At 44.1% G+C, this 264,331-nt stretch overlaps 2 protein-coding genes across 2 annotated transcripts; both read left to right on the top strand.

Moving 5' to 3' along the window:
• Positions 1 to 26,463: 26,463 nt before the first annotated feature.
• Positions 26,464 to 214,096, top strand: niban2 (niban apoptosis regulator 2). The gene is made up of 14 exons (XM_033048769.1): positions 26,464 to 26,924; positions 101,210 to 101,340; positions 117,393 to 117,521; positions 137,143 to 137,248; positions 141,343 to 141,510; positions 148,300 to 148,415; positions 164,665 to 164,769; positions 171,506 to 171,668; positions 173,085 to 173,272; positions 181,946 to 182,107; positions 198,093 to 198,209; positions 202,920 to 203,027; positions 208,465 to 208,576; positions 211,695 to 214,096. Exons 1-14 carry the CDS (start codon positions 26,870 to 26,872, stop codon positions 212,372 to 212,374), a joined length of 2,340 nt encoding a protein of 779 aa, XP_032904660.1. The 5' UTR covers positions 26,464 to 26,869; the 3' UTR covers positions 212,375 to 214,096.
• Positions 214,097 to 219,240: 5,144 nt separating this feature from the next.
• Positions 219,241 to 251,709, top strand: nelfb (negative elongation factor complex member B). Its single transcript, XM_033048770.1, has 13 exons — positions 219,241 to 219,395; positions 220,427 to 220,590; positions 224,240 to 224,339; positions 226,109 to 226,339; positions 228,769 to 228,954; positions 230,285 to 230,397; positions 231,778 to 231,880; positions 237,216 to 237,311; positions 238,763 to 238,905; positions 244,990 to 245,096; positions 246,046 to 246,187; positions 250,207 to 250,315; positions 250,755 to 251,709. The coding sequence occupies exons 1-13, from the start codon at positions 219,249 to 219,251 to the stop codon at positions 250,893 to 250,895; spliced, it is 1,782 nt and encodes a 593-aa protein (XP_032904661.1). The 5' UTR covers positions 219,241 to 219,248; the 3' UTR covers positions 250,896 to 251,709.
• The last annotated feature ends 12,622 nt before the right edge of the window (positions 251,710 to 264,331 follow it).

The following is a 264,331-nucleotide window of genomic DNA, read 5'->3' as shown; positions in this document are numbered from 1 at the left end:
CCCCTCTCTCCCTCTCTCTTCCCCCTCTTTCTCCCATTCTCTCCCTCTTCTCTCTCTCCATTCACGCCCCCTCTGTCTCTCCCTTCAATCTCCTCTCACTCCCCCCACTGTCTCCCTGTCTCCTTCCCCTCTCTCGTCTCTCCACCTCCCTTTGAGAGTCTGTCCCTTCGGCACAGAGACTCTCGCGGCAGCGGCGCGAACGCTTCCGACGGCTCCGCGGCCCGGGACACTCGCACTGTCCGGAGTGCTCCATGGCCAGAGCTGCAGCGTCAGCCCCGCAAACACTCGACAGCGCCTCAAACACTCGCAGCCCAGCTCCCCGCATCTGTTCCCGTTGCTGGTTCTGCTCCCATCCCTCCCGCAGCCCCGGCTCTCCAACACCCGTGGACCATGCAGTTTATCCGAGTTTTGAAATTTTCGTTGATCACAGAATTTCTCACCACTGAACGTGAGAAATGTCTGATCAGCGTGAGGGCGTGAGAGTTTGCTTGAGGGCGTGAGTCTCACGCTCAAAGCGTGAGAGTTGGCAGCCCTGGTGTATGGAACGAGCTGCCAGAGGAGGAAGTTGAGGCAGGTACTATAACAACATTTAAAAGACATTTGAAGAGGTACAAGGGTAGATTTAGAGGGATATGGGCCAAACACGTGCATACATGTGACTAGTTTAGATGGGGCATCTTGGTCAGCATTGACAAGTGGGCCAAAGTGAGTCTGTTTCTGTGCTGTGTGACTATGCTTTAGATTCTCAGTTTGCAAGCACTGCTTCACAGTGATGTGAGAATATCACACAAATGGTGATGTGTACAGGGAACCAGCTGCAGAGAGAGTGATTGAGGCAGGTACAATAATAACATTTAAAAGGCATTTGGACAGGCACATGTATAGGAAAGAGGGATATGGGACAAATGGGATATCTTGGTTGGCATGGACGAGTTTGGCCGAAATGCCGGTTCCAAGCTGTATTATTTTATAACCCTAATTCAGTGGACGAATACTGCTTTATTTTGTTAAAATTAATGGCTTCAACAATGGAAGAGCAGCATATTGATTGAGCATGTAAAGTAACTGCTAAATAATGAAGGAAGGGTGGCAGATGAGGTGAGAAGGAATGCAAAGAAATATGAAGTGAAATACTTTGCCAGAATGAACAAAGAAAGACAATGTGCCAAAAGTTAAGAACATTAGAAACAGCAGCAGGAGTTGGCAATGGCCCCTCAAGCTTATTCCAGCATTGACTAAATTCATGGGTTTATTTAGTTTAGTTTAGTTTAGAGATACAGCATGGAAACAGGCCCTTTTGGCCCACTGGTACACGCCGACCAGCGATCCCCACACATTAACCCTATCCAAAACCATTAGGAACAATTATTACAATTACCAAGCCAATTATGTTTCTATGTTTCTAATTAACCTACATACCTGTACGTCTTTGGAGTGTGGGAGGAAACCGAAGATCTCGGAGAAAACCCACGCAGGTCACTGGGGGAACGGACAAACTCCGTACAGACAGCACCCGCAGTCAGAATCGAACCCAGGTCTCCGATGCAGAATTCGCTGTAAGGCAGCAACTCTACCACTGCGCCATCGTACCGCCACCGTGCCTTCCAGTCTTGGCCTGAGTGCTACTCCTCCATGCTCTCCCTATGCCCCTTAAATCCCCTTGAAAACATACAGGTAGGTTAATTGGTTTGGTAAATTTCAAATATAAATATAAATATTTTAAAAGTAGTTTTATAAACAGGAACTAACATTTATATAAATTCAATGTGGTTAATGAATGAATACCATGTCCAGTACATTATAAAGGTGCACAACATAGGTCCAAGTGGTGAGTGTTGCCAGACATTCCAAGGGAGGAAGCTGCCTGGTTACCATGGCAAATATGTTGATATCTAGAGTGGATTGGAAAACTTGGCAAGCCTTTCTTCACAATCTACCCTCAACTCTATAACCTCATATGCATCCCATCTGAACCTGTTAAATTATAAAAAACAGTACAGCAGAGATTGATAAGAGTTGTGCAGCACAGAAAAAGCCACTTTAGCTCACCAAGCCTGCAATGTCTATCTGCGCCACATATGTTACCATTATAAACAAATCCTATCAGCTTGCCAGAGGTCTATATCTTCTCTATCGTGACTGACTAAATGCTTCTTACATGTTACTATCACCACTTCCCCATGCTACACATTCCAGACACCTACCCCCGTATAAACAAAACATTCCTTGCAAATCTTCTTTAAACCTTCTCCCTCTCATGTTAAGCCTTTGCTCTCACATATTTGACATTTCCATCCTGGAAAAAAAGTCTCGGACCACCTACCCTATCTTTCCTTCTCCTAATTGTATATACTTCTACCATGTCATCTCTCAACCTCCGATGCTCCAGTGAAAATAATGCAAGTTTGCCCAACCTCACCTTGTAGCTAATGCTTACCAATCCAGACAACATCCTGGAGATCTTCTTTTACACCCTCTCCAAAGCTCCACACCATCATATAATGTAGCCAGACACAAAATGCTGGAGTAACTCAGCAGGACAGGCAGCATATCTGGAGAGATGGAATGGATGACGTTTTGGGTCGAGACCCTTCTTCAGACTCGAAACGTAACCCATTAGTTCTCTCCAGAGATACTGCTTGCCCCGCTGAGTTACTCCAGCATTTTGTTTCTATCTTCCATGTAAACCAGCATCTGCAGTTCCTTCCTACATATAATGTGGCTAACTTTGTTGTAAAGTCCCTCAATCACATTCTAAATCCAGAATGCAGTCATCTAATACTGGAATGGATGTTTGTCATATGAAGACAGAAAACTATTATGGGGTAGCAAAAAAGATGATATTTCATCTGATAGAAGACTAGTTGATAGTTGATAATCATGTAACACAGAAATAGGCACCCAAAGTATGTGATAACCATGAGATCCCATCTACACCAATCTCTTTGAGATGTGGAAGAAATCCAGAAGAACGCAAGTGGTGACTAGAAAACGTGCAAACTCTGCCCTGAATACAATGAAGGTGGGATTGAACTAGGATTATCAAGTCCACTAGGCAATTGTGGATTTAGTTATGTACTGAATCAGATTTGATTCGGGAGCTTAAGGTGAAGGAACCCCCAGGAGGTGCGATCATAATATGATACAATTTAACCTGGAGTTTGAGAGGGAGAAGCTGAAATCAGATGTCAAGGTATTACTGTTGAGTAAAGGTAATTACAGAGGCAGGAGGGAAGAGTTGGCCAAAGTTTATTTGAAGCGGACCTGGAAACTGGGAGTAATTCGGAAAGCGCAGAATCTTTTCATCCCAAGGAGGAAGAAACATACAAAGAGGGGAAGGAGGCAACTGTGGCTGACAACTGGCATCAAAGACAGCATAAAAGCAAAAGAGAAGGCATATAACATGGCAAAGATAAGCAGGAAGCTAGATGGTTGGGAACTTTTAAAATCCAACAGAAGGCAACTAAAAAAGCAATAGGGGAAGAAATGATGAAATATGAAATTTGCTATGTTTCTATGACAGTAAGCTAGCCGATAATACAAAACAGGATACCAAAGGTTTTTTCTGATATATTAGGAATATAAGAGGCAAGAGTGGACATTAGACCACAGGAAAATGATTCTGGAGAAGTAGTATTGGGAAACCAATAAATGGTGGACGAACTGAATATGTTTTTTGTGTCACTCTTCACAGTGGAAGATGCCAGCAACATGCCAAACATTCAAGTCAGGGGGCCCCTAAGGAGAAGATGTTTGAGAAGCTGAAAGGTCTGAGGTGGATAAGGCACTTGGACCAGATGGACTACACCCCAGTGTTCTGCGAAAAGGCAGCTGTGGAGCTTGTGGAGGCATCTTTCTTGAATCACCAGTCACAAATGGTTCCAGAGGAATGGAAAATCACAAATGTAACTCCATTGTTTAAAAAGGGAACAAGGCAAAATAAAGGAAATTATAGGCCAGTTAGCCTGACTCCAATGGTTGGTAAGATGTTAGAGTCCACTAGACCAGGTGTGGACCCGTCCCCCAAAGCAATATATCACCACTGACCCACAGCCCCCAACTGCGCAGGCGCGGCTGAGGGGTTCCCATTGTGACGCCAGAGATATCCGTTGTGATGCGAGTCACGACAACCCTTCCCCAACTGCGCCTCGCCATACCTCTTCCTATTCCCTATCCTCCTCCATTCCCCCTCATCCCCAGCACTCCCTCCCCCTCCCCTCATACCCTACCCCACTCCCTCCCTCACCTCTCCCCTCAGTCACTCCCTCCCTCCCTCCTTAAATCATCTCCCCTCCCTACCCCCCTCCTCTCTCTCTATCTTCCTGTTCCCCCACTCCTCACCTCCCTCCTATCCCACCCTCCCACTCACCCCCCCTCTGCCCTCCTCTCCCTCTATCCCCCACTCCCTACCTCTCCCTCTCCCTCTATCCCCCCCCCCCTCCTCCCCACTCTCCCTCTTCACCTCCCCCACTTTCCCTCCCTCTCCCCTCCCTCCCCCACCTCTCCCTCTATCACCCTGCTCCCCCATTCCTCACCTTCCCCCTATCCAACCCCCCCACAATGAAAAGGAGGGGGGGGGGGTGTCACCAATTCTGGGATTTTTCACGAGGGAAAAAATCCTGCACATACTGGAGTCTTAGTTAAACAATATGTCCTTCTGCCCAACTTGACCATTCGGACTAAGATGTCTATCTGAGCTAGTCCAATCTGTCTACATTTGGTCCATTCCCTTCAAATCTTTCTTAACCAAGTGCCTGTTTAAATTGTTCTTAAATATTGCAATTATACATGCCTCTACCACCTACTCTGGCAACTCATTCCATATATCCACTGTAATGAGTCGAGTCAAGCACATATCAAAATACAACACATGTTTATTAAATCTACTTACAGCAGCAATCTGCAGGACATTACAGTTCCTAGTAGCTACTCATACTGAATGGCGTGGGCAAGCTCTTGTTAATATAAAACACATATTACGCGGAGTCACTACTAACAAGCACTACAATTGGCTAGTAGGAAATAACCAATCTACATCTTTCCTTGTAGAAACAAAAGAAAGCATCGGTACATAGTAACATGGTGGCTAAGCAATATAGGTGGCGGAATGTTAATAACGCATATGGGGAAGTTTGTATAATCACCGTATCTAATGGTTGGCCTGCTAACCCGTCCGGCACGTGTGCGGTACGAATCCGCCTCACCTCCTTTCACCGGGGAAGATACCGGGGAGGGAATGGGGGAAATGACCGGTGACCCGACGGGGCAGGGTGGTGGTGAGATAGGCGAGCTAGTCGCCGAACGCCGCGGGGAGGCCGCGGTGGAAACGTTTGCAGATAGTGGAGCAGCCGGCCTGGCAGTGGGTGGGTACACAAAACACGAGACATCTGGATATGGAGTTGCAGGACGCGGTTCCTTCACTGGAAGGACATGTTGACGGTTGCGTCTGTAAATGGCTCCATCCGCTTCAACCAGGTAGGAGCAGCGGTTCTTTGGCAGGGCCGTAGATGTTACCCAGACGGCCATAGCCCTTGTTGGTCTGGAGGCGAATCACCTGTCCACTGGCGAGAGGTTTAAGTGGCTTACTGGGTTTGTCAAAAAAACATTTCTGTGTGTCGCGTTTGAATTGTAGTTGTTTCTGGACAGCAGATGGAGAACGAACTTGTGGCTGCAAAAGCTGCTGTGACACAGGCAAGGGAGCACGGGTTTGGCGAGACATCAGTCATTGGGCTGGGGAACCCAGTATGGGATCCCTTGCAATGTTCCTTAAGTTGAGCAGATCTAGGTATACGTCCGATTTTGCAAGGTAGGACCGCTCCATTAGTTGTTTTGCACTTCGGATAGCGCATTCGGAGAGTCCGTTGGACTATGGGAACTCAGGGCAGCTGGTAATATGTCGGAAGTCCCATAGTTTTGCAAAGTTTTTGAAAGACTGGCTGGTGAACTGTCTGCCATTGTCGGACAGAAGACGTGCAGGGGAGCCGTGCACGGAGAAATGGCGCTGCAACTTCTTGATAACCGCTTCAGATGTAATGGTTTGGAGTAGATCGACATCGAACCAGCCCGAATAAGAATCAACAAGAACCAGATAGTGTTTCCCATGCCATTCGAATATATCAGTGGCTAACGTGGATCACGGGAGAGAAGGAACCGGCTGCGGCAGCAAAGGCTGCTTCTGTGGATCTGGCGTCAGGCTTTTGCAGACGGCGCAAAGTTCGTTTTTTGTCGCGTATGTACATGGTCATACCAGGCCAGTAAAACATGCTTTGTGCCCGTTGTAAGGTTGCCTCCACACCGGGGTGGCCACTGTGGACGGCGTTGAAGTACTTGTCCTGGAGAACAGCTGGGACAACTGCCTTGTGGCCCTTGACTATAATCCCGTCATGTAACACCAGTTCGTCATGAACCAGGAAGTATGGGCAGATTGCGAGCAGGGTGTTGTGTTTATCCGGCCAGCCACGCCAGATAACTGCGGACAGCAATTGTAAAGTCTCGTTAGCGTGTGCTCTGCCAGGCTGCTCAAACAATCAGTAGGAACATACAATACCTTCATTACTGAGAACTGGTCCTGTTCAAAGAGTTGTTGTTCGTTGATTTTGCGTGGGGCTCTTGATAGCATGTCAACTATGTGCATGTCCTTCCTTTTTTATAGACAATGTTGAAATCAAACCACTGCAGTTGTATCATCATTCGTTATAGGCGGGCCGGAGCAGCATGGATGGGTTTATTCAAAATAGTGACCAATGGCTGGTGGTCAGTTTCTATAGTCACAGACTTCCCAAAAATAAAGTCCTTGAATTTCGTGCAGGTGAAAACCACTGCGAGCAATTCTTTTTCGATCTGGGCGTAGCGTTGTTCAGTGTCAGTTAGTGTACGAGAGGCGTAAGAAACAGGCTTGCAGTCACCATCGGTAGTGGTCTGCAGGCACGCAGCGACAAGTCCCTAATGGGACGCATCGCAGGTGAGCATTACTGGTAACTCCAAAGCAAAGTAGGCGAGAGTAGGTGTGCTAACCAGCTGCAATTTGAGTGTCAAAAGCTCTTTGGTGCTGCGGATACAAGGACCATGCAACGTCCTTGTGTGTCAGTTCTCGCAGGGGGGGCAGATATGTCGCTGAGGTTGGGAATAAATTTCCCCAGGTAGTTGACCATTCCAAGGAACCTTTGTAGACTTGCAACGTCAGTAGGAACCGGCATTTCGTTGATAGGTGCAGTTTTTCTGGTCTGAGACCATCACTTGCGAAAACATGTCCGACATAGGTAACTTCTGGGACTCGAAACTGGCACTTTAGGGAATTGAGTTTGAGCTGAATGTCTTTGGCACGGTCTAGTACTTTCTTCAGATTGGCGTCATGTTCAGTCAGGTAGTGTCCGTAGACGAGAATGTCATCAACAATGATGGCGCATGGATACTCAGCAAACAATTGTTCTATCATACGCTGGAAAACTTCGCTGGCGGAGTTGATGCCAAAGGGCATTCTCAGAAATTTGTATCGGCCGAAGGGGGTGCCGAACGTCGTAAGATTGGACGAGTCTGGGTCCAGTGGAATCTGCCAAAACGAGCTTTTGGCATCCAGAACAGAGAACACTGATGCGTTGCCTATTTGAGCAGCAACTTCCTCTACTGTTCGCATAGGGTAGTGCGGGCATTTGATAGCAGTGTTAAAATCTCTGGGGTTTATGCACATACCTTGTTTTTTTGTTGTTGCGACCACCATGGTGGAAATCCAGTCAGATAGGTCTGTAACTTCAGCAATAACACCCATGGAGACCATCCGCTTGAGTTTATTGTGTACTCTGACACGCATGGCATGCAGAACACTATGTGGTACTCGGACCATAGGAGTGACGTTGGGATCAACAACAATGTGGTATTTGAGGGGCAACTTGACAAGTTCGTCGTTAGACAGTTCTTTGTATTGAGAGAGTACTTGCTGAGCGAGAAAGAGGTGATGGACAGCGCGGTCAAAGTATACCAGGCCTATATCGTGGCATGCATTGATAACGAGCACAGTCTCTGAATCCCTCTTGACGATATAAAACTTTATGGTATGGGGCTGCTTGTCTATGGTGCACTTTAAATTAGTTTGTCCAGGTGGGTGTAGAACATCTCCTCCGTAGGCCAGAAGCGTGGCCGAGGCCTTTTCAATACGTTCAGCATTACAATTTTTTTAAAACTCTGATAACGAGATGACATTGCATTTCACGCCCGTATCAACCTTAGCGATCAAAGGTCTCTTATTTACAAACACGGTTACCTCAGGGTCATGTTGCTTGTTAGACGAAGGGAGGAGAGAGTGGATGACAGAGCTGGTATCTGTACTCTCAGAGAGCTGAGCGGGTGATGGCAAGTCAGGCTCTTGGAATTCGTTTTCGGCAAGCTCATGTTGTAACAGGTGCAGGCTTGTCCTTGGAGCTGGTTGAGTCGCATGGGAATGGCAGCAAAACTGGGTTCAATAATGACCAACCCCACTCACCCACTCCATGCCCTGAAGGTGATCAAGAGCAGCATCTTCAGTCAGAGGCTGATTGCACCAATGTGCAAAACTGAGAGACATAGGAAGTCCTGTTTACCAGCTGCTATAAGGTTATATAATGCGCATAAATAACTGCACTTTTTTTTTGTTGATTAATTGTATTTTAACTTGTATTTTAACTTGTATTTTAACTTGTTAAGTATGGAAGCCATTTGAGGAAATGTGTGGTGTTATGTCTGTCTTGAAGCTGTCGTGGCACTGTAATTTCCTGTAAAGGATTATTAAAGGTATAATCAATCTAGCAAAGTGGTTTAATTTGTTGCAGAAGTTACAGGGTTTACCATAAGCAATACAGAACTGTCGACCCGTAGCATGAAAATAGTTGCAATTTTGACATCGAACAGCAGATCCTCTCTCCTGCCTGGCAGGAGAGGGCTGGGAATGGCTGTTACAAGAGGAGGTGTCTGTAAGATTGACACTACACTGCAAACGCTGACTGGAGGGCACAGACTTAGTGTGAGAAGATGTTATCTCAGATTCAGATTCAACTTTAATTGTCATTGTCAGTGTACAATACAGAGACAACGAAATGCAGTTAGCATCTCCCTGGAGAGCGACATAGAATATGATTTCAATAAATAAATCTATTTACATGTATACAGTCATAGTGTTTTTCCTGTGGGAGGAGTGTCCGGGGGGGGGGGGGGGGGGGGGGGGGGGGGGGGGTGATTGGCAGTCACCGAGGTACATTGTTGAGTAGTGTGACAGCCGCAGGGAAGAAGCTGTTCCTGGACCTGCTGGTCCGGCAACGGAGAGACCTGTAGCGCCTCCCGGATGGTAGGAGGGTAAACAGCCCATGGTTGGGGTGAGAGCAGTCCTTGGCGATGCTGAGCGCCTCTCGCAGACAACGCTTGCTTTGGACACACTCAATGGAGGGGAGCGAGGAACCGGTGATGCGTTGGGCAATTTTCACCACCCTCTGCAGTGCTTTCCGGTCGGAGACAGAGCAGTTGCCATACCATACTGTGATACAGTTGATAAGGATGCTCTCGATGGTGCAGCTGTAGAAGTTCACCAGAATCTGAGGAGACAGATGGACCTTCTTCAGTCTCCTCAGGTAGAAGAGACACTGGTGAGCCTTCTTGACCAGAGTTGAGGTATTGTGGGTCCAAGAGAGGTCATCGGAGATGTTGACCCCCAGGAACCTGAAGCTGGAAACATGTTCCACCTCCGTCCCGTTGATGTGGATGGGGGTGTGCGTGCCGCCCCTAGACTTCCTGAAGTCTACAATGAGCTCCTTGGTCTTCTTGGAGTTAAGGGCCAGGTTGTTGTCAGCGCACCATGCTGCTAGGAGCTGGACCTCCTCCCTATGGGCCGACTCATCGTTGTTGCTGATGAGGCCAATCACCGTTGTATCATCTGCATACTTGATGATGGTGTTAGTACCATGTACAGGTGTGCAGTCGTAGGTGAAGAGGGAGTAGAGGATGGGGCTCAGCACACAGCCCTGTGGAACGCCGGTGTTCAGGGTGAGGGTTGAAGAGGTGTGCTTGTCTAGAAAGTCCAGTATCCAGTTGCAGAGGGAGGGGTGGATGCCCAGGTTACCGAGTTTGGTGATCAGTTTAGAGGGTATAATGGTGTTGAATGCTGAGCTGTAATCGATGAACAGCATTCTTACGTAAGTGTCTCTGTTGTCGAGGTGGGAGAGGGCAGAGTGAAGTGCCATTGAGATGGCATCCTCCGTACTCCTGTTCTTGCGGTAGGCAAACTGATAGGGATCCAATGTGGGGGGTAGGCAGCCTTTGAGGTGTGCCAGGACCAGCCTCTCGAAGCACTTGGTGATGATGGGAGTAAGTGCAATCCGACAGGTGTACTCTGCTTGATTAAGGGTTAGGTCAGTGTTACGAAGCAGTTCATCCCTTAACTTGCTATCAAGCATAATCCAATAATCTTGTCACGGATGAGTTCATCGCACAGATCACGAAACTGGCAGCGTGCAGCCATGATTTTCAAGCCGCAGATAAAATGTTCAATCAGTTCATCAATCTGTTGCATACAAGCATAAAACTTGGTTCGTTCTATAATGTAGTTCGAGGGCAGGTACACAGCTGTCTGAACTTTGCAAGCAAGAAGGCAGGGTCATCAATCGTCTCTGCAGGCACTACGACCTGTCCATTAGCATCCAAAATGGCAGGCTCAAATGTGAAATTGTCGGCATGATTCATTGCCTCTGGGCCCGCTAAGTTGAGTAATACAGAAGCATGCACATCAGGGGGGTCGTTGCGATGAATGATGCAAACATATTGAGTGTAGTCACGCTCGAAAAGACTTCAGCATTCATCAATGTCAGAGTCAAAGATCAGAGGACTAGGACGGCGAGACGAGTTTGCCATGATAGAGATAACTGGCACATGAACTAATTTAAAAAAAAACCCCCAAAAAAACCCGATAAACGTGAACGGTGTAGGTAAGACCAAAGATACTAGAGGAGTATCTTTAGAACTCCTCTAGTATCTTTGGGTAAGACTCACTCTCTGACACCATGTAATGATCGAGTCAAACACATATCAAAATACAACACGTTTATGAAATCTACTTACAGCATCAATCTGCAGGACATTACAGTTCCTAGCAGCTACTCATACTGAATGGCGTAGGCAAGCTCTTGTTAATATAAAACGCATATTATGCGGAGCCACTACTAACAAGCACTACAATTGGTTAGTAGGAAATAACCAATCTACACCCACAACCCTGTAAATCAGTACGGCACAGAAGCCTTTCTGTCCACATTGTCCATATGAACAAGATGCCAACTAATCTTCTCTGACTGCATGTGATCCATATCCCTCCATTCCATGCATATTTATATCCAAAAGACTTAAATGATACTATTGCATCTTTTTACACCACCACCCTTGGCGATGTGTTCCATGCACCCACCATGCATTAAAAAGCGTGCCACGCATCTTCTTTAAGTTTGCACCTGGCTCTACTCTCTGCAGAGCCTTCTTGTCCTGGGCAGAGCACTTCCCAAACCAGATTGTAATATTTCCGGACAAGATGCTTTCCACAGCCGCTGAGTAGAAGCACTGGAGGATCTTGGAAGACACTCTGAATTTCCTCAATTGCCTGAGGTGGTAAAGGTGCTGCCTTGCCTTACTCATGAGTGCTGCAGCGTGTGATGTCCATGTCATATCCTCAGAGATGTGGACTCCCAGGTATTTAAAATAGCTCACCCTATTCACGGTATCCCCATTTATCCTCAATGGAGTGTACGTCCGCGGATGATGTGCCCTCCTAAAGTCCACGATCAGCTCCTTAGTTTTTTGATGTTCAAGAGGAGGCTGTTGTCCTGACACCAGAGTGCCAGATCAGCCACCTTCTCCCGGTAGGCCTTCTCATCGTTGTCTGAGATCAGGCCCACCACCACAGTGTCATCAGCAAACTTGATTATCGAGTTGGAGCTGAACCTAGCCACACAGTCATGTGTGTACAGGGAGTACAATAGGGGGCCGAGGAAGCAACCCTGGGGGGATCCTGTGCTCAGGGTGAGGGACTTTGATGTATTCCCTCCCATCTTGAATACCTGGGGCCTGGTGGAGAGAAAGTCCAGGACCCAGGCACACAGGGGGGTGTTGAGCCCTAATTCCAGTAGCTTCTCGGCCAGTCTGATGGGGACTATCGTGTTGAAGGCTGAACAGAAGTCTATTAACAGCATCCTCAGTGGGCCATCTTGGCTGTTGCATCAATGTGATTGTGTATATATTGTGTGGCAAATGTGTAGCATGAGTGTCAGTGGGTTCACTTGTTTGAGATGGCAGTGCTCATTTAACAGCTCATCTAACAGGGAACGAATTAAGTATTCTACCACTTATGTTAAAGCAAAAATATAGACAGAAGAGATAGTGAGTAGACTGGGCCAGTATTAGAGTTTAGAGGGATGAGAAAAGATTTCATCAAAACATGCAAAATTAAAGGGCAAGATGATAAATGCAGGTAGAATTTATCGCTGTCTGAAGGGCTAACTCAGAATAAGAATTGGGCTGTTTAGAACTGAGATGAGGATACATTTCATCACTCAGTGTATGGAAATCTTTAGAATTTTTTACCTTTGAGTCAAAGCAGACTGATAAGATTTTGTTACAAAACTAAGGAGTGCAGCTTCAAATTCCTGGGCATTAACATCTCCGTTGACCTGTCCTGGGTTAAGTATAAAGATGTAATCAAGAAGACGTGACAGTAGCTCTACTCCCTTAGACATTTATGTGGATTCGATAAGTTTCTGAATACTCTAACACAGTGCTTCTTAAACTGGTAAATGGTTCACCCAGGAGCAAATGAAATTAATTTGGGGTGAATGAAACTAGAGGGGTGAATGAAGGGTGAATGACTTAATTTATTCAGATATTCATATATGTTTTCATTACTTAAAAAAGGCATTGCCATTAAAGTGGTTAGTAAGCTCTTATTGGGTTTTAATGGCAGTGGAGCTGTAAATTTGATGTTTTTTTCTCTACCTATGGTTTGCTAAATTCAAAATAGCAGGATATTTCCCAAATGTACTGTAATATAACCTTTTAGGGAAGACCAGACGAGCTAGTGGGATCATAAATTTATAAATGGCAATACTGGAGGATCGCTGGAGGCAATTGTTGAACTGTAATTTTTGAACTGTAGCATGTTGCTACTTTTCTGCTAGAACTAGAATTCTACGTTGGGCCCTGTTGGGTCCCAGCATCACACGGGAGGGCTGGTCCCCCAACGCAATATTCTACCTCTCCAACAATTCCAATATTGATGGCCAGTGGGGGGGCTTTCTGGAGTGCTAGTATGGGTGTTGTGGGCTTAAGGGACTGGTTTCCAAAGGGCTAGTATGGACATTGTGGGCTGAATGGATTATTGGGCAGCGGCTCAGTCATTCAAGCCTGTTGTGCTGGCAGCTCAGTCACTCACGGTTGGTGGGCTGGCAGTTGACACACGGCTATTCCTTGAAATTCCACTTCAAGCAGGGTGCAAGGCCACCAAATTCAAGTGCAGTTTCTTACTTCAAGCAGGGTGCAAGCCCACCAAATTCAAGTGCAGTTTCATACCATTTCAAGCAGGGTGCAAGGCCACTAAAGACAGCGAGTCGTGACCTCTCCCTCCTCCATCTTGCAGAGAATGAGGCACGCCCACACTTCTGGGCTTTATAGTCTCCCCCTCCTCCCACCAGAAGGGGCGAGGCCTTGATGGCATGATTGACAGGAGAGAGAATCTCAACATTTCTTAAACACTAATAACTCTTTTATTTTTCATCGATGGGAAAAATCCTCGACATCTGATGAGCGGAGGGGGACTGAGTAAGATGGCCAAAAATAGTAAGATTAAACGAAAACTTACCGGTTTGAAGTTTGATCTGTATTTTATGAGGAGTTACGATGAGGGATTACATGAAGAGTCCGCTCAGCACGCATGCGCGGCATACTTCAAAGCAGCGGTGTGGAATCACAGATAGACACAGTTATTGAAGTAAACATAGTAAAGAAAAGGAGACATCAGTTTATCAGTTTGCCCCATATTATTGAGGGTGGGAGCGGAGGGCACGTAATCCCTCATCGTAATTCCTCATAAAATACAGATCAAACTTTAAACCGGTAAGTTCTCATTTAATCTTACTATTTTACTTCGGAGTCACGTGAGTGACTACGTGAAGACTTCAAAGCTCTGTGATTTCAAACCGTGTAACAGGTATTACTTCACGCACTGCCGAAGTCTTTGAGGGAGGAAGTGTGTTATCGTAATCAACCAATGAATCTGTTTGTAGAAAAACACAATGGTATTTTTTAACAATAACAACAAAGAAATTAAATTGCTCCCCTGGGCTTAAATTAAATATTTGCAGTCTGTAAAATCTTTTCTGCAAATAAAACAGGTTTTGCCAACGGCTTATTATAAAATTTCTGAACGGTCTTTCCCCCGACCATCCTGCTGTAGCCAGGATGTGGTCTATAGGCACGTCCATTCTTTTAGCTGTCGACGTGGATGCTGCCCTGGTGGAATGAGATTTGTACATGTTAGTGTTTATCCCAGCAGCTTTTAGCACCTGCTTGAGCCATCTCGCAATGGTTTGGCTCGTCACCCTACCATAAGGTTTTTTGATGACTGACCCACAAGCCTTTTCATCTCCCTCAAATATTTTTGGTTGTGTCTATGTAGGATAGTAGGTGGGTCATGGCACATAACCGTGGTTCTGGCGGGTAAGCCCGGAATTCCACGACTGGATTAGGTGTTCCTGGTCTGCTCTGTTTGATCAGTCCCTGGATAACGACAGAGATCTGATCTGGAGCTGTGAGCATGCTGTCCAGTCGCAATAGGTGTAGTGACTGGACCCTCTGTGCAGATACAAGTGCCATCAACATGAGTGTTTTGAGCATAGATTGTTCCAGGTTGAGGGATCTGGCAGGTGGCCATCCCCTGAGGTATGTCAGGACCACATTGACATCCCATATATGGGTGTACCTTGGTCTAGGGGTTAGAGTTATAAATACCTTTCATTAGTTTGACCACCAGCGGGTGGGACCCCATGGCCTGTTGTCCTGGAGCTGGTTTTAAATAGACAGGCAGGGCACTTCTAGCTGTGTTGATGGCTCTGTAGCTGAGTCCTTCATTGTGGTGAAGGTTCGCTAGGAATTCCAGTACGTTGGTAACTGTAGCGGTTGAGTAGGTGGTCCCTGTATCCAAGCAGTACTTCTCCCATTTTTTGATGCTGGACAAGTGCTGTTTTTTAGTGGATGTTCGGAGGGATGCTGACATGGTGTCGACGGTTTCATTATGTTCTGATGATCCGTCCCAGAAGTGGTTTGTGCAGAATCTGCAACCCAGGAGTTTGATTTTTTCATGGCACGGGTGGCTTGTGCCCAACACTGGGTGTTAATAACTCTGGGTCACTGGGGAATACCATCGGAGTTTCAACAACCATGTCATGGAGTATTGGGAACCATGGCTGCGTAGGCCAGTCGGGTACTATCAAAATACCTGAAGCAGAGTCCATTTGTATTGTGCGTAGTCCCCAACTGATGAGGCAGAAGGGAGGAAATGCATAGAAAAAGAATTTCCCCAATCCAGCGCGAACGCATCTACCACTGCTGCCTCAGGGTCTGGTTCCCAAGCGACATACATAGGTACCTGGTGATTTAGCCTTGATGCAAATAAATCGATATCTGGCATGCCATATTGCTTGATAACTTTTGCAAATTTTTTTGGGTTTAACATCCATTCGATGTACATTTACGTGACCCGGTGTCTGCCACTGTATTTAGCTTACCTGGCAGGTAAGTTGCTGATAGCCAAATATGTCTTTCGACACACCATTGCCAAATTGTGTTGACCAACTTGTCGCATGAAACCGATTTTATGCCGCCCATGTGGTTAATGTAGGCCACCACCGTAGTATTATCTATTTGTAACCGTACATGCAAGTGATGCATATTTGTGCATATGCTTTTAAACCATAAAAGTCACCCAACATCTCTAGATAATTAATGCCCAGTGTAAGTTGGTAACGATGACTCTGGGTTAGTCCATCTACTACTTGTGCTGGATATAGAGTTAGTTGCTCCCCAGCCTTGAGCACTGGCATCTGTTTGGATAACTAACGTAGGGTTAGTGATGATAATAGGGCTGAAACTATGCCAAACGTTTTTTGCCCACCACTGTAGTTCTGATATTGCTTCAGTGGGTAACTTTATGACACAATCATAATGACCTGTATGTCATTTTGGTGCCTGTACCTTTGCTCTTGTAAGTTTTGACAGTGCAAAGGTCCGAATCATTAAATTGTTGCATGATTGTGCCAATTCAACTGTTTTGTCTCTTGGCAATGTTACAGTCATGTAGACTGAATTAATTGTGAAGCCCAAGTAGTCCATGATTGTGGATGGCTTCAACTTAGATTTATCTGGATGTAAGACAATCCCAGGGTTTCGAATAACTGTTTGGCAGCTGATACAGCTAACATAGTCAATTCCATGGTCTTGCCTATTATTCAAGATATGCCATGACAATATGTTTTTGTCTTCTGAATATTGCCAGAGCTGGTTTTAGTATCTTGGTGAATAATCTTGGGCTGATGTGAACCCATTGGGTAACGCTTTTAAACTGCCATAGCTGCCCCATCCAGGTAAATTTCAGGTATCTGCGATGATCCTTGTGAATGGTACTAAATAGTAAACATCTTTAAGATCAATGCTTGCCATGAAGTATCCTTTGGAAATTAGTTGTTTGGCAGTAACAACCGTTTCCATTTTGAAATGTATATACTTAACAAACATATTTAGTGAAGTTAAGTCAATGATGATGCGACATCCACCATCTTTTTTGGGTTTAGTGATGAATATTGATACGAATTCCAAGGGTTCATGTTTTCCCATGATACCCTTTGTAATTAGTCTCACCAGTTCAGCTTGTCCCTCTCGTTTCTTTAACGGAGAGGGAAAATACCCTCTGGGGTGAATGTTGAACTGGTGGCAATTTTCTAGTATGAATTGTATTTTGTATCCACTAATGCCATTGAGTATATACTGATCACTCGTGATAGACTCCCGTGCTTCTTAAAACAGGTGTAATCTCCCCCCTGTTAGTATTAAGCCCCTATTTTCTATATGCTGGTAGGAACCAGACCCACCTACCTCCATGGTTATGGGTATTGTTCTGTTTCCTGCCGGTCCAACGAGTCTTGCACGTTGTCTGACGTGGCGGTGATGTTGGGGGGTGGCGCATTTTCCATGGGGTCCGCTCTGGGCCCTGGTCTAAAGAAGACTTCCGGGGATAGAATGCGGACCCCGAGCTTTACACCAGTCCCATATGGTAGACGTCGACTGATGGACGCGATGGGGTGCTGCTGCTTAGGAATTATTGTTTTTGGTTTGCTCGTCCCGGGGCCTGCCCTCATGAGACCGAAAGTTTTTGAAGCCTCTTCCATATCCTTCATATGCTTTGTGAGGTTTTTGCCAAAGAGCAGTGGGTCTGGCTCAGTGGCTGGGGTATGCACAACCCCGCAAATTTAGGATTTTATGGCAGGTTTTATGATTTGTTTACGAAGATTGTGGTCATCTCCGTATTTGTCCAGGGAACGAGCAAACGATGTGATGGCTGACGTCAGGAGCCTGAGGATCCGCTGCAGTTTTCTAAGGCCTTATTGACCACCTCTCCTGTAGGGGCCTGTTGGAGAGGTGGTTAATGCTGGCCGCTGGTTTGGCCTTTAACGGCCTCCTGCACGTGGGGTTGCCACGTAGCGGTCCACCACACCTAGCAGCTCTTCCTGTTCCTGCACCCCTTGCATACTCCCGAGATCTTCAGCCATCGTCCCCTCTTCTTGACCAGCCCAGTCCTGGTCACCAAAGCTACCCTCGGGTAAGGAGGAAGCAATGGGCAGTGCACAAGGCACTATGGAGGGAGTGCCTGAACTCCCCCTGCGAGAGCGCCCCTCACGAAGCGCGTCTCGCTGGAGCTCCTGCTCCAGGAGCCGCTTCAAGCGGCTGTCTCTCTCCCGGGCGGGTGGAGAGACGACCCCGTCGGACAAGTCGGAAGCCACCGGCCAGACGCCTCTTCCGTGGCTTTACTTCCAGCCTGCTGCTCAGGCACTAGCGGGCTGGGCTCGGACGCGGTGTCGGGGAATAGCGGAGCGCCCGGTAAACGGTCCTACAGCCTTGTTGCTGCCCCCCCCCAGATGGAACGCTCCTCCGTGGAGTCGAGCGGGGAACAGGTCTTTTCAGGCGGCTGGCTTTCCCCCCGTGCGGGTGGAGAGACGTCCCCGTCCGACAAGTCGGAAGCCACTGGCCGGACGCCTCTTCCGTGGCTTTACTTCCAGCCCGCTGCTCAGGCGCTAGCGGGCTGGGCTCGGCACGGTGTCGGGGAATAGAACAACCGCCTTGTTGCTGCCCCCCCCCAGATGGAACGCTCCTCCGTGGAGTCGAGCGGGGGGACAGGTTTGTCTCCGAAGTAAAATCACAGCCGTACGTGGCAGTGTTTTTTCTTAAATCAATATAAAGTGCAAACAGGAAGTGGTCAAGATTAGACTTTTAATTATATAGAAGGCAACTTTAATTAGGTAAGGCAGCTTCAAGACGGAGTCGAGGGAGGTGGTATAGGGACAGGTGTTGCAGATCCTGCGGTTGCAGATCCTGCGGTTGCGGAAAGTACCTGCGGAGGGGGTGGGAAGGGACGAGTTAACAGGAATTTGTGGGAGGAACGGTCTGGAAAGGAGTGAAGATGGGAAGATATGGCTAGTGGTGGGATTACGTTGGAGGTGGCGAAAATGTTGGAGGATTTTGGGTACGCAACAGCTAATGGGCTGAAAGGTGAGTAGGGAGACTGTCCCTGTTGCAACTGGGGGGAGGGGGAGCTGCGGGAATGGAAGGCTCCAAACCATCTCTTACACTGCCATGAACTTTTTTTCTTTCTAATTATATTTTTTGTACTAATGTCTTTATTTGCAATTTTTTGTTTAGAAATGTTGTGTGTAATTGATGTATAATTTGTAATGTTCTTCTGATACTATATGCCTGGGACTTTGCTGCAAGCAAATGTTTTCATTATATTTCTACTTCATGGTACTAGTGTAAATGTCCATAAACTTTATTTGACTTGGAATAGAATGAATGCATAAAAATGGCATTTATGTAAAATATTACACATTATCTTAGTGAATGAGAACGTGGCCGAGGGGTCGAATAGTTTACGCCTTTTGTTTAGAAATACAAGGCTCACCGAGTCCGCGCCGACCAGCGATCCCCGTACATTTAAACTATCCTGCACACCCTAGGGACAATTTACTTATACCAAACCAATTAACTTACAAACCTGTGCGTCTTTGGAGTGTGGGAGGAAACCGAAGATCTCGGAGAAAACCAGATGTGAAATGTATCCTTAGTAAGGATGGCCATACTCATAGAGTGATACAGTGTGAAAACAGGCACTTCTGCCCAACTTGCCCACATCGGCCAACATGTCCTAGCTACACTCTTCCCACCTACCTGCGCCTGGTCCATATCGCTCCAAACCTGTCCTATCTATGTACCTGTGAAACTGTTTCTTAAACGTTGGGATAGTCCCAGTCTCAACTACCCCATCCAGCAGCTAGTTCCATACACCTTTTGTGTGAAAATGTTGCCCCTCAGATTCCTATTAAATATTTTCCTTCACCTTAAACCTATGTTCTCTGGTCCTCAATTCCCCTACTCTGGGCAAGAAACTCTGTGCATCTACCCAATCTATTCCTCTCATGATTTTGTACCCCTCTATAAGATCACCCCTCATCCTCCTGCGCTCCAAGGAATAGAGACCTAGCCTACTCAACCTCTCCCAAAAGCTCACACCCTCTAGTCCTGGCAACATCCTTGTAAATCTTCTCTGAACCCTTTCAAGCTTGACAATATCTTTCCTATAACATGGTGCCCAGAACTAAACACAATATCCTAACTGTGGTCTCACCGTCTTATGCTCTCAAGACACTTCCATTGACTGCCCCAAGTTCCTTCCTACTGTCTTTTTCCTCAGTAAATTAGGCAAGGCAGCTTTAATTAGGCAAGGCAACTTTAATTAGGCAAGGCAAAGCATTTCCAAACCAAATGTAACACAGCTTTAGCATTTCCAAACCAAAGGCAACACAGCTTTAGCAATTCCAAACCAAAGGCAACACAGCTTTAGCATTTCCAAACCAAAGGCAACACAGCTTTAGCATTTCCAAACCAAAGGCAACACAGCTTTAGCATTTCCAAACCAAAGGCAACACAGCTTTAGCATTTCCAAACCAAAGGCAACACAGCTTTAGCATTTCCAAACCAAAGGCAACACAGCTTCAGCATTTCCAAACTATATTTTCAAACCACATTAAGGGCACTGACAGGTCAGTAAAACCACTCACAGTTTAGTAGACATGTGTTCTGTGTTATTCACAGCTCAGACTGAGAGACGTACCCTCTTGCTCCCCCATCTTGCAGAGACTGACTGAGGCACTCAACGCTTCCGGGTTTTATAGTCCCTCCGGAAGGGGCCTGGCCTTCAGGAGAGAGAATCTTAACATTTTTAAAACACTAATAATTGTTTTATTTTTCATCGAAGGGAAAAATCCTCTTGTCCTGCGCAGCGGAGGAGACTCAAGATGGCCAATAATCACAGCCGTAAGTGGCAGCGTTTTTCCTAAAATCAATATACAGAAAAATAGGAAGTGGTCAAGATCAGACTTTTAGTAATATAGAAATATATTTAAGAAAGAACTGCAGATGCTGGTAAATCGAAGGCAGACACAAAATGCTGGAGTAACTCAGCGGGTGAGGCAGCATCTATGGAGAGATGGAATTGGCGACGTTTCAGGTCGAGACCCTTCTTCAGACTCGAGAGAAGGAATTGGTGACGTTTCGGATTGAGACCCTTCTTCAGACTCAGAATCGTAGACTCAGACTACATATATTTATTGTACTTCAATCTACCAGCACTTATTTGCATCAAGCAACATGAATTCCATCTATATTACGGAGATTTGAACCCCGTTTTTTTCTTGTAGTGATATTCTGCATTTTCTTTTCCAGCGACTTCAGTATTTTGTGAGTTTAATTTGGTAACTCCTGGTTACACTACCACTGCTGCAGGCACGACCAGGGTAGCGTGGGAACAGCACGTGGGTCATTGTGTTCAAACATTAAGGTTAGCATATCGGGTATATCACCTATGACTACAAATATGGCAAGTTGATATTTGGTGGTATTGTGAGCTTTCGTCGGGTAGAGTTATAGAAAGTTACATTAGTTGGATACTAATATATTAAATCACATACAACATGGTTTTTTGAGCTAGTTTTCCAAGAAAAAACCTGCAGTAATCAAAGCCCGAAAGGGTAGGATGGGACTGAAGCACAGTGTTTAGATGTTGGAATGTTTTTTATCATTCCTATAGAATGATTTCCAACTCCAGTGGTAATTAAACTTTTTTTTTTCACTCCTAGTTTTCTTTACATATTTTTAGGGGATGTTCAAAAAGTTTAATAAAATAAACACTTAAGAAATGAGTTAATTTATGTTTTTTGCTCGTGACAAAAATTATATATAAAATTATACAGAAGGGAGAATAAGACGAAAATTACCAAAAAAGATAAGAAAATTTAGTCGAGGGTGAATGAAATTTTGTGATAAAGACTCAAGGGTGCATGACACTGAAATAGTTTAAGAAGCACTGCTCTAACAAACTAATATAGATGTACTATAAAGTATCCTGACTGGTTGCATCATGGACTGGTTTGGCAATTCCAACATGTAGGAATCCAAAAGGGTGCAGATGGACTCAGCAAGTCCACCAGGGGCACAGCCTTCCCCACCATTAAAAGCACCGACTCGAGCTGCAGCCTCAAGAAGCTAGCATCTGTCACGAAGGGTCCCTACCATCCTGGCCATGCCCTTTTCCCACTGCTATCTGGCAGGAGATACAGAAGTCTGAAGTGTCATACCATCAGGTTCAGGAACAATTACTGTTCTATAACCATCAGAATTTGAGCCGACATGTGCAACCCTAAAATAGATACAAAATGCTGGAGTAACTCAGCGGGACAGACAGCATCTCTGGATAGAAGGAATGGGCGACGTTTCAGGTTGAGATCCTTCTTCAAACTGAGAGTCAAGGGAGAGCGAGACACAGAGATTCAGATAAGGTGTAAAATCAAGACATCAAAAGAGATGCTGAGGCAAACGTAGAACAGCTCATTGTTAGCTAGGAGAAGGTGACAATAAAGCAGAGATAAAATATAATCGGGGACAGTCTGACTGGTCAGAGAATTGGGAAGGGGGAGAGATGGAGAGAGGGAAAGCAAGGGTTACTTGAAGTTAGAGAAGTCAATATTTATACTGCTGGGGTGTAATCTGCCCAAGCGAAATACGAGGGATATGCCTCCAATTTGCGCTGGGCCTCACTCTGACAATGGAGGAGGCCCAGGATAGGAAGGTCAGCATGGGAATGGGATGGGGAGTTGGAAGTGTTTAGCAACTAGCAGATCAGGTAGGTTTATGCAGACTGAGTGGAGGTGTTCAGCAAAACGATCACCGAGCCTGCGCCTGGTCTCGCCGATATATAGAAATCCACCCCAGGACAGCAGATACAGTAGATGATTTTGGAGGAGGTGCAAGTGAATCTCTGCCTCACCTGAAAAGACTGTTGGGGCCCTTGGACGGAGTCGAGGGAGGTGGTATAGGGACAGGCGTTGCAGATCCTGCGGTTGCTGGGGAAAGTACCTGCGGAGGGGGTGGTTTGGGTGGGAAGGGACGAGTTAACAGGAATTTGTGGGAGGAACGGTCTGGAAAGGGGTGAAGATGGGAAGATATGGCTAGTGGTGGGATCACGTTGGAGGTGGCGAAAATGTCGGAGGATTTTGGGTACACAACAGCTAATGGGCTGAAAGGTGAGTAGGGAGACTGTCCCTGTTTTAACTGGGGGGAGGGGGAGCAGCGGGAATGGAAGGCTCCAAACCATCTCTTACACTACCATGAACTTTTTTTCTTTCTAATTATATTTTTTGTACTAATGTCTTTATTTGCAGTTTTTTGTTTAGAAATGTTGTGTGTAATTGATGTATAATTTGTAATGTTCTTCTGATACTATATGCCTGGGACTTTGCTGCAAGCAAATGTTTTCATTATATTTCTACTTCATGGTACTAGTGTAAATGTCCATAAACTTTATTTGACTTGGAATAGAATGAATGCATAAAAATGGCATTTATGTAAAATATTACACATTATCTTAGTGAATGAGAACGTGGCCGAGGGGTCGAATAGTTTACACCTTTTGTTTAGAAATACAAGGCTCACCGAGTCCGCGCCGACCAGCGATCCCCGTACATTTACACTATCCTGCACACCCTAGGGACAATTTACTTATACCAAACCAATTAACTTACAAACCTGTACGTCTTTGGAGTGTGGGAGGACACCGAAGATCTCGGAGAAAACCAGAGGTGAAATGTATCCTTAATAAGGATGGCCATACTCATAGAGTGATACAGTGTGAAAACAGGCACTTCTGCCCAACTTGCCCACATCGGCCAACATGTCCCAACTACACTCTTCCCACCTGCCTGCGCCTGGTCCATATCGCTCCAAACCTGTCCTATCTATGTACCTGTGAAACTGTTTCTTAAACGTTGGGATAGTCCCACTCAACTACCCCATCCGGCAGCTAGTTCCATGCACCTTTTGTGTGAAAATGTTACCCCTCAGATTCCTATTAAATCTTTTCCTTCGCCTTAAACCTATGTTATCTGGACCTCAATTCACCTACTCTGGGCAAGAAACTCTGTGCATCTACCCGATCTATTCCTCTCATAATTTTGTACCCCTCTATAAGATCACCCCTCATCCTCCTGCGCTCCAAGGAATAGAGACCTAGCCTACTCAACCTCTCCCAATAGCTCACACCCTCTAGTCCTGGCAACATCCTCGTAAATCTTCTCTGAACCCTTTCAAGCTTGACAATATCTTTCCTATAACATGGTGCCCAGAACTAAACACAATATCCTAACTGTGGTCTCACCGTCTTATGCTCTCAAGACACTTCCATTGACTGCCCCAAGTTCCTTCCTACTGTCTTTTTCCTCAGTAAATACAGAGGAGAAATACTCATTGAGGACCTTGCCGATCTCCTGTGGCTCCACACAGAGGTGACCGCTTTGATTCCTGTGGGTTCCACTTTCTCTATAGTTACCCGTTTATAACATTTATATTTATAAAATCTTTTGGGATTGTCCTTACTGCTACCTGACAGAGCTATCTCCTGGTCCCTTTTTGCCCATCTGATCTCCTTTTTCAGTTTAGTTCTCAAACCTCCCCCGTTTGCCTGCTTTACCCTTCACTCTAACGGGGATGTGCGTATCCTGAGCTTTTGTCAGCACACTTTAAAAACTTTGCACTTGGTCAATGTTCCTTTCCCGTCAAACAACCTGCTCCAGTCAACTTGAGCGAGACCTTCTCTCATATCCTCAAAGTTGACCTTACCTCAGTTAAACATTTTAACACGTAGGCCTATGTCCCTCGTGTAACTTGTCCCTATACATAATTATCTTAAATTGTCTGATAATAATCTTAGTGTCTGAAAAAAAGTAAAATATCTTGGGACATATTTATTACAGAACAAATGACAGATGACGAGGAAATGTCCTCCACAGTGCGGCGCTCCCCCACTACCGCCCCTCCACAGTGCGGCGCTCCCTCACTACCGCCCCTGCACTGTGCGGCGCTCCCTCACTACCGCCCCTGCACTGTGCGGCGCTCCCTCACTACCGTCCCTGCACTGTGCGGCGCTCCCTCACTACCGCCCCTGCACAGTGCGGCGCTCCCTCACTACCGCCCCTGCACTGTGCGGCGCTCCCTCACTACCGCCCCTGCACTGTGCGGCGCTCCCTCACTACCGCCCCTGCACTGTGCGGCGCTCCCTCACTACCGCCCCTGCACTGTGCGGCGCTCCCTCACTCCCGCCCCTGCACTGTGCGGCGCTCCCTCACTACCGCCCCTGCACTGTGCGGCGCTCCCTCACTACCGCCCCTGCACTGTGCGGCGCTCCCTCAGTACCACCTTCCCCGCATCTCGGCGCTCCCTCACTACCGCCCCTGCACTGTGCGGTGCTCCCTCACTACCGCCCCTCCACAGTGTGGCGCTCCCTCACTACCCCCCTCCACTGTGCGGCGCTCCCTCACTACCCCCCCTGCACAGTGCGGCGCTCCCTCACTACCGCCCCTCCACAGTGCGGCGCTCCCTCACTACCCCCCCTGCACAGTGCGGCGCTCCCTCACTACCGCCCCTCCACAGTGCGGCGCTCCCTCACTACCGCCCCTCCACAGCGTGGCGCTCCCTCACTACCGCCCCTCCACTGTGCGGCGCTCCCTCACTACCGCCCCTCCACAGCGTGGCGCTCCCTCACTACCGCCCCTCCACTGTGCGGCGCTCCCTCACTACCCCCCCTCCACAGTGCGGCGCTCCCTCACTACCCCCCCTCCACTGTGCGGCGCTCCCTCACTACCCCCCCCTCCACTGTGCGGCGCTCCCTCACTACCGCCCCTCCACAGTGCGGCGCTCCCTCACTACCGCCCCTCCACTGTGCGGCGCTCCCTCACTACCGCCCCTCCACAGTGCGGCGCTCCCTCACTACCGCCCCTCCACAGCGTGGCGCTCCCTCACTACCCCCCCTCCACTGTGCGGCGCTCCCTCACTACCGCCCCTCCACAGCGTGGCGCTCCCTCACTACCGCCCCTGCACTGTGCGGCGCTCCCTCACTACCGCCCCTCCACTGTGCGGCGCTCCCTCACTACCCCCCCTCCACTGTGCGGCGCTCCCTCACTACCGCCCCTGCACAGTGCGGCGCTCCCTCACTACCGCCCCTCCACAGTGCGGCGCTCCCTCACTACCGCCCCTGCACTGTGCGGCGCTCCCTCACTACCGCCCCTGCACTGTGCGGCGCTCTCTCACTACCGCCCCTGCACAGTGCGGCGCTCCCTCACTGCCTCCTCTCCATCAGTGCGGTGCCCTCTTGGCAATTTCACACACAGGTGCCCACCTCCGCGGTCCTAAGAGTGGGGTGTGCCCAGCACTGATGCCCTGGTTACCGGGGAGTCCGGGAGCGGCGCCGCCATGGAGCGGGACGGCGGGGAGTCCGGGAGCGGCGCCGCCATGGAGCGGGACGGCGGGGAGTCCGGGAGCGGCGCCGCCATGGAGCGGGACGGCGGGGAGTCCGGGAGCGGCGCCGCCGTGGAGCGGGACGGCGGGGAGTCCGGGAGCGGCGCCGCCATGGAGCGGGACGGCGGGGAGTCCGGGAGCGGCGCCGCCATGGAGCGGCGGAACCGGCGACCGCCAGCCGGCTGGTCAGGAATGCGGGCGGCGCATGCGCGGCTGGGACCTGCTCCGCCCCGCGCGGGGAATGCGGGCGCGCGGGAATGTGAGGGGAGTGCGCGCGCCCCGCCCCGGGACCAACGGACACGGCGAGGGAGGGAGGGAGAGAGCGAGTGCCAAGGTCAGGGAGGGAGCTGCTAGCCCAGTGAGGGAGTCCAAGGAGGGAGCAACCAGTTCAGTGCGGGAGCGCCGAACGGATAGAGAGCAGAGCACGGGGAGGGAGCTACTATTCCAGTGAGGGAGCGCACCTGAAGTCCAAGGAGGGAGTCCCGAGACCGTGGAAGGAGCAACCAGTTCAGCGCGGGAGCGCCGTGCGGAGAGAGCGCTGAGCGTCAAGCACAGGGAGGGAGCGTCAAGCACAGGGAGGGAGCGTCAAGCACGGGGAGGGAGCGACGAGACCCGAAGGGAGCGCACCTGGACCCCAGTGAGGTAGCGCCCGGGGCCAGCCGACAGTTCCTGCCCAGCCTCTGCTGCAACCCGATCCTCGGCCATGGGCGATGTGATCTCCACTCACCTGGACGAAAACAAACGGCTCTTCATCTCAGGTAAAGTGGCCGTCACCGAGCAGCTCCCCCCTCCCCTCCCTTCCCGTCTGTCCCCTTCCCTCTTCCCACCCTCCTCCCTCTGTCCACCCACCCCTGTCATTCGGCCCACCCTGGGGATGATGACTTACAAAAAGAGACAACGTGCTGGAGTAAATTAGTGTCATACAGTATCGGACTGAAGAAGTGTCCAGATCTCAAATGTCACCTTTGCATGATCTCCAGACCCGTGCTCTCTGATCCGCTGAGTTATTCAGCACTTTGTACTTTTTTTCTGATTGAAATTGTGCAGTTGAGGCACTCAACCAATCACTGCTTTTTCTGCCAACTCAGCTGAGTCACCGATGTACATTTGAGAATGACTAACTGGCCACAAGAAAGGAGCTTAAATTAGAACAGTCCTGATCTACCCTAAGACAAGGGTGGTGCCATTGCGGTCTGTTGGACTGGGAGAATCTCTAACTTGCAGAGGCTAGATGACAGTTCTTGAATACCCCCTCTTACCTACTGCTGGACCATGTCTCCCCAAATGTACATCAGGCCATCGTCCCCATACTATCCCAAGATCTAAACCTTTAAGGAGATTTCTTGATCAAGTGGGCTGAGGAATGGTTAATGTACTTTATTGCAGATAAGTGTGAGGTTGCATTTTAGGAAGTCAAGTGTGCAGGATCTTCACAGTGAATGGTGGGACTCTGGGGAGAAGCGGGATCTTGGAGTGCAGGTATGTAGTTTTTCGGTTAGATAGGGTGGTCAAGAAGGCTTTCGGTACATTGGCCATCATCAGTCAGTGTATAGAAGTTGGGAAGTTATGTTACAGTTGTACAACATGTTGGTGAGGCCACATTTGGAGTATTATTTTCAATTTTGCTCACACTGCTATTAGAAAAATGTTGTTGAGTTGCAAAGAACATTTCTGAGGATGTTGCCAGGACTCGTGGATCTGAGCTATAGGGAGAAGTTGGGCAGGCTAATACTTTATTTCTTAGAGCACAGGATGAGAGGTGATCTTATAGGGGTGTATAAGATAATGGGGAATAGAGTAGATGCACAGAGTTTTATACCCAGAGCTGTGGAATCAAGGACCAGAAGACATAGCTTTAATGTGAGAGGGGAAAGATTTAATAGGAACCTGTGGGACAACGTTTTCACAGAGAGGACCGTGGGAATATGGAACGAGCTGCCAGAGGAGTTTGTTGTGGCAGGTACTCAAGGAATCAAGGGATATGGGGAAAATGCAGGAACGGGGTACTGATTTTAGATGAACAGCCATATTGAATGGCAGTGCTGGCTCGAAGGACCAAATGGCCTACTCCTACACCTATTTTTCTATGTTTCTACTATAACACCATTTAAAAGACATTCGGACAGGAAATGGATAGAAAAGGGGGATATAGGCCAAACATGGACAGGTGGGACTAGTATAGATGGGGCATCTTGCATAGGCAAGTTGGGCCGAAAGGCCTGTTTCCATGTTATATGATTCTATAACACTATTCTTCTCCCCTGCCCCCCACTGCTTTCAATCCGATAGCATGCCAACTCCATACTACCTCTTTCTGTTTCCTACCCAAGATCTATGAATGGCAAAAGACACAAAGTGCTGGAGTACCTCAGTGAATCAGGCAGGAAGACATGGATTGGTGGTATTTTGGATTGGGGTACTTGTTCAAACTGATTGTAGTGTGGGGGAGGGAGCAAGCTGAAAAGAGGTGGTGGTAGGTCAAGGCCTCACAGGTGATAGGCAGATGGATGCCCAAAGGTTAGAGATGAAAAGAAAAAACAATAGGCTGTAAAAGGATAGTAGAGGAGTAAATTGTAAAGCCAGAGAAAGGGATATGGGTTTAGTTTTAGTTTTTAGTTTAGAGAGATACAACATAGAAATGAGCCCTGTGGCCCAAGTCCATGCTAACCATTGATCACACGTTCACACAAGTTCCCTCTACATTAGGCACAATTTTACAGAAGCGGATTAATCTACAAACCCGTATATGTTTGGGAGGTGGAGCACCCGGAAGTGCCATGGTCATAGGGAATACATGCAAACACCAAACAGACAGCCCCCTAAGGTCAGGATCGAACCTGAGTGTCTGTCTTTGCCAGCGGGCTCCTGTGCCTTTTCATAGAGACGACTCCGTCCGCAACTCCTTGGTTCACTCGTCCCTTCCCACCCAAACCAGACGTCACCAGATACTTTCCCCTGCACCATCACCTCTGCCTACACCTCCTCTCTCACATTCATCCAGGAACCCCAGCAGCCCTTCCATGTGAGGCAGAATTTTACATGTGAAGGCATAGGAAGGGATATAGGTGGAAGGAGATGGGGTTCTCTAACTTCTCTTACTGTAATCAGTGCTCCCGATGTGGCCTCTTTTACATTGGCAAGACCAAGTGTAGCCAAGGCAACTGTTTCACTGAACAGTTGCGTTTGGTTCGCCTATGCCTGCTGAATTTCCTGGTTGCTAACCATTTTAACGCCATGTCCCATTCCCATACCGAGATTTCTGGCCTGGGCCTCCTCCATTACCAGAGTGAGGCCACACATAAACTGGAGGAATAGTACCTCATATTTTGGTTGGGTATCTTACACCCCAATGGTATGACAATTGTATTCTTTAACTTCAGTTTATACCCCTCACCTCCATATTTTCCACTCCTTTTCCCCTTCGCTTTCCTGTGCCTGACCTGGGTAGGCACCCATTTGCCCCATTATCCTCCACCCACTTATTTTCCAGTTCTTTACCTCTCCCCCCCCCCCCCCCACTACATTTAGACTTCAGAAGAGCCCTGATCTGAAACGTCACTAATCCATGTTCTCCAGAGATGCTGCCTGACCTGCTGCGCTACTCCAGCACTTTGTAGGTTTTTTCATATTCCGTCAATCCAATCCAAGAACATGAACATAGAAGTCTCTAATGTCAGATAACTTGCAACCCCTCTGATCATTTCTTTATCCTTTTGATCGACCTAAGTGCTCTCACATATCATCTTCTTTCGTACTGTCCCTCTGTTACCCTCCTTTCCCTCCCCTACCACTTTGATCTGTGTATAACAGTTTATTTTTTGCTCCACATTCCAGCATATGCAATCCCATATCTCTATAGTCCTAAGGTAGACACAAAATGCTGGAGTAACTCAGCGGATCAGGCAGAGTCTCTGGAGAGAAGGAATGGGCAATGTTTCGGGTCGAGACCCTTCTTCAGACTGCAGACTGAAGGGTCTTGACCCGAAACGTCGCCCGTTCATTCTCTCCAGAGATGCTGCCTGACCCGCTGAGTTACTCCAGCATTTTGTATCTACCTTCGATTTATACCAGCATCTGCAGTTCTTTCTTACACATTTTCTCCATTGTCCTTAATGTTAATGTTTCCTGATAGTTTCTGTCATAAGATATAGTCTTACAACACGAAAACAGGCGCTTTATTCATTGATGCCGATCAAGATGTCCCATCTGAGCTAGTCCCAGTTGCCTGCATTGGCCCATGTTCTTCTCAACCTTCCCTGCCTTTGTACGTCTAAATGCTGTTTGTATCTGCCTCAACGCCCTCCTCTGGTAGCTTGCTCCATATACCTTGAGTGAAAAAGTTGCCCCTCAGATACCGAATAAATCTTGCCCCTCCTTAAACCTTTGTCCTCTGATTCTTGATTCCTCTACCCTGGGTAAAATACTCTACATTCACCCCATATATGCCCGTCATGATTTTATACACCTCTATAAGATCACCCATCAGCCTACTGCGCTCCAAGGAGTAAAGTCTACGACAGCTCAATCTTTCCCTATAGCTCAGGCTCAATCCGGGCCATATCCTTGTAAATCTTCTCTGCATTCTTTCCAGCTTAATGACATCCTTTCTATAGCAAGGTGACCAAAACTGAACACAGTACTCCAAATGTGGCCTCAGAAACATCTTGTAGATCAGTATCATTATGTCCTAACATTTTGTACTCGATACCCTGATTGATGAACCCCAATGTACTGAAAGCCTTATTGAAAACCCTATTTACCAGTGATGCCACTTTCAGGGAACTATATTAATGTGCTCCGAGATCCCACTGTTCAACATCATTCTCCAGGGCCCTATGTTTCACAGTAAACGTCTTACCCTTGCTTGAGTTCCCAAAATGTCACTTTGTGCACTTATCTGTATTAAGCCCCATGTCATTCCTCCCAACTGATCAAGAGCCTGCTGTAACTTTTGATAAACATCATCTTTATCTATGATACTACCTACCTTAGTGTAATCTGCAAACTTACTAATCATGGCTTGTACATTGTTCCGTGAAGCCTTGCTGAAGTGCATAAAGATAACGTCTACGGGTTTGATTACTACTTCAAAAAACTCAAATTCGTAAGACCTGATCTCACACATACATAACCATGCTGACTATCCCTAATCAGTCCCTGTCTATCCAAATGCATATATATCTTATCCCTCAGAATCCTCTCAAAAAATACTTACCTACCACAATTGTTAGGCTCACTGGTCTATCATTCCCAGAATTTTCTTTGCAGCCTTTTTTAAATAGAGGCACAACATTAGCCATCTTCCGGTCAACTGGCACCTAACCCGTGTCTAACAATGGTTCATATATATCAGCTAGGCCTCTCACTATGCTTTGGGTTCCTACTGCGTCCTGGGATATACATGATCAGGCCAGGGAGATTTATCTACCTTCATATGCCTTAGGACATCCAGCTCCTCCTCAACCATAATATGGACTGCCCTCAAAACATTTACATTAATGTCACATGTTTCCTAGCCATGTTTTTCTCCATGGTAAAAACCGAGGTGAAATATTCATTAAATACCTTGGCCATTTCCTCAGGCTCCACAAATAGATGACCTTTTGGTTTCTGAATGCCCTTATTCTCTCTCTAGTTACTTTCTTTCCCTTAATGTACTTGTGAAATCTCTTTGTGTTCTCCTTAATTTTAAATGCTAAGTGTTAAAAAAAGTGTTCTCCTGACACTTTTTTTGATCTCCCAATTTCCTACATATGTTCCCTAGTCCCCTAAACTTCTCGAGGGAGTGATCCATTACCATTCTGTATTCCTGATTTGTCCTTCTTTCCCTTCCTCCCTCTCCAAAATATTAGTGTTCTTATTTACATGTCAAGGAGCTGTCTGTGTTAGGAGTTTACCTTCAGGCCCCATAATGTTGAAGGCAGATAAATCAGCAAAATAAAAATAAATATAAACATAAACCAACTTGCATGGAGTTCCACACCCATAAAAACGTTTTAAGGACAGCACACAGAGCACTCATTGGGCAGCCTTAGCTCAAGTACAGACAGCAAAATCTGGTATACAAAGTTTAGGGAATAAAACACTGAACACAAATGATTCTCTACTTAGAATTATGGAATATTTTATTTATTGTAAATTTTCTCAGAAACTGGCTGTCATAAGGCAAATGTTGCCCATTCCTAATAGCCCTTGAATAAGTGGCTTCTTGGACTATTCCAGGGATCACGATATTGGCATGTCTGGATACACATATGTCAAGCAAGCAAAGGATGACAAATTTCCGCCTTTGAAGGGACCATTGTATCGGGTGGATTTTGTATGTTCCAGTAGTTTCACCACAGTGACACTGGAGGAGCTCATTCAGCCTGTTCATTCATCACACTGTAATCTTACCAGTACTGACTGTTCTTGTTGTAGAGAACGTTGTTTTGGGGCAATCAGCACTCCTAAATACCCCATCTTACAGGGAGAAGAAGTATACTTTTGAAAATATACTATTTGAATAGATTAGTATCAAGAAAATAGTTTTACGTAATTAACTAGAGAAGGCTTCTACTGTTATGTTATCTAGCATCTGTCCTGAGTTTTATTCAATGCTAAATTTACAGAAAACAATATTATACATATGGTACCATGTTAATTTTTCTCCTAAGCTCTTGGTTCATAATTACAATTTTATGTATTTAAACATACAAATGGAAATAGGATGTCTTGGATTATTTTTCAGCGTTTGGTGGTGGTGGGTCCACTCCAGTTTAATTTCCATTTCGAATATTTTTGGAGGACCAAGAAGCAAGAGTTACTCCAGGGAGTTACTCCAGCTCCAGGGAGTGATTCTGCGTTGGTTTTTAGCAGTCGAGGCGTGGCGGCGACCGGACAGCAATGGCGGCCAGATCTCCCACAATGCAAAGGGAGGGAGAAAGTGGCCGACGCCGACCAGTTGCCGTGGCAGTGCGCATGTGCAGGGCGGCACATGCGCACAACCACGGCCAATGATGGGCTGGCCGTGGTTGTGCGCATGTGCAGGGAGAGGATGTGCAGGCCGTGGCAGTGCGCATGTGCAGGGGAGGATGTGCAGGCCGTGGCAGTGCGCATGTATAAGGTGGCAGGCCATGCCGGCGGATGAGGAGCGAACGGAGAGCCGGATACGGATGGCGGGCGGAGACGGAGAGTGACAGAGGGAGAGATAGAGAGGGGGCCCGCTCAGAATTAAATGATAGGTGTCCCGGGTGCTTGCCAAGCCGAGCAAATGGCATGGCTTTTAGGTTGCCCGGCGGGGCTGTAGGTTGCCAATGACACCCGGGCAACCTACAGCCCTGGATGTAACCCAGTCCATCAAACAGACCAGACTGCCCACCAATAACTCCATCCATGCCAACGTAGTCATGAAGCTTTTTCACTCCAATCATTCTCACTTTTCCTTGCTCCCATCAGGCAAGTTTGGAAGCACATATCACCAGACTCAGGAACTGCTTCAGACTTCCATAAGCTAGGCTACTATCCCAATTACAGACATTGGACTTTTTCTCTGGAACTGTAACGCTACAATGCTGTCAAAATATTTTGCTTCGCACTACTTGTTATACTTGTGCATGGCTTGTTTGTATGCATGTACAATATTATCCGATTGACAGCACGCACGCAAAAGCTTTACACTGTATCTTGGTACATGTGACAAATAATAAACAAATTTAGGCAGTTCAGTGGAGCAATTTGTAGAACTGCTTTCTCTGCATGAGAGACTTGGGCTTGATCCTGACCTCGGGTGTTGTCTGTGTGGATTTTGGACCTTCTCACTGTGACTACATGGCTTTCCTTTGGATGCCCAAGTTTCCTCCTGCATCCCAAAGATGTGCAGTTTTCGAGTTGGCCTCTGTAAATTATATTGTCCTTAAAGTGTAAGGACTGGATGAGTAAGTAACATGGAACTGGTATACGGCTGACCGATGGACGGCACGGATTCTGTTAGCCTTAACGCGTTCTGTTTTGTGCCCACCAACTCATTTGATTCTTTTGCAACTTTGTGGATTCTTTCAAATCAAATGGCCAATTAAATGCAATGCAAAAATAGGCAAGTCTGTGTGGAATGACATGAAGTGGTGTACTGAAACTGGCTCTCCTTTTTGCATCTAAAAATTTAACATCAAGGGAGCAAATGGGGCACAGAACTCCTTGAGGCACACCAATTCAAGCCTTTCCTCAATTTAACAAAATTTATCCCAAATCTATTGCTTTTCCTGTTGCTGCATATGGGTCACAATTATGATTTTGAAAAAATATAGTAATATGTAGATGTCACCAAGCACCTGAAAATTTATTTGGACCACAAAATTATCAATAGATCCATGTAGCCCCATGATGTTAATTAGTCAGTCGTTTAAGCATAAATCTCCCAATACTTTTGTAAACATAGAAACATAGAAAATAGGTGCAGGAGGGGGCCATTGGGCCCTTCGAGCCAGCACCGCCATTCATTGTGATCATGGCTGATCGTCCCCTATCAATAACCCGTGCCTGCCTTCTCCCCATATCCCTTGACGACACTTGCCCCTAGAGCTCTATTAGTAAAATTAGTAATTGTTGATCACCCATTTATTTTTATCCTTAATTTCAAGATCTAGTCTGCTTTTGGAGTATTCAATATCATTTCTGTTAATGGTTCTGATGTTTTAAATTATAATTTAAAAATCTGATGATTCCAGTGGATTTAATGAAATAATTAATCATGAGATGTCATGGCTACAGTAGTTTAATTGATATACTGAATGTGTATATCTGGATTATGTTAAAAACAACTGTGATCTCAGGCTAACCAGACAAATTAAAAAAAAGTAATTAACTTTTTAAAGTAGTACTAATTCTGTACATTTTGGAGTAGAAGTACCTCTGCATAGTTAAGTTCATCAGGATTTGCATTATTTTTAAACTGGCATATTATTTTGATTTCATTTGAAAAGTGTAGTTTTAAAGAGAGCAGAATTATATTTTATCTGTTCAGTCAACAGTGCTTGGCTGTCTTTTGAACAGAGCAGAGTCTGGTTTCCAGCTGGAATCTGTAGATTAGATTAAGCAGGTGTAACTTGGTGTAATGCACTCATCCTGTGGTTTATTTTAAAACTTTCATTTTGATACACCTATTCAATGTTGGGATTTAATTGTACTGTGCTCAGTCTACTTCTTCTTCTTGCGTATGGCGTGCACAGCCTAAAGTTGTAGGACAACTTGTTCTATTTGATCTTATTTGACTGTGCACACCGGGTTGATTGCATTTGTCGAAACAGGGCGGACCACGTGAAGGTTGCAATCTCCCACCCCCTGTGCTCAGTGAAGAGCTATGCCATTGTTCAAGAGCTCTTTGTTTCTCAATGTTTCACCTGCTAATACTGTCATTTAATTTTATTATCCAAAAACAGAATGACATTTTTGCAGGTCTGAACTGCAGTATAAGGAATAAAAACAAAATATGCTGGAAACGCTCATGTCAGACTAGGATGTGGAAAGAGGAATGTGGCTAATGTTTAAAACATTTCAGCTTTTATTCCCGAGTCCAGTACCTGCATTCCCTTTAAATGTTTATTTGCAGTTTCAGGTCTGGTTCCATTGATATCTCTCTTGCCTCGGTGGAAAAAGTTGTTATGCTTTATAAGTAAATTTTAAAATGTAATATTCAAAAAAACAGCTCGATAAGTGTATGACATAAAAATAAATTGTAGGGTTTTGCAGAGAATTTGATTAGTTGGTTTTGTTTTTACATTGAGCCAGTATAATTCAGTGGGTTATATCCATTCTGTAAATTAATGGGATTTCCTGGAGCCTGATGGAGGCAGGTTCTTTGATTCCAGCCTATTAATGACTTAGGACCTTTGAGCCTACTTCACTGCTCACTCTTCGTCTCCTCCATCACTTCCGTTTTCCAGGCCCCCACTCCCTCATCTTCACCATGTGTGTCCAGTCACTCTACACCTCCATCCCCCAACAGGAGGGTCTTAAAGCCCTCCGTTTCTTCCTCGACCACAGAATCAGCCAATCCCCGTACAAATACTCTTCTTAACCTCAACAACTTTTCCTTTGACTCCTCCCATTTCCTCCAAATCCAATGCCTGCCTCTTTGTAGGGTACGTCGAACAATCCTTGTTCGAGGCATACAGTGGCCCTATCCCCGAACTCTACCTCTGCTACATTGACGACTGCATTGGTGCTACCTCCTGCACCCATGCAGAACTCACTGACTTCATCTATTTCACCACAAACTTCCATCCGGCACTCAAATTCACCTGGACCATTTCTGACAGCTCCCTACCATTATCACTATCTCCATTGCAGGTAACAGACTACTGACCGACATCTACTACAAACCCACTGACTCCCATGGCTATCTGGATTATACTTCTTCCCACCCTGCTTCCTGTAAGGACTCTATCCCCTACTCCTAATTCCTCAGTCTACGCCGCATCTGCACCCAGGATGAGGTGTTCCAAACCAGGGCATCGGAGATGTCCTCATTCTTTAGGGAATGGGGGTTCCCCTCTTCTACTATAGATGAGGCTCTCACCAGGGTCTCTTCTATACCCCGTAACTCTGCTCTCACTCCCCACTCGTAACAAGGGCAGAGTCTCCCTTGTCCTCAACTTTCAGTGCTTTCAGCAAAGAGATTGACAGAGCATGCGTGAATATTTGATGTAGAGAATTCCAAAGGAAAGTAGTTGTTCGAGTAACGAAAGTTGCAGCTTTCTAAAACTTTGGCTGCATTTGGGGTTTAGAGAAACAAATGGAAATAGGCCCTATGGCCCACTGACATCACGCCGACCATTGTTCACCCTTCTCACTAATTCCATGTTATCCCACTTTTTCATCCACTCCCTGCGAGCTAAGGGCAATATACAGAGGGCAGTTAACATTCAAATCTGCACGCCTTTGCGATATGTGAGGAAATCCACATAATAATAATAATAATAAATACTTTATTGATCCCCTCAGGGAAATTCAGATGTCCAGAAGCTCCCAATCAACAAACCCACAGATTCAAAACGAACGCAGACAGAAAATACATAAAATACAATGTGGACACTACCTGAGAGCAATAAATACTTAAAAAGACCAATAATTAACAGTTAAAAATTAATAATTGCAAAATGCATCCCCCTACAGCCTAGCGGTCCGAATTATAAAATCTAATGGCTGCAGGGGTGAAGGATCTCCTGAACCGCTCCGTTCTACAGGGCAGGGAGAGGAGCCGGTTGTTGTTCCGAGTGCTCTTTTGACTCTCCAGAATTATATGGAGGGGATGCCCGGGGTTTTTCAGGATGACCTGCACCTTGTGCCTCATACGCCTCTCAAGCACCTCCATCCCAGAGTCTACTCTCCCCTCCAGCACTGAGCTAGCTCGATTAACCAGTTTGACCAGCTTCCTATTGTTTTTTGCACTAATGCTGTTGCCCCAGCAGACAACAGCGTAGAAAATAACGCTTGCAACCACTGTGTTGTAAAACATGTGCAGCATATCCTTACACACATTGAAGGATTTGAGCCTTCTGAGGAAAAAGAGTCTGCTCTGGCCTTTTTTGTAGAGGGAGTCAGAGTTGACAGACCAGTCCAGTTTGTTGTCAAGGTGCACTCCAAGGTATTTATATGTCTGCACCACCTCAATGACAGCCCCTGCAGCGTTGACCGGCTGAAGGGGGAGCTTGGACCTGCCAAAGTTAACCACCATCTCTTTAGTCTTTGTAGTGTTCAGGGTGAGACAGTTCTCTTCACTCCAGGCACAAAAGGCACTGGTCAAGTTCCTGTATTCCTCCTCCTGCCCGTTCCTTACACATGCCACAATCGCTGTATCATCTGAGTATTTCTGTACGTGGCATGTATCAGACTTATAGTTAAAGTCTGCTGTGTACAGGGTGAAGAGGAACGGGGCCAGAACCGTTCCCTGTGGTGCTCCAACATTGCACACCACTGTGCCAGACACACTGTGACCCAGCTTGACAAACTGTGGTCGAGCCGTCAGGTAGTCGTGTATCCAGGAGATAAATGTGGAATCCACCCCCATCTTCTTAAGCTTGTCATTCAGAATCAAGGGGTTGGATGGTGTTGAACGCACTTGAAAAGTCGAAGAACATAATCCTCACATAGCCACCGGGTTTGTCCAAAAAGGAGTAGATCCGGTGCAGCATGTAGAGGATTGCGTCATCCACCCCAATGTTCTCCTGGTATGCAAACTGTAGTGGGTCGAGTGCGTGCTGGACTTGTGGTCTCAGGAGACGAATGAGTAGCCACTCCATTGTTTTCATAATATGAGATGTAAGGGCCACCGGTCTGTAGTCGTTGATCTCGGTCGGCCGCCCTGCTTTGGGAACCGGCACGAGACATGATGTTTTCCAGTGTGGAAAAGTGCACAGTGAGAAGTGCAAACTCCACACAGACAGCATCCGAGGTCAGGATCGAACCCGGGTCTCCAGCGCTGAGGCACCAGCTCAACCAATTGCACCACTGTGTTGCCCCTGTATTGAACATAGAACATTAAAAGTACAGCACAGAAACAGGCCCTTGGGCTCACAATGTCTGTTCCAAGCATAATGCTAAATAAGGTAATCTCATCTGCTTGCACCTGATCCATAACCCTTCATTTTCATTTGCCTATCTAAAAGCACTTTAAATGCCCCTAATGTATATAAACCATCTTTGGCATTGCATTCTTTGTGGAAAATATCTTGTTCACACTGCTGCTTTAAACTCTGCCTCTATCATAATACATTTCCCTCTAGTCTTTGATATTTCCACCCTGGGGGAAAAAGGTTCCGACCAAAGATTGCTCTATAATTTGTCTATAATAACTGTCTACTCTATAAATGCCTCTCATAATAGACAAATTATAGACAAATACACAAACTAGTGAAGAGGAAATGCAGAAAAGATTTTAAAAAGCTTGGATAGAAAGCAAATGCGCAGAAGCACAAGAAGCCAAGGACAGAAATGACACCCATACACTCATAGCCAGAGGTCTGGGAGATCTGGTAGTAGCTCTGATGCCCCATAAAAGAGCGGGAGAGTATTTCTGACAGAAGAAGAGCAAAGCACGCAATAGGTTGAACACTTCAAAGAGATATTGAATCAACCTGTTTGTCTTCCCTGAAGAGGAAGATACTCCAGAACTAGAGGTGGAGGTTGGACCAATCACAGAAATGGAAGTTGCAAATGTAATCAAGAATCTGAAAAATAACAAAGCAGCAGGCCTCGACCAGATTCCAGCAGAACTACTAAAGAGCGGAGGGGAAATGTTGAGAGAAAAACTCACAAAGCTATGTAATGCATGCTGGGAAGAAAAACGTGTACCAGAAGATTGGAGGAAAGGTGTGATAGTGAAATTGCCAAAGAAAGGATCTTAGTGACTGTGGAAACTGGAGAGGCTCTCAGTCCCAGGAAAAGTGCTTTGTTCTGTACTGCTACATCGTCTTAGAGCAGCTCTGGATATGGAACTCCGTGATGAACAAGCAGGATTCCGCATTGGAAGATCCTGCAGTGAACAGATCTTTGTGTTACGAAATGTGGTAGAACAATGCCTAGAATTTCAGAAGCCAATACTAATAAACTTTGTTTAAGAAGGAACTGCAGATGCTGGAAAATCGAAGGTACACAAAAAAGCTGGAGAAACTCAGCGGGTGCAGCAGCATCTATGGAGCGAAGGAAATAGGCAAAGTTTAGGGCCGAAACCCTTCTTCAGACTGATCGGGGGTTGGGGGGGCGGGGACAAGAAAGGAAAAAGGAGGAGGAGCCCGAAGGCTGGGGGATGGGAGGAGACAGCAGGGGGACTGAGGAAGGGGAGGAGACAGCAAGGACTAACAAAATTGGGAGAATTCGATATTCATGCCCCCAGGATGCAGACTCCCCAAGCGGAATATGAGCTTGCTGTTCCTCCAATTTCCGGTGTTGCTCGCTGTGGCCATGGAGGAGACCCAGGGCAGAGAGGTCGGATAATAAAAAACTAATAAACTTTGTTGATTTCAAAAAGCCATTCGATAGTGTACATAGAGACACCCTGTGGCAAATTCTTAATGTGTATGGCTTCCCAGAGGCTTTCATAAACATCTTCAAGAACCTTTACGAGGGATCCAGATGCTGCATCAAGGTTGACTCGGGGGAAAACAGAACTCTTTGATATTGTCACAGGGGTAAGACAAGGTTGTCTTCTATCCCCCTTACTGTTTATTGTCACGATCGACTATGTCATGCGGAAGACAATAAACAAACTTGACTTTGGAATACCGTGAAGAACAGGGAGACGCCTCACAGACCTAGATTTTGCTGATGACATTGCACTTCTAGCAGAGTTGAGACACACCCTTCAAGAGATGACAACCGCTCTGGAGGAGAATGCATTAAAGGTTGGAATAAAGATCAGCTGCCAGAAGACTAAGACCATGCAGATTGGGGACCAGCAGCCATTAGACCAACTGATAATCAATGGGGAATCTGTGGAAAACGCCACAAGATTTACCTATCTTGGTAGCATGTTCACAGTAGATGGAGATGTAGAGTTCGACATCAACTCCCGAATTGGTAAAGCTGCATCAGTCTTCAGACGAATGCAGCCAATATGGTCTAGTAGCGGGATATCCAAGATGCTAAAAGTCAAGCTCTTCCAGTCCGTAGTATTCCCTACAGCCCTCTATGCTAGTGAGACATGGAAAATCAATGTGAAGATGAAAAAGAAATTGGATGCATTCCAACAACGCTGCTTGAGGAGGATCCTGAACACTAGCTACAGAGACCACATCACAAACGAGGAGATCTACCGGCAAAACTGCAACAAAACCTCAGCCAGGACATAAATGTACGCAGGATGAAATTTACAGGACATGTACTCAGAATGTCACCAGAACGTGCACCTAAGATAGCAATGGCATGGCAACCTGACGGAAGAAGGAAAAGAGGCCGACCAAAACTCACATGGAGGCGAACATTCCAGAAGGATTTGGAAGCCTGGGACGCAAACCTATCGAGGGTGGAAGACATCGCACATAACCGAACAGAATGGCGAAAGCTTGCTGCCCAATGCACTCAACAGTGTTGGAGGAACTAAGTCTAAGTAAGTCTATCTGGTCTCTCAACCTCAGACATTCTAATTAAGAAAATATGTTTATCAAACCTCTCCTTGTAGCTAATACCTTCTTGGCAGCTTCTGGTAAACCTCTTCTGCATCCTTTTCACATCCTTCCTTAACTGGGGCACCAGAACTGCATGTAATACTCCAAATGCGGCCTAACCAAAGTCTAGTAGAGCTGTATCATGACTTCCTGACTCAATGACCTGACCAGTGAAGGTAAACATGCCATTTTCCACCTTTACCATCCTTCAGGGAGCTCAAAATCTCTCTGCACATCAATGTTCTTAAGAGTCTTGCCATTCTTTCCCTTATATTCGACCTCCAAAAATAACACACCTCACATTTGCTTGGATTAAACTCCATCTGCCATGTGCCCACCTATTTCTCTAGCTGATCTAAATCCTGCTGCATACTTTGACAGCCGTTCTCACTGTCGCCAACTTCAACAATCTTGGTGTCATCTGCAAACTTACCAATTGACTCATCTACATTTACATTCAAGTTATTTGAATATATTACAAACCACAGCACATATCCCTGCAGAACTCCATTAGTCTCAGACTGTCAGCCAGAATAACGCCTTTCCACCACAGTGCTCTGTCTTTTATGAGTAAGCCAGTTCTGGATCCATACGACCAAGTCACCACGGATCCCGTGCATCTTAATCATCAGGATGACTACCAAGGGGAGCAATGTAGACAACATCCACTGCCCTATCCTCATCAATCACCATGTCCTCCTCAAAACGTTAGTAATGCATGGCTGCATACAAAGCCATGCTAACTGTCCCTAATTAACCCATTCCATTCCAAATTGGAATAATTAGATTTGGCTCTTTGGGCTAAAGGAATTAAGGGATATGGGGAAAAAGCAGGAATGGGGTACTGATTTTAGATGATCAGCCGTGATCATATTGAATGGCGGTACTGGCTCGAAGGACCGAATGGCCTACTCCTGCACCTATTTTTCTATGTTTCTAATTCTTATCCTGAAGACTTCTCTCCAATAGCTTCCCAACTCTGATGTGAGTGTCACATCTAATTTCCGGGATTATTACGTAGATTTTAGATTTTCAGATAAACTGTCACACGTGAGGCTGCTAAAGGTGAGAACCCATGGTATAAAAGGGAAGATATCAGCATGGATAGCAGGTTGACTGGATGGCAGAAGGCAAAGTGTAGCAATAATCATAATCAAAATCCTACTTTATTAGCCAAGTATGTTTTGCAACATATGAGGAATTTGATTTGCCATACAGTCATCATACCAATAACAGAACACACAAAATACATTTTAACGTAAACATCCACCACAGTGCGTTCTACGCATTCCTCACAGTGATGGAAGGCGAAAAAAGTTCAGACCTCCTCCATGGCCAGAGTGAGGCCCACCGTAATTGGAGGAGCAGCACCTCATATTTCGCTTGGGCAGTTTACACCCCAGTGGTCTGAACATTGGCTTCTCCAATTTCAGATAGTCCCTGCTTTCTCCTCCCCTTCCCAGCTCTCCCTTGGCCCACTGTCTCCGCCTCTTCATTTCTTCTTCCCACCCTCACAGCAGTCTGAAGAAGGGTCTCGACCCGAAACGTCGCCTATTTCCTTCGCTCCATACATGCTGCCTCACCCGCTGAGTTTCTCCAGCATTTTTGTCTACCCATTCACACAAGTTCTGTTATCCCATTTTCCTCACCCACTCCCTACACATTGGGGGCAATTTTACAGAGACAAGTTAAGCTACAAAGCCAATGCGCCTTTGGGATATGGGAGGAAACTCACACGCTTGCAGGGAGAATGTACAAATTCAACACAGACAGTGCCCGAGGACGGGATCGAACACAGATCTCTGGCGTGTGAGACAGCAAGCCTACCAGCTGTGCCACTATATTTTGTTTTCCAACACACAAAAAATTATACGTTGATAACTTTGGTTACTAAAAAAAAGAAACTATCCATTTTCAGTCTTAAATCTCTAAGTGACGCTATGTGTCCCTTTACAGCTACTGTATGTTTTAATTCAGTTCAAGGGCAGTACATTGGCCATAAAGTTGCTGCCTAAAAGTGCCAGAGACCCGGATTTGATCCTGAATATTGGTGCTGTCTGTATGGAGTTTGCTCCTTTTCCCTGTGATCGCATGGGTTTTCTCCGGGTGCTCTTGTTTCCTTCCACATTCCAAAGGGGTGCAGGAACCTTTTTCAGACCCAACCCAAAATGTAATATTTTCCTTTTGTTCAGAGATTCTGTCTGACCTGTTGAGTTACTCTATCTTTTTGTGTCTGTTTCCACGATGTATCTTTAAATTACACTAAAATCACTAAAACCAGAGGGAGTCTAAAGAAGGGTCTCTTCCCAAAACGTCACCCAATTTCTTCTATCTAGAGATGCTGGCTGCTCCATGGAGTTCCCCCGCACAATTAAAGCATGGTATAGTCTTCACCGTACCATAGTTACCTAACCAGACGCAACTAAATTTAAGGTAGCTATTTTTTCCCAAGAACACTTTTTTGCTTTAGTCCAAGTCAAGAGTCAAGAGAGTTTTATTGTCATGTGTCCCAGATGGGACAATACAATTCTTGCTTGCTGCAACACAACAGAATATGTAAACATAATGCAGAACAGGAGACAAACATTCAGTGTGTTTATATACCATAGACCATATATATACACAATAAATAAACAGATAAAGTGCAATAGGCTGTTATTGTTCAGAGTTTGGTGTTTGGTGGTGGACCCTCCATCACCTCCAGTTTAAATTCCATTTGGAATATTTTTGGAGGACCAGGAAGCCAAGAAGCAAGAGTTACTCCAGGGGGTTGCTCCAGGGAGTGATTCTGCGTTGGTTTTCAGCAGTCGCGGCGAGGCGGCGACCGGACGGCAATGGCGCCCAGATCTCCCACAATGCAAAGTGAGGGAGATTAGTATGCAAACTTAAAGCACACGGTATTAGGGGTTCAGTATTGATGTGGATAGAGAACTGGCTGGCAGACAGGAAGCAAAGAGTAGGAGTAAAGGGGTCCTTTTCACAATGGCAGGCAGTGACTAGTGGGGTACCGCTAGGCTCAGTGCTGGGACCCCAGCTATTTACAATATATATTAATGATCTGGATGAGGGAATTGAATGCAACATCTCCAAGTTTGCGGATGACACAAAGCTGGGGGGCAGTGTTAGCTGTGAGGAGGATGCTAAGAGGCTGCAAGGTGACTTGGATAGGTTGGGCGAGTCGGCAAATGCATGGCAGATGCAGTATAATGTGGATAAATGTGAGGTTATCCACTTTGGTGGCAAAAATAGGAAAGTAGACTATTATCTGAATGGTGGCTGATTAGGAAAAGGGGAGATGCAACGAAACCTGGGTGTCATGGTATACCAGTCATTGAAAGTGGGCATGCAGATGCATTAGGCAGTGAAGAAAGCGAATGGTTTGTTAGCATTCATAGCAAAAGGATTTGAGTATAAGAGCAGGGAGGTTCTACTGCAGTTGTACAGGGTCTTGGTGAGACCACACCTGGAGTATTGCGTACAGTTTTGGTCTCCTAATCTGAGGAAAGACATTCAAGTTCAAGTTCAAGTTCAAGTTAGTTTATTGTCATGTGTCCCTGTATAGGACAATGAAATTCTTGCTTTGCTTAAGCACACAGAAAATAGTAGGCATTTACTACAAAACAGATAAATGTGTCCATATACCATGATATAAATATATACACACATGAATAAATAAACTGATAGTGCAAATAACAGAAAGTGGTTGGTAATAATCAGAGTTTTGTCCGAGCCAGGTTTAATAGCCTGATGGCTGAGGGGAAGTAACTATTCCTGAACCTGGTTGTTGCAGTCTTCAGGCTCCTGTACCTTCTACCTGAAGGTAGCAGGGAGATGAGTGTGTGGCCAGGATGGTGTGGGTCTTTCATGATACTGCCAGCCTTTTTGAGGCAGCGACTGCGATAGATCCCCTCGATGGAAGGAAGGTCAGAGCCGATGATGGACTGGGCAGTGTTTACTACTTTTTGTAGTCTTTTCCTTTCCAGGGCGCTCAAATTGCCGAACCAAGCCACGATGCAACCGGTCAGCATGCTCTCGACTGTGCACCTGTAGAAGTTAGAGAGAGTCTTCCTTGACAATCCGACTCTCCGTAATCTTCTCAGGAAGTAGAGGCGCTGATGTGCTTTTTTGATGATTGCATTAGTGTTCTCGGACCAGGAAAGATCTTCAGAGATGTGCACGCCCAGGAATTTGAAGCTCTTGACCCTTTCAACCATCGACCCGTTGATATAAATGGGGCTGTGGGTCCCCCTCCTACTCCTTCCAAAGTCCACAATCAGTTCCTTGGTTTTGCTGGTGTTGAGGGCCAGGTTATTGCGCTGGCACCATATGGACAGTTGCTCGATCTCTCTTCTGTACTCTGACTCATCCCCATCAGTGATACGGGGATGTCGTCAGTGAACTTGATGATGGAGTTCGCACTGTGGTTCGCTACGCAGTCATGGGTATAGAGTGAGTACAGCAGGGGGCTGAGCACGCAGCCTTGAGGTGCTCCCGTGCTGATTGTTATTGAGGCTGACACATTTCCACCAATACGAACAGACTGGTCTGTGGACGAGGAAGTCGAGGATCCAGTTGCAGAGGGATGCGCAGAGACCCAGTTCTGCGAGTTTGGTAACCAGTTTGGAGGGGATGATTGTGTTAAATGCCGAGCTGTAATCAATGAATAACAGCCTGACATATGAGTTTTTGTTGTCCAAGTGGTCCAGTGCGGAGTGGAGGGCCAGCGAGATCGCATCCACCGTTGATCTGTTGTGGCGGTACGCGAACTGCAGTGGGTCCAGGTTTTTGTCGATGTAGGAGTTGATTTGCTCCATGATCAACCTCTCAAAGCACTTCATCACCACCGGCGTTAGTGCCACTGGTCGATAGTCATTGAGGCATGTCACCTTACTCTTCTTGGGCACCGGTATAATTGATGCCCTTTTAAAGCAGGTGGGGACCTCAGACCTCAGAAGTGAGAGATTGAAAATGTCCGTAAAAACTCCTGCCAGTTGGTCCGCACAGGTTTTTAGAACACGGCCGGGTATACCATCAGGACCATTCTTGCCATAGAGGGAGTACAGAGAAGATTCACCAGACTGATTCCTGGGATGTCAGGACTTTCATATGAAGAAAGACTGGATAGACTCGGCTTGTACTCGCTAGAATTTAGAAGATTGAGTGGGGGATCTTATAGAAACTTACAAAATTCTTAAGGGGTTGGACAGGCTAGATGCAGGAAGATTATTCCCGATGTTGGGGAAGTCCAGAACAAGGGGTCACAGTTTAAGGATAAGAGGGAAGTCTTTTAGGACAGAGATGAGAAAATCATTTTTTACACTGAGTTGGGAATCTGTGGAATTCTCTGCCACAGAAGGTAGTTGAGGCCAGTTAATTGGCTATATTTAAGAGGGAGTTAGATGTGGCCCTTGTGGCTAAAGGGATCATGGGGTATGGAGAGAAGGCAGGTATGGGATACTGAGTTGGATGATCAGCCATGATCATATTGAATGGCGGTGCACCTATTTTCTATGTTTCTAAGTGCCTGGCGCCGACCAGTTGCTGTGGCAGTGCGCATGTTTTCTAAATGGGGAGATAATTCAGAAATCGGAGGTGCAAAGGAACTTGGGAGTGCTGGTGCAAGATTTCCAAAAAGTTAATTAGCAAATCGAATCGGTAATAAGGAAGGCAAACCTATTTATGTTGAGAGAATTAGAATACAAAAGCAGGGATGTAATGCTGAAGCTTTATAAGGCACTGTTCGGACCGCATTTGGAGTATTGTGAGCAGTTTTGGGCTCCATATCTAAGGAAGGATGTGCTGACGCTGGAGAGGGTGCAGAGGTGTTTACGAGAATGATCCCAGGAATAAGTGAGTTAACATATGATGACCATTGACTGCGCTGGACCTCTACGCTCTGGAATTTAGATGGATGAGAGGCGACCTCATTGAAACTTACTGAATAGTGAAAGGCTTGGATAGAGTGTATGTAGAGAGGATGTTTCCATTAGTGGGGGAGTCCAGGGCCAGAGGTCATAGCCTCTGAATAAAAGGATGTTTCTTCAGGAAGTAGATTTTCTTTAGTCATAGGGTGGTGGAATTTCTTTAGTCATAGGGTGGTGAATCTGTGGAATTCATAGCCACAAAAGGCTGTGGAGGCTGTCAATTGATATTTTTAAGGCAGAGGTAGATAGATTCTTGATTAGTATGGGTATCAGGGGTTTTGGCGAGATTGCAGGAGAATGGGGTTGAGAGGGAGTGATAGATGATCCATGATTGAATGGTGGAGTAGGCTTATTGCGCCAAATGGCCTAATTCTGCTCCTATCAATTTTGAACTTATCTCAACTTAAACAAATGTTCAACATTGGCTACTCTCAAGTCCTCTGGGACCTCTCCTGTGGCTAAAGAAGTTGTAAGATCTTCATATTGTGACAGAGAATGGTTGAAGTTCTGATTGTCCAATTATAGGAAGCTTTACGAGAATGCTGCCTCAGATATAAGGAGAGAATGGACAAATATATGATTGTTTCCACTGGTGCTTCGGAGGTTGAAGGGAGCCCTGAATTGTGCGAGGCATAGATAGGATAGATAGTCAGAATCCTTTTCCCAGAGTGGAAATGTTAAAACTGGAGCACATACATAGAAACATATAAAATAGGTGCAGGAGGAGGCCATTCAGCCCTTCGAGCCAGCACCGCCATTCATTGCGATAATGGCTGATCGACCCCAAGCAATAACCCGTGCCTGCCTTCTCCCCATATCCCTTGATTCCACTAGCCCCTAGAGCTCTATCTAACTCTCTCTTAAATCCATCCAGTGATTTGGCCTCCACTGCCCTCTGTGGCAGGGAATTCCACAAATTCACAACTCTGGGTGAAAAAGTTTTTTCTCACCTCAGTCTTAAATGGCCTCCCCTTTATTCTAAGACTGTGGCCCCTGGTTCTGGACTCGCCCAACATTGGGAACATTTTTCTTGCATCTAGCTTGTCTAGTCCTTTTATAATTTTATATGTTTCTATAAGATATCCCCTCATCCTTCTAAACTCCAGTGAATGCAAGCCCAGTCTTTTCAATCTTTCCTCATATGACAGTCCCGCCATCCTAGGGATCAATCTCGTGAACCTACGCTGCACTGCCTCAATCTCAAGGATGTCCTTCCTCAAATTAGGAGACCAAAACTGTACACAATACTCCAGATGTGGTCTCACCAGAGCCCTATACAGCTGCAGAAGAACCTCTCTACTCCTATACTTAAATCCACTTGTTATGAAGGCCAACATTCCATTAGCTTTCTTCACTGCCTGCTGTACCTGCACGCTAACTTTCAGTGACCAGTGTACAAGGACACACAGGTCTCGCTGTACCTCTCCCTTACCTAACCTAACCCCATTGAGATAATAATATGCCCCCTTGTTTTTGCCACCAAAGTGGATAACCTCACATTTCTCTATATTATACTGCATCTGCCATGCCTCTGCCCACTCACTCAACCTGTCCAGGTCACCCTGCAACCTCCTAACATCCTCTTCACAGCTCACACTGCCACCCAGCTTTGTGTCATCTGCAAACTTGCTAGTGTTGCCCCTAATTCCCTCTTCCAAATCATTAATATATATGGTAAACAGTTGCGGCCCCAACACCGAGCCTTGCGGCACTCCAGTCACCACTGCCTGCCATTCTGAAAAGGACCCGTTCACTCCTACTCTTTGCTTCCTGTCTGCCAACCAATTTTCTACCCATGTCAACACCCTACCCCCAATACCATGTGCTCTAATTTTAGTCACCAGTCTCCCGTGCGGGACCTTATCAAAGGCTTTCAGAAAGTCTAGATACACTACATCCACTGGCTCCCCTTCATCCATTTTACTTGTCACGTCCTTAAAAAATTCCAGAAGATAAGTCGAGCATGATTTTCCATACATAAATCCATGCTAACTTGGACTAATCCTTTTACTGCTATCCAAATGCCCCATTATTACCTCTTTAATAATTGACTCCAGCATCTTTCCCACCACTGAAGTCAGGCTAACTGGTCTGTAATTCCCCGTTTTCTCTCTCACTCATTTCTTGAAAAGTGGGATAACATTAGCTATCCTCCAATCCACAGGAACTGATCCTGAATCTATTGAACATTGGAAAATGATCTCCAATGCGTCCACTATTTTTAGAGCCACCTGCCTGAGGACCCTGGGATGCAGTCCATCAGGCCCCGGGAATTTATCATCCTTCAGTCCCATTAGTCTACCCAATACTATTTCTCACCTAATGAAAATTTATTTTAGTTCCACGACCGCCTTAGATCCTCTGTCCTGCAGTACTTCTGGGAGATTGTTTGTGTCTTCCTTAGTGAAGACAGATCCGATGTACCTGTTCAACTCTTCTGCCATGTCCTTGTTCCCCATAATAATTTCACCCGTGTCTGCCTTCAAGGGACCCACATTTAACTTTGCTACTCTTTTCCCTTAACATATCTAAAGAAGCTTTTACTGTCCTTAGTTATATTCCTTGCCAGCTTCCCCTCGTACTGCATCTTTTCAGCCTGTATTGCCCGTTTTGTTTCCTTCTGTTGTCCTATGAAAGTTTCCCAATCCTCTGGCTTCCGGCTACTCTTTGCTGTGTTATAAATCTTTTCTTTTAGTTTTATTCTATCCCTAACTTCTCTTGTCAGCCACGGTTGCCTCCTATTCCCCTTAGAATCTTTCTTCCTTTTTGGAATGAAATGATCCTGTGTCTTCCGGATTATGCCCAGAAATTCCTGCCATTGCTGTTTCACCGTCATTCCTGCTAGTACCCCTTTCCAGTCTACCTTGGCCAGCTCGTCTCTCATGCCTTCATAATCCCCTTTGTTCAGCTGCATCACTGCCACTTCCGATTTAACCTTCTCCTTCTCAAATTGCAGATTAATACTAATCATTTTATGATCATTACCTCCAAGCGGTTCCTTTACCTCGAGTTATCTTATCAAATTTGGTTCATTGGACAACACTAAATCCAGAATTGCCTTTTCTCTGGTCGGCTCCATTACAAGCTGCTCTAAGAATCCATCTTGGAGGCATTCTACAAACTCTCTTTCTTGGGGTCCTGAACCAATGTGATTTTCCCAGTCTACCTGCATATTGAAATTCCCCCATCACCACAGTGGCATTACCTTTGTTACATGCCAGTTTTAACTCCTGCTGCAACTTACACCCTACATCCGGGCTACTATTTGAGGGTCAGTAGATAATACCAATTAGTGTCTTCTTGCCTTTGCAATTCCTCAACTCAATCCACAGTAACTCTACCTCGTCAGTCCTTATGTCTTCCCTCGCAAGGGACTGAATTCCATCCCTCATCAGAAGAGCTACCCCCCCCCCCCCCCCCCCCCCCCCCCTCTGCCCACCTGCCTGTCCTTTCTATAGGTACACAAAATTGCTGGAGGAACTCAGCGGGTGCAGCAGCATCTATGGAGCGAAGGAAATAGGCGACGTTTCGGGCCGAAACCCTTCTTCAGACTTCTATAGGATGTATTAGCCTGAATATTCAATTCCCAGACCCGATCCACCTGCAGCTACGTCTCGGTAATCCCCACAAAGTCATATCTACCAACCTCTATCTGAGCCTCAAGCTCGTCTACTTTACTTCTTATACTTCGCGCATTCAAATACAGTATTTTAATTCCTTACGCATCTCACCATTCACATCGATCCCTACTACACTTAGCCATACTCTCCTATAGCTTTGTGAGCTTTCTTTCCCGTTAATTCTGGGGTCATTAACTATCCCTTTACTCCCTTTCACCTTTAACTCCGTCCTTGCCTATCCCATTTGACACCGCCCCAACACCCATACAGTAGCTATAAGTAGCTGGTTAAAGGAAATCTGCAAGGTAATTTCTTTTTACAAATTGTGTGCCTGGAATGCGTTGGCAGGGGTGGTGCTGGAAGCAGATATGATTGCGGTGTTTCAGGGGCATTTAGGTTATGCACCTGGATATGGAGGGATATGGAACATGCGCACGCAAAGGAGTTGCGTTTTACTTGTCCTCATGTCCACCACAGACATTGTGGCCAAAGGGTCTGTTCCCGGGACTATTGAAATCAAAGATAAAGCAATAATAAGACCAATTAACCTACTAACCCGCACGTCTTTGGGATTATGCAGCCACAAGGAGAAGATACAAACTCCATGCAAAGAGCACCGGCGGTCAGGATTGAACCTGGGTCTCTGGTGTTATGAGGCAGCAGTTCTATCAGCTTCCGCACTTTGTTGCCCTTCTGTACTGCTTGATGTTCTAGATAGATATGTGGTCGTGAGTGTGACTCGAGGATAGTGTGTTGCCTTTTGGTCTCCCGGGTCAAGGAAGCCACTAAGTGACTTCAAACAGTTTTGAAAGGGGAAGGTGAGTGGACAGAATTCGTAATCCATGTTGGCAGTAACATCATAGGTGAAAAAGAGGGAGATGCGGTTTTGCAATTCAAATTTAAGTAGTTAGGTGGTAAACTGAAAAACAGGATCTCGGGTAGTTATCTCAGGATTACTCTCTGTGTCAAGTGGCTATGAGTTTAACAATAGGAAGATAGAACAGCTTAATGTGTGACAAGAGATCTGATGCAAGTGGCAGAGCTTTAGATATTTGGATAATTTCAATCCCTTCTGGGACAGGGATGATTTGGGATGACAGGAACTACTTGGGATGGTTTAAACAAGTGACATGGGTGCGGGACTCAAATTGACAGTGTTACAGGAAGGGAGAGATAAGCATATATAGTAAATGGAGCAGGCATGTTCACTCACATTGTTTAATAGGAAGGAATTACAGATGCTGGTTTAAACCGAAGATAGATACAAAAAACTATAGTAACTCAGCGGGACAGGCAGCATCTCTGGAGAGAAGGAATGGGTGATGTTTCGGGTCCAGACCCTGCTTCAGACTAGTTAGGGATAAGGGAAACGAGAGATATAGACACTGATGATGTAGAGAAATAAAGAACAATGAATGAAAGATATCCAAAAAAGTAACGATGATGAAGGAAACAGGCCATTGTTAACTGTTTGTTGGGTGAAAACGAGAAGCTAGTGTGACTTGGGTGGGGGGAGGGATAGAGGGAGAGGGAATGCCGATGCTACCTGAAGTGAGAGAAATCAAAATTCATATCTTTAGCTGCCAGAACTAAATATGAGATGCTGTTCCTCTAATTTGCATTTAGCCTCGCTCTGACAATGGAGCAGACTTAGGACAGAAAGGTCTGTGTGGGAATGGGAAGGAGAATGAAAATGTTTAGCAACCGGGATATCAGGTAGGTTCAGGCGGACTGAGCGAAGGTATTCAGCAAAACGATCGCCTTGTCTATGTTTGGTCTCACATCTTGAGCAAGGGGGGGGGGGTTTGTGTGGGAAGAGATGAGTTAACCAGGGAGTTGCGGAGGGAACGGTCTCTGCGGAAGACAGAAAGGGGTGGAGATGGGAAGATGTGACTCTTGTTGAGATCCAGTTGGGGGTGGCGAAAATTTATTGTATGCGACGACTGATGGGGTGAAAGGTAAGGATTAGGGGGACTCTGTCCCTGTTGCGACTAGGGAAAGGGGGAGCAAGGGCGGGGCTCAGAGTAGTACTGAGGAGACGGTGACTGTGTATATATAGAGTAGTGATTGGCATAAAGGTAGACACAAAATGCTGGAGTAACAGCGGTACAGGCAACATCTCTGGAGAGAAGGAATGGGTGACGTTTCGGGTCGAGACCCTTCTTCAGACGTAGCTTGTCAGTTTCGTAAGCATATCTCATGTGGCTTCTCTGGCAGCTATGTTCTTAAGAGGCAATGGTGACAAACCTAAGAGTGGAAATGTCAAAGACTACAAGGGAAATGCTATAAGGTGGGAGGGGCTGTCTAAAGGAGATGTGTGGGCAAGTTTTTTATACACAGATTGGTAGGTGCATGGAAGGCGATGCCGTTTAGGCAGATGCAATAGGGCCATTGCTGAGTGGCTTTTAGATAGGCATATGTATATGTAAAAAATGGAGAGATTATGGATCACATGCAGGCAAAGGAGATTAGTTTAACTCGGCATCATGATTGATACGGACATGGTGGCCTGAAGAGCCTGTTCCTGTGCTGTAATCTTCTATGTTCTATATTGAAATGATCTTTTTAATGTAAATCTTATCACTTTTCCAGTCGAATTACATACAGTGAACTACCAAGCATGTGAACTAAATGACAGAATCAGGAGAATTTAGAAACAAAATTCTGGAGATGTACTGTTTATATGTCCATAGCTTCTTGGCCTGTGAGCATTTCCAGAGGTATTTATAGTCCGATGGAGCGGGAAAAAACTAGGCATTTGCATTGGGTGGCAATTAAAAACTGTCATAATTTTAATCTCTTGATTTAAAAGCTTTTGCTTCAGCTGAAAATGTTTGTTTTCCGATAATTTGCTTCATACTGATATAAATTACAATGGTTCCATGTTCTGGAACCTAAAATCGTTTAAAATCTTTTTTTTCTTCGCACTACTGGGAATTATTAACTGATTCCTGTAAGAACAAATTAACAATTTGTTTAATTAGAGGAATTCTTTCTTTTTTTTAAAATATTTTATTTTATTAGAAGTAAGTACAGTCATATGGCACCAAAGTGCCTAATATATATTTTCATAATACATTTTATGTACAACTTCTTTTTTTTTTTTTTGTTACACTGAAAAAAGATTAGAATAAGAAAAAAATAAGTTAGATAGTAAAGGATAGAAAGATGTGAAATATATAGTGTGTGAAAAAAGAAAACGAGTAAATGAAGAAAGTTGAGAGAGAGAATAGAGAAAATAAAATAAAATAAAAAAGAAAAGGAGATCATTATTTATAATCTTGACCAACCCTCGTCCAGTCCTGAAACAGTTATTTTTTACAATTGTGTTGCACCATATGATTAAAAAAAAACGACGAATGGAGACCAACTCGTTATGATTTGGTCTGATTTATCCATTAGGAGGAATCGCATTTCCTCAAGATGAGCGGTGTCCAGCATACTTGCAATCCACATTTTTTTTTTTTAATATATTTTTTTATTAAAGGTAATCAATTACAATGCTTCAAACAACTTTATATCAAATTAATTCAATTTGCATTAAGTAAAACACTAGTAATACTTATCTATTATTTTTTTAGAAATAATGATAGAGAAAGAATAGAACAGTTATAAATCATTAAGAGAGTGATTAAATAATAATTTGATTATATATAAGAAAGAAAAGAAAAACGAAAAAAAAAAAAAAAAAAAAAAAAAAAAAAAAAATTTGAGTAACCACAATATGTATTATTAATAACACTACTACAAGTGATAGTATCAATAAAGACATATATGTTAATTCCAATATAAAAATAAATTATTCTCACCAAATCCCGCAGGGTGCACGCCGAGCTGTGTTGCCAAGAACAGCTACTTCTCTAAATACTGTATATATGGAGACCATATCTGTTCAAAAGAATTATACTTGTCCAATAGGACAAATCTAATTCTTTCCAGATGTAACGTCTCCATCATCTCTGTTGCCCACATTTTGGTTGTGGGGGATAATGTTCCCTTCCAAAATTTCAATATGATTTTTTTCCCAATTATCAAACAGTAATCAAAGAAATTTCTTTGATTTACTGTAAGTGATAGATGTAAATCCGGAATTCCAAATATTATTAGCTTTGGGTTAGGGTCCAATTTAACTTTGATGACTTCAGAAATAACTTTAAAAATTTCTGTCCAGTAATAATTCAATTTAGGACATGTAACGAAACTATGTATTAAATTTGCCTCCGCTTTCTTGCACTTATCACAAATAGCGGAGAGATTCGGAAAAATACTATTTAATTTAGTTTTCGAATAATGTAACCTATATAATACTTTAAATTGTATCAGTATATGTCTGGCGTTTAATGAACACCGGTGTATTCGTTGTAGACTTTCTTCCCAGTTTTCTTTTGTTATAGCCAATCCCATTTCATTTTCCCATGCTTGACGATATATTTCCGTTATTGGATTCTCCTTATCCAAAATGATGTCATATATATAGGCTATTAATTTTTCTGTATTTGGATATAAATTAAACAGTTCGTCTAACAATCCTGCTTCTTTATTTTTATAATCTTGTGTATTGGATTTAATATAATCTCTAATTTGTAAATACCTAAACAAATGTTGTGGAGACAATCCATAAATATCTTGTAACTCCTGGAATAAAAGAAATTTTCCTTTTCTATAAAGGTGTTCTATCCTTGTAATTCCTAAATCATCCCATTGTTTAAACCCCCCATCTAATATAGCAGGTTTAAACGATGGATTATTCATAATTGGTAATCTAAATGAGAGATTATCCAAATGTAGAGTCTTAACTATTTGTTTCCAAATACGTCTATTATTATATATTATTAGGTTGTCTTTATAATATTTTTTTTGGCAATCCACATTTTAAGCGTTGGTATTGATGTACCCTTCCAAAATTTAAGAATTAATTTTTTTGCTATTATTAAACCATAGTTAAGGAATAGATTTTGAGATGTGTTCAATTTATTCCCATCTTCCATTACGCCAAATATAATCATTTCAGTATTAGGTTCCATTCTTGTCTTGAATAATTTTGTAAATATTTCAAAAATATCATTCCAAAATCTATAAAGTTTTATGCAGGAAACTAAGGAGTGTGTTATAGTTGCCTTTTGGGCTAGACATTTATCACAAGTGGCGGATATATTTGGATAAAATTTGTTCAATCTTGTTTTTGAATAATATAATCTATGTACAATTTTAAATTGAATTAGATTATGTCTTACATTAATTGAACATTTGTGAATATATATCAGGTATTTTTCCCATTTAACCGTCGTAATTTTTATCATTAGTTCCCGTTCCCACTCTGCTCTAAGTACCTCTGTCGATGGTAGGTCTATATTTAGAATACTATTATATAAATATGATATTAATTTTTGTGAGTCAGCTTCAATATTCATTGCTTCTTCCAATAAGTCAGGAGTCACTTTTTGATATCCTTGTATATATTTTTTCACGAAATCGCAAATCTGAAGATATTTAAAATATTGGTTGTTTTTCAATTTAAATTTTGATTGTAGTTGTTGGAATGATAGTAAGTTTCCCATTTCGTACATATCCCCGATCCTTCTAATTCCGAGACTTTCCCATTGGTTATATGTCTTATCAATAAGAGATGGTTTAAATAAAGGGTTATTCGCTATTGGCATTAACAGTGATAGATTTCTTAATTTTAAAGATAATTTTATTTGTTTCCAAATTCTTATTGTACCATATATAATTGGGTTCTTCTTATATATTGTGTTATTCAGTTTTTTGGGGGAGAAGAGGATCGTTCCTATATTACAAGGATGGCAATCCTCCTTCTCCATTTTTATCCATTCTGTCTGTTGGGTAGAACTATCCAACCAATAAATCATATTCTTAATATGCACTGCCCAGTAATAATACATAAAATTCGGAAGTGAAAGTCCCCCGACCTCTTTTGGTTTACATAAGTGTTTTTTTGTGATTCTATGTGATCTATAGTCCCAAATATAATTAGTAATATTAGAGTCTAATTTAAAAAATATATATTTTGGTATATATAGTTCAAGTTCAAGTTCAAGTTCAAGTTCAAGTTAGTTTATTGTCATGTGTCCCTGTATAGGACAATGAAATTCTTGCTTTGCTTAAGCACACAGAAAATAGTAGGCATTTACTACAAAACAGATAAATGTGTCCATATACCATGATATAAATATATACACACATGAATAAATAAACTGATAGTGCAAATAACAGAAAGTGGTTGGTAATAATCAGAGTTTTGTCCGAGCCAGGTTTAATAGCCTGATGGCTGAGGGGAAGTAACTATTCCTGAACCTGGTTGTTGCAGTCTTCAGGCTCCTGTACCTTCTACCTGAAGGTAGCAGGGAGATGAGTGTGTGGCCCGGATGGTGTGGGTCTTTCATGATACTGCCAGCCTTTTTGAGGCAGCGACTGCGATAGATCCCCTCGATGGAAGGAAGGTCAGAGCCGATGATGGACTGGGCAGTGTTTACTACTTTTTGTAGTCTTTTCCTTTCCAGGGCGCTCAAATTGCCGAACCAAGCCACGATGCAACCGGTCAGCATGCTCTCGACTGTGCACCTGTAGAAATTAGAGAGAGTCTTCCTTGACAATCCGACTCTCCGTAATCTTCTCAGGAAGTAGAGGCGCTGATGTGCTTTTTTGATGATTGCATTAGTGTTCTCGGACCAGGAAAGATCTTCAGAGATGTGCACGCCCAGGAATTTGAAGCTCTTGACCCTTTCAACCATCGACCCGTTGATATAAATGGGGCTGTGGGTCCCCCTCCTACTCCTTCCAAAGTCCACAATCAGTTCCTTGGTTTTGCTGGTGTTGAGGGCCAGGTTATTGCGCTGGCACCATATGGACAGTTGCTCGATCTCTCTTCTGTACTCTGACTCATCCCCATCAGTGATACGCCCCACAATAGTGGTGTCGTCAGCGAACTTGATGATGGAGTTCGCACTGTGGTTCGCTACGCAGTCATGGGTATAGAGTGAGTACAGCAGGGGGCTGAGCACGCAGCCTTGAGGTGCTCCCGTGCTGATTGTTATTGAGGCTGACACATTTCCACCAATACGAACAGACTGTGGTCTGTGGACGAGGAAGTCGAGGATCCAGTTGCAGAGGGATGCGCAGAGACCCAGTTCTGCGAGTTTGGTAACCAGTTTGGAGGGGATGATTGTGTTAAATGCCGAGCTGTAATCAATGAATAACAGCCTGACATATGAGTTTTTGTTGTCCAAGTGGTCCAGTGCGGAGTGGAGGGCCAGCGAGATCGCATCCACCGTTGATCTGTTGTGGCGGTACGCGAACTGCAGTGGGTCCAGGTTTTTGTCGATGTAGGAGTTGATTTGCTCCATGATCAACCTCTCAAAGCACTTCATCACCACCGCCGTTAGTGCCACTGGTCGATAGTCATTGAGGCATGTCACCTTACTCTTCTATCTACAATCTATACCGGTATAGATTGAAATAGGTATAGTAATTTTGGTAGGAAGATCATTTTTATTGCATTTATTCTACCTAATAATGATAAGGGAAGTGTTTTCCAAAATTTAATCAACGTATTAAGTTTATTTAATAAAGGTATGAAATTAGCATTGAATAATGCTTTATATTTTCTAGTTATCTGAATACCCAAATATTTAAATTTTTCTGTTGCGATTTTAAAGGGGAACTTTCAGTAAGTGTGTAGGTTCTTGAGGTTTTAATGTCATGATTTCACTTTTATTCCAGTTTATTCTATATCCAGAAAAAGACCCAAATTCCTCTATTAAGTTTAATAAATTTGGTATGCTCGTTTGTGACTTTGTAATATATAAAAGTATATCGTCTGCATATAATGAGATTTTATTCTTTGAGTCCCTGGTATTATAGCCCTGAATATTCGGATGAATTCTTATACTTTCAGCCAGGGGTTCTATCATAAGGGCAAATAGCAGGGGTGATAGTGCACATCCCTGCCTATTACCCCTTGATAGTTGAAATTTTTGAGATAACATGTTATTAGTTAAAATTCTTGCCATCGGTTTATCATATAATAATTTTACCCATGTATAAAATTCTCTCCCATATTAAATTTTTGTAGTACTTTATATAAGTATTGCCACTCTACCTGATCAAATGCTTTCTCTGCATCCAAAGAAATAATTGATATATCTTCTTCCTCTACTTTATGCGAGTACATTATATTAAACAGGCGTCTCAGATTATTAAATGAGTATCTTTTAGGTATAAACCCCGTTTGATCAGGGTTTATCAATTTACTAATATATTTGCTTAATCTTCTTGCTAAAATCTTTGCTAAAATTTTCTGATCTGTATTTAAAAGTGATATAGTACGAGCCCGGATCTTCTAAATCTTTATCTTTTTTTGGAATAAGCGTAATAGTTGATTCTGTTAGTGTTTCAGGTAGTTTGTTTTCTTTAAAAGCATGGGAGTATAAATTAAATAAATAAGGGGTTGTTATCTCCTGAATTTTTTAATAAAATTTATTATTAAAACCATCTGGTCCCGGTGTCTCACCATTTTTCAGCGATTTTATTGTTTCACCTATTTCTTTGATTGTAATTTGAGCTCCTAATTCCTCTTGTTCCAAAAGGTCCAGTATTGGAAGATTACAATTATCTAGAAATTTTTTTATTTTACTATCTTCTATTTTAATTTTAGATGTATATAAGTTTTGGTAAAATTGGGCAAATCTATTATTAATATCTTTAGGTAGTATTAGTAATTCACCTTTCTCTGATTTAATTTTGGTTATAGTATTTTCCTTTTCTTGTTTTTTCAATTGGCGAGCTAAAAGCTTATGTGGTTTGTCACCAAACTCAAAATGTTCCTGTTTTGTAATTTGGAATAGTCTTATTACTCTTGCCGATAAAATTCGATTAAGTTTAAATTTCAGTAATATTATCTTATTGTGTTTATCTGTCGTGGAATCTTTGGCATTATCCAACTCTAACTGTCTGATTTCTTGTTCTAACAACAATTGTTCTGTCTTATTCTTTTTATTTTGAAAACTTTGATATGAAATTATAATTCCTCTCATAAATGCCTTAAAAGTTTCCCATAATAAAGAAGGCAAAGTACCTGGTATATCATTTGTATCGAAAAAAAGTTCCATTTGTTGTTTTAAATATTGATAGCCTTGCACGTCATTTAAAATATGTGTATTAAACCTCCAAAAAATTTTTTTACCCGGCATTCCCTCAAATTTTACTGAAAATGTCAACGGAGAGTGATCTGAAATACTACTAATGTGGTATGTTGGGTTGTTTGTATATGGCATTAATTTCATATCCACTAAAAAATAATCAATTCTTGAATAAGTTTTATGCACCGAAGAGTAAAACGAGTATTCCCTTCCAACTGGATTAGCAGATCTCCATACATCTATTATATTAGTATTTTTTATATATGTATTTAGAAGTTCGCTAGTTTTAGATTTTAAATTACTCTTCTTTTGTTTTGCTGATTTATCTAGATATGAATCTAAAACACAGTTAAAGTCCCCCCCTATTATCACATTTTGGTAATTAAACTCTGATATTATGTCAATAATGTTATCAAAAATTTGGGGGTTATCAAAATTCGGAGCATAAATATTTATCAAAGTTAGTGGGGTTGCATAAATTTCACCCGAAACTATAATATATCTTCCCTCTTTATCTGATATGGTATTCTTTAATTTAAAAGGAACACCTTATTAGAGGAATTCAAACATCATTACTGCAAGTAGTGCTATCCAGAGATACATTTGAAAAAGACAAATGTTATATCATAAAACTGATATTTTTTCCAAATTCTAATAGTTCAGCATCTGGCATACAGGATCCCAGTTCTCGTGCTCCCTTTAACCCCACCAGGGTCCTATTTCTTGCAACAATTTTAGTATACACTATTACTATAAAATATAGCATCTTTAAAAAGTGAACTAGACATCTATTGGTGTATTAGACACAACTTCAAACAAACTCTGATCTATAGCCTATTGCCCTTTATCTGTTTATTTATGTATATATATATGGTTTATGGTATATAGACACACTGATCTGTTCTGTATTTATGCCTACAATATTCTGTTGTGCTGCAGCAAGCCAGAATTTCATTGTCCTATCTGGGACATGACAATAAACTCTCTTGACTTGACTTGACTTTATCATACAGAATGATGAATATTTGAAACGAGCAGTCAGAGGAGCAGAAGATGCAGATGCAATTAATGTTTAAAAGGTGATTAAATAGGTACTTGAGTTGGAAAAGTAGCGAGATACTAGGCCTAATATGGGCAAATAGGATTAGCATTACAGTTGTCATGAATGAGGTGGGCAAGAGGGACTGTTTATTGGTTGTACTCTTCTACGATTCACTTTCAGCTAACACCAGCACCATGTACAATCCCATCACTGAACCATTTGTTCTCTGTCTGCTCCCTTTGCAATTATTAACTTGTTTCATGTAACCTTTGCAGTTCAATTGCAAGATCATTGTCCAGAAACAAAAACTGTGTAAATCTTTACAACTACCACTTAATCTGCTGAAAATGTCCAGAATTAGGGTGGCATAGTGTTGCAGCAGTTGCTGCCTTTCAGCACCAGAGACCTGGGTTTGATCCTGACTATGGTTGCTGTCTGTGTGGATTTTGCACGGTTTCTGACACCACATGGGTTTCCTCTGGGTGCTCCGGTTTTCTCCCACATTCCAAAGACATGCAGGTTTGTAGGTTAATTGGCTTCTGTAAAATGTCCCTAGTGTGTAGGATAGAACTAGTGTACGAGTAACTATTGGCTGGAGCAGACTTGGTGGGCCGAAGGGCCTAGAAACATAGAAACATAGAAAGTAGGTGCGAGAGTAGACCACCAGGTCCGTCGAGCCCGCACCGCCACTCGCTCATGGCTGAACACTAAACAGACACACTTACCCACAAACAGTAGACACAAGACACAGAACACAAGACACTACCCTTCCCTTTATACCGCTATCACCCCTCTCCACCCCAAAAACCTCGTGATCTCCTGGGGGAGGCAAAAAACCGGATAAAAACCCAGGTCCAATTCGGGAAAAAAATCCGGGAAATTCCTCTCCGACCCCAATCTAGGCGATCGACACTTGTCCAGGAGATCACTCAGGTCTTACTATACTAACCATACCTATGTCCATATCCCTGCCCTCTCCCCGTAGCCCCTTATCCCCTTGGCAGCTAAAAAAACATCTATTTTAGTCTTAAATATATTTAAAGTTTCTGCTTCCACTGCTCCCTGGGGCAGTGAATTCCATAAATTAACCACCCTCTGGGTGAAGAAGTTCTTCCTCATCTCAGTTTTAAAAGAGCCCCCCCTTATTCGGCCTGTTTCCACACTGTATCTCTAAACTAAACGAAAAAAGATTCCAGAATTTTGTTTTTAACTTTTAATTCAGTGGGCATCTGTTCTGCGGATAAATAACCAAGTTTTTGAAAACAATCATTGTTTCCAAGCCAAAGATAAATTAAACTTAGGCAGGAAATTTTGAGAAGCAATCTCTTGGAACAGCTCGAGATGCTCACAAGACCTTTATTATCTTATTCAAGCTTCTGCAGCATTACACAAACACTTAAATGTCTTTGACATAGGTTAAAAAGGTTAAATAGATAAGGTATTTCCATTTGTAGGAGACCAGAACCAGACACCACATATTTAAGACTATCATTAAGTCAAGCAAGGATTTGGGTAGGTACATTTATCCTGAATATATGTAGAATGTGGAGGTATTTAACAATAGTATTTAATGCAGTTAAAGATATGAATCTCTTGCCCCTCCCATATTGTGTTCAAATCTCAGAAACTCAGAATGTGTTTGCCAGGTGTAAATCTTTGAGATTATCTTATTAAACCATTAATATAATTAAAGAAGAAACAGTAAGGGTTTGTGGTCGAGGCAATACTCATAAATAAAGAACAGAAAATACCTGAAATATCTGGCCGGTCAGACAGTATCAAAACACCCAACATTTATTCTAGTTTGTCAGCTGTTTTTACCCAACAGAAAAAGCTAGCTAATATGGTATAGCTATAATTAAAATTACCCTTTTTCCAGTATGCCTTGTCTTTTGCTTTTGTATTAAAGTTTTTTCCACCATTGGCAATATTTAAGATATTTTCCTTGGAGGGAAGCTAGATAAACAGTGGAATATAAGAATATGTTAATGCTGTGATACGGTCTGGTGGGAGAAAGCGATGTAAGAGATAAGCTCCCCCACAAATTGTGTTGAAAGACCTTTTCCTATTCTGTACCTTCAATGAAACCACCAGTCCCCTATGAATAACGTCTTTGTGAAAATGTGTACATATTTTGCCGCCAGCAGTCTTACTAATATTATACACTGTATAATGAATGTTGTGTTGCTTAGAATTGTTTATGTAACTGGAATCCAACCAGTGTAGATATTTGTGATTGTATGTGTGTGCATGCAAATTGAAAAGGCAGTTTTCAATGGTGCAGGGTGGAGTTGATTGCTGCCTTGGTGAAAGACAAGTGATTGTGTTCCTGCAATAATAATGATAATGAGTATTTGTTGTTTTCTACTCTTATACTTTGTTTTTCAGTGCATTTGTAAATTTCATGCGAGCCAATTTTCTATTTATCACAGCTGAGATACTGGAAAACACGCAAATAAACTGCTTGTGGAGTCCTAAAGTCCCAGTATTTGGTGCAAATGTTCACCTTGCACATGATGTTGACAGTGAGACTCGCTTACGCTCTTGGCAGAATTTTGTGAGTGAAGCAAAACCTATATCTTCAAGAAAAACGTGTTTCTTAATATAGAAATTGCAGCAAACACGAGGAAAGGTATCCAGATTTCAGTTATTCAAATAGTAATTATGAATTGCCAGTACAAGAGGTTTCAGTGAATTCGTTCTTCATTTGATTGTAAGATCAAATCTGAAAATCCGTTAAATCCAAGTCGCATTTGATCTTCAATTGCTCATGATCGGTTGACTCTTTTGGCACAGTTGAAAACAGTTGGATGCATAGACAGCTGCATTCTTAACTTCTGATGCTTCTCACATGCTTCAAATTCATTTAGATTCATTGATTAATTGAAAGTTAGATATTTTTCTTGGTTAACCAGTGAGACTTGCTATCCAATTACGATTTCTATGCTGTCTACTTCCCTCCACAGATGCAGCCTGACCCTTTGAGTTCCTCCAGCAACTCCCTTTTTTTTTTGATGCAGGTTCCTGCATCTGGAGTTTTTTGTGCCTCCAGGATTTCATTTATATTCCACTTTTGTGCTTTCTAAAAATTAAATGTTAGGATGTTAACGTTGATCAAAGTACATTGATAACATCGTTCAGAACTGTCAGCCTGTGCACTTTGTTCTACCACAATCTGTGGATGAGTATTGCCTTCCAGTCTTTACAGTCAATGAAAACTTTTGTATTAGCGATTGAAGTTCATGTGCTTGCATTTGGATAGTATGGAAGAATATGTTCATAAAGTTTTTTAATACTATAGGGTAATTTGGTTCATACCCAACCCTCAACTTACTGATCCGGAAAGTGGTTGATTAACTACGTTTTTGGTGGAGCTCTGTAACAGTAAGGGATTACTGCATTTGGAGATAGATTTTTGGATGAGAAACTAAGCCAAGAAGTGATTAGTATTGAGATGTATGGATCAAGGAGATTCAGTTTCTGCTCTGTAAGGACCTACTGCTTCCATTTATATTGAACATTGTAAAATAGTAAATTATTGAAAGGCCCTTCACAGGAGTGTTATCACCCACCAGAACAGTAAATCAAAATTGTTGAAAGAGTGTAGTTTTAAGGGACATTTAACAGTGGGAAATGGAGGTGGAGATATTTGGGGAGGAATTTTGAGTTTGGGGCTTCAACTGAAGGCACCACTGGTAATAATGAAGCTTCTTTCCAAATGCAGATTATTAGGTTGATTGGTTACTGTAAATTAACTGTTTGTATAAGTGGATGGTCGGAGAATTGGCAGTTAGAATTTAACCTGAGCAATTGAGAGTAGGGAATAACTTCTTTGCAAGAGGCAGGATAAGAGGCGGTGTAGTCGAGATAATTGCGGAGTCGATGGGTTTGCAATAGATGTCAGTCGATAGTCTGTCCCGTGTGTCGTTGGGGACGCCGCCGGGTTCGACAGCGACCACACGGACACTCGCAGTAGGGTGAACTCACATGATATATTTCATTTACATTGGTAAGGAAGTCCACGATCACTTCGGAAGCTGTCCTTCACCATCAGGTCGCAACTGCGGTGGCACTGGCGATCTCGGACCTGTTCTGGCAGCTGAGTCCTGGTCTTGAAGGAGGAGGCGTGGTGATCTCAGGCTTCTCCCTGCAGTTCACTCTTGCCTTGAGAGGGGGTTCTAGAGGTCTCGGATTTATTCTGGTGACTGCTTTGGGGCTTGAAGAAGCAGCACTGGCGGTCTCTGGATTATCTTGGTTGCTCCGTCTAAGCCTGTGTGTGAGGGTGCAGTCCCTTGTTGTTCATGGGCAAGAAGCAACACTGGCTTCTCAGGTTTGCCCCCCGCCACTCAGTCTTGGCCTCAGTAGAGGCGCTGGCTGTCTAGGACTTATTTCCAGCTGACCAGTCTTGATGACACAGTGGTTCTGGTTGTCTTGGATTTGTCACAGTGGCTCATCTTTCCTGAAGCTGCAACAGCTGAAGCTGCAACTCTCTCTCTCTCTCTCTCTCTCTCTCTCTCTCCCTCTATCTCCCTCCCTCTCCCTCACTCTCTCTCTCTCTCTCCCTCTCTCCCCCCCCCTCTCCCCCTATTTTTTAAGAAGATGTTAAAAATTCAGGTCGTTCTGTGAGTTGGGTGACGAAACTAAACAAAGAAGCTCCTCGGCCCACAGCCTATGAGGAAATTTGTGGCTAGCCTTTGATTCTGGTCTTGCCTCCAGTTCTTCACCGCCCCCGCCCTACCCCCTACTTTCAGTCTGATCAAGAGACCTGACCCAAAACCTCACCCATCCTTTTTTTATAGAGATGCTGCCGCCTGACCTGCTAAGTTACTCCAGCTGGCTATGTCTATCTTTGGTATAAACCAACATTTGCAGTTCTTTGTTTCTACATAGATGGGGGTAGACGGTCAGAACCTTTTTCCAAGCTGGAACTGCTTAAGGTGAGAGGGACAAAGTTTAAAGGAGATGTGCAGGACAAGTTTATTTTGAATGGCGAGTGCCCAGCATGTGCGGCTAAGGGTGGTGGTAGAGGTAGTTACAATAATGGCATTTAAGAGGCTTTGAGGTGTATATGCAGGAAATGGAGGGATGCGGGCATAGGAGAACAGTTTAATTTAGCAATATGTTCGGAAGGACATTGTTGGCGGAAGGGTCTGTTCCTGTAATGGATTGTTCTATGTTCTATTGTGATGCGTGGGAGTTGTTGAGGGGCGTGTGAGAGAGAAATGGATATGAGGAAATAATGGGAGAATGGGGTGGCTGAAAATGCATGGTCTGAAGGATCTCAACTCAAAACGACACCTATCCGTGTTCTTCAAAGATGCTATCCGATCTGCTGAGGTACTCTAGCACTGTGTCCTTTTATGGTAATGCTCACAGCTTGTGCAGGCTCAATGGGCTGAATGGCTGCCTTTGTTGGAAGGAAATATGAAATTGAGATTTTTATTTTCATTGCTGTGGATCGAGTAATATTTTACCCGGTGAGGGTATAATTGTAGTAGTTATACCTCATTCTGCTTAACAATCTATATATCCAGCGGGGCCCATCAATAATTATTTGAGGTATGAACCATGCGTCAATGTTTTAGATACGTTGAAATGATCCTTGGATGCAGAACATAATCAACAGGAACTGAATGTTTGTTCATTTAAGGCAGGATTAGGCATGTCGACAATTACTGCTTCACCAAGGCCAAATATTGTACCAATATTGGCTCACAGCTAGTCAAATAATACTCATTTGAATGATGAGCTTCTAGACGTTGCCTTCTACTTTTTATTATGACTTACATCCCGCAATTAGGGAGACTTGAAATCCAGGCAGATGAACTGGAAATAATTTTTGGTTCAATAGTATTGTATTGATTGTTACATGCACCGAGGTACAGTGAAAACATTTTAATTGCATAAAAAATCTTATATAATGTGCAAAAAAATTAAAACCTCACAATTGTTATGGTGCAGGAGGCTGTCTGACCCCATTGTCCATTTTTGTTTTCTGCCACTCTTTTCCTGCAGCTCTGCTAATTATTTTTTCAATAGCGCCCATTCAATTGCTTTTTAAAGCCCTGATTGACTTGTTACATCTACTCTGCAGATAGAGAATATCTCTCACAGCACAGGCGCAAAACATGATGTCAGGTTAAGCTAATCTCTTCTGCACCCTGCAGGTGATCATATCCCTCCATCGTCAGCATTTCCATGTGGTTATCTCAAAGTCTCTTAAACGTATCTGCGTCCACTACCAATCCTGGCAGTGCATTTCAGGAACCTGCCAATCTCTGTGTAACTGCACATCTCCTTTAAACATTGGTTCTCTCACTTTGAAGCTATGCCCTCTAGTCTTTAACATTTCTACCCTGGGCAAAAAAGATCTAACTGTCTGCCTTATTTCTGACAATTTATGTACGTGTATTAGTAATTCCTCAACCTTTGATCCTCGAGAGAAACTAATCTAAGTTTGTCCAATATATCTTTTAACCTGGAACGTCGCCCATTCTTTCTCTCCAGAGATGTTGCCTGTCCCGCTGAATTACTCCACCATTTTGTGTCTATCGTCAACATTCTGATAAACCTCTTCTGCACCCTCTCCAAAGGTGAGAGCCCACATCCTTCTTTTAAATAGGGTAACCAGAATTGCACACAATACTCCAAATGCGATCTAACCACAGTCCTGTAAGGTGCAGTACAGAGTACAGAGGAGATTTACTAGAATGTTGCCTGGGTTTCAGCAACTAAGTTACAGAGAAAGGTTGAACAAGTTAGGGCTTTATTCTTTGGAGCGCAGAAGGTTAAGGGGGGACTTGATAGAGGTTTTTAAAATGATGAGAGGGATAGACAGAGTTGACGTGGAAAAGCTTTTCCCACTGAGAGTAGGGAAGATTCAAACAAGGGGACATGACTTGAGAATTAAGGGACTGAAGTTTAGGGGTAACATGAGGGGGAACTTCTTTACTCAGAGAGTGGTAGCTGTGTGGAATGAGCTTCCAGTGAAGGTGGTGGAGGCAGGTTCGTTTTTATCATTTAAAAATAAATTGGATAGTTATATGGATGGGAAAGGAATGGAGGGTTATGGTCTGAGCGCAGGTATATGGGACTAGGGGAGATTATGTGTTCGGCACGGACTAGAGGGGTCGAGATGGCCTGTTTCCGTGCTGTAATTGTTATATGGTTATATGGTTATATGGTGCACCATGACTTCCTGACTTTTGTATTCTATGCCCCAACCAGTGAAGGCAAGCATACCATACGCCGTCTTTACCCCACAATCTATTTGTGTTGCAACGTACAAAGAGCTATGAATTTGGCCCTCTGCTTCCCTTTGCTGGTGAATATTGTACCAACATTGTCCTCTGTCTGTCTCTGTGTCTCCCTGTCTGTGTCTCCCTGTCTGTGTCTCCCTGTCTGTGTCTCCCTGTCTGTGTCTCCCTGTCTGTGTCTCCCTGTCTGTGTCTCCCTGTCTGTGTCTCCCTGTCTGTGTCTCCCTGTCTGTGTTTCCCTTTGCTAGTGAATATTGTACCAACATTGTCCTCTGTCTGTCTCTGTGTCTCCCTGTCTGTGTCTCCCTGTCTGTGTCTCCCTGTCTGTGTCTCCCTGTCTGTGTCTCCCTGTCTCTGCCTCCCTGTCTCTGCCTCCCTGTCTCTGCCTCCCTGTCTCTGCCTCCCTGTCTCTGCCTCCCTGACTCTGCCTCCCTGACTCTGCCTCCCTGACTCTGCCTCCCTGACTCTGCCTCCCTGACTCTGCCTCCCTGACTCTGCCTCCCTGTCTCCCCTCTCTATCTGTCTCCCCTCTCTCTCTCGTTTTGGGGGGCCATGTTCCTTTGTGTGCATATAAATGTTCTGAGTCACATCATTAAACTGATCTGAATATAAATGGAGAAGGAGCAGCTCAGCTTAAACCCTTCTATGATTTTGTTCACCCTTTTGTGTGCAGCTGTTTATAGAATGTACTGTACATAGTGTAAAATACTTATTTTCTCCGCCTCAATTCTAATTTCGCAGAAAGGTGAACATTTCATCATCTGTAAATACTAATCATTCTGAGTTATAAACTATTTAAAGTGCATTATGTGGATGAAATGTGTCATAAATAAGGGCTTTAATTTGTAAGGAAAATATTTTTGAATTATTAATACTTTCCTATGTATTTGGACCTGATTTAATTTTCCAGTAACAACAGATCGCTGAATGAAATAAAAGAAAACTTGTCTCTGGGCCAGATTCTGAAACATTCTGGGTTATTACATTCAACTTCAGTTTTGAGATGATTGTCCAATTGTTTTAAAGCTTGTAGGAGTAATGCTTACTTTTCATTTAGTGTGCAACAGGGCATTTTAGACTGAGAAAAAGCGATAATTGGTGCCATTTATGAAAACTTAAAAGTGCCATGGTGATCAGTTCTTTGTTTAATGCTGTCTCCCCCCCGTCTGATACAACCAAATCATTTTCAAAAAGACATTGAAGGTTCTGAGCTGCCTCCTGAAAGAACTGTTTCAGCCAAAGCTTTGTTGTTTTTAATGGTTGAACAAACATTCAGCATAGACTGGAATTTAAGAATGTTTCTTCAAACATTCCAGTACTCTGGAATATATTTCCTGTCAGTAGAGCTCTGAACAAATAGACTATTTATGTGTTGCTCAACATTCAAATGACAATACACCAAGATTTGTTTCATGGCTTTTTTTCCCACAGTAAGTGGATTTTCATTATATTTTCCAGGAAAAATTAATTATACCCTTTTGAACTGCATTTGCATGTTTTGATACTTTCTAAAGACTAACGCTTTCTGCGCTTTGTTCTCTACCCTGTCGTAAATTGTAAAGTTTCAGGGCAATGAGTAATATATTGTTTCATATCAATCACAAATTGCGATGGATGGCATTCAACCCAACATTCCATGCCAGCTCCAAGCACAGTAATCCCATCAGTCCCATTCCCCCTTACTTCATTTCCTTATATGCCTGCAATACTTGTATGGCTATCAACTTTCCTGATTCTTTAGCCATTTATCTACTCAAAGCTAATCTAGAATAGGTAATAAACCAACTAGCATATCTTTGTGATGGGGGAATAAACAGGAGGAAATCCACACTGTCAGGCAGAACACGCACACTCACAATCATACCCACTCTCTCACACACTAAAAAGAACGATTTCATCTGAACTCCCAAAGTCATAGAGCATGGAAACTGGCCCTTTGGGCTAACTCGTCCATGCCAATCAAGATGCCTCATCCAAGTTAGTCCCATTTGCCCAGGTGACCCATATTCTTAAACATTTCCTATTCATGTACGTGTCTAAATTTCTGATATGGTACATGCCTCGGCTACTGTATTCCCCAACCCTGGGAAAAACACTGTGCATTTGCCCTATCTATTGCCATTATGGATTTATACACCTTTATAGATGGCCCTACAGCTTCCTGCGCTCTAAGGAATAAAGTACTGGCAGGCTCTCAAGTTTCAGCAGAATCCTTGTAAATTTTCTCTGCACTCTTTCCTGCGTAGTGACGGTTTTTCTATAGCAGAGTGAGCAAAAATTACATGCATTACTCTTAAGTGTAGTTTCACCATCGTCTTGTATAACTGTAATGTATAATGTCCTAATTCCTATACACAATGCCCTAACCGATGTGCCAAATGCTGCTTACATCACTGTCTACCTGTGACACCACTTTCAATGAATTATGTAATTGTACTCCTATATCCCTCTGCTCTAAATCATTCCCCAGGGCCCTACCGTTCATTGTGAAGGAGCTTAGCTCCCCTGCCCACAGACACAGCTGCAAGATTATGCTTGAGATTTGACCTAAATTCATGTCAAATTGAATTGGCATAACAAATAATGGTTGCACTAGCGATTCACATTACGTTTACCTATGATCTTCAGTTAATGACCATGTTGTCACTTGGGACAAGGTCTTCGTGCATAGGCGGCAGGATATTATTGTAATAGATTAAAGGAAAACTTTCCACATTGCATAATTTGATCTTGATAGCTAATGTTTTGCCTAAATCAAGGCATGTGTTGTGTAGAAATCTGTAAAATATTGTGAAAGGGAAGGAAAGCAAAATGTCAATATTTGTGAATCCCTGGGATTTGTAGTTTAAGTTGGTCTCCAGTTTAAGCAATTTCATTACTCCTTTGATATTCTTCATTAATTTCACGTATTGATTATGCCATTAAGACCGACGCCCCCCCGGAGCCAATCACCCCCATCACCCGTTCCCCCAACGTTACCCGTTCACCCAATGCAGTATTCCACCACTCACCCATAGCGCCCAACTGCGCAGGCACGGCTCATTTCCCCTTATCCCCATCACTTCCCCCCCCCCCCCCCCTCCTCTCCACCGTCCCGCTTCTCTCCCCTCACCTCCTCCACTCCCTCCTTCACCTCTCCCTCCCTCTCCTTTCCCCTACCCTCAGTCAGTCGCTACCGTCAGACACTCCCTCCCACCCTCCATAATCCCACTCCCCTCCCTGCCCCCCCGACCCCAACGCAATATTCCACCACTCACCCGTTTCCCCAATGCAACCCTTCCCACGTGGGGGGTGGGGGCAGTCAGCGCTTCCCGGAGATGATGAATGGAGTTGACATTTGGCTCAGTGTCGGCGCTCCCTTGAGCCAATCAATCCTTCCTACGTGTGGGGGAGCAAAAATCTCACTCTCTCCTTACTCCCCTTGAAGCTGCTGATCCCATTGTCTCTCTGTCACCTCTCCCTCTCTCGTTTTCCATACCCTCAGTCACACCCTCTGTCACCTCTCCCCTTTCGCACTCCCCCATTAATGACAATGTTTAAATAACATTTCTTCCCCTCCCTTCCCCCACTCCGTCAACTCTCATAGCGTCTGTATTGGCAGCAGAGATCACTATGATGTCATTTTCAGAATATTCACGGCAGCTTGTGTAAATGAGATCCCATTGTGATTGGACGACTGTGAGATGCCATTGTGACATCATCACTGGAAGCTGCTGGAAAAGTCTCACTCTCACAGGCAGTTATTATTTTCAAAGTTGGCGTTTTTAAAACTTTAAATATCAATAACGTGAAGTATAACATCAAATGTGAAGAGTCTTGATACTAACGACCACGGGGAAAAGTTGAGTAAGATTCTGCAAATAATTTTGCGCTATTGTGTACCGTTTTGGCGTAGTTCCTTGATCTCACAGACAGACAGACAAACAAGACGAGACTTTTAATAGTATACTGGGCCAAATGGGACTCGTTGAGAGGGGGTGATAGAGAGAGTGGGGGTAGAGAGGGAGGGGGGCAGAGAGAGGGGGATGGGGTGGAGGGGTTAGAGGGGGAGGGGGGTAGAGAGTGAGGGGGAGGTAGGCAGAGAGGGAGGGGGTAGAGAGGGAGGGGATAGAGAGGGAGGGGGTAGAGAGGGAGGGGGAGGGGGGCAGAGAGAGAACGTAGGGGGGTAGAGAGGGGCAGAGAGGGTGGGGGATGGAGACCCCACCCCATCTCCCTCCTCATTTCCCTCATTCCTCTCACTCCCATTCCCTGGTGCAGCACCTACCCAGGTCGTAGAGCAGTGCCAGGGCCTGGAACTCGGCCTGGTTCTCGTACTCAGCCTGGCCTTGGCTGTAGACTGCAGCCGTCAGCTCGGCCGCCTCATGGGCTCCAGTCCAGGCCCCTTCATCTCCGGGCTCGTCCCTGACCCTGGCTCATTTTTGGTTCCACCGGTGGCTTCTTTCTCGGCCACGGTCACAGTCGCATCCCAAGCACTGGCGCGGCTCTCACTCCAGCTCCAGGCTTGGCTCCAGCACAGTCCCAGTCTCCGGGCTCGGCCCGCGGCAGCAACCTCCCCACCAGGCACCGGGCCGCGGGCGCGTGTGGACCCGATGTCCCGAGCGAGGCTGCGGGCGGACGGGACCCGAGGACCCTGAGACAGGCCGCGGATAGACATGGACCTGAGGAGCCTGAGCGAGGCTGCGGGCGGACATGGACCCGAGGACCCCGAGCGAGGCCGCGGGCGGGCGTGGTCTCGAGGACCCCGAGCGAGACTACTGGTGGGCGTGGACTCGAGGTCCCCAAGTGAGACCACAGGCGGGCGAGGACCCAAGCGAGGCCGCATGCGGGTGTGTGTGAAACGGGCGCAGACCTGAGCCATGGAGCCCGCCCACCTCATTGTGACATCATATCTTTAAAGATGGCAAAGTCAGAATGAAGCATCAAGGAGTGAGAATGAAGCAGGTTGACCATTGGGAAGATGGTGAAGCATTTGAGGAATGTTCTGGAAATGCGGCCCTCCCCCTGACGTCACTCAAAGCTCATGGAATATTCTGTGTGTGAAACGGGCTCCAAGCCGAGCCATCATGCCCGCCCACTTCATTGTGACGTCATCAGTGGAAGTTGGTCGTTTTAAAGGGGAGTTTTAAATTTTTTTTAACTTTAATCAGTTGTGAAATAAAGCATAAAATCTTAAGTGAAGCTGATAACTGCTTAGAGGGGGAAAATGTGAGTCAGAATATGTAAAAATCTTATTGTTACCGTGTAGTGTTTTTGCGAAAATATAAAGACGCACACATGCACACAAACACACATGCAAAATGAGAATTTTAAAGTTATAGAGATATAGATATAGATATATATATAAAAAATAAGAGGAAGACCAGGGAGAAGATAGGACCGCTCAAAGATAAAGGAGAGAATCTATGCGTCGGAGGATGTAGGTGAGGTACTTCATGAGTACTTTGCATCTGTATTCACTGAGAAGGACCTGGACTGTGAGATCAAAGTGGAGACCACAAATGTAGTCTGAAGAAGGGTCTCGACCTGAAATGTCACCCATTGCTTCTTTCCAGAGCTGCTGCCTGTCCCGCTGAGTTACTCCAGCATTTTGTGTCTATCTACAAATATGCTGGGACAGTTTGATATCAGTCTGAAGAAGGGTTTCGGCCCAAAACTTTGCCTATTTCCTTCGCTCCATAGATGCTGCTGCACCCGCTAAGTTACTCCAGCACTTTTGTCTACCTATGATATTGAGAAGGTGGTGCTGAGGCTCTTGAAGAATATTAAACTGAAACACAGGGCCTGATGGGATCTAACCCAGGTTACTGAGGGAGACAAAAGTGGAGATTACAGGGGACTTGACGAGGATCATTTTTTCTACTCTAGCCAGAGACGAGATCCCAGAGGACTGGAGAGCACCAGTGTTGTTCCTTTCTTCGAGAAGGGAAGTGGAGAGAATCCAGGGAACTATAGGCTGGTAAGGCTCACATCAGTGGTAGAGGAACTATTGGAGGGAATTCCTCAAGATACGATTTACTCTCATTTAAAAGCGAATGGGCTAATTAGGGATACAGCTTTGTATGCAGCTGGTTGTGTCTCACTAACTTGATTGAGTTTCTTGAGGTTGAGATTGATGAAGGTAGGGTGGTGGATGTTATATACAAGGATTTTAGTAAAGCTTTTGATAAGGTCCCTCATGATAGGCTATTCCAGAAGATTAAGATGGACGAGATTCACGATGACTTGGTTATATGGATTCAGAACTGGCTTATTCATAGAAGACAGGGCTGTGGTGGAAGATAGATATTCTGGCTGGAGGCCTGTGGCGTGAAGTTCCACAGAGATCTGTACTGTCTGACCCTGGGGAATGTTGTAGAACAGAGAAACCAAGACTTACACAGTTTCCTGAAAGTGGTTTCACAGGTAGTCAATGTGGTTGGCAAGCTTTTGGCAGGCTGACCATCATCAGGGCATTGACTAGCGAAGTTGGGATGTTATCCTGAAGTTGTACAAAACTTTGGTGAATCCACATTTGGAGTATTGTGTTTGGTTTTGCTTATCTGCTGTAGGATGATGCCATTATGCTCAAAAGAGTGCAGAAAAGATTTATGAGGATGCGGCCAGGACTCAAAGGATTGCGTTATAGGAAGAGGTTGGGCAGGAGAGGACTTTATTCCTCGGATGGCAGAGGTTTAAGGTGAAAGGGGAAAGATGTATAAGGAATCTGAGGGTGGTACTTATGAAGTGAAATAGTAAGATTAAACGAGAACTTACCAGTTTGAAGTTTGATTTTTATTTTATGAGGAGTAACGTTGAGGGAATACGTGAAGAACCCCGCTAGGACGCATGCGTGTCATTCTTCAAAGCAGCGGTGTGAAATCACAGATAACTGTAATGACTAAACATAGTAAGATTAGAGAAGAGATACCAGTTGAGTATATGATCAAGGGTGGGAGCGGAGGGCACGTATTCCCTCAACGTTACTCCTCATAAAATAAAGATCAAACTTCAAACTGGTAAGTTCTCGTTTAATCTTACTATTTTACTTCGGAGTCACATGAGTGACTACGTGAAGATTTTAAAGCTCTGTGATTTCATGCAGTGGAAACGAGTCCATGCATCACATCTGCCTTGATTATGGGGAGAATAGTGTTAACATCATTAGATATCAATATGATATTAAAATAACAAAATTTTATTAACACCAAATCATAGCCCCTATTTATGGAGTAAAACCATATTACAGAACTTAAAAGTGTTTCTGCAAATGTTCCAGGTTCAATAACTGGTTTATTATAAAATCGTTGGAACGTTCTTTCCGTTGACCATCCTGCAGTCTTGAGGATTTGGTCCATAGGAACATCCAACTGTACTGCTGCTGATGTAGCTGCAGCCCTGGTGGAGTGAGATTTAAAAATGTTAGTATCTACTCCCGCCTTTTTTAGGACCTGTTTTAGCCATCTTGAGATGGTCTGGACTGTCACTTTTTTGTGTGGCTGTTTGTGGCTGATTAACAGTGCCATTTCTTTGCCTCTGATGATTCTTGTATGTTCCATATATAATAGTAAGTGAGTTACTATGCAGAGACGATCATCCGTCGGGTAGGCCCGGAACTCTATTTTTTGCCCTGCTGATCCCTGTCTGTTCTGTTTAATTAATTCATGGATATGAAAAGTCAAATTCCCAGATGAAATAGTCAAGTTGTCCAGCCTTAGTTTTTGTAGTGACTGGACCCTTTGTGCCGTGACCAAAGCCATCAGCATGACCGTTTTCATCGTTAGTGTCTGTAGGGACAGAGCTGTAGGTGGAGACCAGTTCCTCAACATCGTCAATGTAATGCTCACATCCCAAATTTGGGTGTACCTGGTTCTTGGGGGATTAGTATTGAAAATGCCCCTCATGAGTTTGGTTACCAGGGGGTGTGTCCCTACAGAATGCCGCTCTGTTCCTTGCCACAGGTAATTTGACAGCACTTCTGGTGCAGTTGATGGCACTATAGCTGAGGCCCTCATCATAGTGGAGGCTTGCCAGAAATTCCAGAACAGACGGAATGTTGTTTGATCTGTGGTTGAGGTTGTTGTCGTGACAGTACTTCCCCCATTTCTTGATGTGCACCAAGTACTGTTTTTTGGTGGACTGTCTGTGGGCCGATGCAATCATATCCATTGTTCGGTCCGTCAGTCCCAGGTGTTGTAGTGGCGCTTTCAAATTCTACAAATTAATAGGTTTGTATGTTTATGACAGGGGTGACTTTCCTGTGTTACCGGATGGACTTGGTCTATGATGGATGGTGATGCATGGTTTTAATACCATGTCTAGTATCACCGGGAACCATGGTTGAGTAGGCCAATCGGGTACTATCAAAATACCAGACGCAGAGTCTTGTTGTATTTTCCTTAATACCCGACTGATGAGGCAGAAAGGAGGGAATGCATAAATAAACAATTTCCCCCAATGCAGCGAAAATGCATCTGTTGCTGCTGCCCCAGGGTCTGGTTCCCATGAAACATAATTTGATAACTGGTGATTGAGCCTGGATGCGAAAAGATCGATATCTGGTGTTCCATACCGTGCTGTAATTTCAGCAAATACATTTTTATCCAACATCCATTCAGTGTTTTCATTGAATTTGCGTGACCTGGTGTCTGCCACTAAATTTAGTTTATCTGGTAAGTAGGTAGCTGATATCCAAATATTTCTCTGGATACACCATTGCCAAATTGTGTTGGCCAGATTGTTACATGATGTCAATTTATTTCCACCCATATGGTTGATATATGCTACCACGGTGGTGTTGTCTAACATGCTGGTGATTTAACCCAGAACAATATGACTTAAGGCCATGGAATGCACTTAACATTTCCAGGTAGTTTATGCCCAGTGTTTTTAATAATGATGCCTCCTGTGCATTCCATCTCCCTCCACAGCTGGAGGTGGAATTGGTAGCTCCCCAACAAAGTGCACTGGCATCAGTTTGTAGTACCATAGACGGGTTGCTGATAATTAGTTGATTGGAACAATACTTGATGTTGTGTTCCCACCATTTTAGTTCCATTATGTCTCTGTTGGTAGCTTCATTGGTCTGTCAAAATGGCCACCATTAAGTTTAGTGCTCTTATTTTTGCTCTCTGTAAATTTCGATAGTGTAAAGGCCCAAATTGTGTGGCTGGAAATGCAGCCACTATTATCCCAATTATTCTAGCTACCAGTCTAATGGATGGTTTGGTGATGTCAATGATTTCGCTGCAAGCCTCTTTTAAGGCTGTTACCTTTTCTTTCGGCAAAGTCACTGACATGAGAACTGAGTTAATGGTGAACCCCAGATAATCCATTTTTGTTGAAGGCGTTAATTTAGACTTAACTGGGTGGATGATAAAGCCCAGTTCTTCAAACAATTGTTTTGTGGCTGTTACTGCTTGTTCAGTCAATTCCAAAGTTTTGCCAACAATAAATATGTCATCTAGATATGCCATTACCAAGTGTTTTTGTTTTCGCAGTAACGCTAGGACTGGTTTCAAAATTTTTGTGAATAACCTGGGGGCTGATGTCAGTCCATTAGGTAGTGCCCATCCCATCCAGTTGAATTTTAAATAACATCTGTGGTTACCTCTTATGGGTACTGTATAGTAAGCATCTTTTAAATCGATGCTTGCCATGTAGTTGCCTTCGGAAATCAATTGCTTAGCAGTAACAAAGGTTTCCATCTTGAAATGAATATATTGTACAAAGGTATTTAAAGTAGTCAAATCGATGATGATGCGGCAACCACCATATTTCTTGTTTTTTATAAAGATATTGGACGCGAATTCCTGTGATGCGTGTTGGGTGTGTTCAATTACTCCTTTTTTATATAGCTGCTGTAGTTCAGCATGTGCTTTAGATTTTTCTATACCTGTGAGCACGAACATTCGGTTCGGTACATGCTGTACTGGAGGGTTATGTTTTTGTATAAATTTTATGGTATAACCCTGGATACTGCTTAGAATGTAAGTGTCGGTAGTTATCTTATTCCATGCATCCAAATAATATCGTAATCTCCCACCAACTTTCATGCTCCCTTTAATTCTTAAGGAACCAGACCCACCTACCTCCATGGTTACCAGTGGTAGGTGTGTTATTTCTTCGGCATCCGGACGTCCTCAACATTGGACGTTGAGGCGCCGTTGTCTGGGTCTGTTTGTTGGGTTTGTATTGAAGGTTTGCGCATTTTCCAGGACGGTCGGCCTGGGCCATGGCCTAAAAAATGCCGATGTTGGGTGTTCCTGGTTTTTGCGCTAGCTCCGGTTTGTATTGGCCGACTGGGGGGTCCGTAGGGGTGATATTTTTGGCCGTAGTAGCTTTTGGTTGCTGGTTTTATGAGTCCCAGTGTTTTTGCCTTTTCATCAAGTTCTTTGACTTGTTTTGGTAAATCCCCTCCAAATAGTAGTATTGGCGGTTTGGAGGTTCCAGGTTTACAGAGGCCGGCAAATTTGGGGTCTAAAGCTGGTTGGATAGCACTTTTCCTGATGTTGTTCAACTCATATTGTGAGTTGCAGAGTAAAGCCAGTGCATCTTGGTGGTCTTGGGTCATGTTTTGCTCCTTCAATGTGCGGGCAAAAGCTGTAATTCCTGCCGTTAGGACTTTTAGGACTTTCTGAATTTTCAAGTCCCTGGTTCTAATTGATGTCCCCACATGTTTCCAGATGCACTGGTTTACACTGGGAACATTTAGCGACTTGCAGTTCCCTGGAGGTAAATGTCGTGCCATGGTATCTGATAGTGCCTGTGCCTGCAGTTGGTTAAATGACATATAGTCAATGCTTGCCGCTATTTTCAGCTCCAGGTCTTAGCCAGTTTGGTCTGGTTGGATAAACTGGGACACCATGTCCAGCATGTTTTCTGTCACCCCAGGCATACTGGGGGTATGTGCACTGCCCTCTTCAGGGTCAGTCCAGAATGGATCCTCCGTGCTCTTCTCTGATAAGGGAGAGACACTGTGCAGCCCCACAAGGGGTACTGCTGTGGGGCTTACTAATTGCCCACTGTGGCTAGCCTCCATCTCACGGAGCCTGCCACTTTGGAGTATTTCCTCCAGCAGCCGCTCCAACTGGCTCTTATGCTCTCGGGCATAGGCTGCTCCTGATCCTGCAGCCGCTCCAATGCTCACGGGCACTGGCCGCTCGCGGCTGCTCCCCATCCTGCAGCCGCTCCAACCGGCCCCGGTGCTCACGGGCACTGGCCGCTCGCGGCTGCTCGTCATCCTGCAGCCGCTCCAACTGGCCCCGGTGCTCACGGGCACTGGCCGCTCGCGGCTGCTCGTCATCCTGCAGCCGCTCCAACCGGCTCCAATGCTCACGGGCACTGGCCGCTCGCGGCTGCTCATCATCCTGCAGCCGCTCCAACCAGCCCCGGTGCTCACGGGCACTGGCCGCTCGTGGCTGCTCAAAGCCAGAGTCATCGGAGTCTGGCATTCGGTCCGTTTTTTGCTTCGCTTTCCCGCCCGGCTTCGCCGGTGCGGGAGCGAAGTCTGGCACAGCTGTTCCCATTTCGGGAGATTGGCGTGCCGTCGGCTGCTGCTGTTGCTGCTGGCTGTCCGCAACTCCGCGGTTCTCCCCCGCCAGCTTTTTCGCAGCCTTCTTTCTCGTGGATCTGTTCATCTTTCCACCTGCAAGGTAAGTGGGAAAACGCAGAATCTCCTTACCTGCTGTTCCCGGCTTTTAAATTCTGCCGCTAAAGGGGAACGTCCTTCCCCCTGCTGTGACTCGTTGCAATGCGTGTAGCGATATGTCACGCATGCGTCCTAGCGGGGTTCTTCACGTAGTGACTCCGAAGTAAAATGCCAGATTAAGTAGTTGAGGTCGGTACCAAAACAATATGTAAAAGATGTTTGGACAATTAAATGGATAGCAAAGATTGAGAGATATGGGTCAAATGCAAGCAAATGGATGAGTTTAGACAGGCATATTGGTCGGCATGGCCGGATTAGGATGTAGGACCTATTTCTGTGGCGTATGACTCTGACTGAAAACAATAAACACACCCATCCTGCATCAACAAAAGTCACACAATAGAAGTATTACAAACAGGCTTCCAAAACAGGCAGCTATCCAAAAATGGCAAAGGCCATTGCTCTCTGCAAGAAGTAACCATTCCTTGGATTGGGAAAAAGCACAACTGAATTTTCTCACCAAGTTTGTTCCTGTGTAGTTTACAAATAGCTGACATTTTAAGAAAAATTCTGTCAATACATTGTAATTCTTAATCTCTAATGTGTAGCAACACAGATAATCCTTATATAACTATAAAACTCTGATCTTGGGTGGGTGTGTGTGTGTGATCACATCTACTCGAAGAAACGACGCGCTAACGGGAAAATGTTTACATATTCCGGTAGAGATTTACCCCCTGGAGTCAAAAATCGGTTTACCTGAAAATTTCATGCTTTATTTCTTAAGTTATTTATAAAAATCTGCACAAATCCAATCAAAAGTTGAATTCAAAACACCTTTTTTTAAGCTGACAATGGATCTGCCTGCCTGCCGTGCCGTCCGCTCGCTCTGCGACTGTCGTCACCTCCCACCCCTCCCTCCTCCCCCTATTGTTCAAAAATCGCTCCGTCGACTGAACACCGAAGATCATCGCTGAAGACTGCGGAACGCGCTGCGAGTGAAGAATGAGCAAGTCGGGCCCTGTATTAGAGTTGTCGGGTCCGTCTCGGCTCCTGTCCGTCGCTGCCGAAAAACATTTGAAAAAACCCCCACTGTCCAAAGATCATAGAGCGCTGTCTTCTTACGATTATTACGTTCGGGAACCAGCCCTACCCTGTGACGACGCACCCCCCACCCCTCAAACACTACCTCCCTCCCTCTCTGCCCCCGCTCTCTCTCTGCCCCCTCACGCTCCCTTTCGCCCCCCCTCCCTCTCTGTGCCTCTGTGTCCCTTTCTATGTCTCTGTCCCCCCCCCCGCTGTGTGCCCCCCCCTGTGTGTGTGTGTGTGCCCCCCCCCCCCCCCCCGTGCCCCTCTCTGTGCCCTTGTGTCCCTCTCTGTGCCTCTGTGTACCTCTCTCTCTCTACTCCCCTCCCTCTCTAGCCACGCCAGCGAGTTGGGGGCTATACGAGAGTGGATAGGGCAGGTGATGGCGTAGAAGGAGTGAATGAATAATATTAATATAATATCAGTGGGGGTGGTTAGTGTGTGTGAGGGGTTGGTTAGTGTGCGTGTGACGCCGCAGGCCGCCCTCTCCCCCCGCAACCGCGCATTGAGGGGACGGGACCCAACGGGTCCCACTTGGTCTAATAACCCTTAAAACACTCTTATGCAGTTCAAAGTATTTGTGTTGTGCGCATTAGTTATGAAATTCTGTAAGCACTGTAAAGGTTTGCCTGCAGCTGGTAATGTGGACCATTCAAGATGTCAACTACATTCTGGTATACTGAGAAAATTACTTATTCTGTAATCAAGTGTCTTTCCTGGAGCTCTGAAAATAATGGAAGGTTCTCTGTGTTGCCCAGTACATTTCACATTTAATGAGAGATTAGCAGCAGAGCTAAGAATTTAAAGATTTCAAAAGAAATGTTCATTAGATTAGATCAGTGGGAACACAGTGAATATGCCCACCCAGGCTGATTACAGTAGTTTTAAAGTTTGTAAAATTTCATGTACCCACTGAGAAGGATACTGACTGGGACACCTTAGTTGGAGTATGAGGATATTGGGGATGTGAGTGATAGAGCAAAGCTGTAAGTGTTTTTGGTCATATACATTGCTATAGGGAAATATTAGACCTGAGCAGTGATATTGTAGATAAGACATGAGGCATGTGTTGGTAGTTTGGTTGTTATGTGAATCTGACAGGTTGCAGCATGAATCTGGGATTTAACAATGTCTAAGGTTTGGAAGAAAATGGGTTAATTAGGGTCAGTGTTTTTTCCGGGCAGGTTATATCTTGCAAACTTGATTGAGTTTTGTTGAAAAAGGTGATTGATGAGGGTGGGAGGGTATTATCTGCATGGATTTTGTTAAAGCAATAGATAAAGTCCCTCATTTTAGGCTGATCCAGAAGATTAACATGGGCTCCACGATAACTTGGTAGTTTGGATTTAGAACTGGCTTACCATAGAAGACAGTGAAAAGCGGTAGAAGGGTGACATTCTGGCTGGAGGTCTGCGACCAGTGGTGCTCTGTAGGGATCTATATTGTGACCTGTGTTGTATATGATATGGGTTGTTTAATACGTTTGCTGATAACGCAAAAAATGGTGGAGATACAGATATTTGAGATATGAATAAAGCTGTCTAAGGATATCCAGAATACTGCAGTTGTTATTGGATAAGTTCACAGAGGACATGTGAGTCGTTTAAAGGCCAGCTATCAAAGTGTTGGATCAGCATCAGTACTTTATTTAACCTAAAATTGATTTTGGTTGTTTTATGCTTATAATTATGTGTTTGTATCTTGACATATAAATAAGATGGAGCCTGTCGTTAAAGAATAGCCTGATGGTGTTTTGTGAGTGTTCTTGGTAGTACCCCATTGTGACTTATTAATGTGATTCACGTTCCAGCTGATCTTAAGATGCCATCACTAAGACCAGTATTTCCATCTTTGTGATATTGTCCAACCATGTGCTGCCTCAGCTTATCTGTTGCTGAAACATTCACCTGTGCCTTTATTACATCCCTTGATTTGAGGAATCTGCATGTCCTAAGTCATAGATAGCTCTGTTCACTCTTGTACTCTCTGGCCTTTGTTAGTTCTGATTAAATAACACCTAGATTCAAAAATCTTGCCCTTGTTTAAAATTCCACAATGTTCTTGGCCTTCGTTGTAATCTCGTGCAGCCCTCTAATTTTCTGAGATCTCTGGCTTTTGAATCATCCCTAATTCAGTGGGGAAAAAATGGCAACCAAATGTTCAGCTGCCAAACACCCAAGTTCTGGAATTCCTTATTTCCCTCTCAGAGATGCTTTTTCAGTCTTACCTCTTTGGTCAAGCTTTTGGTTATTTGCTTCAGTATCTTATAGAATAATACGATTTTTTTGTTGCTCCTGTGAAGCATCTGACAACTTGATGTGTCTGTACATATTATTGCTGTTTCATCACTGACGAGATGGTATGTCACACTTTCATGAAATGTAACAATTGAAGGTCGGTTGTAATCTATGATGATGACACCAAGTGCGTTAAGTTGGTATTTAGTTGGTAATATCTGCCTTCTGTTTATGAAATTCCAGAATTTTTCGCATCTACTGTGACCAGTATTGTGGTTCTCCCTTTTTGGTTTCTGTCGGTTTTTAAATATAGTCCTTGGACAATAGATTACTATTCCTGTCGATATTGGAGATTGCTGAATTGAATTTTTTATTGATCTAACCCACTTCCACTATGTGGAGTTATTCAGTTAGCTTTCCAAAACACCTCTCATGGAGCTCTTGTAATGATTGTTTACCAGGTGGAGTGCTAATAATTTCTAATTGCTTAAACAATTCAAGTTGATTCAGAGAAATCTGTATCCTCTCCTTGGTACTGTATGCTGAGATGGAAATATTTTCTGGTGGAGATGCTACTTGACGAATGATTTGCGAGAGGGAAGTGTTAAAGAACGTTAAAAGTTTGAAATGGAATTGCAAGATAGTTTGATGGAGATGCAAATGAGAGCATAAGTTAGTTTTAAGTTGCAGAAAGGGTATGGAACAGATAGCTGAGACAAAGGAAATATGGTGAGGTCAGAGTTGACATGGAGAGAAACTCTGATGAAACCATTTGATGGATAGGTTAATGAGAGTAGTTAAAGAGAGAAAGAAAATGTCAACAATGTAAAGGATGTGAAATTACGAACAGCACTGCGATGGTCTGAGGGTCTTCTGTTTCTTTCGTGAGAGATTCAGCCAGTTCTCTACAAACAGACTAATTTGCCTGCCCAAACATGTTCTCACTGTAATTCCTCTTGATGAAATGAGCACAATTAAACTAGCATGGGCCTGCCTTTTTGTGGGATACATACTGCAGTCCTTGTTTCAATCTTACGCAGACTCCCTCTTTCAACTCTTTAGTGTGTCATTGATGCATTAGACTGAGTTTTATTTGACTTTCAAACATGAGGTCCATCCAGCTTTACATGTGTTGTGTAAGAACTGCAGATACAGGTTTAAACCAAAGATAGACACAAAATACTGGAGTAACTCAGCGGGACAGGCAACATTTATGGAGATAAGTAATGGGTGATGTTTCGGGTCGAGATCCTTCTTCAGACCAGGGTCTCGACCCGCAACATCACCCATTCCTTTTCACCAGAGATGCTGCCTGTGCCGCTGAGTTACTCCAACAGTTTGTATTTACTTAAATTTTTGTGTTGCACATCTGCAGAGAGTATGTTGGGTAATCTGGTTGTTTCCTACTTGACTCCTGGTGATTAAGACTGCTGCTTGATTAAACATCTGACCGCAAATGTAAAAATTCTGAAATTGCTATTAGATTTTGCAGTGGCTATTTTATAATGATAGCCCGTTATTATGCTCTTCCTTACAATCAGAAACATTGTATTTGCGCTATCATAACTTTTCATAATTTTCAACACCTTTGTACAGTTTAGACACCTGTTCAAATTTTTCTTTAAAAAAAGTCTATTCATTCTTACCTGAAACGTGTAACCTTGCTTTGCTGATATCATCCTTGTATTCTGTATATCCTTTCCACTGTGCTTTATTCTTTAAATAAAACATTACTCTTTAATGCATTTTAACACACGTTTGAACGCATTATTTCTCAATTTTTTCTATTTCTCTATTTCTTTGAATATCAACCCTCGTGTTTGATTTATTTTATGACATTTCTAACCTGTAGTACAACTTTTGATGGGTGTATTTGTACAATGACGAAGCTTTGTTCCTCTGCCCCACCTAGACTTTTTTTAAAGTGATGTGACCTACCTTTATTTCCTACCAAAATACATGTGCGGTGACAGGCAGTAGAAAGGACTGTTCGGTACTTTTGTAACTTTGTCGGCACAAAAACCGACTTGTGTACTGCCTAGGTGAGGTCTGCTACATGATTTTACAAGATTGTGTGCAAAACAAAGCATTTCACTGTATCTTGGTACATGCAACAATAAAGTGTCATTGAATCATTCAATCAGTCCGTTCTGCTTCGTTATCCATTTCACTAGGTTTATTTGTGCATTATAAATGTCAACAAAAGCTTTTACAATGTTTAGAAAGGTTTACTGCATACGGTTATCTGTTCTGTTATCTTTTCATTTTTTTATTTCCAGTGCTCTTCCATTCTCCCCTTCGTGGGAGTTCCATTACATTTGCAAAAATTAATCTCAGGCTGATTGGTCTAAATTCTTCAGATACATCTTTTCTTGCTTCATAAATGTTGTTTTTCACATCTGTTACCTGCCAGTAAACTAACACTGCACATTTTATTCATCCCTGTATTCTTTTAAAATACTTGGATGTCTTACATCTTGACCACTGGTTTTGCTTTTTAAAAATGTATAATTAAATGTTCTTTTTCTGTACGAAATTTATCTTATTGATTATCTCATCATTTAATGTCATAATCACGTTCTATCTTGCTTGTAAATTAAAATGAGAAAAATAAATTAATATTTCAGACTTCTGATTATTGTTACCTGTGGTATCGTCTCTTAGTGCCCTCTTCCCATCCCAACCTTTATATGTGTCCATAAAATATTTCTAGAATTTTACTTTTTTTGTTATCAACTTAGTTTTAAAGTTCTCTTTTCCTCCCTAATTATTTTGAGTTTAATACTCTTTCATATTATACACTTCTATCTGTATGTTTAATATTGATATCTTTCTCTACCTTCATTTGTGCCACCATGTCTTTATTCATCCATGGAATCCCATATATATTCCTCTTAGTAGAATGTATTTTGTCCTGCACTACCTTAAACGTTTCACATTGTTGTTTTATATCAAATCTTGTCAATATTGTTGCCCATTTCAGTGTTAAAATCAGCTGGATGATTTCATCATCAATTTATCTGCAGCAGGCCTAGTTCACCCTAACAGAGAAATTCACCCTTTTCCCCTCCCTTTTCGGTGACAGGACTAATGGCAGGACTCGTAACAGAATTGGTGCACAGAAGATCTGGGGTTCCAAATCTATAGCTCCCTGAAAATAGCAACACAAGTGTATTGATAAAGAAAGCATATGGTATGCTTGTCTTCATCAGTCATGTACAGTGCCCTCCATAATGTTTGGGACAAAGACACATCATTTATTTATTTGCCTCTGTACACCACAATTTGAGATTTGTAATAGAAAAAAAATCACATGTGATTAAAGTGCACATTGTCAGGTTTTATTAAAGGCCATTTTTATACATTTTGGTTTCACCATGTAGAAATTATAGCTGTGATTATACATAGTCCCCCCCCATTTCAGGGCACCTTAAAGTTTGGGACACGTGGCTTCACAGGCGTTTGTAATTGCTCAGGTGTGTTTAATAGCCTCCTTAATGCAGGTATAAGAGAGCTCTCAGCACCTAGTATTTCCTCCTGCCTTTCCATCAACTTTGGAAACTTTTATTGCTGTTTATCAACATGAGGACCAAAGTTGTGACAATGAAAGTCAAAGAAACCATTATGAGACTGAGAAACTAGAATAAAACTGTTAAAGACATCAGCCAAACCATAGGTTTACCAAAATCAACTGTTTGGAACATCATTAAGAAGAAAGAGAGCACTAGTGAGCTTACTAATCGCAAAGGGACTGGCAGGCCAAGGAAGATCTCCACAGCTGATGACAGAAGAATCCTCTTCATAATAAAGAAAAATCCACATACACCTGTCCGACAGATCAGAAACACTCTCCACGAGTCAGGTGTGGATTTGTCAATGACCACTGTCCGCAGAAGACTTCATGAACAGAAATACAGAGGCTGCACTGCAAGATGCAAACCAGCGGTTAGCCGCAAAAATAGGATGGCCATGTTACAGTTTGCCAAGAAGTACTTAAAAGAGTAACCACAGTTCTGGAAAAAGTATTGTGGACAGATGAGACGAGCATACCACCTCATCTGTGAAACACGGTGGTGGGGGTGTTATGGCCTGCGCATGTATGGCTTCTGAAGATACTGGCTCACTTTTCTTCATTGATGATACAACTGCTGATGGTAGTAGCATAATGAATTCTCAAGTGTATAGACACATCTTATCTACTCAAGTCAAACAAATGCCTCAAAACATATTGGCTGGCGGTTCATTCGACAGCAAGACAATGATCCCAAACATACTGCTAAAGCAGCAAAGGGGGTTTTCAAAGCTCATAAATGGTCAATTCTTGAGTGGCCAAGTCAATTACCTGTTCTGAAGGCAATTGAGGATGCCTGTTATATGCTGAAGAGAAAACTGAAAAGGGACCAGCCCCCAAAACAAGCATAAGCTAAAGATGGCTGCTATACAGGCCTGACAGAGCATCACCAGAGAAGACACCCAGCAACTGGTGATGTCCATGAATCGCAGACTTCAAGCAGTCATTGCATGCAAAGGATTGTAACAAAATACAAAACATGACTAATTTCATTTACATGACATTGATTTGTCCCAAACATTATGGTGCCCTGAAATGGGGGGCACTATCAAAGTCAAAGTCAAAGTAGCCTTTATTGTCATTCAGACCTTGCGGTCTGACCAAAATTTCGTTGCCTTGCAGTCCTACATATAGTAAAAATGACAAAAACACACAATAAACACAAATGAACATCCACCACAGTGAGTTCACCAGGCACCTACTCACTGTGATAAGTCTTAAGTCTTTGTCTCTTCCCTTCTTATTCTCCCTCTGCGCCGAGGCGATCCAGGCTTAGGATGTTGTGACCCTGCCGGGTGATGGTAAGTAATGTTAGTCCCGCGGCTGAATCCGAGCTCCACGAACGGGCCGGTTCAACTCCGCGGCCCGGGGTGGTCGAAGCTGCGGCCCTCCAGTCCAGCGGACGCAGCTGTTGATGCGGGAGTTCTGGAGAACAGATCACCAACCTGTGACCTGCGAGCTCCCGATTATGTTGTCCACTGGGCCCGCGGCCGATCCTCTGACGTCGGGTCGCCGCTGCCGCCGGAACACTGCCCCAGCTCCGAGGTCGGGTGGCCACTGCCGCTCCCGCAGCCACTGCCCCAGCTCCGAAGTCTGGTCGCCGCTATCGCTGCTGCTGCACCAGCTAAACACTGCTGTAATTTCTACATGGTGAAACTAAAATGTATAAAAATGGCCTCCAGTGAAATCGGACAATGTGCACGTTAATCACATGTATTTTTTCTATTACAAATCTCAAATTGTGTAATACAGAAGCAAATAAATAAATAATGGGTCTTTGTCCTAAACATTATGGATGGCGCCTGATTGGTATAGATTGGTATAATCTGTACTATTACTAAAACTTTCATCTTGACCACGACCGTTTTTTTTAATATGCGCAAAATTTGTGTTATCGATAGGATTTTTTCGCCACCTTACCGTTCTCCTCCAACCCACCAAGTTTTGTTCCGATTGGTGGAATTATACAAAAGTTATGAAGGTTTAAAAAATCGTGAGGTCAGCAGATTGGCCTTCATGCCTGTCAGTCACTATGAAGGTAATGCCCCTTCCGGTACCCGCTGGAGAATAAAGTCCCGGAGGCGGGGCTGGGTCCGCAAGTAGTCCTGATTGGGACCGCAAGAGTGGAGTCAGAAAAGCCGTCTGTGGAGTCCGAAAAGCTGTCTGTGTGGAGTCAGGAGGAGTTGTGTGTTGCAGCGGCCGGTGGCCGCTGAGTGGAGTCCCTCCACACCCCCTCCCCCCCCCACCCCTTCCTCCCCTCCCCCCAACATCCCCCCTTACCCCCCTCCCCCACACCCCACCTTACCCCCTCCCCCTCCTCCCCACACACACCCCCTTCCCCCCTCCTCCCCACACACACACCCCCTTCCCACTCCTCCCCACACACCATCCCTTCCTCCCTCCCCTTCCCCCTCCACACATACCCTCCTCACCCCCTTTACCCCTCCTCTGTTTCTTCCCCCTTCTCCCCACCACTCCATCCCCCTCACCACCCCATCCCCCTCACCATCCCTCCCCACACCACCCCACCCCCTCTGTTAGTTAAACCATGGAAGCTCCAAACCTCTAATACTTTTCAAAATCCCAACGAGGTATCCTAGGGTAGTAGTGATTTCTGAGAGAGTTAAATATTTTTTCTTATTTTCCAATTTAATATATCAAAAACATCGTGGTGTCAAAAATGCAACGAAAGTTTACGATATATTTTCTAACTTTTTAAAATCAATTAAAAAAATTTTTGGTCATAAATTGGTCATCAAAACTAAGAAACTGAGCCAATCTTCAATTTGGCAACACACTGTCTCTTGTTTACCTTTCGTACGGACCAAGTCACAAACTTAATTCCTTCGTGTCAACTTTGGGAAGCTCCGCAACGAGTGTTACAGTCAACATCTATTAGACGCTGGGTTGGCGGCGCGACCGACGTCGCAGCGGCCTCTGCAGTCCGTCTGTCTTTTTTTATTTTATTGTCCTGTTGAGGGTATAGTTTGTGGTGGGTTTTTGACTGTGTATGTGTGGGGGGCGGAGGGGTGGGTGGGGGAAACTTTTAGATCTCTTCCCTGTATGGGGACCTGACCTTTTCCCTGTCGGGTCTTCGTTGCCATTGGGGCCTAGCACCGTGGAGCGGCCTCCAACCGGAACCGCTCACAAGTCACGGAGCCGGCGGAGCTGCGGACCTACCATCGTGGAGCTGGCCGGCTTCGGAGCGTGGAGAGCTGCAGTGGCGCGCGGCTGCGACCCGACTCCGGTGGATGGTGACACCGGGAACTTGCGGGTCCCCGGTGGGAGACCGCTTTGCGGGGCACCGGCAACGGCGACTTCTCCCGCTCTAATTGTGTGGTTGAGAGTGACCTGGAGCGGGGCCTTACATCGCCCGGCGCGGCTTTAAATGGCCGTGAACTTGCTAGCGCCCTGCCGGGGGCTCCAACATCGGGACCCGGAGCAGGGCCTTACATCGCCCGGCGCGGCTTTAAGTGGCCGTGGGACTTGCTAGCACCCACCGGGGGCTTTGACTTCAAGAGAGGAATGGAGGGCAGGGGAGAGACAAGACTTTGCCTTCCATCACAGTGAGGAGGAGATTCACTGTGATGGATGTTTATGTAAATTGTGTTGGTGTGTGTCTTGGTTCTTTTCTTGTATGACTGCAGAAACCAAATTCCGTTTGAACTTCATGTGAGGTTCAAATGACAAATAAACGGTATTGTATTGTATTGTATGGCTTTGTACTTTGCAAGTCATATATTGCTAACTTGATCGAGTTTTTTGAGGAGGTGATGAGGGCAGGGTGGTGAGTGTTGTCTGCGTGGATTTTAGTAAGCCTCAATGGAAGGCCAAGCCAGAAGATAATGTCTTTTGGTGCAAAGGGATAATTCTGGCTGGTGGGTTTTCGGCTGCATTTGGAATATTGAGTTCAGTTGATTAGAGGATGTTGTCTTGATTAGACAATATTAGTTATAAAATGAGGTTGAACAAACTTGGATTGTTTTCTCTGGAACGTTGGAATAGAGCAGAGACCTGATAGAAGTATATAAATTTATGAGAGGCATAGATGGGGTAATGTCAGAACCCAGGGTGGAAATGTAAAAGATTAGAGGGCATAGCTTTAAGGTGAGAGGGCAAAGTTTAAAGGAAACCTGTGGTGTAAGAGTATTGGGTACTTGGAATGATCTGCCAGGGGTGGCAGTGGGGCCAGATACAATAGAAACATAGAAACATAGAAACATAGAAAGTAGGTGCGAGAGTAGACCACCAGGTCCGTCGAGCCCGCACCGCCATTCGCTCATGGCTGAACACTAAACAGACACACTTACCCACAAACAGTAGACACAAGACACAGAACACAAGACACTACCCTCCCCTTTATACCGCTATCACCCCTCTCCACCCCAAAAACCTCGTGATCTCCTGGGAGAGGCAAAAAACCGGATAAAAACCCAGGTCCAATTCGGGAAAAAAATCCGGGAAATTCCTCTCCGACCCCAATCCAGGCGATCGACACTTGTCCAGGAGATTACTCAGGTCTTACTATACTAACCATACCTAGGTCCATATCCCTGCCCTCTCCCCGTAGCCCCTTATCCCCTTGGCAGCTAAAAAACCATCTATTTTAGTCTTAAATATATTTAAAGTTTCTGCTTCCACTGCTCCCTGGGGCAGTGAATTCCATAAATTAACCACCCTCTGGGTGAAGAAGTTCTTCCTCATCTCCGTTTTAAAAGAGCCCCCCCTTATTCTGCAACTATGTCCCCTAGTTCTAGTTTCCCCGATCATTGGGAACATCCTCGGTGCATCCACCCGATCAAGGCCCCTCACGATCTTATATGTTTCAATGAGATCGCCTCTCATTCTTCTAAACTCCAAAGAGTAGAGTTCCAGCCTACTTAACCTTTCCTCATATGTCAATCCCCTCATTGCAGGAATTAATCTTGTAAACCTTCGCTGCACTGCCTCCAGGGCTAGTACATCCTTTCTTAAGTATGGACCCCAGAACTGTACACAGTATTCCAAATGTGGTCTCACTAATACTGTGTACATAGTGGCAGTTAAGAGGCTTTTAGATAGGCGCAGGGGATGGATATGGATCGTTTGCAGGCAGTTGAGATTAGTTTATCGTAGTTGGCATACATATTGTGCGCTGAAGGATTTTTTCTGCATTGTACTGTTCTCTGCCCCATGACACCAAAATTGTTGGTAGAACATACAGCTATTTCAGAATACTAACAGGATCTAGATGTGCTGGGAAGTAGGCTAAGAAACGGCAGATAAAATGTAACTTGGACAAGTGCAAAGTGTTGCACTTTGGTAAATTATACCAAGGAGGAGTTATCCAGAAAATGATAGGGCTGTCGAAGAGAGTTCTAAGGATACAGATACAGTCTCCAGAACATGAAAATGCAGATATATAGGGTGATGAAGAAGACATGCCGCCTTCAGTCAGGGCATTGAGTACACGATTTAGGATGTCATGTTGCCACTGTACAAGACATTGGTGAGATCACACTTTGACTTTTTTGTGCAGTTCTGGTTACCCATATAGAGGATGGATGTGATAAAGCTGAAAAGGGTGCAGATAAGATTCACCAGGGTGTTTACCAGGACTCGAGGGCTTAAGTTATAAGTAGCTGGATAGATTGGAACATTTTGACCTGGAGCGTAGGAGGGTGAGAAATGTGCAAAATCATGAGAGTATTATTTCTGTACTGTATGATTGTACCCAGCGAAAACCCATATGGGCAAACTGAGCACAGGCAGCACTGGTTCGGTTTAAAGCAGGTAACAGGAGCAGTGAGGTAGCAGTTCTACTAGCTACGACGCAAAATCAACCCTGTTTCTAGCTGCCGGCGTGACATCAACTGTCTCGGACTGCTGTCAGTCTCATCCCCTTTCTGGGCTATTTTATTTCCAACTACCAGTGCAATATTAACCATCTGTGATGCCTACCAGCTGCTCTGCCGCGCTGCCCAATGTCAGTGCAGATTTTTCTGCACATTTCTGACCCGAGACTTGATAACTGGACCAAAAATGTGATAATTGGTTCGAGTTTTGCCACGGACTGTTCTCCTTTAAAATTTTGGATCAAGTCGTTCTTTTAAATAAACAAAGCAACTGAGGGATGTTATGCCTCAACTGAAGTCTAACTGGAAAAACCTGTTGTATTGCTTTATCATATTAATGTACTTAAAAGTACAGCAATAATTGAAATATTCATTATGCTAGAAATAGAAACAATTGTTGCGGGATATATTTTTCAGCAGGTTGGGTAGCATCTACAAAAAGAAAATCAGAGATAATTATTCAGGTTGATAGTCATTTACACACAAGGAAATTGGAGAAATGTTATCAATTTGCAATGTTAACTCTAACCATCTGACTATTTCCAGCATTTGTTTTTCTTAATTGCATAAATGATGTGAATATGGAGATGTGATTATTGTAGCATTATGTTTGGCACAGACATTGTAGGATGAAGGGCTTGTTGCTGTTAAAATGTATGTTCTTTGAAGGTTGAAGGAATCTGTGCCTCCAGCTTTAGTCAGTCCAGTAGTGCATCGTGATAGATTGAGTATTGTGGGAGGTGAAAGATCATTTTGACTCTACGTAATCACCCAGTTAAGTTTTCTTTGACAGTTTTTGGGTTCCTCGGTAAGGATCAAATAGTAATACAATCTGGATGTCAGGTGTATTTTGAGTATTTTGGACTTCAAAGGTGTTTTGGCTTGATTGCTCTCAGTTCTGCAAGCCATTTATTAAGCAATCTTTTGTTGACAGCAAATCATGAATCGATTTGCGTTACTGGGTGTTTCCCTATATCTCTTGATTTGATGTATTTCATTGGCATCTTGTTTTGGTTTCATCAGGTTGTTCCTATATCTCTATCTACTTAAGCTTTGAATTGTAAGGAATTCTACAGTGTCTTAAGACAAATTCCAGCTGGCACAGTTAAATCTAGAAGTTTCTAAACCTCCCTGCGTAATGATACCTAACTTTGGGTTTTTTTCATTGCGCTTTGGCAAGGAGCCGAGATTAACACATTCCAAGCCCACAACTTCTATCAGCGAGAAGGTGAAGGGCAGCAAAAGCATTGGAACACCATTGCTTGGGAGTTGCACTCCAAGTCACAGACCCTCCTGACTTGGAAATATGTTGCTGTTACTTCACCATCACTGGGTCAAAATCCTGGAACCTTAACAACAGGAGATGGCTCTGGCAGATCCGATTAAGGAGAATCCAAAGATAATTTATGTACATTAAGGGAAAGAGGGTAGCTAGAGAGTGAATAGGGTGCCTCAGAAACCAATATGAAGGTTATTAAATATCTCATATATATCCTAGCACAGTGGGAAGCTCGAAAATAGATTGCAGGAACCCTGGTTTAAATATACGAATCATCACAGGTGAGGTGCTGAATGACTGGAGGATGGCTCATGTGTCTCTATTTAAGATGGGATGCAAGGAAACATGGGGGGGGGGGAGAGGGAGGGAGGCAGGGGAGAGAAAGTAGGGGGGATGGGGGAGAGAGAGAGGAGAGGGGAGTGGGGCAGAATGAGGGGAGGAGGTGGGGTGGGGGGACTGGGGGAGAGTAGGTGGAGAGTGGGGAAGGGAGGGGGAGGTATGTGGAGGGGAGAGGGATGAGGTGGAGGGAGGGCAGAGGGGGGAAGGGGGTGGGTGGGGGTGGAGAGAGGGGGTAAGGGGGAGAGAAGAGGATGAGGATGGGAGGGGAGGAGAGCGGGAGACGGGTAGGGGAAGGGGGTGGTAGAGGGGGGGAAGGGTGGGTGAGGGGGGGTAAAGAGGGGTGGGGGTAGGGGACAGGAGAGGGGAAGAGGAGGAGAGGGTGGGGGAGGGGAGGAGGGGGAGAGAGAGAGAGAAGGGGGGAGAGTGAAAGGCACGGGGTGGGAGGGAGGGGGAGAGATCTCCCACCCCTGTCCCATTGTGATATCATATGTAAATAAGATCCATTGTGATTGTACATCTGTGAGATGGCACTGACTCTTGCAGCAGTTTGATTTTAGTGGGGCCACGTGAAGGTTCCAATCTCCCACACCTGTCCCATTGTGATGTCATTTATGTAAATGATATCCATTGTGCAGCAGTTTGATTTTATAATTTTTTGATGTTTTGTGAACAATTTTATTCAAAATCTAGGGAAATAATTGATGAAATCTAGAGAGGAGTGGATTTCTGAAATCATTTTAAATCCCTCCCGAAATAAGTAAAAATCTCCGCGTTTTTGCGTCTGGTTTTCGAGGAAATACGTTTCACATACACAATCACACACACACACACACACACACACACACACACACACACACACACACACACACACACACACACACACACACACACACACACACACACACACACACACACACACACACACACACACACACACACACACACACACACACACACACACACACACACACACACACACACACACACACACACACACACTGAATAGATAATAGACCAAGTGCAGACCCGTTTGGTCTGTTCCCCCAACATGCGGTTGCGGGGGGGAAGCATTTGGCATCACACACACTACCTAGCACCCCGCACACATGCTAACTACCCCCCTTGATATTATATTAATATTATTAATTTGCTCCTTTTACCCCATAACCGCCCTATCCACTGACGCATAGCCCCCAACTCGCAGGCGCGTCTAGAGAGGGGGGGGTAGAGAGTGAGGGCAGAGAGAGAGGGGCAGAGACAGAAGGGCAAGAGACAGGGAGAGGGGGGTGGAGGGGAGGGGGAGATGATATGTGGGTGAGGGGGGGAGGGTTGGGGAGAGGGAGATGGGGAGAGAGTGGGGATGGGGAGAGAATGGGGAGGGGGAGGAGAGGGGAGGGGGGAAAGGAGAGAGGGGGATGAGGATGGGTGAGGGGGAGGGGAGGAGAGCGGGGAGGGTGAAGGGGTTGACAGGGTAGGGGGGGAAGGGGGGTAGAGAGGGGTGGGGGAAGGGGAGAGGAGAGGGGAAGAAGGGGAGGTGAGAGGAGAGGGATGGGGAGAGGGGGAGAAGAGGGGGAGAGGAAAGGAGGAGGGGGAGAGATGATGGGGAGAGAGAGAGAAGGGGAGGGCGAGAGAAAGGGGAGGGCGAGAGAGAAGGGGGAAAAAGGCACTGGGATGGAAGGGAGGCAGGGAGGGGGAGAGATCTCCCTCCGCTGACCCATTGTGACATCATATGTAAATGAGATCCATTGTGATTGTACATCTGTGAGATGGCACTGTGACTCATGCAGCAGTTTGATATTTTTTTTTTTTGATGTTTTGTGAACAATTTTATTCAAAACCTGGGGAAATAATTGACCAAATCTAGAGAGGAGTGGATTTCTGAACTCATCCCTACCCAAATTATAAAAATCTCTTGTTATCCCTCGTTATCCTTTTGCTATTAATATAGCTGTAGAAACCCTTTGGATTTACTTTCACCTTACTTGACAAAGCAACCTTATATCTTCTTTTAGCTTTTCTAATTTCTTTCTTAAGATTCTTTTTACATTCTTTATACTCCTCAAGCACCTTGATATGATATGATAGATATGATATGATAGATAGATATGATGATATGATATGATGATATGATGTGCAGCGCAAGTTTTATATACAGGGAGTGAAGGAGCCTGGAACGCACTGTCAGCGGTGGTGGTGGAGGCTGATACAATAGTGGCATTTAAGAGGCTTTTAATAGGCACATGAAAATACAGGGAACAGAGGGATATGAATCATGTATAGGCAGATAAGATCAGTTAACTAGGCATAATGTTCGGCAACAACATGCTGTACAGTTTTATGTTAAGTTCTGATGATGAAAATAGAATTGAAAAGTAAGATTAAGGTGCACAATTTCTTTGATCATCAATAATTGAGTAATTAATATTTTTAGTGAGCTTTTCTGATCGTAAAATGGAGCAGACATTTTGCAATCCATTCCTCAAAATGCTGGAAAACTTAACATCATATGTGTGTCATTGTGGTTTGAAAGACTATCATAGTAGCGCACATGGTAACATTTTTACAGATGAGTCATCCTCTAAGAAACCACTGTACTATTTAAATAAAAAAAGGAATAATTTGTACTTTGTAGAAGAAAACAGTGGTGCCCTGTGTTCATCTGAGGAGTGAAGGATAAGATTAATATTGCTATATTTGTTTTGTCAGAAACTGCAATCAGACACATTACGGAAATAACTTGCCTGCTCGATTTCTGAGTTAAAGTAATTAAATTCAGCTTGCAATGTATTCTACTTTAATTTGTTTAACTCATAGTCAGTATTAGTGTTGAACCCCTATTAAATGTTAATGTATTGGATATCTCTTTTAGCCTGTGAAACAGAAGAATAATTGCAGCAGTCGCTCTAAGGACAATAAGTAATACCTAAGAATGAGGACATCTCTCATTTTTTCCATAACTGGACATCGGAGATGTCCTAATTCTTTAGGGAATGGGGGTTCCCCTCTTCCATCATAGACGAGGCCCTCATTAAGGTTTTCTCGATATCCCACAGCTTTGCTTTTGCGCCCCCTCTCCCGGTTGTAACAGGGACAGTCCCCCTAGTCCTCACCTTGCACCCCATCAGCCGTCGCATACAGCACATAATCCCCAGACATTTTCGTCACCTCAAACGGGATCCCACCACTAGCCACATCTTCCCATCTCCACCGCTTTCCGCAGAGATCGGTCCCTCCACAACTCCCTGGTCAACTCAGCCTTTCGAACCCAAACCACCCACACCCCAAGTACTTTCCCCTGCAACCGCAGGAGATGCAACACCTCCAACCTCATCTACTGTATCCGCTGTTCCAGGTGTGGACTCCTGTATATCGGCGAGACCAAGAGCAGGCTCGGCGATCATTTCGCTGAACACCCGCTTAGTCCGCCTGAATCTACCTGATCGCCCGGTTGCTGGACACTCTAACTTCCCCTCCCATTCCCACACTGACCTTTCTGTCTTGGGCCTCCTCCATTGTCAGTGAGACCCAGCGCAAATTGGAGGAACAGCACCTCTAATATAATTTGTGCAGCTTACACCCCAGCGGTATGAACATTGACTTCTCTAACTTCAAGTTACCCTTGCTTTCACCCACTCTCTATCCCTCCCTCTTCTCAGTTCTCTGACCAGTCTTACTGTCTCAGACTATATTTTATCTCTGTTGGCTTTGTTGTTACCTTATCCCAGCTAGGATCTATTCTACATTTTCCTTAATCTCCATTCCCTTTGCCCTGTTTTCACACCTTCACACTTCCTTATGTATCTATCTCTTTCCTCCCTGACGTCAGTCTGAAAAACGGTCTCGACACGAAGCGTCACCCACTTCTCTCCAGAGATGCTGCCTGTCCAGCTGAGTTACTCCAGCATTTTGTGTCTATCTTTGGGTTAAATCAGCATCTGCAGTTCCTTCATACACAATATCTAATGCCTCCCTGATTATATTTAATAACCTGGCTTTGACTGCTTCTGTGGCAGAGAAAATGCTTAATCTTATACTTTTCAAGATAATATCTGACGGAAGATGTCACAATGTCTCTGATGCACAGCAGAGAAGGATGGAGTCATTAAGGAGTCTAGAACTGATAGGGACTAACATGTGGGGGAGACAGACAGAACATTTGTGTGAATGAGATCCCAGAATGGTATGTGGCCTCCTGAGTGCAGGGTTAATGATGTCTCTGTGGTTGCTGGACATTCCCATGGGAATAGTCATTAAGACGGTTTAGTCAGTAAATTTGCAGAGGCACCAGGACGTTATGATGCAGCTTTATTGGACTCTAACCTCATCTGCTGCTTCCGTTCTTCCCAATTTAAGTTTATTTTATTTAGTTTAGAGATACAATGTGGAAACAGGAAATCTGAAATAAAAATAGGAAATTTAAGTACTCAATAGGTCAGTCAGACCCATGAACATATGTGCCAATCCTTTGCCATACAATATTTAAGGTCATGCTTGAGCGGTAATAGGTGTTTAATCAAGAACTCTTCGAGTTAATTAATGCTTGACTTTCCTTGGTGGCTAGGAGAAGAAAGCCAAGAGTGCTAGCTCATAATCTCACCACTCTTCAACTAACCATTTCAATGCAAGAGAATCATCATATCTGTTATGAGTTGTATGTTTTGGGTACAAATGTCAACTCACTGAGCAAGTGCTGACCTTTTGGAATATATATCTAATTGATTCCACTCGCTTTTTTTCTCTGATCCTTGCAATTTTATTTCTCTCAAGTAGTAATCCAATTTCCTGTTTTGCTTTAGTCTGATATCCGATCATCTGTGGGACAGTGACAGGACAGTCTGTTAAGGCCCCATCTGGCAAATATCAAGTTTGTTTTAGCCTTGTAACTTTGAAAATAAGCAGTAACAAGGAGATAGTTATTGAGCTTCTATATAATGTTACATCAACAGTAATTTTAAAAGTGGATACACCAGATATAAATATTTCGTGGCAACAAATTAAGAAAAATAAATAATAATCCTGCAGTTCCTGTGGAACGAGATGACTGGCTGCATCACAACCTGGTTCAGCCATGAACTCGTACGCCCAGGAACAAATAAGATTACAAAAAGTGGTGAACGCTGTCCAGTCCAATACGGGTACTGCTCTGCCCACCATCAAACGGATCTATAAAAGGCACTGCCTCAAAAAGGCAGTCAGCATCATCTGAAAGGCGCACAGCACCCTGACCATGCTCTAATTTCACTCATGATATCAGGAAGAAGGAAAAGGAGTCTGAAAACTGTAACATCCAGGTTCAGGAGCAGCTTCTTACCAACAACCAATGGGCTATTGAACACTGTGAACTCCAACTAAGCTCCGAATTACAATCTGTCTTTGTTGCACTCGGGACTCTATGCTTTGTTTTGTTTTTGTACTATATTGCATTTTTTATTTACTGAATGTTTTATTTATTTATGTTATTATCTATCGAGTACTTTGTTTACTAGATAGATAAACACCCTGTTCTGCTGCTGCACGTAAGAATTTCATTGTTCGTTTTCAGTAATAATGACAATAAAGCATTCTTGACACATTGATTGGTTACCATCAGGCAAATAGACTTGTTCCACCCCAGACAAAAAAAGTCATCTAATCCCAGTAAAACAATAGAGAAAAGCAGAATGCCTACTCCACCTTGTAATATGATCATAGATAGACTCAAAAAGTTGGAGTAAAGGCGGGTCAGACAGGATCTCTGGAGAAAAGGAATAGGTGTTGTTTCGGGTCGAGACCCTTCTTCAGACATGATCATGACTGATCATTTTAGTTTAGTACCATTTTCCAGCTATTCCCTCGTAGCTTGGTCCGAAAAGCACCAAAAACAATTTCTAATTTAATGATCAGATGTTAAATGTTTTGGTCGTAGATCATAAGTTCATAAGAGTCAAGTCAATTCAAGAGTCAAGAGTGTTTTATTGTCATATGTCCCAAATAGGACAATTAAATTCTTGCTTGCTGTAGCACAACAGAATATGTAAACATAGTACATAACGGGAGAAAAAAAAATGTCAGTGTGTGTATACACATGCACACATACTCAATTAATAACAAATATAGTGCAATAATAATAATAGTCTGTTGCAGTTCAGAGCTTATTTATTGTCGTATCCCTACAGCCTGATGGCTGTAGGGAAGAAGCTGTTCCTGAACTGGACGTTACTGTTTTCAGGCTCCTGTGCCTTCTTCCCGATAACAATGGTGAAATGAGTTTTGGCCAGGACGGTGTGGGTCTTTGATGATGTTGACTGCCTTTTTAAGGCAGCGACTTCAATAGATCCCTTCGATGGTGGGGAGGTCAAAGTTGGTGATGGACTGGGAAGTGGATGTGACAGGAGCAGAATTAGGCAATTTGGCCCATCAAGTCTATTCCACCACTCAATCATGGCTGATCTATCTCTCCCTCCTATCCCCAATCTCCTGCCTTCTCCTCATAAATGTTGAGAATGTTGCACCTGGCAACATTCAATCGGATTGCTTTGCTCTGGATTGTTAACCAAGCCTCTGCAATATATTTAAAAATCAAGTATTATTACCAATTGTACATTCTTGAAGTAATTCTTCCTTTCACAGTCGTTTTATAACCTTTTCTCATCTCAATGACCAATTATTTTCAATAAACGGTAAAAATATTGAGACTTTTCGACACAAAATTGACAGTGTGACATTGAGAATTGGTGGTTACTTGAAAGGACTGGATTTCTGGTCAACTGAGAATGTACTCATATTTTAGCAAAACTTTAAATTATAACATTTCTAAAAATTTCAGTCATTCAGCCCTATAGAAAAATGAAACTACAGGGTGATTCACTTGTACCATTCTCCAGGATATTCAAATAACTAATTGTAATTAATACTTGACCATATTAACTATGTGTCTGGTTCTATTTTACAGAAAGGACTGGGAAGATTTTGGATGAGTTTTTTCAGTTCTATGAAGAGCAGTACCCATTGGCTCTCTTCAATAAGATTCGATATGAGGTTGAAGATAATGGTGGACCGCAGCCTCAGCTTCTTCAAAGAAAGGTAAGTGACCCGACAGTTATACATTTCCCTGAAGTATCAAATTATAAAAAGAACGAGGAAATGTAGTCATTGGTGCAGAAAAAGAGAGACAACAGGGTACAAATTACCTGTGCAATAAGGACTAAAAAACAACATGTTTTGTCTGGGAGAGGCATACTTACTAATTTTAGGTAACTGCAACTTTGAAATCAGCTGTTTTTTTGTTTGATAACTGCCTTCCATATAACTAATTTCAGATTTCAAAGCTGCATTGGATCAACACTCTTTTTGGAAATAGCCATCTCCAAGGCAAACTTCAGTATAATTGTCCAAGCTAACACTTCAATCTTCACTCACTGCATATAATCTGTTGGATTCCCTGCTGATATAACCTACAGTGCCCTCCATAATGTTTGGGACAAAGACCCATCATTTATTTATTTGCCTCTGTACTCCACAATTTGAGATTTGTAATAGAAAAAAACACGTGGTTCAAGTGCACATTGTCAGATTTTATTAAAGGGTATTTTTATACATTTTGGTTTCACCATGTAGAAATTACAGCTGTGTTCATACATAGTCCCCCCATTTCAGGACACCATAATGTGTGGGACACATGGCTTCACAGGTGTTTGTAATTGCTAAAGTATGTTTTAAATTCCTCTTTAATGCATGTATAATAGAGCTCTCAGCACCTAGTCTTTCCTCCAGTCTTTCCATCAACTTTGGAAACTTTTATTGCAGTTTATCAACAGTTAGATACGTCTGCCAAACCTTAGCCAACTGTTTGAGACATCAGCCAAACCTTAGGCTTTCCAAAATCAACTGTTTGGAACATAGAAAATAGGTGCAGGAGTAGGCCATTCGGCCCTTCGAGCCTGCACAGTCATTCAATATGATCATGGCTGATCATCCAACTCAGTATCCTGTACCTGCCTTCTCTCCATAAGGACCACAAGGGCCACATCTAACTCCCTCTTAAATATAGCCAATGAACTGGTCTCAACTACCTTCTGTGGCAGAGAATTCCACGGATTTACCACTCTCTGTGTGAAAAATGTTTTTCTCATCTCGGTCCTAAAAGATTTCCCCCTCATCCTTAAACTGTGACCCCTTGTTCTGGACTTCCCCAACATCGGGAACAATCTTCCCACATCTAGCCTGTCCAACCCCTTAAGAATTTTGTACGTTTCTATAAGATCCCCCCTCAATCTTCTAAATTCTAGCGAGTACAAGCCAAGTCTATCCAGTCTTTCTTCATATGAAAGTCCTGACATCCTAGGAATCAGTCTGGTGAACCTTCTCTGTACTCCCTCTATGGCAAGAATGTCTTTCCTCAGATTAGGAGGCCAAAACTGTACGCAATATTCCAGGTGTGGTCTCACCAAGACCCTGTACAACTGCAGTAGAACCTCCCTGCTCCTATACTCAAATCACACAAAGGCAGCAACTCTACCGCTGCACCGCCGTGACCGCCCTCATCTTTGCCTTATTGTTGCCATGGGTGTCCAGTCCCTTTACAGCTCCATCTCCCACCAGGAAGCTCTCAAGGCCCGCCGGTTCTATCTTGAAAAGAAACCCTTGAAAGGCTTGTGCTGGTCAAGCTGAAAAATATCACAATCCCCCTGCTGGACCCTCTAGTTTGCATATCGGGCCAATAGATCTGTGGATGATGCAGTCAACCCTGGCCTGCACTTCATCCTCCAGCACTTAGACCACCAGGGGACCTGTGCGAGGCTTTCATTTGTTGATTTTAGCTCTGCATTCAACACCATTGTGCCAGAGCTACTACACTCCAAACTTTCTGAGTTGACTGTGCCTGAACCCCTCTAGTTTGCATATTAACATCATTAAGAAGAAAGAGAGCACTGGTGAGCTTACTAATCGCAAAGGGACTGGCAGGCCAAGGAAGATCTCCACAGCTGATGACAAGAATTCTCTCTATAATAAAGAAAATTCCCCAAACACCTGTCCGACAGATCAGAAACACTCTTCAGGAGTCAGGTGTGGATTTGTCAATGACCACTGTCCGCAGAAGACTTCATGAACAGATATACAGAGGCTACACTGCAGGAAGCAAACCACTGGTTAGCAGCAAAAATAGGATGGCCAGGTTACAGTTTGCCAAGAAGTACTTATAAGAGCAACCACAGTTCAGGAAAAAGTCTTGTGGACAGATGAGACAAAGATTAGCTTATATCATAGTGATGGCAAGAGCAACGTATGGAGGAGAGAAGGAACTGCCCAAGATCCAAAGCATACCACCTCATCTATGAAACACGGTGGTGGGGGTGTTATGGCCTGAGCATGTATAGCTGCTGAAGGTACTGGCTCACTTTTCTTCATTGATGGTAGTAGCATAATGAATTCTGAAGTGTATAGACACATCCTAACTGCTCAAGTTCAAACAGATGCCTCAAAACTAATTCTGCAGCAAGACAATGATTCCTAACATACTGCTAAAGCAACAAAGGAGTATTTAAAAGCTAAAAAATTGTCAATTCTTGAGTGGCCAAGTCAATTACCTGATCTGAAGCCAATTGAGCATGCCTGTTATATGCTGAAGAGACATCTGAAGGGGACTAGCCCCCAAAACAAGCTAAAGATGGTTGCAATACAGGCCTGGCAGAGCACCAACAGAGAAGACACCCAGCACCTGGTGATGACCATGAATCGCAGACTTCAGGCAGTCATTCCATGCAAAGGATATGCAACAAAATACTAAGCATGACTACTTTAATTTACATGACATTGCTGTGCTCCAAACATTATGGTGCCCTGACATGGGGGGGACTATGTATAAACACTGCTGTAATTTCTACATGGTGAAACTAAAATGTATAAAAATGGCCTTTATTAAAATCTGACAATGTGCACTTTAACCACATGTGATTTTTTTCTATTACAAATCTCAAATTGTTGAGTACAGAGGCAAATAAATAAATGATGGGTCTTTGTCCCAAACATTATGGGGGGCACTGTAAATGTTGGTGTCTGGTTTGAGTTTTGTACATTCGCTCTGCAAATCTACATTTTGTTTGCTGTGTGTACCAAAGAACTTTTGATGTTTGAAGTATTGGAATATTAAAAATGCTATATAAATATAAGATTCTGCTGAGGCGAAAGGACCTTTATTTGGAAAGCATCTTTCACGAGGAAGTGAAAATTTTGATATCCATGTCCACTGGAAATGCTGTTACTCTCTCATTTTATGTTCTGTGAAATTTTTTAGGCCAGGGAATTGTTTGATACGGTAATTATGAAGATCAACAAGGGAAGGAGCATCACATAGAAACATAGAAAACAGGTGCAGGAGGAGACCATTTGGCCCTTTGAGCCAGCACCGCCATTCATTGTGATCATGGCTGATCATCCACAATCAGTAACCTGCCTTCTCCCCATATCCCTTGATTCCGCTAGCCTCTAGAGCTCTATCTAACTCTCTTTTAAATTCATACAGTGAATTGGCCTGCCTTCTGTGGCAGAGAATTCCACAAATTTACAACTCTCTGGGTGAAAAAGGGTTTTCTCATCTCATTTTTAAATGGCCTCCCCGTTTCTTAGACTGTGGCCCCTTGTCTGGACTACACCAACATTGGGAACAATTTTCCTGCATCTAGCTTGTCCAGTCCTTTTATAATTTTATATGTTTCCCTAAGATCCCCTCTCCCCTTTTCAATTCCAGTGAGTACAAGCCCAGTCTTTCCAATCTTTCCAATCTTTCATCATATGACAGTCCCGGGGTTAACCTCGTTATCCTACCCTGCACTGCCTCAATAGCAAGGATGTCCTTCCTCATATTAGGAGACCAAAACTGCACACAATACTCCAGATGTGGTCTCACCAGGGCCCTGTACAACTGCAGAAGGACCTCTTTACTTCTATACTCAAATCCTCATTATGAAGTCTAACCTCGTTATGACATGGATAGGACGGGTTTGGAGGATTATGGACCAAGCTGGGACATTGTTGGCCGGTGTGGGTGAGTTGGGCCGACGGGCCTGTTTCCACACTATATCACTCTATGACTCTATGCCATTAGCTTTCTTCACTACCTGCTGTACCTGCATGTTTACTTTCAGTGACTGGTGTAAAAGCACACCAAGGTCTTGTTGCACTTCTCTTTTTCCTAATCTGACATAATTGAGATATTAATCTTCCGGAAGTGGCGGCGCTGGTGAAAGGCTGCGGCTCGCCTGCAGTCCGCTTGTTTTTACTTTTTTGTGTTGTTTTTTTCGTCTTGTTTATTTAAGTTTTTGGTTTTTAGGTTTGTGTTATGTGTGTGGGGGGGGGGGGGGTTGAAACAGGGCTTTCTGTCTCTCCCTTCGGGGGAATGCGACTTTCTTGTCGTATCCCCCTTCTCTGCCTCCGTCTGCGCTGAGGCCTAATGGCGGAGCTGGCCTCGAGCTCGACCTTGAGGCTCCGGAGGCAGAGCCTGTCAGGACTCGCCCTGGGCTCGCTCCCGTGAGGGCGGCCCGGCTCGGGGCTGGAACGGCTCTCCCGTGAGGGGCTGAGACGCTCCCGTGAGGGCGGCCCGGCTCGAGGGTAACGACGCTCCCATGAGGGCGGCCCAGCTCGAGGGTAACGGTGCTCCCGTGAGGGCGGCCTGGCTCGAGGGTAACGGCGCTCCCGTGAGGGCGGCCTGGCTCGAGGGTAACGGCGCTCCCGTGAGGGCAGCCCAGCTCGAGGGTAACGGCGCTCCCGTGAGGGTGGCCTGGCGCGGGGCTGAGACGCTCCCGTGAGGGCGGCCTGGCACGAGGGTGGTATTGCGCTCACATGAGGGTGACCCGGCTCGGGGCTGGAACGGTGCTCCGGTGGCTGAGACGGCGTTCTGGCGGCGGCGGCCTGAGTCCAGGGTTCGGCCGCAGGCCAGTGGACGACATCGTCAACAGCTGCGTCCGCTGGACTGGAGGGCGGCAGCTTCGACCACCCCCGGGCCGCGGAGTTTGAACCGGCCCGTTCGCGGAGCTCGGTGAGCCGTGGGACTGACTTACCATCGCACGGTGGGGTATCGCCTCAGCGCAGAGGGAGAAGAGGAGGGAAGAGACAGCAGCCCTAAGATTTTTGCCTCCATCACAGTGAGGAGGTGCTTGGTGGACTCACTGTGGTGAATGTTAATTTGTGTTTACTGTCTGTTCTGTTGTTTATTATTGTATGTATGGCTGCAGGTAACGACATTTCGTTCAGACCGTACGGTCTGAATGACAAATAAAGGATCTAATTCTAATTCTAATCTGCCTCCTTGTTCTTGCCTCCAAAGTGGATAACCTCAAATGTATCTACATTATACTGCATCTGCCATGCATCTGCCCACAACCGGTCCAAGTCACCCTGCAACCTCCTAGCATCCTCTTCGCAGTTCACACTGCCACCCAGCTTTGTGTCATCTGCAAATTTGCTGGCGTTACTTAAAATCCCATCATCTAAATCATTAATATATATTGTAAATAGTTGTGGCCCCAGCACCGAGCCTTGCGGCACTACACTCGCCACTGCCTGCCATTCTGACAGGGACTCGCTTATTTCTATTCTTTGTTTCCTGTCTGCCAACCAATTCTCTATCCATGTTAATACCCTACCCCCAATACCATGTGATCTAATTTTGCCCTTTAATCTCATGTGTGGGACCTTATCAAAGGCTTTCTGAAAGTCCAGATACACTACATCCACTGGCTCTCCTTCATCCATTTTACTCGTCACATCCTCAAAAAATTCCAGAAGATTAGTTAAGCAGGATTTCCCCTTCATAAATCCATGCTGATTTGGACCAATCTTTTTACTGCTATCCAAATGTGCAGTTATTATTTATTTAATAATTGTCTCAAGCATCTTCCCCACCACTGATGTCAGGTCTATAATTCCCCGTTTTCTCTCACTCCTTTCTTGAAAAGTAGGGTAACATTAGCTAATCCACAGGAACTGATCCTGAATCTATAGAACATTGGAAAATCATCACCAATGCGTCCACGATTTCTAGAGCCACCTCTTTGAGTACCCTGGGATGTAGACCATCAGGCCCTGGGGGGTTATCATCCTTCAGTCCCATGTCTGCCCAATACTATTTCTCGCCCAATGCAAATTTCTTTCTGTTCCTCTGTCTCCCTAGGTCCTCTGTCCTCTAGTACATCTGGTAGATTGTTTGTGTCTTCCTAGTGAAGACAGAACCAAAATACCTGTTTTACTCTTATGCCAGTTCCTTCTTCCCCATAATAATTTCACCTGTTTCTGCCTTCAAGGGACCCACATTTGTCTTCACTAATCTTTTTCTCTTAACATACCTAAAGAAGCTTTTACTGTCCTTCTTTATATTTTTTGGCCAGCTTACCCTTGTACTTCATCTTTTCACACCGTATTGCCCTTTTTGTTACCTGCTGTTGGCCTTTGAAGGTTTCCCAATCCTCTGGCTTCCCGCTACTCTTTGCTATGTTATACACCTTTTCTTTTAGTTTTATTCCATCCCTAACTTCCCTTGTCCCTTACTCCCTTTAGAATCTTTCTTCCTCTTTTAAATGAAATGATTCTGCATCTTCTGTATTAGGTCCAGAAATTCCTGCCATTGTTTTCCCACTGTCATTCATGCTAGGATCCAGTCGACCTTGGACAGCTCCTGTCTCATGCCTTCATAGTCCCCTTTGTGCAGCTGCAACACTGACACTTCTGATTTAACCTTCTCCCTCTCAAATTGCAGATTAAAACTTATCATATTATGGTCGCTACCTCCTTTATCTTGAGTTCCCTGGTTCCCTGGTTAAATCTGGTTCATTAGACAACACTAAATCCAGAATTGCCTTCTCTCCAGTAGGCTCCAGTAGAAGCTGCTCTAAGAATCCATCTCGGAGGCAATCTACAAACTCCCTTTCTTGGGGTGCAGAATCAACCTGATTTTCCCAGAGTTGGAGGGGCTTAGCAGGCCAGGCAGCATCTGTGGAGGAAATGGATAGCCTTTCAGAAGGTCCCACATAGGAGGCTGGCCAAAAGGCTTTGGGCCCATGGGATCCAGAGCAAGTTGGAAAATTGGATCAAAACTAGTTTGGTAATAGGTAACAGAGGATTGTTTTTGTGATTTGATGCCTGTGGTGTTCCAATGGATCAGCGTTGGGACCTTCCTGTTTGCAATATTTGTGAATAATGTGGATGTAGGAAGTGTGATCAGTAAGTTTGCAGTTTACATAATGATTGGTGGAGTTAATGATGGTGTGGTGGATAGATTTGAGCTGCAAGATGACATGGATGTGTTCATGACTTGGGCAGAGAAATGGCTATGTGAGTATATTTTTTGGAGTACTAATGAGGCTAGAATATATACCATTTATGGTAATGCCTTAGGGAGTATTGAGGGCCTTGGCATATAAGTCTACTGATTCTTGAAGGTGGTAGTGTCAAAGTTTGTTTCTTAAAAAGCAGATAGCAACAAAAACTGTTAAAAGTAAACCATGGCAATCTTTAATTGATTCGTCAGATGGGAGTGGCAAAGATCTACAGTGAGCACAAACGTTGCTCAGTGCTTCTCGGCTTCTCACAGAACAAAGGACAGCTAGCATAATTATACATTTTCTTATCAGTAAAACACTCCTACCACGTCTGAATATGGCATGACTGAAAGATTCTGTAGCCTTTCAGAATATAAGAAAAGCTGGGTCCAAATCAAGCTCATCCAATAACAAGTTATTACTTGTCTTTGGAGCGTCAGCTATTTTTTCAATCTTAGCTTCTTTATGGCCTTGAAAAGAAGCACATGTTATTATGCAGGCTGCCATCTTAATGTCTTTATTGAAAAGACAACCTGTCCTCCATATTGTGTTCCATATAATTTACAAAGTCATTCAGACTTGGCACCGAGCCATTCTTTTGTTCTACTAGTCCATGCTTTTGTAGTAGAACGACTCCATTTTAGATTTGACTATTAGCTCTTTCATTCTCTCCTTTTTATCAAACATGATGACATTCATAGTCCTCGGTAGGTACACACAATGGTCCCAAGCATTAGAGAAATGATTAACAGAATGATAGAGCCATAATGTATCACAGTACCCAAAAGTCCACCAAACCAAAGGTATGGCTACCAGTTCAATAGTACCACAAAGTCCATCAAACCAATGGTATAGCAACCAGTTCTCACTCTCTTCATTGACAACTATCCTGATGAAACTTGTTTTGGGTCGATGGATCAGGTGCTACCTGTAGGCGGTGTAATCCGTTCAGCCGATATTGGGGTTGTGCCATAGAGTTCGCACTTGTCCGAGGGTGTTGCCAGTTTCTTCGTAGATCGTTGCACAGGTGCTCCCCCCCCCCCCCCATACCCCTCATCCTGTGGTGGAGTTCATCACCTTGAGTTAGATGCTTGCATATCCCTGGGTTTGGACAGCTTTTCCCAGTAGGGTTGGGTGGCCTGCTTTCACATCACCATGTAGAAGCGGCTGCTGGACTGGAAGCCAAAGACAAAGCCACCGTAGATTGTGGTCTGTGTTTACGTAGAAGGTGCCACTGAAGTTGATGGCGTTGACCTCCTCAAATCCGACAGCAAGGCCAGGGTCAGAGTTGGCGGTCTGCAGTAACTCCCTGGCCTTGTTGCGCACTACCCAGTTGGGAACGATTGCATCATCCCCTTTGGAACTTCCTCAGGTCAGTCTCGCTGATGGCGCTACAATACAATACAATACAATACAAATTTATTGTCATTTGAGCCTCAGTGAGACTCAAACAAAATTTTGTTTACACAGCCATACAAACAAAGACAATGTCCTACAGACATACACACAATTAAATTCACACAAACATCCATCACAGTGAACCCACTGTGATGGAAGGCAAAGTCTTTTCTCTCCCCTGCTCTCAATTTCTCTCCCGATGTCCAAGCCCCAGGCGGATGATGATAAGTCCCACGGCCATTTTAGGCCGCGCGGGGCGATTTACGGCCCCGCTCCCAGTCTGAAAGTACAAGGTTGGAACCCCCACGGGCGATGGTGAGTCCCACGGCCATGAAGCCGCGCCAGGTGATGTACGGTCCCGGTCCTGGTCGTTCCAACCCCGCGACACGGGCTGGAGAAGTCGCGTTGCGGGAGCTCCGGGAAGCGGTCTCTCTCTCCCCCCGGACCCGCGAGCTCCCGATCTCCCAGTCCACCGGACCTGCGGCTGCGTTGCTGGAGCCTCCGAGCCCCAGGAGTCGAGTCGCAGCAGCAGCGAGTCACCACCGCTCCCCACGCTCTGAGGCCGGCCAGCCCCACGATGGTGAGTAGTCCGCAGCTCAGCAGCTCCGCAGTCTCCCGAGCCCCCGGGTCTTTCAGGCTGGAGGCCGCTCCACGGTGCTAGGCCCCAACGACAACGGAGACCCGACAGGGAAAAGGTCGGGTCTCCCAGACAGGGAAGAGATTTTAATTAGTTTCCCTCCCCGCCCCCCACATATACACATTTAAAACTAGTGTTAAAAAACACCAAACACTACATTTAACTAGACCAAAAAAAAAAAAAAAAGACAGACAGACAGGCTGTAGGGGCCGCTGCAACGGGTGAGTCGCGCCGCCCACGATGGTGTTCTCGGGGTACATGTCATAGATATCTGGGATGTTGTTGTCAGAGTCATCCTTGCAGATGTCTCTGCTGTCACCATCGGCATCAATCTGGTCAGGGTTGGGAACAAAACGGCCATTGTCCTTCTCATTTGAAACGCCATCATTGCCATCCTCATCAATGTCATCACACTGATTACCCACCAGGTTTGAGTCATTGTCTTCCTGGATAGGGTCAAGTCAAGTCAAGTTTATTTGTCACATACACATACGAGATGTGCAGTGAAATGAAAGTGGCAATGCTCACGGACTTTTGTGCAAAAGACAAACAACCAAACAGCCAAATAAACTATAAACACAATCATAACACACATATTCTTTTACATAATAAATAATGGAAGGAAAAACGTTCAGTAGAGTTAGCCCCTGGTGAGATAGGCGTTTACAGTCCGAATGGCCTCTGGGAAGAAACTCCTTCTCAACCTCTCCGTTCTCACCGCATGGCAACGGAGGCGTTTGCCTGACCGTAGCAGCTGGAACAGTCTGTTGCAGGGGTGGAAGGGGTCTCTCATGATATTGTTGGCTCTGGAGTTGCACCTCCTGATGTATAGTTCCTGCAGGGGGGCAAGTGAAGTTCCCATAGTGCGTTCGGCCGAACGCACTACTCTCTGCAGAGCCTTCTTGTCCTTGGCAGAGCAATTCCCAAACCAGATGGTAATGTTCCCGGACAAGATGCTTTCCACCGCCGCTGCGTAGAAGCACTGGAGGATCCTCGGAGACACTCTGAATTTCCTCAATTGCCTGAGGTGGTAAAGGCGCTGCCTTGCCTTACTCACGAGTGCTGAGGCGTGTGATGCCCATGTCATATCCTCGGAGATGTGGACTCCCAGATATTTAAAACAGTTCACCCTATCCACAGGATCCCCATTTATCCTCAATGGAGTGTACGTCCTCGGATGATGTGCCCTCCTAAAGTCCATGATCAGCTCCTTCGTTTTTTTGATGTTCAAGAGGAGGCTGTTATCCTGGCACCAGAGTGCTAGATCAGCCACCTCCTCCCGGTAGGCCTTCTCGTCGTTGTCTGAGATCAGGCCCACCACCACAGTGTCATCAGCAAACTTAATTAATGAGTTGGAGCTGAACCTAGCCACACAGTCGTGTGTGTACAGGGAGTACAATAGGGGGCTGAGGACGCAACCCTGGGGCGATCCTGTGCTCAGGGTGAGGGACTTCGATGTATTCCCTCCCATCTTCACTACCTGGGGCCTGGCGGTGAGAAAGTCCAGGACCCAGGCACACAAGGAGGTGTTGAGCCCCAATTCCATTAGCTTCCCGACCAGTCTGGTGGGGACTATCGTGTTGAAGGCTGAACTGTAGTCTATGAACAGCATCCTCACGTAGCCCCCCTTCTGGCTGTCCAGATGGGAGAGAGCGGTGTGCAAGACCTGGGAGACCGCATCGTCCGTGGATCTGTTCGGACGGTAAGCGAACTGCAACGGGTCCATGTTCCGAGGGAGGAAGGCGCAGATGTGTTTCTTCACCAGCCTCTCAAAGCATTTCATGACTACCGAGGTAAGGGCCACCGGACGGTAGTCATTCAGACAGGCTGGGGAGGCATTTTTTGGTACCGGTACAATGATGGATTTTTTGAAGCAGGCAGGGACCACGGACTTGTCCAGGGAGAGGTTGAATAATGTAGTGAGCACTGGAGCTAGCTGCGTAGCACAGGACTTGAGTACTCGCCCCGAGATGCCATCGGGGCCTGCAGCTTTTCTCGTGTTCACCCATGTCAGAGCCCTCCTCACGTCATGCTCGGACAGCGAGAATGTGTGCACATTCCTCCCTTCAGCTTCGGTAGCCAGCCCGCTGGTGGTATTGTCGATAGTCGGAACACCTGGAGTGGTGTTGCCCCTCTCGAAACGAGCGTAAAAGGAGTTCAGGTCATCAGCTAGGGTGGTGCCGGCACTTGCGGATGAGGGAGGGGTGCTCCGGTAGTTGGTTACAATCCGTAGCCCCTGCCACAGGCTTCTGGTGTCCTGCTGCTCCATCTGTAACTCCATCTTGTCTGTACCTTCTCTTTGCGTCCTTCACCGCCCTTCGCAGTCGGTAGGAATCTGCCTTGTAGACGTCCATGTTTCCTGATGCCAGGGCCGAGTTGTAGGCAGCGGTGCGAGCATTCAGGGCCACACGAACAGACCTGTCTACCCAGGGTTATGCATAATCTCTTTCCAGAGGTCCATCTGTTTCATAATGTTCAGCTTCTCTCTCTCTCTCTCTAGACCCTTGGTCATATGATAGAGCTCAAAATGCTTCAAGATTGTTTATCAAATGTGGTTTGTCTTTCCGAAGTTGTGACCAGAGGCTTTGCACTTCCTCCTGATCTGTAAAGATGTGCTTTTTTCTGTATGGATCAGCTTTACATGGCGCTGCTGGTAGCGATCAATCAGAAACACCTTGTTACATCCTGGGTAGGGCAAGGTCTTTCACGCACCTCTTCATGTTGCTCTTTTATGTGTTTCATAAGTTCGTCAACTCTGTAAACAGCACAGCAACCCTTATACTGACACCCTTATACACGGTGGGGAAATCTTCCCTTTCCAAATTTGACTTTGGTTTCTGGCCACGTTTTTATCCAGATTATTTCTTCACATCCTTAATATTGTACTTCTTAACTGGCAACTTACCCTTCTTCTTCCAATATGGTTGAAAAGACTCATCTGAAGAACCATTCTTAACTTTTGTTTCTCTGTCATCTTCACTTGATAAACACCTTCAGCAAGATCACTGGACTCCAATCCATCCACAACATAATTTCTTATAGAACAAGGTGCTTCATTGCAGTTAACAAGTTTTTTAACATTTAATGATGGAATTGCATCTTGCACTTGAACTTTTTCCCAAGAGCACTCTGTATATTCAGGATCTGAGCACAAGAACATATCCTTCTTCAATGGGAATTCCCAGTTGTCCACATCCACCAACCGCAAAGCGGCTCCACTGTATGTACAAGGCTGAAAGTCTGCTAACACTGGGACAGGTTGATGCTTCGCAACATTATCACCCCCACCATTTTCAGTCACTGTTCCATTCCGAGGTGAAAGGATTATTGAACCATCCAGAACTTCCTCCATTGAATCCTTATTTCTACTGGATGGGTACTGTCCCTCATTCAAAACAACGATGCGACTTGAATGCATGTCCAGGATGTAACTGGCAAAGTTGAATCCTACCTCACCACAACACCAACTAGCTTCTTCCCCTCTGTTATCAGAGTTCAGAACCGTCCTTCCAATTGCTAGGATTCTGTCTGATTCACCTCTACCCCATTGCAGACATTGGACTTTGTCTCGGGAACTGGTGTGCTATAATGCTCAGAACTATGTTCTCCACACTAACCTTTCCTTTGCTCTACCTATTTTAGGTGAGCCTGAATTGATTGCATTTACCTATTTTAGGTGAGCCTGAATTGATTGCATTTATTCATGTTAATCCTTTGTGTCTTGCAGACATTGAAAAAGGGTGCAAGATTCTTTAGACTCATCATTTAGCTGTTGAATAACTATTAACTGGGTTCCTGCGTAATTAATGTTTCCAAACTTAGCTGACTTGATTCAATTTCAATAGGTTTGTTTTTATCTGTGTTCTGGGTCAAGGGATGTACCATGGACATATGAACATTCAAATTGTGAGCCTTCTCGAACTGCTACTCACATTGGTCACAAGCAAATTCAAGTTCAGCTTCTACATTGTGCTTGGTCATATGGTATTTTAAGGATACTCTTTGCCTGCACTGGAAACCACAAACTTCACACTGCAAAGGTTTTGCTCCAGTATGGCGCATTTGGTGAACTGACAGTTGTTTCCGCTGTTTGAAAATCTGTCCATATTAATCACAAATGTAGTTTCTTTTCACAAATCGAGTCGTTCTTTCTCCCAAGTTGTCCATCAGCGTGTGGAGCGAAGGAAATAGGCAACGTCTCGGGCCGAAACCTTTCTTCAGACCCAGCCCGAAACGTTGGTTATTTCCTTCGTTCCATAGATGCTGCCTCACCCGCTGAGTTTCTCCAGCATTTTTGTCTACCTTAGATTTTCCAGCATCTGCAGTTCCTTCTTAGACGTTTTGCGGTGACGGCTTCATCTGCGGTTCCTTTCTGTTGGTGGGGGGGGGGGGGGGGGAGAGAGAGAGTCCTGGCCCGTGGAGGCTCCTGGTTCATTCCCTCCGCGGGTGCCGCCTTGCCCGCTGAGTTCCTCCAGCACTCTGTGTTTTTTGTCTGGCTCTGAAGTTGAAGGTGGCTCAGCGGGACGGGCATGGGTTCTGGGGAGAGGGTTACATTTCTGGTCAAGACCCTTCTTCAGACAATCACAAGTACTCTCACCGACGAGAGTTCAGTCTGAAGAAGGGTCTTCGCTCCAGAGTCGCTGCACTGCCTGTCCTGCTGAGTTACTCCAGCTTTATGACTAACTTCAATTTCAGAGAAATTAACTTTTTCACGGGGGACTTATAGCGTATACCCCCCCCCCCCCCCCCTTCCTTCCCAACCTCAGCCTCACGGACCTTAGCGTACCCCTAGTTCCTAAAACCCATTTCCATCACTGTTCATGTTGCACTTATAATGCAGGCTTGAAGTGATTCTGTGAAACAAAAAGATAAAGAGCTGGTTTCAGTCCAACAGCAGCCTGAAGCACTTCAGCCTCTTAGCCCTGTGACCAGCAGCCTGAAGCACTTCAGCCTCTTAGCCCTGTGACCAGCTCTTTCAAGCTTTGTACTGCTGTTTGAGTGAAACCAGCTCTTTATCTTTTTGTTTCACCCCCTGTCTGTCCACATTCATCTCCCGCTCCCCCACCTTCCTCCCACGGTGCCTGCTGCTTTGGTGGCAGGCACACCATCATGTTTACATTGCCAGTTAACCACTGATTTATTTTCAAGTGGTCAGTGTAAAATCTGCCTTCTTATTAACTGGTATCGTTGCCAAAAGTGACTTGCTTCGTGAAAATGGGCATTTGTAAAATTAAACCCCAGTGTCCTCTGAGCTACGTGTTACTGTATTGTTCAATATTCTTGCTAATTGACGTATTAGCATTTCAATGCTGCGTGTGCTTCAGCATGGGCCATCCATTAGTTAGATCGCAGCAGAACATAGTATTAAATCGCAAGCGACTGCAGATGCTGCAGATCTTGAACAAAAAAAAACAAACTGCTGGAGAAATATTGAGTCACACCGTTTAGTGAAGCCACCTAACAAAGGGTTGCTCTTTGGAGGCGAATAGTCACTACCTGACTAACTGCTGACTCTTTTTAACTTGGCGCAGAGTGCAATGGTTACCCGTTTTCTATTGCACAAATGCATGAGTGAAGAGTCGAGTCAAGAATGTATAATTGTCATGTGTACCCACAACAGAACAATGAAATTCTTATTTGCAGCAGCATAACAGGCGTATAAACACAATACTCATAGATTGTATGAGAACGTATGAGATACGACTAAATTCAATAATTTAACCCTAATACTAGTGCAAAAAAGCTCAGGGTGCCCCATCAAATCTCATCAATCGCTTGCTAATCGCATGACTGCGTCCAACTGCTGTCTGGTTTGTTGATCGTATTGCTAGATATGAACTGTTTTGGGAGAGAAAAATGCTCACGGCAGACCAAACGTGTTAAACAGAAATTGGTCAGATAATGAGCACAGTGAGATATAGTGAGAATCATGTGAAATAATCACTGAATTTTATTTTAAATGAATGTACCTGCATGTTATACTGTTTAGTTTGGAGATACAGCCAGATGGTCCACTGAGTTTGCACCGACCAGCGATTTTTGTTTTCCTATTTGTCAATTTTTTTGTGACTGATTATTTGGCGGCCAATCAATCACTGTCTCTAAGGAGGTTGCGTCCAATCACCAACCTGCTTGCCTTAAAATTCCCGAGGTCTCCTCCCGTCCAATCAGCCGCTGTCTCCAAGGGTATTGTGCCCAATCACATAATGCAGTTTAATGGTAATTAGCTGCTACGGTAAAGGTTGGAAGCCAGTGGAGGTACTGACAGGCAAACGGGAGCAGGAGAGATTCACACAGCGTATAATCCATAGCACCTTAGTGTACAATTTTATAATATATACTAAATAACTGGACTGACAGACGTTGGCTGGGAACCTGGGGCTCACCAAAATTGTTCCCAATTGGGCCCCGCACCCCCTAAGGCTGGCCCTGGACACAAAATACTGGAGTAACTCAACGGGACAGGCAGAATCTCCGGAGAAATGTTCCCACACATTCCTTAGCTAACAATGGGCCGACCGGGCACTACCCTGCCTGATGTCATTTGTGGCTGATCCTGATTGGTCCTGGTCTTTTCTAAAAAGGATTAGGTGATGTTTCAGGTTGAAAAGACATTGGACAGGTACATGGATAGCAAAGGTTTAGAGGGATATGGGCCAAACTCGGGTAATTGTGAGAAGCATAGATGGGGCATCTTGGGCTTGGACAAGTTGAGACATGTTGTATTACTATGGCTCTTTGACTCTGAAAGACTAATACATCTTTGTATTTATTCTTTTCTCCTGTAGACACCATTGAAGGATAAAATTATATTTTCTGGCAACCTCTACCAGTATTTGGAAGTAAACAGGAGGTGGAAGAATAGATATTTTGTTATACGTGATGACTACAGCGTGGCGTACTATGACGGAAAAGTGGTATGAACTTCATTACTTTGTGGTATTATAGAGGAATGCATTTAACACAAATAATTTCATTGTTTTTTATTTTTAGGAAAATTGATGTAAACTGGGAACACAATGTACATCCATATTAATATATTTCGAAATGTCGGATTCGGAATGGGAGGGGAAGTTGAAATGCTGAGCCACCGGGAGATCAAGTTGGTTATTGAGAACTGAGCGTAGCTGTTGGGCGAAGCAATCGCAAAGCCTGCGCTTGGTCTCACAATGCCCTGCAGATGCTGGAAAAATCGAAGGTAGACAAAAGCGCTGGAGAAACTCAGCGGTTAAGAAAGAACTGCAGATGCTGGAAAAATCGAAGGTTGACAAACATAGGTGAGATCAAGCACAGACTTGGCGATCGCTTCGCCCAACATCTCCGCTCAGTTCGCAATAACCAACCTGATCTCCCGGTGGCTCAGCACTTCAACACCCCCTCCCATTCTGAATCCGACCTTTCTGTCCTGGGCCTCCTCCATGGCCAGAGTGAGTCCCACCGCAAATTGGAGGAGCAGCACCTCATATTTCGTTTGGGTAATTTACACCCCAGCGGTATAAACATTGACTGCTCCAATTTCAGGTAGTCCCTGCTTTCCACCTCCTTCCCCTCCCCTTCCCAGTTCTCCCACAGCCTACTGTCTCTGCCTCTTCCTTTCTTTCCCTCCCCCCTCCCCACATCAGTCTGAAGAAGGGTCTCAACCCAAAATGTTGCCTATTCCTTCACTCCATAGATGCTGCCTCACCCGCTGAGTTTCTCCAGTATTTTTGTTTACCACCCGTATCAGTATATGTCTTATCTCAATGACTACTGCTGTTTGGCTACACGCTGGAGTGCATTTAGTGTAGTGACATTTGATTCAACTTCATTTCTATTTTTATTTTATTCTCAAGTCAATCTGAGTATTTTAACAGTTATTTAACACCCAAAAATTCATAATTTAGTTGGTGTAGATGGAAGTGAAATTTACAGAGCATCTTAAATTGAGTAGACACAATTCTGGCTGGTTCATTTCTATACAAGGCAAATCTGAATAATTATTTTAGATCACATAGGCTAGAGTTGGCAGGATTTTTTTTGATTGGTAAGAAACTGGGAAGTCAAAATGCAATGAGATTTTGGATTTTATGTTCTCGCATGTTCAGAATGTGGTTGCCGATAACATAAAATTAGTGATGAATGGAATTTTATAATTTGTAGGAGCTTGAATGCATGTTTTTGGTCATGTGGGCATTCCAGGCAAGGCCAGTATTTATTAATTATTCATGTTTGCCCTTGCGAAAGGCAGTGCTGAGCTTTCCACTTGAACCATTATAATCCTGGTGAAGTTACTCTCACTTTTGTGGTATGTTCCTGTATTTAGCCTCAGAAATGCAAGAGGGACTATTAAATATTTACAAGATACAGGTGCACAACCTTTTATCCGAAAGCCTTGGGACCAGACACTTTTCGTAATTCGGAATTTGTCGGCCTTCAGAATGGATTTTTTTTAGCGTAGATTTTAATGGCTGGCTCAGTGGTAGAGTGCTCGGCTCATATCCGCAAGGTCGCGAGTTTGCGCCTCGATCCCGGCAGTTCCTCGGTCGCGAGTTTGAGTCTTCAATGTAGTTTTTTCTTGCAGAATAAATGTCTGTATGAAATGCAGTGTGTTGAATGAATTCCTGAATTTGTAAATGTGACCGCAGCATTGAATCACCTCTCGCACTCATATCACCCTAACGGGGCTACGTGCCCTTAGGCGGCCAAAGGCGACATTTTCACACTCTTATATCCGTGTGCAGCAGAGGCGACGTGCGTTTGGTGCCAAACGTGAGCTTTGGTGAGCAGACGACATCCTGGAAAAAATGTCCGGTTTCTTCCAGGTAGGCGACATACCCTCCCGGGCAATATACCCTCCACTTCTCTTTTATGAAGGGGATTTAGTTCCCCTTTCTTCCAGGACCGACCGGAGGTTCCGCTGTCACCTCTGCGGGCCACCCTCGGTGAACGCTCACTCAACTTTGTCTTGGGATTCCTACTCTCCCGCGCAATGTACCCCCACCTTCTCTTTTATGAATGGGGATTTAGTTCCCCTTTCTTCGAGGACCGACCGGAGGTTCCGCTGTCACCTCTGCGGGCCGCCCTCGGTGAACGTCCTGTCTCCCTGTCCCTGGGATAGCAGGGGGCGATAAAACAGCACAATCTCCCCCTCCAACTCCAGAGGAATCCGCTCCCCGATGGGCCGCTACGGCGACAAGTGGCAGTTCGCCCACAGCTGCGCGACCCCAAGAAAAAGACGTACCTTGCACACCATCAGCTTCTGACCATACGGGGAGCGTGTTCCTCTGGAGTTGGAGCGGGGCTGGGCTGGAGTTGCTGATCTGGGATCTCCGTGCTTGCAGTGGGCCTGGGGGTTGGTGTCCCGATGAGGGGGCGCAGCTCGGGCTGTGGGCGAACTGCCACTTGTCGCCGTAGCGGCCCATCGGGGAGCGGTTTCTGGTGGTCCTGATGTCTCCGACCAGTTTGCAGTTTTCCTCTGGAGTTGGAATGGGGCTGGGCTGCTGCTGGCTGTGGGTCTCTGGGATCTCCGTGCTTGCAGTGGGCCTGGGGGTCGGTGTCCCGTTGGTCCTGACGTCTCCAGTGACTGGCATCGCCGACGTGAAGACAGTGCAAAGCCCCCGCGCCGGTGCAATGGGCTGGAGAGGGGAGGGAAGGGGTCACACACATAGCCGGGAAGCAGAGGGGTGTAGGTGGGGTGAATTTGAAGGGAGCGACAATCTGCTGCTGCCTGCCCGCTGAGTTAAAAAGTTCCCACGCAAGACTCACGATACACTGTGTATCGTGAGTCTACCGTGGGAACTTTTTAACTCAGCGGGCAGGCAGCAGCATATTGTCAATTATTAACCCTCCCGCGCAATATACCCTCACCTTCTCTTTTATGAATGGGGATTTAGTTCCCCTTTCTCCGAGGACCGACCGGAGGTTCTGCGGGCCGCCCTCGGTGAACGTTTTCAAGGACCTTTCTTCAAGGACCGAAAACATGTCCGCTATTCGGAGGTTTTCGTTATTTGGATCTTCGGATAAAAGGTTGTGCACCTGTACATGTGCCTGTAAAGCTGAAGCAAGTAAGCCTTTCATTGTTCCATTCCCAGTGCATGTGACAATTAAACACTCCTGTCTTGACTCTTGACGAAGTGGAATTGTGGAGCTGCAGGTATTCCCATGCACCTACCAGTGGTAGAGATCAAGGTCTGTAGGAATAGTCTAGGTTAATAATTGCTATGCATATTATAAATGGTATTCAGGCAGCCAGCCTGTGACAGAGGTGGGGAGAATATAGTGCCCTCCTTAACGTTTGGGACAAAGGCCCATCATTTATTTATTTGCCTCTGTACTCCACAATTTAAAATTTGTAATAGAAAAAAACACATGTGCTTAAAGTGCACATTGTCAGATTTTATTAAAGGGTATTTTCATACATTATGGTTTCATCATGTAGAAATTACAGCTGTGTTTATACAGAGTCTCCCCCATTTCAGGGCACCATAATGTTTGGGATACATGGCTTCACAGGTGTTTGTAATTGCTCAGGTGTGTTTAATTGCCTCCTTAATGCAGGTATAAGAGAGCTCTCAGCACCTAGTCTTTCCTCCAGTCTTTCTATCACCTTTGGGAACTTTTATTGCTGTTTATTAACATGAGGAATAAAGGCCAAGGAAGACCTCCACAGCTGATGACAGAAGAATTCTCTCTATAATAACGAAAAATCCCTAAACACCTGTCTGACAGATCAGAAACACTCTTCAGGTGTCAGGTGTGGATTTGTCAATGGCCACTGTCCGCAGAAAGCTTCATGAACAGAAATACAGAGGCTACACTGCAAGATGCAAACCACTGGTTGGCTGCAAAGGATGGCCAGGTTACAGTTTGCCAAGAAGTACTTAAAAGAGCAACCACAGTTCAGGTAAAAGTCTTGTGGACAGATGAGACAAAGATTAACTTATATCAGAGTGATGGCAAGAGCAAAGTATGGAAGAGAGAAGGAACTGCCCAAGATCCAAAGCATACCACCTCATCTGTGAAACACGGTGGTGGGGGTGTTATGGCCTGGGCATGTATGGCTGCTGAAGGTACCGGCTCACTTATCTTCATTGATGATACAACTGCTGGTGGTAGTAGCATAATGAATTCTGAAGTGTATAGACACATCCTATCTGCTCAAGTTCAAATAAATGCCTCAAAACTCATTGGCTGGCAGTTAATGCCACAGTAAGCCAATATTCCCAAACATGCTGCAAAAGCATCAAAGGAGAAAAAAAATAGTAAATTCTTGAGTGGCCAAGTCAATCACCCAATCTGAACCCAATTGAGCATGCCTTTTATATGCTAAAGAGAAAACTGAAGGGGACTGCCCAAAACAGGGCAGTCACAGTGGCGCAGTGGTAGAGTTGCTGTCTTACAGCAAATGCAGCGCCGGAGACCAGGGTTCAATCCCGACTACGGGTGCTATCTGTACGGAGTTTGTACGTTGTCCCCGTGACCTGCATGGGTTTTCTCCGAGAACTTTGGTTTCCTCCCACACTCCAAAGACGTACAGCTTTGTAGGTTAATTGGCTTGCTAAATGAAAAATTGTCCCTAATGGGTGTAGGACAGTGTTAATGTGCGGGTATCTCTGGTTAACGCGGACCCGGTGGGCCGAAGGGCCTGTATCTCTAAACTAAACTAAACAAGCATAAGCTAAAGATGGCTGCAATACAGGCCTGGCAGAGCATCACCAGAGAAGACACCCAGCAACTGGTGATGTCCATGAATCGCAGACTTTAAGCAGTAATTGCATGCAAAGGATATATGCAACAAAATAATAAACATGACTACTTTCATTTACATGACATTGCTGTGTCCCAAACAGTATGATGCCCTGAAATGGGGGGGACTATGTATAAACACTGCTGTAATTTCTACATGGTGAAACCAAAATGTATAAAAATGGCCTTTATTAAAATCTGACAATGTGCATTTTAACCAGATGTGAATTTTTCTATTACAAATCTCAAATTGTGGAGTACAGAGCCAAATAAATAAATGATGGGTCTTTGTCCCAAACATTATGGAGGGCACTATATGTGTCTATGTGCGTGCGCACACACACCCCACACCTCATACACTCACCATACACAGAGGTCCCAGCAGTGATCCTTATAGAACACCACTGGTCACAGATCTGAAGCTAGAATGATAACCTTCCACCACTATCCTCTGTCTTCTCGGGGTGAGCCAGTTCGGAAACCAAACTACCAAGTCACTGTGGATCCCGTGCATCTTAAATTTCCGGATTAGTTGACCATGAGGGACATTGTCAATAGCCTTTCTAAATGTCATGCTGACAGCATCCACTGTCTTTCCCTCATCGATCACCTTTTTTTACCATCTCAAATAACTCAATCAAGTTTGAAATACAAGACCTGCCCCATACAAAGCCATGCTGATTATCTTTAATTAGCCCAATCTCTTCCAAACACAAGTAAATTCTATCCCTAAGAGACATCTCTAGTAGCTTCCCTACCATTGATGTGAGGCTCACCAGCCTATAATTTACTGGGGTACTCCTATTTCCCTTCGACGATTTACATTCCCTGCCCTTAAACAAAGAAATAAACATTGGCTTCTCTCCAGTTCTCCCCGACCTTGTCTGTGGCAATAGAGGATATAAAAAATCTTCATCAAGACCCCAACAAACTCTCCTCCAACATAACCTGGGCTAGATCCCATCAGGCCCTGAGGACTTATTAACCTTAATGCTCTTCAAGAAACTCAACATAACTCCTTCTTGATCTCACAATGCCCTTGCATATTCGTATACCGCACATGGATCTCACTATCCACCATGACATCCTTGATGAAATTGATGCAAAGCACTAAACCTAGATCATCTGATCCCTGGGCACAAATTCCCACCTATATCCTTGAATAGGTCCTATTTTCTACCTAGTCATCCACTTGTTTTTATTGTATGTATAAAAGCCTTGGGTTTGTCTTTAATCTGACCTGCCAATGATTTTTCATGCCCTCTTCTTGGCCCTCATGATTCTGCAGACATAGAAAACCACAACCCACAACGAGCCTGCAGCGAGGTCTGAGGGCGGCGGGGAGAGAGAGATAGAGAGAGACAGGGTAAGAGACCGAGAGACAAATATAGGGATAGTCAGAGAGAGAGAGACAGGGAGGGTGAAGAGGAGGGGGAGGGAGTGCAGGGGAATGAGGGAGAATGAGGTTAGGGGTAGGAAGAGGGATTGCGAAGTAATGGAGGAGGGGGTGAGGGAAGGAAGCAGAGGAGGGTTGGTGGAGGGTGGGGGTAGGGAGGATAATGGAGGAGGAGAATAGTGGACTGAAGAGAGGGAGAGAGTGAGATGCGTTCACATTGATCTTATATTTTACAAGTTATTGCTATTTTAAACTTTAAAAATGTCAGCCACTCCTGCGCAGTTAGGGGCTATGGATGAATGATGCAATATTGCGTTGGGGGAACGGGGCCCAATGGGTCCCACTTGGTCTGGTATATATATTACTAAAACTCTCATCTTGTCTGTGAGTGTCTGTTTGTTTGCCAGCTTTTCATGATTTGAACTATGCCAAAACGGTACACGATAGCTCTACAATTTTTGCACCACCTTACACTACACCACAAGACAATTGTGAGTATCAAGTTTCGTTCAGATTGATGTTATATTTTACAAGTTATTCACATTTTTGAGAAAGTTTGAGAAAGAATCACTAGAACACTGCAGTGACAGTTTGGCAGTCACCAGCTATGAAATCACGATGGGATCTCATTTACATAAACTGCCAGTCAACAGTGCTGCACCCGACAATGACATCACAATGGGATCTAATTTACATAAACTGCCCATCAACAATGTCCCACCCAGTGCAATGAGAGATTTGTTACATTGTTGGAAGGAGAGGGAGGAGGAGAAATGTTATTTAAACATTGTGTTTAGTGGGGGAGTGTGATAGGGGAGAGGCGAGGAGTGGGGGACAGGAGAGAGAAGAGGGAGGGTGAAGATTCAGATTCAGATTCAACTTTAATTGTCATTGTCCGTGTACAGTACAGAGACAACGAAATGCATTTAGCATCTCCCTGGAAGAGCGACATAGCATATGATTTGAATAAATATTTACATTAGCATATATACAGACATAGTGTTTTTCCTGTGGGAGGAGTGTCCGGGAGGGGGGGGGTGATTGGCAGTCACCGAGGTACGTTGTTGAGTAGAGTGACAGCCGCCGGGAAGAAGCTGTTCCTGGACCTGCTGGTCCGGCAACGGAGAGACCTGTAGCGCCTCCCGGATGGTAGGAGGGTAAACAGTCCATGGTTGGGGTGAGAGCAGTCCTTGGCGATGCTGAGCGCCCTCTGCAGACAACGCTTGCTTTGGACAGACTCAATGGAGGGGAGATAGGAACCGGTGATGCGTTGGGCAATTTTCACCACCCTCTGCAATGCCTTCCGGTCGGAGACAGAGCAGTTGCCATACCATACTGTGATACAGTTGGTAAGGATGCTCTCGCTGGTGCAGCGGTAGAAGTTCACCAGGATCTGAGGAGACAGATGGACCTTCTTCAGTCTCCTCAGGAAGAAGAGACGCTGGTGAGCCTTCTTGATCAGAGTTGAGGTATTGTGGGTCCAAGAGAGGTCATCGGAGATGTTAACACCCAGGAACCTGAAGCTAGAAACACGTTCCACCTCCGTCCCGTTAATGTGGATGGGGGTGTGCGTGCCGCCCCTGGACTTCCTGAAGTCTACAATGAGCTCCTTGGTCTTCTTGGAGTTAAGGGCCAGGAGTGGGAGGGAGTGTTGGGGATGAGGGCAAATGAGCTGCGCCTGCGCAGTTGAGGGCTATGGGTGAGTCATGAAATATTGACCAACGGGTCCCACTTGGTCTAGTCTCATTTAAATGTTGGTCCTCTCACTTTAAAGCACTGACATCGAGTTTTTGACATTTCCACCCTAGGAGAAATATTGCGTTGGGGGAACGGGGCCCAACGGGTCCCACTTGGTCTAGTCTCGTTTAAATGTTGGTCCTCTCACTTTAAAGCACTGACCTCGAGTTTTTTACATTTCCACCCTAGGAGAAAGATTCTGACTACCCTATCTGTGCCTCTCATAATTTCATGTACTTCTGGTATATCTCCTAACACTAGCCACTAACACTCCAGAGAGGAGATATACCAGAAGTACATGAAATTATGAGAGGCACAGATAGGGTAATCAGAATCTTTCTCCTAGGGTGGAAATGTAAAAAACTCGAGGCCAGTGCTAAAAGTCCAAGTTTGTCCAACCTATGTAGCTAATACCCTATAATTCAGGCTGCATTCTGGTAAACCTCTTCTGCGCCCTCTCTAAAGCCTCCACGTCGTTCCTGTAATGGAGTGACCCCAACTGCATGCAATTCTCCAAATACGGCGGCACCAAAGTCGTATAAAGCTGCAATACAACAACCCAAAAAAACAGGACAACATAGAACTAGTGTGGACTCGGTTGACCAACGATACTGCTTCCATGGGGTATCACTAAACTAAACATGATTCTTATACTCAATGCCTGACTCTAATTCCCCTGTCCCACTTAGGAAACCTGAACGGAAACCTCTGGAGACTTTGCGCCCCACCCAAGGTTTCCGTGCGGTTCCCGGAGGTTTTTGTCAGTCTCCCTACCTGCAACCTCCGGCAACCACCTGCAACCTTCGGGAACCGCACGGAAACCTTGGGTGGGGCGCAAAGTCTCCAGAGGTTTCCGTTCAGGTGTCCTAAGTGGGACAGGGCCATTACACTTAATGCCCTGATGAAGGCAAGCATGCCATATGCTTTCTTTACCACTACATCTACTTGTGTTTCCACTTTCAGTGAGCTCTGCAGTTGGACCCTTTGATTGATGCTCTTCAGGGTCTTAACATTAGTTGTATTCTTTCCCCTTACATTTGCCGTTTCAAAGCCCAACACCGCATATTTGTTCAGATCTGCCAACTCCATCTGCCATTTCTCTGCCCATACCTGTAGCTGATCAGTATCCTGCTGTATACATTGACAGCCATTCTTGCTGTCCGTAACACGACCAATTTTGATGTTGCTGCAAGCTTACTCTCCACACCATCTATATCTACGTCCAAATTGTTTATATACCTCAAAGGCCCTGCCTGATGCCATCTTCCTATACCTTGCATTTGCTTCATTTTTCATTTCATGAATGAGGGGAACATGCAGGCAGAGCCTCTCGCCATTCAAGGTTCCCTTGACATCGTTGCACTTCCCTCCTCATTGGTAAAATGTTGGACCTGAACTCAGATCAGCTGATCTTTAAATGGCTTCTGCATGTCAGATGTGAACTTATCCAATAATAGCTGCTCCCAATTTACTCTTCCGAGTTCCTATCTATTGTAATTGCCCTACCCCAATTTAGAACTTTACCCCAAGCTCCAGACATTACAATGTTAAAAAGAAAATTCGGGAAGGAACTTCAGGGCTCGAAATTAACGGTTGCCCGGGTGCCATTGACCACTCAAAGCACCGCCGGGCAACTAAACACAGAGTAATTTTGCCCGGCTTGGCAACCAGATACTGGTTTGTACCGAAGATAGACACAAAAAACTTGAGTAACTCCGCGGGTCAGGCAGCATCTCTGCACAAAAGGAACGCGACGTTTTGTGTCGGCGGTGACGGCTGTATAGCGTGGGAAAGATTCTAGGTGCGGGATGAGGAAGGATCGCAGCGAATGACGGGCCCTGAACTGCGAGCGACAGCGGCTCATCTCCTCCTCCCGCACCCCGCCCGCCCTGACAAGGGCCGCTGCTTGCAAACCCGCGCTTTCAATACAATACAATACAATACAAACCATCCCACCCTCTGACCCACCCTCCATTTACCCTGCATGTTCCCCTCATTCATCCTGTAGTGATCCCCCATTCATTCTGCACAGACCCTCCGATCCACACTGTACTGACCCCCTCCCCCCCCCCCCCCCCCCCATTCATCCTGCGCTGATCTCCCCCCCATCCATCCTGTACTGATCCTCCCATTCAAGAAGAATGGGGGGAACAGTCTGAAGAAGGGTCTCGACCCGAAACGTTGCCTATTTCCTTCGCTCCATAGATGCTGCCTCACCCGCTAAGTTTCTCCAGCACTTTTGTCTACCCCATCCATCCCGTACTGAACCCCCCCATTCAACACCACTGACATCCCCTGTGCTCTCCCCTCACAATTTTACCTACTCCAACCAACACGTACTAATTCACCTTCCTCAATCCATCCATTCTGCACCAACTGCCTTCTAACCCCCCTCCCCCCCTGCCATCTATCCACCCCGCACTGATTCACACACACCCCCCTCCCTGACCCTATTGTCCTGGAAATGTCTTCAGAGCGAACATTGACTATGTTTGACAACGGAATGCAATAAAATATGTTTTAATTCCCAATGTTATTATTTGTTTTCATCCATAAAGATGGATGAATTAAATTGTGAACACGTGAAACATTAAAACCGCAGTGTTCGATTGTCACTGCTACCGTTGACACATTATTACAGAATTCATTTTAACGGCAAATCAATGCTCTTAATATGGAATATCAGTTATTTAATGAGCAACATTCACAACTATACGTACGCATATATGTTACCATGGTACAGGATTTATTGACACAGGTTGATCATACGCTGAATAATTCAACCACATTTTTGTTTGGAAGTGGAAAGAACTAATAGAAATTGCATTAATTGCAATGTGTAAAAAGAGTTGAGATACTGCCTTATAATTTTGCTGCATGTCATTGTGGGATATATCATGTCTTGATTGGTGAATGTTTAGTTTGTGACTTTATTTGAAGCAGAAATAATATGTGAATGCTTCATTGAGTATAATTCCGACTGGTAACTACGCACTTCGTCCAAGCACATTATCGCACGCGTCATGCAAGCCATCTTAAATGACCACCTAAACTGTCATTTGGCAACCTAAAAAGCTGCCAAGGTTGCCCGGCTGGCAACAGGGAAAAAATGTTAAGCGAGAGCCCTGAACTTGGTTGTGAAATGTTTGGGGGAGTAATGGGCCAAATGCAGACAAATCAGACTAGCTCAGGAAGATACCTTGGTTGCATGGACGGGCTTGGCTGAAGGGCCTGTTGCATAGTTAATGCCATATGATTCAATGTATTCCTCTGTCTTTCGTGTTGCTGTAGTAACACACATACTGCACCAACATTACAAGACTTTGTGTAAGAGAATTCTTGTCATACTTTCTGCATTAAAGCAAAATAAATTTGTTGTACATGTTCCCAAACTGTTGCACAAAACAACTTAATTGCACTCGGCTTGGTTCTAATCCATACTTTAGCCATTTATTTGTTCTGTCTCAGCTATTCCTCTTTTTCAAAAGTAGAATTTATGATATCTCTAAAAAATTTTCCTTAAATATTCAGAATATTGCTTTTATCAGAATATTAGCTCAATATTGGGTTTAATAAAATAGCTTTATAGGTCTAGATTGTTCCATTGTTACCCAATATCTAAAGTGAAACAGTGTCTTTAGAAATGGGCATGTTTTATCCCACAATCTGTTTTGTGACATCACACAATATGCAAATATCATAGCAATAAAACATGATACAAAGCAGTATCTTTGATACAAAGATTCTTTGTGGCAATCTTTTGGGTGTGTCCATAATTCTGAAAAGAAGCATTATAAGTTCAATTATTTCAGATGACTAAACTCCATACTTAAGCCACACCTTGGCAAACCAGCTAGTTTTGACTGTTATACTGATAACTATGCATCATCAGATAACGTAAGCCAGAGGTGAAAAAGTTGCTTCACAATGAAACAAGACATAACCTGTAGATTTACAGGTCATATTTTGGGCAAGTGTAGTCAAAACTGATGGACTGGAAGATGGGTAATGTAATGCAATTGTTTTCTTTAAAAACAAATGGGTGTGGTCATAGACCCGGGGATTAATGTTAGATTGGTGTAAATGTGTGGTTGATAGTCAGCACAAACTCTGACTTGGTGACAGGCAGTAGTTATTCTAACAATTGGATGAATGTTCAAATGGGTTCCAGATGATCATTGTATTTTATGAGGAAAAATTGAGGCAAATTAGTTGGTATTGTCAGATTTAAAAGAATGAGAATTTATGGAATGGAGATGAGTTCACAGCATGGAGAAGAAATTGAGAACTCGAGAGCAAAACTCAAGATAAGGGGTTGCCATTCTTTACTGAAATGAAGGAATATAAAACTTCACTTTGACTGCATTTGGATTATTGTTTGCAGTTCTCTTTGTCCCACTACAGGAAGGATGTGGAGGCTTGGAAGGGGGTTCAGAAGAGGTTCACCAGGATGTTCCTATGATTCAAGGATATTAGTTATAAGGAGAGATTGGACAAACTTGGATTGTTTTCTCTGAAGTATTAGAATCTGACGGAAGGCCTGGAAGAAGTTTATAAAATTATAACTGGCACAGATAATGCAGACTGTCAGAAACTTATTCCCAAGGTAGAAATGTCAAATACCATAGAGCGTAGAGGGGAAAAATTGAAAGATGTGTGCAGCAACTTTTTTTACTCTGGTACGTATAGTGGTAGGTGCCTGGAACATGCTGCCAGGGATGGTGGTAGGCGTAGAAACATAGAATAGGCACAGCACAAGAACAGACTGTCCCAAAGTATCTGTATTGAACATGATGCCAAGACCAACCTATCTACTTCCAAGTAACATATATCCTCCACTCCCTAAATATACACATGCCTATCCAAAAGTATCTTAAATGCCACTATCATATCAACCTCAATCCACTTCCCCGAACAGAATTACATCGTATTATATAGTGTTTTTTTTTTTGTCACCTTAGCACATTCCACAGACATTAGTCATGGTCAGAGGTACAGGAAAATAAAGGTTTCTACAGAATGCATCACATCAAAGGCATTTTGTCATATGGTACAAGATATTTTACATATTAAAGAGATCAGCCATTTGTTATTGCCCCTTAATGAGATCAATCCAGCTTCTTCTCTGCTTCCTTGCTCACAGACATCGGACATTTGGTGCAAGGCATCTTACTTATCAAAGAGATCAGCCATTTGTTATTGCCCCTTAATGAGATCAATCTAGCTTCTTCTCTGCTTCCTCTCTCGTCATTTGGGAGACAAATGTTATAGTATTCATTATCTCAATACACAGCAACCTGAGGCAAACCTAAACTTGCCTTTCTGTATTATTCTACTGGAGAAAAGCCTAATTTGAGACTAAATATAAGTTGTAAGCTAGCCCAGGAACCAATTTAATATATTTTTAACTTAATTCAGCCTTATCACCCATGGCAGAGGATACTAAAATCCATTAAATAACATCCACTACCCTAGCCTCATCGATCACCTTTGGTCACCTTTTCAAAAAACTTGATTGTTAGTAACACACGACGTGTTCTGTACCAAGCCATGCCGACTGTGCCTAATTAAACCATTCTCTTCCATTCGGGAGTAAGTCCTTTCCCGAAGAATCCTCTTCAATAGTTTTCCTACCACTGTGAGACTCACCAACCTATAATTCCCTGGAATCTATCTACTTCCCTTCTTAAATAAAGGAACAACATTAGCTGATCTCCAGCCCGCTAGGACCTCGTTCATGGCCAGAGAAAATAAAAAAATCTTCATCAAGTCTCCTGCAATCTCCTCTTTTGCCTCTCTCAATAACCTGGGACAGATCCCACCAGGTCCTCTGGATTTATCCACCTTAATGCTCTTCAAGAGCCCTAACAACACCTCAATCTCAAACTACCCTTGTATATCAGTATTCACACTGATCTCACTGTCCTCTATGTCCTTCACCTTGGTGAAAACAGGTGCAAAGTACACGTTTATTATCTCACATACATCCCAGACTTCAAGCACAAATTCCCACCTTGATCCTTCAGTGATCCTACATTCTCCCTGGATCTCTTTTGAATGTAGGTATAAAAAGTTTTGGTACTTTATTTAATCCAACTCACCTTTGCCAGTTCAAGGCCCCTTTTGGCCATTCTAATTGCCTCTTTCCTCTTTTCTGTATATTCCTCAAAGGTCTTGTCTGATTCCATGCACTTGCATGCACTTCCTTTTTCTTTTTGACCAAATTTACAACCTCTTTGGTCATCCCAGGTTCCCTTATTTTGCCATCTTTATCTCCCCTCAAATGATAGTGATATTTAAGAGCCATTTGTACATACAGAGGGATATGGATCATGTGTTGATTAATGGGGTTAATGTGACATCATGGTCAGTACAGATATTGTGTACTGAACGAGTTCCTGTACTGCTCATGTCGAGCATTGTTGCAACTTCCTGATTCCATTCCTTTTGTCTTTGCATAACAAAAATATAAATGTCTTATTGTTGAAATTTGATCCAGCTAATTTACAAGGAAACCTATTTGAAGAAAAATAACTTTAATATAATTTAGTCCAGTATTATCTTTCTATCCGGGCCCACCTCTCGCCTTGCCAAAAACACTGGTTATGCTCACTCAACTTGTATAAGACTATTGATTTGTGGAACCAAATGCATCAGGCTTATTCAAGCGAGTGCATTGCAGGGTTAATTTACTGAGCCTTTGTTGAAAGTGAATGTATCTGGGAATTGCATTAATAGTTACATCAGAAAACTGACAGAGGTAATGACATTTCCAGCGAAAAAATAGGAAGGTGAGAGAGGGAAAGTTGAATGGAGATTGCGGGGCAAGTTTATTTTTTTACACAGATAGTAGTGGAGGCCTGGAATTCATTACCAGGGATGGTAGTGGGGTCAGATACGATAGTGACGATTAAGAGGTTTTTAGATGGGCACATGGAAGTGCAGGGAATAGAAGGAAATGGATCATGTACAGGCAGAGGAGACCAGCTTAGCATCATGTTCAACCATGGACGAGAGGCAGATTTCACTAGTGGAAAAAAAATACTGACATTCGTTAATAAGGAGGTGGTACAGGGTACTTGAAAACTAAAATATGAATACAGCAGAGATAGCATGGATTAATGGATGGGGGAAAAGAGTACAAAGTACTGAAGTAACTTAGGTCAGGCAGCATCTCTGGAGAACATGCATAGATGATGTTTTTGGTTAAGAACCTTCTTCAAACAGATTGTGGGGGGGGGGGGGAGAAGAAAGCTGGAAAAGGAGAGGTAGGACAGAGCATGGCAGGTAATAGGTGGACACAGGCGAGGAGGAACAGAGCCCAAAGACTAGAACAGTAGGTGTGAGAGAGTGTTTGAAGAGTAGCAGATTGTGAAGCCAGGGAGGAGGAAAGTTACAATCTCAAAATGTCCAACAATTAGGTCAAAAACAATCCCCCCTTTACCCCCATACTTCCCATTTCTTCCTCACAGCTTCCCTCCCCTGGGCACCACCTGCACTCCTATCTAGTTCTCTCATCCCCCCTCGTGATGCATTTGGTTTTTCAGAAGGCCTTTAAGGTACCACACAAGATGATTAAACAAAATTAGCATATATGTTATGGGATTGAGGATAGTTTCAGGGATTGGGTAGGAATAAACAGGTCATTTTCTAATTGAAAGCCTTTGACAAGCTGGGCACTGCAGTGCTAAGATCCCAGCTCTCACAATCTATTTCATAGATCTAGCCTCCCTAACTAAAACAGATAGGGAGGCTAGAGCTTGATGTGCGAAGCAAGGTAGGAGATAATTGTGCCCTGGCAGAGATATTGCACGTACGTTATCCACAGGTGAGGTGCTAGAAGATTGGAGGTTAGCAAACATTGCCATGATCACAATGAATGGCGGTGCTGGCTCGAAGAGCCGAATGGCCTCCTCCTGCACCTATTGCTGTCTATGTGGAGTTTGCACATTTGTTCGATGATTGCATGGGTTTTCTCCAGGTGCTCCGGTTTCATTCCACACCCCCAAAAACTTGCGGGTCTGTACATGAATTGCCCTCTGTCAAAAAATATTGCCCCTAAGGTGCACGAAATGGATGAGAGAGTGGAATAACATAGAATTAGTATTCACAGGTAATTGATGGGTGGCGTGGAAAGAAGGGCTGTATCTCTAAACCTAAACTAAACTATATGTTGCACATTTTTCAAAATGTGGTTGGACTGAACTTGTAGTGGTCTGTACAATTTTGGTCACTACATTATAGAAGATATGTGGTTGTACTGAAGAAAGTGCAGAGGAGATTCACCAGCTTCCGAGCATGAGCCAGGGCATTGATTGTAAGACTAGGGAAGTCATGATGCAGCTTTATATGCCTTCGGTTAGGCGGCATTTGGAGTATTGTGTACAGTTCTGGTCACCCCATTACAGGAAGGATGGATGGGAGGCTTTGGAAAGGGTTCAGTGGAGGTTTACCAGAATGATGCTGGGTGTTAGCTACAGGGAGAGGTTGGACAGACTTGGATTGTTTTCTTTGGAAAGCCGCAGGTTGCAGGGAGACCTGATTAAGGTATATAAAATTAGGAGAGGCATAGGTAGGGAAAACAGTCAGAATCTCTCCCAGGATGGAAAAATTAAAGACTAGAAGGCATTGTTTTAGAGTGAGAGGAGCAAAGTATAAAGGAAATGTGCGGGGCAATTTTTTTAACGCAGACTGGGGAGTGTCTGGAATGCACTGCCATGGTTGAGACATTTGCGATAGTGGCATTTAAGAGACTTTTGGATAGGCATATCGATACGAATGGAGGTATATGGATTATGTGCAGGTAGATAAGTGATGGTCTTGGCATCATGTTCGGCACAGACATTGTGGGCCAAAGGGCCTGTTCCTGTGCTATACTGTTCTATGTTGCATGGATTAGTGCACTTACATATGGGGAGAGATTGGAGAGGCTGGGTTTGTTTTTGGCTGGAGCAAATGAGCCTGAATGGTAATCAGAGAGGTATATAAGCTTCTAAGATACACAGGTATGTCAGATTTTTTCCTTCCTGTCACAGAAAGAATAATGTCACCAGGGCATAAATTTAAGGGTTTAAGGAAGGAGTTTTAAAGAGGTTTTGAAGAATACGTCTTTACACAGAGAATGGTTGATATCTGTAACTGATGCTAGAGGAGGTGGGAGAGCTAACTAAAATCATACAAAATCATACAAATGATATGACCCTTAGTGTGGGAAGATGGGATTTGTGTAGCTGGGCATAAAAGATTGGCATGGACAAGGTGAGACGAAGGGCCCATTTATGTGGTGTACAACTCTATGGCAGAAATAAGAAATTATCTTATTCATGTGTGAAAGGTTATTGTTTCCCTTGGCTAGAACACCCAGAAGAGGAGTCACCACCTTAGGGTTGAGACCAGAAAAAATGTCTTCATCCAGAGATTAGTGACTCTTTAGAGATCTCTATCCAAGATGGGCAGTGATTGAGACAGGTACGATATTGCCATTTAAGAGACTTTTGCATGGAATGGAGGGATATGGATTATGTGCATTCTGGGCTGAAATGCCTTATCCTGTGCTCTACTGTTCTATGTTCTGTGGAGCTTCAATCATCGAATATAATTAAGGCAGATGATTAATTTAGGAAGATTGAGGAAATATAGACGTATGAGGTCAGTGCAGGCAAGTGAAGTAAAGGGTCAGACATGATCTTTTTAAGTATAGTTGAAGGGGCAATTTGGAAAGTTATCTTCCTCCTTGTGGCCTCTCAATATCACTGAATACTAATAATAATAATAATAATTTATTTGTCATTCAAACATATAAGTATACACTTGAACGAATGCACTTTGCACCTCACGGGGCTGAGGTGCAAAGTGCACAGTGGTTGATATTGATGTATGGTGCGAGTGCTGCGCATGTGTGTGTTTTTGGTGTGTGTGTGTGTGTGCGTTGGGGGGCAGCAGGGTGTTCATCATTCTGCAAGCCAGGGGGAAGAAGCTGTTGCACATCATGATGGTGCTGGCCTTGATGCTCCGGTACCTCATGCTGGACGGCAGAGGGGCAAAGAGTCCATGCCTCATGCTGGATGGAAGAGGGGCAAAGAGTCCATGGGAGGGGTGGGTGGAGTCTTTGTCCAACAGTCTTTATAATGTTGGAAGCTTTTCAGAGGCACCTTTTGTTGAAAATGTCCAGAATGGATGGGAGAGGCTCCCCGATGATGTTCTCGGCTGTCCTGACTAATCGCATCCTGCTTGATGCGGTGCAGTTGCCGTACCAGACGGTGATGCAGCTGGTCATGACGCTCTCTATTGGTACCTCTGTTGAACATAGAGAGGATGGTGGTGGAAGCCTAGCTCATTTCAGCCTCCTGAGGAAGTACAGCCTCTGCCAAGCCCTCCTGGCCAAGAGTGTAATGTTGAGAGACCAAGAGAGGTCATCAGCGAGGTGCACCCCGAGGAATTTGATGTTGCACACCCTCCCCACGATGGAGCCATTGATGTGCACGGGGAGTGGGCAGCTTGCGTTCTCCTGAAGTCTACAATCATCTCTTTGGTCTTGGTGACGTTCAGAGACAGATTGTTGTCTTCGCACCAGTTCACAAGCTGCGCCACTTCCTCTCTGTAGGCAGTCTCATTGTTGTCTCTGATGAGGCCCACCACTGTACTGTCATCTGCCAATTTGATTATTTAGTTGGTGTTGTGTTTGGCGGCACAGTCGTGGGTGTTCACAGTGTGAAAAGCAGTGGATTAAACACACAGCCTTGGGGAGCTCCGGTGTTCAGGGTGATAGTGTTTGAGGTGTTGTTGCCAACACGGACTGACTATGCTTGATGTGTTAAGAAGTCCAGGATCGAGTTGCAGAGGGGGGTATAGAAGCCGAGCAGAGAGAGCTTCCCCACCAGCTTCTGAGGGATGATCGTGTTGAATGCCAAGCTGCAGTCAATAAATAGCATTTAGCGTAGGTGTTTTTTTTGGTGTCTATGTGGGAGAGAACTGCGTGAAGGGTGGAGGAGATGGCATCTTCTGTGGAGCGGTTAGGGCGGTATGCGAACTGGTGGGGTTCCAGTGAGGTGGGGAGGCTATTCTTGATGTGTTCCATGACCAACCATTCGAAGCACTTCATCACGATGGGGGTCAGTGTCATGGGACGGTAGTCATTGAGGCAGGAAACAGATGACTTTTTTGGCACCGGGACGATGGTGGCGGCTTTGAAGCAAGTGGGGACGTTAGCCTGGTTCAGGGAGATGTTGAAAATGTCTGTGAGGACATCCACCAGCTGGTTAGCACATTCCTTGAGCACACGACCAGGTATGTTGTCTGCTCCTGGGGCTTCCGTGGGTCGACCCTGGTTAATGCTCTCCACAAGTCGGCTGAATCCAGAGTTATCATCTGTTCCTCGGGGGTAGGAGTGGACTTCCTCCCAGACATGGTGTTAAGTGCATAAAAGTCATTTTACTTGTCCGGAAGGGAGGCATCGCTGTTGTTGGAATGTGATGCTCCTTTATAGTCCGTGATGGACCGGATACCCTGCCACATATGTCTGCAGTCCCTGATGTTGCAGAAGTGGCCATGGAAACACCAGTTCTACAATTTATTTTAAGAAAGTTAATATAATTTGGTAGTTTTTTAACCAGTATTTAAGGTAGAAATTGTTTGAAAGTAAATGTATCTTAACATTCTGTAAATCAATGTTTTACTTGCAGAACTTCGACAGAGGAGCCAGTCCAAAGGGACTTATTAATTCTGCAGGCTACAAGGTGCTGAACACAATGGATCAGTATCTGGAACTGATTAACAGCAGCATGTCAGGTAAATACCAGGGCATTTCTGAAAATGAGAAGGGACATGGGACAGGTAATATGACTGGCAGGAAAAATCATTGCCTTTCCTGACGGGAGTGCTAGTCAAATCTTCCAGTATTTTTCGGAAGGGTTAGGGATGGGAGGAATGCGGGGAAGGCATTGGACGAAAGATTCAGGTGGTGGTTTAAAATAAAAAATGAGCTCTATTTAACGTTCACAAGTTAAAGGAGTAGAATTAAGCCATTCAGCCTCTCGAGTCTACTCCGCCATTCAATCATTGCTGATCTTTGCCTCCTAATCCCATTTTCCTGCCTTTTTTTTTACCTCCACAGCCCTTTGTGTCAATGAGTTCCACAGATTAACTATCCTCTGATTAAAGTCATCCTCACGTTTCTAAAAGAGCGCCCTTTAATTCTGAAGCTATGACCTCTGGTCTTAGACTCTCCCACCAGTGGAAACATCCTTTCCACATCCGCTCTGTCTTTGCCTTATTCTGTTACAATGAGGTCCCCTTCAACCTTCTAAACTCCAGTGAGTAGAGGCCCAATGCTGTGAAGCGCTCATCATATGCTAACCCACTCATTCCTGGAATCGTTCTTGTAAACCTCCTCTGGACCCTCCCCAGAGGCGGCATAATCCTTCCTCCGATATGGGGCCCAAATTTGCTCACAGTACTCCAAATGCAGCCTGACCAATGTCTTATAGAGCCTCAGCATTACTTCTCTGTTTTTGTATTCCAGTCCTCTTGATATAAATGCGAACATTGAATTTGCCTTCCTTATTACCGATTCGACTTGCAAATTAACTGTTTGGAAGTCCAGCACCAGCACTCCCAAGTTCCTTTGCACCGATTTCTGGATTCTCTCACAATTTAGAAAATAATCTTTGCCCTTATTACCAAAACATTCCAGAAAATGTTCCAGCACCGCCATTTAATATGATCAATGCTGATCATTCAAAATCAGTACCCCGTTCCGGCTTTTTCCCCATAACCCTTGATTCCCTTAGCCTTAAGAGCTAAATCTAACTCTCTTGAAAACCTCCTGTGAATTGGCCTCCACTGCCTTCTGTGGCAGAGAATTCCACAGATTCACAACTCTAGGTGAAAAAGATTTTCCTCATCTCAGTCCTAAATGGCCAACCCCTTATTCTTAAACTGTGAGCCCTGGTTCTGGACTCACCCAACATCAGCAACATTATTCCTGCATCTACCCTGTCCAATCCTCTAAGAATTTTATATGCAAGGAGTCTCTTGCCCAGAGTAGGTGAATCGAGGACCAGAGGACATAGGTTTAAGGTGAAGGGAAAAAGATTTAATAGGAATCTGAGGGGTAACTTTTTCACACAAAAGGTGGTGGGTGTATCAAACAAGCTGCCAGAGGAGGCCGTTGAGGCAGGGACTATCCCAATGTTTAAGAAACAGTTAGACAGGTACATGGATAGGACAGATTTGGAGGGATATGGACCAAACGCGGGCAGGTGGGACTACTGTATGACTCTAGCTTTCCGCTAATCTTTGCCATATTATACGCCTTCCTATTACTTTTATGCCGTCTTTGATGTGCTTTGTCAGCCACAGTCGCCCTTAGTCTGCTTCCTCCTGTTTGGGATGAAAAGATGCTGTATCTTCTGAATTACTCCTAGAAACTCCTGCCATTGTTGCTTGGCTCCCCTTCCAATCAACTTTAACCAGCTCCTTCCGCATGCCTCTGTAGTTACCTCTGTTCAACAGTAGTTCTAGTTCAGTAAGACTGATATATCCAAATTCACCTTCTCCCTCTCAAGCTGCAGGTTGAATTGTATTATATAATGATCACTGCTTCCTAGGGGTTCTTCACCTGAAGCTCCCAAATCAAATCTGGTTAATTACACAACACCAAATCCAGAATTGCCTTTTCCCCGGTGAGGCACAGGGAAGAGAGGGTTGTGTAAAAGGTGGAGGTTTGTTTGTAGGTTAGTTACCTAAAATTGGAGAATTGAATGTTAGGTTGGAAGCTGCCCAAGCTTCCTTGTGTTTGGCCTCACTCTGGTAATGGAGGAGGCCAAGGACAGAAAGGTCAGTGTGGGAAGGGGAGATAAAATGGTTAGCGAGCGGGAGATCTAGCAGGCCTTGGCAGACCAAGTGCAAGTGGTCAGTGAACGTGTTTTTTTAACTAAGTTTGATCTTAACACGATGTTGGAAAGCAAATTATAAGAATAGAGAAAATTGTTTAAGCAGGCAAATATTGGGCAGGGTATAAAGTGGATTACTTCTTAGAATAGATAGAAGAACAGAACATTGTTTAATTGGAGAAATTATGAAAACTGCAGTGCCTTGTTAATGAAACATACACTTAGGAACCCAGGCACAATGTTGACCTCTACTGTAAGAGAAGTGGGGTATAAAAACAGTTACCGGTAAATCTTGCTGCAGTTTATTGAAACCATGTCTGGAGTACCGTGTACAGCTTTGCTCCCCTTATTTAACAAGCGATATGCTTGCAGTGGAGGCATCAGAGAAAGGTTTCTGGGCTGTTTCCTAGAATTAAATACCGTATATCCCGGCAATGAAGACCCTATTTTTTACCCAAAAATAAAGCACGAAAATGTACCTGCGTTTTGGAGGCCAAAGGTTAGGTTGTTAGCCAAGAAAGATAGACTTGGCTATCCCTCAGTACAGCAACATCAAGAACAATGTTACTGTACTGAGGGATAGCCTAGTCTATCCCTCATTGCTGGCAGCTGATAGGAAGCGGCTGTAAAGTGGAAAACGGCTGTAAAAGGACAGCGCCACTGGGGGGGAGAGTTCCTTTCACAGCGGGTGGGGAGTCTGGCCCGGGTCAGCACGGGCAGGAGCATTGAGAAGGAGGGGGTCGGGGATCATGCCAGCAACTCACTCAACGCTGCCGCGGCGCTCCGGGCGCGGAGCCACCGCATTGTGGCCGGGGAGGGAAGTAGCTCGCGTGGCTGCGAACGGCCGCCGGGACCGGACAGCGGAACCGGCCTCCACCTCAGCACCACCTGCCAGCCCGCTCACCTCTGGCAGAGATCTCTGTCGGAACACCTCTCTCCTGCCACTCGCCTGCCTCGCTCATGTCAGCCGCTTCCCGCAAATCCTTAAATTCCGACTGCCGCCGGGAGCAGGACATGGCCTCACTTGCTGCGCTGGGTCACACTGCATGGCATTCACTGCCCGGTTCGTGTCTTTCAAGAGCAAAGATCATAGAGCGGAGCGGGTCAGCAGGCGATGGATAACATGACAGTGGACGGTGGAGCTTCCTCCTGTGTCAGCGCAAGTAACCTCAATTGGTCCATTGAACTAGTATTGTCATTCAATAAGATCACAACTGATTCAACTTGTCCCGGTGTGCTCCCGTTTTTCCCACCATCTCTCCAGCTGCCATCACCCTCCACCCCCCACTAATTCAGTCATTCAGAATGGAGGAGATCTGGAAGCCTTGGGCAAATTGAATTGTTACTTTCTTTGTTTTCCATTTATTTATTTATTTTTGCGCGTGAGAAATTCTATGTCCCACCAGCCTTTTTTCAAAATTTAGCAACTCAAAATGGGGGTGCATCTTCATTGCCGGGAAATACGTTAGTTGTATTGCTTTGAATAATTGAACAGAGTAGGCCTGTGCTTTGTGTGGGGGTTTAAAAAAAAATGTCATTGGAATGTGTAAACTTTTGACAGGTAGACACTAAAGGCTTTTTCCTGTCATCTGAGAATCGAGGGGCCGTAGTTTCAGAATACGGGGTTGTCTGTTAAAGATGAAGATACAGTGACTTTCTCTAGAGGTCGTTATAGGTTCAGATGGAATATTAAAAATTATAGAGAACTGCCATTAAATTGGTGTTGAAAGGGTGTTGAGTTGCATGGATAGGAAAGGTATGGAGGGATTTGGGCCAAATAAGGGCAAGTGGGACTCGTGTAGATAGGGCATCTTGGTGGGCATTGGAAAGTTGGGCCGAAGTGTCTGATTGCATGATGTATGACTGTGAGCAGACTGATCTGATTGATTGATGGAGCAGGTGTGAAGGGGCTCCCTGTTCTTATGGAAATGTTCATGGCATTGCAAGAGAGTTTAATTTGAGAGAATCATTCTTTTTCATCTCCTATAGGAATTAAAGGAAAGGCGAGCAGTTCTCCATTTGTGAAATTGCCAACAGAGTACTGCACCATTTTATGGCATCCATATGGACATCATCACTACTTCTGTGTTATATCAGAGAAAGAGCAGCAGAAGTGGCATGCTGTTTTTCAGGACTGTGTGCGCCATCTAAACAATGGTGAGTCTTCTCTGCGGCTTATTTTTATTTTTTTCAAATCACATTTTTTCCTTTCTGGAAAGTAGATTGTTGGGTATCTACAAATTGTTAACACCATTAATTAAGCTCGGTGTTACTCATATCTTCATTTTCTAACAGGATTGCAGAGGTAGTTCACTGGTTGATTATTTCTTCTCCAACCAATCTAGGACCAGATGCTTTGTTTGCCAGATTTCCAGCATTCGCTCCATATCCAAAAACTCTCAGTCTATTAACTATATAACACACAGTTCCATGTACCAAACCTCATTCAATAAGCTGTGCGATACCTTCTAAAAATGATATGATACGATAGAACTATTTGTTCCACGAGGAAAATTGATCTGCTAACAGCCATGAAACATGAAATTAAAGTGACGAGTGGACAGGATTGGGGATGTACAAAGATTGGGGGAGGGGGTTCAGCCTACCCCACGACAGAAGTGGGAGGAGTTGTACAGTTTGATAGCCACAGGGAAGAAGGATGTCCTGTGGTGTTCTGTGGAACCAGCCTGTTGCTGAAGGTACTCCTCAGGTTGACCAGTGTGTCATGGAGGGGGTGAGCTGTATTGTCCATGATGATCCGCAGTTTGAGGAGCGTCCTCCCCTCCAAGACCACCTCCCATGAATCCAACTCTGCCCCCAGGACGGAGCCAGCCTTGGGGATCCTGATGTGTTTGTTGATCCTGTTGGTGTCCACGGCCTTCGCCCTGCTGTCCCAGCACACGGCAGCGAAGAAGATGGCACTGGCTACCACCGATTGGTAGAACATCAGCAGCATCTCACTGCAGACGTTGAAGGAGCTGAGCCTTCTCAAAAAGTACAGCTGGCTCTGTCCCTTCTTGTACAGGGCCTCAGCGTTCCTGGACCAGTCCAGTTTACTGTCCAGGTACATTCTAAGGTATTTGTACTCCCTGGTAAACTGCACATCCACACCATTGATGGAGACAGGGGACAGGGGTGTTCCTCTCCTCCTAAAGTCCACCACTAACTCCTTAGTCTTGTCGGTGACGGTGTTGAGCTGCAGGTGATTCAGCCCACACCACTCTGCAAAGTCGTTGACTATACCTCTGTATTCAACTTCCCTCCCCTTACTGATGCAGCCCACAATTGCAGAGTCATCTGAAAACCTCTGCACGTGGCACAAGTCCGAGTTATATCTGAAGTCTGAGGTGTGGATGGTGAACAAGAAGGGAGAGAGGACCGTCCCCCGTGGGGCCCATGTTGCTCACCACCATGTGAAAGACACAGTTCTGTAGCCTGACATATTGTGGTCGTTCAGTCAGGTAGTTGGTGATCCTGGCAATGGAGCATCCACCTGCATCTTCATCAGTTTGCTCCCTAGCAGTGCAGGCCGGATGGTGCTAAAAGCACTGGAGAAGTCAAAAAACATAACTCTCACAGTGCTCCCGGCTTATCCAGGCGATGGAGTAGGTGAATAATAGCGTCCTCAGCCCTCATCTTTGTTTGGTAAGCGAACTGCAGGGGGTCCAGGTAGGGTTTAACCAGGGTGAGCACAGGCTCTCCAGGGCCACCTTAAAATCAAAATTCTCCACATCCATTGATTATTTCTCATCTACTTTACTGGATATATCCTTGAAGAGCTTAATTAGATCAGTCAAATGTGATTTTCCTTTCGTAACATATAATATGGAAAATTACAGCACAGGAACAGGTACTTTAGCCAACCACGTATGTGCCGATCATGATACCTAATTAAACTACCTCCATCTGCTTGCACGATCCATGCCCCTGTCAGATGCTTCTTAAATAACGTTATCATATCTGCTTCCACTCTGCTGTTAGTACTAGCAATGTTACAAAATTTTGAGATTTAAAAAATCAAGTCTGTAATTTATCCCATCAGATAAAGCATAAAAAGAAGTTTAATTTGACACCTAATTCACTTTCATGTCTCATGTATTTAAAAAGTTATGGCCATTTTCATACTCGGAAATTAGCATCTTGTTCCCTATTGATTTTCTATGGACGTAACAAAAAAGCTGTGATCGTGGACAGTCAAAAGCTCATAACTTTCTTAAAAATTAAGAGAACTGAATGAAATTTTCAGTTATCATAGATTGAACCATTCTGAAACAAATATAAAATAATCTTACTTGGATGACCTGAAATTAAAGCATATAATTAGTTAGTTACCCAAGTGTAGCTAATTTCAAACTTCAATTACTAGATCTAAACATCTATCCATTTCTTAATAAATGATTAACATTTTTAAATAGCCTAAGTGTGCAAATAATATTCATAAATAATTCACAATAAAACATGATTTTTAAATCTCATTTACATTAATTTATAGGCCAAATGGAAGGAATTTAGTGTTCAATTGCTGTAAATTAAAGTCCATTTTAAATCAGCTTTCTAGTGGGCTCCTGTGAACGCGCTGGTTTAGAACGTTCACATTGCGCTAGATTTGTGCCCCCAAATGCCCAGAAAAGTACTGCGGGATATAATGGGGCCAAAATGAGCTACTCGCAATATTAAACTTTGTATAAAGGGATCTTAAAAAGCCCTTTTTAATGTAAAAATAAGCTACATACCTTCTGTGGTTTGCTCTATGAGACCCTGCGGTGGTCGCGGGTTTAGAGATTGATTTTTAAACTACTATAACTATTATCCAAGGCCTTTAAAACTAATAATAGCTTTTGCGACGGGGTCTTCCAGCGATTTTTCGTTAATAATTAACAAGGCTGAACATCTTCGATTGGAACAGCCTAGAGAAAATCGCGTTTTAAACCCGCCCCCCTCTAAACGGCGCCAAAATCGCGCACACCCGCAGCGACAGATTTTCAGCGACGCTTCAGGTAGGCTTTGCAACATACCTATTAGTACGTTTTAGGCACCTGCCGCTCTTTAAAAAAAATTTAGTTTAGAGAGACAGCGCGGAAACAGGCCCTTCGGCCCACCGAGTCTGCACCAACCAACTATACCCGCATGGTAACATTATCCTACACACACTAGGGAAATTTGCAATTATACCAAGTCAATTAACCTACAAACCTGTACGTCGCTGTATAAACACTGCTGTAATTTCTACATGGTGAAACCAAAATGTATAAAAACGGCCTTTATTAAATCTGACAATGTGCACATGTGATTTTTTCTATTACAAATCTCAAATTGTGGAGTACAGAGGCAAATAAATAAATGATGAGCCTTTGTCCCAAACATTATGGAGGGCACTGTAAGATTGCAGGCAGCTGCAAGACTAATAAGGTTGTCAATGTAGAGGCAAATAATTAAATAAAGGGTCTTTGTCCCAAACATTATGGAGGGCACTGTATATGTCGTGCAGAACTGAGCATAATACTACATATGTGGCCTAATCAAAGTTTTACACACCTGCAACATGACTTCTCAACTTTTATAATCAGTATCCACTGGCCTTACTAATCATCTCTGCTGACTCGGGTTAATCTTTTTATTACTTTCTAATTGCAGAATCATACAACACAAAAACAGGCTCTTCATCCCAACGCATCCACGCTGCCCAATATGCCTTATCCAAGCTAGTCCTATTTGTTCATGCCTAGCCCATAACCATTAACCTTTTCTATCCGTGTACCTGTCCATGTATTTCAAGTGTTGTAATTGCACCTGCCTTAACTACTTCTTCTAATAGCACTTTTCATTTATCCTTCACCCTCTGTGTGAAAATGTTGCTCCTCAGTTTCCTAACTTTCCCATCTCACCTTAAACTTATGTCCTCTAGTTCAGCAGCATATTCCGTATGCTGGGAAAAAAGGTGGTGAAGAAAGCAAATGGCACATTTGCCTTCATTGAATGGGGCATTGAGTGGGTCATCAGGTTAACAGTTGTACACAACATTGGTGAGACTGTAACTGGAATATTATGTGCAGTTAAGGTGAATGTTCACATGCTATTCCCATGGGAGAGGAGTCTAAACTAGAGGACATAGGTTTAAGATGAGAGGAGATAGATTTAAAGGGAACCTGAGGTGCAAACTTTTCACACATAGAGTGATGACGTATTATTCGGATCAAGGCGAGAATCGGAAAGGTATGTGGAATGAACTGTCAGAGGAAGTGGTAGAATAGATGTGGGTGCACCGACAGCATTTAAAAATCACTTAGACAGGTAGATGGATAGGAAAGATTTTGAAGTATATGGGCCGAACACAGGTAAGTTGGACTAGTTCAGTTAGGCAAATTGGTCAGCAATGACACGTTGAACCAAAGAGCCTATTTCCATGTGCTGAGGACCTAATACTTCCCAATGCGTATTAGTGGGTGAACCTGTGGGTCATGAGGAGGGTACAGCGTAGTTAATTTGGACTACGATCCAAGGAAAAATATACTTGCAATCGAGAGAAAATGCAAAGCTGGAGAGAGCGCAGAGAAGATTTACAAGAATGTTGCCAGAGTCTGAGGGAGCTATAGGGAGAGTTTGGGTCGGCTAGGACTTTAATCCTTGCAGGAGGCTGACGGGGGTTCTCAGAGGTGTATAAAATTATGAGGGGAATGCATACAGTCCTTTACCCAGAGTTGGGGAATCAAAAACAAGAGGACATGTGTTTAAGATGAAGGGGGGAAGATTTAATAGGAACTTGAAATACAATACAATACAATACCTTTTATTTGTCATTTGAACCTCACATGAGGTTCAAACGAAATTTGGTTTCTGCAGCCATACAAGAAAAGAACCAAGACACACACCAACACAATTTACACAAACATCCATCACAGTGAGTCTCCTCCTCACCTGAGACAGCCCTTTCACTCAGAGGGCGGTTCAAGTTCAAGTGAGTTTATTGTCATGTGTCCCTGATACGACAATGAAATTCTTGCGTTACTTCAGCACAACAGAACATAGTAGGCATTTACTACAAAACAGATCAGTGTGTCCATATACCATAATATAAATATATACACACGTGAATAAATAAACTGATAAAGTGCAAATAACAGTTAATGGGTTATTGATAATCAGAGTTTTGTCCGAGCCAGGTTTAATAGCCTGATGGCTGTGGGGAAGTAGCTATTCCTGAACCTGGTTGTTGCAGTCTTCAGTCTCCTGTACCTTCTACCTGAAGGTAGCAGGGAGATGAGTGTGAAGCCAGGATGGTGTGGGTCTTTGATGATACTGCCAGCCTTTTTGAGGCAGCGACTGCGATAAATCCCCTCGATGGAAGGAAGGTCAGAGCCGATGGTACACAAAAATGCTGGAGAAACTCAGCGGGTGCAGCAGCATCTATGGAGCGAAGGAAACAGGCGACGTTTCGGGCCGAAACCCTTCTTCAGACTGATCAGAGCCGATGATGGACTGGGCAGTATTTACTACTTTTTGTAGTCTTTTCCTCTCCAGGGCGCTCAAGTTGCCGAACCAAGCCACGATGCAACGGTCAGCATGCTCCTACTGTGTACCTGTAGAAGTTAGAGAGAGTCTTCCTTGACAAACTGACTCTCTGTAATCTTCACAAGAAGTAGAGGCGCCGATGAGCTTTCTTGATAATTGCATTAGGGTTCTCGGACCAGGAAAGATCTTCAGAGATGTGCACGCCCAGGAATTTGAAGCTCTTGACCCTTTCAACCATATAAACGGGGCTGTGGGTCCCCATCCTACTCCTTCCAAAGTCCACAATCAGTTCCTTGGTTTTGCTGGTGTTGAGGGCCAGGTTGTTGTGCTGGCACCATATGGACAGTTGCTCGATCTCTCTTCTATACTCTGACTCATCCCCATCAGTGATACGTCCCACAACAGTGGTGTCGTCAGCGAACTTGATGATGGAGTTCGCACTGTGGAGGTTGGTATATAGAACGAGCTGCCAGAATAGTTGAGGCAGGGACTATGACAGCATTTAAAAGACATTTGAACAAGTACTTGAATAAGAAAGGTTTAGACGAATTCGGCCCAAAGGCCTGTTTCCGTGCTGTATAAGTCTAACATACAAAGGGTCTCCAAATTTATTTCCTGAGATTATGAGGAGAAATAACCGGACTGACCATAAATTCTCTTGAGTTAAATGAATGAGGAATGATCTCTGAATTTAACAACATTCTTATGATGCTTGACAGAGTAGATACAGGGTTAATGTTTCCTATGGATGAAGCTTCTAAAACCAGGGGACATTGTTTAAAATAATGGTCAGTCACTCAGGGCATGGATAAATAGAGGCATGACATACAAGAGCAAGAAAGACAGGTTTGGACACAGCTGGAATGTTGAGTCAAGTTCTAGGTGTTATTCTTTAGAGAAGATTTAATTACTTCTGAGAGGTCATGTAAGAGATTTACCAAATGCTTGCAGGGATGAGAACTTTTAATTGGTGGATAGACTGGTAAAGTTGTGGTTGTTTTCCTTGAAGCAGGTGTTTGGGGGGCTGGGGGGCAGGAGATCTTCATGAGTTATTTGAAATCATGAAGGGAACAGTCAGTGCAACTCGTGAGAAACTGATTCAATTGTTGGCAGGGCCACAAAACAGGCAATAAAGATTACCATAAACAATAAGAGGATAAACATTTTTACGCAGCAAGTGGTTAGGGCCAGGAATGCACAGACAGAGATGGAAAAATCATAACTTAGAAAAGGGACAAAGATAATTACCTGAAGGGAAAGAACTTGCAGGGCTGTAATGAGAGAGCAACAGAGTGGGACTAGCTGTTTTACTATTAGAGTCACTACAGACCCTTCCATGATGTAGCCATACCGTGATTCACTCGGACTGTTCGGGTATACTTGTAAACTCATTCTTGTATGCATGTATATTAATCACATATTCTATTTTTGCTCTAGGATTACCTGAAGATTGTAAAGTGGAGACTCCGGCATTCTCTGATGCTGTCCGTCTGTACCGTCAGTCAAAGGATCAGTATGGCACCTGGGAAATGTTGTGCGGCAATCAAATACAGGTTTGATAGTTGTAAATTACTATTTTGAGTTCTTGTCACTCTTTTTTATTTACCTTGCAATCTGAACTTTCAATCAGGCCAGCTCTCTCAGAGCTTTAGTGTCCGGCGGGCATCAAGCAGGGATGTCTATTGTCACCATTCCTGGTCCTCCTTGAAATTGACTGGATCATGATGGAAACAACTGAAGGGAAAAGAAATGGAAGGTAGACAAAAATGCTGGAGAAACTCAGCGGGTGAGGCAGCATCTATGGAGCGAAGGAATAGGCAACGTTTCGGGTCGAGACAGTCGACAAAGTGGGAGCAGCTAGATGATCTTGACTTTGCAGACGATATAGCTCTCCTTTCACACACACAGATACAAATGCAGGAGAAGACAGACAGACTCTCACAAGCTGCAACAAAACTTGGTCTTACACCCAATACAGCAAAGACACAGGTGATGAGGATCTACTCCAAAACCAGTAACCCATCCTTATGCACAGCATTGCTCTAGAGGAGGTAGAAACATTCACATACCTAGGCAGTGTTGTGGACATCACCGGAGGGGCAGAGGCAGACATAAAAAGTAGAATCAATTCAATTCAATTCAATTTATTTGTCATTTGGACCCCTTGAGGTCCAAACGAAATGTCGTTTCTGCAGCCATACATTACAAAACAAAAAAGACCCGAGACACAACACAGTTTACACAAACATCCATCACATCGCTGTGATGGAAGGCAAAAAAAACTTATCTCTCCACTGCACTCTCCCCCCCCGATGTCAGAGTCAAAGTCAAAGCCCCCGGCTGGCGATGGCGATTGTCCCGCGGCCATTAAAGCCACGCCGGGTGATGCAAGGTCGCGCACCGGGTCTAGTTGTTAGAGCCCCCGGCGCGCGCTCGCAAAGTCCCGCGGCCATTCCAAGCCGCGCGGGGCAGTGCTGTAAGGCCCCGCTCCAGGTGCTCTTCAACCCCGCAACTCGGGCGGGAGAAGTCGCCGTTGCGGAAGCCCCGAAAAGCGGTCTCCCAGCAGGGACCCGCGGGCTCCCGGTGCCGCCGTCCGCCAAACCCGCAGTTGCAGCCTCCGGGGGTCGGGTCGCAGCAGCGCTCCACCACCGCTCCACCTGCTCCGGACTCGGCCAGCCCCGTGACGGTGAGTAGTCGGCAGCTCCGCAGCTGGAACCCCAGGTCGTTCCTGCTGGAGGCCGCTCCACGTTGCAACCCCAACGACAGCGGAGACCCGACAAAGAAAAGGTCGGGTCTCCCGTGCAGGGAAAGATTTTAAAGTTACCCCCCACCCCCACACACACATACCCCAACAAAAAAAATAATAAAAACTACATAAAAACAAGACAAAAATTAATAAAAACACAGACGGACTGCAGAGGCCGCTGCTGACGAGAGTCGCGTCGCCCACCGTATAGGGCTAGGGTGGTGTTTAACATGCTCAGGAAGATCTGGAGCTCAAAACACATCTCAATCAACTCCAAAATACGCATCTTTAACTCAAATGTGAAACAGGTGATGCTGTATGGATCAGAGACTACAAACAGGCTGCAAACATTCATTAACACCTGCCCTAGGAGAATATTTAACATCTGGTGGAGAGACAAAGCAAGCAATGGAGACCTGTGGAAAAGAACAAACCAGGAGCCCATTGACTTACAAATTCGAAGGAGAAAATGGAGTTGGATTGGACACACCCTCAAGAATCCTGCCACAAACATCACCCGGCAAGCCCGGAAATGGAGCCCCCAAGAAAAAAGGAAAAGAGGTCGCCCCAGGAACAGCTGGAGAAGAGGAGTCCAGACAGAAATACCTGAGAGTGGGCTCAACTAGGGAGATCTTGAAAGTACTGCCGACAACCGAGTGAGGTGGAGGACATTTGTCAATGGCCTATGCTCCCTGGAGAAGAAGAATCTGAGCTTTGTGGCCAGTCCAACATTAATCACTATCCCTAATTATCCCAGATAAATTGGCAGGCTTCACGGCCCCAGATAAATCAGTGATGTTATCTTCTTTAACTTATTTAGTGTTGTATCTGTCATTGCTGTATACTGTTTACTCTGAGCTTCATGCGAACAAAATTGTTATTGCACCATGGCAATGACTCTTAATTTAAACTTCTGTAATCATTCTGGTGAAGATACTAAAACAGCACTGCTCGGTGGGGTTTCCAGAATTTGAACCTAGCTATAATAAAGAAATTTCAATTTATCACTGTCATAGTGTACAGCTTGTAGAGTAACCTTTTGGTGATAGTGTTTCCATACTCTGACTATCCTTCTCAGTGTTAGAGGTTTGAGAGATCTTGCGTAGCCTGAGTGAACAACTGCACATATTTTGCTGGTAGTGCAGGTGCAGGTGCAGTGCATTGGTGATGCAGGGAATGAATGTACAGGGTGCTGAGTGGAGAATTAGTCAAGTAGGCTTACCGGCCCTGGATGGCATTGCGCTGTTTGTGTTGTTGGACTCCAAGCAAGTGGGAATATCTGATCGTGCTTCTGATATGCCTTTTCAGTGGTGAAAAGGTTCTGAAGTGCATGTGTAAGTTATTCACTATAAGATATCCAGCCATTGAATGAAGAGTTGGAAGGTTAGGACCAGAAGGATTCCTTTTTCTGCCATTCCAAGAGAATTTAATGCATTGGATTGGTTGAGTGAGTCCATTTCAGTGTTGGAGCAGCAGCGGGAGATTTCAATAGGCAGTCATTGGATTGGTTGAGTGATTAAAATTGGCTAATTAGTCAGCCAATAAAAAGAACACGGCGTAGATGAGCAGCCTATTGGGAGAGAGACTGTGTTGGGGGTGGTGGTGGTGGTAAGTGAGAGGCATTGGCTCAAGGGGCTGTGTGGAGGGAAAGTGAGGCTTCGGTGAAGAGGCTGAGCAAGGTGACGAGAGGTAAAGGAACAGTCTGCTGTTTCTTGTGTGTGATTGTGCTTTTTTTCCTTTTGGTTTTGGTGTAATAGTGATGGCAGGTAGAATGGTGCACTGTTCCTCTCGCAGGATGTGAGGAGTCAGGGAGTGCTAGTGTCCCTTATGACTACACCTGTGGGAAATATATCCAAGTACATGAAGTATAACGGGTACAAGCAGAGAATAGGTGGGTGACCACGAGGAAAGTGAGTAGACCGAGAGAGCAGGTATCCACTGAGGCCATATCCCTTTAAAGCAGCTATACCCATTTGGATACTGTTGGGAGAGATGACCTGTCAGAGGTAAGCAACACTAGCAGTCAGGGTTGTGGCACCAAGCCTGGCTCTGAGGCCATGTGGATGGGTAATGTCAAGTAGAGTCTCATTAGTTAGGGGGCAGACAGGAGATTCTGTAGCAGCAATAGAGACTCAAGGATGGTATGTTGTTTCTCTGGAGCCAGAGTCCAGGATGCCTTGGAGCAGTTGCATGACATTCTCAAGGTGAGGGTGAGCAGCCAGAAGTCGTTGTGCATGTTGCCACAAATGCAATAGGTAGGAAAAGGATAAGGTTCAGCAAAATGAATATTGGCGTTAGGCAAAAGGTTCAAAAGCAGGACCTCCAGGGTAATGATCTTTGGATTTCCCCTGATGCCACGTGCTAGTGAGGGTAGGAAAGGAACATGACAGATGTATGCGTGACTGAGGAGAAGGTACAAATGGCAGGGATTCTGATTTTTGAACCGTTGGTCTCTTTTCTGGGGCAGAGGTGACCTGTGCAAGATGAATGGGTCACATCTGAATTGGAGGGGAACCAATATCCTGGTATTCAGGTTTGCTAGTGCGACATGTGTGGGTTTACACTAGATTTACAGGGAGGGCAGGATCCAATGTGGGACTGAGGCAGGTGAGAGGCTGGAAGTTGGTATGGATGGTGATGTAAGAAAGTTCAATGGACTGAGTGGGCAGGATCACGGCATGGAGCAAGGAAGGACTGTTGCATTGAAATGCATGGCAATGCGAGAGGCCCAACACGTAAGGCAGATGAACTCAGGGCATGGGTAGGTGCCTGAAATGGAGATATAGTAGTCATCATGGAAAACTGGCTAATAGAGGAACAGGACGGGCAGCTTAAGGTTCCAATGTACAGGTGTTACTGGAAAGAAGTATGGAGATGGGGGTGTTGTTTTATTGATTAAGGAGAATGCCATGGCAGTGGTCAGAGATGACATAACGATGGTTCATCCAGTGAGGCTACATGGGTGGAGCTGAGAAATAAAAGAGGGATGATCACCTTGTCGGGAGTTCACAATAAGCTCCCAAATAGTCCATTGGAATGAAAAGAATACAATGCCCTCCATAATGTTTGGGACAAAGACGCATCATTTATTTATTTGCCTCTGTACTCCATAATTTGAGATTTGTAATAGAAAAAAAATCACATGTGGTTAAACTGCACATTGTCACGTTTTATTAAAGGTCATTTTCATACATTTTGTTTTCACCATGTAGAAATTACAGCAGTGTTTATACATAGTCTCCCCATTTCAGGGCACCATAAAGTTTGAGACACGTGGCTTCACAGGCATTTGTAATTGCTCAGGTATGTTTAATTGCCTCCTTAATGCAGGTATAAGAAAGTCAAAGAATCCATTATGAGACTGAGAAACAAGAATAAAACTGTTAGAGATATCAGCCAAACCTTAGGCTTACCAAAATCAACTGTTTGTAACATCATTAAGAATAAAGAGAGCACTGGTGAGCTTACTAATCGCAATGGGACTGGCAGGCCAAGGAAGATCTCCATAGCTGATGACAGAAGAATTCTCTCTATTATAAAGAAAAATCCCCACCCTGTCCGACAGATCAGAAACACGCTTAAGGAGTCAGGTGTGGATTTGACCATGACCACTGTCCGCAGAAGACTTCATGAACAGAAATACAGAGGCTACACTGCAAGATGCAAACCACTGGTTAGCCGCAAAAATAGGATGGCCAGGTTACTGTTTGCCAAGAAGTACTTAAAAGAGCAACCAAAGTTCAGGAAAAAGTCTTGTGGACAGATGAGATGAAGATTAACTTATATCAGTGTGATGGCAAGCAAGAGCGGAACTCGCTATCAAAACAGGGAGGGGACGGGGGACACAATTTTTTGCCGGCCACGCGCGCATCAGGGCTCGAAATTAGCGGTTGCCCGGGTGCCATTGACCACCCAAAGTGCCACCAGGCAACCTAAACACCGAGTCATTTTGCCCGGCTTGGCAATCAAATACTGGTTTATACCAATAGACACAAAAAACTGGAGTAACTCCGCAGGGCAGGCAGCATCTCTGGAGAAAAGGAACGTGACGTTTTGTGTCGGCGGAGGATGTATTGCGGGGCAAAAATACTAGGTGCGTGGTGACAGCTGCCGCGACAACGGCTCCACCGCCTCCTCCTCCAGCACCCCGCTCCCATTGGCAGATTTGCAAGCAGCGGCCGCTATCGCCCTGGTAACGGCGGCTGCTTGCAAATCCGTTAACGGCACTGCTTGCAAATCCGTTAACGGCGCTTTCAAAACAACCCCTCTCGCACGCCGAGCCTGGGAGGAGGGAGGGAGGGAGGAAGGGAGAGGGAGATCTCCTTCCGCCGTCTGAAGCAGCTGCACCAAAGATCATATAGCTATAGGATCTTGGAGCTGCACTGCTCGGCCCCGCATCTTCCTGTCGGCTGGCGGAGGGGAGGCGGTGGCGAGGAGGCGGTGGCACTTTGGCATTGGACAGGGACGGCCAAGGCAGCGGGGCGATGTTGTCCGAGGAGCGCTGATCTTCCTTCCTCCTCACCTCCTCTGCCCCTTCCCCCCCTACCCTCTCTATCTCTCTCTTGTACGCCCCCTCCACCCCTCTTATCCTGGGACCCCTCCTCTCCATCCCGCACTGATCCCCATTCCCTCCTCTATTCAGTCCTCACTGACATCCCCTGTGCTCCCCTCCCCTATCTACCCCCCCACAATCTATTCATCACCCTACCCACCTCATATTGATTCTCCTGCCATCCTACACTGGCCCTCCAATTCATCCTGTACTGATCCCCCCCATTCATCCTATACTGAACCCCCCATTCAAGAAGAATGGGGGAACAGTCTGAAGAAGGGTCTCGACCCGAAAGGTTGCCTATTTCCTTCGCTCCATAGATGCTGCCTCACCCGCTGAGTTTCTCCAGCATTTTTGTCTACCCCCATTCATTCTGTACTGATCCCCCCCATTCATCCTGTACTGATCCCCCCCCCCCATCCATCCTGTACTGAACCCCCCGTTCAACACCGCTGACATCCCCCGTGCTCTCCCCTCACAATTTTACGTACTCCAACCAACACATACTAATTCACCTGCCTCAATCCATCCATTCCGCACCGATTGCCTTCTCAACCCCCTCCCCCCCCCCCCCCCCCCCGCTATCTATCCACCCCGCACTGATTCACACACACCCCCCTCCCCCCCCCCCCCCCCCCCCCCCCCCCCCCATCCCTGACCCTATTGTGCTTCATGGTCTTCAGAGCGAACATTGACTATGTTTGATAACGGAAAGCAATCAAATGTTATTATATGTTTTGACACCTTTAAACATATTACCAAAATAACATTTGCTGCAGTTATGTACTTTGGCCATCTCTTGTCAGTTAGTTTAATGTTTAACCTGTCAGATGGGTATAGTCAGTTTTAATCATAAAATGCCTTTAGAAATTTACTTGCAACCTATATATTTTGTTATGGATAAATTATGTGGGAAGCGAGAGTGTTTCTGTACCAATAGCAATAACGACCCATGCTAAGGCCATGTCATGATAATTTACAGTCCTTCACAGAAAACATGCTTGCATCAATCTGTAGTGTGCATGGTTAAGCATATATGTTACCATGGTCCAGGATTTATCGACACAGGTTGATCATACGCTGAATAATCCAACCACATTTTTGTTTGGAAGTGGAAAGAACTAATAGAAATTGCAATGTGTAAAAAGAGTTGAGATATTGTATTATAATTGTGCTGCATGTCATTGTGGTATATATCATGTCTTGATTGGTGAATATGTTTAGTTTGTGAGTTATTTGAAGCTGAAATAATATGTGAATGTAGACAAAAGTGCTGGAGAAATACAGCGGATGCGGCAGCATCTATGGAGCGAAGGAAATAGGCAACATTTTGGGCCGAAACCCTTCTTCAGACTGATGGGTTTCAGTCTGCACCTGCTGAGTTGGGCTGCACCTGCTGAGTTTCTCCAGCACCTTCAATTTTCCAGCATCTGCAGTTCCTTCTTGACCATAATATGTGAATGCTTCATTGAGCATAATTCTGACTGGTAACTACGCACTTTGTCCGAGCACATTATCGCATGCGTCATGCAAACCGTCTTACATGATCACCTAAACTGTCATTTGGCAACCTAAAAATCTGTCAAGGTTGCCCGGCTGGCAACAGAGAAAAAAGGTTAAGTGAGAGCCCTGGCGCATGCGCACACTCACACACACGCGCGAGGCTTCGGAGGCTCAATCCAGCGCTAAAAGCGGAGATTTTAAAATTGGGATCACAAAAACTTGGGGGGATGTCCCCAACCTCTCAAAGCATGGGGGGCACGTGTCCCCTCTGCCCCCCCCGGGTTTTCCGCCCCTGATGGCAAGAGTAAAGTATGGAGGAGAGAAGGAACTGCCCAAGATCCAAAGCATACCACCTCATCTGTGAAAGACGGTGGTGGGGGTGTTATGGTCTGGGCATGTATGGCTGCTGAAGGTACTGGCTTACTTATCTTAATTGATGATACAACTGCTGATGGTAGTAGCATAATGAATTCTGAAGTGTATAGACACATCCTATCTGCACATGTGCAAACAAATGTTTCAAAACTCATTGGCCGGCGGTTCATTCTACAGTAAGACAATGATCCCAAACATACTGCTAAAGCAACAAAGGAGTTTTTCAAAGCTAAAACATGGTAAATTCTTGAGCGGCCAAGTCAATCACCCGATCTGAACCCAATTGAGCATGACTTTTATATGCTGAAGAGAAAACTGAAGAGGACTAGCCCCCAAAACAAGCATAAGCTAAAGATGGCTGCAATACAGGCCTGGCAGAGCATTGCCAGAGAAGACACCCAGCAACTGGTGATGTCCATGAATCGCAGACTTCAAGCAGTCATTGCATGCAAAGGATATGCAACAAAATACTAAACATGACTACTTTCATTTACATGACATTGTTGTGTCCCAAACATTATGGTGCCCTGAAATGGGGGGGCTGTGTATAAACACTGCTGTAATTTCTACATAGTGAAACTAAAATGTATTAAAATCTGACAACGTGCACTTTAACCACATGTGTTTTTTTCTATTACAAATCTCAAATTGTGGAGTACAGAGGCAAATAAATAAATGATGGGTCTTTGTCCCAAAGATTGCAGGCAGCAGCAAGACTAATAAGGTTCTCAAAGTAGGGGATTTTAACTTTCCCAATATAGACTGGGACTGTCATAATGCTAAGGGCTTAGACGGGGTGGAATGTGTTCAGGAACGTTTTCTCAGGCAATATGTAGAGGGCCCTACAAGGGAGAGGGCAACGCTTGATCGTCTATGAAGAAATTAGTAAGGACAAGTCACTGAAATGTCTGTGGGTGAGGCCTTTGGGAACAAATCACTGTTCTACTGCTCTAAAATAGATATGGATAAAGACAGGGCGTGCTACGAGTTAAAATTCTAAATTGGGGCAGCCAGTTTTGATGGTATTAGACAGGAACTTGCTCAAGTTAAAGTAGGTTGTTTGCAGGCAAAAGAATGTCCTGAAAGTTGGATGCTTTTAAAAGTGTGATGATCTAGTATTGGAAAAAGGTCCTAACCTTGCCCTGACTACTCTCTTGATTTCAATGTGCACAGAAAAGTAAACTGTTTCTCTTTCCCAATATTGTCAAATAATCAGACCTGAAATGTTGACTGTTCCCCTTTTCACAGATGCCATTTCGAGTGTCAGATTGATAGAACTATAAATCTCTGAAAGATGTTCTTCAGCCCAACGTCTCCATATAAAACCAGTTACAGCCATACCAATGTCTTGTACAATTATAACATCACATCCTGTGCTCAAGGCCCTGACCGATGAAGGCAAGCTTGTCAAATGCCTTGTTCACCACTTTGTCCACCTGTATCACCACTTTCATAGAACCAAGTACCTGTACTGCTAGGTCTCTCTATTCTATAACAGTCCTCAGGGTCCTACTGTTAACCTGAACCCCTGCACCAGTTCCTCGGCCATGCATTAATCAGCTCTATAGTCCTATTTGTACTATCACTAGCACATGGAGATTATTACTGCTGAGGTTCTGTGTGTGTAATATTTCCTATATATATTTGTCAGATTTTCAGTATCTGCGTTTTGTTTTAATTTGGAAATAAGATGGTGTAACTGGCATACCTTTGGTAGTTAAATAAATTAAAGTTACTTTCACCTTTGGTTGCAATCGTCTGAAAGAGCCGCTTGTGACGTCAAAGACATTTTCAGTAAATGTCTTAAATGATAGTAACTGAATTTGGAAAAATGAAAAAATAACACTATGTAGAGTAACTCATCAGGTCAGACAGCAACTATGGAGGACATGGATAGGCCACAATAAGGCATATGATATGCTTGATTTCATAGTGTCATGGTGTAACTTTATAGGACTTTGGTTAGGCCGCATTTGGAAGGTCGTCCTTTTATAGGAAGGAGGATGTCACGGCAGTGGTCAAAGGTGACATTACGAATGGTTCGTCTAGTGAGGCTATATGGATGGAGCTGATGGAACAAGAAAGCGATGATCACCTTGTTGGGATTGTACCACAGGCCCCCAAATAGTCAACGGGAACTAGAAGAACAAATATGCCAGGAGATTGCAGGCATCTGCATGTCTAATAAGGCTGTGGTAATAGGGAATTGTAACTTTCCTAGTATTGACTGGGAATGTCATAGTGCAAAAGGTTTAGGTGCGGTGGAATTTGTCAAATGTGTTCAGGAAAGTTTCCTCTGACAATATGTAGAAAGCAACGCTTGAGCTAATCTTGGGAAATATTCAGAGGGGCAAGTAAATGAAATATTCATGGATAAGCCTTTTTGGACCAGCGACCACAGTTCTACATTAACATTAAGCATAATCCCAGGTTATACATATTTTATAAGTACATACATTTTATACATAGATTTTAAGTGCATAGATTTTATAAGTACATTGGTGTCGTCCGACATTTAAATAGAAACTTCAAACAGTCCGAATTCAGGCAAATAGGATTGCGTAAATGGGAAGAAAGATGCATGGGGTAGGCTGAAGGGCTGATTTTGTATTGTATGACTTTTATAACTAATACTGTGTAAATGGGCAAAAACAGTCCAAGTCGAGAGAGTACAAGTTTAAGGTGAGGGGAGAAATTTAAAGAATATCTGAGAGATGTTTTTCACACTGAGGGTGGTAAATATCTGGAACATACTGCCAGAGGTGGTGATTGGAGGCAGGCACTATTACACCATACAAAAAGCATTTGGACCATTATTTGGATAGGAAAGTCCTTTACCCAGTGAAGGGGAATTAAGTACCAGAGGACATAGGTTTAAGATGAGAGGGGCAAGATTTAATATGAAGCCGAGGGGCAACTTTTTCTCTCAAAGGATGGTGGGTGTATGGAATGAGCGGCAGAGAGGTAACATAGAAAAATAGAAAATACGTGCAGGAGTAGGCCATTCGGCCCTTCGAGCCTGCACCGCCATTCAATATGATCATGGCTGATCATCCAACTCAGTATCCTGTACCTGCCTTCTCTCCATAGCCCCTGATCCCTTTAGCCACAAGGGCCACATCTAACTCCCTCTTAAATATAGCCAATGAACTGGCCTCAACTACTTTCTCTGGCAGAGAATTCCACAGATTCACCACTCTCTGTGTGAAAAATGTTTTTCTCATCTCGGTCCTAAAAGACTTCCCTCTTATCCTTAAACTGTGACCCCTTGTTCTGGACTTCCCCAACATCGTGAACAATCTTCTTGCATCTAGCCTGTCCAACCCCTTAAGAATTTTGTAAGTTTCTATAAGATCCACCCTCTGCCAGCCAGTTCTCTATCCACATCAATACTGAACCCCCAATACCATGTGCTTTAAGCTTGTATACTAATCTCTTATGTGGGACCTTGTCGGAAGCCTTCTGAAAGTCCAGATATAACACATCCACTGGTTCTCCCTTATCCACTCCACTAGTTACATCCTCGAAAAATTCTATAAGATTCGTCAGACATGATTTACCTTTCATAAATCCATACTGACTTTGTCCAATGATTTCACCACTTTCCAAATGTGCTGCTATCCCATCTTTAATAACTGACTAGCATTTTCCCCACGACCGATGTTAGACTAACTGGTCTGTAATTCCCCGTTTCCTCTTTCCCTCCCTTTTTAAAAAGTGTGGTTATATTAGCTACCCTCCAATCCTCATGAACTACTCCAGAATCGAAAGAGTTTTGAAAAATTATCACTAAAGCATCCACTACTTCCTTAAGCACTCTGGGATACAGCCTATCTGGCCCTGGGGATTTATCGGCCTTTAATTCATTCAATGTACCTAACACCACTTCCCGACTAACCTGGATTTCACTCAGTTCCTCCATCTCATTTGACCCCCCGGAAAGGTATAGCCATGTGCACTCGCATGGGCCCCAGCTATGCCGGTCCTTTTGTTGGTTACATCAAACAATCCGTGGTCCAGGCGTTCACTGATTCTATCCCCCAACTCTATCTCTGCTTCATTGAAAACTGCATCGGGGCTATCTTCTTCACCCATGCAGAACTTATGGACTTTATTAACTTCACCACTAACTTCCACCCTGCTCTCAAATTCACCTGGACTATCTATGACACCTCTCTCCCCATTCTTGATATCTCTGTCTACATCTTGTTGACACACTATCAACAACCGTCTGCTACAAACCTACCGACTCCCACAGTTATCTGGACTACACTTCTCCCCACCCTGCTTCTTGCTAAGATGTTATACCCTACTCTAAATTCTTCCGTCCCCACCACATCTACTCCCAACATGAGGTTTTCCATACAAGGACATCCGAGATATCCTCAGTCACGGTGAATGTGATTTCCCCCCCTTCTCTCACAGATGGGTCCCTCACACGTGTCTGTCACGTAGTTCTGCTCTTACTCCGCCTCCCCTCATACGAAAGAAGGACAGACTTTGTCTGGTCCTCACCTTTCACACCACCAGCCTCCGCATCCAACACATCATCCTCTGACATTTACGTCACTTCCAACGTGATTCCACCACTAATCACATCTTCCTATCCTCACCCTTTTACGCCTCTCCCTCTCTCTCCGCAACTCAGTTTTCACATCCCTTCCCACCCAAACCTCCCCTTCCCCAGCAACCACAAGAGCTGTAACACTTGATATCTATACCTCCTCCCTCCAGGGATGCCCAACAGTCCTTCCAGGTGAGACAGAGGTTCACATGCACCTCCTCTAACCTCATCTACTGCATACGGTTATCCTGATGTGGCCTCCTTCTCTCTTCCCCTTTCCAATAAAAGTTGGTTAAACAGTTCACAACGATGTATCCCTCTTGGGATCACAAAGTCCCTAACCAATAACCAGCTCATCAAGGAACCTCCCTGCCCGAGGTCATCTGTTACCAGTCCCAATTTGTCCTGTTTATTTATTCGCTTCCATATTTTACCCTCACTCTCCCTACTATATCAGTCTGAGGAAGGGCCCTGACCTGAAACATCACCTATCCATTTTATCCAGAGATGCTACCTGACCTGCTGAGTTACTCCAGCATTTTGTGTCTATCTTTGGGAAACAGTGGGGTCTCTCCACAGTTAATGCTGTTTAGTAGTGGCCATTTAAGAATTTAAAACACTTATCATTGGGAGGAAGCAAAGCTGAAATAGTCTAAGTGAGGGAATCATCCTTGGTCGAATAGAGTGCAATAGTCACCCATTCTTATGCCACAGGTAGGGTACACACTACGCCAAGTGCAGTTTAGCTATGATTTATTATGCTGCAATATAACGCCCCAACTTATATATTGTATGCTTCCGTCCATAGCCCTGACTATGGACAGAAGCATATGAAAGCATGGCATAAGCGCCTTGAGTATTAGAAAGGCGCTATATAAATCCCATCCATTATTATTATTATTATAAGCCACCTTCACCACTCTGTTGGTCTTTATTGCCACTTGTGCCCTTTGTTCAGCAACACTCTTGACGCACTACCATTTTCAGTATATGTCAAAGTGAAGTGAGTTTACTGGAGTAACTCAGTGGGTCATGCAGCATCTCTGGAGAACATGAATTCTTTTTGGGTTGGGACCTTTCTTCAGACTGATAGTGATGGGTGGGGAAGAAAGCTGGAAGAGAGGAGAGGCAGGACAAAGCCTGGCAAATGATAGGTGGATACAGGTGAGGGTGGCTTTTGGTAGGCAATGGGTTGGGTAATGATCAGAAATAAAGACAAAAGTTGTGAGATAAGGATAGAAGAGTTGTGAAATGTGAAGTTGGAGGAAGGAATGTAGTGGTGGGGGCAGAAATGGGTGTGAATCTAGGTGGGGCAAAGGGCACCGAGGGAGAAGGGGAGTTTAGTTACCTAAAATTGGTCCAAGTGGAATATGAGGTTCTGTTCCTCCAGTTTATGTGTGGCCTTACTCTGGTAATTGAGGAGGGCCAGGATAGAAATATCAGTATGGGAATGGGAAGAGGAGTTAAAATGTTTAGCAACCGGCAGATCTGGACCGATGTAAGTATTTGACGAAACAGTTGCTGAGTCTATGCTTGGTCTCGCCGATATAAAGAAAGCCACATCACAAACTCTGGATGCAGTCGACGAGGTTAGAGGAGATGCATGTGAACTTCTCTCTCACCTGGAAGGGGTCCTCAGATGTTAATGAGGAAGGTGTGGCGGCGCCCAAGGGTCAGGCCACCCTAACTTATAACTTTTGAACACCCTAACTTTTAAGGGAGTGGGCGCCGTCTGTGTATCGCAACCTGCCCGCAGTCTGTCTCTTCACCTTTTTTTTATTTTAAGTCCTGTCCTGTCCAAAATGTTAGTGGAGGTCTTTTATGTGGGGGTGGGGAAGGGGGAAACTTTAATTCTTAGTCACCTACCTGGTCGGAGAGGCAGCATCCCTCCGAGCTGCTTCTTCGCCCCGTCCTCGCGGCCTACCATCGATAATGGAGCGGCGTTTCCTGTCGGGACCGGCCGGGACTACAGCTTCGGCGGCGGCACAGCGCAAGGACACCATCACGGAGCAGAGCCACGGAGCGGGCGATGCCTTACCAGGTCGCAGTGCAGTAAGCTCCGGAGCGCTGTGGCCGCCGACTCCCAACATCGCGGAGCTGTGACAGCGGGTGTCCGGCCGCGGGCGGTGCTGGATTTGGAGCGCCGCGGAGCCTGGGATCGAGTTCGCCGGGGTCGGAGCTCCAACCCGCGCGGCCTGAGGTCTACGAGTGCCCCGCTCTCCGGGGAGGAGGCAGCCGCTCCAGACTTTCCCAGCCGCTTGAGGAATTGTTTCACCCGACGCTGGAGTTCCAACTTCACGGCAAGAGGGCCTTGAAAATTATCGGACTGGCTGCAAGGCCACAAATGTGCCCAGACCTCGGGTGTTGCAGAGGAAGAGGACTTAACTTTCTGGTGCCTTTCCCCACGTGGTGGAGAGGTTCCACCGGCAGCTCAAGGCAGCGCTGAAGGCGCGACTCTCTGGCCCGGACTGGATGGACGATTTGCCGTGGGTCATGCTGGGCATTCGGACTGCTCCTAAGGAGGACTTGGCCTCATCATCGGCGGAGCTCGTGTACGGGTCGCCACTCACGGTGCCCGGGGAGTTCGTGCCGTCGGCGCCGGGGCAGCAGGGAACGCCCTCATCCACCTTAAAGCGCCTTCGCGAGCGAGTGGGCAGGCTCGCACCCGTCCCGATGTCCCGCCATGGGACATTTCGCCCGCATGTGCCATCAGCCCTCCGGGACTGCCCATACGTTTTCCTGCGCCGTGATGCCCACCGGACGCCACTCCAGAGGCCGTACGAGGGCCCGTTCCGGGAGCTGGAACACGGGCAGACGACTTTTGTGCTGGACATGGGGGGCCGGCCGGAGGCCGTGTCGATTGACCGGTTGAAGCCGGCACACCTGGACATTGACCAGCCGGTGCTGGTTGCCCAACCTCGGCCTCGAGGGCGCCCCCCTTCACGGCTCCCTCCGCTTGTCACTCCACCTGTCCTCCCGCCGGTCCCTCCACCTGTCCCTCCACCTATGCCTCCGCCAGCCCCACGATCGGCTGACTTCCGCACACGGGCCGGCCGGGTCGTGCGCCCGCCGGTGCATTTCGTGCCTCGGGTTCTGGGGGGGGGGGGTCCTGTGGCGGCTCCCAAGGGTCGGGCCACCCTAACTGTCGAACCCCTCGGCTCAGTGGTTCAGTCCGGAGGCGGTCCTTAACCAGAGGGTTTAAAGGCAGGGGTTTGGGTGCCATCTTTCTCTCGTGTGGACTTCCCTACAACCGGGAGGAACACAAATAAAGGTGCTTCTCGAAATACCTGACTCCTCTCTTTCGTTTCGAGACCTACGCACCACAAAGGAGATATAAGAACAGATATTACATATCCTGTGGTTGCAGGGGAAAGTACCTCGGGAAGAGGTAGTTTGGTTTGAAGGATGAGTGAACCAGGTAATTGCAGATGGAGCCGTCTCTGTGGAAGGAGGCAGGGGTAGGGATGGGAAGATGTGACTTGTGGTGGGATCACGAAAGAGGAAAAATATTTACTTCTAGAATGGGAAGCCTCTCCTTGTGGTGGAGACAGAGAAATTGAGAGTAAGGGATACTGTCTTTGCAAGCGGTGGGGTGGGAGGGCATGGAACCCACAGGTTAGAGTTGGAGGTGAAGCCACTGTTAATTTAAAAAAAACACAATTTGAATACAAATTTAATACAATAACACAAAATAATGAGGCCTTTTGCAAGTAAAAGGACATCTGACAAGTAAGTGGCTTTTAAAAGTGAGATAGTTCAGGAACAGCCTGTTAGAGTGAAGGCCGGCTGGATGAGGGAATGGACTGAAGGGTAGTGTTGGAGGTGGTGCATTGCTTCTGCCTACTGCACTTCACATACTCTTGATGAACACACCAGAGACCCTTGCTGCACGTTTTTATACATTAAAGGGGATATCAGATTTATGATTATATGTTTGCAGATGACTTGAAAATTAGTGGTGTTGTTGATAATGAGAAGGCATGAGCCCATAATCATTTGATTCAAAGCACAAGCAAAGTTTTGGCAACAATTATCAAGGTTTTTTTTTCCTCCATTCCCCAGATTACAACTAATTTAGTGATGGAGGAGCTTCTTCCAGAGCTGGCAGCGATGATCTATCCTAAATTAAAGGGCAAATTACATGACCGTCAAAAGGACTGGATCTTGGTAAGTATATGGTATTGAACAAGCTTAATTTAATGCAAGTAATTAGTTAGTCTTTGTCGTTCCACAAACTTAATATATTTTATTTTGGGGAATGTCTGGAAGGATTTATCGCTGTACTATTTTTTGGGAGATTATAAATCAGAGCAAGTAATGTACCCAATTGGGTGCTGCGTGAAGTTAGGATGTTTATTGCAAGAGGATTTGAGGAGAATATTAAAGATGTATTGCTACAATCATAAAGGACATTGATGAGAGCAGATCTGGAATGTTGTATATAATTTTGGTCTGCGTGCTCAAAAAGTATATTCTTGCTGCAGAAGAAGAACTACAAAGGTTGATTAGGCAGCTTCTTGGATGGTGCATCTGTCTTTATCCGGAGGGATTGTACTCTTTTTTAGAATGAGACAAAGAAAGCTTATCTTATTTAAGCATAACAATTTTCTTTAGGGCTTCGATGCAGGAAGGATATTTCCCCTAGATTATGGTTCTATATCTCGCGGTCAAGATCTGAAAATAAAGATGGTGAAGAAGGCGTTTGGCATGTTGGCCTTCATCAGTCTGGGAATTGAGATTTGAAGTTGGGAACTTGCAGTGATAGTTGTACAAGAGGCCACACGTTTACTATTTTGTGTTCAGTTTTGGTCAGCCTGCTTAAGGAAAGATGCCATTTAACTCGAAAGAGTGAAGAGTAGATTTACAAGGATATTTCCAGGACTCGAAGGGCATGAGGTATAGGGAACTTATATGTGAGATAGTAAAAGTTCTGAATCAGCATGTCCCTGTAAGAGTAAGCAGCAAAGATGGTGAGCGTAGGGAACCTTGGTTAATAAAGGATATCTAGTAGAGAGGTACTAAACAAGTACTTTGCATCTGTTTTCACCAAGGAGAAGGAATTGGAGGAATTGAATGTCATAAATGCACCCGTACAATTCCTCTGGCAGCCTGTTCCATTTGTTCAATGCTACCTTCTGAGTGAAAAGGTTATGCCTTGGGTCCCTTTTAAATCTTTTCTCTCTTACTTTAGACACACCTACCCTGGCCAATAGACTGGTTATTCACCGTATCTGTGCCCTCATGATTTTATGTATCAGGTCAACTGTCAGCCTCCTACATTCCAGGAAGAAGGATAGCAACATGAATATGCAGAGAATAGAGGGATATGGATTATGTGTCGGCAGAGGAGATTAGTTTTACTTGGCATCAAATGTACACACTACTCTTCCAATAACTTCCATACTGTATCTTTACACTAAGTTAAACTAAACTTTAGGAACCAGAGATGTGTGGGTTTGTGGGTTGGTTGACCCTCTGTAGGCCCTCCTTACTCTGCAAGGGGTGGATGGAAGAGTGGGATGGCATAGGGCTGGTGTAAACGGTTTTCTCTGGTACGCCAGAGGTTGAGAGGAGACCTAATAGAAGTCTTATGGAAACTTAAATCTTCACTGGCCACATGCAAGGAGCCAGGTGACCACAGCACAGCATGTATTTTTATTCAAGAAGGGCAGCAGGGACAAGCCCGTTAATTACAAGCCAGTGAGTGGGGCCGTGACTGAGAACACTTTTCTGAGGCAAGTTGGAGAACTGAAGATTGGGAAACTGAAAACAAGCATAGAAATTGTAAGGAAGGGTACTGGAAAAAATAAATTAGGAGAGCAAAATGACAAACATGCAATATCACTGCATGACTAGGTTAAGAAAAATCACAAAGTATTTTCAGCAGGAACAAGCCCGTTAATTACAAACCAGTGAGTGAACATTAATTATAGTAAAGTTGGTGGGTGGTGGAGAAATCTAATTAATAGGATTAATCAGCACTTGAGACAACACAAGGACTCAGCAAAAGACCTGAACAGATACACCACAGTTGCCACAACTACAACATAACATCCCAACATCTACAGTGCCCTCCATAATGTTTGGGACAAAGATCCATCATTATTTATTTGCCTCTGGTCTCCACGATTTGAGATTTGTAATAGAAAAAAAATCACATTTGGTTAGAGTATACATTGTCAGATTTTATTAAAGGGTGTTTTTATACATTTTAGTTTCACCGTGTAGAAATTACAGCTGTGTTAATGGGTAGTCCCCCCCATTTCACGGCACCATAAGACCTAAAAGAAGTATATAAAATTCTGAGCGGTGGACAGTCAGAACCTTTTTCCCCCTCTGATGGCTTTAAAATAAGAGGGGCAAGGTTTCAAGGAGATGTGAGGGGCAATATTTTTTGCACAGAGTGGTGAATACCTGGAATACGTTGCCGGGCGTGGTGGTGAACCATATACCTATCCCATTTAAAAAGACTTGGGATAGGTATATGGATAGGCTGGGAATGGAAGGATATGGATTGTGTGCAGGTAGATAATTGATTGTCTTGGCATCTTGTTCAACACCCACATTGCGGGCCGAAGGGCCTGTTCTTGTGCTGTACTGTTCTATATTCTTTATGTACTTTATATGCTTATTTATGTGTGTACATATATATTCAATGGTATATGGACACACTGATCTGTTCTGTATTATTTATGCCTGCAATATTCTGTTGAGCTGAAAGCAAAGCAAGATTGTCATGGTCCTATCTGGGACACATGACAATAAACTCTCTTGAATCTTGAACCTTGTATATTCTAAACATCCCTCCTACAGATAGTCCCTGCTATCTTCTTACCCATTTGCTCAGCCTTTGCAACTTTCTCAGGGTTCATTTTTATACCTAGCTTTGTATCATCAGCAAACCGATACCCCAATTTTCCTTTGGAATCATTAGCATAAATTGTAAATAGGTGATCCCTGTGAAACCCCACCAGCAGCAGTCTGCCAGTCTGTTTCAATGACCTGTTCTATCGCTTTAACCATTTCTCTCCCACAATAATGTGTTATCCTAACCCCAAATTTAACGAGCAACCTTTGTATAGTTCTTTATCAAATACCTCTTACACATAAAGATTGTACCTTGCCAATTACATCCTCAAGGAAACACTAATAAAGTCATAGAGATATATAGTATAAAAACATGTGCTTCATTATGTCCATGCTAACCAAGTATCCATCTGTACTGATCCCATTTGCCAGCACCTGGTCGTAGCCTTCTATTTCTTGGCGGTTCAAGTGCTTATCCAGATGTTTCTTAAATGCCATGAGACTACCTGCCTCAACCATCTTCTCAGGAAACCACCCTCTGGGTAAAAAAAAAAAATCTAACTGAGATCTCCTCTGATTCATCACCTTAAGCCTATATCCTCTGGTCGTCGACACTTCTATGACGGGGAATAGTTTCTTATTACTTACCTCGTCTATGCCCCTCAGTTTTGCCAAATGTTACCAATAACCCCCAGCTCTTATATCGATGCCTCTGCTAATTGAAGGCAAGCACCATGTCTTCTTCACTATCTTATCTAGCCATGACATCACCATTAGCAATCTGTGGGCTCCTACACCAATGTCCCTCTGTTTCTCCATTTATTCCTCGGCCCCTTGCATTCATGATATATGTCATACCATTATTAACCATATAACCATATAACAATTACAGCACGGAAACAGGCCATCTCGACCCCTCTAGTCCATGCCGAACACATAATCTCCCCTAGTCCCATATACCTGCGCTCAGACCATAACCCTCCATTCCTTTCCCATCCATATAACTATCCAATTTATTTTTAAATGATAAAAACGAACCTGCCTCCACCACCTTCACTGGAAGCTCATTCCACACAGCTACCACTCTCTGAGTAAAGAAGTTCCCCCTCATGTTACCCCTAAACTTCAGTCCCTTAATTCTCAAGTCATGTCCCCTTGTTTGAATCTTCCCTACTCTCAGTGGGAAAAGCTTTTCCACGTCAACTCTGTCTATCCCTCTCATCATTTTAAAAACCTCTATCAAGTCCCCCCTTAACCTTCTGCGCTCCAAAGAATAAAGCCCTAACTTGTTCAACCTTTCTCTGTAACTTAGTTGCTGAAACCCAGGCAACATTCTAGTAAATCTCCTCTGTACTCTCTCTATTTTGTTGACATCCTTCCTATAATTAGGCGACCAAATTGTTGGCACCCTAAACCCTCAAAGCAGTAGGGATTTCACTCTGGGATTAAATCTATCATATAATTTTTTCACATTATACCAAAATGTTTCATTATAAGGATTATTGATTATTAAAGCTAAAACATTGATGGTTAATGATCAAAACCAGGAACTAGCATTAGCATGCAGCTTGTTTATAATTTCTATTTGTTCTAGGGATGTGGGCTTTGTAGGCTGCGGATGAAATTATCCATTCCAAATTGTCCGTAAGGAAGTGGTGGTGAACTGCCTCTTGATCGCTGTAGTTGATGAGGTGTGGGCAAATCCACAATGCTGTTAGGAAGGGAATTCTGGGACTTTAACTCAATGATAGAATGAATTATTGGAATAATTAATTATCTCTTAATAATTCAAATATTAAGATGTACAAGATTTATGATGGCTCCGTACTATGGATTTAGGACGGGCTTATTAGGAAGGTCTATATAGGAGGGTTGTGGGGGAAGAAAGATATTCTGGCAGGGATCTGGTACTGGGACCTCTGCTGTTTGAGATATATCTAAATCACGGACATAAATGGAGATGGCTTGGTGTAAGTTTGCTGACAACCAAAATTGGAGGAGTTGCAGAGCATGAGGAATGCTGTCAATAGATATAGACCATCTGCAGAAATGGGCGGAGAAATGGCAGATGGAGTTTAACTCAAGCAAGTTGCACTTTGGGGGCTTGAATGCAAAGGTAAAGTATACAGTTAATGGCAAGACCCTCAACAGCATTAATGTGCAGAAGGATCTTGGAGTCCAAATTCATAGTTCTCTTAGTAGCTTAGTTTCTTAGTAAAGAAGGTGTATGCTTGATTGCCTTCATTGCTGCATGCATTGAATGTAAGAGTCAGGAAGTCATGATGCAACTTGATATGACTTTGTTTAGGCTGCATTTGGAGTATTGCATGCAGTTCTGGTTGCCCTATTACAGGAAAGATATGGAGGCTTTAGAGAGGATGCAGAGGAGATTTACCAGAATACTGCCTGGATTAGACACAGGGATGGTTGGATAGCCTTGGATTGTTTTCTCTGAAACATCTGAGGTTGAGTGGAGACATGATAGAAGTATAGAAATTTATGAAAGGCATAGATAGGGTAGACAGTCAAAACCTTTTACGCAGGGTGAAAATATCCAACACCAAAGGCATATCTAAGGTAAAAGGGGGGTAAATTTAATGGAGACTAAACCAAGTGCAGACCCATTCGGCATATTGAGGAACACAATATTCCAACCCTCAACCGCTCCCCCAAAGCAACCCGTTCCCCCAATGCAATATTGCACCACTCACGCATAGCCCCCAACTGCGCAGGCGCGGCTCATTTCTCCTCATCCCCCAGCACTCCCTCCCCCCCCTCCTCCTCTTCACCCTCCCTCTTCAATCACTAGAGAGGGAGGACGGGGGTAGAGAGGGAGGGGGTAGAGAGAGTGGGGGAGTAGAGAAGGAGAGGGGTAAAGAGAGAGGAAGGGCGGTAGAGGGGGTGGGGGTAGGGAGGGAAAGGGAGGAGGCAGAGAGGGAGAGGGACGGTGCAGAGAGGGAGAGGGAGAGGGAGGGGAGGGAATTAGAGAGGGAGGGTTTAGAGAGGGGATAGAGAGGGAGAGGGGCAGAGAGGGAGGGGGTAGAGAGAGAGGGAGGGGGTAGAGAGGTAGGGGGGAAGAGTGGGGGGAGGGTAGAGAGGGCAAGAGGGGTAGAGAGGGTGGGAGTGAGGGTAGATATGGAGGGGGTAGAGAGAGGGATGGAGGGTAGAGAGGGAGGGGGCGAGAGAGGGAGTGTTGACATGGCGACTACCCGCCCTACCCCCTCCTCACCCTCAATCCTCCCACTCTCCCTCCTCACCTCCCCAGTGGCCCCTTCGTCGCAAGGCCTCACCGCCGCAGTGTGGATGGCACAGTGAAATGTGATTACCATACAGCCATACAATAGCCGGGCTTCTACCCATCCGGTAGAAGCTCGGATCAGAAAAAGCGGAACGTTAATTTAAATGTGGCCCTCCCCCTGATGTCACTGGAAGCTGGTGGCCGCCCACTCCCCCTTGGTGGCTGCCCACCCCCCCTTTGTGACATCACTCGAAGCGGGTTGAAGGACGTTTGCCTTTTAAAAACTTGGTTTTAGCTATTTTTTAAACGCTATAATGTGAAATATAGCATTAAATGTGAAGTGAAACAGTTTATTTTGTTGATGGGGTTAATGTGATTAATAATCTGAAATTTTAAGCGTTAGAGCGTAGCGTTTTGAGGAAGATACAAAAGCTCAGGAGGAGACGGATATGATGGTAACGTTTAAAAAGCTTTTAGAATTGCAGGGAATAGAATGATATGGATCATGTACAGGCTGATGAGATCAGTTTAACTTGGCATCATGTTCGGCACAAACATTGTGGGCTGAAGGACCCATTCCTGTGCGCTACTGTTCTATGTTAAATAGTTAGCGTGGATTGGAGCTTCATAGTTATATAGAGTCTGAATAGGCTGCGTTTGCTTTCTTTGGAGCAGAGGAGACTGAGGAATGACCTGGGTGAATTAAAAACATCTTAGATTTGAATTTGAGAATGATGCTGCTATACTGAAGGCAGTTGTGACAGAGAAATGTAGATTTGAAAATAAAAATAGTTAACTTGAAAATTGGTTAATTCTATATGATTTTACTGACTCAACTTTATTTCCCCTTGCCCATAGATTACAGAGGCTGTGCAGAAGATGGTGCAAGTGCAGACAAAAGTCCGATATGAAGCTGTTTTACAAAAGTGTGAAGCCGCCCGTTCTGGATTGGAAGGCAGGATTCGTCCAGACCTTGATCAAATTATTAGCTCAAAAGAACACGTGGCAAACAAGCTAAGAGGTTTGGAAACTTTTGGGGCAAGAGGAAAAATAGATCAGCCATGATTGAATGGCAGAATAGATTTAATGGGCTGAATGGCCTAATTCTGCTCATAAGAAGGCTCATGTGTCGTCCTATTTTCTACTGAATTAATGGTACTGGGCCAATGTTACTTACATTATCAATACATGTACAGGTGAACAATAATATTTGAACATTGTCAATACTATTACTATAAACAAAAGTTATATTTAAAACCTATTTATTAATTTTGTGTGCCAACAGTAATACCATAGCTGAGCCAGTTGAAAAGAGAGAATTAGTTCCCAGCAATGCTATTAGGTTCAGACCTAACAGTCAAAATCCAGCCTCTCTTTCACTGCTGTTTCCACAATTGTTACAATCATACAAGCAAAAGGCTTAAAAAAATAGAAATCGTGTCAACCATTATGCCAGGTCTTAATCTACAAAGTGAAGTGTTCTGAAATTGGGGCAAAATGACTCCTGTGCATCTGACACGTGCCTTGTGGTGAATATCTCAGCTCATGACTGACACTGCAGGGTGAAAATCAAATCAAATCAAGGATTTTTTTTCTTTCACTGGAAATACCAAGAAATAGGCAGAAGAAATAGCAGAAATGTTGAAACAAATTTTGAGAATAAAAAATCATAAAGAATATATTTTGATTTTACAGTTTTTGTATGAATTTGTGGCTAGTAAATGAAACGTTCATTCAGGTCTGACTTTACTCTTGTTTTCAATGCCTAAACACACTACAGAACCAACACATTCCAGAAATTCTTTAGATCTTTTCATCGTGCCATGAAATTCTTGACATAAAACATAGTTGGACTAAGTCTAACTTTTTATTTCTCATGGAATTCTTGTTGTTGTCTCTACTTTCTGGTTCTGTAATCTTGCTGATCACATTGACTGATATTTCTAAAACCTGCTTTATTTCCTTATCAGGTCTCTCATTTTCCTCTTTATAATTTGTTGTTCACTCTCATTCGGCTCACCTTCAGGGTGCATGTTTTTAGGATGTGCAAACGCAGCTGCACTGAATGTCCTAAATGAGACTACAACATATGAAGATATCCTTTTCATGGCCTTACTAGATCTCAGCTAAACAAATTACAACTTGATCATCACTTCATGGTTGAAGTCACAATGGTGCCATCATCTATGCACTCTCAGCCTCTCTCTCCACTTCATGGTAACTACCAGACTCCTTTCACATTTCCTGATTTTTAAGGAGCTGTTACTTTTAACTGTTTTTGGTGTTTTAATTAGAGTAAATCTACCTACACTTTCAAATATTGTATATTGTAATTCATCTGGTCCTGTGGTTTGATTGCGTTGATTCTTAGCTTGTATTTGATATCGTTCTCGTTTCTGATTGATTGCAATTTGCCTTTGTGTGTGTTTCTATTTAGTGTTTGTAATGCCCAAAGCTGAAGCTTGTGTTCGGAACAAAGTGCAACCTTGCATCTCTTCCATTCTTGATGCTTTGATGGGTCCAACGAGCGGAGGATTTTCTGAAGTCAGAGACTTGTTTTTCAAGGAGATTGTGGAAATTAATAAAAATATTCTGAATGAAGAAGGAAAGCAAAAGCTTGGGGAGGTGAGATGCACGTGCTGACAGATTTGTTGAGTTGGAAACCTGAATAAAACCGGTGGTTGCAATTGCTGCCACACTTGCCACTGAACCCCTTTGAACTTTCCAAAGCTGTCAGTTAGTTGAAATAATATCTGTAGGAAAGTGTTAACATTAGATTGTGATTGTCATATGTGGTCCTAAAGTTCACCATTTGGTGTTTAGTGATAACTTTGTTCTCTTTTGTCTCGCTCTTTTGAAAGAAATGGGGTGGGGCTGGGGAATGTGGAAGGAAAGACTTCCTTAATGAATTTGGTGTTAGTCTTATTCGTAAAAGGAACTGCCAACCTGCTCTCACACACCTGAGATGCATAAATCAGTGAATTGAATAAGCAATTGCATTAAGTTAGGTCATTAAACAAAAGGAGGCTTTAAGATGAATTTGAGAATTAGAGTTGTGCACCGTGGAACCGTTTCCTTAAGCCACAGCGTCGACCACTATTTATACTAACCCCACACCAATCACATTTTTTATTCTTCCTACATTCCTATTCTGATCCCTTGATTCTACCACTCACCTGCCCATTAGGACCACTATACCAATTAACCTACAAACCCGCATGTGTTTGAGATGTGTGGGGAGGGAGGGGGATGACGACTAGAAAACCCACAGGAAACTGACGCAGGCACAGGGAGAATGTGCAAGATCCAGGCAGTTGGCATCAAGATCACACTGAATCTTGGAATTGTGAGGTAGGTGGGGGGGGGGGGGGGGCTCTGCTAGGTGCTCCACTAGCAGCTGGTTGTAAAGAGCTTGATGCTCCCTCATGGGCGTTGAAACAAACTGAAGGGAAGTGATTATACAACAAATATGTCTCTGGAACAAATGGCTTTCAACCCTGACTATTCTTGGCGTGAATAATTAGTAAGTCTTTTCCTGGTATTAACAATAATGTGCTATTGTGTTGGCATTTCTGTTACACGAATCGCCCAGTCTTGTCTGACTTAACAACAACACCTCACATTACACTCGGGTACCGTAACTGGTACATGTGACAATAAACTGACCTTGAAACCTTGGGTAGCCTGCAAACTAATTGTTTGAATATTGGCATTTCCCATATTCGGGTACCCATATCTGCTGGGTTCCTTTCCCATGTCTACTGGTCGACCTAGGTTCTCTCTTCGTCTGTTCACCTCTCCCATTTCCATCTTCCATCGCACGCATGCACGCACCTTTTCCACGGCTTATTCTTCACATCCCCTCCCTCATTTAGGCACAGTGACACAGCTGGTAGAGCTGCTGCCTCACAGTGCCAGACACTCTGGTTTCACCCTGACCTCGGAAGCTCTCTGTGTGGAGTTTGCATGTTCGTCCGTGACCTTGCGGGTCCCATAGATGTGCTGGTTTGTAGGTTACTTAACCGCTGTAAAATTGCCCCTCGTGTAGAGAATGGTAAGAAAGTGTGATTACTTGGAACTAGTGGGAACAGGTGATCGATGGTTGGCATGAACTTGGTGGGCCGAAGGGCCTGTTTCCATGCTGTATCTCTAAACTAAAACTAAACTAGTTCCATCTGCCTGTCACCCTCCCACATCTGTTTCCATCTACAACCTGTAGATCCTGTCACACCCGTCTCTCTCACCTCTTTGTGCTGGCTCACAGTACTCTACACTCTGTCGTGATGCAGGGTCGTGACCTGAAAACTGGACCATCCCTTTGCCTCCGTAGATGTTGCTTATGCTGCAAAGTTCTTTTTTTTAATTTTTTTTTAATTTTATTTTTATTAGAAGTACAGTAAATTACAATAATACACATCAGGTATATCTTATTACATTTGTTGTACCACTTTGTTTTTCGAGCTTTAAAAAAGATAGAAATAAAAGAAGTAAGGAAAGTGAGCAAGAATCGTGAAGGTGCAGGAAAGTGTTGGGAAAAGAAAGCCCCTTAGAGAGGAAGTTAGAGAAGGAAGTAAAGAAAGGAAATAAGACCCTAGAAAGAAAAGAAAAAAAAGGAAAAACAATCGCTCTATAGTAACACAAAACTCGCAAAAAAGGATATACCAACCGTGTTTTTTGTTTTTTTTTAAATTTATTTTATACCCCCCCGTTACCAGATCCTGGTACCATTTATATTTTAAATTACTATTGCACCTTATGCTTGTAATAGTTCCATAAATGCAGACCACGTCTTTTGGAAGTGATCTGCTTTGTCTGCTAGGAGGAGTCTCATCTCTTCCAAGTGTAGTGTTTCGAACATGTTTGAAATCCACATTTTTATTGTTGGTATTGGAGCATTTTTCCAAAATTTGAGTATAAGCTTTTTTCCCATTATTAGCCCGTAATTAAGTAAGTTCTTTTGAAACACGTTTAATTCGGGGTTACCTTCCGATATTCCAAAAATGATCCATTCTGCTTTTGGTACAAGTTTTATTTTAAATAATTTTGTGAAGATTTCAAATATTTCGTTCCAAAATTTTTGGATTTTTATACAAAAAACAAAAGAGTGCGCTATGGTAGCTTCTTGTGACTGACATTTATCACAAATGGGTGAGACATTGGGGAAAAGTTTATTTATTTTAGTTTTTGAATAATATAGTCTATGTAATGTTTTATATTGAATTAGAGTATGTCGTACGTTGATCGAGCATTTATGCACATATAGTAAGTGTTTATCCCAGCTCTCTTTTGAAATTTTTATAGCTAGTTCTTGTTCCCAGTCTCTTCTAATACCATCAGTTGTAGGTATTTCTATATTTAAAATAATGTTGTATAAGTATGATATTAGATTTGCTGATTCAGCCTTTGTCTTCATGGCTTTATCCAATAAGTCTGGGGACATGTTATGAGTCTTTTGTGTATTTTTTCAGATAGTCACGGATTTGAAGATATTTAAAATATTGATTATTTTTCAAATTATATTTCAGTTGTAATTGTTGAAATTATAATAATTTTCCTAATTCATACAAGTCTCCGAGCGTTTTGATTCCCATTCTTTCCCATTGTGTAAATGATTTATCTATAATTGAAGGTTTAAACGACTGGTTATTGACTATTGGCATTAAAAGAGATAGATTTCTTAATTTTAGATTCTGTTTTATTTGTTTCCAAGTTCTAATTGTACTATGTATCATTGGATTTTTATTATAATTTTTGTTATTCAGATTCATTGGTGAGAGGAGAGTCGCTCCTGTATTACACGGAAAGCAGTCCTCTCTCTCCATTACAATCCAGTCCACCTGCTGGGCAGAATTGTCCAGCAGGTGAATCATATTTTTAATATTTACTGCCCAATTATAGTACATAAAATTAGGGAGCGCTAGACCACCCATCTCTTTTGGTTTACTAAGGTGTGCTCTTTGTATTCTGTGGGATTTATAATCCCATATAAAATTTGTAATGTCTGAGTCTAGTTTTTTGAAAAACTTTTTTGGAAGATATATTGGAATTGATTGAAATAAATATAGGATTTGTGGTAAAAAGATCATTTTTATAGCATTTATTCGACCTATTAAAGACATCGGGAGCGTTTTCCAGAATTTGATTAGATTATTTAGTTTCTTAAGTAAGGGGCTATAATTGGCGTTAAACATAGCGTGATAGTTTCTAGTGATTTCAATTCCTAAATATTTAAATTTTTCTGTGGCTATTTTAAAGGGGAATTTCAAGAGATGTGTTGAGTCTTTCGGTTTTATCGATATAATTTCACTTTTGTTCCAGTTTATTCTATATCCTGAGAAAGATCCAAAGTCCTCAATTAGATTTAATATGTTTGGTATACTGATTTGGGGTTTTGTGATATACAGTAATACATCGTCTGCATATAAGGATATTTTGTTATTTGAATATTTTGTATTATAACCGTAAATATCCGGGTGTGTTCTAATTTTTTCAGCTAAAGGTTCAATTACCAGAGCGAATAACAGCGGTGATAATGAACATCCTTGTCTATTGCCCCTTGTTAATTGGAATTTCGTAGATAGTGTATTATTAGTTAATATTCTAGCCGTGGGTTTGTTATATAATAATTTTATCCATGCGATGAAGTTCTCTCCCATTTGAAATTTTTGCAATACTTTAATCATATAATCCCATGCTACTTGATCAAACGCTTTTTCTGCGTCCAATGAAATGATAGCTAACTCTTGTTCTTGAGGTTTGTGAGAGTGCATTATGTTAAGCAGACGTCTCAGGTTATTAAATGAATGCTGCGAAGTTCTGACAGCAGCTTGTTTCTTGCTCCAGTTTCCAGTATTTGCAGTTTCTCGTGTCTTCCAGTCTAACTCATCAACTTGAATCTTGAAAGATCCCAATCTAGACGGTCTATTTCCCTCTGCAGATGCCGCCTGATTTACTGAGTTCCCCCAGCAGTTTGTGTTTCATTTAGGCCCATATCTTCTGAGCATTTTCCAGTTACAAATTTGGAGTATTTTTTGTCTTGTTTTGAATCCTACAATGTGCATGGAAATCCTTCAATGAGCATAACTAGTATAATATGATTCATCAGTTCTCACGTCGAAACAAGGAACCGCAGATGCTGATTTACAAAAAAAGACACAAAGTGCTGGAGTAACTCAGCAGGTTAGGCAGCATCTCTGGAGAACATGGATAGGTGGCGTTTCAAGTTGGGACCCTTCTTCAGACTGAAGAGGGTCCCAACCCGAAACACGACCTAATTGTGTTCCCCGAAGATGCTGCCTGAGCCATTGTGTTACTCCAGCACGTTGTGTCTTCCTCTGTTCTCATCCTTATTTTCAAATCCTTGCCAGTGTAACCTCTCCTGATCTTTACACATCTTTTCTACATGCAGTCTCTCTGCACCTCCATTTCTTGCCTAATGACAATCACCAAATGTAATTATTCTCTGCTGCCAAGGTGTAAAGTCTAATATTCCCAATCTAAATTTATTCACCTCCCTACCTCCCAATAGTTTATTTTTTATCAAAGTAAAACAGGGTGTCTACATTGTTCCGCATAATAGATTATTGTTCAAGATCAAAAGCAATGGCTCTGCAGACGTCTAGCAAATCAATATATATATTTAGGAAGGAATTAGATATGGTCAAAGCACGAAAGAAATCAAGGGATATAGAGTGAAATCAGGAACAGAATACTGGTAGTTATGTCATCTCAACAGAAATCTCAATATTTGATGTTAAACTGATCTCATCTACCTGGACATGATCCATATCCCTCTATTCCTTGCACTTCCCCATGGTGCCGATCTTAAGTGCCACTATTGTGTCTGCCTCCACCATCACCCCTGGCAATGTGTTTCAGGCCCCCATTACTCTGTGTGAAAAAGAAAATTGCCCTGCATATCTCCATTAAAATGTCCCCCTTATTCCTTATAGCTATGCCCTCTAGTGTTGGACATTTCCACCTTGGGGGAATAAGATTCGGACTGTCAACCCTATCTTTGCCTCTCATCATTTTATATACTTCTAGCAAGTCTCCCCTCAACCTCTGATGTTCCAGTGAAAACAAACAGAGTTTATCCAACCACTCCCTGTAACAAAAACCCTCTAACTCAGGCAGCATTCTGGTAGGCCTCCTCTGCATCCTCACCAAAGTCTCCACATCTGAGCCATTGTGCTCAGGGGTGACCAGAACAGCACGCACAACTTCAAATGCTGCCTAACCAAAGTCCTATAGAATTGCATCATGACTTCCTGACTCTTATATTCAATGCCTCTAGTAATGAAGGTAAGCATACTGTACACCTTGAATAGGAAGGGTTTCGGCCCGAAACGTTGCCCATTTCCTTCGCTCCATAGATGCTGCTGCACCCGCTGAGTTTCTCCAGCACTTTTGTCTACTGTACACCTTCTTTAATACCCTATCAACTTGTGCTGCCAACTTCAGTGAGCTATTAACTTGGACTCCAAGATCACTCTGCACATCAATGTTGTTAAGGGTCTTGCCATTAACTGTATTCTTTCCCCTTACATTCAACGTCCCAAAGTACAACACCTCAAACTTGCTCGGCTTAAAATCCGTTGGCCATTTCTCTGCCTATTTCTGCAGCTGATCTATATCCTGCTGTATATTCTGACAGCCTTCATCACTCTCTACATTTCCTCCAATGTTGGTGTCTAAAGCAAACGTACTCACCAACCCATCTACATTTACATCAAGGTCGTCTTTACATATCACAAACAGCAGATCCCTGCAGAACTCCACTGGTTACAGACCTCCAGCCAGAATATCTTCCTCCACCACAACCCACTGTCTTCTATGAATAAGTCAGTTCTGAATCCAAACAACCCAGTCATCTTCTGGATCAGCCTACCACGAGGAACTCCTCTCTTGCCTGCCTCAATAACCTGGGATAGAGCCCATCAGGCCCTGGAGACTTATCCATCTTAATGCTCTTTAACAGCCTTAGCACCTCCTCCTTCTCCATCTCAAACTGCCCGAGCATATTTGTATTCTCCACACTGATCTCGTTGTCCGCCAAGTCCCCGGTGAATACAGAAGCAAAGCACTTGTTTAGTGACATCTTTTTGCCCCATTTGGCCCTTCTATTTGCCTGTTTAAGTTTTTACCTACTTGCATTATATTCCTCATAATCCCTGTCAGATGCCACCTTCTAAAACCTGACACACTTCCTTTTTCTTCCTGATCAAGTTTACAACTTCCTTGGTCATCCGCAATACCCGTACCTTGCTGTCCTTATTCCCTCCTCCTTATCAGAACATGCTGATCCTGCACTTTGATCAGCTGGCTTTTAAACGATTCCCACATATCAGCTGTGAACCTACCCAATAAAACCTGCTCCCAATCAACCCTCTCTAACTTGTACTGACATTCTAATATCCCTTGTTCCAATGAAGTACCTTCCTCCAACATCCAGACTCGTCCCTATTCAAAACAATCGTAAAACCTATGGAGTTATGATCACTACCTCCTATATGCTCTTCCATTGTAAGTTCTCTCTGAGTACTACTGTGACACTCTACCTGATTGGTAAAGCAACTCTTCTACCTCTTGAACCCCGCTCTCTATCTCGTTTAAAAAATCGAATCCCAGGCATGTTGAGATACCAGTCATGGCCGTCTCACAACCAAGTTTCCGCAATGGCCGCAACATGATAATACCAAGCACTGAGCCAGGCTCTAAGCTTTACCCAATTATACTCTTTGTATTGAAGTAAACACCCTTCAGTCCTTTGTTATCCCCAGATTCATGAACCTCTCCCTGCCTGTCCTTTCTTTGCAAAGGACAGGCTGGTCTTCTGCAAACTTACTTGCCAACCCTTCTACATTTATTTCCAAGTCATTTATATATATCGTAAACAACAGTCGTCCCTGACCAGATCCATGTGGAACTCCACTGATCACTGATCCCCAGCCTGAATAACATCCTTCCAACACAACCTTATGTCTTCTGTTAGAAGGCCAGTTCTGAATCCAAATAACCAAGTTACTGTGAATCCCATGCATCTCAACATTATGGTCAGCCAACCATGGGGGACTTTATTAAATGTGTTACTAAAATCCATGTAGATAAGATTTACCGTTTCATCACCTCCTCAAAATAATAGATTAAGTTAGTACTAACCTGTCGTATACAAAGCCACGCTGACTGTCCCTAATTTGTTGATCTTCTTCTAAATAGGAGTATCCCAAAGAATTCTCTCCAATAGCTTCATGTCTAAGACTTTTGCACAGAAAGTGTTGGCACAAGTAGAGTCGTAATGAAGGCAAATAGTATACTTGCCAACATTTGTAGAGGCATTGCGTGTATTGTAGAGGCATTGCGAGCTTTATCGGACTTTGGTTGGGCCACATTTGGAGTATTATGTGCAGTTCTGTTCGCCCCAATACAGGAAGGATGTGGAGAGTTTGACAAGGTTGCAGAGGAGGTTTACCAACACTATGCCTGGATTAGATAGTATTAACTACAGGGAGAAAATGGACAAACTTGGGTTGTTTTCTCTCTTTCTGATAGAAGTATATAAAATGGTGAGAGGCGGAGACAGAATCTTTTTCTCAGGATGGAAATATCAAATGCTGGAGGACATAATTTTAAGATGATAGGAGCAAACTTTAAAGGAGATGTGCAGGGCAAGACTTCTTCTACCTAGGTGGTGGTGGTGGAGTTGAGGCTGATCCAATTGAGGCATTTAGGAGGCATTTGGATAGGCATATGTATGTGGCGGGCTATGGATCATGGGCAGGCAGTTAAGAGTTTATCTTGGCATTATGTTATCTACAGACACTGGGGTGAAGACCATTTCATGTGCTGTACTGTTTTAAATTATGTTCTGTAGCCACAATTGTACATTTCAAATAATCTCCCATTTTAGCTGTCTTTTCTACAGTGTACTTGAATTGAATTAATTTATTTGGCTATTGGTTCTTTTTGATTATACATATTTGACTATATCCTCCTTTTCAGGATCTTTGTAAATTTTCTCACTTTGTTTTCAGGTTCATCTTTTCTTTATCTCATACTGAAACAGCTTGTACTTCAGCCACTGTTTCCCCAAACTTGGTCCTCTTCATGTGAAATTATGTGTCTTATTTTTTGATGGGCAGTTAGATACTGAGATCCCGAATACAATGTGGAAACCTCACTTTTCACTGCATTAATGTTGCCGTCTATTTTTGCTTGTTTTAAAATCTGTACTTAAATTCAATTGTATGTAAGATGATCAGTACCAAAGTTGCTGATTTGTTACTTTGTGTTTTGAAGTACATGGAGAAGCTGAGCCTGCTGCCTTATCACCCAGTAAAGATGCAGAGCTGTTATGAGCAGCTTGAACAGCTACAGCCACAACTCGAGGAACTTCAGCAACGATTTGAATTTTCCAGCCCAGCAGTCTTTGTCCAACGTGGGCAGATTCTATTGAGAGAGGTATGTCTTGGTGAGGTAAACAAAAACCTATTCATTTAAATGGGCTGTTGGCAATAAAGCAATGAACCAACTCACACCATCACCTGCTTCTGAGATGGTGCTTTTTTGGGAGAGTTTGCAAGTATAATGATCAGTTCCCCCTAACATTTTTTTGTTGGACCAAGTAAAATATTCTAGATATAGTGCTCCTGCTCTGAATAACATCAAACACTGTGTCTGAAGATGGTAACATTAATGGAATGGTTAATGGAGTTTAATACTAATGTGTGGGGTGTGGCATTTTGCGAAGTCAAACCAGGGCAGGACTTACACAGTGAATGGTAGCACTCTGGGGAATGTTGTAGAGCAGGGGAATGCAAGTACATCGTTCCTGAAAGTGGTGTCACAGAGGATGATCAAGAAGCCCCTCAGTACATTGACCTTAATCAGTCAGGGTATTGAGTATAGTGGTTGGGATGTTATGTTACATTTATACGAGATGTTGGTGAGGCAATACTTGCATTGTGTTCAGTTTTGGTCACCCTGCTATTGGAAGAATGTTGTTAAGATGGAAAGAGTGCAGAAAAGATTTACAAGGATATTGCCAGGAAACAAGGGCTTGAGCTTTAGGGAGAGGTTGGGCAAACTAGGCCTTTATTCCTTGGAGCGCAGGAGGATGAGGGTGATCTTATGGATGTGTGTAAGATCTTGATGGAAATAGCTAGGGTGAATGCTTAGTCTTTTACCCAGAGTAAGGGAATCAAGAACTAGAGGGCATGGGTTTAAGGTGAGTGGGGCAAGGTTTACTAGAAACCTGAGGGGCAACTCTTTCACACAGAGGGTGGTAGGTCTATGGAACGAGCTGTCAGAGGAGGTACGTGAGGCAGGTACAATAACAACATTTAAAAGGCTTTTGGACAGGTACATGGATAGGAACGGTTTAGAGGGATATGGGCCAAACATGGGCAGGTGGGACTAGAGCAGATGGGGCATCTTGGTCGGCACGGACAAGTTGGACCAAGGGCCCTGTTTCCGTGTTGTCCGACTCTATCTACTCATGTTTAATGGTTCTTTTAACAAATATATGTTGCAGATGAAAATGTTTAATTGATGCCAGACAGGCAAGCATTAACATGTGAAAAAATATCTGATCATTACATGCCTTTGATTTGTTATGGAAAGGGATGAGCAGAGAAATCAATGATAAGAATATGGCCACCATATTTGGCAACCAATTTACTTGGCCTATACCATTGATGTTGGCCCTCTCTTGTCAGGCCCTCTTTATATTGATTAAGTAAGCTTTCTTGGACACATCTAACAAATTCCGTTCAAGGCCTTTGCACTCAGAAAGTATAATAATAATAATAATAATGGATGGGATTTATATAGCGCCTTTCTAATACTCAGGGCGCTTTACATCGCATTATTCATTCACTCCTCAGTCACACTTGGTGGTGGTAAGCTACTTCTGTAGCCACAGCTGCCCTGGGGCAGACTGACGGAAGCGTGGCTGCCATTCTGCGCCTACGGCCTCTCCGACCACCACCAATCACTCACACACATTAACACACATTCACACACAGGCAAAGGTGGGTGAAGTGTCTTGCCCAAGGACACAACGACAGTATGCACTCCAAGCGGGATTCGAACCGGCTACCTTCCGGTTGCCAGCCGAACACTTAGCCCATTGTGCCATCTGTCGTCCCACAGTTAAAATCTCCCACTAGTACTTCTTATAGCCCATAAGTTCTTGGAAAAGAATTACTTCATTCAGCCCTCAAGTCAGCATTCAATTATGGCTGATCTATCTTTTCCTTTCAACTCTATTATCCTGCCTTGTCCCCATAACCCCTTGAAACCTTTACTGATCAAGAATCTATCTATCTCTGTCTTAAAAATATCTATCTATACATAACGGTTGCGCAGTCATTCTATTTGCGCAAAAACATTAAGCGATAGCGCAATGATTTTTCACCATCTTACTCACCGTTCTCCTGCGCTGCGATTGCACCAAGTTTTGTTCCGATCGGTGGTCTAATGTAAACTTTAGCGAGGTTTAAACATCTGGGTGGGGATGGAGTGAGTGCTTGGGGGGTGAAGGGCAAGAGGCGGACTTGGGGGAGTGAGGAAAGATGGGGGATCAGGGACGTCACAACGGGAACCCGTCAGCCGCGCCTTCACAGCTAGTGGCTATGGGTGAGTGGTGGAATATTGCGTTGGAATTATCGCGAGCGCAGATTGTCTCTTCTCCAGCCAGTTAGCGCCGCGCGGATTAGTCTCTTCCCATGTCACTCCCTTGGACGGTCCGCCCCTTCCTGCGCCATCGCATCTGTACTGGAGCTGAGGAAAGCCGGCGGAGGTTTCCAACCGGACTTTCGCAGGGACCCGAAGCAGCCCCACCCCAAGCAACAGCCCAGCGTCGGAGACCTGACCCAGCCCAGCCCAGCATGGGAGACCCAGTCCAGCCCAGAATCGGAGACCCAGCCCAGCCCGGAGTCAGAGATGTCACCAAACAGAAAGCGGAGACTTCACACCCGCTGTGAGTCCCCATCGCACCTCCAATTCCAGCCACTACCCCTCTGGTCCCCCTCGGTGGCTCCGCCCCCCCCTCTCCCACATGGCTCTTCCCCGTATCTTCTCCGAACTCACTCCTCTCCCCCCGCACAACCCCCCTTGTCCCTACACAACCCTTCCCCCACTCCCACACCCCTCCCCCCACAACCCCCCCCACATGCACACACCCCCCTACCCACACACCCCCCCCCCTACCCACACACCCCCCCCCAACACACACATACATCCCTCCCACGCACACCCTCCCCCACACACCGCCCTCCACATCCCTCCTGCCCCATTCCACACCTCTCCCACCCACATACTTAGATTTCCAGCAAGTGTGCTTTTTTGTTAATTCCATAATATACTTGAATATTTTGAGATGTGGGAGGGGTGTTGGGTCTCTTGAAGAACACTAAGATGGATACAAGTAACAAGTAACAAGTAGCCTTTATTGTCATTCAAACCTTGCGGTCTGAACGAAATGTTGTTGCCTTGCAGTCCTACATATAGTAAAAATGACAAAACACACAATAAACACAAATTAACATCCACCACAGTGAGTTCAACAGGCACCTCCTCACTGTGGTGGAAGGCAAAAGTCTTAAGTCTTTGTCTCATCCCTTCTTATTCGCCAGGGCCCGATGGGATTTATTGAGAGAAGCCAGAGAGGAGATAGTTGTTGCCTTGATGAAGATTTTTTTAATCCTGTCTAGCCACAGGTGAGCACCTGGAGGACTGGACAGTACGCAATGTGATTCCTTTGTTTAAGAAGGGAAGTGTGGATAATCCAGGAAATTACGTTAGTAAGTGGCGGACAACTTATTGGAGAGAAATCTTAGGCATATGATTTACTTGCATTGGGAAGAGAATGGGCTAATTAAGAAGTCGTCATAGTTTTTCCCAGGCCATGTCATGTCATTCAAACTTAATTTGATTTTTTTAGGAGGTGACGAAGGTGAATGATGATGAGGATTTTAAACTGATCCAGAAGATTAAAATGCTAATTATAACTCCATAATGATTTGGTAGTTTGGATTCGGACAGAGAAACGGAGGGTAGTGGTGGATGGCTGTTATTCTGGCTGGGGGTCTCTAACCAATGGTGTTCCACAGGGATCAGTGCTGGAACCTCTACTGTTTGTGATCTCTATAAAGGACTTGAACAAAAATGGTCTGAAGAAGTGGGTCTTGACCCAAAACGGCGCCTATTTCCTTCGCTCCATAGATGCTGCTTCACCCGCTGAGTTTATCCAGCATTTTTGTCTACCTTTGATTTTCCAGCATCTGCAGTTCCTTCATGAACAAAAATGCTAATAGGTTGGTTGATCAGACGATAATTGGTGGAGTTGCGGACAGTGATAAAAGGCTGTCAATGGGTACCGCAGGATATAGATATAGAAATGGACATTGGCGTGTAATCTGGGAAAGTGTGCGGTGTTGCACTTCAGGAGGTGAAATGTAAGGGATAAGTATATAGTTAATGCCAGGATCCTTAATAGTATTAGTATGGAGAGGGATCTTGGGCTCCATAGCTGCCTGAAAATAGCAACATAAGATAAAATGGTAAGGCATACGGCATTGTCGTCTTCATTGCTTGGAGCATTGAGTATAAGAGTCAAGAAATCATGTTCCATCTTTATGAAAGTTTAGTTCTGCCGCATTTGGAATATTGTGTGCCGTTTTAGTTGCACACAATTGGTTGTCCCATTACTGGAAAGATGTGGAGGCTTTGGAAAGGGTGTAGAGGAGATTTACAAGGATGCTGTCTGGATTTGAGGGTGTTCGTTATAAGAAGAAGTTGGACAAACATGGATTGTTTCCTCTGGAGCGTCGGAATTCGAGGGGAGACCTGGGAGAAGCGTATAGAAAAAAAATATGAGAGGCTTAGATAGAGAAGACAGTCAGAATTGTTTTTCCCAGGGTGGTAATGTCAAAGACTAGAGTGCATTCCTTTAAGATGAGGGCAAGATTTAAAGGAGACTAGACCAAGTGCAGTGCTCCCACAACACAATATTCCAGCACTCACCCGTTCCCCCAACGCAACCCGCTTGGCTTTTTTTGAAACATTAATCATGAATAACCCGGGAATGGGAGGGAGGGGGGGGGTGGCTCTCGGCAGCTTGAGAGCCCATTGTGATTGGTGCACTGGAGGGGGAGGGAGGTGAGGGATTCAGCAAGCGGGGCCGAGCCGGGGTTAGCGAGCGGGGCAGAGAAAGTGAATAAAAGCCTGGTTAATCTTCTTTTTAAAAGCGCGAGGTGTTCTAAAATAAATGTTATCTTTAAAGATGACGAAAATGAAGCAGTCAGAATCAAGCGTTGCAGAAGTCGATGTTAAGTCGACCTCAAGCAGTGTAAAAGTGACGGTTGCGGAGCTGCTGTTTTTTAAATGAGGCCTTCCCCCTGACATCACTGGAAGGTGGTGGAATATTGTGTTTAATTCTACCATTGGGGGGGGGGGGGGGTGTGGTGACATCACTGGAAGCTGGTGTTTTAAAAGGTGGTTTTGGCTATCCATTGTGATATCATCATTTGAAGCTGCTGGAAAAACGCTGTTTGCCTTTTTTAATTTCAGTGATTAAGAACTTCAGAAATATAGGTGGGAATGCGACGGGAAGATGTTTATCGTCACCACGGGGAATTATGTGAGTAGGGTGTGTGAAAATGGGAAGGCTGTGGCCTAGCGTTAGGAAGAAGATAGGAATTAACCAGATTGACGGCCACACACGCACACAAACAAGACAAAGACTTTTAGTTCTACAGAGATAGAGTGGTGGGTGTCTGGAACACGGTGCCAGGGGTGGGAATAAAGAAGTGGTGCTTAAGAGGTTTTCAGATAACTATGTGAATATGCAGGGCATGGGGACATTTAGATCAACAGCAGGCGGAAGGGATTTGTTTAATTTAGCATCATGAATAGCAGTAGTGGTGATGAAAGGGCCACTTTCTATATGATATTGTTCTCTAGTTGTGAAGAGTTGTGAATTTGTGAAATTCCCTGCCACAAGTCACTGGATAGATTTAAGAGAGTTAGATAGAGCTCCAGGGGCTAGTGGAATCAAGAGATATGGTAAGAAAGCAGACACGGGTTATTGATTAGAGACGATCAGCCATGATCACAATGAATGGCGGTGCTGGCTCGAAGGGCCGAATGGCCTCCTCCTGCACCTTTTTTCTATGTTTCTATGGGAATAGCCATTCAGGACTGAGATAAGAAGTCTCATGTAGAGAGTAGTGAATCTTTGGAATTCTCTGCCTGAAAGAAATGGAGGCCCCACTGCTAAATTAATCAAGACACAGCTTTTTGTATATTAAGGGCATTGAAGAGATGCACTGTCACTGAGGTAAAGGATCAGGCGTGATCTTTTTGAATTGTGTAGAAGGCTGAAGCTCAAAATGGCTTACTCATCAGAGTGTGGTCATACAACATGGAAGCAGGACCTTTGGTCCAACTCTTCCATGCTGAAAAGATGCCCCATATAAGCTAGTCCCACTTGCCTCCATTTAGTTTTGTTTAGATATACAGCATGGAGACAGGCCTTTGGCCCACCGAGTCCACGCCAATCACTCATACACTAGTTCCTATGTTTTCCCAATTTTGTATCCTACACACTATAGGCAATTTACCAACAGCACCCATAGTCAGGATCATACCCGGGTCTCTGGTGCTGTAAGGCAGCAAATCTGCCACCATGCCACCCATTTGGTCCCTATTCCTCGAAACCTTTCCCATCCATGTACCTATCCAGGAGTCTTTTAAATGTTGTTACTGTACCTGCCTCACCTACCTCACATGGCAGCTCAGTCCATATACCAACCAAAGGATATACCTTTGGAAAGGAGATGAGGATGAATTCTGTTAGCCAGAGGGTGGTAAATGTGTGGAATTCATTACCACAGATGGCTGTGGAAGCCAGGTCTTTGGGTATTTTTAAAGCATAGGTGTAGGATAGAGCTCACTCACGGGGATCGCTGATCGGCGCGGACCCGGTGGGCCGAAGGGTCTGTTTCCGCGCTGTATCTGTAAACGAAACTAAACTTCAGAATTCATTATGCTACTACCATCAACAGTTGTATCATCTATGAAGATAAGTGAGCGAGTACCTTCAGCAGCCATACATGCGCAGGCCATAACACCCCCAGCACCGTGTTTCACAGATGAGGTGGTATGCTTTGGATCTTGGGCAGTTCCTTCTCTCCTCTATGCTTTGCTCTGGCCATCACTCTGATACAAGTTAATCTTCTTCTCATCTGTCCACAAGACTTTTTCCAGAACTGTGGTTGCTCTTTTAAGTACTTCTTGGCAAATTGTAACCTGGCCATCCTATTTTTGCGGCTAATCGGTGGTTTGCATCTTGCAGTGTAGCCTCTGTATTTCTATTCATGAGTTCTGTTCTGTTCACTGTTCAAGTCTTCTGCGGACAGTGGCCATTGACAAATCCACACCTGCCTCCTGAAGAGTGTTTCTGATCTGTTGGACAGGTGTTTGGGGATTTTTCTTTATTATAGAAATAATTATTCTGTCATCAGCTGTGGAGGTCTTCCTTGGCCTGCCAGTCCCTTTGCGATTAGTAAGCTCACCAGTGCTCTCTTTCTTAATGATGTTCCAAACAGTTGATTTCTCTAACAGTTTTATTCTTGTTCCTCAGTCTCATAATGGCTTCTTTGACTTTAATTGGCTCAACTTTGGTCTTCGTGTTGATAAACAGCAATAAAAGTTTCCAAAGGTGATGGAAAGACTAGGTGCTGAGAGCTCTCTTATACCTGCATTAAGGAGGCAATTAAACACACCTGAGCAATTACAAACACCTGTGAAACCATGTGTCCCAAACATTATGGTGCCCTGAAATGGGGGGACTATGTATAAACACAGCTGTAATTTCTACATGATGAAACCAAAATGCATAAAAATACCCTTTAACAGAATCTGACAATGTGCATTTTAGCCACAAATAAATAAATGATGGGTCTTTGTCCGAAACATTATGGAGGGCACTGTACTTATGAACCATGTTCTGAGTAAAAAAAGTTGCCCCTCAGGTTTTGAATAAATCTTTCCCCTCTCATCTTAAATCTATGTGCTCTCTTTTTTATTCCTCTACACTGGGTAAAATACTGGACTCACCCTATCAATTGCCTCGTGGATTTATACACCTCGATAAGATTACCCCTAAACCCTCCTTAAAGGGGTTAATAAAGTCCATTAAAGTAATTATATGTTTTCAATGTTCACCATTTGATGGCTTGCAGCCTACTACTTTTTTGATCATCTTTTTAAAGTTGAACAGCTCTAGGCCATAACTGAAACCTCTGATGTTAGTTGCTAGATGAATGCTGGTGTTGTTCATCAAAGTACATGGCAGTTATTCACAAAGCATAATTTGTATTCTGCATTTCCCTCCTCTCTGGAGAATGCTGACTGTGGTCAATGTTTGGGGGGGGTGGGGGGGTGCATGTTTGTTGGTGCTTTTGGGGAGTGTTTAAACTAAAGTGGCAAGGGGATAGTAACCTAATTCATGGAGCTGAAACAAAGGGTCACAAAAGATAGGAAGGGTAAAAGAAACCATTCAAGTCAGAGAAATCAGGGGCATAAACAAACAGACTATAGCTTAACATAATACTAAGGGGACGAAGAAAGTGAAAAAGATAAACCTGTGTTGTAATGCGTGGGAAATTGCAATAATTCATCAAGCAACAGGATGTAAAGGGCTACGACATACAATAATACTCCAAATAGTCAGATAGCAGATTATCAGAAATTCCCGTGGTTCGATATAGTAGGGCAGTGGTAGAATTGCTGCCTTACAGCGTCAGAGACCTGGGTTCTATCCTAACCACGGTTGCTATCTGTACGAAGTTGATAGAGTGGACAGAGTGGTGAATCTTTGGAATTCTTTGCCACAGAAGGTAGTTGAAGCCAGTTCATTGGCTATATTTAAGAGGGAGTTAGATGTGGCCCTTGTGGCTAAAGGGATCAGGGGGTATGGAGAGAAGGCAGGTACAGGATACTGAGTTGGATGATCAGCCATGATCATATTGAATGGCGGTGCAGGCTTGAAGGGCCGAATGGCCTACTCCTGCACCTATTTTCTATGTTTCTATGTCCATGATACATTCTCCCTGTGACTGCGTGTGTTTTATCCGGATGCTCCAGTTTCCTTCCATGCTCCAAAGTCATACAGGTTTGTAGGTTAATTGGCTTTGGTAAAATTGTCCCTCGTGTTAGTGTAAGGGGTGATCAATGGTCAGTGCGGACTTGGTGGGCTGAAGGACCTGTTTCCACGCTGTATCTGTGAAGTCTAAAGAAGAAAGAATTGAGGCATATGCACAGGTGCTGTATTTTAAAATGTACTGTTGATTACCTGGAGCTTCCTGCACACTCCATCCGCTCAGCAACACTCCAGATCCTGCACTCAACTAAACTCTAATTTGTTGGCTGCATGTCCTTGAAACTTACCTGGTTCAGTTTCCCACGTTCTCTTCAAACTTGAGCCTTGTTACCTGTGCTCTATTTTACTGTAACATTTAAAGAAAATGTGAATTAAATATTTTACAGAGCATAATTGGAATGATAAAATCTGCTACCCTGATCCTACCAAAGCCCCAAACATACTGTATTAAAGGATTTTAAGTGCAGTTGGACGACAGGGGGATGTCTGCGGATGCCTTGTGGATAAGAACTGAACATTCAGGGCATTCAGTATTTAGGAAGGGCGGGCAAGGAAGGAGAAGGATACCGATTAACGAGATTTATTTATTAGTGAGGAAGGATATTAGTTCAGATGATGTGGAATCTGAATGGGTAGAGCTAAGAAATGCCAAGGGCCAGGAAACACTTAAAGGAGTTATATACAGACACCAAGGCAGTAGTGGTGAAGACAGGGATAACATTCAACAGGAAATTAGAAGCATGTGCAAATGTAATTACGGGTATCATTATTCTACACATAAATTGGGCTAACCAGTGGAGAAACATACCTGCAGCATATATAGGTTGGACATCCGGTGGCGCTGTTGCTAGCTGCCTCCGCCTTCAGTCCGGTATCTTTTTGTTTTTTTGTTGTGTTTGAAGTGCGTTTTTTGTGGGGTTTTTTAAAGTCTTTATGTGGGGGAAGAGGGTAGGGTAAGGGAGATACCGTCCTTCAGTCGCTTCCTGGAGAGGATGCGACTATTATTCGAGTCGCGTCCTCCCCCCCCCCCCCCCCACGCGGCATACCTACTGGATTGGCGTGGCCATTCCTGCCGGGATCGACCAGAGCTCCAGCAGCAGCGGCGGCGCAGCGTTGGATACATCGCGGGGCGGGCGATGCCTTACCGGGGATCGCCGTTTGGAGCCCCGGAGTGCTGGGCCTGCTGCACCGACATCGCGGAGCTGTGGTTCGCGGAGCTCCCAACGTGGGCGGCGCTGATCAACATCGCAGAGTCCTGCGACTCCGCCCGGCTCGGCCTGTGGACTTCGGGAGCCGCGGACTCCGGTGGGAGGTGGCTGATCTGGAGGTCCGGGCCGCTGAGGATGTTCTCCGTCGGGGTTCCATCGTTCCCGGCGAGAGGGCCTGAGCATCAGGATGCCCGTGGCGGCGACTGCGGGTGCTCGGGAGGCCCCGACCACGGGTGAACATCTGGGAAGATTGGTAGGGAGGGTGGCTGGACTATGGTACCTTCCTCAACTTTGGTGCCGCTGTGGGGTTATGTTGTGTCATGGACTTCTGTGTTTGTGCTTTTTTTTTTAAACATATGTTTTTATTTATTTATTATTTATTTTTATGTTACTTGACTGTAAGGAAAATCCATTTTGTTGTCTCTGATGAGATAATGACAATAAATTGAATTTAAAAAAATGTTTTAAAATAAAAATATAGGGGATGTTTTTCTTGTCCTGCAATTTGAATTTAGGAAGTCAGCAGCAGATTAAAAAGCTAGGTTGAATTTGTGGATTACATCCAGTGTTAAGTGCTGCAGTAACATAGAATAAAACGGCACACGGACAAGCCCTTTGCCCCACAATGTCTGTGCCAAACATGATGACAGGTCCAACCCTTATCTGCCTGCACATCATCCATATCTCTTCATTCCCTCCATATCATATAACCATATAACAATTACAGCACGAAAACAGGCCATCTCTGCCCTTCTAGTCCGTGCCGAACACGTATTCTCCCCTAGTCCCATCTACCTGCACTCAGACCATAACCCTCCATTCCTTTCCCGTCCATATAACTATCCAATTTATTTTTAAATGATAAAATCGAACCTGCCTCCACCACCTTCACTGGAAGCTCATTCCACACAGCTACCACTCTCTGAGTAAAGAAGTTCCCCCTCATGTTACCCCTAAACTTCTGTCCCTTAATTCTCAAATCATGTCCTCTTGTTTGAATCTTCCCTACTCTCAGTGGGAAAAGCTTATCCACGGCAACTCTGTCTATCCCTCTCATCATTTTAAAGACCTCTATCAAGTCCCCCCCTTAACCTTCTGCGCTCCAAAGAATAAAGACCTAACTTGTTCAACCTTTCTCTGTAACTTAGTTGCTGAAACCCAGGCAACATTCTAGTAAATCTCCTCTGTACTCTCTCTATTTTGTTGACATCCTTCCTATAATTAGGCGACCAAAATTGTACACCATACTCCAGAATTGGCCTCACCTATGCCTTGTACAATTTTAACATTACATCCCAACTTCTATACTCAATGCTCTGATTTATAAAGGCCAGCACACCAAAAGCTTTCTTTACCACCCTATCTACATGAGATTCCACCTTCAGGGAACTGTGCAGTTATTCCCAGATCCCTCTGTTCAACTGCATTCTTCAATTCCCTACCATTTACCATGTACGTCCTATTTTGATTTGTCCTGCCAAGATGTAACAACCTCACACTTATCAGCATTAAACTCCATCTGCCATCTTTCAGCCCACTCTTCCAACTGGCATAAATCTCTCTGTAGACTTTGAAAATCTACTTCATTATCCACAACACCACTTATCTTAGTATCATCTGCATACTTACTAATCCAATTTACCACACCATCATTCAGATCATTGATGTACATGCCAAACAACAGTGGACCCAACACAGATCCCTGTGGCACCCCACTAGTCACTGGCCTCCAACTTGACAAACAGCCATCCACCATTACTCTCTGGCATCTCCCATTCAGCCACTGTTGAATCCATCTTGCTACTCCACCATTAATACCCAACAATTGAACCTTCTTAACCAACCTTCCATGAGGAACCTTGTCAAAGGCCTTACTGAAGTCCATATATACAACATCCACTGCTTTACCCTCATCAATTTCCCAAGTAACCTCTTTAAAAAATTCAAGAAGATTTGTTGACAGTTCCTAGTCAGACCCTGTTTATCCAGATGCTTATATATATTATCTCTAAGTATCCTTTCCATTAATTTGCCCACCACTGACGTCAAACTAACAGGTCTATAATTGCTAGGTTTACTCTTAGAACCCTTTTTAAACAATGGAACAACATGCGCAGTACGCCAATCCTCCGGCACTATTCCCGTTTCTAATGACATTTGAAATATTTCTGTCATAGCCCCTGCTATTTCTACACTAACTTCCCTCAATGTCCTAGGGAATATCCTGTCCGGACCTGGAGACTTATCCACTTTTATATTTTTCAAAAGTGTCAGTACTTCCTCTTCTTTGAATCTCATAGTTTCCATAGCTACTCTACTTGTTTCCCTTACCTCACATAATTCAATATCCTTCTCCTTGATGAATACCGAAGAAAAGAAATTGTTCAATATTTTCCCCCATCTCTTTTGGCTCTGCAGATAGCTGTCCACTCTGACTCTCTAATGGACCAATTTTATCCCTCGTTATCCTTTTGCTATTAATATAGCTGTAGAAACCCTTTGGATTTACTTTCACCTTACTTGCCAAAGCAACCTCATATCTTCTTTTAGCTTTTCTAATTTCTTTCTTAAGATTCTTTTTACATTCTTTATACTCCTCAAGCACCTCATTTACTCCATGCTGCCTATAATTATTGTAGATCTCTCTCTTTTTCCGAACCAAGTGTCCAATTTCCCTTGAAAACCATGGCTCTTTCCAATTTTTACTATTTCCTTTCAACCGAACAGGGACATAAAGATTCTGTACTCTTAAAATTTCACCTTTAAATGTCCTCCATTTCTCTTCCACATCTTTCCCATAAAACAAAATGTCCCAATTCACTCCTTTTAAATCCTTTCGCATCTCCTCAAAGTTAGCCTGGCTCCAATCAAAAATCTCAACCCTAGGTCCAGTTCTGAACCTCTCCATAATTATATTGAAACTAATGGTATTGTGATCACTGGACCCGAACTGTTCCCCAACGCATACCTCTGCCACCTGACCCGTCTCATTTCCTAACAGGAGGTCCAGCACCGCCCCTTCTCTAGTAGGTACCTCTATGAATTGCTGCAAAAAACTATCCTGCACACATTTTACAAACTCCAAACCATCCAGCCCATTTACAGAATGTGTTTCCCAGTCTATGTGTGGAAAATTGAAATCTCCCACAATCACTACCTTGTGCTTACTACTAATATCTGCGATCTCCTTACATATTTGCTCTTCCAATTGTGGCTCCCCATTTGGCGGTCTATAATACACCCCTATAAGTGTTGCTACCCCATTCCCATTTCTCAGTTCCACCCAAATAGCCTCCCTAGACGAGCCCTCTAATCTATCCTGCCAAAGCACTGCTGTAATATCTCCCTGATAAGCAATGCAACACCTCCACCTCTTGCCCCTCCAATTCTATCACTCCTGAAGCAACGAAATCCTAGAATATTTAGTTTCCAATCACAGCCCTCCTGCAACCATGTTTCACTGATCGCCACAACATCATACTTCCAGGTGTCAATCCAGGCTCTAAATTCATCCACCTTTCTTACAATGCTCCTAGCATTAAAATATACACATTTAAGAAACCCACCCTCTCTTATTCTCTGTTTATTGTCTTTTTCTTCTTTCTCCCCTACATTTTGGGTCAGAGTGCTACCCTTCTCTGCCTCCTGCCTCACACACTGACTGCTAGCTTTCCCTATTTGAGTCCCTCCCCCCAACCGTTCTAGTTTAAAGTCTCCCCAGTAGCCTTTGCAAATCTCCCCGCCAGGATATTGGTCCCCCTCGAGTTCAAGTGCAACCCGTCCTTTCTGTACAGGTCGCACCTTCCCCAAAAGAGGTCCCAATGATCCAGAAACTTGAATCCATACCCACTGCACCAGTCCCTCAGCCACGCATTTAACCTCCACCTCGCTCCATTCCTACTCTCACTGTCGCGTGGCACAGGCAGTAACCCTGAGATTGTTACCTTTGCAGTCCTTCTCCTTAACTCTCTACCTAACTCCCTAAATTCTCCTTTCAGTACCACTTCTCTTTTTCTACCTATGTCGTTGGTACCTATATGTACCACAACCTCAGGCTCCCCTCCCTCCCATTTCAGGATATCCATGTGCTTATTCAAAGGTCTCTTAAATGTCACTATCTGCCTCCACCACCACCCTCAGCAGCACATTCCAGTTAATCAGTTAAACTGAGAGAATGAAGCAGCTGGGCTTGTACACTCTGGAGTTTAGAAGGATGAGAGGGGATCTTATTGAAACATATAAGATTGTTAAGGGTTTGGACACGCCGGTGTTGGGGGAATCCAGAACCAGGGGCCACAGTTTAAGAATAAGGAGTAAGCCATTTAGAACGGAGACGAGGAAACACTTTTTCTCACAGAGAGTTGTGAGTGTGTGGAATTCTCTGCCTCAGAGGGCGGTGGAGGCAGGTTCTCTGGATGCTCTCAAGAGAGAGCTGGATAGGGCTCTTAAAGATAGCGGAGTCAGGGGATATGGGGAAAAGACAGGAACGGGGTACTGATTGGGGATGATCAGCCATGATCACATTGAAAGGCGGTGCTGGCTCGAAGGGCTGAATGACCTACTCTGCACCTATTGTCTATTATCACTACCTTCTGTAAAAAAAAATACTTCCCGGCACATCTCCTGTAGACTTTGCTCCTCTCACCTTAAATCTATGTTCTCTCATATTTGACATTTCCATGCTTGGAAATAGGTTCAGACTGCCAGCCCTACCTACCCAAGCCTCTCAGACAGGGCAAGTCAAATGATTATGCGGCTGAAGAGATGGTGCAGGAGGTAGGCTTTAGATTTCTGCATTGACAAGACTGTTTCGAGGGAAGAAATAACTGCTATAAGATGAACCGTTTGTACCTGAAAATAAACCAATCCAGTATTCTTGTGTGGTGAACGGTGTGGAAGTGGGGAATGGTGGGAGAGCAGTAATTAATTAAGCTAATTAGAAAAAGTAACAGCGCCCTCTTGTGCTCAGGGGCGCCGTACGGTGGCAGCTCCGCCAGCAGTCTGTTCGTTTTTACATCTTTTTAAAAAAATTTGTGTTTGTTAAAAGTTTGTTTTAATGTTCTCTGGTTTGTCTTGCGTGGGGGGAGGGGGAGGGGATCGGGGGAAACTTTTTTTCAGGTTCTTACCTTGCCGGAGATGCGATTAATTTTTGCATCGCCTTCTCCGGGCAATCCGCGGCATTCCATCGATGAAGCTGGAGACCTCCTCAGACTGTTGTGAGCCCCACCGCAGGGCGCAGACTTAACATCGGAGCTGTTCCCTTGCCTGGGCCGTAGGTTGCCGACCCCTGCCCTAACCCTAACCCAAACCCTCTTCCACTGAGAGGAAAGTGCCAGTGCCTAACCCTGACCCTAATCCTAACCCTACCTCTACATTTGTATTTATCATTTTTATTTCACAGTTCACAACATCACAACTTTACAAAGATAAATCAGTTGTAAAACAAAATTATCAGCAAGTGATTAGCATTACCTTTATTCTTTCGAAACCTTGCTATTGTTATGATGTTATTAGGAGGCAGCCATGATCCCAGAGGGCTCGCTGCCTAGCTAATTGGCATCCGACTCAATGTCAAACATGCTTTGATTGGACAATTACTACTCAGAAAATTGGAGGTTTTTCTCATATTTTTATAAATATGTGCAGGTTTTGTTCTTGATGGGTTTCAGGTTTGATTTCTATAATATTTTTACACAATATGTTATAAATACAGGTAGATACTTGATTTGGGTCACAAAACGAAACGAAAAAGCATCTCGGCCCACGATCTAAAGTTGATAACTAGCTTTCTTTATCTTAATGAAAAAGGTTTATACAATCTCTACAAGCATCTCCAGTGCAACTTTAAATTGGCTTTCTTGTTATTTTAAGGATTATTGTCTTTTAATTATTTCTTCTGTTGCCCCCAATCTCTTGTATAAAATCCCCTAAAATGTTATTTACCCTTTTCTGTGATGTTCAGAGAGTGATTGGGGTCTGAGGCTGGGGGAGAGAGTTTGGCTTTGATTTGTGGTGCGAATGGGAAATACCTAATTTCAGCATTGTTAATGCTATCTTATTCCTCCCTTAGATTTTGGATAACACGGTGTATACATTTGAGCAACTTCTACACCAAAGTCTTGGTAACTCCTCTGAGAAGGGTCAAATATGCCAGACAATCCAACGCATTCAAGAGAGAGTGTTGAAGGTGAGAAAATGTGTCCGTGAGGAGAATGTGAGCATGAGTTCTATCATGCTATTGATGACTCTTCACAGGAAGAATCTTTATTGTAAATAATTGCTGGTATCAGGAGAAATCTTCATAGAAATTAAAAACAATAGGGTAATCAAGGAGAAGGCAGGGCTGCTCAAGGAGAGGGTAGGGAATTTATACCTGCAGTCAGAGGATGTAGCTAAACGAGTACTTTGCATCTATATTCAGACATAGATGGCAGTGAGATTAGTGTGGGGAAGACAATTATGCAATTATGCTATTGGCAGTTTGCGATAATGAAGGTGGTGATGTTGGGGTCTCATCGAGCATTAAGATGGATAAATTCCCCAAGACATTATGGAATCTATCTTAAGTTATTAAGAGAAGCAACAGAGGAGATTGCAGGGGCCATGATGATCTTTGGACCTTCACTTGCTGCAGATGAGGTGACGGAGCACTGGAGAGTAGCCAATGTTGCTCCTTTGCTTAAGATGTGAAGTAGAGATAATGCAGGAAATTATAGACTGGTGAGCCTCATGTCAGTGATGGGGAAGTTATTGGAGAAGATTCCTCGGAGTAGGATTTATTCGCATCTGAAAGAGAACAGGCTAATTAGGCATAGTCAGCATGGCTTTGTCCACGGCAGGTCATGTGTTGCTTGACAATGTTTTGAGGCAAAGTTCATCAATGAGGGTAGGGCAGTGGAAGTTGCGTACTTTGATTTTAGTAAGACATTTGATAGGCTGACCCAGAAGATAAAGACACAGGGTTTCTTTTGTCGTTTGCATTGTGAACTGGCTTATTCATGGAACATAGAAGGTTGTAGTGGAAAGGTGTTATTTTGGCTGGAAGTCTCTGACAAGTGGAGTTCCGCAGGAATCTGTACTTGGTCCTCAGTAGATGTAGATGGGCTGGTTAGTAAGTTTATTGACAACACCAGAATTAGTGGTGTTGCGAACAGTAAGGAAAGTTGTGAAAGTATACAGCAAGATGTAATTAGCTACAGAAATAAACAAAGAAATGGCAAATGGAGTTTAATTCGAGCAAGCGTGAAGTATTGCACTTTGGGAGGTCCAATGTGAGGGGAGAGGGTACAGTTAATGACAAGACCCTTAACAGCGTTGATGTACAGAGGGATCTTGGGGTCCTAGTCCATAGCTTCCTGAAAGTGGCAACACATGTAGATAGAGTAGTAAAGAAGACATTGATGTGCTTGCCTTCATCGGTTGACATCAGGAGGCAGGAAATCATGTTCCAGCTGTATTGCACTTTGCTTGGACTCCATTTGGAGTATTACGAGTGTGAAGTTCTGGTCATCCTATTACAGTAAGAATGTAGAGGCTTTGGAGAGGGTGCAGATGTTTAACAGAATGCTGCCTGGGCTAGAGGGTATTACCTATAAACACCTCACACGTATCTGAATTAAAGTTGATTTGAAATTCATCAGCCCGTTACGGTGCTGATCAAGATCATGCTGACATTCTTGATAACCTTCTTCTCTGTCTACCTGTCGAGTGTCATGTGTAAACTTACTGAACATGCCTTGTACATTCTCATCCAAATTATTGAAGCAGATGACCAACAGCAGTGGTTGAGCCTCACTGACTCCTGAGGCAAACCATTAGTTACCAGTCTGAAAAACAACCTTCCTCAATCATCCTGTACTTCCTACCATTAAGCCAAATTTATATCCAATTGAATGGAGGGACCAGAAACTGCTGTGGTGGAATATATTCAGCAAAACACAAAGTGCTGGATCAGGTCAGTGGCTCAGGCAGCATCTGTGGAGGAAATTGACAAACAGAATTTTGGGCCGAGACCATTCGATCCCATGCAATCAAACCTTTCAGAGCAACCTCCCAAGTAGAAACTGATGAAAGACCTTGCTGAAGTCCATGTAGACTACGTCTACCACTCTGGCTTATTTGATCTTCTTGGACATGACTGAACACACAAAGTCAAGCTGACTATACCTAATCAACCCGAGATGCTGCCTGACCCGTTGAATTACTTCAGCATTTTGTGTCTCTCTTAGGTGTAAACCAGCATCTGCAGTTCCTTCCTGCACACCAAATCAGTCCTTGTCCTTGTAAATACATGCATATCTTGTCCCTTGGATCTTTGGTAATTTACCTTCCACAGATGTTCAGCGTACTACGTTGTTTATAATTCCCAGGTTATTCTTTGCAACAGCTCTTATATAAAGGCACAACATTTAACACACTCCAGTCTACATGCTGTAGCTTTACAGGCACATTAGATACAACATAAATAAAATCAATATAGCATCTGCTGTTCCTTGTACCCACGTATGCAATCTCTCCTGATAATTCTACCCCTCATAATTTTGTGCCCTACTCAGTTCTCCACATCCATCTGCAGTCTTGTCCACTCCAAAGAATACAAACCTGGCCTGTCCAGTCTGTCCTTGTAACCGAGACACTTTCCTCGCCCCTCACTTTGTGCCAGCACAATCTTGGTGTCTTGTGCAAGGAACCAAATGAAAAGAAGTAGTTTAAGGAAAGCAAATGGCATTTTGATGTCAAGAGGGGTAGAGTTTAAAAATAGGGATTTCTTCCTGTAGCTGAACAGGATTTTATTAAGACAAAATAAACCGCAGATACTGGAATCTTGAATTAAACAATAAAGTACTGGAGGATGTCAGCAGGTCCTGTTGAGTTCACCTGGTACTTTGTGGACTGGCCTTCTGATTTCCTTATGTGGGTATGAATTAACTTCACAGATGAAGTAGAAAAATGTTTCATTAGATCGATTCATCAGAGGAAAGAAAGAGAGGGAGGGGGGGGAGGGAGGTTATGAGAGATTACCTAAAATTGGAGAATTCAATGTTCATACTTCATGTATGTTCATACATAAGCTACCCAAGCAGAATATGAGATGCTGTTTCTCCAGTTTGCTTGTGGCCTCAATCTGGCAATGGAGGAGGTCTAGGACAGAAAAGTCAGTGTGGGAATGGGAAGGGGAGTTGAAATGGTTAGCAACTGGAAGATCCAGTAGGCCTTGGTGCAGGTGCAAGTGTCCAAGAAAGTGGTCACTAAGAATACGTTTGGTCTTGCCCATGTACAGGAGGCCACATTGAGAACACTGGATGCAGTAGATGAGGTTAGAGGAGTCACCTGGAAGCACTACTGGGTCCCCTTGAATTCTCCAATGTTAGGTAACATAACACCCCCACTCCTATTCCCCCTCCTCCTTTTCCTTCCCTGAGTCACACCTAGACTCCCACCTATTTCTCCCCTCCAAACCCCATCCCCCCACCCTTCCAATTTTCTCTCTGGCTTTACAAACCCCAACTCTTCCAACCTGTCTCACACCTTTCTTCCTTTCTTATCTTTGGCCTTTGTTCCAGCAAGCTGCTCCCCCCCACCCCTATCCTGTGTCAACCTATTACCTGCCACACCGTTTCTGCCTCCACCCTTTTCCAGCTTTCTTCTCTCCCTACAATCAGTCTGCAGCAAAAATCCTATTGGATCTTTGCTCTGCAGTAGGGCCCCGACCCGAAACATCATCTATCCATGTTCTTCAGGAATGCTGCCTGATCTGCTGTGTTACTCCACCACTTTGTGGCCCTTTGTGAATGAACCAGCATCTGTAATTCTTTGTTTCTACCTGTACAACAATCTATTAAATGCACATGCATCTACTTCAACCACCAGCCCTGGCAGCACGTTCTATGAACTTACCATCCTCTGCCTTAAAAAAAAATCACTCCGCACATTTCTTTAAATTTTGCTCCTCTCACTTTAAAGCTAGTATTTGATTTTTTCATCCTGAGAAAAGATTCTGACTGTCTACCCTGTCAGTGTCTCTCATAATTGTATATACTACTATCAAGTCACCTTGCAATCTCTGGCATTCCAAAAAACCCAATGCAAGTCTGTTCAACCTCTATGTGTAGCTAATAATCCCCAATCCAGGCATCATTCTGGTAAACCTCCACTAAATACTTTCCAAAGCCTCCTATCCTTCCTGTAATGGGGTGGTCATAACTGAACACAATACTCCAAATGCAGCCTAACCTGATCCCTATAAAGTTGCATCATGTTTTCCTGACTCTTATACTCAATGCCCCAACATATGAAAGTAAGCATACCATATCTCTAATTGTCTAATCTAATTGTGTTGCCATTCAATTTTCTGAAAATTGTCATTGTAATTTTTGAAAATTAAATTGTTTCCTCTTTTCCCTCATTCTAATGAAGAGTCCTGGACCTGAAACATTAACTGTTTTTCTCTCCCTACAGATGCTGACTGATCTTTGCGAATACAGTATTTTCTAATTTTATATCAGAATTATAGCATCTGTAATTACATAGAAACATAGAAAATAGGTGCAGGAGTAGGCCATTCGGCCCTTCGAGCCTGCACCGCCATTCAATATGATCATGGCTGATCATCCAACTCAGTATTCTGTACCTGCCTTCTCTCCATACCCCCTGATCCCTTTAGCCACAAGGGCCATATCTAACTCCCAACTAACATCTAACTAATTATTTCATTTCTTTTGTTCGTCTGGCTTTCTTTTCTTTTTGTTACATTTTTGATGGTCAGGGTAAATTGATAACGATAAAAAACATACCGTATTCAAGATGTCAACTGAAGTTCTGTAATTTTATATTACATATTTGCAATCTTGGATGTCTTGATAAAATCTTCACTGACGAAATGCATTGTTTTTCCTAGAAATATGACTACGACAGCAGTACTGTCAGAAAAAAGTTTTTCCGAGAAGCATTGCTCCAGATCACAATTCCATACCTGCTGAAGAACCTCTCTGCATCTGTTAACACGGTGAGGCCCTTAACTGCACTAAAGTGGTGTATGATGTCTCTCTCACAGTGAAGTGTATATTTGGAACAGAGGAGCCTGAGGAAATTTTTTAACTCGGAAGGCATTATTTTGCATTACGTATGCTTATTTGTCATATGCACCAGATATGAATCGGAATAATGAAATTCTTTCTCAAAGTCATACAACATGGAAACAGACCCTTTACCCAACTCAAACAACCAGGATGCCCGTCTAAGCTAGTACCACTAGCGTGCAGTAGGTCCATATCCCTCTAAATCTCTCTATCCATGTACCTGTCCAAATAACTTTAAAAGTTGTGATTGTGCCAGTGGCAATCATTTCTGGCAGCACGTTCCATAAATGTACCACTCTGTGTGGAAAAAGTTGCCCTCCATGTTTCTACAATTTTTTTTCCGTTCACCTTATGTCTTCTAATTCGTAATCCCCTAACTCGGGGCAATGGATGAGTGTGCTCACTTTACCTATCCCTGCAATTATCTATCCGGTGGCACAGCAGTAGAGTTGCTGCCTTATAGCCCCAGCTGTCTGTATGGAGTTTATACATGTTCCCCGGGACCGGCATGGGTTTTCTCCAGGATAACTTATCCAGCTGATCCTGTTCCTGTTGGAATTGTTAATATCCTTCTGCAAATGTTACCTATCTGCGTGTCATTTGCAAACTTGCTGAACATGCCGCGTGCCTGCTTATCCAAATCATTGCTTCATTTTGGGAAGTCAAACCAGCACAGGACTGACACCATGCAGGGCCTGGGGAATGTTGTGGAGCAGAGGGATGTAGGAGTGCAAGTCTAACGGTCCTTGACAGTGGTGCCACAGGTGGTCAAGATGTCTTTTGGTACATTGGCCTTCATCAGTCAGGGTGTTGAGTATTCAAGTTGCGATGTTATGTTACAGTCAACTTTTGAAAAAAGGGTAGCCGAGTGGCACAGCAGTAAAGTTGCTGCCTTACCGCACAAGAGACTTTCGATCCTGACTCTGCATGTCTGTATGGATACTGTCTGTATGGAGTTAGTACGTTTGCATTGTGACTGCGTGGATTTTCTCTGGGTGCTCTGGTTTACTCCCACTCTCCAAATTTATACAGGTTTGTAGGCTAATTGGCTTTAAATCGTCCCTAGTGTGTAGGATAGTGTACAGTCTGATTGCTGGTCATAGAGTAATACAGTGGGGAAACAGGCCCTTCAGTCCAACGCCCACACTGGCCAACAAGTCCCAGCTATACTGGTCCCACCTGCCTGCGCTTGGTCCATATCCATCCAAACCAGTCCTATCCATGTACCTGTGTAACTGTTTCTTAAACAATGGGATAATCCCAGCCCCGACTTCCTCCTCTGGCAACTTGTTCCATACACCCACCACCCTTTGAGTGAGACAGTTACCCCTCGGATTCTTATTAAATATTTTCCCCTTCACTTGAGCCTATGTCCTCTGGTTCTCGATTTCCGCACTCTGGGCAAGGGACTCTGTGCATCTACCAGATCTATTCCTCTCATCATTTTGTACACCTCTATAAGATCATCCCTCATCCTCCGGTGCTCCAAGGAATAGAGACCCAGCCTCGTACATTTTCTCTTTCATGCTTGTCAATATCTTTCATATAACATGGTGCCCAGAACTGAACACAATATTCTAAACGTGGTCTCACAGTAGTGGTCAGTGCAGACTCGGTGGACCGAATGGCCTATTTCCACGCTGTATCTCTAAAGCAGGGGTCGGCAACCTTGTTCTGCTTAGGGGCCAGGACACATGTCTGTGAGCGGATGGCGGGCCACATCTATCACGTGTCCACATGGATCCCGCCCATTCGAGGACGCCACCCTGAGCACTGGCCCCTAGTTACGGGCGCTCATGAACATGACGTACGCACGGACCATTGCCTTGGCTCTGTCCTGAAGGCGGTAGCTCAAATACTCAGTCACTCGTCCCCGGCCTATTGACAACCCCGATCCCGACAGTGAAGCCTAGACACAGAAGGTGCTTTATGCAGGATGCAGTACAGCCAGAGCTCGGCCACGCTCGGCGCTGCTCGGTGGTTCCGCCATTGCGGCTGCCAGCGCAGGCCTCCTTACGTCCTTGCGTCAACGTGCCTGGGCGCCGTGGCCACGGGCCCGGGAGGTACTGGGAATGACGGAAGTCTGCGGGCCGGATAATTACGGGGAAAAAATACGCATGTGGGCCGGATGATTTTGGGTTACGGGCCGCATTTGGCCTGGGGGGGGGCGTAGGTTGCCGACCCCTGCTCTAAAGTCAAAAGTAAAGTCCAAAGTCATACAAGACGTTGGTGAGGCTGTATTTGGAGTATTGTGTTAGTTTTGTTCACCCTGCTAAAGGATGAATGTTATTCAGCTGGAAAGAGTGTAGAGAAGATTTACAAGGAGGTTGTAGGCTTGACGGCCTGAGCTATAGGGAGAGGTTGGGCAGGCTAGGTCTATATTCCTTCGAGTGCAGGAAGATGAGGGGTGATCTTATAGAGGTTTATAAGATCATGAGGGGAATATGCACAGTCATTTACCCCTATTAAGGGAATCAAGAACCAGAGAACATACAGTAGGTTTTAGGTGAGAGGGGAAAGATTTCATAGGAACCTGAGGGGAAACTTTTTTACAGAGGGTGGTGGGTATATGGAACTAGCTGCCAGAAGAGGTAGTTGAGGCAGGTACTATAACAACATTTAAAAGATGTTTGGACAGGTACATGAATAGGAAATGTTTAGTGGTCTATGCGACAAACACAGGGTAGTGGGATTAGTGTAGATGGAGCATCTTGGTGGACATGTTTAAGTTGGGCTGATGGGCCTGTTTCTAATCTGCATCGCTGTGACTCAATTATATTTGTGAGACATGATCTCGCATACACAAAGCCATGCTAACTATCCCTAATCAACTCTTGTCTTTGGAAATGCATCGCTATCTTGTAACTCACATCTCTTGTAATTTACCTACCACAGATGTTCAGCATACTCTGTAGTTTAGAATTCTCATTTTTTTTCTTTACAGCCATTCTTAAGTAAAGGTACAACATTCACCACCCTCCAGTCTACCTGCTACAGATTTATAGGCATATTAGATACCACATCAATAAAATAAAAATACAATCAATTATCTGTTATTATAACTAAGATAGTGGAAAAACCAAAGTACGTGGAGCATACACAGTTGTGCAAAGTCTGGAATGGTTCTGTTGTGAGGGGGTGTGGTTGGTATTGTGCAGGTGGTTGATGACAAGATGATGTTCTTGTACCTGGAGGCAGCATTGTTCAGGTTCCCAGCCCATCTTCCCGATGGGATCAATGAGATGACAGCGTGGCCAAGGTGGTGTGAGTCTTTGATGATATTGGCTGCCTTCTTGAGGCAGTGCATCATGTCAATCCCTTCGATGGTGGGCCAGTCAGTACCTGTGATGGATTGTGCAATGTTCCACAACTTTCTGCAGCCTCCATCCTGCTTGGGCTTGAATTTCAAAGCAGGCTATGATAGAAGTCAGACGGTTGTGGGGGAAGGATTATATTCAGGATGGAGGTCCTTGACCAATGGAGATCCGCAGAAGAAGAGTCCTGACCCGAAACATCACCTGTCCATGTTCTCCTGGGTTGCTCTCTGACCAGCTATGCTATTCCAGCACTTTGTGTCTTTTATTTGTTCATATTCTTCTATTCCCTACATGGGAAATGTTACCACCTCCCCCAGCTGCTTGTTCCAAGTACTTACCAAGCTTAAAAGAAAACGTCCAACACATCTCATTTAAACTTTCCCTTCCTCACCTTAAGAGCAATGCCCTCAAGCATTTAACATTTCCACCCTGGTGAAAAGACTGACGATCTACTTTATGTATTGCCTCTTATAATATTATGAACTATTTCAGAATTCCCATCTGCCTCTAATACACCGGCTATAACAAACTAATTTTGTCCAACCTCTACGTCCAACTGATCTATATCCTACTGTCATTTCAAATCCATTTTCACTGTCCACAACTGTGCCAATGTTTTTGTTGTCTGCAAACTTATTAATCAACCACCCTACATTTTAGTCCAAGTTATAGATAGAGTCATAGAGTCTTACAGTGTGGAAACAGACCCCCCGGCCTAACTTGCCCACACCAGCCAGCATCTACACTTGTCCCACCTGCCTGTGTTTGCCCCATATCTTTCTAAACCTATCCATATACCTGTGTAAATGTTTCTTAAACATTGCAATAGTACCTGCCTCAACTACCTCCTCCAACAGCTCGTTCCGTTCACCTACCACCCTTTGTGTGACAAAGTTACTGCTCAAGTTACTTTTAAATCATTCCCCCCACCCCCCCCTCACCTTCAACCTATGTCCTCTGGTTCTTGATTTGCCTACTCTGGGCAAAATGCAACACCTCACATTCTTCTGTATTAAATTCCATAAATCATTCCTCAGCCCACCTGCCCAATCAAGATCCTGCTGCAATTTCTGACAACCATCTTCACTATGTACAATACCACCCATTTTTGTGTCATCTGCAAACTTGCTTACCAGTCCATGTACTTTTTCAACCAATTCATTGATATAGATGAGAAACAGTAACGGGCCCAGCACCGAACCCTGAGTCACATCACTAGTCACTGGCCTCCATTCCGAAAAGCAACCTTCCACCATCACCCTCTGCTTCCTTCCATGAAGCCAATTTTCTATCCATTCAGCTACCTCTCCTTGAATCCCATGGGATCTAACCTTCCAGAGTAACCAACCATTGTCAAATACCTTACTGAAATCCATGTATACAATGTCTACAGATTTGATTTCTTCGACATTTTTGGTCACTTTCTCAAAAATACAATCAGATTCGTGAGACACAACCTCCCACGTACAAAACCACATTAACTATCCCTCATCAGATCTTGTCCATCTAAGTGCATGTATATCCTATCCCTCAAAATACTCTGGTAAATTTCTGACCACAGATGTTAAGCTCAATGGCCTGTAGTTCCCAACCTTTTCCCTGCAGCCCTTCTTGAAGAGAGGAACAACATTTGCCTCCCTCCCATCTTCTAGCACACCGCCTGTATTAAATGACGACTCATAAATCTCAGCGAGGGCTCCTGCAATTTCCTCTATAGCTTCCCACAGTGTCCTCAGATATATGTGGATATATCCTCGGATAGTTTCATCTATCACAGTCAATAGACATCCCAGCACTGATCTCTGCAGAACACCACAAGCCATAAACCTCCACTCAGAGAAACCCCTCCACACTTGCCCTCCCTCCACACGTGTCTTCTTTTTTGCATTTAATCTACCACAAGCCAATTTTTGCATTTAATCTACCAAATAACCATGGACCCATGTGCGTTCATTTATGATTCTTCCTAAAATGGCAGATATAATTAAGTTCAAACCAAGAGCTCCATATTTTCTGTGTAAAATTAATGTTTCTTTCATTCCCACAGACCCTACCTAAATTTCAAGAATTCATCTTTGAAGATTTTTCCAAATTTATTCTTGTTGATAATATTTTTGAAGAGGTGGTGCTCCAATCTGTCTGCAAAGACATAATGCTGGGTAAGACTCATCTTAAGGAAATATATAATGTATTATTTTGACTAGCTTTAAGTATGAGCAGAGCGTTGATGTTCTAAAGTCCTCTACCACCCTCTAACTTTACTGGATGTTTGTTTTGCAAGATAATCACAATCTATTGGCACTTTCATCAGTGCCCCTCACAGTTCATTTATCTTTAAAATTATATTTCAGCACAGACCTCAAAAGGTAGAGATTCAGTTCCACTGCTGACACATTTTTCACAGCAAACTTAGCGAAGAATGGAAGCAACAATTAACTTTCAATGATTGGGAATGTAATACCAAGCTGCCAACTTCAATGAGTTCAGAAAATCTCCTGCTCAGGAGAGCTTCGGTGTGTTTGGCAAATTTTAAAATATTGCCAAAATATTTCCTTCCAAGATTTTATAAAACAAAAGGATTTGAGAGACAGCACTGTGGCACAGCAGTAGAGCTGCTGCCCTCCAGCGCCAGAGAACCGGGTTCGATCCTGACTACGGGCGCTGTCTGTAAGGAATTAGTATATTCTCCCGTGATCACCTGGGTTTTCTCCGGGTGCTCCGGTTCCTCCCACACACCAAGAAGGTGGCTTAATTGGCTTCTGTAAATTGTCCCTAGTGCGTAGGATAGTGCTAGTGTATGCGGTGATCGCTGGTTGACGTGGACTCGGTGGGTTGAAGGGCCTGGTTCCGTGCTGTACCTCTAAAGTGTGAAGTCTGAAGGAAACTGAAATGACCAAGTACATTTCAAAACCAGTAATTAACTTCCATTTATAATGTACATTTTCATAATCCCAATGATTTTTTCACAATCAAAAATGAGGATTGAGTGCTTGGCATAAGGGGCAGTATCTTATTGAGCGTATAGACATTAGATAATAGACAATAGGTGCAGGAGTAGGCCATTCAGTCCTTCGAATCAGCACCGCCATTCAATGTGATCATGACTGATCATCCCCAATCAGTATCCCGTTCCTGCCTTCTCCCCATATCCCCTGACTCCGCTATCTTTAAGAGCCCTATCTAGCTCTCTCTTGAAAGTATCCAGAGAACCAGCCTCCACTGCCCTCTGAGGCAGAGAATTCTACAGACTCCCACTCTCTATGTGAAAAATAGTTTCCTCATCTACGTTCTAAATGGCTTACCCCTTATTCTTAAACTGTGGCCCCTGGTTCTGGACTCCCCAACATCGGGAACGTTTCCTGCCTGTAGCGTGTCCAAACCCTTAATAATTTTATATGTTTCAATAAGATCCCCTCTCGTCCTTATAAACTCCAGCGTATACAAGCCCAGCCGCTCCATTCTCTCAGCATATGACAGTCCCGCCATCCCGGGAATTAACCTTGAAAACCTACACTGCACTCCCTCAATAGTAAGAATGTCTTTCAGGGCCCCAATGAGATCACACCTGGAGTATTGTGTGCAGTTTGGGTCCCCTAATTTGAGGAAGGACATTCTTGCTATTGAGGAAGTGCAGCGTAGGTTTACAAGTTTAATTCCCGGGATGGTGGGACCGTCATGTGCTGAGAGAATGGAGCGCTGGGCTTGTATACGCTGGAGTTTAGAAGGACGAGAGGGGATCTTATTGAAACATATAAAATTATAAAGAGCAGGTTTTAACACCAAGGGTGGTGGATATATGGAACAAGCTGCCAGAGGAGGTGCTGGGACGGGTGCAGTCGCTGCATTTAAAAAGGATTTTGAACAGGTGTATGAAGAAGATAGGGAAAGAGGGATATGTAGACAAATGTAGGAAAATAGGATTAGCGTAGGTAGGTACTTGGTCAGCATGGATACATAGAAAATGAAACAGAAAATAGGTGCAGGAGGAGGCCATTCGGCCCTTTGAGCTAGCACCCCTGGGTGGAAAGGCCTGCTTCTGTGCTGTATATCTATCTTCGTCCATATACTTGTCCACATTTATTTTATATGTTCTTATTGTACCTACCTCAACTACCTCCTCTGGTAAATCAGTTCATATACCCACAGCCCTCTGTGTGGGAAAAGTTGCCCCTGATGTTCCTGTTAAATCTTTCCCCTCTCTTCTTAAACCGATGCCTTCTAGTTCTTAATCCCCTTACCCTGGGGATAAAACAATGCATTCACCCAATCTATTCCCCGAGTAAGCCAGTTCTGAAACCAAACGACCAAGTCACATTGGATTTCATGCATCTTAATTATGTCAATCAACCGTATAAACTTATCAAAATCCTTATCAATATCCACAGCCCTACCCTCAGAGATTACCTTTGTCACCTCCACAAAAAAATGCAATTGCGTTCATAAGATATGACCTGCTGTGGACAAAATCTTGCTGACCAGCCTTAATTAGCCCGTTCTCTTCCAAATGGAAGTATAGGACCAGCACACATTTGTAGTTTGGCATGTTTGTAGTTTGTATCCAATGTTGTCTACAGCATTCTGAACATTTTTTCAGTAGACATTGAACTGAACATCCTTTCAGTCTCAGTTCAATTTAATTTATTGTCATGCGGTGCAATATATTGTTTATTAGGTGCAGTGTAAAGGTTTTATTGCGTGCTAGCCAGTCAGCAGAAAGATTACCATCAAACCATTTACAGTGTATATAAACATGATAAGGGAATAACGTTTAGTGCATGGTAAATCCAGCAAAGTCCAGTCAAGGATAGTCTGGGGTCATTGCTTCAATATGGGTGGTCCCGGAAAAGTCGTTAGTGATATTTGCTCCTTGGAATTTGAATCCTTTTATACACAAAGCATTATCCTAAGCATTATCCAAATCATTATACACATTGATTATCCTAGGTAGACAAAAATGCTGGAGAAACTCAACGAGTGAGGCAGCATCTATGGAGAGAAGGAATAGACGACGTTTCGGGTCGAGGACCTTCTTCAGACTGATGTCGGGGAGGGGCAGGATAAAGAGAGGAAGAGGCGGAGACAGTAGGCGTGTGGGAGAGCTGGGAAGGGGGAGGGGAAGGAGGGAGAAAGCAAGGACTATCTGAAATTGGAGAAGTCAATGTTCATACCGCTGTGGTGTAAACTGCCCAATCGAAATATGAGGTGGGAACAGCATATTCCTGAGCTTTTGATTATAGTAATGATAATGTCATACTTTTTTTAATACACAATTCCTAGCTGTGAAGGAAGCAGCCGTGCAAAGAAAACACAACCTCTTCAGAGACAGCATTGTCATGTACGGCAGCGACCCCAACCTGCTCCTTCTCGGAGAAGCCCAAAATATCAACTGGAACAATGAGATGGCCAATGAAGAAAGCAGTGACCCAGCAAGTGGGTCTGAGAAACGGAGAAGGATGAAGCAAGTCGTGTCCATGATTCAGGATGACGGCATTTCGCGTCCTTATGAAGTTGACATGGCCACTAATATCAAACAAATAGCAGAGGTAGAGGAGGTTGGAAGCAGTGGCTCTTCAGAACCTTTAGTCAAGTCACCTGATAGTGTGAAAGAGATTCGCGACCTGTTAACAATAGGAAAAATTGAAACAACCGTACCAAATACAGCAGAGGATACATCCATGACCAATGGAATGGTTTGCAAGGATGAAATAGTGCCCGAGTCGAATCCTTCTGAAGAAACGGAGAATGAGCTGCCCCAGAATTGCCAAGAATCGGTGCAGTCCTCCCATGAGTGTGACCTCAGTCCTTCTGCTGCCGAGCACATAGAAAATAGACCCAGCTCATCAGTAATTGCTTTCAATGAAGTAAGTGATGAATCAAGCCAAGAGAAAGCTAATGTCTACCAACAAAAGGATTCTAGTGACAAAGAAACAGGAGAGGAAGTTTCATCAATACCTTAATTACTGAAATATTTGAATTTGGCTGCTGTTGGTACTGTGATGAATAATCAAACAATTTTGTGGCTTATTAGCCTAGAATGCATTTTTTTTCTGGTACATCAGTTAGAACAGAATACACTGAAACTCAGTAGGAAAGTGATCATTCTTTGACAGTAAGTTCAGGAATTCAGGAATCACCTATTGTTTCTGTTTGTATCTATGTGGAATTTCCTCACAGCATTGACAATCATGTACCATCTGTTTGAAAGTTCTGCAACACTTATTATCTCTATGTCCTCCTTATCTTCCCATTATTATGTTATTTTATCTTCTGGCACTTCAAATATTTACAAAAGATTTAGCTTTGATTTTTTTTTTTATCTCAATTTTTTTTAAATTAGTAATATTTTATTTTCATAGTCAGCAATGAAAGTGTACACATACGTCTCAGTCAACAATGTAAAATCACAATTCATTTCACCATGATATTCAAAGATGGATTCTCTTGACAGATGTCCAAACTGAGAAAGATGCTTCATATTGAGGTCAAATGGCTAATTGTTACTTAATGACAAGGTATTACACTTCTCTACAACGAATGAAACACAAAATAATAATTTTAAAGTGCTTATGGTTGTCAACTTTATTGAGAATGTTACATTTTCTAAATTATGACACATACTTATCAAAACCAGAAAACTTGACAAAAATATAATAACTGCTAGCTATTCCAAAGTACTTGAAACCGAAACACACATTTGAAACAATTAGTACGTACGTGCAATTAATAATATTACACTGTCCGTTTCATATCGTAAGATCCTTCAATAGTTGTTCAGCAATAACCAACAATCATCAGATTTATCTTACAAGATTGACCAGCTGGTTTGGAAGCCTTTTAAGTTCTATCTTACTCTGACAATTAATTAAATAATGCAAGACAAATAAATGTTTAAAGAAATTGCAAATCATCATTGAAAACCGCAGGAAATATTGCACAAATCTCTGGTTACATCTTTCTGAAGTAATCCTGGAAGTTTATTCCAAAGTTTAGAAACACATTTAAATTGTGCTATCTACACGATTATTCATTTTTCATGATATATGACTGGGGTAGATGTTCGCTTTCACTTATTGCTGCGTAGTTGAATATAACCAATACACCATCTGCTCTTTCATGCATGCAAATCTAGCCAGTGAATTTAGTCAATTAGTTTATATGTTGATATTGAGCAGAGCTAAGAATTATTGCTGGCTAGGGGCCTAAAGTATTGAACCTATTGCATTCTACCAATTGTGTGCCTTAATTTTTAGGCCAAATGTTACATGACCTACATGCTGCCAGGCTTATTGGAAAATTACTTTTATTTAAGAGAATTTTATTTCATATTATTTAGCTTGAATGCTTATTTAACTATTAAATATTGGTGGCCTGCTTGTAGTTAATGGTTCTTGGCATGGCCTTTTGTATGAAATTAAGTGGGATCTCTATTATATCATAGTTTTATGTTCAACAGATTTTACTGACTGAATAAGGAAAATGAATTGACATAATGAAAATGTATGATCTGATGTTTAAACAATCCCACTAGAGGCAGTTTCTTACTTAACACTCATTTAGTTCTTACTATTGAAGGGGTTTCAACTTGAGGGGTTTAAAAACATTACCGATAATCATGATGCTCAGAATATTTTGTCGCTTTTAACGAAGTATACATTTAATAAAGTTTTTATTGGGACCAATCTGTTTCTGTGTGCGTGTGATTATATACAGTTTTGCCTGCCTGCAATGCTCAGACACAGAATGATATGGAAGACTTTGTAAGTAATTTAGAGAGTGGGGTGGCACAGTGTTGCAGCGATAAGAGTTGCTACCTCACAGCACCAGAGACCCTGGTTCAAACCTGACTACGGGTGCAGTCTGTACGGAGTTTGTAGTTTTTTCCCTATGATCTTGTGGATTTTCTCTGGGTGCTCCGGTTTCCTTCCACACTCCAAAGACATAGTTTTATAGGTTAATTGGTTTTGGTAAAATTGTAAATTGCCTCTAGTGTGTAGGATAGTGCTAGTGTACGGGGGTGATCGCTGGTCGGCATGGACTCGGTGGGCCGAAGGGCCTGTTTCCATAGTGTATCTCTGAAGTCCAAAGAAAAGAGAGTGGATACGTTTCAGCAATTTCTACCTCGGGAGCTGGAACCAATGCAAGACCAGGTGGCCTTGGGATTTGTACCTTATCAGTGGACATATGGACAGAATCTGCATGAATTAGGATGCAGGAAATTACTTGCTTCATAGTTATTTGGACCCACTCCATAACTTTTTAGCTTTGTCTATGTACATGGGTCTAGAATCTACACAGACAAAAATCTCTGCCCATATATGTCCAAAAGAAAAGTGTGCAATATAAGTCATTCCTCATAATTGCAAAATTATACCTCTCTTGGTATCCAATGTAATTCAAACACTTGGTACATTTAGGATGAGAGAGAGCTAATTTCAATCCTGCATATTCTCACTAGGTGTCCACTGTCTTAACGTATCTTTCTAAAGGGTCCTGGCGCAAAATGCACTTATCCATGTTCTCCAGAGATGCTGCCAGACCTGTTGATTTATTCCAGCACTCTGTGTCTATTTTTGTGAACCATTATGTGCAGTTCCTTGTTTCTCCATAACTTTCAATGCACTCTGTGAGCATATCATGCCTCTTGAACTCTTTCATATTATAATGTGTCATGATACCTAGCACCAACTCCTTTTATTCAGAATATAAATTCAGCTCAACATAGGAAATTGTTTAATTGTAATTTGGCTCTACGAATTATATTTTACTTTTGTCATGATGCCATTGTGTTGTGTGCCCAAAATAAATGGTGTGAGGAATTCTATTTGTGCAATCTCTGACTCTGTAGGAATATAACTACAAGAAATAGTTTTAGTTTTTAAGATACAGCATGGAAATTAGCTCTTCAGCCCACTGAATCCACACCAACCATCCCATTATTCCATTTTCTCATCACTCCCTGCACACTAGAGACAATTTTACGAGACCAATTAGCATACAAACCCGCACATTTTTGGGATGTGGGGGGAAACCGGAGCGCCCAGTAGAAACCCCTGCTGTCACAGGGAGGAAGTGCAACCTCAACATAAACAGCACCCTGGGTCAGGATCGAACCTGGGACTCTGACGCTGTGAGGTGGCAGCTGTGCTGCCTCAGCAGTTGAAGCAAACCATTTTTGTATGTGATTAATAAACTGGAAATTGGGATAACTTGTGGGAATGTGGCAGGAAGCAGCTGCAGGAGGTAGTTCCAGATGGAAGGTGTAAAAGACAATAGAGTGATAATTATATTCTAATGTTGGACTAGGCGCACGATGATGAAGGAGAATCTTATTTTCAAAGCAGCAGTTTGTTCAAATTCTCAGGATGGCTCAGTGTTGTCACTGCAGGGACCTTGGGTAGTGCGTGCAGGTTTGTACATTCACCCCATGGGTTTCCTCTCACAGGGATGTGCTTGCGGGTTAATTGGCTGTTGAAACTGCATTAGTGCCGATTAATGGTAAAAAGAATCAATAGACAATAGGTGCAGGAGTAGGCCATTCGGCCCTTCGAGCCAGCACCGCCATTCAATGTGATCATGGATGATTATCCACAATCAGTACCCCGTTCCTGCCTTCTCCCCATATCCCCTGACTCCGCTATCTTTAAGAGCCCTATCTAGCTCTCTCTTGAAAGTATCCAGAGAACCGGCCTCAACCGCCCTCTGAGGCAGAGAATTCCACAGACACAATTCTGTGTGAAAAAGTGGTTCCTCATCTCCGTTCTAAATGGCTTACTCCTTATACTTAAACTGTGGCCCCTGGTTCTGGACTCCACCAACATCGGGAGCTTGTTTCCTGCCTCTAGCATGTCCAAACCCTTAATAATCTTATATGTTTCAATAAGATGCCCTCTCATCCTTCTAAATTCCAGAGTATACAAGCTCAGCCGCTCCATTCTCTCAGCATATGACAGTCTCGCCATCCCGGGAATTAACCTTGTAAACCTACGCTGCACTCCCTCAATAGAAAGAATGTCCTTCCTCAAACCCGGAGACCAAAACTGCAAATTATATTCCAGGTGTGGTCTCACTAGGGCCCTGTACAACTGCAGAAGGACCTCTTTGCTCCTGTACTCAACTCCTCTTGTTATGAAAGCTAACATGCCATTCGCTTTCTTCATTGCCTGCTGTACCTGCATGCTTACTTTCATTGACTGATGAACAAGGATCCTCAGATCCCGTTGTACTTCCCCTTCGCCCAACTTGACACCATTTAGATATTAATCTGCCTTCCTGTTTTTGCTACCAAAGTGGTTAACCTCACATTTATCCACATTAAACTGCATCTGCCATGCATCTGCCCACTCGCCCGAGCTGTCCAAGTCACCCTCCATTCTCGTAGCATCCTCCTCACAGTTCACACTGCCACCCAGCTTTGTGTCATCTGCTAATGTTACTTTGAATCCCTTCATCCAAATCATTGATGTATATTGTAAATATCTGCGGTCCCAGCACCGAGCCTTGCGGTACCCCACTAATCACTGCCTGCCATTCTGAAAGGGACCCGTTAATCCCTACTCTCTGTTTCCTGTCTGCGAACCAATTTTATATCCATGTCAGCACTCTACCCCCAATATCATGTGCCCTAATTTTGCCCACTAATCTCCTATGTGGGACCTTATCAAATGCTTTCTGAACGTCCAAGTACACTACATCCACTGGCTCCCCCTTGTCCATTTTCCTAGTTACATCTTAAAAAAACTCCAGATTAGTCAAGCATGATTTCCCCTTCGTAAATCCATGCTGACTTGGACCGATCCTGTTACTGCTATCAAAATGTGCCGCTATTTCATCTTTTATGATTGACTCCAGCAGCATCCTCACCACCAATGTCAGGCTAACTGGTCGATAATTCCCTGTTTTCTCCCGCCTTTCTTAAAAAGTGGGATAGCATTAGCTACCCTCCAATCCACAGGAACTGATCCAGAGTCTATAGAACATTGGAAAATTATCACCAATGCATCCACAATTTCTAGAGCCACTTCCTTAAGTACCCTGGGGTGCAGACCATCAGGCCCTCGGGATTTATCAGCCTTCAGTCCCATCAGTCTACCCAACACCATTTACTGCCTAATGTGGATTTCCTTCAGTTCCTCCGTCACCCCAGACCCTCTGGCTACTAGTACATCAGGAAGATTGTTTGTGTCCTCCTTAGTGAAGACGGATCCAAAGTACCTGTTCAACTCATTTCCTTGTTCCCCATAATAAATTCACCTTTTTCAGTCTTCAAGAGTCCAACTTTGGTCTTAACTAATTATTTCCTCGACATACCTAAAACTTTTCCTCCGTCGCATCCGTCTCCGTACCTTTTTCTATGGGAAGTCCACACCACCCAGTGATGACCCATTCTGGGAGGCGCTGTAATGGCAGCGGCCCCTGCAGTCCGTCTGCCTTTAAAAAATAAATGTGTGCCATTCAATGTAGTTTGCTGTGTTTTTTTAAATATTGTTTTTAACTGTGTATATGTGGGGGGGGGGGGGGACCTTTAAATCTCTTCCCTGCATGGGAGACCCAACCTTTTCCCTGTCGGGTCTCCGTTGTCGTTGGGGCCTAGCACCGTGGAGCGGCCTCCAGCCGGAACGACCTGGGGGCTCCAGTCGTGGAGCCTGCATAGCCTGAGGACTTACCATCGTGGGGCTGGCCGGCCTCAGAGCGTGGGGAGCTGTGGTGGCACGCAGCTGCGGCCGGACTTCGCAGCTTCGGAGGCTCCAGCTGCAGGCCTGTGGGCGGTGACATCGGGAGCTCGCGGGTCCCTGTTGGGAGACCGCTTTTCGGAGCTCCCGCGGCGGCAGCTTCTCCCGCCCACGTTGCGGGGCTGAGGGCGACCCAGAGCAGGGCCTGACATCGCCCGGCGCGGCTTTAACGGCCGCAGGACTTGACATCGCCTGTCGGGGGCTCCAACGTTAAGACCCAGACCAGGGCCTTACATCGCCGTCGCGGCTTTAATGGCCGCGGGACTTACCATCGCCCTCGGGGGCTTTAACATCGGGAGAGGATGGAGAGCAGGGGAGAGACAAGGCTTTGCCTTCGATCACAGTGAGGGGGAGATTCACTGTGATGGATGTCTGTGTGAATTGAGTTTGGTTGTGTGTCTTGTAAAATTGTTTCTTTTGTTGTATGGGTGCAGCAACCAAAGTTCCTAACGGAAAAAGAAAGTTCATTGTATTGTATTCTCCTGTCTCCACCGGTCCCCCTCCTCTTGAACTCCCCAAAACGGCCTTCTAACCTCTCTAGGCCTCTTTATTTCTAACTGCCGGCGTGACATCAACCATCTCAACTTTTCCACTCCCCTTACCTACTAAAACCTCACCCCCTCTGAACACACAGCCCCCCCCCACTCACTCTGCAGCAACCCTGACATTATAATCAACCCCGCCGACGAGGAAGAAGGATCTCGACACGAAACGTCACCCATTCCTTATCCCCAGTGATGCTGCCTGTCCCACTGAGTTGCTCCAGTATCTGCAGTTCCTTCCTACACATTGGGTCTCAGCGGATCAGGTCACAGCTCGCAGGTCATCTTGAGGCAGTGAGTGAGTCCATCAATGTCTGAGCGCGGCGGCGGCGGCGGCGGCTAAATGTGGGGAGGATGCAGCCCGGCCGGGCGGGCGGCAAGATGTGTGTCAGGCCGGGCCGGGCCCGTGACGGCGGCTGGAGATCACGGTCAGTGTCGGGGGGCCGGCACCGGGGGCGCGCGCGCTGTGACGGTGACGCGCGCGCTGTGGCGGTGACGCGCGCGCTGTGACGGGAGCGCGCACAATGGCGGTGACGCGCCCTGCGGCGGGAGCGCGCACAATGGCGGTGACGCGCCCTGCGGCGGGAGCGCGCCGAGGCGCCGCCATGTTCTCGGGGCTGCAGGAGCTCGGCATTGCGAGCGGGGACGAGCTGAAGGAGACGCTGACCAACTGTGCAGAGCCGCTCAAGGCCATCGACCAGTTCCAGGTGCGGGGCGGCGGCGAGGGTGAGGGGAGGGGAGGGGGGGGGGGATTGCAGTGCTGAAGCTGTGGTGAAGAGGGGGCAGGGTGGGTGGGTCGGATGTGGACTGTGCAGGGGGGGGGGAGAGAAGGGCCGGGAATAGGTTGGGGGCCGTGGGTGAGCAGCACCAGGGGAGCCCATGATTTGTCAATGTCGGGCTCTCTCCTCCTCCCCCCCCATCATCTATCTCTCTCCCCCCATCCTCTATCTCTCTCCCCCATCTTTTATCTCTCTCCCCCATCATCTGTCTCTCTCCCCCATCCTCTATCTCTCTCCCCCCATCCTCTCCCCCCATCCTCTCCCCCCATCCTCTATCCCCCCATCCTCTATCTCTCTCCCCCATCCTCTATCTCTCTCCCCCATCCTCTATCTCTCCCCCATCCTCTATCTCTCCCCCATCCTCTATCTCTCTCCCCCATCCTCTATCTCTCTCCCCCATCCTCTATCTCTCCCCCATCCTCTATCTCTCCCCCATCCTCTATCTCTCTCCCCCATCCTCTATCTCTCCCCATCATCTGTCTCTCTCCCCCCATCCTCTATCTCTCTCCCCCCATCCTCTATCCCCCCATCCTCTATCCCCCCATCCTCTATCTCTTTCCCCCCATCTATCTCTCTCCCCCATCCTCTATCTCTCTCCCCATCCTCTATCTCTCTCCCCCATCCTCTATCTCTCTCCCCATCATCTATCTCTCTCCCCCATCCTCTATCTCTCTCCCCATCATCTATCTCTCTCCCCCCATCCTCTATCTCTCTCCCCCATCCTCTATCTCTCTCCCCCCATCCTCTATCTCTCTCCCCCCACCCTCTCCCCCATTATCTCTCGCCCCCATACTCTATCTCTCCCCCCCCCATCCTCTATCTCTCTCCCCCACCCTCTACCTCTCTCCCCCCCCATCCCTACCCCCCTCTTCCTTCTCTCCTCTCACTCTCCTCCCCATCACCACCTCCCGTAATCCTTGTTCATTTTTGAACATTATTATCCCTTTCCAAACACTCAGATTGAAAATGGAATATTGCTGCCATCATTGCAGTCGGCTCTGCCTTTCCTCGACCTGCACAGCATTCCCCGGCTCGAATTCCACCAGTCTGTGTTTGATGAGTTACGAGATAAACTGCTGGATAAAGTTGCCACCATAGCATCAGAAGGAAAGGATGGTGACAGGTAAGTTACAGATCGCACGGGACTGGGGTGCAACCGCCATCACACACACATGTGGCAGAAGTGGGGACAGGACTCAATGTTGTACGGTACTAATGATGCAGGTGGGAGACAGGATGGGGTGATAAAGTGGATGGTGCTGATCATCGTGCCGATACTGCAGTTTGAGTTTAGTTTATTGTCACGTGTACTGAAGTACAGTGAAAAACTTTTTACCCATACATGATTACATTTGAGCTTTTCACAGTGTATAAATACATGATGAGGAAATAACGTTCAGTGCAAGGGAAAGCCAGCAAAGTCTGAACAAGGATAGTCCGAGGATCACCAATGAAGTAGATAGTACTTCAGTCTGAAGAAGGGTCTCAACCCGAAACATCACCCATTCCTTCTCTCCAGAGATGTTGCCTGACCCGCTGAGTTACTCCAGTATTTTGTGTCTACCTTCGAAGTAGATAGTAGTTCAGCACTGCTCTTTGGTTGTGGTAGGATGATTCAGTAGCCTGATAACAGCTGGGAAGAAACTGTCCCTGAATCTGGTGTGCGTTTTCACACGTCTATACCTTTTGCCTGATGGGAGAGGGGAGATGAGGGAGTGGCCAGGGTGCAAGTGTTTTTGATTATGTTGCTGGCCTTGCGAGGCAGCGTGGGGTATAAATGTAGTCAATGGAAGGGAGGTTCGTTTGTGTGATGGTCTAGGGTGTGTCTATAATTTGCTGCAATTTCTTGTAGACGGAGCTGTTCCCAAACCAAGCATAAGTAAAATGCTTTCTATATAGTGAGGATGTTCTTGGGAGGCCATCCAGTGAAGCTTGATGGGTGGAACTGAGAAGCAAGAAGAGGGTTAGCACTTTGAGGAGATTATACAGAAAAGTTAGAGGAGGAACTATAGAGGAAGATAGCTGCAATAATAACAGGGTTGTAATAATGAGGATTGAAACTTTCCAAGCATCAACTGGGACAGCCACAGTGCTAAGGAATTGTGTGGCATAGAATTTGCTCAGTCAATCAATATGTAGAGGGCCTAATTAGAGATGTGAAAACTCAATCTCTGCTTGGGAAATAAAGCCGGGCAAGCGACTGACTGGTTAGTGAGGGCACTTTGGGACCAGTGAGCATAATTCTATTAATTTTAAAATGGTTATAGATATAGATGGTCCAGAATGTTGAGACCTACATGGAGCAAGGCCAATTTTGACAGTATGGGACTGGAACTTTCCAAAGTTGATTGTGGGAGTTTTTTTGCAGTAAAAGGGGTGTCTGGCAAATGGAGGCATTTAAACGTAAGATTTGCAGAGATCCAGGCCAGCATTTACCTGTTAGAGTGAAGAACAAAACTGCCAGGATTAGGTAACACTGGGTTACAAGAGATACTGAGGCTCTTGGTCAAGAAAAAGGAGACATATGTCTGGTGCAGGCAGCTGGGATTGTGAATCCCTTGAGAGGTACACTCAAAGGCTGCAAGGAGAATCCTGGGAAGTATACAGATGGGCCTTACATCAGTGGTGGGTAAGCTAGTAGAGGAGATTGTGACAGGCCACACAAACATGGAAAGGTCCGACACACAAACAGGCCCTTCGGCCCACAATGTCTTTGCCAAACATGATGCCAAGACCGACTCCTATCTGCCTGCACATAATTCATGACCTTCCATTCCATGTCTATCCAAAAGTATCTTAAACGCCATTATCGCACCAACAGCCCGGCAGCGAGTTGCAGATACCAACCACCCTCTGTGCAAAAGAAAATACTTGCCTTGCACAGCTCCTTTAAACTTTGCCCATCTCACCTTGGCTACATGCATTTGGAAAGGGAAAGACTGATTAGGGATAGAAGCGAGGCTTTATGCATGAGAAATTGAGTCTCACCAATTTGAGGTTTTTGAAGAGGTGACAAAAAGAATTGATGAGGGTGGTGCGGTAGATATTGTCTATATGGACTATAGCAAGACCTTTGTCAAGGTGCTGCATGATAGGCTGGTCTGGAAGGTTAGATTCAAGAGACATTTATTGTCACATGCACCAATTGGTACAGTGAAATTTTGGGTCACCATACAGCCATACGAAAAAAAAGGAACACAGAACACGATAGTCTTTAACATAAACATCGCCACACAGTGGAATCAAAGTTTCCCACTGTGTGGGAAGGCCCAAAGTCAGTCATCCTCCTCTTTGATGTTCACCCGTGGTCGGGGCCTATCGAGGCCTCCGCAGTCGCCGCTATGGGCGGCCCGATGTTTAGGCCCTCTCGCCGGGATGATGGAACTCCGACGTCGGAACGGAAGAACTCCCTCAGCAGCTTAGACTTCCGAATCGGCCACTTCTTACCGGAGACGGCGGCTCCAAGAGTAGATCAGTGGAGCAAAATGCTATCACATTGAGAATGGTGAAAGTACCTTTTAAAGTTGTTGCCGTGTCAAACATTGGTGTAGTGGTTTGAGTATTCCTAACTGATTGTTATATTCCATATATTTTTCAGAATTGTCAACGTGCTTCTATGTTTCTATCATAGCTTAGACGATTGTCATTGAATTATATTATACTGAAACAGGCCCTTCAGCCCAAATCGCTAATTCTGACCAAGATGCCCCATTTAATCTAATCCAATTTGACTAGGTTGGTCCATATCCCTCTAAACATGTCCATATACCTGTCCAATTGTCTTTTAAATGTTGTTGTACCTGCCTCATCTACTTTCTCTGACAGCTAAGGAAGATGCACCCCAGGTTCCTTTTAAACCTTCCCCTATCGCCTCCACTTCTAGATTCCCCTACCTTGTGATAAAGATTGTGTATTCACTCTATATCTATTCCACATTTTATACACCTCTATAAAATCATCCCTGGGTCTCCTGCACTCCAAGCAATGAAGTCCTACCCTGCTCAACATATTGAAAGTCTATATTTTGAAATGTGTTAAGTATTTTTAATTTTAAAAGAATTCAGTAAAATGTGGTGAAATCATCGATTTATTGGAAGGAAAAGGTGTGTCAGGATTTAAAAATATTAAAATGGAGTAAGATCTTAACATAAAGGTTGGTTAATTGAAAAAAAACAACATAAGTGAGCCACTATGTATTAGAAAAATGACATTTTCCAAATTGCATACAATTTGTCAAATCAAATAAGTGCTTCATTAACAGCAATGAAGTTCAGGTGAATTGTAAAATGAAAGGGCTTTGAGCTTTTTTTAAATTTTAGGTTAAGTTAGGAATTACATTTTGAGGCAGGACTTCACAAAGTTTTAATTGGTTAAAAGCAAAGACTTCATACCCTGATTAAAAATTGTTTATAAATGTATAGAGGTTAGTCCTTAATTCAGGTAGTTGCTCATTGGGCTTTCTCCTTTTAACACTATTAAAATTCTGCTGGTGCAAGGTGAAATTGAAAAGTACCTGGAATAGTGTGTGTGTGTCATCTGGGACTTCACACGTTGCATGTGTAATTGTTTTTTTTTATATAGTTTCACACAAAGCTCACTTTTGTGCGTTTGTCTATCTTCACTTTTGTGCACATGGGTAGTATAATTCTACTGGTCTATTTTGTTTTGTTCTTGACTCACCATGTAAAGCGACTTTGAGTCCTTGAAAAGCGCTATACAAATAAAATGTATTATTATTATTATTACTAATATTTTCTGATCATTTTCCCTAGGTACAAGAAGCTGGAAGATCTGCTGGGGAAATGTTTTCCATTGGTTAAAGTCCCCTCGATACAACCCGTTGTAATGTGTGTGATGAAGCACTTGCCCAAGGTCAGAATAGTTACAGAAAATGACAACTTGTTATTTAACTCAAATTTGAGCTCGAGGGTCTTTAGAGTCACAGTCACACAGCTCCAAAAGAGGTCCTGCCGCCTACAATATCAAAACCGATCATTGAGTTGTACAGCACGGAAACAGGCTCCTCGACCCAGCTTGTCCATGCCAATCAAGCTGGTCCCATTTGCGTGCGTTTGGCCCATATCCCTCAAAATCTTCCCATCCATCTACTTGTTCAAATGTCTTTTAACTGTTGTTGCCTCAACTACCTCCTCTGGAGGTTCCATATACCCACCTGAGTGAAAAAGTTGCCTCTCAGGTTACTATTAAATCTTTCCCCTCTCAGCTTAAACTTATGTCTGTTGTTTCTTGATTCCTCTTCCCAGGATTTTAAAAAACTGTACATTCACCCTATCTTCAATTCAAATTCAATATTCAATTCAATATTTATTCCATGTCATTTGAACCTCAGTGAGGCTCAAACGAAACTCCGTTTCTACAGCCATACAAATCCTTTTGTGGTTTTCTACATCCCTACAAGATCACCCCTTTGCCTCATGGGTTCCAAAATGAACTCCTAGCATGCCCAACCTTTCCCCATAGCTCAGGTCCTCGAGTCTTGGCAAAACGTGCAGAAACTTGAAAGTGCGCATCGTCAGACTCGGGATCAACTTTGTTCAGCTTCTGAACGGTCTTTCCTTAAGCAATGGTACTGTCCGATTCACCTCTACCCAATTGTGTACACAGGACTCCTTTAGCCATTCCTCAGCCTGTTACCCCAACAGATCCTGCTGTAATATCTGATAACCATCTTCAATATCTACGATATCACCTACTTTACTGTCATCTCCAAACTCACTAATCATGCCTTGTTCATTCTCATCTATTAATACCCTTCCTATATCCTGGGATAGATTCCATCTGTCACTGAGGATCTTAACGTATTTCAAGATACCCAACACTATTACCTTAATATTGAGATCCATGAGAATATGAAAATAGCCCTCCCTAATGTCCTCATCATCCAGTTAGACATTTTGGCCGGCGTGGGTATATTGGGCTGTAGCGTCTGTGAGTCCTCCTTCCTACACTGTCTCCTTAGCCCCACATTCATCTGGCCTTTCATACTATTCCCATAAACATAGGCAAATGGCACTGAAAGTAACCCAGAGCTTGCAACCTTGGAGTTCCTGCTCTTTCATTATGACCTTGCTCCCTTCACATTGGTCTTTTTATCTATATCATTGATACCAAGGTGATCTTGACTTTCGGTTTTAGTTTAGAGATACAGCGTGGAAACAGGCCCTTCGGTCCACCGGGTCCGCGCCGACCAGCGATCCCCGCATATTAACACTATCCTGCACACACTAGGGACAATTTTTACATTTACCAAGCCAATTAACGAACAAACCTGTACATCTTTGGAATGTGGGAGGAAACCGAAGATCTCGGAGAAAACCCACGCAGGTCATGGGGACAACGTACAAACTCCATACAGACAGCACCCGTGGTCGGGATCGAACCCGGGTCTCCAGCGCGGCATTCGCCGTAACGCAGCAACTCTACCGCTGTGCCACCGTGCAGTATTTTGTTTCCTAATTATTGTCAAGTTATGAATACACTCTTCAAACTAATGTTTGAAAGAATGATTGGCGGGAAGGATGTTGGCCATCCATGCTGGATACCCAGAATTCATCCCCCTAGTTTATCCAATGCTTGCCTTTCTTTTCCATAACAATCCTGCCTTGCATTCTTTGCTCTAGGTGCCGGAAGAAAAGCTAAAGCTAGTAATGGCAGATAAGGAACTCTACAAGATATGTGCCACAGAGGTCAAACGTCAGATCTGGCAGGATAACCAGGCTTTATTTGGAGATGAAGTCTCCCCATTGTTGAAACAGTACATAATTGAGAAAGAAAACGCACTCTTCAGCAGTGAACTCTCCGTCCTGCATAACTTCTTCTCGGCATCCCCCAAAACAAGACGCCAGGGAGAGGTACAGATTACAATAACATTATCAATACTTCTAGAAAAGTTTACAATTGTGTACTAGCCATTTAAAGTTCTTGGCAACATAGAAGGAATACATTTCAGTGGCAAGCATAATTTTGTCCATTAGCAGACAGTGTAAGTCTTTGCATATGTCTTTCATTGTTCTCAAATTGCAATTCCTGTCATTAATAAATATCCTGGAATATAGTTTGTACATGTGGAATATGGCATAATCTTTTAAATTGCATGTTTTTGTAGTACAAGAATGAATATTTGCATCCACCTTCAGCCCATCAGTGGTGACATACAGTACACACAAACCAATAACAGCTTAGTGCCCTAGTTACACATTCTGGACTGAATATGGGCAAAGAAACTTTAATTTCACAGAGGAGAGTAAAGTTACTCTTTCAGACCAAGGTCACATTTGTGGCATAGCAGACTGGAGAGGGTTAACGCGCGGGGAAGATTTACAAAGATATTGTCTGGATTTGAGGTCCTCAGCTATGTGGAGGGGTTGGGCAGGCTAGGACTTTATTCCCTGGAGGACTGGGAGGTGATCTTATAGAGGTGCATAAAATCATGAGGGAATAGATAGTGTGAATGCATAATTTTATTCCCAGGGTAGGGGAATTAAGAACTAGAATGCATAAGTTTAAGGTGAGAGGGAAAAGTTTTAATAGGAACCGAATGGTCGTGAGTATATGGAAGGAGCTACAGGGGAGGTAGTTGAGACGGATACCATAACAACATTTAAAAGATATTTGGACAAGTGCATGAATAGGCATGGTTTATGGGCCAAATGCGGGCAGCTGAGACTAGTGTAGTTGAGGCTTCATGGTCTGTGTGGGCACGTTGGGTCGAAGGGCCTGTTGCCGTGATATATGACTATAAAGTCTAGATAGTCTGAGTTCACTTGAAATGTGAATGCTTTATTGCACATTTCATCATCGTCAATGTGCTGGGTGACCCCTATGTGACGTGATTGAGATCTTTTAAAATTATGAATATTCCAATGCTGTTGAAGATTCCATTTATGGAGAAAAATAAAATTATTAACTTAAAAAAAAAATGTGCTAAGTAATCTAATGGGAAGGTAGACAAAAGTACTGGGGAAACTCAGCGGGTGCAGCAGCATCTATGGAGCGAAGGAAATATCAAAGGAGACAAAAGTATCTAGTGGAATCTAATGGGAAATTATTTTCCCGCTATGTGTTGAAATGTGCAACCCTTTCATAAGGAATGGTAGATTTGAATAGCATGGATAACAGGCAAGGGGAAGGAGGAGCTGCTGTATGGAGCCAATGGAAAATGATGAAAATCCTAAACGAATAGCTGCTTGTTAATATTCACGAGGAGAATGACATGAAGGCTGGAGGGTTAAGGGAGGAACACAATGATATTCTAGAGCATGTCTGGATCAGAAAGGAGCAAGTTCCAGAAATAATGGAGCACATTAGAGAGAATAAATCACAGGGAAGGATGGGTTCTATCCCACGGTGTTAAGGGAAGTAAGGGAGGAGATTGCCGGTGCTCTGGTGGAGATATCTGCACCTTCGTTAGCTACCAGTGAGCTACCAGAAAGCTGGATACCAGTAAAGTCATTTTCTTGTCCAAAAAAAGGAAGTATGGATAAGCCTGAAAACGACACCGATGAGTCTTGCATCTCTGATTGGAAGTTGTTGTTGAATATTCTAAGGGGCACGATTTATGTTAACTTGGATACACAGGGACTGATCAATCAACATGGTTTTGTGCAGAGGAGATAATATTTCACAAATCTGATTGAGTATTTTGGAGCGATAGCATAGAAGATTGCTGAAGGCTGAGAGGTAGAAATGGACTTTAGTAATGCTTTTGACAAGGTCCATATGGTAGACTAGTCCAGTTAGGGTGCAAGATATCAGGGAAACTGGATCCAAAATTGGCAGGTTTGCTCGCATTTGACTTTCTCTCGATTATTTGTAAAATGTATATGGTTAACTTCATTTCAGACTATTTATGTGACTTTGTATTATAGAGGTGTATAAAATCATGAAAGGAATAGATCGGGTAGATGCACATAGTCTCCTGCTCAGACTAGGGGAATCGAGGACCAGAGGACATAGGTTCAAGGTGAAGGGGAAAAGATTTAATAGGAATTTAAGGGTAACTTTTTCATGCAAAGGGTGGAGGGTGTATGGAACAAGCTGCCAGAGGAGGTAGTTGAGGCTGAGACTACCCCAACATATAAGACAAGGGTAGGGCAGGTTTGGAGGGATATGGACCAAACGTGGTCAGGTGGGATTAGTGTAGCTGGGACATGTTGTGGCCACACTCTATCACTCTATAACAGTCAATATATATATTCTAACATGTTAAGTTTAATTGAAGATGTGGAGAAAGCCTGTTGTTTGCAATGTTCTCATGTTTTTGTTTTCTTTCTGTGTATAGGTGGTTCAGAAATTAACCAATATGATTGGGAAAAATGTGAAGTTGTATGACATGGTGCTTCAGTTCCTACGGACTCTCTTCCTACGAACAAGAAATGTCCATTATTGCACGCTGCGGGCAGAACTCTTGATGTCTTTGCATGACCTGGATATCAGTGAAATATGTTCCGTGGATCCTTGCCACAAGGTGACATTGTAGAGGTTTATAAATTCATGAGTAGTGTAGAAAATGTGGATGGTTACAGTCTTTTTCCCCAGGGTAGAGGAGTCTCAGTCCAGAGGGCATAGATTCTGTGTGAGAGTAGAAATAGTTAAAGGAGACATGAGGGAGAAACCTTACACACAGACGGTACATGGATCGAACTGGCAGAGGAAGTGTCAGTGACAGGTACATAGAAACATAGAAAATAGGTGCAGGAGTAGGCCATTCGGCCCTTCGAGCCTGCACCGCCATTCAATATGATCATGGCTGATCATCCAACTCAGTATCCTGTACCTGCCTTCTCTCCATACCCCCTGATCACTTTAGCCACAAGGGCCACATCTAACTCCCTCTTAAATATAGCCAATGAACTGGCCTCAACTACTTTCTGTGGCAGAGAATTCCACAGAATCACCACTGTGTGAAATTTTCTTTTTTCTCATCTCGGTCCTAATAGACTTCCCCCTTATCCTTAAACTGTGACACCTTGTTCTGGACTTCCCCAACATTGGGAACAATCTTCTTACATCTAGCCTGTCCAACCCCTTAAGAATTTTGTAAGTTTCTATAGGATCCCCCCTCAATCTTCTAAATTCCAGCGAGTACAAGCCGAGTCTATCCAGTCTTTCTTCATATGAAAGTCCTGCCAGTCTGGTGAACCTTCTCTGAACTCCCTCTATGGCAAAGATTACAATATTTAAAAGATATTTGGTCAGGTACATGGAGAGGCAAGGTTTGGAGGAATATGGCTTCACAAAATAACATGTGCAGCCATCTCCCTTCTGCCTTTACAATTATGAAAACCCAGCTAATGCAGCACGGGAAAGTAAAGTGACTAACTGGCTATAATTGTTCCTGCGTTTTCTTGCCATGCCGCCTTGATGGTCTAATTCTGCAGCTTTAACATCTTATCTCCAGGAAAGGCTTCCAAATCAAGATGTTCCCTTAATGCTCTTGTAATTATTTCCGAAATCCTTCAGTGCGTTTGATATGGGGATATGTTCTCCACACTGTTATTGTATTAACTATTGCAACACAGGACATCTGCAGTTTTGCCTTTCAAAATTTGTGCCAGTTCATACCTGAATGTTTTAGGAAAAATGGACATAATAAAATAAAGCATGAAAATTATATTAATCCAAGGTATTATGGAAATGAGATTGCAATTTTGATTTTCATTACTTTAACAAACTTTCATGCTGTTTAATTTTGTTCAATGTTAATATCTTAAAAATAAAATAAAAAAATTCTGACTTGTAATTTAACAAATCTTGCAGCCATCAATGCCAAAACTAGTTGCCTTATTTCTTTGCAGTTTACCTGGTGCCTTGATGCTTGCATTAGAGAGAGATTTGTCGATGCCAAGAGAGCTCGCGAGTTGCAGGGTTTTTTGGATGGAGTTAAGAAGGGCCAGGAGCAGGTATTGGGGTGAGTACCATTTTATTGAACGTTTTCATTCCTTACATAGAATCCACAGAACATTTATAACACACAAGATTCAACCTTCTATGTCTCTGTCTAGTAAAATTGCCCATCCCACAATTTACAACTTTTATTCCTAATTGTCGTTTTCCACAACTTTGCCACATCTAACTGAATTGTGACAACTGCCATAAAAATGTCCAGCTGATACACACTCCACCTGGCCAGCTTCATTCCCCGAAATTAAAAACAAAATTGGTACACTACCGCCCAACCTCTTGCTGGGCTTTTGGATTCAGAGTTCTGATTCAAAGTTCTCCTGAATGACATTTAGCAATTGTAGGCTATCCAACTTTGACGTGGAGTGTTTCCCATTGGCAGAAATTCCGTCCTTCCTTCTTGCGATGGTTGTTGCCATCGATGTCCAAGACCGCCTTTCTTTTACATGATTGTTTTCCTTCAATCTTCTATGAGAACCCCTTGTTCTAATCCAGAACTCTCACGACTCCCACGTCAATCATTTCAAGTTGTCACTCATCCAATGGCTGAATAAACAAAATACAACTTCTATCCTTATGATTATCAGACTAGAGAGATCGTAATTATGTTGCCTGTCCACACTTTCTTTCTCGTTATATAATCTTCTGGAAGATGGCTGTTCCCAGGCACCATGTCTTAAAGCCACACTACATAACCTTGTAGCTTCAGCTCTCATAGAGGCCAATCATATGACCTATTTCAATGTGCTTCTTTGTTTTCATGGTTCAGCATTTCTCTCTCTACATAAATCCATCCTCCTAAAGCCTGACACACAGTGCTGGAACAACTCAGCGGGTCAGGCAGCATGTCTGGTGATCATGGATAAATGATGTTTTGGAACGGGACCCTTCTTCACTGGGCTTTGAATTCGGCTCCGTCCTTCTCGTGAGGGTTGATCCCGGGTTGTCGCCATCAATGTTATTGGACTTCTTCCAAAGGAAGCCTTTGTTTTAACCCAAGGCACCCACGTCTCTCATGTTGTCACTCATCCAAAGGGTTAGTAAACAAGGCACATCTTTTCTTATCAGACTGGTGAGATGATAATTCTGTTACCTGTCCACGCTTTCCACAGTCCACGCATTTGAGTTTGAAGAAGAGTCCCGACTCATAACCTCACCTCTACATGGTCTCCAGAGATGCTGCATGACCTGCTGAGGTACTCCAGCACTTTATGTATATTTTCATAAACCAGAATCTGCAGTTCCTTGTTTCTGCATTCCTCCCAAAGCCTGTCGGGATATTTGATGTGATATCACATAATATTGCTTGCTGCTCCTTTTGTTTATTATATGCATGTGGCCACTTGGATGTGGAATGCTTAGTTAGTTAACACTGTGTCTTTTGTAGTGACCTCTCCATGATCCTCTGTGACCCGTTTGCAATAAATACATTGGCTCTGAGTACTGTGAAGAACCTACAGGAGTTGGTCAGCCAGGATGCATTACCCAGAGTGAGTACTGTTTGTTTAAGAAGGAACTGCAGATGCTGGAAAATCTAAGGTAGACAAAAATGCTGGAGAAACTCAGCGGGTGAGGCAGCATCTATGGAGCGAAGGAAATAAGCAACGTTTCGGGTCGAAACCCTTCTTCAGACTGGCTTCTTTTTTGAAAACTGGTGTCTTGTCTCAGCCATGTTTCACTTCAACTTCATAATTTTAACACATATTTGTGCCCAGTTAGTTTCCTGAATAGATTTCAAAGGGGACGTTAGCCACATTTTGATATTTTAAATATTCTGAAACCTTCCAAGGGTAGCTTCTGACAAATTATAACGTGTAACTGGTCATTAAATAGTGTTCAATATTTGTCTGCTGCTACTGTAATGGCAGTAAATGATTAAAAAAGGCTAAATAGAGAATATATTTATAACATGACTTCATAGACAGAAAGAATATAAAAAGGTGACAGTACGAGGAATGCATGACTTCAGTATTGAGGGAGCATGGCCTCGTTAACCACTCAAATGAGACCATACAGGTAGAGATGAAAGCACAAACCTGCTAATGGTCAACGGGAGAAAATCGCAAACACGCAAACAGGCCCTTTGGCTCAATGCCCATGGCGACCAAAATGCCCCATCTACAATAGTCCTACCTGCCCGTATCCTTCTAAACCTTAGATAGATGCAACATGCTGGGGTAACTCAGCGGGACAGGCAGCATCTCTGGAGAGAAGGAATGGGTGACGTTTCAGGTCAAGGGTCTAGACTCGAAATGTCACCCATCCTTCTCTCCAGAGATGCTGCCTGTTCCGCTGAGTTACTCCAGCATTGATATTTGGTTTAAACCAGCATCTGCAGCCCCTTCCTACATATTCCTTCTAAACTTTCCTATCTATGTACCTGTCCAACACCTTGTAAATGTTGTTATAGTATCTGCCTCAACTACCTTCTCCGCCAGCTTCTTCCATGTAGCCACCCTCTGAGTGAAAATGTTGCTCCTCAGCTCCCTATTAAATCTTTCCCTCTCACCATAAACCTATGTCCCTGGTTTGTGATTCCCCTATTCTGGATAAGAGACTGTACATTTAACCTATCTATTCCCCTCATGATCTTATACACCTCTCTAAGATTGCCCCTCATCCTCCCTCTAGTCCAGGCAACATCCTCTGTACTTTCTGGCTTCAGAAATATCAGAGGTAATAAAACAGGGTTATAGTACAAAGGGGTTTCAACTTCTTGACTATTAACTGAGATTGTTTTAGAATATGTTTTAGATTGTTTTTCATATTTTTGAGGTGTATCCAGCAGAGCTTTTTAACGCAGTCAGTGGATAGATCAACAAGGAAAGAAACGTTACTGGACCTTATCTTAAGTAGTATAACTGGTTGGGTGACGGGAGAGTTCGTGGAGAAATATTTTGGAGATAGTAACCACAACCCCATATATTTCAAAGTTGTTATGGAAATCATAGCGATGAACCAGGGCAGCACGGTGGCGCAGCGGTAGATCTGCTGCCTTCCTGCGCCAGTATCCAGGGTTCAATCCTGACTACTGCTGTCTGTATGGAGTTTTTGTTCTGCCCGTGACTGCGTGGGCTTTCTCCGGATGCTTCTGTTTCCTCCCACACTCCAAAGGCGTACAGGTTTGTAGATTAATTAGGTTTGGTAAAGATTGTAAATTGTCCCTAGTGTGTAAGATAGTGCTAGTCTATGAGGATTGCTGGTCGGCACGGACTCAGTGGCCGAACGACCAGTTTCCGCGCTGTAGTTGGGGGAAGGCAAACGTCATGAACATTTGGGAGAATTTGGCAAAGATAGACTGGGAGCATCTGCTTGCAAGTTAGTCTACATGGGAATGGAAAACATTCAAAGGAGAAATAGTGAAGATTCAGGACCTGTAATGGTGAAAGCCACAGGTAACAATACAGGGAACACTGGATGTTGAAGGATATCAGGCATTGGATAAAGAGGCAAGAGGAAGCAGGGGGCAGATTTTGAGAATTATAGAGTACTAGACCAAGTGCAGACCCGTTCCCTACCCGTAGCCCCCATGGGAGACGTGGTCTTCCAACTCAAGCCGTTCCCGAACATAAGATTCCAGCACTCAGCAGTGCGGCTGTTTTTAAATGGCGTCTTTGAGGCGAGAGGCGGGCGCCAGCAGCCGTTATGGTCGCTGGCCAGCAAGAGGCGACAAAATGAGTGAGTGCGGGGGGGGGGGGGGGGGAAGGATTTTATTAAAAATGTGTACATAAACACGACGAAATTTAATCAGGAGTGGATACTTGGAATGAAAGTGAAATCTCTACCGAAATGGAAAAAATCTCGGCGTTTCTGCGTCTGGTGTTGGCGTAGCAACGAATCAAAGGCTGGCACCCACAAGACAGGCAGAAACGCATACACACACACAGTTTTAAATATAGATAAATAAAAAGTGTAGGGAGGCACTTAAAAATGAAATTGTGAGAGAAAGCAGAGTCAAGAAATATCTCTTCCATACAGCATTCAGCTAAATCCAATGAAGTTCCTTCAATTCTATTTGCAGGATAAAGATCAGCTACAGAACTGGGCAGAGAAATAGCAGATGGAGTTTAATCTGAGCAAGTGTAAGGTGTTGCCCATTCAGAAGGTCAAATGTAAGGGGAAGGGATACAGTTTGTGGCAAGACTCTTGACAACATTGATGTACAGGGGGATCTTGGGGTCCAGATCCATAGCTCTCTGAAAGTGGCAACACACGTAGATAAGATGGTAAATCTTGCTTTCATGGGTCAGGGCATTAAGTATACAATGCCCTCCATAATGTTTGGGACAAAGATCAATCATTTATTTATTTGCCTCTGTACTACACAATTTGAAATAGAAAATTCACATGTGGTTAAAGTGCATATTGTCAGATTTTAATAAAGGCCATTTTTACACATTTTGGTTTCATCATGTAGAAATTACAGCAGTCTTTATACATAGCCCCCCCCCCCCCCATTTCAAGGCACCATAATATTTGGGACACAGCAATGTCATGTAAATGAAAGTAGTCATGTTTAGTATTTTGTTGCATATCCTTTGCATGCAATGACTGCTTGAAGTCTGCGATTCATGGACATCACCAGTTGCTGGGTGTCTTCTCTGGTGATGCTCTGCCAGGCCTGTATTGCAGCCATTTTTAGCTTATGCTTGTTTTGGGAGCTAGTCCCCTTCAGTTTTCTCTTCAGCATATACAAGTCATGCTCAATTGGGTTCAGATCAGGTGATTGATTTGGCCACTCAAGAATTGACCATTTTTTAGCTTTGAAAAACTCCATTGTTGCTTTAGCAGTATGTTTGGGATCATTGTGTTCAAAAGGGAACTGCAGATGCTGGAATATCGAAGGTACACAAAATTGCTGGGGAAACTCAGCGGGTGCAGCAGCATCTATCAGCGTCTGAAGAAGGGTTTCGGCCCGAAACGTCGCCTATTTCCTTCGCTCCATAGATGCTGCTGCACCCGCTGAGTTTCACCAGCAATTTTGTGTACCTCCTGTTTGGGATCATTGTCTTGTTGTAGAATGAACAGCCAGCCAAATAGTTTTGAGGCATTTGATTGAACTTGAGCAGATAGGATGTATCTATACATTCCAGAATTCATTATGCTACTACCATCAGCAGTTGTATCATCAATGAAGATAAGTGAGCCAGTACCTTCAGCAGCCATACATGCCCAGGCCATAACACCCCCACCACCGTGTTTCACAGATGAGGTGGTATGCTTTGGATCTTAGGCAGTTTCTTCGCTCCTCCATACTTTGCTCTTGCTATAACTCTGATATAAGTTAATCTTCTTCTCATCTGTCCACAAAACCTTTTTCCAGAACTGTGGTTGCTCTTTTAAGTACTTCTTGGCAAACTGTAACCTGGCCATCCTATTTTTGCAGCTAACCAGTGGTTTGCATCTTGCAGTGTAGCCTCTGTATTTCTGTTCATGAAGTCTTCTGTGGACTGTGGTCATTGACAAATCCACATCTGACTCCTGAAGAGTGTTTCTGATCTGTCGGACATGTGTTTGGGGATTTTTCTTTATTATAGAGTGAATTCTTCTATCATAAACTGTGGAGGTCTTCCTTGGCCTGCCAGTCCCTTTGCGAGTAGTAAGCTCACCAGTGCTCTCTTTATTCTTAATGATGTTCCAAACAGTTAATTTTGGTAAGCCTAAGATTTGGCTGATGTCTTTAACAGTTTTTATTCTTGTTTCTCAGTCTCGTAATGGCTTCTTTGACTTTCATTGGCACAATTTTGGTCCTCATGTTGATAAACTGCAATAAAAGTTTATGGAGGGCACTGTAAGAGCCAGGAAGTCATGATACAGTTCTATAAGAATTGGTTAAACTTCATTTGGAATATTACGTGTATTTCTGGTCGGCCATGAAAGATGCGATGGCATTGGAGAGAATGAAGGCAATGTTTATCAGAATGTGCAGAGCAAGTGTTTTAACACTTTTCAATGAAGATAAATGAGCCATGCAGGGTGCCTGCAGTTCGCTGCTAGTGGAGGCAGATATGATTATCGCGTTTAAGAGACTTTTAGATCGGCACGTGGATGTGCAGGGAATGGATGAACATGGTTTAATGCGGAGGCAAATGAGATCAGTTTATCTTGGCATAATGATCAGCACTGACTTTGTGGGCTGTGGCCCTCTTCCTGTGCTCCATTGTTCTATGTTCTAAGTATATTATGGGAAAAAGAATAGATTAGTGGCACAGGGTAATCTGCTTGGAGCCAGAGTGTCTAGGTGAGGTACTAAATGAATACTTTTCATCCAAATATACAGACATTTAATTGGAGGATTCAGTGAAGGGACGTTCCAGTACAAGTCTCCATAAATAAAGACGAGGTTGTCAAAGCCAGCAGACCTGTCATTGTGTCAATAGCTCACAATTCCCTATCTATAATTTCAGAGGCATTTTTATCTTGAAATATAGACACTATGAAAACATCATTTTTACCCCATTATCAGAACATTTTTGATTATGAACATTTTTCATTTTTCCTGAGGATTTCATTGCTGTGTCGAGGGCAATAACTCCAGATTGAATTTTGTTTTTTTCTGACTCCCCCCCCCCCCTTTAACAAGCCATTCGTCTGTTTTAGTATCTCCTACCAAGCCATTTTTTGTCGATGGTAATGTAAAACCTTGAGGTGCTTTGCCGTGTTACAGTTATGATAAATATACAGGCTGTGGTGTAATAATACGTATACAAACAGAGGCCTGCGCTATTCCACGCTCTCTGCATGGTGCATAGTGTTCCCTAGTGTGTGATTTTGGTAGAATATTATCTAAAAAATAAAAATGTTGTAAATTGTGTAATTGATCAGGACAGTGCAGACCTTCTCCTCCTGCTGCGTATGCTGTCGTTGGGACAAGGGGCCTGGGATATGATCGACAGTCAGGTGTTCAAGGAACCAAAAATGGTAAGTTAGAAAATATAATCTATTGTGTAATGATATTTATTGCCAAGATTCACATTCTGATAGGTTACTGAAATTATTTGTGAGGAGTTAACTTGATCTAAAATATTAATTCCCATTTCTTCTGCTGTTTACTTCTATCAAACTGTACGGACTGCTTTGGATTTTCTTGAATGCTTAACATCTGCCTATAATATTTTAATGTTGAGGTCCTGAATGGTCACTAAAGTACCCTTTGGGCATGCCACATTATAGAATAAATTGGATAAACATGTTTTCTCCTTGATTGTATTTGTCCATTAAAGCAAAGATTAAAATAAGAAGAGATTTGCACATTCATTTGTTTTATAAAGTATTTTTATATATTTGTTTTGTAAACTAAATGTGAGTTATTAGTTGAAATCATAGATATAGGTCCTGGTAAAATCTTAGACTCTCTAAATTTGAGTGTTTAATAGACTGAAGCTGTATTGAAACAGTTTTTTAATTTGTAGGTTTAAAACATAGATCATGTCAACTACATTTGAGGCACAAAGAAAGGCTTGGTACAGGACCTATGCTAGTATCTTCAACAATGTGTATACAGTAAACCCTTGTGTCCATTATAGCCAAATGTCCACTATACCCAAGTAAGGGTTTGTTCCCCATTGACATTAGTGCCCGGGCCCCGGGTCAGAATCCTGATCCCCGTCACGGAGAGCCCTGTTGGACCTCCCTCACCCCTAGGAGGCTGCCCGGCACCACCTTGTCCAGCGCAACCTGGGAACGGCCATAACTGCTGCCCCTGCTGCTCATTCGCACGTTCAGATATTGAGTGCAAAATGGAAGGTCTGGGGCATTAACGTGGTGAGGAAACCCTAAACAATATTCCCACGACCAACTGCACGCCCGGAGTTCTGGATTGAAGGACATCGATCTTAAACGTTAACTCAGTTTCTCCTTCCAAAAACACTAACCTACTGAACCTACTGTGTGTTCTGTGTTCTTTTTAACAGCTAAAATATTATTTTTGTTACTGCAAGGTAAAATGACTAAAGGTAGTATGTTACGTTGTTTAATCGAGCAAAGAGTCGATGGAAGCACTTATGCACTTAAGCGATGGAATACCCTATCTATTCACTTTCTATGCCGTGTCAATTTAAACAGCCTCTGCAGTGTAACTAGCACCTGTGTTCTTAAAGAGACATCTTTAATATCTGCAATAACCAAAATCTGTTATAAAGAGGTCTGTAATAATAGACAATAGGTGCAGGAGTAGACCATTTGGCCCTTCGAGCCAGCACCGCCATTCAATATGATCTTGGTTGATCATCCCCAATCAGTAATCCGTTCCTGCCTTCTCCCCATATTCCCTGACTCCGCTATTTTAATGAGGGTTTACTGTACAATATTCACCGCCTGTAATATTTTATAATGGTTTCCAACCAGAAATTCTACCTGTGGTCCTTATGCAGGAGATAGAACTCATCACCAAATTCTTACCAAACCTAATGGCCTTTGTGGTAGATGATCACAGTTTCAACGTGGACCAAAAACTGCCAACGGAGGAGAAAGCTGCAAACTTGTACCCCACAAGTCTTCCAGAACCCTTTATCAAGTAGGTCTTTCTTACTCTGTTTCATCAAAAATACATGTATTATTTTTGTGATAACATTGGAAGCATTGCACAATATTTTCACACATATAAATTAAGAGCAGCACAAACAGGTGTGATTGTAACTGTGACAACATCTCTACTCAAGGTCCGTTTATCAGGAATATTACCAGTTCCCATAAAAAATATTTAAAGACTCTTCTCCCTCAAAGGTCATGGAAACAAGTTCCAGAAGCTCATTAACCCCTGAGAGAGAAAAAATCCAGTGTTCTCTGCCTTAACTGAGGATCATTTGTTTTTAAAAGTTAGCCGTAGATTCTGCTACAAGAGGAAACTTTATTTCCACATCCACCCAGTCAAGATCCCTAGGTATCTTGTATTCACTGTATTGCAATCAGATTGCTTGTCATTCTTCCAAATTCCATACAAGCGTAGCTGGCCAACCTGTCCTCGTAGGCCATGAAAGCGGCCCTTTGGCCCAACTTGTACATGCTGACCAAGATGCCCCATCTACACTAGCCCCACTAGTCTAATGTTTGGTCCGTAACGCTCTAAACCTTTCATATCGATGTACCTGTCCAAAGACTTTTAAATGTTGTTATAGTACCTGTCTCAATTACAGGGCTGCCAACTCTCACGCTTTGAGCGTGACTCTCACGCCCTCACGCTGATCAGAAATTTCTCATGCTCAGTGGTGAGAAATTTTGTGATCAACGAAAATTTCAAAACTCGGATAAACTGCATGGTCCGCGGGTGTTGGAGAGCAGGGGCTGCGGGAGGGATGGGAGCAGAACCAGCAGTGGGAACAGATGCGGGGAACCGGGACTTGCGAGTGTTTGCGGCGCTGTCGAGTGTTTGCGGGGCTGACGCTGCAGCTCTGGCCATGGAGCACTCCGGACAGTGCAAGAGTCCCGGGCCACGGAGCCGTCGGAAGCGTTGTGCCGCTGCCGCGAGAGTCTCCGTGCCGAAGGGACAGACTCTCAAAGGGAGGTGGAGAGAGAGAGAGGGGAAGGAGACAGGGAGACAGTGGGGGGAGAGAAGCGGGTGAGAGGAGAGAGAGGGGAGAGACAGAGGGGGTGTGAATAGAGAGAGAGAAGAGTGAGAGGTAGGGGAGAGTGAGGTGGGAGAGGGGGGGGGAGAGAGAGGGGTGAGGGAAGAGAGAGAATGGGAGAGAGGGGTGGTAAAAGAGAGAGATGGGGGGCAAAGAGAAAGAGGAGATAGAGACAGAGGAGAAAGAGAGAGGGGAGAGTGAGGTGGGAGGGAGAAATGGGGGGGAGAGAGGGGGGGGAGAGAGGGGAGAGTGTGTAGAGAGGGAGGGAGAAAGAGAGAGAGGAGGGAGAGAAGAGAGAGAGAGGAGGGGAGAGTTAGGGGAACTAGAGGAAAGAGGAGGGAGAGAGGGGAGGGGGGAGAGGAGAGGGAAGAGAGGGGGGTGGAGAGAGAGTGAGGGGGGAGAAAAGAGAGAGGGAAGGGGAGAGGGTGAGACGGGAGAGGAGGGGGAGGGGAGAGGGGGGTTGAGAGGAGAGAGAGGGATGAGAGTTAGGTGGGAGGGAGAGAGAGGGTAGAGAAAGAGAGGTGGAGAGAGAGGGATAGAGAGGCAGGGCTGCCAACTCCCATGCATTTCACCAAATTTTCACGCTGATCACAAATTTCTCTCGCTCTGTTGTGAGAAATTCTGTGATCAAAGAAAATTTCAAAACTCATATCAACTGCATGGGCCGCGGGTGTTGGAAGCGGAAGCAGAGGCGGGGACAGATGCGGACGGGGAGCGGGGCTGGAGAGTGTTTGCCGGGCTGGCGAGTCGCTCACTGCAGCTCCGGCCATGGAGCAGCCTCAGTGCAAGAGTCCCGGGCCGTCGGAGGCGTCGAAGCGTTGCGCCGCTGCCGTGAGAGTCTCTGTGCCGAATTCGCCCAGGTGACCGGCATGGATCAGGCTGCGGCTCGGTGCATCCTGGAGGACAACCAGTGGCTGCTGGAAGTAAGTACCAAGCACTGGGTAGATATGGTGGAAGATAGTGGACTTCAAATGGGGGTGGTTGGTGAAAGCATCCTGCTTGCCTGCTAGATTTTCACTTACTGTAACTGCAGGAAAAATGTTCCCGATGTTGGGGGCGTTCAGAACCATGGGTCCAAACAAACTTTCTTCACGCAGAGAGTTGTGAATCTGTGGAATTCCCTGCCACAGAAGGCAGTGCAGGCCAATTCACTGGATGTTTTCAAGAGAGAGTTACATTTAGTTCTTGGGGCTAACGACATCAAGGAATATGGGGAAAAAACAGGAAAGAGGTACTGATTTTAGATGAATAGCCATGATATTGAATGGCAGTGCTGGCTCGAAGGGCCGATGGCCTATTCCTGCACCTATTTTCTATGTTTCTATGCTTGAGTATATGGCAATAAAACTCGATCACTTGATTTTGAAGCATTCATGCATGGTGGAGGTATAATGTAGTCATAGAGTGATACAGTGTGAAAACAGGCCCTTCGGTGCAACTTGCCCACACCCGCTAACATGTCCCAGCTACGCCACCTGCTTTTGGTCCATACCTCCAAACCTGTCCTATCCATGTATCAATCTAACTTTTTCTTAAATGTTGGGATGGTCCCTGCCTCAACTACCTCCTCTGGCTGCTTGTTCCATACACCCATCACCCTTTGTGTGGATAAAGTTACCCCGTAAAAAGTTACCTCTTAAAAATACTTCATACAAAAAACATTGAAATCATACTTCTACAGTGCACTAAAACATGATTTTAATACATCAAATTTCAAAAAGTTCCTACCCTGGGAGGGGGAACACCCTTCTTCCACACCCTCTCCCCACTCGGTTGCTCCACTCCCTCACCGGGTACCCCCAAGGCCAGTGATCAGTGATCGCACAGCCTCCCCCCTTTCAAAAACGCTCCAATCCAATTTAAAGCATATATATTGCATTCAAGTGTAAGTTAAAAGACTCGCTACAGTATGCACTATATTGCACAATTTCAAGCTGAAAAATGCAAATGTTCCTTACCAATGGGAGGGGGACACCCTCCTTCCCCCCCCCCCCCCCCTTCCCGGTCGCTATGCTCCCTTAGGCTTGGTCTCTCGCAATTTCTCATTCCCAAATCTCACCCAATGTTGGCAGCCCTGCAATTACCTCCTCTGGCAGCTCGTTCCACACTACCCTTTGTGTGTAAAAGTTGCACCTTGGTTCCCTATCAAGTCAAGTCAAGTCAAGTAACATTTATTTATATAGCACATTTAAAAAACAACTCTCGTTGGCCAAAGTGCTTTACATTTGTTATACGAATAGTATAAACAAACAAACTACACATATATATACATATAGCCCTCGCTCAGTGGACGTCAGGAAAGGCTTGGGAGTATAGATAAGATTTTAGTCTTAACGTAAAGTAGTCGATGGAGGGGGCAGTTCTGATGGGAAGGGGGATGCTGTTCCACAGTCTAGGAGCTGCAACCGCTCTTTTCCCTCTCACCCGAAACCTATGTCCTCTGGTTCTTGATTCTCTTACCCTGGGTAAAAGACTGTATTTACCCTATCTATTTCCCCTCTAGACCTTGGCACACCTCTATAAGATCACATCTCATCCTACTGTGCTTCAAGGAATAAAGTCTTAGGAAAATTCCACATGTTTATTTGGTAAATGTTCTTGAAAATGCTTCTACTGCATTTAGTATCCTTGCTTAAATAGGGAGATCAATGCTGTATATGATATTCCAAGTGTAGGTTCACCATAACTGTACAACGCTGGTATTCCCCACCCCAGGAATAAACAGTAGCATTGTTAACTTTGCTAATTAGCTGCTTTACTGCGCCCTTGCCATTTGCCTATCCTGCACTAAGAAACCTAGACAAAATGCTTTTGTATTTCTGAGCTCTATATTGAGATAAAGTGGGGGTTTTTGTGTTTCTCTTCCAATTCCACTTTTTCCCCATTATACCCCATTTGCCACATATTTACCACTCACTAGGCATTTGTATGCCTATATAGTCTTCTCTTCACATTTATCCTTACTATCAATCTTGTGTCATCAGCAAACGTGGCAACCGGACCATCAGAGTTTTCACCCACGTTACTTACAAGGGTTGTAGAAAGTAAAGTCCCAAAGCTGATCCCGATATTGCGTGGCATTAAAATACGGTGGTGCAGTGGTAGAGTGGCCTTACAGCGCCAGAGACCCGGGTTCAATCCCGACTACGGGTGCTGTCTGTACGGAGTTTGTACCTTCTCCCCGTGACCGCGTGGGCTTTTCCCTGGTGCTCCGGTTTCCGCCCACACTCTAAAGACGTACAGGTTTGTAGGTTAATTAACTGTGGTTAAAATTGTAAAGTATCCCTAGTGTGTAGTGTGTGCTAATGTAACGGGGATCACTGGTCGACGTGAACTCGAAGGGCCAGTTTCCGTGCTGTATTTCTAAATTAAACTCTAAAACTAAATTAAAATGGCCATGCACTTTGAGCAGCAAAATACAGAGCACCTGGATCTTTGATAGTTTAAGAAACTAAATTGGTAAAAAGAAACTAGCAGAAATCCCACAATAGTAAAGGAGGAGAGAATCTTTTAACATAAATTTTGGAGAACAACAATTTTTAGATTTATAACACTAAAACTTGCTTTATCTCAAACAATGGTTATGTTTTTCCATTCACCGTTTTCCTAAATTTTCAAAACATTTAACAACCCCAAATTGGTTTAATCTCCTCTGTATCCTGAATAGAATCTGGGTACCCAGGTGGTGGAGGGAGTATATGCCAGTGTTGTAACTATGCTGGAACAGTGTGGCTGGAGTAGTGGCTGATTCAAGAGTGCAAATCTTCATTTCTTCACTTGCTCTATATCCAGTGCTCCAAGCTGCTCCATGGGATCACACAGAGTATACTGAATTGGCAGAGATGAGATTTTGTGATGGTCAGCTTTCCGGAGGAAGCCGAGACGGATTATCTACTCAGCACTTCAGACTGAAGCTACTTGAGCTTTGTCATGGACTCAATGCTGGACCCTGCCATTGTTAAAGACTGGGATGGATTTGGAAGCCCATTCAATAGCCCACACAATTTACAACCAGACGTGACACAGGGCCGAACAGTGGTTCAACGATAGAGTTGCTGCCTCACAGTGGTAGCCACCCAGGTTCGATCCAGAATATGGTGCTGTCTGTACGGAGTTTGTATGACTTGCGTGGGTTTTCTCTGGGGGATCCAGTTTCCTCCCACACTGCAAAGAAGTACAGGTTTGCAGGCTAATTGGTTTGGTACAAATGTACATTGTCCCTAGTTTGTAGGATAGTGTTAGTGTGCGGGGATTGCTGGTCGGTGCGGACTCTGGTTTCTGCGCTGTATCTCTAAACTAAGACTGCAGAGTTGGGGTTTGATTATTGCTTGCCATTGTCATAAATGAAAGATATGCAAAAAGTAACGATGATGAAGGAAAGGTGGAGCCCACAATGGATATTGTTGGCTGTGGGCTAGGTGATTATACAGACAGTGAAACTCAACAGGACAACAATGAAACTAGTACGACTAGGGTGGGGGAGGAACGGAGACAGAGTGAATGCAAGGGTTACTTGAAATTAGAGAAATCAATATACCGCTGGGTTGTAAGCTGCTCAAGTGAAATAAGAGGTGCTGTTTCTCCAATCTCTTCCAACTCTAACAGTGGAGGAGGCCTAGGACAGAAAGGTCAGTGTGGGAACAGGAAGGGGAATAAAAGTGTTTGGCAACCGGGAGATCGGGTAGACCAAGGCAGACTAAGCGAAGGTGTTCAACAAAACCATCGGCCAGTCTCTGAAACATTGGTCTCGCCGATATATTGGAGTCCACACCTGGAACAGCAGATACATAGTCTATTGTGTTCATACTGCAAAAATGTGAGTATTGGCTTTGCTGTTATTGGAACCAGTGTGTGGTTGCAGTTAACAATAAATATATTGTGAGCACAAATATTTAAAACAAATTTGAAAGAATTTCAAATGAAGGTGACAACAGTGAGACATTTTAAATAAAATTAATGTTGCAGCAGATGAAGACAACAATCTAATAAAAATAGCTGGATATCAAATGTAGATTACATGTTTATTCCATTCTTAGGTTCATTCAGGAGAATCGTGTAGCTTGTGAAATCGCATTGTACTATGTCCTGCACATCACGAAGCAGAGGAATAAGAATGCCATTCTACGATTACTGCCTTCCTTGGGTGAGTATCTGCGTAAACAACAGGACAATTATTTCAGGGGAATATTTGCTAAAATATTTTACCACTTCTGCTTTATCTCTTCATTTTATTGCCATGGTTCTGAGCAATCCTGGGTTTGTGTGTTATAGAGTTAAAGGATGGACCCAGCCCCTCGGCCCACCTTATCAATGCCGACCAAGTTGACGTTCTGCGCTCGTCTCATGTGCCTGCCTATGGCCCGTATCCCAATAAACCTTTCCTAACCATATAGCAGAGACATTTGGACAGATATGTTTCAGAGAGGCATAAGTGTACCATAGCCTAGTAGCTACGTTACTGGATTAGCAGCCAGGGTACTGGACCATGGATGCAAGAACGTGTGTTCTGATTCACCTTTGACCAACTGGATTTCCACCCGATGCTCTGTTTTTCTCCCACATAGGATAGTTGGACATGGATTGCCAGTGTGAATTACTCCCATCATGGTAGAATCTGGGGGGAGGGAGATGATGGAATGTGGACAAAACAAAATGAGATTTTTGTAATCACGAGGAACTGTAGATGCGATACCTTCATTACTGAGAACTGGTCCTGTTCAGAGAGTTGTTGTTCGTTGGTTTTGCGTAGGACCCATGATAGCTTGTCAGCTATGTGCATGTCCTTGCCTTTTTTATAGACAATGGTGAAATCAAACCGCTGCAGTTGTATCATCATTCGTTATAGGCGGGCCGGAGCAGCGTGGATGGGTTTATTCAAGATAGTGATCTTGATGTAGGAAATAACCGATCTACATTCACTATGTACTTCCCATTGATGAAATTCACAGAAAGACTTGAATTTGTTTTATATAACTGAGGCAATATTTCTAATCAGTGTTTTGTATCTTTAGATTCTCTTTCGTGATATTGAAAATCCTGTTTTAAAAATCGTTGAATCTGGGCGTTTAAATGTGCTTTTTATTTCATTGCAGTGGAAACGTACAACAGCATGGCATTTAGCGATATTTTCTTGCACCTCTTCACAAGTCATCTAACACTGTTGACAGAGGAATTTGCTGCAGAAGACTTCTGCATTGCTCTTTTTGATGGTTTCATCCTTACAACCTTCTCCAGGTAAAAATAAGTCAAAAATATGCGTCACGTTCTTTGAAAGAATATTTTGAAATTAGGACTGAACACCGAACAATTAGCACACTTTATATTTTTGTAAAATTGAAACTGTTTAGGCGTGTGTTCAATTTGAATATGTTCCCGAAGTTAATTCCAAAAGTAGAGTTAATTAGATGTTCTTGAAAACATTTCTGACTGAGGGAGAGAATATTGGGACAGAAAATCAATGCTTATCCAAGTCTCACTTTTAACTTGTATCTAATTACACGTTGGAATAGTTATTATAATGGGTAATAGTATAACTATTGGAATAGTTAAGTTGAGTTCTCTAAAGTATAAAATATCCTGGGAATTTAGGACAGTCGTTTCACTGTGTTGTAAATTTCTAATTCTTGCTAGTCGGATTTATTCTTGGAGTCAACGCCCATTTGCGAAGCTTCCATCTTCTAACATCAGATATTTTCTATGAGATGTTTTGAGTTCAGCCAGTGATTACTGTTTAATCTCCAATTTAACATAACCCGATAAATCAAGGACCAGGATGTCTGTTTCTGGAGAAAATGTTGATTTTTAACCAGTCAACAAATAAAATATGACAAAAGTATCAAACAAAATAACTGTTAAAGCAATGGGATACTTGTACGAGTAGCAGGGGTTTTTAACTTTCTGAATAATGAATGGAATTGCCTTAGTACAAGGTGGGGAAGAAATTTAAAAAATGCAATTAAGAATATTTTCTGAAGCAGAATGTAGTGGGAATGTAGTCGTTCTTGGGAAGAGGCTGTACTTGACCCATTCTTCGACAAGAGGATGGGCAAGTGATCGCCAAATCTGTGGAGGAACCATTTTGTGACAATGGGCATAATTTGGTAAGCTTCACGGTGGCCATGGACAAATGCATGGTAATACATTTAGGGAGGTCAAGTGTAAGAAGAAAGTACACGGTAAATGGCAGCAGCGTTGAGAGCATTGATGTACAGAGTGATCTTGGGATTCATGTCCATGGCTCCATGAAAGTGGCAGCACAAGTAGACAGGGTGTTGAAGAAGGTGTATAGCATGCCACACTAGAGGAAGGATGTGATACCATTGGAGAAGATGTTCAGAGGAGTTTTACCTGGATGACGGGACTGTCATATGCTGAGAGAATGGAGCAGCTGGGCTTGTACACTCTGGAGTTTAGGATGAGAGGGCATCTTATTGAAACATATAAGATTGTTAAGGGTTTGGACACGCTAGAGGCAGGAAACATATTCCCGATGTTGGGAGAGTCCAGAACCAGGGGCCACAGTTTAAGAATAAGGGGTAAGCCATTTAGAACGGAGACGAGGAAACACTTTTTCTCAGAGTTGTGAGTCTGTGGAATTCTCTGCCTCAGAGGGTGGTGGAGGCAGGTTCTCTGGATACTTTCAAGAGAGAGCTAGATAGGGCTCTTAACAATAGTGGAATCAGGAGATATGGGGAGAAGGTAGGAATGGGGTACTGATTGGGGATGATCAGCCATGATCACATTGAATGGCGGTGCTGGCTCGAAGGGCTGAATGGTTTACTCCTGCATCTATTGTCTATTACCAGGAAGTTTTCTAGATTGGAGAGTATTAGCTATATGGAGAGATTGAACAAACTTGGGATTGTTTTTTCAAGCACATTGGAAGCTGAGGGGCGATCTTATCTATATACTTTTAATACTCTGTGTGTGTGGGTGTATGTCGTTTTGCCTTTGATTCTTTACTCCGCGAAAACCAGACGCAAAAACGCCGAGATTTTTACCATTTCGCTAGCGATTTTACTTTTACATTCGCAAATCCACTCATTAAATTTAGTCATTTTTCTGTACACATTTTTAATAAAATCCTTTCCTCCCCCCCCACTCCCTCACCCGGCTCTCCTCCACTTCCCCCCTCCCCCCCCCCCCGGCCTGGCTCTGTCACGATGGTGGAAGCCACAGATCGGCTGGTCCCCACGCTGCTTTTCGCCGTTCTCGCTGGCGGCCTGCAGGCTCACTCGGGATCATGCACGCCCGCCCACTCCACCCTCCCCGTACACAGGGTCTGAAGCGCCGAGGATGCGAGGCCATGGAGCTGAGGCTCACTCTGAGGCCAACGGCTGCTGGGCGGCCCTACCCCTCTCCTCCCTCCATTCTTAATATACTATCAATGCGGGTGGTTAGTGTGTGTGCGTGAGAGGTTGGTTAGTGTGTGTGTGACGCCTCAGGCCGCCCCCTCCCCTCGCAACCGCGTGTTGCGGGAACAGACCCAACGGGTCTGCACTTGGTCTAGTAAAGTATATAAAATTATGAGCTGCATAGATAGACGCTCAGTGTTTATTCCCAGAGTGGAAATGTCAAATACTGGAGCACATAATTGAGAGTGGGAAGTTGACAGCAGCTTGACAAGGCAGATTTTATACAAAGAATGTGGTAGGTGTATGAAGTCCACTGTCAGGGCTGCTGTTAGAAGTAGATATAATAGCAACATTTAAGAGGAATTTAGACAGACACGTGAACAGGCAATGAATAGAGGAATATGGACCATGAGCAGGCAGGTGGGATATGGTAGATTGGTTTTGTGGTAGCACAAATATGCTGGGATGAAGTGTCTCTTCCTGGGCTGTTCCATGTTCTATGGAAACAGACAACATTGGTCCTCGAGTTAAGATCCTGAACCATAGTCCTAGAATCATGCAGTGCTGTATGCCTATCTGTGACGCACTTTCAAGGAACTATGTACCAGCACTCTTAAATCCCTCTGCTCTACAATACTGCAGAGCCCTGCCATTCATACTGTAGGTCCTGCATTGATTTAATTCAACACCTCACAAAATCAACACCTCACACTTATCTACATTAACTGCCTTAACCATTCCTTGGCCCAATTGATCATTTTGGATGACCATCTTCACTATCTACAATACCAACCACTTTAGTGTCATCTCTTAACCTCCTATCGTGCCTTGTGGATTTATATCCAAGTCATTGATATAAACCACAAACGGAAAAGGGCCTGAGGCACACCATTAGTCACAGACCTACAGTCTGAAAAATAACCTTCCGCCATCACCCTTTGCTTCCTTCCACAAAGCCAATTTTCTATCCAGTCGGCTAGCTCTCAGTGGGTACCATGTCATCTAATATGAGTGTTGAAACATTCCTTTCCATGCATTTGGATGTTCATGCTCTTCAGGTCTAATTCAATCAGATGTGCCTGGAGTATGATGCATCCTTGGCCGGGTGTACACAAACTCCTCCATATATAGGTAGACAAACGTGCTGGAGAAACTTAGCGGGTGCAGCAGTGTCTATGGAGCCAAGGAAATAGGCAACGTTCCGAAACGTTGCCTATTTCCTTGGCTCCATCGATGCTGCTGCACCCGCTGAGTTTCTCCAGCAGTTTTGTCTACTTTCGATTTTCAAGCATCCGCAGTTCCTTCTTAAACACTCCCCCATATATAACCGGTGGCCACAAATTGGGATCATTAGCTAGTTCACTAGCTAGTGTTTGTACACACACTAGCTGCTCGATAAAGTGCCTGTTCAAACAGGTTTGAGAGGATCTTCATATCCACCTCAACTGGTAATTTTACTGGAAGATATTGTTCTGCTGACAATGCTGGAAGATCCTGTAACTTTCCTGACAATTTTGCACACTTCCCTCTATGACCAGAATGAGTGGAGATTCAAGTGAAAGCAGGTACATGATTCCTTGAAAGTGGTGTCACAGGTAGACTTTCATCAAATTGCCCTTCATAAGTCAGGATATTGAGTATAGAATTTGGGATGTTATGTTACAGTGTGCAAGACATTGGTGAGGCTGCATTTGGAGTATTGTTTTGGTGAACCTGGTGAAGACATGCAGCCTGACATGCTGAGTTACTCCAGCACTTTGTGTCCTTTCCCACACTTCAGTTGGGCATGAGGTTCCATGATTTAGACCTAGTGATGATGAAAGACCATTCCTAACCGGGGGGATAAGGCTTTTTCTAATTCACTGTAATGGTACCATACTGACTCTCATTCCATCACAGTAAAGAAAACGTCCACAGGCATGTCCTACGCCTGCTACTGCATCTTCACCATAAGGTGGTTCCTTCAAAGATGATCTCTCTGCAGAAGGCACTGGAACCCACCAAACAGGTGAGGCCTTTACTTCAATAAGTGTAGCATAATGCAAGGAGTAATACCATGAAACAAGATAGGATTAGTTTCATGAGTCATTCCATTTCCCACTAAGGACTGGTAATACCAGAGCAATCAGCTTAAAGCCTGATTACTGTCTTGTCTGCACTTGGTTCATTCAGCACTAAATGATAGTCACATAATAGCAAGACCTTTTCTTCAAGACTAACGACAGACAAAGAAAGATGATGCGGACATTTATATACAATTTCACCGAAGTGATTGAAAGTTTTGAAAGAGAATGCAAGTATAAATTAGGGCAAGTAATGCTCTTAACTGGAACCATCAACTTGATGGTGGAGGTGGGATCATTTAGTTGGGGGGAATGAGTTTCAAAAGGGAAGTGATTGACCTTGTTACAATAAAGTGAATGTTTCCCCTGACACTTTCCTTCCAGAGCACTGACGCAGTGAAGGAATTACATAATCAACTTACTGAAAAGATTGAGTGTCTTAAGCAGAGTCCTACGCAAATGGCGGAGACTCCACCACTGGAACTACCATTACGGACAGTGTCTGCACCGGCTGCTGCCATCTGATGGATCCAGATCACCATTATGATTGAAGTATTACTGTGCTTTAGAGATTAATATCTACTCATTGTTTTAAGAAGAATCGTGAGGCACAGAAATTGCACACTGTTCAATTAGTTCATTCTTTGTAGATTCATAAATATTAGTGTTAAATAGTACGTGAATAATTAACATGTGTTACGTCTACTTGTCATAAATTGTTCCATTGGACTCAGAATTACCTGTTGGATGCAGCTGTGCCTTTCATAATCTGGAGCAAAAGAGAATAACTTTGCAGTAATATGTTCATATCATCGTCAATGACAGTTTATCGGACGGTAGCTATGTCACTGAAGGTCATTATTATTGAAATATTGGTGACACATTTTTGAATGCTTTATTATTTATGCTGACATTTCCTTTCACATTTTTTTGGTTTATATAATCTTAATTTATCCATCGTGAGCAGACCAGAGGAGTAGCTGGTTACAAAGGAAGAAACAATATATTTTTGTGAACCAAACTTCAGATTTACACGTTTTTTTAAATGTAATTTTATCAAATGGCCACTGTAATTTTGTTTTAAAACTCCCTGAGCGGTATCACTGTCATGATTATAGCAGTAAAGTGAGAAATATTGTGGAATCTACTGCATTACCGAAACATAATGATTTCAAAGTAAAAGATTACTTTGCAGATAATTGTAAATTGGTGTTTCAACACAGTCAACTGAAAATGTGCTCCAGATAATTAATTTCTTATTCAACAAAGCAACAAGGTAGGTGCTAAGAACTTTGAAATATGTTTATAAAAAAATAAAGGGAAATTTTTTTTGAATATATGTCACATGTATGTTGCTTGCTGACTTGCCACCGGGTGGCGCCATCATAGTGGTAGCCTCTCCTTTATGTTATTTTTAGTGTGTCTAAAAGTATATTCTAAATGTTTCTTAGTCTTTTTTTATGTAAAATGGATGAAGGGGTGCCAGTAGATGTAGTGTATCTAGACTTTCAGAAAGCCTTTGATAAAGTCCCGCACGGGAGACTGGTGACTAAAATTAGAGCGAATGGTAGGGTGTTGACATGGATAGAAAATTGGTTGGCAGACTAGAAGCAAAGAGTAGGAGTGAACGGGTCCTTTTCAGAATGGCAGGCAGTGGCGCGTGGAGTGCCGCAAGGCTCGGTGTTGTGGCTGCAACTGTTTACCATATATTAATGATTTGGAAGAGGGAATTAGGAGCAACACTAGCAAGTTTGCGGATGACACAAAGCTGGGTGGCAGTGTGAACTGTGAAGAGGATGTTAGGAGGTTGCAGGGTGACCTGGACAGGTTGAGTGAGTGGGCAGATGTGTGGCAGATGCAGTATAATATAGATAAATGTGAGGTTATCCACTTTGGCGGCAAAAACAAGGGGGCAGATTATTATCTCGATGGGGTTAGGTCAGGTAAGGGGGAGGTGCAGCGTCCTTGTACACCAGTCACTGAAAGTTGGCGTGCAGGTACAGCAGGCAGTGAAGAAAGCGAATGGAATGTTGGCCTTCATAACAAGAGGATTTCAGTATCGGAGTAAAGAGGTTCTTCTGCAGTTGTATAGGGCTCTAGTGAGACCACATCTGGAGTATTGTGTACAGTTTTGGTCTCCTAATTTGCGGAAGGACATCCTTGTGATTGAGGCAGTGCAGCGTAGGTTCACGAGATTGATCCCTGGGATGGCGAGACTGCCATATGAGGAAAGATTGAATAGACTAGGCTTGTATTCACTGGAGTTTAGAAGGATGAGGGGGATCTTATAGAAACATATACAATTATAAAAGGACTGGACAAGCTAGATGCAGGAAAAATGTTCCCAATGTTGGGCAGGTCCAGAACCAGGGGCCACAGAATAAAGGGGAGGTCATTTAAGACTGAGGTGAGAAAAAATGTTTTCGCCCAGAGAGTTGTGAATTTATGGAATTCCCTGCCACAGAGGGCAGTGGAGGCCAAATCATTGGATGGATTTAAGAGATAGTTAGATAGAGATCTTTGCAACCTGTACAAAAAGGATGGGTTGCACTTGAACCCGAGGGGGACCAATATCCTGGCGGGGAGATTTGCAAAGGCTACTGGGGAGACTTTAAACTAGAATGGTTGGGGGAGGGACTCAAATAGAGAAAGCTATTAGACAGTGTGTAAGGCAGGAGGCAGAGAAGGAAAGCACTCAGACCCAACATGTAGGGGGGAAAGAAGAAAACAATAATAAACAGAGAATAAGAGGTGGTGGGGTTCTTAAATGGGTGCGCAGAGAAACAGGGGTGTAAAATGGGGGTAGAAGCAATAGGGAGCAAGGTGAAAAGTAAAAGTGGCAGGCAGACAAATCCAGGGCAAAAATCAAAAAGGGCCACTTTTCAACATAATTGTAAAAGGGGTAAGAGTGTTGTAAAAACAAGCCTGAAGGCTTTGTGTCTCATTGCAAGGAGCATTCGTAATAAGGTGGATGAGTTGAACGTGCAGATAGCTATTAATGATAATGATATAGTTGGGATCACGGAGACATGGCTCCAGGGTGACCAAGGCTGGGAGCTGAACATCCAGGGATATTCAATTTTCAGGAGGGATAGACAGAAAGGAAAAGGAGGTGGGGTAGCATTGCTGGTTAGAGAGGAGATTAACGCAATGGAAAGGAAGGACATTAGCTTGGAGGATGTGGAATCGGTATGGGTAGAGCTGCGAAACACTAAGGGGCAGAAAACGCTAGTGGGTGTTGTGTACAGGCCACCTAACAGTAGTAGTGAAGTTGGGGATGGCATCAAACAGGAAATAAGAAATGCGTGCAACAAAGGTAAAACAGTTATAATGGGTGACTTCAACTACATATAGATTGGGTGAATCAAATTGGCTGGGGTGCTGAGGAAGAGGATTTCTTGGAATGTATGCGGGATAGTTTTCTAAACCAACATGTAGAGGAACCAACGAGAGAGCAGGCTATTCTAGACTGGGTATTGAGTAATGAGGAAGGGTTAGTTAGCAGTCTTGTTGTGCGTGCCCCCTTGGGCAAGAGTGACCATAATATGGTTGAATTCTTTATTAGGATGGAGAGTGACATTGTTAATTCAGAAACAATGGTTCTGAACTTAAAGAAAGGTAACTTTGAGGGTATGAGACATGAATTGGCCAAGATTGACTGGCAATTAATTCTAAAAGGGTTGATGGTGGATATGCAATGGAAGGCATTTAAAGACTGCATAGATGAACTACAAAAATTGTTCATCCCAGTTTGGCAAAAGAATAAATCAGGGAAGGCAGTGCATCCGTGGATAACAAGGGAAATCAGGGATAGTATCAAAGCAAAAGATGAAGCGTACAAATTAGCCAGAAAAAGCAGCATACCAGAGGACTGGGAAAAATTCAGAGACCAGCAGAGGAGGACAAAGGGCTTAATTAGGAAAGGGAAAATAGATTATGAAAGAAAACTGGCAGGGAACATAAAACCTGACTGCAAAAGTTTTTATAGATATGTGAAGAGAAAGAGATTAGTTAAAACAAATGTAGGTCCCTTGCAGTCAGAAACAGGTGAATTGATCATGGGGAACAAGGATATGGCGGACCAATTGAATAACTACTTTGGTTCCGTCTTCACTAAGGAAGACATAAATAATCTGCCAGAAATAGCAGGGGATCGCGGGGTAAAAGGAGATGGAGGAACTGAGTGAAATCCAGGTTAGTCGGGAAGTGGTGTTGGGTAAATTGAATGGATTAAAGGCCGATAAATCCCCAGGGCCAGATAGGCTGCATCCCAGAGTACTTAAGGAAGCAGCTCCAGAAATAGTGGATGCATTAGTGATAATTTTTCAAAACTCTTTAGATTCTGGAGTAGTTCCTGAGGATTGGAGGGTAGCTAACGTAACCCCACTTTTTAAGAAGGGAGGGAGAGAGAAAACGGGGAATTACAGACCTGTTAGTCTAACATCGGTCGTGGGGAAACTGCTAGAGTCAGTTATTAAAGATGGGATAGCAGCACATTTGGAAAGTGGTGAAATCAAAGTCAGCATGGATTTACAAAAGGTAAATCATGTCTGACGAATCTTATAGAGTTTTTCGAGGATGTAACTAGTAGAGTGGATAGGGGAGAACCAGTGGATGTGTTGTATCTGGACTTTCAGATGGCTTTCGACAAGGTCCCACATAAGAGATTAGTATACAAACTTAAAGCACACGGTATTGGGGGTTCAGTATTGATGTGGATAGAGAACTGGCTGGCGTTTCTAGAGACTATTATCTAAATGGTGGCCGATTAGGAAAAGGGGAGATGCAGCGAGACCTGGGTGTCATGGTACACCCGTCATTGAAAGTAGGCATGCAGGTGCAGCAGGCAGTGAAGAAAGCGAATGGTACGTTAGCTTTCATAGCAAAAGGATTTGAGTATAGGAGCAGGGAGGTTCTACTGCAGTTGTACAGGGTCTTGGTGAGACCACACCTGGAGTGTTGCGTACAGTTTTGGTCTCCAAATCTGAGGAAGGACATTCTTGCCATAGAGGGAGTACAGAGAAGATTCACCAGACTGATTCCTGGGATGTCAGGACTTTCATATGAAGAAAGACTCGATAGACTCGGCTTATACTCGCTAGAATTTAGGAGATTGAGGGGGGATCTTATAGAAACTTACAAAATTCTTAAGGGGTTGGGCAGGCTAGATGCAGGAAGATTGTTCCCAATGTTGGGGAAATCCAGGACAAGGGGTCACAGCTTAAGGATAAGGGGGAAATCCTTTAAGACCGAGATGAGAAAAACATTTTTCACACAGAGAGTGGTGAATCTTTGGAACTCTCTGCCACAGAGGGTAGTTGAGGCCAGTTCATTGGCTATATTTAAGAGGGAGTTAGATGTGGCCCTTGTGGCTAAAGGGATCAGGGGGTATGGAGAAAAGGCAGGTACGGGATACTGAGTTGGATGATCAGCCATGATCATATTGAATGGCGGTGCAGGCTCGAAAGGCCGAATGGCCTACTCCTGCACCTATTTTCTATGTATCTATGTAGATCTAGGGGCTAGTGGAGTCAAGGGAGATGGGGAGAAGGCAGGCACGGGTTATTGATAGGGGACGATCAGCCATGATCACAATGAATGGTGGTGCTGGCTCGAAGGGCCAAATGGCCTCCTGCACCTATTTTCTATGTGGGGGGGGAATCGGGGGAAACCGTTTCTGGACAGAGATGGGTCTTTTCTCCGAGTCACATCTTCGTCGTCGTCCCCCCCCCCCCCCCTTGCGGCCTACCAACTGGATTGGTGCTGCCTTTCCTACCGGCGACTGGCCTAGAGCTTCAGCTGCAGGCGCAGCGCTGAATTGCCATTGCGGAGCGGTGTTGGAGCTCCGGAGTGTTGGGCCTGCCGAATTTAACGCTGTGGTTTGCGGAGCTTCTAGCCGCCGGCGGCGCTGACTTTAACATCGCGGAGGCCTGGGATCTTTTGCCTGGGGTCGCCAATGTTGGAGCTCCGTCCAGCTCGGCCTGTGGACTCGGAATCCGCGGTCTCCGGTGAGAAGCGGCCGATTTGGAAACTCCAAGCCGCTGAGTGTGTTCTTCCTTTCTGACGCCGGAGTTTCGATCATCCTGGCGAGAGAGCCCGTACATCGGGCCGTCCGTAGCGGCGACTGCGGAGGGTTCTAGGCCCCGATCACGGGTGACAAAGAGGAAGATGACTGAACTTCCCTCACAGTGGGAAACATTGATTCTGCTGTGGAGGATGTTCATGTTAAACTCTATCATGTATTGTGTTCTTTTTATTCGTATGGCTGTCTGGTAACTCAAATCTCACTGTACCAATTGGTGCATGTGACAATAAATGTAACTTGCTGAGTGACCAAATTCTCTCACCGTTTTAATTGCTTTTGTATTTAGGAGTATTATCCCATGATTTACCCATCACAGTAACTAATGGGTAACACATAATTGCTATTGACGGTGACCTGCTCCAAGCTAATGTGACAGCACAGTAAAGAGTGTCCAACAAGCATCTGAAATAGTCCATGTGGATGGTGCTCATTTCCTCTGCTGCTCTAGTGACTACATTTATAAATACTTTGTCATTAAACCCTGCGATGGTTAGAGACCGAAAGGAAGGGGATGAAACGAGTGCAGGAGACCTCGGTGGAAGTGCCTCTTAAACAGGTACACCATCTTGGGAGCTATCGGAAACGACGCTTCCAGTCTGAGCGGCGGACAGATCTGACTTGAATCCTGGTGCTGAGGCGAGACCAACGTCAGGCAGAGCCATCGTGGTGGGTGACTCCATTATCAGAGGTGCAGACAGGAGATTCTGTGGTGATAGGCGAGACTCAAGAAGGGGTTGCCTCCCTGGTGAGAGGGTCCAAGATGTCTCAGACCGACTTAAGAACATCCTCAAGAGAGAAGGTGAACAGCCGGAAGTAGTTGTGCATGTAGGCACCAATGATGTGGATAAGAAGAGGAAGGAGGTTCTGCAACATGAGTAGAGAGAACTAGGTAGAGGCTGAAAAGCAGGACTTCTAGGGTGGTTATCTCTGGGTTGCTTCCAGTACCTCGTGCTAGTGAGGATAGGATCAGGGAAATAGGGGATCTGAATGTGTGGCTGAGGAGTTGGTGCAGGGGACAGAGATTTAGATTTCTGGATCACTGGGATCTCTTCTGCGGCAGGGGTGACTTGTACAAAAGGGACGGGTTGGAGGGGGGGTAGAGTCAACAACGTGGAGGCGTATGCGTCCAGTCAACGGGAAAGAGTGTAGGAAAGGTCACGTTTAAACTAACAGGGCAGGGGGGTGGGAACCAATGCAAGGAGACAGAGGGACATAAAAGGAGAACAGAAGCAAAAGGTAGAAGGGAGATAAGAAAAACTAATCTGAAAGCTTTGTGCCTTAATGCGAGGAACATTCGTAATAAGGTGGATGAAGTGAATGTGCAGTTAGTAGTTAAGGAATATGATATAGTTGGAATTACGGAGACATGGCTCCAGGGTGACCAAGGCTGGGAGCTAAACATGCAGGGGTATTCGATATTCAGGAAGGATAGACAGAAAGGAAGAGGAGGTGGGGTGGCATTGCTGGTTAAAGAGAAGATTATTGCAATAGCAGGAGAGACATTAGCTTGGATGCTGTAGAATCGGTATGGGTAGAACTGTGAAATAGTCAGGGGCAGAAAACGCTTGTTGGAGTTGTACACAGACCACCAAGCAGCAGTAGGGAGGTTGGGGATAGCATCAAGCAGGAAATTAGGGATGCGTGTAGTAAATGTACAGCAGTTATCATGGGTGACTTTAATCTACATATAGATTGGGCCAACCAAATTGGTAGCAGCACTGAGGAGGAAGTTTCCTGGAATGTATACGGGATGGGTTTTTAAACCAATATATAGAAGAACCGACTAGAGAACAGGCCATCCTAGACTTGGTATTGTGTAATGAGGAAGGATTAGTTAGCGATCTTCTTGTGCAAAGCCCCTTGGGCATCAGTGACCATATTATGGTGGAATTCTGCATTAGGATGGAGAGTGACACGGTTAAATCAGAGACTACGGTATTGAACTTAATACCTTTAAAGAAAGGAGACTGGAGGTATGAGATGGGAATTGGCTAGGATGGACTGGCAAATTATACCTAAAGGGTTGACAGTGGAGATGCAATGACAAAGATTTAAAGACCAAATGGGTGAACTCCAAAAATTGTTCATCCCTGTCTGGCGAAAAAATAAAACGGGGAAGGAGGCTCAACCGTGGCTGACGAGGGAAGTCAAGGATAGTGTTAAATCCAAGGAAAAAGCATATAAATTGGCCAGAGGAAGCAGCAAACCGGAGGACTGGGAGAAATTTAGAACTCAACAGAGGAGGACAAGGGGGTTAATTAAGAGGGGGGAAAGAGCATAAAAGAAAACTTTGGGGGAATATAAAAACTGACACTAAAAGCCTCTTTATATATGTAAAAAGGAAAAGACTAGTGATGACAAATGTAGGTCCCTTGCAGTCAGACAGTGAATTTATAATGGGAACCAAGAATATGGCAGAGCAGTTAAACGAGTACTTTGGTTCTGTCTTCTCCAAGGAAGACACAAACAATCTCCCAGAAATACTAGGGGGCCGAGGATCTAGTGGGAGGGAGGAACTCGAGGGAATCCACATTAGTCAGGCAATGTGGTTAGGTAAACTGTTAGGACTGAAGGCAGATAAATCCCCAGGGCCTGGTGGTCTGCATCCCAGAGTACTCAAGGAGGTGGCCCTAGAAATCATGGATGCATTAGTGATCATTTGCCAATGTTCTCTCGACTCTGGATCAGTTCCCGTGGACTGGAGGGTAGCCAATGTAACCCCACTTTTTAAGAAAGGAGGGAGAGAAAATGGGGAATTATAGACCAGTTTGCCTGACATCGGTAGTAGGGAAGATGCTTAAGTCGATTGTTAAAGATGTTATAGCAGCGCATTTGGAAAGCAGTGACAGGATTGGTCAAAGTCAGCATGGATTTATGAAGGGGAAATCATGCTTGACTAATCTTCTGGAATTTTTTGAGGATATAACAAGTAGAATGGATAAGGGAGAACCAGTGGGTGTGGATCTGGACTTTCAAAAAGCCTTTGACAAGGTCCCGCACAAGAGATTAGTGTGCAAAATTAGAGCACATGGTATTGGGAGTAGGGTAGACATGGATAGAGAACTGGTTGGCAGACAGGAAGCAAAGAGCAGGAATTAATGGGTCCTTTTCAGAATGGCAGGCAGTGACTAGTGGGGTGCCACAAGGCTGGGTGGTGCTGGTCCCAGTTATTTACAATATATATATTAACAATTTAGACGAGGGAATTAAATGTGACATCCCCAAGTTTGCGGATGACAAAGCTGGGTGGCAGTGTGAGCTGCGATGAGGATGCTATAAGGCTGCAGGGTGACTTGGATAGGTTGGGTGAGTGGGCAGATGCAGTATAATGTGGATAAATGTGAGGTTATCCACTTTGGTTGCAAGAACAGGAAGACAGATTATTATCCGAATGGTGTCAGATTAGGAAAAGGGGAAGTGCAACAAGACCTGGGTGTGCTTGTACATCAGTCACTGAAAGTAAGCATGCTGGTACAGCAGGCAGTGAAGAAAGCTAATGGCATGTTGGCCTTCATTGCAAGAGGATTTGAGCTTAGGAGCAAGGAGGGCCAACTGCAGTTGTACAGGGCCCTGGTGAGACTGCACCTGGAGTATTGTGTCCTAATTTGAGGAAGGACATTATTGCTATTGAGGGAGTGCAGCGTAGGTTCACCAGGTTAATTCCCTGGATGGCGGGACTGACATATAATGAAAGAATGGGTCGACTGGGCTTGTATTCAATGGAATTTTGAAGGATGAGGGTATCTTATAGAAACATATAAAATTCTTAAAGGATTGGACAGGCTAGATGCAGGAAAAATGTTCCCCATGTTGGGAGAGTCCGGAACCAGAAGTCACAGTTTAAGAATAAGGGGAAGGCCACTTAGGACTGAGATGAGGAAAAACATCTTCACACAGAAAGTTGTGAATCTGTGGAATTCTCTGCCACTGAAGGCAGTGAGGCCAATTCATTGGATGTTTTCAAGAGTTAGATTTAGCTCTAAGGGCTAAAGGAATCAAGGGATATGGGGGGAAAGCAGGAACGGGGTACTGATTTTAGATGATCAGCCATGATCATATTGAATGGCGGTGCTAGCTTGAAGGGCCGACTCCTGCACCTATTTTTCTATGTAAAACACTCTGAACATCCCGAGACTTTGAAAGATGCTATATGAATGGAAATTATTTCTAATGTTTACATTGAACATTTTTAAAAGTCACCATTATCAATATTGCATATGGTGAATCAGTTGAATAGTCTGAATCAATTGGTATTTACTTTCCATAGAAGAAATACAATTGGATTGTCCCATGGGCGTTTGGCCCATTTTAAAAATCTAATTTAAAAGCTATTTTAATAAAAACAATCCCCAAAAATGATTTGGTTGTAATTCTCATTGAGTTGTTATTCTGGACGAACACTGTCGTCGGGTCTGGAGAAGGGTTTCGGCCCGAAACGTCGCCTATTTCCTTCGCTCCATAGATGCTGCTGCACCCGCTGAGTTTCCCCAGCAATTTTGTGTACCTTCGATATTCCAGCATCTGCAGTTCCCTTTTGAACACTGTCGTCGATGACCAGAGTTTATGACCAGAGAACATGAGAATCAGGTCCTCTGAACTAGAACAGTCTATTGCACTTTATCTGTTTATATATATGGTCTATGCTAAATAGACACTGAACTGTTCAGTATTTATGCCTACAATACTCTGCTGTGCTGCAGCAATTTTATTGTCCTATCTGGGACACATGACAATAAACTCTCTTGACTTGACTGGACTATTACCAAAGAGGGTTTCCTTAAACAGTACGTGGATAGTCCAACTTGAGGAGGGACTATACTGGATCCAGTATTGGGAAATGAGCCTGACCAGGTGATGGTGTTTCAATGGAAGAACTTGTCGGAGATAGACATTACATAGGTTGTAATGGCAAGGGACTACAGATGCTGCTTTATACCAAAGATAGACACAAAGTGCTGTAACTCTTCAGGTGGGTCAGGCAGCACCTTGGGAGAAAAAGGATGAGTGGCGTATTGGGTGGGGATCCAGAACAAGGGGTCACAGTTTAAGGAACAGGGGGAAGTCTTTTAGGACCGAGATGAGGAAAACATTTTTCACACAGAGTGGTGAATCTCTGGAATTCTCTGCCTCAGAAGGTAGTTGAGGCCGGTTCATTGGCTATATTTAAGAGTGAGTTAGATGTGGCCCTTGTGGCTAAAGGGATCGGGGTATGGAAAGAAGGCAGGTACAGGATACCAAATTGGATGATCAGCCATGATCATATTGAATAACGGTGCAGGCTCGAAGGGCCGAATGGCCTACTCCTGCACCTATTTTCTATGTTTCTATCCCTCTTCAGGAAGAACCTATCACCTTTTTCTCCAGAGATGCTGCCTAACCTGCTGAGTAACTCCAGCACTTTGTATCTATCTTTGTTATAAACCAGCATCTGCAGTTCCTTCCTATTACATACTCCACTGCAAAATCACCTCCAGGAATGTCCAGGAGAGTATAGGAAGAAACTGCGGATGCTGATTTCAGCCGAAAATAGATACAAAATGCTGGAGTAACTCAGCTGGACAGGCAGCATCTCTGGAGAGAAGGAATGGGTGATGTTTCAGCTTGAGACCCAGGGTCCCGCTGAGTGTCTATCAAGGTATGCCTACTATGAAGAAGTTCCCTTCCTCTCACTGGAGTTTGGCAACACCCTCTCACTTCTCCCCTCCTGCTCTATGACCATATTTTAACCCAGACTCGCTACCGCAGCCATGTGTGTTTCCTCGCCGCTTGCCTGTGCCTCCATCTTAGTGAGTCTATATGGGTGGAGCTAAGAAATAAAAAAGGGATGATCACCTTGTCAGGAGTGTACTACAGGCCCCCAAATGGTCAACAGGAATTAGAAGAACAAATGTGCCAGGAGATTGCAGGCAGCTGCCAGTCTATAAGGCTGTCATAATTTGGGGTTTTAACTTTCCCAATACAGACTGGGACTGTCATAATGCCCAGGGCTTAGACGGGGTGGAATTTGACAAATGTGTTGAGGAAATGCTCCTCAGGCAATATGTAGAGGGTCCTACATGGGAGAGGGCAACGCTGGATCTACTCTTTGGAAATTGGGATGGGCAAGTGACTGATGTGTGCGCTTGGATGAGCCTGTTGGCACCAGCGACCAGTTCTATTAACTTTAAAATAGTTATGGAGAAATACCGAGTGTGCCCCACGCGTTTAAATTCTGAATTGGGTCAAGGCCAACTTTGATAGTATTCGGCAGGAACTTGCTAAAGATGATTGGAGATGGAAATGTGCATTAGATTGTGGTGACTGCTGCTGAAACATTCATTCAAATGGTATGAAAGCGAATCCTACTTGCAGCAAACAGGTTAATTTGGCGTTTGTGATGTTTCGTTCAACTACCACCAACTAAAAATAACATTGAAGTAAACTGCTGTGAAACTTTGTATTATGTTATTCATGTGCATGAATCTATTGAAAATGTATGAAAAAGTCTAAAGTATTTGATTTAATACATCACTGTTCTACTCTCGAGTTCTTGGGTTTAATAAGCCTTTTGTTGAGAAATCATGTTTCTACAATGGGTAGAAACATTACGGAAACAATCCCTTCAGCCCACCGAGTTTGTGCCGACCAGTGATCCCCGCAAAATAACACTATCCTACACACTAGGGACAGTTGTACATTTTTTACCAAAGCCAATTAATCTACAAACCTGTGTGGGAGGAAACCGGAGCACCCGGAGAAAACCCACATGGCCGCAGGGAGGACATGCAAACTGTACAGACGGCTCCCATAGTTAGGAATGATCCTGCGTCTCTAGTGCTGTGAGGAAGCAACTCTACCACTGTGCCACCCAGAGTTGTAGACCCTATTCCCAAAAAGTACCCTACTAACTGCAAGCAAGCTGTTTGGTGTTTCCAATCCAAAGTAGTTATGTTTCATTTCAACTGCAAATAACTAAAAAGAACTTTGAAGGAAGTAGTTGTAAACCACTTCATTTTATGCAATTCATGTATCCAAATCCACTGGACTCTTGTGTTTGACTGTGGACCCGGCCACTGAACAACTAATAAAAACAGTAACAAAATGAATGCTAATTGCTGCAAACAAGCCGAGTACAATGCAAGGAGTTTAGCGTTTGAACTGCTACTAAATAAAAAGATCACTGAAGTAACTGACAAGACGAGAGTTTATTGTCACGTGTCCCAGATAGGACAATGAAATTCTTGCTTGCTGCTGGCTGTAAGTAGTTTAGGTGGTTCGTGTAGTTCATGGCTCCTCTGGTATCCTTGGTCCTGAATGCAATGATGCTGTCATTTGTCTGAGACTCCACTACTCTAAAGATAATTCAAACCATATGCAAAAGTATCTGCTTGCTGCAAGCAGGCACATTTGGTGCTTCCATGCAAAGTACTTACGTTTCATTCAACTGCCACTGAAGAATTAGAAATTTGAGGTAATTTGTTATAAACCACATTGTTTCATGCAATTCATGCTCCTGAATCAATTGGCAATGTAACATTGGTTATTGAGACTACTGCGATTCAAATAGTTTGAAAAATAATTGTTCATTCTTTAACCAGGTTAATTTGGCATTTTCAATGCAACATCGTTGTTTAGTTTAGAGATACAGCGCAGAAACAGGCCCTTCGGCCCACCGAGTCCACGCCGACTAATGATCCCCGCACATTAACTCTAGTCCTACACACACTTGGGACAATTTACACTTATACCAGGCTAATTAACCTACAAACCTGTGTGGGAGGAAACTGAAGATCTCGGAGAAAACCCACGCGGATCATAGGGAGAACGTACAAACTCCGTACAGACGGCACCCGTAGTCGGGATCGAACCCGGGTCTCTGGCGCTGCAAGCACTGTAA

Source organism: Amblyraja radiata, chromosome 32, assembly GCF_010909765.2.
Source record: "Amblyraja radiata isolate CabotCenter1 chromosome 32, sAmbRad1.1.pri, whole genome shotgun sequence".
Taxonomy (NCBI): Eukaryota; Metazoa; Chordata; class Chondrichthyes; order Rajiformes; family Rajidae; genus Amblyraja; species Amblyraja radiata.
This window is presented reverse-complemented; position numbering and strand designations above follow the sequence as displayed.

Excerpts from the sequence above, each read along its gene's own strand:
- nelfb (XM_033048770.1), top strand. The coding sequence starts at position 219,249 with ATGGCGGTGACGCGCCCTGCGGCGGGAGCGCGCCGAGGCGCCGCCATG. Across the intron at positions 220,591-224,239 it reads GAAGGAAAGGATGGTGACAG|GTACAAGAAGCTGGAAGATC; the intron begins GTAAGTTACAGA and ends CATTTTCCCTAG. Across the intron at positions 228,955-230,284 it reads CCGTGGATCCTTGCCACAAG|TTTACCTGGTGCCTTGATGC; the intron begins GTGACATTGTAG and ends ATTTCTTTGCAG.
- niban2 (XM_033048769.1), top strand. The coding sequence starts at position 26,870 with ATGGGCGATGTGATCTCCACTCACCTGGACGAAAACAAACGGCTCTTC. Across the intron at positions 26,925-101,209 it reads CAAACGGCTCTTCATCTCAG|AAAGGACTGGGAAGATTTTG; the intron begins GTAAAGTGGCCG and ends TCTATTTTACAG. Across the intron at positions 208,577-211,694 it reads CTGCAAAGACATAATGCTGG|CTGTGAAGGAAGCAGCCGTG; the intron begins GTAAGACTCATC and ends CACAATTCCTAG.